Source organism: Phyllobates terribilis, unplaced genomic scaffold (assembly GCF_046119375.1).
Source record: "Phyllobates terribilis strain yellow unplaced genomic scaffold, ASM4611937v1 Scaffold_5__5_contigs__length_657084704, whole genome shotgun sequence".
Classification (NCBI taxonomy): domain Eukaryota; kingdom Metazoa; phylum Chordata; class Amphibia; order Anura; family Dendrobatidae; genus Phyllobates; species Phyllobates terribilis.
The window spans coordinates 263,020,051-263,308,408 of record NW_027362765.1 but is presented as its reverse complement, the minus strand read 5'-3'; the positions used below and the strand labels follow the sequence as shown (position 1 = coordinate 263,308,408).

The 288,358-nt window shown below is 43.4% G+C and overlaps 3 protein-coding genes across 4 annotated transcripts; 1 reads left to right on the top strand and 2 right to left on the bottom strand.

The window, feature by feature from the left end:
- The first annotated feature begins 77,339 nt into the window (after positions 1 to 77,339).
- Positions 77,340 to 104,185, top strand: DGKE (diacylglycerol kinase epsilon). Its single transcript, XM_073684131.1, has 11 exons — positions 77,340 to 77,894; positions 79,303 to 79,462; positions 83,105 to 83,224; positions 85,329 to 85,472; positions 87,350 to 87,507; positions 90,002 to 90,050; positions 90,175 to 90,288; positions 90,512 to 90,583; positions 94,191 to 94,318; positions 99,915 to 100,026; positions 100,651 to 104,185. The coding sequence occupies exons 1-11, from the start codon at positions 77,467 to 77,469 to the stop codon at positions 100,852 to 100,854; spliced, it is 1,689 nt and encodes a 562-aa protein (XP_073540232.1). The 5' UTR covers positions 77,340 to 77,466; the 3' UTR covers positions 100,855 to 104,185.
- A 13,966-nt stretch (positions 104,186 to 118,151) lies between these two features.
- On the bottom strand, positions 118,152 to 257,786 carry EBI3 (Epstein-Barr virus induced 3). 2 transcript variants are annotated; one of them, XM_073684130.1, is made up of 7 exons: positions 257,677 to 257,786; positions 226,298 to 226,396; positions 135,019 to 135,264; positions 124,561 to 124,678; positions 123,316 to 123,494; positions 120,818 to 120,981; positions 118,152 to 118,952 (listed from the first exon to the last, which is right to left on the bottom strand). In XM_073684130.1, exons 2-7 carry the CDS (start codon positions 226,335 to 226,337, stop codon positions 118,779 to 118,781), a joined length of 921 nt encoding a protein of 306 aa, XP_073540231.1. In that variant the 5' UTR covers positions 226,338 to 226,396; positions 257,677 to 257,786; the 3' UTR covers positions 118,152 to 118,778. The 2 variants fall into 2 exon arrangements, with proteins under 2 accessions (XP_073540231.1, XP_073540230.1); XM_073684129.1 differs by lacking the exons at positions 226,298 to 226,396; positions 257,677 to 257,786 and adding an exon at positions 224,439 to 224,716 and having other exon boundaries at positions 118,155 to 118,952.
- A 13,709-nt stretch (positions 257,787 to 271,495) lies between these two features.
- LOC141272927 (chromobox protein homolog 2-like) lies at positions 271,496 to 284,477 on the bottom strand. Its single transcript, XM_073684128.1, has 5 exons — positions 284,233 to 284,477; positions 284,102 to 284,145; positions 281,692 to 281,757; positions 281,538 to 281,607; positions 271,496 to 278,572 (listed from the first exon to the last, which is right to left on the bottom strand). Exons 1-5 carry the CDS (start codon positions 284,302 to 284,304, stop codon positions 277,361 to 277,363), a joined length of 1,464 nt encoding a protein of 487 aa, XP_073540229.1. The 5' UTR covers positions 284,305 to 284,477; the 3' UTR covers positions 271,496 to 277,360.
- Between the last annotated feature and the right edge of the window lie 3,881 nt (positions 284,478 to 288,358).

Here is a 288,358-nt window from a genome sequence, read left to right as displayed (position 1 = left end):
GTAATTCATCTGGACCTGGAGACTTGAACTCATTTATGTTAGCTTTGGCCTTTACTAACCAAAGCTTACCCGAATATTCAAATATTCAAAAATCCAGCGCTCATGTGCACAAGAAGACCAAGAAATATCAAAGATCAGTTGGTTAGGGCTGATCTAGGCCCTCAAAAACAAATATCTACCTGGACACTTACAGGACAACGTAGGACAGGAACCTTCCCGTGCCTGGGCTGCATGAGCTGTTCAAATGTAATTAAGGGCAATGAAATCATTCACCCACGCACCGGTAAATCATACCCCGTTCGAGACTTCTATACGTGTGAGACCAATTTTGTAGTTTATCTCACTAAATGCCCTTGTGGCCTATTATATATAGGGGAAACCAAACAATCAATAAGAGATAGGGTTTCGAGCCATAAGTCCACAATTAGGTGTGAAAAGACTTGGTTGCCACTTCCGCATCATTTTAAAGAAGCAAAACATAACGTGGCACAATTGAGATTTCAAGTAATAGAAAGGGTTCCTAGTAGTGTTGAGCGAGTATGTTCTATTAACCCTTTCGCCGAGTATGCTCGGGCCGAGCTCCGAGTATTTATAGCTCCTCGGTGATATGGTTGAATCGCTCCCGTGTGCATGATTTGCAACTGTTTGACAGTTTTATTACATGTGAAGAATGTGTAAGAAATAGACATTCCTCACATGTAATAAAGCTGTCAAACAGAACATACTCGCTCAACCCTAGTTCCTAGGCCTCGGAGGGGGGGGCAACCAGCAACATGAAACTTTCTGGATTTATACTTTGGATACTTTGTATCCTAAAGGCTTGAATAGAGAAATTGAGTGACTAACATAATTTGTTCTTTTGTCAGTTTCAATTATTCGAATATACGAGGTGTCGGGTACTATCCCTTCTAACATGGTAAAGTACAGTCGCATAAATAGGGGGAGGGGTGATTTTATATATTACTCTGATTACTTTGGTTTGGACTCCTACCTGTGTGTGAGCGCGATTTATCTTGTTTATATGAATATGATCTTATAATACATTGTTGAATTATATGGAGATGGAAATGTATACTTTTATCCATAATGGTGGATAAGAATGGATTTTGTTGCAATCTTTTTTATATATACCGGCAATGTACACTCTTAGCCATATTGTAGGTGGTGGTGCCCTTTATTCCATATATCTACTCTTATAGGGTTATACATTTTCACCGGTGACTAATTAACATACAGTACAGACCAAAAGTTTGGACACACCTTCTCATTTAAAGATTTTTCTGTATTTTCATGACTTTGAAAATTGTACATTCACACTGAAGGCATCAAAACTATGAATTAACACATGTGGAATTATATACTTAACAAAAAAATTGTGAAACAACTGAAAATATGTCTTATATTCTAGGTTCTTCAAAGTAGCCACCTTTTGCGTTGATGACTGCTTTGCACACTCTTGGCATTCTCTTGATGAGCTTCAAGAGGTAGTCACCGGAAATGGTTTTCACTTCATAGGTGTGCCCTGTCAGGTTTAATAAGTGGGATTTCTTGCCTTATAAATAAGGTTGGGATCATCAGTTGTGTTGTGCAGAAGTCAGGTGGATACACAGCTGATAGTCCTACTGAATAGACTGTTAGAATTTGTATTATGGCAAGAAAAAAGCAGCTAAGTAAAGAAAAACGAGTGGCCATCATTACTTTAAGAAATGAAGGTCAGTCAGTCCAAAAAATTGGGCAAACTTTGAATGTCTCCCCAAGTGCAGTTGCAGAAACCATCAAGCGCTACAAAGAAACTGGCTCACATGAGGACCGCCCCAGGAAAGGAAGACCAAGAGTCACCTCTGCTTCTGAGGATAAGTTTATCCGAGTCACCATCCTCAGAAATCGCAGGTTAACAGCAGCTCAGATTAGAGACCAGGTCGATGCCACACATAGTGCTAGCAGCAGACACATCTCTACAACAAATGTTAAGAGGAGACTTTGTGCAGCAGGCCTTCATGGTAAAATAGCTGCTAGGAAACCACTGCTAAGGACAGGCAACAAGCAGAAGAGACTTGTTGGGCTAAAGAACACAAGGAATGGACATGAGACCAGTGGAAATCTGTGCTTTTGTCTGATGAGTCCAAATTGGAGATCTGTGGTTCCAACCACCGTGTCTTTGTGCAACCCAGAAAAGGTGAACGGATGGACTCCACATGCCTGGTTCCCACCGTGAAGCATGGAGGAGGAGGTGTGATGGTGTGGGGGTGCTTTGCTGGTGACACTGTTGGGGATTTATTCAAAATTGAAGGCATACTGAACCAGCATGGCTACCACAGCATCTTGCAGCGGCATGCTATTCCATCCAGTTTGCGTTTAGTTGGTCCATCATTTATATTTCAACAGGACAATGACTCCAAACACACCTCCAGGCTGTGTAAGGGCTATTTGACCAAGAAGGAGAGTGATGGGGTGCTACGCCAGTTGACCTGGCCTCCACAGCCACCAGACCTGAACCCAATCGAGATGGTTTGGGGTGAGCTGGACCGCAGAGTGAAGGCAAAAGGGCCAACAAGTGCTAAGCATCTCTGGGAACTCCTTCAAGATTGTTGGAAGACCATTTCCGGTGACTACCTCTTGAAGCTCATCAAGAGAATGCCAAGAGCGTGCAAAGCAGTCATCAAAGCAAAAGGTGGCTACTTTGAAGAACCTAGAATATAAGACATATTTTCAGTTGTTTCACACTTTTTTGTTAAGTATATAATTCCACATGTGTTAATTCATAGTTTTGATGCCTTCAGTGTGAATGTACAATTTTCAAAGTCATGAAAATACAGATAAATCTTTAAATGAGAAGGTGTGTCCAAACTTTTGGTCTGTACTGTATGTATATATCATCACTTGATGTAGAACAAGATTGACACACTGTCTTATTGTTCTTGTGTCAGATGACTCTATTTCACCCAATGAGTTCTTCTTTTTTTCCCCTCTTCCCCTTTATTATACTCCAGAGCTTATCTCCTAGGGCTCAATGACCTCCATGACAACCAACTATATCCCCATAGTCTCTTGTCTAGTACATGGCATGGAGCACGCATGCGCAGTGAGAAGCGTCACAGCATCTCCATGGCCACCTCGTACATAGGAGCAATGCCGCATTAGAGACAAGGCATCGCGATATCTGCGCAAGCGCCGGCGTCTGACGCCACTTCCGGTCACATGACCAGCAGGTCCTTCATTATGGAGCGCTGCTCCACAGTACATACCGCACACCGCCAGGGCACGGACCAGTAATAAGCTGTCTACATTCATGGAGATCTAAGATAAGTTAACCTCATTACCATTCTGTATTTTTAAATTGGATTTCTTCTACTTTACAAACAGATCCATGCTCCTTTTTGAAACTTTGACAATACTCTTTATAGCAAAGTAGGGACCAGTACCTGGGAATCTTTTTCCTTTTACTAATACTACCATAAGGTAAAATGGGATGTTCATTTATGCACAGATATTGCTAGTGATGGCACATACAGTATATAGAAAATAAGACATATCTTTTCAAATTCTCTATCATATAGGTGTCCATATATCACATATTGCATACTTGTGATGAAGAACAGGCCATTCATTTGGCACAGTGGTATGACTTAACCTTTTTTACACAATTTTAGATTAGGTCAAGTGGACCTTAGCATTTATATTGTCACAATTGAACAGGAACCCACTCCGCCAGAAGGTACCATAATTTATACCTGGGATCTGATTACTCCTCTTTGTGTTCCCAAGACCTCCTTGCAACCATAGGGGGATCCTTATGATTACTGTGGTACAAGACCTAACAGGTACTATCACCTACTTTAAATTAAATTAAATCCTTTATACAACAATCTACATATAGTTTCTTTCTACCTTTGAACTGCTCTCGGATTACCGAGAGGTAGTTGACCTAATGAGCATAGAGTATTTCAGATCTCTCTCTACTGTAAATGATCATTTGACATGAGTTCATAAAATATGTACTTTTCTTGTAAATAACGTATGAATTTTTGTATTTATTTTGATTGTTCTCATTTATTCTAGTGACACTGTGATCAAGGCTACACAGTGGCTGAAACGTCAGCTTTTACTTTGTCATTTCGTGCTATTATATTGGAATAAATTTCACTTGAAGCAGAATTATTCAATACCGAGTGCAGTGATTACTACTTCTTACTGGCTATCTAAGCAGTGGAGATTTCGATATATGCGATGGAGCATTGTCCTACATAAAAGTCATGGATTTCTTGAAAGATGCAGATTTTTTTCTTGTACCACTGCTTGAAGAAAGTGTCTTCTAAAAACTGGCTGTAGGTTTGGGAGATGATTTTAAGTCTATCTTCAAAACAAAATGGTCCAACTAGCTCATCTTTAATAGTATCAGCCCAAAGCAGTACCCCTCCTCCACCTTGCTGGCATTTCAATTGAAATGGAGGTCTATGTCCATTTCTGTTCCAGCCACCAGCTCATCCATCTGGTCCATCAAGAGTCACTCATCTCATCAGTCCATAAAATCATTGTCCACAAAATCATCAGTCCATTAAAATTTGTCTTCATGTATTTTTTGGCCCAGTCTTGATGTTTTTACTTATATGTCTTGTTCAGTAGTGGTTGGTTTTCATCTTCCTTTCCCTTAGTCTTATGCCTCTTAACATTGAACACCTTGTACTTCTGGGCACTCCAGGGAGGTCTCAGTTCCGGAATATAATAGCACAGGAGGATAATGGGTCACACCTAGAGAAAGGGTGTTGATATCCCTAGACCACACCCTCCCTAATTACACAAATAAACATCACCTTATCTGCTTCATGTAATAAGCATTGTTACCTTTTTAGCCAAAAAATACCAGCAAAAGGAAAAAAAGAGTGGTGTACTTTAGGGTTGAGGCTTAACAGGGGGTGCAATTTCACAGTTAGATATAGATTCACTCATCGTTTGTGGACCATTTACACAATACCAAAGTTAAATAGCAATATTCATACCTAATATCCTATATTTTAAATGTCTGGCCCACTGATAGTCCTGGAATCCAATATAGCTTAACTATCATGGAGGACATTTGTTTTAAATTATGGTGACCAGCATTTGGCAGATATTCAAATGCAAACTAAGCAGACCTATTATAGATAAAGGGATTAGTGATGAGCCAGCATGCTCGTTACTTGAGATTTACGTGCATGCTTGGGTGTTTTCCAAGTATCTTCAGTGTGCCCGGGTGTTATGTTTGAGTTACTCTGTGTGCATGATTTGTGACTGTTTGACAGCTTAAATACAAGTGAGGAATGCCTGTTTCTTAGGCATTCCTCACATGTATTAAAGCTGTTAAACAGTCGCAAATCATACACACGGAGTGACTCAAACATAACACCCGTGCATGCAGAAGATACTCGGCGAGCACCCTAGCATGCTCTCCGAAAGGGTTAACAGAACACGCTCACTCATCACTAAAAAGGATACATCTGATGGTGTTTGATTCGTAATATGACAAATACTGCTAGCAAAAAAACTGATGGTCGTTCTGGTGCCGGATTCCAGTACTGATATGGATCTAATGATGTATTCATGTACTCCTGGTGGCTCTGGTGCCGTTTTCCTGTACTTATGATCATTCTGGTGAGGTAATTATGCAGTGATGGTTGTTTTGGTGCTGTATTAAGGTACTACTGATGGCTCTGATGACATATTCATGTACTTATGATGATTCTGGTGAAGCATACATGAAGACAAAACCAAAATCATCATCAGTTCATAAGTAGAACACCAGAACCATCAATAGTATATGAATATGGCACCAGAAGCACCATCAATAAACAAATAGGTCACCAGATCCACTATCAGTGCATGACTATGTGAAAGCAGGATTCAACTATCTTGACTCCATTTTGGATATTCTACATGCACCTACTCTTCTGTGAAATGGAGTCTGAGCCAGTATGTGTGTTTTGCGATAAGAGAGTCTAAGGAATTTTCTTTGTCTAAAGGACTAAAGGAGAGAAAACATAGGAAAGTAAAAGAAAGAAATGAGAGACACACCTAAACTCTTCAGCTGGGTGTAGACATATTAACTTTAGCCAATAAGATGTAAGTATGCTAATGCCAGCACATATTTAGAGATAAGCTGAACCAATTATATTGCTACAATGTACAGTGGTGTGAAAAAGTGCTCCCCCCCTTCCTGATTTCTTATTCTTTTGCATGTTTGTCACACTTAAATGTTTCAGGTCACAAAACAAATTTAAATATTAGACAAAGCGAACCACAGTGAGACCCATTATCCACAAATCCAAAAACATGGAACAGTGGTTAACCTTCCCAGGAGTGGCCAGTCGACCAAAATTACCCCAAGAGCGCAGCGATGACTCATCCAAGAGGTCAAAAAAGACCCCACAACAACATCCAAAGATCTGCAGGCCTCATTTGCCTCAGTCAGTGTTCATGACTCCACCATAAGAAAGAGACTGGGCAAAAATGGCATTTATGGCAGAGTTCCAAGATGAAAACCACTGTTGAACATAAAGGCTCGTCTCAGTTTTGCCAGAAAACATCTTGATGACCGCCCTGACTTTTGGGAGAATACTCTGTGGATTGACGAGACAAAAGTTGAACTTTTTGGAAGGTGTATGACCCAATACATTTGACGTAGAAGTAGCACAGCATTTCAGAAAAGGAACATCATACTAACAGTACAATATGGTAGTGGTAGTGTGATGGTCTGGGGCTGTTTTACTGCTTCAGGACCTGGAAGACTTGCTGTGGTAAATGGAACCATGAATTTTGCTGTCTACCAAAAAATCCTGAAGGAGAATGTCATCCAGGCCATCTGTTTGTGACCTCAACCTGAAGCACACTTGGGTTATGCAGAAGGACAACAAAAAAAACACACCAGCAAGTCCACCTCTGAATGGCTTAAGAAAAACAAAATTAAGACTTTGGAGTGGCCTAGTCAAAGTCCTGACCTTAATTCGATTGAGATGCTGTAGCATGACCTTAAAAAGGCTGTTTGTCCTCGGAAACCCTCCAATTTTGCAAAGATTAGTGGGCCAAAATTCCTCTAGAGTTTTATAAAAAACTCATTGCCAGTTATTGCAAAAGCTTGATTGCTGTTGTTGCTACTAAGGGTGGCCCAACCAGTTAGTAGGTTTAGGGAACAATCACTTTTTCACACAATGCCCTGTAAGATTGGATTTCTTTTTCTCTAAATAATAAAGACCTTCATGTAAAAACTGCCTATTGTGTTTAATTGTGCGATCTTTGTCTAATATTTAAATTCGTTTTGTGATCTGAAATATTTAAGTGTGACAAACATTCAAAAGAATAAAAAATCAGGAAGAGGACAAACACTTTTTCACACCACTGTATCTCCACAAAATGTCTATATACTGTATTTGAGTCACCAGTGATGTATTAAAAAGAGATCTGCTTTGATGCTCAATGTATAAGTGTGGCTCTTCCGTGCATGTATTTTCATTTTACAATTTAATTTGGAACAGGCACAAAGTCTCAGAACGTCTCACAATATGTGGCGACGACAACTACATCATCAAAACCACCATAAGTACTTGATTAAAAGAAACGAACTTAGTACAGAAATCAATTGTATTGTCAAGAAGGCCCAACATACATTAATATCACATGACCCTACAACTCCCAGTATGTCCTTAACAATGGAAAGGAGATGCTGGGAGTTGTTGTTAACTGTCATCATCAAACTGTGGACTATATAGGAACCACAGTACTGATGAGACATAGTCAGTATCACAAATAAACATTTACATCCAGGTACCTTATAGGCGACATTTTGTTTGATTGGACTCATTATCTTTCTTTTCATCTCCATCTTCTCCAGACACCATGATGACTTTTCACAGCTACAAGTCGTCTCTGAAGACTTTGCTCTTTTCTGGTCTTCTGCAGCACATCCCAACATGGTGCCCTTAAAAATAAAAATGTAATTATAATGACCACTGCATAAAAATATCTGTCCATGCTGTCCCTTAAATAAGCCTCCTATGGTATATAGCCTCTACACTGTCTGTCATTATGAGCTACACCTGCGGCATTGTCCTAATTAATGAGCTATAATCACCACACTGTCTGCCATTATTATTATTTATTATTATAGCGCCATTTATTCCATGGCGCTTTACAAGTGAGAAAGGGGTATACATAGCGAAAACAATTACAATAATCTTGAACAAAACGTGACGGCGACTGGTACAAGAGGAGCGAGGACCCTGCCCGGCAGGGTTCACAGTCTACAAGGGATGGGTGAGGATACAGTAGGTGAGGGTAGGGCTGGTCATGCAGCTGTATGGTGTAGCGGTGGTTACTGCAGGTTGTAAGATTGTCAGCAGAGGTAGGTCTTCAGGTTCCTTTTGAAGGTTTCCACTGTAGGAGAGAGTCTGATATGTTGAGGTAGAGCTTTCCAGAGTAGGGGGGATGAACGGGAGAAATCTTGTATGCGATTGTGGGAAGAGGAGATAAGAGGGGAGTAGAGAAGGAGCTCTTGTGAGGATTAGAGGTTGCGTGCGGGTATGTACCGGGAGACTAGGTCAGAAATATATGGAGAAGACAGGTTGTGAATGGCTTTGTATGGTTAGAGTTTTGAACTGGAGTCTCTAGGTAAGGGGGAGCCAGTGAAGAGATTGACAGAAAGGAGAGGCCGGGGAATAGCGAGGGGGGGACAGATCGATTAGTCGGGCAGCGGAGTTTAGGATAGATTGGAGGGGTGCGAGAGTGTTGGAAGGGAGGCCACAGAGCAGGAGGTTGCAGTAGTCGAGGCGGGAGATGATGAGGGCATGCACTAGTGTTTGTGCAGATTCATGGTTTAGGAATATGTGGATCCGGGAGATATTTTTGAGTTGGAGTCGGCAGGAAGTGGAAAGGTCTTGGCTATGTGGTTTGAAGGAGAGGTCAGAGTCCAGGGTGACCCCAATGCAGTGAGCTTGCGGGACTGGGGAGAGTGGACAGCCATTGACGTTGATAGATAGGTCAGTTGGGGGGGTTGAGTGAGATGGTGGAAAGATGATGAATTCTGTTTTAACGATGTTAAGTTTTAGAAATCTAGCAGAGAAAAAGGATGAGATAGCGGACAGACATAGTGGGATTTTGGTTAGTAGGGAGGAGATATCGGGTCCAGAGAGGTAGATACTGAAAGCCATGAGACTCTATGAGCTGTGCTAAGCCTAAGGTGTAGATGGAGAAGAGCAGGGGTCCTAGAACTGAACATTGGGGAACACCGACAGATAGGGGGTGAGATGCGGAGGTGGTGTGTGAGTGGGAGACACTGAATATCCGGTCTGTTAGGTATGAGGAGATGCAGGATAGGGCCAAGTTTGTGATGCCGAGAGAGGAGAGAGTCTGTAGTAAGAGGGAATGGTCCACTGTTTCGAAGGCAGATGACAGGTCCAGGAGGAGGAGGACAGAGTAGTGTCGTTTGGATTTGGCAGTTGGTAAGTCGTTGGTGAATTTAGTCAGTGCAGTTTCAGTAGAATGGTGCGGTCGGAAACCAGATTGTAGGCGGTCGAAGAAGGAGCAGGAGGAGAGGTGGGAGGACAGTTCAGAATGGACGTCATTATCAGCTAAACCCACCATACCGTCCGCCCTTGTGAACCACAGCCTACACCATGGCTGTCCCCCTCTTCACTACTTTCCTTTACGCTCTCTATATCTCTACACTGTCCCCCTCTCATGCAAACCTCTCTCCATACTATGTCCCCATTTCACGTTGCTCCCTCTCCATATCCATTCTGTGCCCCCCTTCACACTATGCTTTCATACTGCTCACTATATTGCCCTCTCCAAACTGGAAGCCCTCCTCACACTGTCCTTCTACACTGTTAGAACCCTCCTGTTTGTTTTTTCCATCTTGTGTTTTGCGGTCACGTGACCACATGCCTTTATATTTCAGCTCCGCCCTTCTGGCTGTGCTCGACTTCAGTATTGTTGACTGTTTTTCTAGCCAGGTGCTTTAGTGCCTATCTCTGTCAGTTCGCTTGGTCCTTCTGAGGACCTCTAGTACCTTTTTGTCAGTTTGTCTTTTTGTGTTCTGCAATAACTTCTCTGTTTAGGAGGTGTCCCATTTTTGTTCCAGTCCTTAGTTCTTTTAGGGACCCCTCCCCTTATGCTATAGGTCTTCGTTCAGACTAGCCGAGGACTAAGGCGGGTCTGTTCGCTAGGAACAGGCAGCCCGCTACATCGTAGGGATTCAGCTTAGTCTTACTGTAGGGACAGCTTTCCCCTATCTTTCCTTAGTACATGCTGCAGATCATAACATACACAGTATGACGATCAACACAGCCTCCCAAACAGTATGATATCCACCACAGCCCCCAATATACAGTATGAAGTCCACCACTGCCCTGAATATAGTAAGATAGATTCCACAGCATGATGGACCCCACAGTCCTCCATACAGTATAATGGCACTCACTGCCCCCCATACAGTATGCTGTCCCACACAGCCTCCCAAAAAATGTAATGTTCACCACAGTCCCCCAAACAGTATGATGTTCACCACAGCCCCCGATATTCAGTATTGTCACCACCATGGCCCCCCATTACCAAAGTGCCACAAAAGAAACATCTCTTGATAAGTAAAACCAGTGAGCTGTCTCATCAACTTTGCAACCTTATTGTTGCAAAACATACTGATGGTATTGACAGAAGAATTTCTAAACTACCGAAGGTTCCAGTGAGCACTACTGTTGGGGCCATAATCTGGAAGTGGAAAGAACATCATTTCACCATAAACCGGCCACGACCAGGTGTTCCTTGCAAGATTTCAGACAGAGGAGTGAAAAGGGTTATCAGTCAAATTATATGAAGTTTGCCTGTGCCGTATGCTGAAAAACAGCCCCACACCATGATGCTCCCACCTCCAAAATTCAGTATTGGCATGGAATTTTTGGGGTGATATGCAGTGCCTTTTTGTCTCCAAACATGGTGTGTATTATGGCTTCCAAAGAGTTCAATTTTGGTCTCATCTACTAGACTCTATTCTCCCAGTATTTGATAGACTTGTCTATATGTTGTTGAGCAAACTTTAACCACGCTTGAACATACTTTTTGTTCAGCAATGGAGTCTTGCGTGGTGAGCGTGCATACAGGCCATGGAGGTTGAGTGCATTACTTTGGGTTTTCTTTAAAACTATTGTACGTGCTGATTCCACGTCTTTCTGTTGCTCTCCACAGGTGGTCCTTGGCTCTTGGACAACTCTTCTAATTCTTTTCACTCCTCCGCCTGAAATCTTGCAGGAAGTATTTAGTCATGGATGGTTTATGGTGAAATGATGTTCCTTCCACTTCCAGATTATGTACCCAATAGTGCTCAATGAAGATTTCAGTAGTTTAGAAATGATTCTGTTATCAATGCCATCAGTATGTTTTGCACCAGTAAGACTTAAAAAGTCTTGAGACAGCTCACTGGTTTTACCCATCATGAGATGTTCCTTGTGTGGCACTTTCTGAATGAGACACCTTTTTATAGGCCATAAGTTGAACCAGCTGATATTATTTTCCACTAAGTGACAGGATTGCTTTCTAATTACTGATAGATTTCAGCTGGTGTCATGACTTTCCATGGCTTTTTGCACATCTCTTTCTTCATGTGTTCAATACTTTTTCCATGTGTCATTTCTGATTATTACACATAACTTATGATGTCCACTACAGTAACCATATATAGTATGGTGGCTCTACAGCCTATGGATGATGTCCCCCTCAGCCCCCTATACAGTATGATGTCCCCACAGCTCAGGTATAATGTCCCCCACAGGGGCCACTACACAGTATGGTCACTACAGCTCACAATATAATGTTCCACACAGCCTACTATACAGTATGGTCCCCATAGGCCCCAGTATAATGTCACACACAGGGCTCAGTATACAGTATGGTCAACACAGACCCCAGTATAATTCCCCCCATACCACTCCATATAATATGATGTCCCCACAGTGCCCTATTCTGTGGCCATATAACAAAAGAAAAATATACTCACCTAATTCAGGCTCCCTGTTCACCACGGCCACCGTCTCCTCTTCTATCTGATAAAAAAGTAGGAAGCACGATGCAGTAATGTTATCATACCACCCGACGTCCCCTGCGTAGCATTGTCCTCCAACAGGGCGTAGGCATGAAGTAGCCTGCGCCTTGCTGGAATTACTGGTGGAACCGTGAGCTGACTATTGCTCCTCTGCTCCACTCCCGGCGTTCACATCAATTGTATTCGCATTTTAAAGTAGTTTTTTTTTCAAACTGCACCCCTCTCAGGAAGGCAAGAGGTAGCGCCATAGGAGGATGCCTATGCCTCATCCCGGCCCTGATCGTGGGGTGTGCTCTTTTTCTGCTGTGTTGCAACCTGCTTTTGATTGGTCAGCATAATACATAGAGAAGTACACGTCCCCTTTAAAAATATCTGATAATACTTGTGAAGGAAATATATAATTGTAAGGGAAACTATAATATGAGAAAAATAACTACCATATTTTTCAGACTATAAGACGCACTTTTTTCCTCCAAAATATTGGAGGAACGTGAGGGGTGAGTCTTATAGTCCGAACATATGTTGTGTGGCTGTGGGTGGTGGAGGGGCTGGGGAGGAGCGGCAGTGGGGGGATGAGCGGGGTACAGGAGGCAGCAGCCGCCTGCTGCAGGCTACGCTATGCCCGCTGCTAAAGAAAATGAATATTCCATGCTCCCCACGCCCATGGGAATGGAGAGGAATGAATGTGCCCCCTATTAAAGCTCATGAATATTCGCTACAACCCACTCCCATGAGTTGTAGTGAATATTCATGGTCTTTAATAGCGGGTACAGTGACCGCCGCGCTGCTGCTACAGTGTGCGCGCTATTGAAGAGAGTGAATGGTCACTGCTCCCCACGTGCAGAGTCCCGACGTGGGGAACAGTGACTATTCCGGCCCAACACTTCACTGTGTGAGGGCGCATGGCAGGGACACCATGCGCGGCTCATACAGTGAGAGTGTCGGCAGCAGAGCGGGACGCAGCGCTAGAGGAGAGAGGAGGTGAGTATGATTGTTTATTTTTTTGTGGGCAGCGTGATGGGGATCAGGGGGTGCCAAGCATACCAGTATGGAGGGGTGCCATGCATACCAGGAAGAGTGGTGCCATGCATATCAGGATCAAGGGGTGCCATGCATACCAGGATGGGGGAATCAAAGGGTGCCATACATACCAGGATGGGGGAATCAAGGGGTGCCATACATATCAGGATGGGGGATCAAGGGGTGCCATGCATACCAGGATGGGGGACCAAGGGGTGCCATATATACCAGGATGGGGGATCAAGGGGTGCCATACATACCAGGATGGTGGATCAAGGGGTGCCATACATACCAGGATCAAAGGGTGACATGCATACCAGGATGGCGATCAATTGGTGCCATGCATACCAGGATCAAGGGTGCCATGCATACCAGGATCAAGGGGTGCCATGCATACCATGATCAAGGGGTGCCATGCATGCCAGGATCAAGGGGTGCCACGCATGCCAGGATCAAGGGGTGCCATGCATACCAGGATGAGGGATCAAGGACTGCCATGCATATCAGGATGGGGGATCAAGGGGTGTCATGCATACCAGGTTGGGGGATCAAGGGGTGCCATGCATACCAGGATGTGGGATCAAGGGGTGCCATGCATACTAGGGTCATAGGGTGCCATGCATACCAGGATCAAGGGGTTCCATGCATACCATGATCAAGAGGTGCCATGCACACTAGAATCAAGGGGTGCCATGCATACCAGGATGGGGGTTCAAGGCGTGTCATGCATGCCAGGATGGGGATCAAGGGGTGCCATGCATGCCAGGATGGGGGATCAAGGGGTGCCATGCATACCAGGATGGGGGATTAAGTTGCCATGCATACCAGGATGGGGATGAGGGCCACGAATACCAGGACGGGGATCAGGGCCATGTATATAAGGATGGGGATGAGGGCTACATATACCAGAATGGGGATGAGGGCCACATATACCAGGATGGGGATGAGGACTACTTATACCAGGATGGGGATGAGGAAGGAGGGGCCATACATAACAGGATGGAGGATATTAACAGAATTGAGGGACATTACCCCAATAACATTGTCAGCAGCAGACCCCCTCCCCCATAACAGTGTATCATGACCACATTTTTTTGCTTAAATTTTTTTTCTATTTTCCTCCTCTAAAACCTAGGTGCATCTTATAGTCCAAAAAATACAGTAGTTAAGGCTGCATCCAAATAATTGTCTCTACACAAAGGACCAAGGGGTACCATGCATACCAGGATGGGGGAATCAAAGGGTGCCATACATACCAGGATGGGGGAATAAAGGAGTGCCATACATACCAGGATGGGGGAATCAAGGAGTGCCATAAATACCAGGATGGAGGATCAAGGGATGACATGCATGTCAGGCTGGGGGATCAAGGGGTGCTATGCATACCAGGATGGGGGATTGGGGTGCCATGCATACCAGGATGGGGATGAGGGCCATGAATACCAGGATGGGGATGAGGGCCATGTATATAAGGATGGGGATCAAGGGGTGCCATGCATACCAGGATGGGGGATCAAGGGGTGCCACGCATGCTAGGATCAAGGGGTGCCATGCATACCAGGATGGCGATCAAAGGGTGCCATGCATACCAGGATCAAGGGGTGCCATGCATACCAGGATCAAGGGGTGCCATGCATGCCAGGATCAAGGGGTGGCATGCATACCAGGATCAAAGGTTGCCATGCATGCCAGGATCAAAGGGTGCCATGCATACCAGGATGGGGGATCAAGGGGTGCCATGCATATCAGGATGGGGGATCAAGGGGTGTCATGCATACCAGGATTGGGGATCAAGGGGTGCCATGCATACCAGGATGGGGGATCAAGGGGTGCCATGCATACCAGGATGGGGGATCAAGGGGTGCCATGCATACCAGGATCAAAGAGTGCCATGCATACCATGATCAAGAGGTGCCATGCATACTAGGATCAAGGGGTGCCAAGCATACCATGATCAAGGGGTGCCATGTATACCAGAATGAAGGGTGCCATGCATACCAGGATGGGGGTTCAAGGGGTGTCATGCATGCCAGGATGGGGGATCAAGGGGTGTCATGCATGCCAGGATGGGGGATTGGGGTACCATGCATACCAGGATGGAGATGAGAGCCACGAATACCAGGATGGGTATGAGGGCCATGTATATAAGGGTGGGGATGAGGGACACGTATACCAGAATGGAGATGAGGGCCACATATACCAGGATGGGGATGAGGGCCACGTATACCAGGAAGGAGGGGCCAGACATAACAGGATGGAGGATATTAACTGGGGGACATTACCCTAATACCAATGTCAGCAACAGACCCCCTCCCCCATAACAGTGTATCATGACCACATTTTTTTGCTTAATTTTTTTTTCTATTTTTCTCCTCTAAAATCTAGGTGCGTCTTATGGTCCGGTGTGTCTTATAGTCTGAAAAATACGGTAGTTAAGGCTGCATCCAAATAATTGTCTCTACACAGAGGACATAACATCTGTCTACTCTTATTGCAGGAACTCAGAACCACAGGGGGAGTCTCCTGAGTAGAGATGAGCGTTGTTCTACTCGAACTGTTCGCCAATCTCAAATTCGAGCTGTTTTGGGCGGTGTTCGAGCCGGTCGGCGAACACGAACAATTTGAGAAAAATTCGGCTGTTCGAGGTTATGTTCGATAACTGTTCGTGCACCAAAATCATAACTGGATTTTTTCTCAGTAATGATGAAAATTAATGTTAATACGCAGTTTGAGTGTACAGCGGGGCGGGGGGAGGGGCAGGGGATGGATCTCTGCAGGAACAATGAAGATCTCCATTTTTTTTTCTCTTTCCCGCATTTGCAGTGGGGAGGTGCAATCTGTCAGCCTATCAGCAGCGCACACACGGAGCGAAGTGCTTTTTTTCACACAAGCAAGGGCATGTGTGATTGGCAGTGTATGTCACATGTCCTTGCCCTATAAGACCAAGCCATTTTCCCCGTCGCCACCATTTTCTCACTGCTGCAGCTGCGTGTTAGACGGCACCGCTGTTGCTGTGTGCGCTATACCTTGTTAATTTCAATCCAATTTTCGCACAAATATACAGATAGCTTGGGAGTAGGGAATAGTTGTGATTGCAGTCCTTTTAAGGACTAGGTTACAGCATTTCCTACGACTTTTATCAGGCAGGTCTGTGCTCTTAAATAGATAGATTGTGGGAGTAAAGACTAATTGTAATTGGAGTCCTTTTCAGGACTAGGTTACATCAGTTCCTATCAGTTTTTGCCAGGCAGGTCTGTGCCAGTGCTGTGCAAGTTTTTTTCACAGCATTTGGCTGAATCTAGCAAAGCTAATCCTTTTTGGCCTATTGCAGAGTGTGTTAGTCAGTGGAGTAGCCTGTCTGTGTTGCAAGATATACCACCTGTGTATAGAATACCAATTTTTTTACTGCACCTAGTGAAGTAAAATCTTTTGGGCATAGCATCATTCTATTAGTCCATCTATACTGACCTCCATCAGGTTGCAAACTGAATATAATTTTTTTCTGCATCTAGCTCTGAAAAAATATTTGGGCTTCTAGCAGTGTGTGGGACTTGGTCTATTAGTCCATCTATACTGACCTCCATCAGGTTGCAAATTAAAAATAATTTTTTTCTTCATTTAGCTCTGAAAAAATATTTGGGCTTCTAGCAGTGTGTGGGACTTGTTCTATTAGTCCTTCTATACTGACCTCCAGCAGGTTGCAAATTGAATATAATTTTTTTCTGCATCTAGCTCTGAAAAAATATTTGGGCTTCTAGCGGTGTGTGGGACTTGGTCTATTAGTCCATCTATACTGACCTCCATCAGGTTGCAAATTAAAAATAATTTTTTTCTGCATCTAGCTCTGAAAAAATATTTGGGCTTCTAGCAGTGTGTGGGACTTGGTCTATTAGTCCATCTATACTGACCTCCATCAGGTTGCAAATTAAAAATAATTTTTTTCTTCATTTATCTCTGAAAAAATATTTGGGCTTCTAGCAGCGTGTGGGACTTGTTCTATTAGTCCATCTATACTGACCTCCATCAGGTTGCAAATTAAAAATAATTTTTTTCTGCATCTAGCTCTGAAAAAATATTTGGGCTTCTAGCAGTGTGTGGGACTTGGTCTATTAGTCCATCTATACTGACCTCCATCAGGTTGCAAATTAAAAATAATTTTTTTCTGCATCTAGCTCTGAAAAAATATTTGGGCTTCTAGCAGTGTGTGGGACTTGGTCTATTAGTCCATCTATACTGACCTCCATCAGGTTGCAAATTAAAAATAATTTTTTTCTGCATCTAACCCAGCCAATAGTTTTGGCCTAATACCACAGTTTGGCCACTCAGCTCTGCTCGGTTACCATCCATTGTTTTTTTGTGCAAACAACTCCAGAGTTGTGAATTAGTTAACCACCAAAATGAGTGGAAAAAGGCCTGCTGCTGGTGGAAAGGGGAATAGGCGTGTTGGGAAGGGGAAAAAAGGTTGTGTCCGTGGGGTAGGTGCAGAAGAAAGACCATCTTCCAGCCAAACTAAAATGTCTACTTCTTTTAGCGGACAATGTGATAAGATCCCTTTCTTACGGCCACGCCAATCGCTACAAATTCCAGATGAGGCACAAAAACAGCAGGTGCTTCAACGGATATCAAGTGCTCCTTTAAGTGGGCTCTCCTCCACATCAACTTCAACATCACAAATACTCCAGTCCTCAAAGGTGTCACCCAAATCGCACTTGCTTCCTCACAGCTCCCAAATCTCCAGCTGCCCGTCTGAGTATGAGGTAGAACAGATGGTTGAGTCTGCAGAGCTGTTTACTCATACTATAGCCTGGGAATCAGAGGTCGACTCCAGCGCTTCTGTGAATCCAGACGAGGAAATGATCTGCACTGATGCCCAGAATCTTTATGAGTCGGATCCAGGACCAGACGCAGAAGGTTCTGACCATAATGTAGACCCTCATTCCCAAACTGTAACTCCTGTTGGTGGAGACAATGAGGAAGACGATGATAAGACTCAAATACCTGATTGGAGCGACAACTTTAGTTTTTTGTCAGGGCAGGAACAGGTTGGCTCTGAGGACGACGGGTGTGATAACGCACAGGGTGATGATGATGAGGTCGGAGATCCCACTTACTGTCAACCCACAGTCAGCCAAGAGATGAGGTCAGCAGAGGAGGTGGAGGAAGATGCTAGTGACGACGAGGTCAGGTTGCGCCTTCCTGGACAGAGACGTAGTACTGGAAGCACGTCAACAACTGCATCCTCAAACACAACTCTGCCTCTCACCACAAGTCGTGGTGGCTCTTCAGGTCGCATGGGTGCTAAGCCTTGCATAGCCTGGGCATTTTTTCAGATCGATAAAGATGACCCAACTCGTGTTATCTGTAACATTTGTCAGCAAAAGCTAAGTAGAGGCCAAAAAATACATAGTTTGAGTACTTCATGCATGAACCGGCACATGGACATGAAGCATAAGTTGCAGTGGGAAGCTCAGTGTGCTACAATGCGGTCTAGCCGGCCGGGCCAACCACCGTCTGCCATATCTTGTGCATCCGCGGCCTCTTCATCCTCTGTGACTGGGGGGACAGCAGTCACACCTGTTTTGGGGCGCAGACCTGCCACCTCTTTACCCGCAACAGCCAGCGTGATTGGCAGGTCATCATTTTCTTTGGAGGTGGTAACACCAGCTGGTCTTGAGCGCTGTCCGACATCGATAGCACCACCTTTGGATCAAGGCAACCTAACATGTCCGCCTGCATCTTCCTCACAGACCGGCAGTTTGCCGGGGACACCCTTATCAACCCCGTCTAAGCACAATAGCCAGCCCTCGGTCCCTCAGATGTGGACAAGTAAAAGACCATTTCCTCCTAGCCATGAGAAAGCTAAGAGGTTGAATTTCACCATCTGCAAGCTCTTGGCTACAGAAATGCTGCCTTTCCGCCTGGTGGACACAGAGGATTTTCGAGACCTTATGTCCGTCGCAGTGCCCCAGTACCAGATGCCCAGTCGGCACTACTTCTCAAAGAAAGGTGTGCCTGCGCTCCACCAGCATGTCGCACACAACATCACCGCTTCTTTGAGAAACTCTGTGTGTGACAGGGTGCATTTCACCACAGACACTTGGACGAGTAGGCATGGACAGGGGCGTTACATGTCGCTGACTGGGCACTGGGTAACTATGGTGACAGCAGGACAAGGGGCTGCTGTCCAAGTCTTGCCGTCCCCACGAGTTGTGCGTCAATCCTCTTTATGTCATTTTTCCTCCACTGCTTCTGCCTCCTCAACCTCCTCTCGGTCTTCCACCTGCACCCAAAGCCTGTCTGGTCATGCCACAAGCTTTCTAACTGCGCAGAAGGGATCCTGCACACCTCCTTACTATGCTGGCAGTAGGGCTCAACGTCATCAGGCGGTTTTTACATTGAAATGTCTGGGAAATGTGAGTCACACAGCTGAGGAGTTGTGGTCAGCTCTGGAGAACCAATTTCATGAATGGTTGTCTCCACTGGACCTGAAACCAGGGAAGGCCGTGTGCGACAATGCTGCAAACCTGGGTGCGGCCCTTCGCCGGGGCAATGTCACACACGTGCCTTGTATGGCTCACGTGTTGAACCTGGTTGTCCAGCAATTTTTAGCCCACTATCCCAGACTAGATGGCCTTCTGCAGAGGGCACGGTCGCTGTGTGCTCACTTCCGCCGTTCGCATCCCGCAGCTCAGCGACTTACATCTCTACAGAAGTCGTTGGGCCTGCCACTTCACCGGCTAAAATGCGATGTGCCTACCCGGTGGAATTCAACTCTGCACATGTTGCAGCGACTGTGGCAGCACCGACAAGCCCTGGTGCAATACGTTCTGACGTATAGCCTGGGCCAACGAAATTCAGAGGTGGGGCAAATCACGCTGGAGGAGTGGTCTCAGATCAGGGACCTATGCACCCTTCTGCACAGTTTTGAAATGGCGACGAAGATGTTTAGTGCTGACGATGCCATTATCAGCATGACTATTCCGGTGATTTACATGCTGGAGCACATGTTAAACAGAATTCGGAGTCAGGTGGTGGCACAAGAGGAGGTGGAGGAAGTAGAGGAGGAGGAGTTGTATGCGGAAGGGCTAACATCTGCAAGGTCCAGACGGTCGGCAGCACCAGGGCGGCAGGCATGTGAGGGTGGGGGAGATGATTTTACCAGGGCGCATGGTAGCAGCCAAACTAGTGAGGAAGGTGCAGGAGCCCAGGAAGAAGTGGAGGACGAACTGATGGAAGACTCATCAGATGAGGGAGACCTTGATCACATTTCTGTTGTGCGAGGTTGGGGGGAGAGGACAGAGGAAGGAAGCATGATTGTTACCTCGCCACCAACACAACAGGGACTTGGTGCTCCTGGATGCGCAACACACATGAGTGCCTTCTTGCTGCACTACCTGCAACATGACCCTCGAATTGTGAGAATTAGAAATAATCCTGACTACTGGGTTGCCACACTGTTAGATCCCCGGTACAAAAGTAAATTTGCAGAAATTATTCCTGCCATAGAAAGGGATGCACGCATGCAGGAGTATCAGCAGAGACTGTTGCAGAATCTTACATGTGCTTTTCCACAAAATACCAGTGGTGCACGTAGTGAATCTCACAGTTCCAACTTGCCAACCGTGGGACCGTCAAGTGTTCAGCACTCAAACCGTAACAGAACCACAGTATCTGCTGGTAACATCAATTTTGCGGAATCATTTCACCACTTTTTTAGCCCATCCTTTGCAAGGCCACAGGAGACAAGAAGTCTGACACATAGTCAACGCCTAGAGACGATGGTACAGGAGTATCTCCAAGTAAACATTGAAGCCACGACTGTGTCACTGGACCCTTGCTCTTTTTGGGCTTCCAATCTGGATAAATGGCCGGAGCTAGCCACTTACGCCTTGGAGATCTTGTCATGCCCCGCAGCCAGCGTTCTGTCTGAACGTGTGTTCAGCGCTGCTGGTGGTGTGCTGACAGATAAGCGCACGCGGCTCTCCACTAATAATGTAGACAGACTCACGTTCATAAAGATGAACAAATCATGGATCCGAAACGACTTTTCTACCCCTGTGTCATCCTGGGGAGAGTAAAAGCTTGATGATTGGTTAAAATCACCCTACCAACCGTTTTAAGCTTTCAAATTACTAATCATGTTTATCTGTATCTTGACTGGAAAATAATTTGGGCTTTGTAGCAGTGTGCAGCACTGATCCTATTAGGCCATCTATAATAAGCTTCACCAGATTTAAAATTAAAAATAATTTTTAGCTGCATCTAGCCCGGAAAATAATTTTGGGGCTCCGAGATGCGCAAGACACATAAGTGCCTTCTTGCTGCACTACCTGCAGCATGACCCTCATATTGTCAGAATTCGAAGTAATCATGACTACTGGGTTGCCACACTCTTAGATCCCCCAAACTTTTCGATCAACCTTTTCATTTTAATAAAGACCAAAAAAATGGTCATTTTTGAAATTATAAGCATTAGCAGGTTGTTAGAAACTGAAATCAAACAGTTTTCAACTCAAAACTTTATTCTAGGTGATGTTACATTTTCACATAGGACCCCTTGTTCGAAAGAAGCTTCTGAACTCTCTCGTCCATTGAATTTGTCAGGTTTTGGATGGTTTCTGCTTCAATTGTTTTGCATGAGGACAGAATACCCTCCCAGAGCTGTTGCTTAGATGTGAACTGCCTCCCGCCATCATAGACACTCCTTTTAATGATGCTCCAAAGGTTCTGAATGGGGTAGAGGTCAGGGGAGCATGGGGGTCACACCATAAGTTTGTCCCCTTTTATGCCCATATCAGCCAGAGATGCAGATGTTTTATGTGCAGCATGAGATGGTGCATTATCATGCAGAAAAATGATCTTGCTGTGAAATACACGGTTCTTCTTCTTGAACCATGGCAGGAAGTGCTGTTTGAGAAAATCCACATACATTATGGAGTTCATCTTTAGCGCCTTCAGGGATCCTAAAGGGGCCGACAATCTCTCTCCCCATGATTCCAGCCCAAAACATTACTCCACCTCCTCCTTGTTGGCGCTGTAGCCGTGTTTGCGTGGGGTGTCCATCAACCAGCCATCCTCCACTCCATTCATCTGGACCATCGAGCGCTGCACGGCACTCATCCGTGAACAAAACAGTTTTGAAATCAGTCTTCATGTAATGTTTGGCCCACTGGAGCCGTTTCTGCTTGTGTGAAGTGGATAGAGGAGGTCGACAGGATGGCGTATGCACAGCTGCAAACCTCTGAAGGACCCTGCATCTTGTTGTTCGGGGGACGTTGGAGGCACAAGCAGCTTCAAAAACTTGTCTGCTGCTATGACAAGGCTTTTTTGCCGCTGCTCTTTCAACCTGACGTAATTGCCTGTAGGAAAGAGTCCTCAATTTGCCCTTATCAGCACGCACACGTGTGTACTGTGAATCAGCTACATACTTCTTGATTGCCAAGACACTTCATCCTTATCATCGCACAATGTTGATTGTAGTCATGCCTTGACCTAAACACTCCACAATTTGTTGCTTCTCAGCAGCCGACACATCCTTTTTCTTTCCCATTTTGGCAGAAAATGTAGGCTGCTTAATAATGTGAGAGAGCCTTCTTAAGTAGTCTTGCCTTTCATTGGACACACCTGCCAAACTAATTAGCACAGGTGTCTGCAATTGCTTACAGTGATATAAAGAGCCCTGACACACATCACCATCAATGAGTTTAACTGACAAACAAACAAATTCTTCCCTTATCACTCCTAAACACTTTTTGCATAATAATTTGGAACGCGGTGTACATGTGCTTTTCCACAAAACACCAGTGGTTCACGTAGTGAATCTTACAGTTCTAACTTGCCAACCGTGGTCTGTATGGAATTGTTCAATAAAGGGCCCAAAATTAAGATAACATAGATGGGAGAGGTCTCTATGAATAGGAATTCCTAAGTATTTGATACCCTGTGAGGGCCAGGCAAAGGGAAAGTTGGACTGGATGGAATCCTATATGGATTTAGGGAGGGAGACATCGAGGGCCTCAGACTTCGCTGCATTGATTTTAAAATTTTACCATGTAACAAAGTGATCTATTTCAGCCATAACAGCAGGGATGGATATATGTGATTGAGTGATATATACTAGGACATCATCAGCAAATAGAGAGCACTTGTACTCGGTGCCTCCCACCTCAATCCACCTAATATTGGGGTTATGGCGAATTGATGAGAGCAGGTGCTCCGTCACTAGGATGTATAAGAGAGGGGACAGAGGACATCCCTGCCTTGTCCCATTGATGATTGTGAAAGGTGATGAAAATGTTCTGACGCACCCCCTGGGCCTTGGGACACCCGGAGCCGGACCCTTTTTGGTGGATGCTGGTGGTTGTAGTCTTCGTGGCGGCGATCCGGTTCCGTGGCTCAGGGCGGTCAAACCAGTGGCGGAACTATTTATGTGGTTTTGATGTTTAAATGTCTGACTACGCCACCCGTGGATTGCGGTCAGAGTGAACCGCCGCTACAGGGCAGACCGCTAAGGCTGGTGTTGTGGGTGCAGCAGAGCATAGCATAACTCCCCACGGGAGGAGTATAGCCTCAGGGCAGTGTATGCGGAGGATGGGGGTGATGGTGCAGGGCAGCAGCAGTAACGACACGGAGTCAGTGATGCAGTTCAGGGCCTTTACTCACAGTTCTTATTATCCAGACCACGTCTGCAGGTAACGGCTGCCCACGTCGTACTGTGCTCACCAGGTGAGGGGCTCAGACAACTCCCAGATAACTTTGGAGCGCTTCACAGGACCCCCTTTGTGTGTCCTTTGTCTGGCCTTTCTTACCAACACTTCTGTCCGGCTGCCTCGGGCCTCCTCTTGGTAAACTTGGCGCCAGTTTCCCTGACCCTATGTGGTGCCTTCCTAGCGGGTGGAGCAAGGGGCTGCGCCACATAAAATGTCAGAGCCTCCGGTTTCTAGCTGAGGGTCGTTTCCTGCCTCCACTAGTTCTGGGACCGGTCTCCCCCTTTGGCCTGACCCCTCCACGCAGGTGGATTCGGGCGTGCGGTGGCGACTCGCCCGTCTGCACCCCTGGGATCCCTTCATTCCTCGTTCCTTGAGCCTTCTCCGCTCCTCTTCCTTCCTTCTCCCTCTTGCAGGCCTGGGCCTCTGTTACTAGGCCCGCCTCCGGAGCAGAGCTCATGCAGAGCCCCTGCTCCCTGCCACTTCTGCTCAGACTTCTCTGCACTGAACTAAGATGGTGCCCACCTTTTATACTCCCTTCTCAATGCACCCAGGAACTGCTTCCTCCCTGCTCCTGCACTGCAGGGTTCCCCTTCCTCAGTGTTCCCTCCCCCCACTCCAGCCAGGGACAGGGACTGTCGTGCCCATCTCAGGGGCATATTGGTCGCCCTGCCCCACGGCAATGTGGTGTAATGCATGCAGGTGTCGGGTCCTGATCCACACTCCATCCTTATCTGAGAGTGAGATATCACACCTCTGGGTGAGGTGCAATACGTCTGTAGCAACCGAGCCCTCGGTGCTACAGTTCCATTTATCTTCAGCCTAGGTGACGTATTGTGATACAGGGCCGTGATTTTGGCTATAAAAGGGTCCCCTAGACCCCTACCCCAAGCTTTTTAAGAGAATCATATATGGCGTGCCAGGAGACTCTATGGAATGCTTTTTCAGCATCCAACGAGAGTATCTACTTACAAATTTTTAACTGCATCTAGCCCAGGAAATACTTTGTGCCTAGTAGCAGTGTCTGCTAGTCAGCGGATTATCCCGGCTGTTAAGCAAGCTACACCACCTGTAGTTTGGACACTTAATTTTTTCAAAGGAAATGCTTCGGGACCACGGGATACTTAGTGAAGAGCATCAGGAGGCACCCCAAGGCATAGGGGCTGGGACTGGCACTAGGATGCCTTGCGGTGGACAGCCGAGCTCGATCCTTATAAAAGCTTTTTAACTGCAGCAGCTTTAGTGGACGCTACTGGAGCTGGAATTACGCGGCTGCTGGCATGAGACTTGCCCTCCAATAGATCCTTGTAAATGGATTTAAAGTGTATTCATTCAAATTAGAGGGACAATTTAAATTAAAAAGCTTAGAGCTGCCTCCACCACAGGGGGGCTCTCTCGACCCACCAGCGGACAGGCACCAGTATTGGGAGAGGGGGGCTGGCCGTCAGGGTTCACCGCGGCTCTGGCACAAACCTCGGCGACACGGAGGTGGCACGGGCAGGAGCGGACTGGCCGTCTCGGCTTCTCACTTTTTGGATTTTAGAAGGGCATGACATGCCTATATCTGTGTCTCCCCCTCCTTTTACTCCTCCACCTCTTTTCTTTTCGCATGACTATATGTACTTGTCACTTTTCCATGTGTTAGTTGTGTCTTCTGAGCAGTTTGTCAGCTTTTGGACACCTTTGAAGGTGTTTTCTATGTGTTTCTATGTGTTTTTGTTTGCCTGCCATTGGTTTTAACGGTGTTCGAAGGTGTTCGACGAACAGTTCGACGAACAGTTCGGCGAACACACGGGTGTTCGACGAACCGAACCGAACTCGAACACTACGGGGGTGGCTCAACACTACTCCTGAGTGAATACTGAGAGGTGTCAAACTTAGCTTCTGGATCCTGAGCTTCAAAGGAGCTAGCAGATGGTTTGTACCTGGGCAGAATATTTCCTATTGAGTGTAAACATTCAAAGTTTGAAAATTGCAAATTTTTAAAAAATTTTCTCAAAATTGGGTGTCATACAATAAGCATAAGGCATCAAAATGTGTCTACACAAACCATCCGAAGGGGTTTGAATGACATTGGGCTACGAGCTAGACGTTCAGCTACAGGTGCTCCATTGACCTCATGCCACCAATCTCAAATGTTATTAGATATGAGCGGATTGTTTTGCCGAACTCAGGTCCAGGTCAGTGGCACCTGGCAGCTACACGGGAGGACCGCAAATCTTTTACCTTCCGGCATCCTCAGGGCAGCATTTGATCTGTCAGGCTGGAACAAAGTCAACTTTGCAATGTGACACACAGATGAAATTGTGCCAGCCCTAATCAAAAACCATACATAGAAAACTGGAAGAGATTTGTGGGCTTCCCGTCTAGCTGCCAGGCACCACTTATCTCTAGTAGTGATGAGGGAGCACTAAAATGCTCGGGTGCTCATTGCTCGGGTTGAGCAAATCGTAGTGCTCGGGTGCTCGACCTGAGCAACCTGCCCAATGTAAATCAATGATGATATGGGAACAGCATGGGGAAGACTCCTTGAAGCATCTCTGACTCCCAGGTCACTGCTGTGAACAATGTTGTCAGAGTATTACGCCACTTTTTCGGACTCACAATAAAACATACATAAACGAAGTAAAAATGGATTTTCCTGGAAAAAATGTTAAGAAACATTCTTTCCAGGGTAATGACTTATATATAAGGCAAAACAAAATAAACAGAAACAAAAATGCTCCTCCACACCTTGGGCTATATTCACACGTAGTGTATTTGATGTGTTTTTGCACTTTTGCATTTCTTTCAACAGTGAAAAATACATTCACCAGTAAATGTAATTTTAACATTTTACTACCTTATCTAGCCATGTGGTGTTTGACAAATGATCAGACACATCCAGAATGAACACTCATTTCTAGCTTATAATACCATCTAGCACCTGTCCCTATTTTAAAAGCAGCTAACAGCGTTATCAATAGGGAATAGATTTTTTTCAGCATGGAGTATAATACAATAATCCCTGACTAGATGCCTGTAAAACACTATCCCAACTGCTATAGATTACCCGTACACGAATCTCAGATAAGAGAGGTACCGTAATATAGTACATTAAAAAAATCGAGTTTAATCGGCTCCGAAGAGGTCTTTTTGGTACGTTGCACCACCAAACTGTGAAGGAACGCAAGCAACCCTGCCTACTTTCATGAATTTGTGACTAAAGATCACCATTAACAAATGCATGGAAAAAAATCTATCAAGTTATGGATTGTTGTAGGGATGTATGAGACCAGAATAAATACTAATTTCCAGCTGATAATACCATCTAGCACCTGTCCCTATTTTAAAAGCAGCAAACAGCGTTATCAATAGGGAATAGATTTTTTTTTTCAACATGGAGTATAATACAATAATCCCTGACTAGATGCCTGTAAGACACTATCTCAACTGCTATAGATTACCCGTACATGAATCTCAGATAAGAGAGGTACCGTAATATAGTACAATAAAAAATCGAGTTTAACCGGCTCCGAAGAGGTCTTTTTGGTACGTTGCACCATCAAACTTTGAAGGAACGCAAGCAACCCTGCCTGCTTTCATGAATTTGTGACTAAATATCACTGTTAAAAAATATGAATCGGTCAACGAGTGCATGGAAAATATCAATCAAGTAATGCACTGTGGAAGAGATGTATTAGGCGACAATGAACAACACTCTAGCTGATGATACCTTGCACATGTTCTTATTGTAAATGCAGCTAACAGAGGTATCAATAGGGAATAGAATAGATTTTACTCTTTTTTTTTTTTTCAGCAGTACGCAGTATAAGGCAGTAATACCTGGCGGGATTGGTGTAATCCATACTGCGATAGCTCACCCGTAAATTAATTTCAGTTAAGAGAGGTAATATTGTAGAATATAGAATCGATTTGAATTGGCCTTCCCATTATTAAGGAGTGGGTCTTCTATACTGTTATTGCGTATATGTTATAATACCCCCGGTGGTACTAAAAACCAACTCTGACAAAACGCTAGCGGCCAGGACCTCCAAGGCGTAGAAAGACATTTCATGCCATGTGTCCAGCTTGTATTCCCAATAGTTGTAAGGCATAGAGGAATCATGGAGGGCACTGGTACGGTCGCCAAGGTAGTCTTTCAGCATCTTCCAAAACTTTTCCCTCCTTTTCAGAGTAACCCAGTATCAGGGCCTAGGCTTTGGGAGGGTCTGAGAAAACAGTCCCAGACCTTTGACAACATTTCCCTGCCACTGCTGCATCAGCTTTGTTTCTCCTTCACCTGTACTCGATTGTCCAAGAAACTGTAACCACTGCCACAAATGTTGTCAGATGGGATTTTGTTTAATAATTCTTCAACGATCGCCATCTGGTACTGCATCATACAACAAAGGAGTGGGTCTCCTATACTGTTATTGCATATGTAGCAAGTTCAAGGGCTGCAAAAAATTAGGATGCACTCCAATACCACTTTGAATAGACATAGTGAAGAGCCTCAGTACTTTTGTTTTCCCTTAAGTAGTGGGTCTCCTATACTGTTGCACGTTTCATGCCTCAGGGGGAGGAAGCGGTTTGGCATGAAACGCACGTTGGAGCAGTGGGACGCTATACCGCACTGTGCACAGGATGTGCATTACAGTCCAACATACTAACATGTAGGGAACCATATGAATTTGTATTTCTGATGTTCTATTCAGTACTACAGGTGCATCTCACTAAATTAGAATATCATCAAAAAATTAATTTATTTCAGTTCTTCAATACAAAAAGTGAAACTCATATATTATATAGAGTCATTACAAACAGAGTGATCTATTTCAAGTGTTTATTTCTGTTAATGTTGATGATTATGGCTTACAGCCAATGAAAACACAAAAGTCATTATCTCAGTAAATTAAAATAATTAACAAAAAACACCTGCAAAGGCTTCCTAAGCATTTAAAAATGTCCCATAGTCTGTTTCAGTAGTCTCCCCAATGGGGAAGACTGCTGACGTGACAGATGTCCAGAAGGCAGTCATTGACACACTCAACAAGGTCCCAGAGTTCCAATTTTCATTTGGAAATCAAGGTCCCAGAGTCTGGAGGAAGAGTGGAGAGGCACACAATCCAAGCTGCTTGAGGTCTAATATGAAGTTTCCACAATCAGTGATGGTTTGGGGAGCCATGTCATCTGCTGGTGTAGGTCCACTGTGTTTTATCAAGACCAAAGTCAGCGCAGCCATCTAACAGGAAATTTTAGAGCACTTCATGCTTCCCTCTGCCGACAAGCTTTTTGGAGATGGAAATTTCATTCTCCAGAAGGACTTGGCACCTGTCCACACTGCCAAAAGTACCAATACCTGGTTTAAAGACAACAGTATCACTGTGCTTGATTGGCCAGCAAACTCGCCTGACCTTAACCCCATAGAGAATCTATGGGGTATTGTCAAGGGGAAAATGAGAGACACCAGACCCAACAATGCAGACGAGCTGAAGGCAGCTATCAAGGCAACCTGGGCTTCCATAACACCTCAGACGGCCACAGGCTGATTGCTTCCATGCCATAACACATTGATGCAGTAATTGATGCAAAAGGACCAAGTATTGAGTGCATTTACTGAACATACATTTTAGTAGGCCAACATTTCGGATTTTAAAAACATTTTTCAAGCTGTTATTATAAAGTATTCTAATTTACTGAGATAATGACTTTTGTGTTTTCACTGGCTATAAGCCATAATCATCAACATTAACAGAAATAAACACTTGAAATAAATCACTCTGTTTGTAATGACTCTATATAATATATGAGTTTCACTTTTTGTATTGAAGAACTGAAATAAATTATCTTTTTGATGTTATTCTAATTTAGTGAGATGCACCGGTATGTTCCCATGTACTATGTATTAGGCAGGACTATGAATAGAAAAAGTGCACCATCAGTTTAACATAGGATGACAGTCTATTGATGCCTCTTGTCACTGTTATATACAGATTAAACACTGTATAGAACAATATATAGTAGTTGTGGAAATATGAAGACCATACTACAACCCCTGGTAAAAATTATGGAATCACCAGGCTCGGAGGATATTCATTCAGTAGTTTAATGTTGTTGAAAAAAAGCAGATCACAGACATGGCACAAAACTAAAGTAATTTCAAATGGAAACTTTAGGGCTTTAAGAAACACTAAAAGAAACCAAGATTAAAAATGTGGTACTTAGTAAGGGTAATTTTTTTCAGACCAAGCAGAGGGAAACAATTATGGAATCGCTCAATTCTGATGAAAAAAATCTGGAATCACCCTGTAAATTTTCATTTCCAAAACTAACACCTGCATCAAATTAGATCTGCTCGTTAGTCTGCATCTAAAAAGGAGTGATCACACCTTGGAGAGCAGTTGCACCAAGTGGACTGACATGAATCATGGCTCCAACATGAGAGATGTTAATTGAAACAAAGGAGAGGATTATCAAACTCTTAAAAGAAGGTAAATCATCATGCAATGTTGCAAAAGATGTTGGTTGTTCACAGTCAGCTGTGTCTAAAATCTGGACCAAATACAAACAACATGGGAAGGTTGTTAAAGGCAAACATACTGGTAGACCAAGGAAGACACCAAAGCATCAAGACCGGAAACTTAAAGCAATATGTCTCCAAAACAGGAAATGCACAGCAAAACAAATGAAGAACGAATGGGAGGAAACTGGAGTCAATGTCTGTGACCGAACTGTAAGAAACCGCCTAAAGGAAATAGGATTTACATACAGAAAAGCTAAACATAAGCCATCATTAACACCTAAACAGAAAAAAACAAGGTTACAATGGGCTAAGGAAAAGCAATCGTGGGCTGTGGATGACTGGATGAAAGTCATATTCAGTGGTGAATATCAAATCTGCATTGGGCAAAGTGATGATGCTGGAACTTTTGTTTGGTGCCGTTCCAATGAGATTTATAAAGATGACTGCATGAAGAGAACATGCAAATTTCCACAGTCATTGATGATATGGGGCTGCATGTCAAGTAAAGGCACTGGGGAGATGCCTGTCATTACATCTTCAATAAATGCCCAAGTTTATATTGATATTTTGGACAGTTTTCTTATCCCATCAATTGAAAGGATGTTTGGGGATGATGACATCATTTTTCAAGATGATAATGCATTTTGTCATAGAGCAAAAACCGTGAAAACATTCCTTGAAAGAAGACACATAAGGTCAATGTCATGGCCTGCAAATAGTCCGGATCTCAATCCAATAGAAAATCTTTGGTGGAAGTTGAAGAAAATGGGATCCAACCTGCAAAGCTGATCTAGCAACAGCAATCAGAGAAAGTTGGAGCCAGATTGATGAAGAGTACTGTTTGTCACTCATTAAGTCCATGCCTCAGAGACTGCAAGCTGTTATTAAAGTCAGAGGTGGTGCAACAAAATACTAGTGATGTATTGGAGTGTTCTTTTGTGTGTTTGTTTTTCATGATTCCATAATTTTTTCCTCAGAATTGAGTGATTCCATAATTCTTTCCCACTGCTTGGTCTGAAAAAAATTACCCTTACGGAGTACCACATTTTTAATCTTGATTTCTTTTAGTGTTTCTTAACCCCTTTCCAACCCTTGCCGTATTAGTACGCACATTTGCGTACCCCCCGTTAAGTGAGGGCTGCTGCGCTGAGCCCTCACTGAACCGAGCACATGTCAGCTGATTCTTACAGCTGACAAGTGCCCGCAACAGCCGCGGGTGGAATCGCGATCCACCCGCGGCTGTTAACATGTTAAATGCCGCTGTCAATCTCCGACAGCGGCATTTAACGCGCGCTTCCGGGTTGCACGTCATAAGCCCTGCCCATCGGCGACCCCGTCACGTGATCGCGGGTCACCGATGGGTGGGCATGACAACCCAGGGTCTGCAGCAGACGCCTGTGGTTGTCATGATCTGGTCGCTATGAGCGCCAACTAGTGGTCGGCGCTCATAGCACAGGACCATTTCTGCTGCATGCAGGGGATCTGCTCGTCCCCTGTATGTAGCAGAGACGATCAGACAACTGCTGCTTCTAGTCTCCTATGGAGACTATTGAAGCATGCAGTAAGTGAAAAAAAAAAGTTTTTAAAAATATAAAAAAAATAAAAAAATATAAAAGTTTAAATCACCCCCCTTTCGCCCCATTCAAAATAAAATATAAAAAAAAAAACCCTACATAGACATATTTGGTATCGCCGCATTCAGAATCGCCCCATCTATCAATATAAAAAAAGAATTAATCCGATCGGTAAACGGTGCAACGAGAAAAAAATTCTAAACGCCAGAATTACGATTTTTGGTCGCCGCAAAATTGCAATAAAATGCAATAACGGGCGATCAAAATATCGGATCTACCCCAAAATGTTATCAATAAAAATGTCAGCCCGGCGCGCAAAAAATAAGCCCTCACCCAGCCTCAGATCACGAAAAATGGAGACGCTACAGGTCTCGGAAAATGGCGCCATTTTTTTTAGTTTTTTTTCCCAAATTTTTGAATGATTTTTTACCACTTAAATATAAAATAACCTATACATGTTTGGTGTCTACAAACTCGTAATGACCAGGTGAATAATAATGGCAGGTCAGTTTTAGCATTCAGTGAACGTGGTAAAAAAAACAAAAAAAAAAACAACTGTGGTATTGCACTTTTTTTGCAATTTTACAGCACTTGGAATTTTTTTCCCGTTTTCCCGTATACGATATGGTAAAACTAGTAATGGCGTTGAAAAGTACAACTTGTCCCGCAAAAAATAAGCCCTCACACGGCCATATTGTCCAAAAAATAAAAACGCTATGGCTCTGGGAACAAGGGGAGCAAAAAACGAAAAAGCAAAAACGACAAAACCCAAGGTTGCGAAGGGGTTAAAGCCCTAAAGTTGTCATTTGAAATGACTTTAGTTTTGTGTCATGTCTGTGATCTGCTTTTTTTCAACAACATTAAACAACTGAATGAACATCCTCCGAGCCCGGTGATTCCATAAGTTTTGCCAGGTGTTGTACCTACAGAAATTTACACAACAGATAAAGAATAATGTTATTTTATGATCATATTAAAAGCATGGAAAAAAACAATATTAACAAAAAAGTTCTATAGAGGAAATAACATACATGGGAAACCACCCAATAATTCTAGATGTAAATAGTTCACCTCCAATATATAACTAATACCCAGATGTAACTAGAATTTATGGGAAAGGAGGGACTACATGGGGTACTTAATAGAAAGCAGCTCAGTATCTAGTAGCTATCATTACATAGAAAAATCAATCTATAAAGTGACAGTGCATATAATTAAATACAGTAATTCATATAATAACAACCATAAATACACAATTTTGTGTTTTCCATGAAAACTCATACTTTTATTTATCAAATGAGTTGCAAAATGAATAGAAAATATAGTCCAGACATTGACAAGGTTAGAAATAATGATTTTTTTTTTTAAAGAATAATTTTCTCCTTCAAACTTTGCTTTCGTCACAGAATGCTCCCTTTGCAGCAATTCCAGCATTGCAGACCTTTGGCATTCTAGCTGTTAAGTTGCTGAGGTAATCTTGAGACATTTCCCCCCATGCTTCCTGAAGCCCCTCCCACAAGTTGGATTGGCTTGATGGGCACTTTTTGCGTACCATACGGTCAAGCTGCTCCCACAACAGCTCAATGGGATTGAGATCTGGTGACTGCACTGGCCACTCCATTACAGATAGAATACCAGCTGCCTGCTTCTTCCCTAAATAGTTCATGCATAATTTGGAGGTGTGCTTTGGGTCATTGTCCTGTTGTAGGATGAAATTGACTCCAATCAAGCGCTGTCCACAGGGTTTGGCATGGCGTTGCAAAATGGAGTGATAGCCTTCCTTATTCAAAATCCCATTTACCTTGTACAAATCTCCCACTTTACCAGCACCAAAGCAACCCCAGACCATCACATTACCTCCACCATGCTTGACAGATGGCATCAGGCACTTTTCCAGCATCTTTTCAGTTGTTCTGCGTCTCACAAATGTTCTTCTGTGTGATTAAAACACCTCAAACTTTGATTCGTCTGTCCATAAAACTTTTTTCCAATCTTCCTCTGTCCAATGTCTGTGTTCTTTTGCCCATATTAAACTTTTCCTTTTATTAGCCAGTCTCAGATATGGATTTTTCTTTGCCACTTTGCCCTGAAGGCCAGCATCCTGGAGTCGCCTCTTCACTGTAGACGTTGACACTGGCGTTTTGCGTGTACTATTTAATGAAGCTGCCAGTTGAGGAGCTGTGAGGCGTCGATTTCTCAAACTAGAGACTCTAATGTACTTGTCTTGTTGCTCAGTTGTGCAGCGGGGCCTCCCACTTCTCTTTCTACTCTGGTTAGAGCCTGTTTGTGCTCTCCTCTTGTCACGGGTGTGTCGCCACGAAGATCGTCACGATTACACAGCCTGACTTCTCGCAGCTGACTTTTTGGTGCTTTGTGTTTTTCGGCAGTGAGGGAGTTAATTCTCTCTCTCTCTGTGCTAGACGAGGTCCAGCCTCGCCCAGCTGCAATCAATGCTGCTGTAGTGAGACTCCTTCAAATGCCTGCTGGTCTGTTAGGGAAGTGTCGGTGAATGCATTTCATGCAGACTAACAGAGCGGATCGTGGTTTTTGGAGTTTCAGAGATAAGTGTATTTGGAGTGTTTTTTCCCTTCCTCGCTTTATCATTTATCTCCTTTCCCGTTGGTGTTCCCTCTGTTGTAGTTGTGTAGTTTTTGTATGCAAGGTGGTTTTGGTTTTTCCCTTGTACTGTCTCGTTCGTCTAAGTACTGTGTGTGGGCATATTATTACTTGTCCCCTTTTGTTGTGATCGGGGTCCTTCTCAGGACTAGATTACTTAGGTGCAGGGATCCTCAGGAGGTAGGGGTTACATTGGCGGCCTGGACCTCTGTACCTTTAACAGTACCTCCAGGTTGAGGGATTAGTCAGGGCCCCAGCTTAGGGTCAGCTTAGGCCCCCTACCTCCAGTATACAGAGACAGCGTGACATTTTCACCGACCACTTAGTTTTTCTCCAGCTACCATGGATCCAGTAGCCGGTCTAGCTCGGCAGTTGCAGAGTTTGTCCATGGAGCTGGCGGACGTTAGGTCCAAGGTTTTGTATCCTCAGGAGCAAGCCGGACCAGAACCTAAAGTAGCTCTCCCTGACAGGTTCACTGGGGGGCGGGACAAGTTTTTTGTTTTCCGGGAGGCATGCAAGTTGTACTTTCGGCTGCGGCCTCGGTCATCGGGGAGTGAAGAACAAAGGGTGGGAATTGTCATCTCGCTCCTACAAGGGGACCCACAATCTTGGGCGTTCTCTCTTCCCCCGGGCTCCCCGGCTCTCCAGTCAGTGGATAGGTTTTTCGCTGCTCTGGGACTCGTATATGATGACCTAGATCGGATCTCCCTTGCTGAGTCTAAGTTATGTAGGATCCAGCAGGGAGATCGTCCGGCGGAGGAATTCTGTTCGGAGTTCCGTAGGTGGGCCACAGACACCCAGTGGAATGACCCGGCTCTTAGGAGCAAGTTTTGTCAAGGTTTATCCGACAAATTACAGGATGTGTTGGCACAGTATGACTCTCCCGCGTCACTGGAAGCCGCTATGGCCCTTGCTATTCGCGTTGACAGACGGCTTCGGGAGAGGTGCGGGATAACTCTACCCCCTGTGATGACTCCACCTCCTACAAGGTCCCTTCATATGGTGGTTCCCCTGGTCAGTCCAGAGGAGCCTATGCAATTAGGAGGGAAATCATTTCGGGGGAGGGGACCGGTGGTGCGCCATAAGACAGGAAGGTGTTTCTTCTGCGGGAGAAAGGGACATTTTATTGGGGGGTGTCCATCCCGTCCCTTGCAGAGTGAAGAGTCGTCGGAAAACTGTTGATCCCAGGTTGTGTGGTGGACGGCAATCTGGGAGTAGGTATTTCATCCCTAGGTTCGTCTCAGTTTCTCGTACCGGCGGAGGTGGTGGTGGGTACGAGAACTGAGAGGATATCTGTTCTTCTGGATAGTGGGGCCGGGGCTAATCTGGTTGATGCTCGGTTTGCCCGGGTTCAAGGTATGCGATTGAGTGAGTTGGCTAAACCCATCCCCATATTCTCGATCGATGCCAGGCCTCTCGGTCAGGGAAGTTTTTTGCAAGCTGTGCATGACGTAAAACTTCAAGTGGGGGCGATACATAAAGAACTGTTGTCTTGCTACGTGTTGGAGGGTCTTCCCACTCCTATAGTGTTGGGCCTTCCTTGGTTAACTAAGCATAACCCGGTTATTAATTGGCAAACCAGAGAGATAAGCCAATGGAGTAAATTCTGTAATAAAAACTGCATGAACACGGTCATCGGTGCGGTTACTCCTTGGGTCTTACCTCCATTTCTGGCGGACTTTGAGGATGTATTCTCGGAGAAAGGGTGTCAGGAACTACCTCCTCATCGCGAGTATGACTGTTCTGTAAAACTGCTCCCTGAGGCCAAGTTACCTAAAGCTAGGTTGTATAACCTTTCTGGTCCTGAGAGGCAGGCCATGAAGGATTATATTTCAGAAAGTCTGGCTAAGGGGCATATTAGACCTTCATCTTCACTGGTGGCTGCGGGGTTCTTCTTTGTTAAGAAGAAAGATGGAGGCCTACGCCCTTGCCTGGATTTCCGTGAACTTAATCGGATTACGGTCCGAGATCCGTATCCGCTCCCACTTATTCCCGATCTCTTTAATCAGATCGTGGGCGCCAAATGGTTCTCTAAGTTGGATCTCAGGGGGGCGTACAATCTGATTAGGATGAAGGAGGGGGATGAGTGGAAGACGGCGTTTAACACTCCGGAGGGGCATTATGAGAACCTTGTCATGCCATTCGGTCTGACTAATGCCCGGGCGGTGTTCCAACACTTTGTTAATGACATTTTTCGCCGCCTGGTGGGACAGTTTGTTGTCATATATCTGGATGATATCTTAATTTACTCTCCGGATCTGGTGTCTCATCAGGAGCACGTTAGGCAGGTGTTACAGATCTTGCGGGATAATAAACTGTATGCTAAATGGGAAAAGTGTGTGTTCGCCGTACAGGAACTCCAGTTTTTAGGCTTCCTGGTTTCAGCGTCCGGTTTTCGTATGGACCCTGGGAAAGTGCGGGCAGTTCTTGAGTGGGATCGGCCAGAGAATCTTAAGGCACTACAACGTTTCCTGGGGTTTGCTAATTATTACCGGAAGTTCATTCGTAATTTCTCGTCCATGGTTAAGCCTCTCACAGACATGACTAAAAAGGGGACGGATTTTTCTAGGTGGTCTGACAAGGCTTGTCAAGCATTCTACTCCTTGAAAAAATGTTTTGCCTCGGCACCCATACTCATTCAACCTGATGCGTCACAGCCATTCATTGTAGAGGTAGACGCTTCCGAGGTAGGGGTGGGAGCAGTATTGTCACAAGGTTCGTCCCCTGGTAAGTGGCATCCGTGCGCCTTTTTCTCTAAAAGATTGTCGTCCGCTGAGAGGAATTACGATGTCGGCAATAGGGAACTCTTGGCCATTAAGTTAGCTTTTGAGGAGTGGCGCCATTTTTTGGAGGGGGCAGTCCATCCGGTCACCGTCATCACCGATTACAAGAACCTGCTATATCTGGAGTCCGCGAAACGTCTGAATCCCAGACAAGCTAGGTGGTCATTGTTTTTTACCAGGTTTAATTTTGTCGTTACATATCGTCCTGGGTCAAAAAATGTAAAGGCGGATGCCTTATCTCGTAGTTTCCCTGGGGCCGGGAATACGGACGACCCGGTTCCTATCCTTCAGGAGGGGGTGGTGGTTTCGGCAGTATGCTCTGAGCTGGAGGAGGAGGTATTGGAGGCTCAGGGGGACGCCCCTGTTGGACCTCCGGGGAGACTGTTTGTTCCAGATCAGTTGCGACAAAAGGTGATCGAGGCACACCATAACTCAGTTTTTGCAGGACACCCGGGGAGTAGAGCAACTGTGGATCTCCTCTCGCGTCGGTTTTGGTGGCCTAACTTACATAAGGAGGTGGTAACTTTTGTCGCGTCCTGTGGGGTTTGTGCGCGCTCTAAGACCTCACATACCCGTCCGTCTGGGGCCCTCTTACCTTTGAAGATCCCGGAGCGTCCTTGGACTCATCTGTCTATGGACTTTATTACGGACCTCCCTCCGTCTTCGGGTAAAACGGTCATACTCGTTGTAGTGGACAGGTTCAGCAAGATGGCACATTTTATCGCTCTTCCGGCTCTCCCTAATGCTAAAACTCTTGCGCAGGTGTTCATTGGGGAGATTGTGAGGCTTCACGGGGTACCCTCCAAGGTGGTGTCTGATCGGGGGTCTCAGTTTGTGTCCAAGTTCTGGAAGGCGTTTTGTGCACGGCGAGGGATGCATTTGTCGTTCTCATCGGCTTTTCATCCTCAGACCAATGGTCAGACGGAATGTATGAACCAGAGCTTGGAGACATATCTCCGGTGTTTTGTGTCAGAGAACCAGGAGGACTGGGCTTCTTTCTTACCTCTGGCAGAGTTTGCTCTTAATAATAGGCGGAGCGAGTCCACTGGTAAGTCCCCGTTTTTTGGGGCATATGGTTTTCACCCCCAGTTTTGTTCTTTCAGTAGGGGGGGCTCTTCGGGGGTTCCTGAGGAGGAACGATTTTCCTCATCACTCGCTTCAGTATGGAGAGGGGTGCTGAAGAATCTGAATACTATGGGGAACCGATACAAACGTATGGCTGATAGGAGGAGAGTGTCTGGTCCGGACCTAAGTGTGAACGATCGGGTATGGTTGTCTACCAGGAATATAAAACTTAAGGTTCCCTCCTGGAAACTGGGTCCCAAGTTCATCGGGCCGTACAGAATCAGTTCTATTATTAATCCGGTGGCATTCCGTCTTGACCTCCCCCCTACGTTTAAAATTCACAACGTGTTCCACAGATCGTTGCTTAAGAGGTATGTGGCGCCGGTGGTACCGTCACCTTTACCTCCCCCTCCAGTGGTGGTCAAGGGTAACTTGGAGTTCCAGGTATCGAGGGTCATCGATTCACGCTTTAATCGCCGGTCCCTTCAGTACCTGGTTCATTGGAAAGGGTATGGTCCTGAGGAGAGGATGTGGGTTCCTGCGTCGGATATTAACGCAGACCGATTAGTTCGGGCCTTCCACACTACTCACCCGGATAAACCTGGCCCTGAGGGTCCGGAGGCCCCTCGTAGAAGGGGGGGTACTGTCACGGGTGTGTCGCCACGAAGATCGTCACGATTACACAGCCTGACTTCTCGCAGCTGACTTTTTGGTGCTTTGTGTTTTTCGGCAGTGAGGGAGTTAATTCTCTCTCTCTCTGTGCTAGACGAGGTCCAGCCTCGCCCAGCTGCAATCAATGCTGCTGTAGTGAGACTCCTTCAAATGCCTGCTGGTCTGTTAGGGAAGTGTCGGTGAAAGCATTTCATGCAGACTAACAGAGCGGATCGTGGTTTTTGGAGTTTCAGAGATAAGTGTATTTGGAGTGTTTTTTCCCTTCCTCGCTTTATCATTTATCTCCTTTCCCGTTGGTGTTCCCTCTGTTGTAGTTGTGTAGTTTTTGTATGCAAGGTGGTTTTGGTTTTTCCCTTGTACTGTCTCGTTCGTCTAAGTACTGTGTGTGGGCATATTATTACTTGTCCCCTTTTGTTGTGATCGGGGTCCTTCTCAGGACTAGATTACTTAGGTGCAGGGATCCTCAGGAGGTAGGGGTTACGTTGGCGGCCTGGACCTCTGTGCCTTTAACAGTACCTCCAGGTTGAGGGATTAGTCAGGGCCCCAGCTTAGGGTCAGCTTAGGCCCCCTACCTCCAGTATACAGAGACAGCGTGACACCTCTGAAGGGAGTAGTATACACCGTTGTAGGAAACCTTCAGTTTCTTGGCAATCTCTCGCATGAAATAGCCTTCATTTCTAAGAACAAGAATAGACTGTTGAGTTTCACATGAAAGTTCTCTTTTTCTGGCTATTTTGAGAGTTCCATAGAACAAACAAATGTAATGCTCCAGATTCTCAACTAGCTCAAAGGAAGGTCAATTTTATAGCTTCTCAAATCAGCCAAACTGTTTTCAGCTGGGCTAACATACTTGTGCAAGGGTTTTCTAAACATCCATTAGCCTTCTTACACAGTTAGCAAACACAATGTACCATTAAAACACTGGAGTGGTGGTTGTTGGAAATGGGCCTCTATAGACCTATGTAGATATTGCAATAAAAACGAGACGTTTACAGTTAGAATAGTCATTTACCACATTAACAATGTATAGAGTGTATTTCTGATTCATTTAATGTTAGCTTCATTAAAAAAAAAAAAGTGCTTTTATTTCAAAAATAATGAAATTTCTAAATGACCCCAAAATTTTGAATGGTAGTGTATATTAGGCAGGTTAGATACAGTATAAACAATAAAATTTAACTTAAGCATACATATAAAGTGACAGTGCACCTAAGGACCAAACTCTAGGTGAACCTGGACACAATGACCAGGTTCATGAGCATATTAGCTGTAACGGGTCTGGGAGGCGGAACCTCTGAGCAACTATACAAGGGGGCGGTCCTTGTAAGGAAGCGGGTGGCTCCCAGGGAAGACAGGCAGGTAGTCACGCCAAGTGACAGGGACAGTCTCTGGGTAGAAGGGCAGGTAGTCACGGCAAGTGACAGGGACAGTCTCTGAGTAGAAGGACGGGTACTCACGGCAAGTGACAGGGACAGTCTCTGGGTAGAAGGACAGCAGGCAGGTGACTGCTGAGCGCTCCCAGTGAGCGGGCGAGAGTCTTTGGACAGGCAGCTGGTCACGGCAAGTGACGGCAGAGCCTCCAGGTAGGCTAGCAGACAGGTAGCAGGTGAGCGCTCCCAGGTGAGCAGGCAAGAGTCTCTGGACAGGCAGGTGATCACGGCAAGTGACGGCAGAGCCTCCAGGTAGGCTAGCAGCAGGTGGCAGGTGATCGCTCCCAGGTGAGCGGGCAAGAGTCTCTGGACGGGCAGGTGGTCACGGCAAGTGACGGCAGAGCCTCCAGGTAGGCTAGCAGACAGGTAGCAGGTGAGCGCTCCCAGGTGAGCAGGCAAGAGTCTCTGGACAGGCAGGTGGTCACGGCAAGTGACGGCGGAGCCTCCAGGTAGGCAAGCAGGCAGGTAGCAGATGAGCGCTCCCAGGTGAGCGGGCAGGCTGGTCCATAGACAGACTGACAGGTGTCGGAAGGCAGACCGTCGGACCGCAGGCTTGCAAGCAGGTAAGCGGATATCAGGCAGGTATCAAGCAGGAATCTGGCAGGTGACTGGCAGGTAACAGGCAGGAATCTGGCAGGTGACTGGCAGGTAACAAGCAGGAATCTGGCAGGTGACTGGCAGGTAACTGGTAAGGGACCTGAGGGCTGAAGCAGAGTGAAGGCTTTGCAACAACATTGCTCGGGCACCTCCATTTTGGAGGAGGTGCCTTATATATGGTGAGGTCCTCCGGCCATTGGCCAGGGACACCTTAGGACGGCGCGCGCGGCCCCTTTAAGAGAGGGGGAGCGCGCGCGCCCTAAGCACAGTGGCCGGGAAGCAGCGCGCGCTGCCAGCAGAGCGGGAGGAGGACGCCGGGCACGGAGTGGAGAGGTGAGGGGAACAGCGTCCCTGCCTAGCAGGAGGCAGGGACGCCGACGCTACATTAGCCATATACTGCAGAGCTAAACTTGAGTACCCATGGTTGACTTAGTTCATAATCGCATGCCAATTAACATACAGGTTGTAGTTAATAGAATAACATACCACTGAGCAGAGGGTCTCCACAGTACACACTTCCTGATAATCGTTTCGCCTACTGCGGGCTTTATTGAGGGATGGTAGATAGTGCTGCATATCAGCTTTAAATATATGCCTCGGCCAATGGATAGAGGTTCAGGGGATAATAGAGATTATCTGGGGGTGGCCGGATAGGGTCATGCATGACCACCGGCGCCACCCCGAGCCGCATGATGCGCTCCAATGCGGAGCGCGGCTGGGGGTGGCACCGGTGGTCATGCATGACCCTATTCAGCCACCCCCAGATGATCTCTATTATCCCTTGAACCTCTATCCATGTGGCAATTGGCCGAGGCATATATTTAAGGCCAGGGCCGGACTGGCTATCTGGCAGTTCTGGCAAATGCCAGATGGAACGGTCCGGCCGTGGGCCCCATTACCTGCTATTAGCAATTGTGACGGAACACAGAGCCGAAGGCTCCATCACTTACTCAGGCAGGCCACGTGCATCCCTTCACACGCAGCGCAGGTCACTTGCGCAGGCGGGCCGCGGGCATCCCTTCAGCTGGGGTCTTGCTGGAGGCTGTCGCATGCAGGTGACGTAGGCGGTCGATGACGTCACTACATCGCACCGCCAGCGTCCACTGAGAGACGGGACAGAAGAGGTGATGGACGCTGAGGAGGATGAGGAGACAGGATTAGGTGCGTATAATATCTTGCTATTGATACTTTGAGAAGTCCTCGATAGAGAAAAAATACAGAAAGAAGTATTTTTTTTACACCATCATACTATATGGAGGCTGTTTGTGGGGGACCATCATACTATATGGGGGCTGTTTGTGGGGGACCATCATACTATATGGGGGCTGTTTGTGGGGGACCATCATGCTACATGGGGGCTGTTTGTGGGGGATCATCCTGCTATATGGGGGCTGTTTGTGGGCAACCATAATACTATATTGGGGCTGTTTGTGGGGGACCATCATACTACATGGGGGCTGTTTGTAGGGGATCATCCTGATATATGGGGGGCTATTTGTGAGGGACCATCATAGTACATGGGGGCTGTTTGTGGGGAACCATCATACTATATGGGGGCTGTTTGTGGGGGAACAACATACTACATGGGGACTGTTTGTGGGGAACCATCATACTATATGGGGGCTGTTTGTGGAGGATTATCCTGCTATAGGGGGCTGTTTGTGGGGGACCATCTTACTACATGTGAACTGTTTGTGGGTGATCACCCTGCTATATGGGGGCTCTTTGTGGGGAATCATCCTGCTATATGGGGGCTGTTTGTGGGTGACCATAATACTACATGGGGGCCAGTTGTGAGGAACAATAATACTATATGGGGGATGTTTGTGGGGGACCATCATACTATATGGGGGTTGTTTGTGGGGGATCATCATATTATATGGAAGCTTTTTGTGGAGGACCACCATTCTATATAGAGGGGGGACCATCATACTATATGGAGGCTGTTTGTGGGGGACCATCATACTATATGTAGGCTGTTTGTGGGGGACCATCATACTACATGGGAGCTGTTTTTGGGGGACCATCATACTATATGGAGGCTGTTTGTGGGGGACCATCATACTACATGGGAGCTGTTTGTGGGGGACCATCATACTATATGGAGGCTGTTTGTGGGGGACCATCATACTATATGGAGGCTGTTTGTGAGGGACCATCTGTTAAATATTAATTACGGATATTCATTTTATTCTGAATTTTGAATTATGTACCATACAGATTGCATCAGCCATCGTGTTAGGGTTTTTAGCTGACATGCGCTATTTGTGTATTTTTGGTTCAGCACCATAATTAGAAGAACAGGTGCCATATGACGGACCTATAAAAGCCCATGTTAGAGACAGGGGGGGGGCTTGCCATTCCACAGGACACAGGACGAGGGTTTGTGTGTAAACCAGCTGCTGATGTACGCCCAAGGAAACATGTTCTTTACCCGGACACATGGTGTTATCCGGACACACGTGCTGGACACAAATGCAATCTACCATCCAGGATCCCAGGGAAAGATGGGTGAATCTCAACAATTAAGCTAATTATGGATAAATGGACAATCACTTTGTAACTAATTATTGTATGTACCTTCTGCAATAATTCTTTTTAATGGACAACCCGAGAATAAATAGATACATTTTTTTATAAGAATATCTTGATATTGATACTTTGAGAAGTCCTCGATAGAGAAAAAATACAGAAAGAAGTATTTTTTTACACCATCATACTATATGGGGGCTGTTTGTGGGGGACCATCATACTATATGGGGGCTGTTTGTGGGGGACCATCATACTATATGGGGGCTGTTTGTGGGGGACCATCATACTATATGGGGGGCTGTTTGGGGCAACCATCATACTATATAGGGGTCTGTGGGGGATCTTCATCTTGTGTGGGGGCTGTGGTAGACATTATACTGTGTTGAGGGCTAAGGGGCACATTATACTATGTGGTGGGCTGTGGTGACCTTCATACTGTATGGGGTGATTAAGGGCGACATCAAATTTAATGGGGTGGTTATGAGGGGCATCAAGCTTTATATAGGGGTCTGTTGTGCACCTCATACTGTATAATAGGGGCTGTGCTGAATACCATAAAGTATGGGGGGCTGTGGTGACCATCTTAATATGTGGGTGCTGTGCTGCATCATACTTTGTATAGGGTTTGTGGGGTCATCATACCATGTGGGGCATAATACTCTATGAGGGTCACGAAAGGAGTATCATAGTTGGTGAGACCACTTAGGGGCTTTAGTAGAGGGAAAATAAATGTAAGTGCTACAATACATATCTTAGAAAGTTGGGAGATATGCCATTCTTTGACAAGATAGGACTTTTTCTATGCGACCTGTTATTTCTATGTACTCCCCTTGGGAGGCCCAATGGGGGGTCATTGTCATTATGGGGAAGCAAGGAGGCATTATTATTATTATTATAAGAAAGCACAGGGGCTGTTTGTATTATTATAACTAGGTGCATGGTCACTATTATAAGGAGTCACAGGGGAATTATTATAAGACAGCACAAGTTGTGGTTTGTGTAGAGGTGGTAGAATGAGAGGAGGGTCTTGGAAAAGCAGTAAAGTAAAGATATCTCTGTTATATTTTACAAGGACGAATTATGGTCGGAAGAAGAGGTCATGGCGGTCTGGGCCGAATTAAAAAGAAGAGGGAAAATGAATGACGACAACCAGCGAGAACGGCACTGGTGAGAATCTGCACAGTACACACATATATGGTCTGTAGACCTCATATTACCATTATATGGTCACTGTAAGGTCGTGATATCAGTAATAGTGCAGTGGTTTTAATTAAAGGGGTTGTCCAGGTTTAATGTTAAAGTCTGCAGTGACTATGTATGACTGCAGATTTCTGAATCCTCATAGTGTGTGCATCATGTGCTGTGAGGATTCTCCGGTGTCGGGAGCGGCTGGTCATGTGACCACAAGTATGATTTGAATTCATGCGATCACGTGCTGACTAGACGTGCACGGCCTCTCTCAATACAAGTGAATTTAGCAAAGGAGAGTACGTTTAGTTGGAATGTGACCGGAGGTGTGGAAATCCCATACTTGTGGTCACATGACGGCCTCTCCCAACGCTGGCACCGGAGAATCCTGACAGTGCGTGCTGTGAGGATTCAGAAGTCTGAAGTCACATAGACTTTAACACCAAGCCTGGACAACCCCTTTAACAATCAGTATGGTGGTATTATCAGTACTGTATATATGGGTAATATTTGGTTATGGTTTGTTGGTATTTGTCTGTTATATTGCAATATTGTTATTATTATTCAATTTTATATAGCGGCATTACTAGACATATTGAAAATCTTGATTTCCTTCAGGGAGGGTAATATAAGTAATAGATATCTCCATCTGGGGCTCGGGGGCTGGGACAGAATGGTCCTGTGTGCTTTTATATGCCAGGACTGAATTTCAGTCCCAGTCCATCCCTGTTTAAGCCTGATATCCAGCACTATCCACCATCCCTCGTTAAAGCCCGCAGTAGGCGAAACGCACGTCGGGAAGTGTGTCCTGTGGAGAACCTCTGCTCAGTGGTATGTTATTCTATTAACTACAACCTGTATGTTAATTGGCATGTGATTATGAACTAAGTCAACCATGGGTACTCAAGTTTAGCTCTGCAGTATATGGCTAATTAGCTCATGGACCTGGTCATTGTGTCCAGGTTCACCTAGAGTTTGGTCCTTAGGTGCACTGTCACTTTATATGTATACTTAATTTAAATTTTATTGTTTATACTGTATCTAACCTACCTAATATATTTATGGTTGTTATTATATGAATTACTGTATTTAATTATATGCACTGTCACTTTATAGATTGATTTTTCTATGTAATGATAGCTACTAGATACTGAGCTGCTTTCTATTAAGTACCCCATGTAGTCCCTCCTTTCCCATAAATTCTAGTTACATCTGGGTATTAGTTATATATTGGAGGTGAACTATTTACATCTAGAATTATTGGGTGGTTTCCCATGTATGTTATTTCCCCTATAGGACTTTTTTGCTTTTTTGTTAATATTGTTTTGTTCCATGCTTTTAATAAGATAATAAAATAACATTATTCTTTACCTGTTGTTGTGTAAATTTCTGTAGGTAGTACATACTGTTATATACAGTTAGCAATAGGCAGGCTATGTACCAGAGATTATGTTATGTCAGACACTACTGAGTGAATTCATTTTGGTTATTTATATTGTAATGAATTTTGGTGTTGTATCATTTTTTTAGGTATTTTTTAATGTGTTTTTTAAAAGAATTCCAATAAAGTGATTTTGATTTTATCTATATGGGCAGTCATTTGGTATATCTCATCAATTAGACTATGAAGATATACATTGATATTTATTATCTATAGAGTGATGCCATTATTTGGATCAGAGTATTTGGGAAACCCTATTTGATTTATGGGCATCATAAACACCCTTAAAAAATAATTGGGTGTTGCTTGATGGTCACCCTGTTGATATAATGGTGGAGGATGAGAAGAAGGAGGAGGGTGACATAAAATAGACAAAATCATGAAGCGTATACCCATGTCTGGATGTGAAGGGGTGCATGGGAATAGACCCCCCAAAAAACCCACTGGATTTGGCTTTATGTTCTGCTGCCATCATCCGGTGGTGTTGAGAAGTCTGGCCCAATCAAACCCTTGTTCATTTTGATTAGAGTCAGCCTGTCAGCATTTTCAGTTGACAAGCGGATGCGCCTATCAGTTATAATACCTCCGGCGGCACTAAAAACCTCCTCTGACAAAACGCTAGCAGCAGGGCAGGCCAGGACCTCCAAGGCGTAGAGAGCCAGTTCATGCCACGTGTCCAGCTTGGATACCCAATATTTGTAAGGCACAGAGGAATCACGGAGGACGCTGGTACGGTTAGCAAGGTATTCCTTCAACACCAAAACTTTTCCCTCCTTGTCAGATTACCCGGCGCATGAGGGCCTAGGCGCTGGGAGGGTCTGAGAAAACTGTCCAAGACCTTTGACAGTGTTCCCCTGCCTGTACTCCTTGGTTGTCCAAGGAACTGTGACCTCTGCAGTCAGCGTTGTCAACTGGGAATTTTTTTTAATAATTCTTCAACAAGGGACTTCTGGTACTGCAACATTTTATTAGACCGCTATGGGAAGGAGAGATAAAAATTTCTCCTTGTAGCGTGGGTCTAGTAGTGTGACCAACCAGTAATTACTGTCGCCCAAAATGTGTACAACACGAGGGTCATGGGAAAAGCAGCGGAACATAAAGTCAGCCATGTGCCAGAATGCCAACAGCCAAGACTTCCATGTCCTGACCAAGAGGATGACTGTCCATGCTCTCCTCCTCATCCTCCTGGTCCTCCACATCATTCTCCCTCTCCTCAGACCATCCACGCTGAACAGACGGTATGAATGTTGTGTGGGTAGTACCGTCTGTAGCACAGGAAACCAGCTCGTGTTCCTCTTTCTCCTCATTATCACCCCATCCGCGTTGAGATGAGATGAGGCTGGGCTATGTAGAATCACCCTGTATAGTTCCTTGCTCCATCTCATCGTGCTCCGCCTACAATGCCTCCTCTTTAATTGTGCGCATCGAGCATTTCAGTAGACAGAGAAGCGGGATGGTGACGCTAATTATGGCGTCATCACCGCTCACCATCTTGGTGGAGTCCTCAAAGTTTTGGAGGTTGGCACAGATGTCAGTCATTCATGCCCACTCAGTGTGCCGTCAGTGAGTTGTACAGTCCCTGGCCACAAGCACTTGTCCTCGTGGACCTTCCCAGTAACTGCTTTGGTGAGGGCACGGGTAATGTTCTGGGACACATGCTTGTGTAAGGCGGGCGCGGCACACCGGGAGAAATAGAGGCTGCTGGGGACCGAGTACCGAGCGATGGCTGCTGCCCTGAGGTTGCAGAAAGCTTCCGTCTCCACAAGCCTTAAAGGCAACATTTCCAGTACAAGCAGTTGAGAAATGTGTCAGTTTAGTATTCTGGCATGTGGGTGGTTGGCTGCGTATTTGCACTTGCGTTCAAAGGACCCGGGTAGGGACAACTGAATGCTGTGCTGGGATAAGGACGTGGTTGCTGATGGTGGTGATTTAAAGTGGGCAACGAAAGGTGCACGGTGGGAGGCATCTTCGTCTGCGCCATGGACAGGGGATTGGTGTGCATGCACAACAGCGGAACAGGCAGTGGTGTCACCCGCAGACAAGGTTTCTGGACCTTGGCATTCGGCCTCCCCTGCTGATGCTGGCATCGCAGATGTTGCAAATGGCCTTTTTGGGGTTAACTGAACAGTCTTTAAAAAAGAGCCGGACTCGGGAAGACTTAACAGTTGTACTGGCAACTACCCTCGTGTTGGTGTTCTGGGGAACAGTTGCCCGCCTTGTGTCTGTGGCCACCCCACTGATTCTTCCTGCCTGTTGTGGTGCAACGGCTCACCCCCCCTCTGTGCTGCTGTCCTCACTATGCATGTCACTTTGCCAGGTTGGGTCAGTGACTTCATAGTCTACCACCTTGTCTTCCAGGTACGCACCCTGGGCCCCTCCTGACTTGCTGGCAATTGTGTCTCATCATCATCCACCTCTTGCGACAGTAATTGCACTTTCCCACCATCGCCTTCATGTGACCGTGGCTGCTCAAATATTTGGGCATCGCTACATGCGATTTCCTCATGCCCTGCTTCAAGTGGGCTGGGCGAGAGGCCCGTATCTATAAATGGAAAAGTGAACAGCACTTCGGAGTGTCCAAGTGTGGGATCACTTGTTTCCGGGCACTTGGCAAGGAGAAAGGAGGATCAGGGTGAGGAATATGTGGTCCAGACTCACGGCTACTGAGGCTGGACCGTGTGGAAGACAAGACCAGTGGTGGTGGTGGCCGACTGACTGGATGCATTATCTGCTATCCAACCAACAACCTTTTCACACTGGTCTGGCTTCAAGAGTGGTGTTCCGTGGCCCCCTACAAAGTGGGACAGGAAGGTAGGGTGACATGATGTGGGTGCTTGTGCCCTCAGCAGGCACAATTTTGGCTTGCTCGGCCTCTCCATGCACCACCACAATCATGTCCACTTCCCGGTCCCTTGCCACACGCCTTTCCCATTTTAAATGGAGTATAAAATTTGTCACGCTCCCAAAAATTTCTGTATTATTACCTCAGTAATATAGGATCACATCTGATGACCACGTTTTTAGGCAGTGGCCTAATAGATATGGTTTTGGTTAGCGACCAAGTTTGAATAGGTTTGAACACACAACTGGCAGACTTTAAATGGAGTATAATATTAGTCACGTTCCCAAAAATGTCAGGATTATTACTGCAGTAATATAGGATCATGTCTGATGATGGATAAGTTTCTCTGATTCCACAATACAGCAATGCTATTAAAATCAAACAAATCTGGCTGAATTCTGCTAACAAGCAAATGGAGAAGTATAAATGGTGTATTATATTGATTTTCACTAAAATAATCAGGATTAAGAGCAAAAAGATTATTAGCCCTGATATCTAGGGCTATGGATATGAGTAACAGCAGCAGAGAGAACGTGCAATGGACCCTACTCTGTTGTATACGCTCTCCACAAACTCTGCCTGCCTAACTACTGCTATAACCAGGATTAATATTCAGTAGAATTAGTCCTTAGAAGGACTGTTAGTGTAGATTTGTAATGCTGTGGAATACCTCACTAAAATAAACGCCAATTCTCTCTCTCTCTCACTCAACAGCACCTCTCGCTACTCTGCCTGTCTGACGGGTAGACTGTGACAAGCTTAGGGTTTTGGGTCTTATATAGACCTGATCGATGACGCTATGCGGCCAGCCAATCACTGTAATGCCACAACCAACATGGCTACGGCATTACAATGACTGACAGGCAATTCCAGCATGTTAACTGGCTGCCTAAAAAGCGCAAAACATGCGGGGCGGGGACTAGAGCTCCCGTCCGAGCATTTCAAAAATACACACTGAGCACCGAGCCACTCGAGCACTGTGAAGCTCAGGCGAGTACTGAATAGTGACGAGCAAGCTTGCTTATCATTAATCTCTAGTTATCACGATGTACAGCAAGACAGCAATGGAGACTGGAATGGAGGTCTATATACAGTGATGAGTCACACTTTTGTCTTGGATACAATGATACAAATATCAAAGACTGACTGTCATTTCCAAACAGAGAACAGGTATGAACAGGTACATACTAAGAGTAGCCACCTCCATATATAACTAACAAATAAAGTTGCACTCTGTAACGCTATAGCATGCAAACATGAAATATATGAAATTGGAACCGCATTACTGCTCTAGAAAATAGGAAAAAACTAAGATATTTAGCGTATAAATTCGCCAATTTATGTGTGCCCATTAGCCATGGAAAGGCGACCTTCATAGCTGGGAACCTATCCTAATGTGAATCCTCTCCTAGGCTGCTGGCCTGCAATTATGGGTAGGTAGGATCCTGCTGTGATTAAAAAACCCTTAGGGCTCTTTAACACATCCGGATATTTCCTTTATTGGAAAAACCAGTACCGGACATATCCATGTCTACCTATGTGGCATACGTGTGGCAAACGTTTGCCGCATTAGGATCACACGTACCGGCGTCTGGGAATCAGCAGTACAGTTAGTGCTGTTGCACTGTGATCAGAGCCAGCAGGGGGAAATGTTGACAATTGTATTGTGCCCCCACTGTGTCGAGCAAGTGTAAAAATAAGAATAAAATAAAAAACATTATACTCACCTGTCCGAAGTTGAAAAAAATCCAGTATCCCACGCTGTAATCCATCTGACCGACAGGCAGCCGCACACACCGAGTAGCAGAGCAGAATGAATGGCTGCGTGCCCCTGAACTGAGCTCAGTGGGCGTTGTCCTGTCGCTCAGTGAGCTAAGCGTAGTTCAGGGGCCCGCTCACTGCAGCACCCGGCACTTTGGGAACAGCACAAACTGTACCACAGATTCCCAGGCGCCTGTACGTGTCACACTGTTTTGTAGCCCATGCAGTGTGAAAAAAAACGGACATCACAGCGGGTTTTGCCCACGGACACACAGTCCATGGAAACACACTGACGTGCGCAGACCCATTCTGAATGGGTCTACGTGTGTAAGTGTCTACAGTACGTGTGAAAACGGTCACCACACATACTGGAAAAACTGACCTGTAAAAGAGCCCTTAGGCTGATGGGTGGAGTGCTCAGACAGAAAACCTATGTATACAAATATCAAAGACTAACTGTCACTTTCAAATAGAGAACAGGTGTGTACAGGTATTTACTAAGAGTAGCCATCTCTATATATAACTAATAAATAAAGTAGCACTCTGTAACGCTATAGCATACAAACATGAAATATATGAAAGTGGAATTACATTACTGCTCTAGAATATAGGAAAAAATTAAGATACTTAGAGCATAAATTGGCCAATTCATATGTGCCAATGTGCATTTGTTAGTTACAGGTGCTTCTCACAAAATTAGAATATCCTAAAAAATGTAACTTATTTTAGTTCTTCAATATAAAAAGTAAAACTCATATATTATATAGAGTAATTACAAACAGTGATCTATTTCAAGTGTTTATTTCTGTTAATGTTGATGATTATGGATTACAGCCAATGAAAACACAAGTCATTATCTCAGTAAATCAGAATAATTAACAAAAAACACCTGCAAAGGCTTCCTAAGCGTTTAAAAATGTCCCTTAGTCTGTTTCAGTAGGCTTCACAATCATGGGGAAGACTTGACAGATGTCTAGAAGGCAGTCATTGACACACTACACAAGGAGGGTAAGCCACAAAAGGTCATTGCTAAAGAAGCTGGCTATTCACAGAGTGCTGTATCCAAGCATATTAACCCCTTTACAACCCAAGGTGGTTTGCACCAGGTTAATTTTTACAATTTTGACCAGTGTCATTTTATGAGGTAATTACTCTGGAACGCTTCAACGGATCCCCCCGATTCTGAGAGAGTTTTTTCATGACATATTGGACTTCATGACTGTGGTAAAATTTCTTCGATATCACTTGCGTTTATTTGTGAAAAAACGGAAATTTGGCGAAAATGTAGAAAATTTTGCAATTTTCTAAATTTTAATTTTTATGCCCTTAAATCAGAGAGATATGTCACACAAAAAAGTTAATAAATAACATTTCCCACATGTCTACTTTACATCAGCACAATTTTGGAACCAAAATTTTTTTTTTATTAGGGAGCTATAAGGGTTAAAAGTTGACCAATGATTTCTCATTTTTCCAACAAAATTGACAAAACCATTTTTTTAGGGACCACATCACATTTGAAGTCACTTTGAGGGGTCTTTATGACAGAAAATACCCAAAAGTGACACCATTCTAAAAACTGCACCCCTCAAGGTGCTCAAAACCACATTTAAGAACTTTATTAACCCTTCAGGTGCTTCACAGGAATTTTTGGAATGTGAAAGAAAAAAATGAACATTTAACTTTTTTCACAAAAAATGTTACTTTAGACCAAATTTTTTTATTTTTGCAGGGTTAACAGGAAAAAATGGACTGCAAAATTTGTTGTGCAATTTCCCCTGAGCACGCAGATACTCCATATGTGGGGAAAAAACACTGTTTGGGCGCACGGCAGGGTTCGGAAGGGAAGGCGCGCCATTTGACTTTTTGAATGTAAAATTTGCTTGAATAATTAGCGGACGCCATGTTGCGTTTGGGGAGCCCCTGATGTGCCTAAACAGTGGAAATCCCCCACAAGTGACACCAGATTGGAAACTAGACCCCTCAGGGAACTTATCTAGATGTGTGGTGAGCACCTTGAACCCCCAGGTGCTTCACAGAAGTTTATAACATTGAGCCATAAAAATAAAATTTTCACATTTTTCCCACAAAAATGTTTTTCAGCCCCCAATTTTGCATTTTCATAAGGGTAACATGAGAAATTGCACCATGAAATTTGTTGTACAATTTCTCCTGAGTAAGCAGATACCACATATGTGGGGGAAACCATTGTTTGGGCGCACGGCAGGGTTCGAAAGGGAAGGAGCGCCATTTGACTTTTTGATTGTAAAATTTGCTTGAATAATTAGCGGACGCCATGTTGCGTTTGCAGAGCCCCTGATGTGCCTAAACAGTGGAAACCCCCCACAAGTGACACCATTTTGGAAACTAGACCCCTCGAGTGTTTTACAGAAGTTTATAACATGGAGCCGTGAAAATAAAAAAATCAAACTTTTTCCACAAAAATTATGTTTTAGCCCCAATTTTTTTATTTTCACAAGGGTAAGAGGAGAAAATGGACCCCAAAAACTTTTGTTCAATTTCTCCTTAGTACGCCAATACTCCATATGTGGGGAAAATACAGTGTTTGGGCGCACTGCTGAGTTCAGAAGTGAAGGATAACTGTGTGACTTTTTGAACGCAAAATTGGCTGGAATCGAGAGCGGAGGCCATGTCGCGTTTGGAGAGCCCCTGATGTGCCTAAATAGTGGAAAACCCCCACAAGTGACTCCATTTTGGAAACAACACCCCTTGGGGGTTCAGGGTGCTCACCATACACCTAGATAAGTTCCCTGAGGATTTTATCAAGGCGTATTATGAACATTTTGAACCCAGACGTACGACACAGAATTTGATAACATTAGGTCATCATATTGAATAAGTTGTCATTAGTCTTGAGCGCAAGTGCTCGCTACTTGAGTTTGCATCGGGTACTCAGGTATGCACCCTGTATCGTGGGTGCTCGAGTGACATGCTCGAGTCACCGCCCGCATGTTTCTCGGTTATTAGACACCCAAAAAAAAAACATGCGGGGATCGCTCGTGCATGGCAGGCAAACCCTGAAAGGTTTTTTTGGCCGCGAAGCATAAGGGGCGGAGACTCGAGCATGTCACTCGAGCACCCGCGATGCTCAGTGCATACCCGAGCACCCAATGCAAACTCAAGTAGCGAGCACTTGCGCTCAACACTAGTCGCCATATCGTCATCTTTGTTTTTTTACTTTTGAAAAAAATCCCAACCCTAACCCTAGTCTAACCCTAACCATAGCCCAACCCTAACCTTAGCCCAACCCTAACCCCAACCCTAACCCAACCCTAGCCCAACCCTAACGCCATCCCTAACCCCAACCCTAACCCTAGCCCAACCCTAGCCCCAACCCTAACCCTAGCCCAACCCTAGCCCCAACCCTAGCACAACCCTAACCCTAACCCGAGTTTATTTTTTACGCCGTTCCTCGTGCTGTATAAATGATTAGACGACTTTATTCTTCGGGTCGGTGCGATTACAGCGATACCAGAATGATATCGGGTTTTTATGATTGACAGCTGTCACACACTAAAAGACGCATTTTTTTGTAAAATCTAGTTTTTGCATTGCCATATTTTGAGAGCTATAATTTTTCCATATTTTGGCCGACAGAGTCATGAGATGGCTTGTTTTTTGCGGGATGAGTTGATGTTTTTATTGGTGCCATTTTCAGGCACATGATATTTTTTGATCGCTTTCTATTCCGATTTTTGGGAGGCAGAATAAACAAAAACCAACAATTCAGGAATTGTTTTTCTTTTTCATTTTTTTATGCTGTTCCGCATGTGGTAAAATTTATAAGGTAGCTTTATTCTTTGGGTCAGCACGTTTACAGCGGTAACACATTTATATAGTTTTTCTATGTTTTGTCGCTTTTACACAATAAAAGCTATTTTATAGAAAAAATTATTTTTTTGCATCGTTTTATTCTGAGAGCTATAACTTTTTTATTTTTTGGCTGATAGAGCTGTATGGTGGCTTGTTTTTTGCGGGACAAGATGACGTTTTCAGCTGTACCATTTTTATTTATATTCGTCTTTTTGATTGCGTGTTATTCCATTTTTTTTGGCAGTATGATGATAAAGAATTGTATTTTGCTTCGTTTTTTATTTATTTTTTTTACCGTGTTCACTAAAGGGGTTAACTAGTGGGACACTTTTATAGGTCAGGTCGTTCTGGACGCGGCGATACCAAATATGTGTACTTTTATTGTTTTTTGTTTTTTTTTAATAATAATATTTATTGATGGGTACATTATATTTTTATTTTTGGTGGATTATTATTATTTTTTTTTTTTTTTTTTTTACAATTTTTTTTTTCCACTTTCGGACACTTTTTTTTACTTTTATTCTTTGTCCCACTATGGGACTTTCACTTTTTTTATTCTGATCACCTGTATAGCACAGGAATGCAGCACCATCCCTGTGCTATACAGGTTGTCAGTGCTGCAGATGCAGAAGATATTTTGGTCATGCACATCAGGTCGTCATGGCAGCATCCGGGAAGCCGCGGCAGACAGCGCTGGAGGCCGGCAGAGAGGTGAGTATCCCGATCACCTCCCCTTGCCACCTTGCAGGACCGCTCCCAGCACATAGCACTGGCTGTCAGCTGTGAAAGGATTGTTAAGAAAAGGCCATTCAAAAATTTGGGGATGATTCACAAGAAGTGGACTGCTGCTGGAGTCATTGCTTCAAGAGCCACCACACACAGACATATCCAGGACATGGGCTACAAGTGTCGCATTCCTTGTGTCAAGCCACTCATGACCAGTAGACAATGCCAGAAGTGTCTTACCAGGACCAAGGAGAAAAAGAGCTGGACTGTTGCTCAGTGGTCCAAGGTGTTGTTTTCAGATGAAAGTAAATTTTGATTTTAATTTGGAAATCAAGGTCCCAGAGTCTGGAGGAAGAGTGGAGAGGCACACAATCCAAGCTGCTTGAGGTCTAGTGTGAAGTTTCCACAATCAGTGATGGTTTGGGGAGCCATGTCATCTGCTGGTGTAGGTCCACTGTGTTTTATCAAGACCAAAGTCAGCGCAGCTGTCTACCAGGAAATTTTAGAGCACTTCATGCTTCCCTCAAACGACAAACTTTTTGGAAATGGAAATTTCATTCTCCAGCAGGACTTGGCACCTGACCACACTGCCAAAAGTACCAATACCTGGTTTAAAAACAACAGTATCACTGTGTTTGATTGGCAATCAAACTCACCTAACCTTAACCCCATAGAGAATCTATGGGGAATTGTCAAGAGGAAGATGAGAGACACCAGACCCAACAATGCAGACGAGCTGAAGGCTGATGTCACGCAAGGTGTGGGAACGACTTAGTGCAATACAAAGTGAAGAGGGAAAGGGAGCCCAGACTCTAGAGAAAGGGGGGGAGTGGAGACCTCCTAGGCTGATCTAATATCACCCTGTCTCCACTAACATCCCTATATTGATTCTTCAATCGCTGCACGTGAACCTCGCTCTGTCTTTCCCTGGCATTTGGTCCTGGCTAGGGAAGGGAGGGGAATGAGCGGTAGTCGATCCCCACTGACAACTAAAGACAACAAGGGGGAACAAACAAGGGAAGATAGCTTAGCTTTTAGTTGACTTCAGAGAGATGAACACCCGTCCTCATAGCTCCAGAGAGGAAGAAGTAATGCACTTTCTCCGAGCCTTCATAGGGGGTAATGTGAGTATTGCCGACCCCTCCCTCTAGCAGACAGCAGGCATTTATACATCCAGGCCAGGGTGTTAATTAGCCAGAAGAAGGCAGCTGCTGGGTCCTAGAAAGACAGCCTCAAATAAGGTGTCTGTAATGGCAAACGAAGAGATCTCCTGCAACCAACTGCAGGTCGACTGTCTGTCACTTCTGACACCCGTGACAGCTGCTATCAAAGCAACCTGGGCTTCCATAACAACTCAGCAGTGCCACAGGCTGATCGCCTCCATGCCATGCCACATTGATGCAGTAATTGATGCAAAAGGAGCCCCGACCAAGTACTAAGTGCATTTACTGAACATACATTTCAGTAGGCCAAATCACAAATTCTTTGGTCTTATTATCTTCATTTAATTTGCTTGCAAGGAAAAAACACAAAAGAGAATGAAGCAAAAATCAAATCATGGATCATTTCACACAAAACTCAAAAAATGGGCCAGACAAAAGTATTGGCACCCTCAGCCTAATACTTGGTTGCACAACCTTTAGCCAAAATAACTGCGAACAACCGCTTCCGGTAACCATCAGTGAGTTTCTTACAATGCTCTGCTGGAATTGTAGACCATTCTTCTTTGGCAAACTGCTCCAGGTCCCTGATATTTGAAGGGTGCCTTCTCCAAACTGCCATTTTGAGATCTCTCCACAGGTGTTCTATGGGATTCAGGTCTGGACTCATTGCTGGCCACCTTAGAAGTCTCCAGTGCTTTCTATAAAACCATTTTATAGTGCTTTTGGAAGTGTGTTTTGGGTCATTGTCCTGCTGGAAGACCCATGACCTCTGAGGGAGACCCAGCTTTCTCACACTGGGCCCTATATTATGCTGCAAAATTTGTTGGTAGTCTTCAGACTTCATAATGCCATGCACACGGTCAAGCAGTCCAGTGCCAGAGGCAGCAAAGCAACCCCAAAACATCAGGGAACCTCTGCCATGTTTGACTGTAGGGACCGTGTTCTTTTATTTGAATGCCTCTTTTTTTTTCCTGTACACTCTATGTTGATGCTTTTTCCCAAAAAGCTCTACTTTTGTCTCATCTGACCAGAGAACATTCTTCCAAAACGTTTTAGGCTTTCTCAGGTAAGTTTTGGCAAACTCCAGCCTGGCTTTTTTATGTCTCGGGGTAAGAAGTGGGGTCTTCCTGGGTATCCTACCATACAGTCCCTTTTCATTCAGACGCCGACGGATAGTACGGGTTGACACTGTTGTACGCTCGGACTGCAGGGCAGCTTGAACTTGTTTGGATGTTAGTCGAGGTTCTTTATCCACCATCCGCACAATCTTGCGTTGAAATCTGTCGTCAATTTTTCTTTTCCGTCCACATCAAGGGAGGTTAGCCACAGTGCCTTGGGCTTTAAACTTCTTGATGACACTGCGCACGGAAGACACAGGAACATTCAGGTCTTTGGAGATGGACTTGTAGCCTTGAGATTGCTCATGCTTCCTCACAATTTGGTTTCTCAAGTCCTCAGACAGTTCTTTGGTCTTCTTTCTTTTCTCCATGCTCAATGTGGTACACACAAGGACACAGGACAGAGGTTGAGTCAACTTTAATCCATGTTAAATGGCTGCAAGTGTGATTTAGTTATTGCCAACACCTGTTAGGTGCCACAGGTAAGTTACAGGTGCTGTTAATTACACGAATTAGAGAAGCATCACATGATTTTTCAAACTGTGGCAATACTTTTGTCCACCCCCTTTTTTAGGCTTGGTGTGGAATTATATCCAATTTGGCTTTAGGACAATTCTTTTTGTGTTTTTTCATTGAAGACATATTAAATGAAGATAATAATACCAAAGAATTTGTGATTGCAATCATTTTCAGGAAGAACCTGAGTATTATCTGACAGAATTGCAGGGGTGCCAATACTTTTGGCCACCACTGTACATAATGATGGCCCGCATAGCATGCAGATCACTCCAGCCAGGCCCAAATGGGTTCTGGGCATCAGAACAGGCATCAAAGCGGGCAAATAGCCTGTAACGGGGCCGGGTGGTGGAACCTCTGTGCCTTGGAACAAAGAGGGACCCCGAGGGGCAGGTGTTATACTGGGGACGACCTTGTAATAGAGCAGGTGGCTCCCACGGGTCAGGTAGCTGGGACTGACCGGAGTAGCGGGTGGGCACAACAGGTAGGTAGCAGTCTCTGGGTGAGTAGGCGGGTGGTCACGGGAAGTGACGGAAGAGCAGGTAAGAGTCTCTTGGCTGGCAGGCAGGTGGTCACGGCAAGTGACGGCTGAGCGGGTAAGAGTCTCTTGGCTGGCAGGCAGGCGGTCACGGCAAGTGACGGCTGAGCGGGTAAGAGTCTCTTGGCTGGCAGGCAGGCGGTCACGGCAAGTGACGGCTGAGCGGGTAAGAGTCTCTTACCTGGCAGGCAGGTGGTCACGACAAGTGACGGCGGAGCCTCCAGGTAGGCTAGCAGGCGGGTAGCAGGTGAGTGCTCCCAGGTGAGCGGGCTAGCAGGTACGGCAGGTAGCAGGCAGGTAACTGGCAGGTGCTTCCTGGTCCGCAGGTGGACTTGCCCATAGACAGACTGGCGGATGCAGGAGACAGACTGTCGGGCTGAAGAGAAGACAAGCAGGCAGACAGGACAGGTAGTCAGGCTGGCAACGGGACCTGAGGGCTGAAGCAGAGGTGAGTATGCTTTGCAACAACTTTGCTCGGGCACCTCCATTTTGGAGGAGGTGCCTTATATATGGGAAGTCCTCCGGCTATTGGCCGGAGACTCCTTAGGACGGCGCGCGCGGTCCCTTTAAGAGAGGGGGAGCGCGTGCGCCCTAAGCACAGTGCCCAGGAAGGAGCGCGCGCCGGCAGCAGCGAGGGAAGGAGCGCTGGAGGATGCCGTGCGCTGAACAGGAAGGTGAGAGGGACAGCGTCTCTGCCTAGCAGGAGGCAGAGACGCCGATTCTACAGTACCCCCCTTTAGGCCCCCTCTTTTTTAGGCCAGAGAGAAATTTCTCAAGGAGAAGCGGAGCGTTGATGTTCTCCCTGGGTTCCCAAGTTCTTTCCTCAGGACCAAACCCCTTCCAATCCACCAGAAAAAAGGTTCTCCCTCTTACCCTCTTGGTGGCCAGGATACTCTCCACTTCAAAGACGTCCTCAGCAGAAACCGGAGTAGGAGGAGTACCTGGATTGTCGGAAAAAGTGTTAAGGACAACGGGTTTGAGGAGGGATACGTGGAAGGAGTTGGGAATGCGTAGGGTGGCCGGGAGTTTTAATTTGTAGGCCACTGTGTTAATTTGTCTGAGGACTTCGAAGGGTCCGATGAATCGAGGGCCCAACTTGTAGGAGGATACTTTGAGCCGCACATGTTTGGAAGAGAGCCAAACCTTGTCTCCCGGACGGAATTGAGGCGGATCCAGACATCTCTTATCAGCATATCTCTTCATCCGCTCGGAGGACAGAAGAAGAGCGGACCTGGTACTCTCCCAAATAGTAGAAAATGCACTGACAAGAGACTCCGAGGCATGGTTGTCCACAGAAGCGGAGACAGGAACTGAATCCGGGGATGTTGGCCACCGACTATAAAGAACGGGGATTTGGAAGAGGATTCGCTCTCATGGTTATTATAAGAGAATTCGGCCCATGGTAGGAGATCCACCAATCCGAATGGTGGGCATTAACGAAGAGCCGGAGGTAGCTGGTCAGGATCTGATTGATCCGCTCCACTTGACCATTGGACTGTGGGTGGTAAGCGGAGGAGAAATCCAGGGTGACGTCTAGCAGCTTACATGTGGCTCTCCAGAAGCGTGAGGTGAACTGAACCCCACGATCCGACACGATGTGGAGGGGTAGGCCATGGAGACAGAAGATGTGGCGGATAAAGTCTTTAGCCAGCTCGGGTGCAGATGGGAGACCAGGCAGGGGAATGAAGTAGGCCATTTTAGAAAAGCGGTCAGCGACCACCCAAATGACTGTACAACCGGCAGAAACAGGAAGATCGGTGATAAAGTCCATAGCAATGTGCTGCCATGGAGCAGCAGGTACGGGAAGGGGCAAGAGATGGCCAGCTGGTAGATGTCTGGGAACTTTGTTACGGGCACAGGATGAACAGGCCGCGACGAAGTCTACAACGTCCTTACGCAGGGTAGGCCACCAGTAATGCCGGTTAATGAGCTGGAAGATCTTCTTTTGGCCAGCATGGCAAGCTAGTTTAGAAGAATGTCCCCAGCGAAGAACCCTCTCCCGATCTGGTACTGCTACAAACGTCTTACCGGGTGGAAGACGAGTCAGATCCAAGGGGGCCACATTCATCACCTTGGAGGGGTCAATGATGTGCGTAGGCTCCTCCTCTTGATCGGAGGACAGGAAGGACTGGGACAAGGCATCAGCTTTGACGTTCTTGTCCGCCGGGCGGAAATGAAGTATGAAGTCGAAGCGGGCAAAAAACAAGGACCACCGGGCCTGGCGAGGATTAAGTCTCTGGGCATTTTGGAGATATGCCAGGTTTTTGTGATCCGTGTAGATGATCACCGGGTAAAGAGCCCCTTCAAGCAGATAGCGCCACTCCCCCAGTGCCAATTTGACGGCTAGCAATTCACGGTCTCCTATGGAGTAGTTGCGCTCAGACGAGGAGAAGATTTTGGAGAAGAAGCCGCAGGTTACCATTCTCCCGGTAGAAGATTTTTGGGTGAGTACCGCTCCTGCTCCGGAGGAAGAGGCATCATCCTCCAGGTAGAATTGTTTATTGCAGTCCGGACGGTGCAGGACGGGGACGGGGGCAGAGGCGAAGGCTCTCTTTAAGGAAAGGAAGGCCTCCTCGGCTTCAGGCGACCATACCTTGGGATTTGCCCCCTTACGGGTAAGCGCAGATATGGGAGCAGTCCGGGACGAAAAGTGTGGGATGAAAAGACGATAGTAATTGGCGAAGCCCAGGAATCGCTGTATCGCCTTCAATCCCTCTGGACGGGGCCATTTTAGGACGGTAGAGAGCTTCTCGGGATCCATTTGCAGACCTGTCTGGGAGATAACATAGCCCAAGAATGGAAGGGAGGTCTGGTCGAAGAGGCACTTCTCGTATTTGGCATAGAGGTGGTTCTGCCGAAGCCTAAGCAGGACCTGACAAACATCCCTCCGGTGTGTGGGGAGATCCGGAGAGAAGACCAAGATATTGTCCAGGTATACCACTACGCAGGAGTACAGGAGGTCACGGAAGATGTCGTTGACCAGCTCTTGAAAGACAGTGGGGGCATTACAGAGACCAAAGGGCATCACAAGGTACTCATAGTGACCGTCCCGGGTATTGAATGCTGTCTTCCACTCGTCTCCTTGACGGATACGGACCAGGTTATATGCTCCTCGTAGATCCAGCTTGGAGAAGATCCTGGCGCCCTTGAGACGGTCAAACAATTCAGAGATGAGCGGCAGGGGGTATTTGTTTTTTACAGTGATTAGATTGAGTCCTCTGTAGTCAATACAGGGACGTAGCGAGCCGTCTTTCTTTTTGACAAAGAAGAATCCGGCTGTTAGAACCTTGCTCTTAGGTTTTTTCTATTGCTGGTCACATGACCTTGTTGGCCTATTTAGTCTTGCTCCGCCCTTCTGGCTTTGCTGGACTTCATTGTATTACTACTCTTTAGCTAGCCAGTGCTCTGTATCTAACTCTGTTAGTTTGCTTGGTCTTCGGACCTCTGTGTTCTATATTGTTTGTTTGTTCGTCTGTCTGCTACTATTTCTGTTAGGAGGTGTCCATTTTGCTCCCAGTCCCTAGTACTTGTAGGGATTCCTCCCCCACATCTATAGGTCTCCGTACAGACTAGCTGAGGACTTTAGCAGGTCTGATCGCAGGATCAGGTTCCCTGTTACATCGTAGGGATCAAACTGAGTTCTATCGTAGGGACAGATCTCCTCTCTTTCCTTAGCTCTGGTAGCAGAACATAACAGTAAGTCCAGCCTGCAAATTCTCTAAGGAAAGATTTTTCTGTTCCATCATGGTGCCGGTTCAGGATTTGGCTCAACGCCTGCAGGGACTCTCTCTGGAGGTGGCCGAGCTCCGTCAGCACGTGAGTAACTGTCCTGGAGCACATTTCTTGGAGCCTAAGGTACGTTTGCCTGATTTATTTTTTGGTGAACACCAAGAATTTTTTTCATTTAAAAATGCTTGCTTATTGTATTTTCGTTTGAGACCCAGGTCCTCTGGGGATGAATCCCAGCGCGTAGGGTTCATAATGTCACTTTTGCGCAAAGAGCCTCAGGAGTGGGCCTTTTCTTTGCAACCTAGTGATACATGCTTTAGATCAGTGGATAGTTTTTTTTCTGCTTTGGGGCTATTATATGATGATCCTGACCATGTCTCATCTGCTGAGACTGAGTTGAGACGTTTGAGACAGGGATCAGGTAATGTGGAAAAATATTGTACTCATTTCCGTCGGTGGTCTACTCAAATAGGGTGGAACGATTCTGCTCTGAAGAGTCTGTTTCTTGCTGGGCTTAGTGAAAGGGTTAAAGACCTGCTAATTGCTTATCCCACACCTGAAGATTTGCAACAGGCTATGCAATTAGCTATACGGGTGGATAGGAGACTGCGTGCAAGGGTTAATGAGAGCAAATCCTCTGCTATGTCAGTTTCTGGTCATGAGAATGTGTGTACTGACAGTGGAGAGCCGATGGAGATTGGAGCGATGGCACCTCGCTCTCAAGAAAAGGACCGCAGATTTTCTGAAGGTTGGTGTTTCTATTGCGGAAATTCTGGTCATTTCATTAAAAGCTGTGTGCTTCGTATGAAGAAAGAAAAAAAAAATGGTCAGTCATGCCCGTATTGCCTGTTTAAATTCCAAGGGTGTATTTTTAGCTGCTTCCACTATTGCTCAGGAAAAATTAATGGAATTTCGGGTGTTTGTCGATTGTGGGTCTACTCTGAATGTAATTGATGGGGGATTCTTGGAAAAACTCAATTTAAAACCCGAACCTTTGTCATCCCCCATTGCTGTGGTTTCTGTGGATGGCTCCCCTTTGAAGAATGTTACTCTCAGGGTCTGTGAGTTTCCCCTCACTATTAATGGTGTTCACCATGAGAAATTGGATTTGGTAGTTTTGAATAACTTGCCTTCTCCGGTGGTGTTGGGATTGCCCTGGTTAAAATTGCACAATCCTGTACTGGATTGGTCTACCAATGAAATTAAATCCTGGAGCCATAAATGTTATGACAAGTGTTGTAACGGGCGTATTGCAGCTGTGGATAGGGGGGAATTGCCTGTTCCTATTCAGGATTTTTGGAGAGTTTTTTCTGAGAAGGAATCGCAGGTTTTGCCTCCCCATAGAGACTATGATTGTACTATTGAATTTGTCCCTGGAGCGACTCTTCCTAAAAGTCGTTTATTTAACCTTACTATTCCTGAGAGAAAGGCTTTGGAGGAATACATACAGACAAGTTTGGCCGCCGGTCACATTAGGCCCTCTAAGTCTCCTGTGGCGGTTGGATTTTTTTTTGTAAAAAAAAAGGACGGCGGTTTACGTCCTTGTCTGGATTTTCGTGAGATTAACAAAATTACTGTACGCAATCCTTACCCACTGCCATTGATTCCTGATCTGTTTAACCAGTTAGTGGGGGCCAAGTGGTTCTCTAAAATTGACCTTCAGGGGGCATACAATCTGTTGCGCATGAAGGAGGGTGACGAATGGAAGACTGCTTTTAACACTCCTGTGGGTCATTTTGAGAATTTGGTTATGCCTTTTGGTCTTACTAATGCTCCTGCATTTTTTCAGAATCTTATTAATGACATCCTTAGACCTTTGATCGGCAAAAATGTGGTTGTGTATTTGGATGACATTTTGATTTATTCGCCGGATCTGGAGTCTCATTGGCGGAGCGTACGTGAAGTATTACAGTTATTAATTGACAATTCGCTTTTTGCTAAGCTGGAGAAATGTGAGTTCGCTGTACAGAGAATTAGTTTTTTGAGCTACATTATCTCCAGTGAAGGTTTTGAGATGGACCCGGTTAAAGTTCAAGCTGTGCAGGAATGGCCTAGGCCTATTGGTTTGAAATCGATACAGAGGTTTTTGGGTTTCGCCAATTATTATAGAAAATTCATTAAAAAATTTTCTATTATTGTCAAACCTCTGACCGATCTCACCAGGAAAGGTGCTGATGCGGTTCAGTGGACTTCTGAGGCCATTGAAACTTTTGTGTATCTCAAGGAGAGGTTCACCTCTGCTCCCATCCTTATGCAGCCTGATGTGACTAAGCCGTTTTTGGTTGAGGTTGATGCTTCCTCTGTGGGGGTTGGCGCAGTATTGTCTCAGGATAACGGGGATGGAGTACATCCCTGTGCCTTTTTTTCAAAAAAAATTTCGGAGACTGAACTGAATTACGATATTGGTAATCGGGAATTATTGGCTATTAAACTCGCATTTGAACACTGGCGCCACCTCTTGGAAGGTGCTGAATTTCCCGTTCAGGTTTTTACGGATCATAAAAATCTGATATATCTTGATGCTGCCAAGCGCCTGAATGCCCGTCAGGCTAGGTGGGCACTGTTTTTCTCGCGGTTTAATTTTTCCGTTACTTACATCCCAGGTACTAAGAATGTTAAGGCGGATGCCTTGTCTCGCAGTTTTTCTCCCATAGTCGGTGCTGAGAAAGAGGAGAACATTTTACAAGAAGGTGTTGTGTGTTAGAACCTTGCTGTTAGGTTTTTTTTCCTTTGCTGGTCACATGACTTTGTTGGCCTATTTAATCCTGCTCCGCCCTTCTGGCTTTGCTGGACTTCATTGTATATCTACTTTCTAGCTAGCCTGTGCTCTGTATCTAACTCTGTTAGTTTGCTTGGTCTATGGACCTCTATGTTCTATCTATTTTGTTTGTTCGTCTGTCTGCTACTATTTCTGTTAGGAGGTGTCCCATATTCCTCCCAGTCCTTAGTACTTGTAGGGATTCCCTCCCCACATCTATAGGTCTTCGTACAGACTAGATTAGGACTTTAGCAGGTCTGATCGCAGGATCAGGTTCCCTGTTACATCGTAGGGATTCAGCTGAGTCTTATAGTAGGGACAGATCTCCTCTCTTTCCTTAGCTTTAGTAGCAGAACTTAACAGTAAGTCCAGCCTGCAAATTCTCTAAGGAAAGATTTTTCTGTTCCATCATGGTGTCGGTTCAGGATTTGGCTCATCGCCTGCAGGGACTCTCTCTGGAGGTGGCCGAACTCCGTCAGCACGTGAGTAACTGTCCTGGAGCACATTTCTTGGAGCCTAAGGTATGTTTGCCGGATTTATTTTTTGGTGAACACCGAGAATTTTTTTCATTTAAAAATGCTTGCTTATTGTATTTTCGTTTGAGACCTAAGTCCTCTGGGGATGAATCCCAGCGCGTAGGGTTCATAATGTCACTTTTGCGCAAAGAGCCTCAGGAGTGGGCCTTTTCTTTGCAACCTAGTGATTCATGCTTCAGATCAGTGGATAGTTTTTTTTCTGCTTTGGGACTATTATATGATGATCCTGACCGTGTCGCATCAGCTGAGACTGAGTTGAGACGTCTAAAACAAGGATCGGGTAATGTGGAAAAATATTGTACACATTTTCGTCGTTGGTCCACTCAAACAGGGTGGAACGATTCTGCTCTGAAAAGTCTATTTCTTGCTGGGCTCAGTGAAAGGGTTAAAGACCTGCTAATTGCTTATCCTACACCTGAGGATTTGCAACAGGCTATGCAATTAGCTATATGGGTGGATAGAAGACTGCGTGCTAGGGTTAATGAGAGCAAATCCTCTGCTATGTCAGTTTCTGGTTATGATAATGTGTGTACTAACAGTGGTGAACCGATGGAGATTGGATCGGTGGCACCTCGCTCTCAAGAAAAAGACCGTCGTTTTTCGGAAGGCTTGTGCTTCTATTGTGGAAAATCTGGTCATTTGATTAAAGGCTGTGAGCTTCGGATGAAGAAAGAAAAAAAAATGGTCAGTCACGCCCGTATTGCCTGTTTAAATTCCAAGGGTATATTTTTAGCTGCTTCCACGATTGCTCAGAAAAAATTAATGGAATTTCGGGTGTTTGTTGATTGCGGGTCTACACTGAATGTAATTGATGGGGGATTCGTGGAAAAACTCAATTTAAAACCTGAACCTTTATCATCCCCCATTGCTGTGGTTTCTGTGGATGGCTCCCCTTTGAAGAATATTACTCTCAAGGTCAGTGAATTTCCTCTCACTATTAATGGTGTTCACCATGAGAAATTGGATTTGGTAGTGTTGAATAACTTGCCTTCTCCAGTAATATTGGGTTTGCCCTGGTTAAAATTTCACAATCCTGTACTGGATTGGTCTACCAGTGAAATTAAATCCTGGAGCCATAAATGTTATGACAAGTGTTGTAATGGGCGTATTGCAGCTTTGGATAGGGGAGAATTGCCTGTTCCTATTCAGGATTTTTGGAGAGTTTTTTCTGAGAAGGAATCGCAGGTTTTGCCTCCCCATAGAGACTATGATTGTTCTATTGAATTTGTCCCTGGAGCGACTCTTCCTAAAAGTCGTTTATTTAACCTTACTATTCCTGAGAGGAAGGCTTTGGAGGAATACATACAGACAAGTTTGGCCGCCGGTCACATTAGGCCCTCTAAGTCTCCTGTGGCGGTTGGATTTTTTTTTGTAAAAAAAAAGGACGGCGGTTTACGTCCTTGTCTGGATTTTCGTGAGATTAACAAAATTACGGTACGCAATCCTTACCCACTGCCATTGATTCCTGATCTGTTTAACCAGTTATTGGGGGCCAAGTGGTTCTCTAAAATTGACCTTAAGGGGGCATACAATCTGTTGCGCATGAAGGAGGGTGATGAATGGAAGACTGCTTTTAACACTCCTGTGGGTCATTTTGAAAATCTGGTTATGCCTTTTGGTCTTACTAATGCTCCTGCATTTTTTCAGAATCTGATTAATGACATCCTTAGACCTTTGATCGGTAAAAATGTGGTTGTGTATTTGGATGACATTTTGATTTATTCGCCAGATCTGGAGTCTCATTGGCGGAGCGTGCGTGAGGTATTACAGTTATTAATGGACAATTCGCTTTTTGCTAAGCTGGAGAAATGTGAGTTCGCTGTACAGAGAATTAGTTTTTTGGGCTACATTATCTCCAGCAAAGGTTTTGAGATGGATCCGGTTAAGGTTCAGGCTGTGCAGGAATGGCCTAGGCCTATTGGTTTGAAATCGATACAGAGGTTTTTGGGTTTCGCCAATTACTACAGAAAATTCATAAAAAATTTTTCTAGTATTGTCAAACCTCTGACTGATCTCACCAGGAAAGGTGCTGATGCGGTTCAGTGGTCTTCTGAGGCCATTGAAGCTTTTGTGTATCTCAAGGAGAGGTTCACCTCTGCTCCCATCCTTATGCAGCCTGATGTTACTAGGCCGTTTTTGGTTGAGGTTGATGCTTCCTCTGTGGGGGTTGGCGCAGTATTGTCTCAGGATAACGGGGATGGATTACATCCCTGTGCCTTTTTTTCAAAAAAATTTTCGGAGACTGAACTGAATTACGATATTGGTAATCGGGAATTATTGGCTATTAAACTCGCATTTGAACACTGGCGCCACTTCTTGGAAGGTGCGGAATTTCCCGTTCAGGTTCTTACGGATCATAAAAATCTGATATATCTTGATGCTGCCAAGCGCCTGAATGCCCGTCAGGCTAGGTGGGCACTGTTTTTCTCGCGGTTTAATTTCTCCGTTACTTACATCCCTGGTACTAAGAATGTTAAGGCGGATGCCTTATCTCGCAGTTTTTCTCCCATAGTCGGTGCTGAGAAAGAGGAAAACATTTTACAAGAAGGTGTTGTGATAGCTGCTTTAGACTCCGTTTTGGAAGATGAGATTCTTAAAGCTCAGGAGAATTCCCCATCTAACACTCCTCATGGGAGGTTGTTTGTGCCTGGGACCTTTAGGAGAGATTTGTTTGTTGAGTGTCACGAATCTCGGTTGGCAGGTCATCCCGGAATCTCTGAGACCAAGAGACTGGTGGGTCGCAGTTTTTGGTGGCCTGGATGGCAGAAGGAAGTCATTAAATGGGTGCGCCAATGTACTATATGTGCTAGATCTAAGTCCTCACATACTCCTGCTGCGGGGTTGCTTTGTCCTTTGGAGGTCCCCAGTGCTCCTTGGACACATTTGGCTATGGACTTTATAACTGACCTTCCCCCCTCTGAGGGTTTTACTGTCATCTGGGTGGTCGTGGACCGTTTTAGCAAGATGTGTCACTTGGTTCCCTTCGTCAAACTGCCCTGCGCTAAAACTCTCGCTAAGGCCTTTGTCAAGGAAATTGTCAGACTTCATGGCGTTCCTACTGACATTGTTTCTGATAGGGGTCCTCAGTTCGTGGCTCGTTTTTGGCGTGCCTTTTGTGACAGGTTGGGAATTCATTTGTCGTTTTCGTCCGGATATCATCCTGAATCTAATGGCCAGACAGAAAGGAAAAACCAGGATGTTGAGCAGTTCTTGCGTTGTTTTGTGGCAGACAATCAAGAGGGGTGGTCTGAGTTTCTGCCACTTGCCGAATTTGCTCTGAACAATCATACATCTTCTTCTGCTGGTTGTTCGCCTTTTTTTTGTTGTTCTGGGAGACATCCGTCGTTTGGGTCGTTCTCCAAGTTGGGATCTGCCGTGCCTGAGGAGGAGAATTTTTCCGGTGATTTGGAAAGAGTTTGGACGGATGTGCGTGGTAATCTTCAGGAGGCCAACAGAAAATCTAAAGACTACTTTGATAGGAAACGACAGGAGGTTTTGTTCGCTGTTGGTGACATGGTTTGGTTGTCCTCTAGGAATCTGCGGTTGAGGATTCCTTCTAAGAAATTGGGTCCCAAGTTTGTAGGGCCCTTTAAGGTGCTTCAGGTTGTCAACCAATCTGCTGTTAGGTTGGAGGTTCCTACCTCCTGGAGAATTAATCCGGTCTTTCATGTCTCTCTGTTAAAAAAAGCTGTTGTGTCGGATGGTGACGCCTCTGCCTCTGTTCCTCCGGTGGTGGAGGACGGGGAATATGAAATTTCTCGCATCCTTGACTCTAGACGGTATAGAGGTAGTTTGCAGTATCTTGTGGCCTGGAAAGGTTTCGGACCCGAGGATAACTCTTGGGTGAGGTCAGATGATGTTTCCGCGTCCAGACTTATCAGAGCGTTTCACAGGAGATTTCCTGATAAGCCTGGTCCTAGGGGATCCGGAGGATCCTCTTAGAAGGGGGGGTACTGTTAGAACCTTGCTGTTAGGTTTTTTTTCCTTTGCTGGTCACATGACTTTGTTGGCCTATTTAATCCTGCTCCGCCCTTCTGGCTTTGCTGGACTTCATTGTATATCTACTTTCTAGCTAGCCTGTGCTCTGTATCTAACTCTGTTAGTTTGCTTGGTCTACGGACCTCTATGTTCTATCTATTTTGTTTGTTCGTCTGTCTGCTACTATTTCTGTTAGGAGGTGTCCCATATTCCTCCCAGTCCTTAGTACTTGTAGGGATTCCCTCCCCACATCTATAGGTCTTCGTACAGACTAGATTAGGACTTTAGCAGGTCTGATCGCAGGATCAGGTTCCCTGTTACATCGTAGGGATTCAGCTGAGTCTTATAGTAGGGACAGATCTCCTCTCTTTCCTTAGCTTTAGTAGCAGAACTTAACATTGTGATAGCTGCTTTGGACTCCGTTTTGGAAGATGAGATTCTTAAAGCACAGGAGAATGCCCCATCTAACACTCCCCATGGGAGGTTGTTTGTGCCTGGGACCTTTAGGAGAGATTTGTTTGTTGAGTGTCACGAATCTCGGTTGGCAGGTCATCCCGGAATCTCTGAGACCAAGAGACTGGTGGGTCGCAGTTTTTGGTGGCCTGGATGGCAGAAGGAAGTCATTAAGTGGGTGCGTCAATGTACTATATGTGCTAGATCTAAGTCCTCACATACTCCTGCTGCGGGGTTACTTTGCCCTCTGGAGGTTCCCAGTGCTCCTTGGACACATTTGGCTATGGACTTTATAACTGACCTTCCCCCCTCTGAGGGTTTTACTGTCATCTGGGTGGTCGTGGACCGTTTTAGCAAGATGTGTCACTTGGTTCCCTTCGTCAAACTGCCCTGCGCTAAGACTCTCGCTAAGGCCTTTGTTAAGGAAATTGTCAGACTTCATGGCGTTCCTACTGACATTGTTTCTGATAGGGGACCTCAGTTCGTGGCTCATTTTTGGCGCGCCTTTTGTGACAGCTTGGGAGTTCATTTGTCGTTCTCATCCGGATATCATCCTGAATCTAATGGCCAGACAGAAAGGAAAAACCAGGATGTTGAGCAGTTCTTGCGTTGTTTTGTGGCAGACAATCAAGAGGGGTGGTCTGAGTTTCTGCCACTTGCTGAATTTGCTCTGAACAATCATACATCTTCTTGTGCTGGTTGTTCGCCTTTTTTTTGTTGTTCTGGGAGACATCCGTCATTTGGGTCGTTCTCCAAGTTGGTATCTGCCGTGCCTGAGGAGGAGAATTTTTCCGGCGATTTGGAGAGAGTTTGGACGGATGTACGTGGTAATCTTCAGGAGGCTAACAGAAAATCTAAAGACTACTTTGATAGGAAACGACAGGAGGTTTTGTTCGCTGTTGGTGACATGGTTTGGTTGTCCTCTAGGAATCTGCGGTTGAGGATTCCTTCTAAGAAATTGGGTCCCAAGTTTGTAGGCCCCTTTAAGGTGCTTCAGGTTGTCAACCAATCTGCTGTTAAGTTGGAGGTTCCTACCTCCTGGAGAATTAATCCGGTGTTTCATGTCTCTCTGTTGAAAAAAGCTGTTGTGTCGGATTGTGACGCCTCTGCCTCTGTTCCTCCGGTGGTGGAGGACGGGGAATATGAAATTTCTTGCATCCTTAATTCTAGACGGTATAGAGGTAGTTTGCAGTATCACGTGGCCTGGAAAGGTTTCGGACCCGAGGATAACTCATGGGTGAGGTCGGAGTATGTTTCCGCGTCCAGACTTATCAGAGCGTTTCACAGGAGATTTCCTGATAAGCCTGGACCTAGGGGATCCGGAGGATCCTCTTAGAAGGGGGGGTACTGTTAGAACCTTGCTCTTAGGTTTTTTCTATTGCTGGTCACATGACCTTGTTGGCCTATTTAGTCTTGCTCCGCCCTTCTGGCTTTGCTGGACTTCATTGTATTACTACTCTTTAGCTAGCCAGTGCTCTGTATCTAACTCTGTTAGTTTGCTTGGTCTTCGGACCTCTGTGTTCTATATTGTTTGTTTGTTCGTCTGTCTGCTACTATTTCTGTTAGGAGGTGTCCATTTTGCTCCCAGTCCCTAGTACTTGTAGGGATTCCTCCCCCACATCTATAGGTCTCCGTACAGACTAGCTGAGGACTTTAGCAGGTCTGATCGCAGGATCAGGTTCCCTGTTACATCGTAGGGATCAAGCTGAGTTCTATCGTAGGGACAGATCTCCTCTCTTTCCTTAGCTCTGGTAGCAGAACATAACACCGGCTCCAGCCGGGGAGGTAGATTTTCGGATAAATCCCCTAGCCAGATTTTCTTCAATGTATTCAGACATGGCCCGGGTTTCGGCCGCAGACAACGGGTAGATACGCCCACGGGGAGGAGTGGCGCCATGTACCAGGTCGATCGGGCAGTCATATGGCTTATGGGGAGGCAACGTCTCGGCTTCCTTTTTACCGAAGAAGTCCGCATAGGGCCAGTATGGAGCCGGGAGACCGGGTAGATTAGCTGGAGTAGGCGGAGGGCGAGCGGGACGGACCGGAACCAGGCAGGTCTTATGGCAGTCTAGACCCCACCGGAGTACTTCACCGGATCGCCTGTTCAATACGGGTTCATGTGTCTGGAGCCAAGGTAGACCTAGCAACAGGGAGTGAGAGAGTCCGGATAGCACATGGAAGGAGATCTTCTCTGAGTGCAGCATTCCCACCTGCAGAGTTAAGGGTTCAGTGACGAGCAGGATGGGCACTGGAAGGAGTCTACCATCCACGGAGGCAACTGATAAAGGTTCAGTGAGAGGCTTGGTGGGAATACGGTATCGCTCTACCAAGGACTGGGAGATGAGGTTCCCAGCAGCTCCAGAGTCCAGGTGGGCGATTTCAAAGTGCCGATCCTCTCCCCAGGAGAAAGAGACAGACAAAGTCAGGGAGGGAGAGGACTTACTTTTGTCTAGGACGACCTCTCCGAGCGATCACAGACACCGGCGTTTCCTGGCTTCTCCGGGCAGGAACGGATCAGGTGCTCCTTGCTGCCACAATAGAAACAGCTCCCCTCGGCCCGGCGTGACTCCTGGTGGGATTTGACCAACTTGGTCTGGTCGACCCGCATGGGCTCGGGTGAGTGCGCCCGGGGAGTGACTGAAGAAGAGACAGGTCTCTGGAAGTTAGGAGCAAGGCGGGGAAACCTTCTCTCATGGGTGGTTTCCTTGGTACGTTCCTGGAACCGGATGTCAATCCAGGTAGCAAGTGACACCAGGTCGTCCAGGGTGGTAGGGATGTCCCGACCGGCAAGTTCATCTTTAATCCGACCGGAAAGACCCTCCCAGAAGACGGACAGCAGGGCCTCGTTATCCCAGGCAAGCTCAGAAGCGAGGGTACAGAACCGTATGGCATATTGGCCTACGGTGAGACTCCCTTGGCGGAGACGTAGCAGAGAGGAGGCTGACGAGGTCTTTCGTCCCGGTTCATCGAAGACTTTCCGGAAAGCAGTGAGGAAAGCTGACAAGTTGGATACCAGGGGATCCCCTCTCTCCCACAGGGAATTTAGCCAAGCCAGTGCTTCCCCAGTGAGATGGGACATGATGAAGGCCACTTTGGCCCGGTCGGTGATAAAGTGATGTGCCAAGAGTTCAAAGTGCAGGGTGCGCTGGTTAATGAAGCCCCGAGCCAAGGCGGGATCTCCACCAAAACGAGGCGGTGCAGAGAGCCGGGGACCCGGACCGGGTACCATGGCATTGATGGGCAGCGGCGCTGCCAGGGCGTGAGTCGTACGACTGGAGGCAGGTCCAGGTGGAGAAGTCAGTGTGTCCAGGCGGGAGTTGACATTACGCAGGTGGTTCAGGATGGATTCCTGTTGGGATCTCTGACGGGAGACTTCGTGGAACAGGTCAGAGAGCGAGGGAGCTTGGGTGCCACCGGGTTCCATGGCCCGAGCAAACTGTAACGGGGCCGGGTGGTGGAACCTCTGTGCCTTGGAACAAGGAGGGACCCCGAGGGGCAGGTGTTATACTGGGGACGACCTTGTAATAGAGCAGGTGGCTCCCACGGGTCAGGTAGCTGGGACTGACCGGAGTAGCAGTGGACACAACAGGTAGGTAGCAGTCTCTGGGTGAGTAGGCGGGTGGTCACGGGAAGTGACGGAAGAGCAGGTAAGAGTCTCTTGGCTGGCAGGCAGGTTGTCACGGCAAGTGACGGCTGAGCGGGTAAGAGTGCTCCTTGCTGCCACAATAGAAACAGCTCCCCTCGGCCCGGTGTGACTCCTGGCGGGATTTGACCAACTTGGTCTGGTCGACCCGCATGGGCTCGGGTGAGTGCGCCCGGGGAGTGACTGAAGAAGAGACAGGTCTCTGGAAGTTAGGAGCAAGGCGGGGAAACCTTCTCTCACGGGTGGTTTCCTTGGTACGTTCCTAGAACCGGATGTCAATCCGGGTAGCAAGTGACACCAGGTCGTCCAGGGTGGTAGGGATGTCCCGACCGGTAAGTTCATCTTTAATCCGACCAGAAAGACCCTCCCAGAAGACGGACAGCAGGGCCTCGTTATCCCAGGCAAGCTCAGAAGCGAGGGTACAGAACCGTATGGCATATTGGCCTACGGTGAGACTCCCTTGGCGGAGACGTAGCAGAGAGGAGGCTGACGAGGTCTTTCGTCCCGGTTCATCGAAGACTTTCCGGAAAGCAGTGAGGAAAGCTGACAAGTTGGATACCAGGGGATCCCCTCTCTCCCACAGGGGATTTAGCCAAGCTAGTGCTTCCTCAGTGAGATGGGACATGATGAAGGTCACTTTGGCCCGGTCGGTGGTAAAGTGATGTGCCAAGAGTTCAAAGTGCAGGGTGCACTGGTTAATGAAGCCTCGAGCCAAGGCGGGATCTCCACCAAAACGAGGCGGTGCAGAGAGCCGGGGACCCGGACCGGGTACCATGGCATTGATGGGCAGCGGCGCTGCCGGGGCGTGAGTCGTACGACTGGAGGCAGGTCCAGGTGGAGAAGTCAGTGTGTCCAGGCGGGAGTTGACATTACGCAGGTGGTTCAGGATGGATTCCTGTTGGGATCTCTGACGGGAGACTTCGTGGAACAGGTCAGAGAGCGAGGGAGCTTGGGTGCCACCGGGTTCCATGGCCCGAGCAAACTGTAAAGGGGCCGGGTGGTGGAACCTCTGTGCCTTGGAACAAGGAGGGACCACGAGGGGCAGGTGTTATACTGGGGACGACCTTGTAATAGAGCAGGTGGCTCCCACGGGTCAGGTAGCTGGGACTGACCGGAGTAGCAGTGGACACAACAGGTAGGTAGCAGTCTCTGGGTGAGTAGGCGGGTGGTCACGGGAAGTGACAGAAGAGCAGGTAAGAGTCTCTTGGCTGGCAGGCAGGTGGTCACGGCAAGTGACGGCTGAGCGGGTAAGAGTCTCTTGGCTGGCAGGCAGGCGGTCACGGCAAGTGACGGCTGAGCGGGTAAGAGTCTCTTGGCTGGCAGGCAGGCGGTCACGGCAAGTGACGGCTGAGCGGGTAAGAGTCTCTTGGCTGGCAGGCAGGCGGTCACGGCAAGTGACGGCTGAGCGGGTAAGAGTCTCTTGGCTGGCAGGCAGGTGGTCACGGCAAGTGACGGCGGAGCCTCCAGGTAGGCTAGCAGGCGGGTAGCAGGTGAGCGGGCTAGCAGGTACGGCAGGTAGCAGGCAGGTAACTGGCAGGTGCTTCCTGGTCCGCAGGTGGACTTGCCCATAGACAGACTGGCGGATGCAGGAGACAGACTGTCGGGCTGAAGAGAAGACAAGCAGGCAGACAGGACTGGTAGTCAGGCTGGCAACGGGACCTGAGGGCTGAAGCAGAGGTGAGTATGCTTTGCAACAACTTTGCTCGGGCACCTCCATTTTGGAGGAGGTGCCTTATATATGGGAAGTCCTCCGGCTATTGGCCGAGGACTCCTTAGGACGACGCGCGCGGTCCCCTTAAGAGAGGTGGAGCGCGCATGCGCCCTAAGCACAGTGCCCGGGAAGGAGCGCGCGCCGGCAGCAGCGCTGGAAGACGCCGTGCGCTGGACAGGAAGGTGAGAGGGATGGCGTCTCTGCCTAGCAGGAGGCAGAGACGCCGATGCTACATAGACAATTTTCATAGATTTGAATAAGTAACTGGTGTTTTTCAGGGGTTAAATGACTTTGGGCCTCTGATCTCACACTGCGACTACATACTTAGTGATGGCCCGCATCAAATTCAAGTTACTCCAGCCTGGCCCAAATGGACTCTGGGCATCAGAACGGGCATCAAAGCGGGCAAATAGCCAATTTTCACAAATTTGAATATGTAACTGGTGTTTTTCAGAGGTTAAATGACTTTGGGTCACTGATAAAACGCAACCAATACATACATAGTGATGGTCCACATCAAATTCAGGTCACTACACCCTGGCCCAAATGGGTTCTGGGTATCAAAACAAGCATCAAAGCAGGCAAATAGCCAATTTTCACAGATTTGAATAAGTAACTGGTGTTTTAGAGGGGTTAAATGACTTTGGGCCACTAATCTCACACCAGTATGTCATATCTAGTGATGCCCCACATCAAATTTTATGCGGATAATCACTATGTATGTAATGCTGGTGTGAGATCAGTAGCCCAAAGTCATTTAACCCCTGAAAAACACTAGTTACTTATTCAAATCTGTGAAAATTGGCTATTTGTCCACTTTGATGCCCAGAACCCATTTGGGCCAGGCTGGAATGACCTGAATTTGATGCCACCATCACTGTGTATGTAATGCTGGTGTGAGGTCATTGGCCCAAAGTCATTTAACCTCTGAAAAACACGTTTCTTAGCTCATCCAAATTGATTGTCTGTCCACTTTGACGCCTGTTGTGATGCGCATAACCCGTTTTGGCCAGTTGGCGTGACCTGAATTTGATGTGGACCATCACTATGTATGTAATGGTGGCATTATATCAGTGGCCCATAGTCATTTAACCCCTGAAAAACACCAGTTACTTATTCAAATCTGTGAAAAGTGGCTATTTGCCCACTTTGATGCCCGTTCTGATGCCCAGAATCCATTTGGGCCAGGCTGGAGTGATCTGCATGTTATGCGGGCCATCACTATGTATGTAGTGGCAGTGTGAGATCAGTGGCCCAAAGTCATGTACTCCCTGAAAAACATCAGATACTTATTCAGCTCATTAAAATCGTCTGTCTGCCCAGTTTTATGCCAGTTGTGATGCCCAGGAGCCATTTGGGCCAGGCTGGAGTGACTTGAGTTAGATGTGGGGCATCCTGGTCCGTGTATTTGCAGTGTGAGATCAGTGGCCCAAAGTCATTTAACCCTTTCAATAACGCCCTTCAGTGTCCACTTTGGTGCCCATTTTTGTGCTAGTTTTATGACTTTTGTAGCTGCTTTTAAGGGTATTTCCATCAGGGCACATCGCTGCATTGTATTTTATTATTGTCATTTTTTATTTTTGTAATTAAACCTGTAAAAAACAGAAAAAAATAAATTGTCGAATAAGAAACAAACTTCAGCCCCGAATAAGAAACTGGATGAATAAGAAACCAGCTTCAGCATCGTTTTTTCTTTGGGGTGGGATGCAGTTAAGACTTGTGTTGGGGATCCCCATGATTCCTGTGCAGCCCCTGCTCCTCTCCTGTCCGCAGATACTTGCATCTTCCTCCTCTCCTCCTGTCATCAGGCTCCCCAGTCTCCGGCCGCTACCAGATCGGTCATGTGACCGGCACATCATGTGACGCTGACGTCATCGCCCTCACAGTCTGTGTGTGCAGCATCTGCCCGGCAGTGACTGTCGGAAGCTGAGTTTCTGTTACTGACAGATGTCGTGATCGCGGTGTCAGCGATGGACGAGGCGGCGGGCGGGGAGCGCGGCCTGAGCCTGGCGGTGTGGACGGTGTGCGCCATCACCATCCCCGTGCTCATCACCCTGTGGTGCAGTGTGCGCCGCTCCCGGCGGAGGAGGCTGGCGGAGGACTGGAGGCACAGCTGGCAGGACACGGACCTGTTCGGCAGACCCACGTACTGCTCCGTGTGCGAGCTGCACATCCTGCGGGGGGCCTGCTGCCTGTGCTGCGGCGTGTGCGCGGACGAGCCGTGCGTGCAGGGAGCCAGCCAGCGCTTCCCGTGCAAGGAGGTGATGGGGCGCAGCAGCGAGGAGCGCGGAGGCATCGGCCAGAGCCACCACTGGGTCCGCGGCAACGTGCCCCTGTGCAGCCAGTGCGTGGTGTGCGGGCAGCAGTGCGGGAGCCAGCCCAAGCTGTGCGACTACAGGTGGGTGCCCGACTACAGCGCCCGGCGTGCCGCACCACAGCCCCCCCCCCGGCGTGCCGCCCCACAGCCCCCCCCCGGCGTGCCGCCCCACAGCCCCCCCCCGGCGTGCCGCCCCACAGCCCCCCCCCCCCCGCGTGCCGCACCACAGCCCCCCCCCCCCCCGGGGTGCCGCACCACAGCCCCCCCCGGCGTGCCGCCCCACAGCCCCCCCCCCCCGGCGTGCCGTCCCACAGCCCCCCCCCCCCCCCCGGCGTGCCGTCCCACAGCCCCCCCCGGCGTGCCGTCCCACAGCCCCCCCCCCCCCGGCGTGCCGTCCCACAGCCCCCCCCCCCCCCCCCGGCGTGCCGTCCCACAGCCCCCCCCCCCCCCCCCCCGGCGTGCCGTCCCACAGCCCCCCCCCCCGCGTGCCGTCCCACAGCCCCCCCCCGGCGTGCCGTCCCACAGCCCCCCCCCGGCGTGCCGCACCACAGCCCCCCCCGGCGTGCCGCACCACAGCCCCCCCCCCCCGGCGTGCCGCACCACAGCATGTGCATGGGAGGACTCCTGTTTCCTTTCTCATACCTTTATACAGAGGGCGTCAGCTAAAATATGATCCTATTAGTAAGTTCTATTACAGCCCCTTTTCCACCCCAAAAGGGTAAGACGCCATTATTACTAGAGATGGTGCAAATTGGTTCACAGGACCCGTTGGCCACGTTGGTAATCGGTGGCTGATGGATGGCAGCCCCGTCCGGCATCTGTGGCTCTTTTTAATTACCAGACTTAGCGTGACGTGACAATCAGAAGAGTCATTGGGGACATCGGGGGTGTAAGATAGGGAAAGTAGGAAAAGTGTGGATATAAAGAAATATAAAATGCATAAACTTTATTGATTAATTAAAATCCTATAGATGTAAAATTGCTCATTCATATAAGGTAACCACCTACTGATAGAGAAAGTGGTACCTACTAATAGATCTGGCTGGATGTAGTGTAGGGCAAATTATCCAGCCAGATATATTAGTAGGTACCACTTTTTCTATCAGTAGGTGGTTACCTTATATGCATCTATAGATGCATGAGCAATTTTACATCTATAGGATTTTAATTAATCAATAAAGTTTATGCATTTTATATTTCTTTATATCCACACTTTTCCTACTTTCCCCTTTCCCTATCTTACATGACTATTTTGGTGGTGCACACCTGTGGATATAGATCTGATGAGAATAGACCATTCTTTTGGGACATCGGGGGTCCAAGGTGGATCTCCGGGCGCCCAACCAGCGGCCACAGATTACTGATATATCTCGGACCTACAAGGCAAATCACATCAGCTCTGCTTGTAATGATATTGGAGAAAAACAAAGACCACAGTCCTACATTATCTTCATATTGTGTAATAACTGTGTATTTTCTTCTGCGCTAGATGTATCTGGTGTCAGCGGACCGTTCATGATGACTGCATGGAAGGTCGCCTGAAGACGGAGAACTGTGATCTCGGAGAATTTAGAAATCTCATCATTCCTTCAAACTATCTGTGGGCTGTGAAACAGCTGAAACGGAGCAAAAGTGTCGACTATATGAAGGTGAAATTGACTTTATCCATTTTTTTTTCCCATCATTATATTCAACAACAGGAAGAAAAAAAACACTAGAATCATTCATCTTTTTAAATATGTATTCACACTATAATGTGCTCTTAATGGATCCCGGCACAAGAAGCCTAAACCAGACCCAAACAGATCAAGATGACTGGTTACTATAAGTTTCTTGAATCAGGGTGTAGTAGGCAGATGTAGCAGTGCCGAGTTGTATGGGAGGGAGGAGCAGCTATCGTAGCGCTCTCACATATCACTGATGAAGTAGTAGGGGGTCAGCGAGTTGCCTCCATGCTATTAGATACAGACACTTTTTAGCAAGTTTTTTTCTTGCTAAATTGTGTGTCTTAGAGTCCAAAAATATGGTTGATATGTCATATCCTAACTATAAGGAAATCAAAAATATAAGTCTTTTCTTATTATACCCTAAGGGTGGCACTTCCTGACCTGAAGAGGTAACAATGTAGTGCCCTCACTCAACACCATCCCTGATCAGTCTGACCTTTGTATGGTTCCACTCACAAAGCACGCACAAGTCTACATATCCCAATGTAACATGGCAGTTGTAAAAATGTGACTCTTATCTGAATAGTAAAGTGTCCCATCCTGAAGGGGTTCACCTCAGAAGTTTCGAGAGACCTTAGGTGACCATGGTCATCATCAGGTGACTGTCGGGGACCATAGGTATGCCCTTAAGCTTCTGGAGGCATGTGGTTTCCTCTTAGCTTTACATGTCTAGTAAGTAGAGATGAGCGAACCTGAACTGTGCCAAACTCCGAACACGGACTTCTCTCGAGGAGAGATTAAAGTTCGGTCTAACTGGACTTCCATAAGTCTGCTGATCCCTACTAGTAAGGAAAGTGGGGACAACCGGCCTCTCTATACTGAAGACTCCAGACCCTGTCACTGCAGGGACGGGCTGCCAAAGGCAGAATAACATATGTTAGTACCAGGGTAACAGAGAACACAAAGGCAGTGAAGGATGGAAAGTCCTAATGGGAGGGGTAGTATTTGCATAAAACGCATAGAACAAGTATAGATTCTTTTTCCCGCTTTTGCATAACCTGTGGTGTTGTAGATATTACTGCAGATCTATCTCAGACTGTCAATCTCTTGGGAACAATAACATTATTTTATATGGTTCTCAAGGGATTGAACCTCCCACCAGGATTTTAGATTACTTGCATTCTTTGAACACTGAGTTAAAGGCAATGTCCGTTTTTACTCTTTTATTAATAATTATTGTTTATCTAATTATTTTTAATACAAAATGAAATGTCTTGTTTTAACAGTTTATTGTTCTTCAACTGCTGGGGCTGCTATTTTTAATTTCTGGTTTTTAAGTGTTTGAGTAGAACACTTACACATTGCAAATATTTCAGCCCTAGGGCATAGGAGACTGCGATCAGTGTGTGACTGCATCTCCTACACTGTGGCTGCCTCCAACTGTGACCAGGGCACGCCACCTGGGCTGCCCAGGTCCCATCTGTGGTAGGAGCCAGGTGCCATTTTGGTGTAGTCCAAAGTAATCTAAAATTTGTCCCTATCACTGCTCAGTGTTCAGAATGAGCAGTGACAGGAGGTGCGGTGACACAGCGGGTAAATGACAGGTTGTGGTGGTGTCAGGAGGTCCGTGGCCACTGCCATCTCATCCCAATGTGTTTCTGACCCAGTCCGCTATTCCGTGCATCTCATCCAAATGTGTGTGACCCAGTCTGCTAGGCTGTGTATCTCATCCTGACGTGTGTGACCCAGTCTGCTAGGCTGTGTATCTCATCCCGACGTGTGTGACCCAGTCTGCTAGGCTGTGCATCTCATCCCGACGTTTGTGTGACCCAGTCCGCCAGGCCGTACATACCTGCTGACACATTGTATGGTAGAGTGAATGATGTCATTAAAAAAAAAGGCCTCATACGGATTTGTCAACAAAAAATAAAGTTATGGCTCTTGGAAGAAATCTGAAGCATTAGGGAGACTAATTTTTATAATTGGCATGTTACTATGATATAATATGGCTGGCACATTTTGGGATGTAAATAAGGGTACTGCTGTATATGCTTGTTTTCTGAGTGGAAACACATCCGGCCAGCAGGTCGAGACAGTCGAAGGGCTGAAACAGTGGTCCACGAGCCGCACCATGCGCTAGTCGTCCGTCCGCCGCCATCCACTGTCACCGCTACCTGCATCCTTGGGATGAATACATTGGGTAGAGTACAGGGCCGCCAGCTCCTTCTTCCATCAATCAGCATATGCGACTGAGATGACGGACTCAATCATGTCACTTCATTGCACCTGCTTTGCAAAGAGTCAGTGCACTGGAGGACCAGTGCAGAGTTTTGTGGGAACGAGAGAGAGGCGAGTACTGTATATGGGAGGGCTCTGTGGGGGCTCACACTGTATATGGGAGGTTGTGTGGGGGCTATTACTGTATATGGGAGGTTGTGTGGGGGCTTGTACTGTACATGGGAGGCTGTGTAGAGATTGTTCTGTATATGGGGGGCTGTGTGGGGACTCGTACTTTATATGGGGGACACTGGGGGGGGTTCGTACTGTATATAGGAGGCTGTATGGGCTCGTATTGTAAATGGGGGGATGTGAGCGTGGGTGCTCGTGCAGCATATATTGGGGGGATCTCAGCATGGGGGCTTGTGTGGTATATATGGGGGTATGTCAGATGTCTGCTCGATATTAACTGATATAATTATGTTAATATTGAGCAGAATTAATTTCAGCCTGTCGGTTCGGCACTCTGAACAGTCCTGGTCTCTCGTATGTTCCCTTGGGAAAACAATTGCCCACCTGTGATATAGAGGGTAGATGAGCATTAGTGTGACTTAGTAGAGAGACTACATAGAGCAGTAGCACCATATTGTTGCCTTTTTAGATTTCCAACCTCCAGTCAGGAAAGCCACAGTTTTAGGGTATAATAAGGAAAAGACTTTTATATCTTTTGATTTCATTATAGTTATGTTATATCTATATCTGTTTGGGAAATAGGTAATTTTTACTGGAAACATATAGGCTCTATACATTTAACTAGTTTCTCCACAGGGCCCCATGTAAATCCTTTTATTTAGTAGGGCTGTATCGGGGGGTTGTTGTGAATTTGATCTGTTTTGATCTGGTTTTGACTTGTTATGCCAGGATTCATTGTGAATATAATATAGTTTGAATGCATATCTAAGAAAGGTGAATGTCTTTAGCGTTTCTTTTTTCCTGTTTTATCGTCATCACATTAAGTATATTATTGCTTCTATACATACATGCATGCACGTTTTAAGAGACATATTGTAGAAAATGACAGTTCCACACCTTCGGTACCTCTCTCAGCCGAGGAGCAACACTGACATGAGATGGGATAAATCTTTTCCCTGGTTGAGTACATACACCTATTCTGCAGAGCACTCTAGCTGGAGAGCCCTCCCCCTTGTCATTCTCAGAGAACCCTTTTAAACTGCTCTGCTGATTTACTAATCTTACTTTTACTAACTGCCTGACCTGAAACATCATTGTTACATCCTGGTCCTTATTAAATGCTGTACAGATGTTTGTTACCTCTTTCTCATATTGTATATAGCAGTACAGTTTATTGCATTTTTACGGTTGATACCTAATCTTATCATTTTCTAGTTAATATTCTCCATGGGAAGCAACTGGACCCCTTTAATTGTTCTGGCCAACACACGCAGTGGAAATAATATGGGTGAGGTTCTAGTGAGTGAATTTAAAGGGCTTCTTAATCCTTTACAGGTGGGTATATTAGGGTTGGGGTACTTGGGTAGAAAGTTGTGTCAAGTATATAAAGCAGAATTCACCAAAATGGTATCTGCATTAAAATTTGTTGCCATTTGTTATACCTGGCGGATTTTATATATTGCTAAAGTAGATCTGTAACCAAATTACATAATACAAACTGCACTCATTACTAATTAGATCTTAGACCTGATGAGGCTGGTGTACTTACTTTGAGAATGTGTGCCCGTATGGCTATATGAAAGCTTTTACTCCATCTCCGCCGACCTAGTATGATTGACACATCCTTCCTTGGTGCCTCTCCTCTCTCCTGCTGCTGAGATCTCACACTGCTCAGTACAAGCTGCAGCTGTCAGGCTGTCTGGGCAGAGACTGAATACACATGAGCTATTTCACTCTATAGCTGGACTCCTAAAATGTTCATCTTAATATTGGCATTATCCAGCAATTCTGACATGGATTTTAAAAGTAAAAACACCAGTCTCATCGGGTATGGGAGATCTGTTTAATATAATATGCTGTCTGTATTGAGAAATCTAGTGACATCCACTTTTAATTAATTTGACACATTTTTTACAGTTCTTAAATATTCTTAAAAAAAAAAGAACTGTATGGCTCCCATTCATCATTTGCTTTTTTTGGTCACTTTCCTTTTATGTCTTGTTTTATTAATTGCCGTGTTTGATGACAAATTTCACAAAACTGCGCACACGATTCGTGAATTTGGTGCAAAGTCAAAAATGGGTTTTCTTCTGTCTCGAACAGTTTTTACAACTTTTGGTGCCAAAAGTCACAAAAATTGCCCCCAAATTTGGGCATACTCAAAAATACACCGGCGGCAGGAGGGGACTGGAGTAAAGTTGCGTGAAATTTTGCAACTTTTTAAAAAGTTACAATTGATGAATCAACTAAAACATCTGGAATTGCTAGAATGCGCCCACAAAGCGGAAAACAGACAAAAACCCCCCCACATAAAATAGACTAACTGGGGCAAACAAAACTAGACAAAAAATAGGTGCAAAGGGAATGACGAATCAGGGCCTATAGCCGTAAAATGGATATTAAAATTTGCACACGCCATGTAATTAACTTTTTTAGGGTATTTGCTTGCTATCTACTGTAGATGGAAATTTAGAGTGTGGAATTTTTGCAGATGAGCAGTTGCTGGAGCCTTGAAAAACTGTAATTTCAGATATTTAGAGGTATTTTTGTAATAATGGAGGTCTATAGGTAATGGGAAAAAAATCTAATTTATGATTTAAAGGGAAGGTGACAGCTGATGCATGCTCACCGATCCTTGAATCAGACGCTGGTTGTAGGATTCCAGCCAGGTATGTTTAACTCTAAAACACTGCAGCATTTCAGAGAAAACATACTTTAAAAGGCGCCGGGGACCGAGTCGCACGGGAGACTAGTTGGCAAGGGAGGTCCCCGGAATCTTCTCCCAACCCACTGCCAGTGACTGACAGGTCCTTCCCTGCTTGCCTGTATAAGAGGAGCCCTATCACTCAAAGTGAGTGGGCGATGAGAAGCCATCGGGGACTCGTCTGTCCGACTAGTCTCTCATGCTTCTTGGTCCCCGTCAACTTTTAAACTATATGTTTTTCTCTAAAATGAGTCAAACATACATGACGGAAATCATACAACCACTGTCTGATACGTGCTGCCGTGGATCGGACAGCATATATCCGATGTCAGGTTTCCTTTAAATAGGAAAGTAAAGGCCCTGTTCATAATTGTCTTTGCACCTTCTTTCTGGATTGATTTTTTTTTTTTCTCCTTCCATGTTTTGTTCTTTGTTTTATTTGCATCTTTTTATTTTTAAGATGACTTTACTTGGTTGTGTTTTCTTTCTGACTGTGGGTGCGGTTTTCCTTATCCAGATATTTTAGCCTAATTCATCATTTGCGACTTTTCGACCTCTCACAACATTTTGCACAAAATTCCTCAGTCCAGGTGGATGATTTTTAAAGGATTTTGGTACAAAGAAAAAAACAACAAATACCAGATGACACTAATAAAAAGTCACTAAAAGTGCAAACGATGACTTAGGGCCAAAATGTATAACAACATACATATTCATTGGTAACATTTTTTGCAGGTGTTTGATTTGAGCAAAACCTCTCCATTCAAAGCACTTCAGCTGTGCACTCTCCTACCTGCTAATTGTGCCAAAGTGCTTGTGTGTGGAGGGGATGGCACTGTCGGATGGGTCCTTGATGCGGTAGATGAAATGAAACTAAAGGTAAAAATATTTCCATTTGAAAAGTACTTTATTGCGTTACGTTTTCATGATAGGTGGCTAAGGAACGTATGAAGCCAGCTCAGCAGCTGAGCCTGCTTCATGCCAGTCAGTTGTCGGCTATGTAACATAGCTGGCAACTGCCTGTAACAGTAGCGACCGGAACTTGCTCCGATCGCTGCAGATTAACCATTTCAATGCCACTGTCAATTTGTGTCAGCAGCACTTAAATGGCATTGTTGCCTGAGCGTTGCTCCCCAGCTCCTATTGCCCACTTCCCCCACAATTCAATTGTGGGGTACTAATAGGAAATTTCTGTGCAGGAGGAGAAAGAAGCCGATTTCTCTAATTAGATATATTACAAGGTTTGTTAATTTCATGTGTACTATTCATTTATGAAATAAATATTAAAACGCCGGTTACTCTTTAAGGGGATAGAGTGAAGCATTTACTGCGTTCTGTGGACAGTGATGAAAAATATTTCATCCCATGTTATGATCAGATCTTTGAGAAGCAAGAATTTAGAGGTTGTCCAGGATAAGCTAAAACGTTCAGCTCAATTTCTAGAAAGCGCACCACATTTGCCCATGGACTGTTTGGTTTTGCAGCTCGCCCCATTTAATAATATATATAAAATGTGTAGGGCATAATGAGTTATGGAAAGATGTTCACACAGATTAAAGCTGTGGTCCGACGTCCATGAAAACCTTTCTTTTTTTGCGGCATGGGTGGTGTAAAAGTAATAGAATGAGGCATACGCACCTGTGGAGGCAGTATACGCCACGCTGGCCTCTGGGACCTGGACCGGTGGGTCTACAGATTCCAAGATTCCATGGAGGTTTCAGTTATTTTGATGGAATGCTGCGCTATATTGACATCAAAAGTGACTAAACCCTTGACAGAAGCTCTTCATAGAAAGAATTGTATTGTAATATTTATGGTGTAATACGCCTTTTTTAAATCAGAAAAACAATATCCACTCATCAACCAGAACCTTAAAATCACGGACAGGTGGAGGGAGTAACATAGAATATCTTCTCACAATGACGCCTGTTAAGGTGTGGGGCATATTCGGAAACAAGACAACATTCAGTTCTTGATGCCGATGTACAGGAAGCAAGAAAAATGGACAAGTGCGAGGATCTGCCCAAGTGCTAGATGAAAAATGCATTCTAATGTGGAAGCAAAGACTAGCCTGTATGGAGAAGGTGGCCTGGTCTGATGAATTACAAGTTCATTCACTGCATGAACATCAAGCAATTGAAAGAAGCCATGGAAAATGGTGAAACATGGCTTACAGATATCTAGGGGTCGGACACAACTGAAGGATAGACTTGGGGGTGACCGAGGGGAAAAGAAAATACCAGTATACACTATAGAAGGGAGACTGGTGAAGGCATTGTGATATCTAGGCAATGTTCGGCTGGGAATCCTTGGTTCCTGGCATTCATCGATGTATTTTTTACAGTGTCATTTCTCTGCACTCTCGTGCTGCTCACAGTCTTCCCCCTCCGTGCTTATCTGTAACTAATTCCTATGTATCAGGTGATTCTGGATTAAATATTTATTTCAAGCTATTTTCAGGCAGCTTGATGCAGTGTTTAATCCGATAAAACTATAGGATAAAAAGCCGGGCACCACCAGAAAGAAGGTCAGAGTCCAAAGTTTAGAACCGTGGGAAGCCCCAATCCCCGTCATGAATGGGGACAGATGTGTTCCCATCCTGGTCTTAGGTTTCGGGCTGTTGAGATTTGTATCATGATGCTCATTTCTATTTACAAACGATGCAGGTTAACTATATGGTGGTATGGATGCCGGTAATTATGCAGTATTCTAACTGGTAATATGAGGCTTTTAATTTCCCATCCATGTGTTTCCAGGGCCAAGAAAATGTTATCCCCCAAGTATCAGTGCTACCCCTAGGCACAGGCAACGACCTAGCTAACACATTAGGATGGGGTGCAGGCTATGCAGGGGAGGTTCCTGTGGAGCAAATACTTCGCAATGTGATGGAAGCTGATAGCGTCAAGCTTGACAGGTGAGAAGCAAAACCTTCCATTGAATAGTTTGTTCTTATACAGAAAACTTTCAGCTCATTGTGCTGGTATAATTGCATCAGAAATCCCAGAACTTTGCAAGTGTTTAAATCAGATATGTCTGTTTATGACGACATCCATTGTGAGGCAGATTAGGATAGATTATAATCTTTGGTTACACAGCACCCGCATTTTCCATAGCTCCTTCCATGCTTCTGGATACATCTATTCCCAAAACCAAACATTACAGAGTAAAGCTGAACTCAGACATCCATGTAACCTGTTCCTAGTGTGGACCATGATGCACAGACTGGCCGCAGGTCTCCTGACCCAAGCTCAACAGCCGCATAGATACATGTGTATGCACAGATATGGGGTGTATTGTGATGCTGGAAGAAGATATTGTTAAATGAAGGAAAGAGTTTCCTTAAAATAATGGGGCAGGAGTCCAATTTATAAAATGTTTTAGTGAATACTTAAAACTGTGGATGTGAGAGATTAATGGTGTTGTCGACTAGTGAACATTCCCTGGTTACTAACTAGAGGTCCAAATAAAAACCATGGATATCCACCTCCCGCAGCGGTGCCGTTCAAGCAATATTCTCACCAGGTCATTTGACATTGTTGTGTCAAAGGAATCAGAGGCGTATCTAGAGTCCAATTATCCCTGGTGCAAAATTTGGACCTTAGGCCCCCACTTGCATGTTGGTTGGATGTATGGGCTCTTGTAGCATTCTAGGTCCTATAAAGACATAGGCGTTCACCCACCAATGTAATAATGTCCTTCATCCCGGCCCCTTCCACATATAGAAACCCCAAGCTAGACCCCTTCCTGTCATAATGTTCCCATCATGGGCTATTCCTAGTATAATGTCCTCCATCCTGTAATAATGTCATCTATCCTGGGCCACTTCCTTAGTATATTGTCCCCCGTCTTGGGCCCCTTCCTGGTATAATGTCGCCTGTTCTGCCGAAGTAATAAACGATTCTTCTTACTGTACCTTCCTACAGTCCCACGGTGTGTGGCATCCTCTTCTATAGCCGGCACAGATGCCAGCTGCTGACTTCAGCGCACCCATTACAGGCAGCGCATGATGTCACTGCCATGCTCCCCGTTCGTGACAGGCATGCTAACGTCAGCTGCTGGTCTCTGATTGGTTGTCGGTGTGTATTGCAGTGCAGGGAGCTGGCGAGTCTCTGCGCCGCAATACATTTCAGCTGAATGTGTGTCATTGGATGTACATCCATCTGAGTTAGGTGCTGGCATCAGTGTGCTCCCCTCCCGCACTGGGCCGGTTACGGTCGTACACTCTGTGACTGCAATCATTATGCCCCTGACAGGACTGTTAAAAGCAATCAGTGGCTGTTGGTTGCCTGCAGCCTTTGCTATTTTGTCAAAGCAGATGTCCACTCTAACTGAATATTGATTCAGCGGCTGCTGATTGGCTGCAGCAGTTCGTGGCACATTGCGAACAGCAGCGTTAGAACGGCACTTCTGCGTAAGGGGGATATCCACTGTTTTTATTTTAAATGGGACCCTGAAGTGATTAAGTAGGTGTAGTCCCTTTAATCTGATTGTCCTAGTTACACTTTCCAGAGAACTGGCGTAGCATGAGAAAAGTAATCAGTATGGGAGTGGATATTAATCTTAGAACATTGACAAAACATGAAGAAATAGGCAGTGCTGCACTTTGGTGAGCTTTTGTTGAAAATCATAATTTTAAATGTGATTATACATTGAATGGGCAACCAGTGCAGTGACTGGAACAGAGGAGAGGCATCAGTGTTGTGGTTGGAAGCAAGAAAATAGCAGAGTAGGCCAGGAGTAGACTTTATCAGGAGAGATGAAGGGTGATTAATAATGAAATGTGTTCTGGGTTGAGATTTGTTTCTTGTTGTTCTCAGTAATCTGATTATAACACATTTTTTTAAAGGACAGTGTTTCTTTTGAGTAGTGCCAACTGGAGAGAACCCCTAATAACAGTGTGAAGGGATAGGATCACTAATAAATTAAGGATATATATTCAATATTTCTCCCCAGTTGTTACAATCCAACAGAACCAATGTCCTTTTAAAGAATGGGTCATAACCATAATACTGGAATTAAAAAAAAAAAAAAACACATTTCTTGATTAGTCCTATTTTTTTTATTTTTGTTCAGTATTTTCATGTTTCTCATACGGAAAAGCTGTGTATCCAGTTTCCAGGTTGTCCTCACTTTCCTGCATAAATTATACATTCAGGTAAAGCTGTCCATTAGCAGTTTGTTGGTCGGGGACTCACAGGATCGCAACATATAAAAGTGTTATGGTCTTCCCACTAATCCTAGTCTCATGGCATGCCCCCTATTATCATCTGATAGGAATACCCCTTTAACACCACTGTGCAGAGGTTGGATCTTTTTGCCTATTTTGCCCAGTGCAGATATTCTTGTGTACAGGTCAGTAAATGAATAGACCTCTCTAGCGATACAAAGACATAATTTCTGTTTTTCAGGTGGAAAGTGCAGGTTACTAACAAGGGCTACAGTCTGAGGAAGCCAAAGGTAAAATACTTCTTCACCGAGTGTTAGTGCTCGTTTTGTGTGTTTAGGTCTGGCTTCATCAGGGGGTTTCACTTTATGTACATGTTTGCAGAAGTTTATAATAATATTGTTCTCCTTTTTTTAGGTTTTGTCAATGAATAATTACTTTTCAATAGGCCCTGATGCCTTGATGGCATTAAACTTCCACACACATCGTGAGAAGACCCCTTCGCTTTTTTCAAGCAGGCTTGTTAATAAAGTAAGCTTTCAGACATATAAACTATCTGATTATATGAACTGGCTGCTCTCCACTCTACCGAGGTTACTCATCATCCTTATTTTGTATAGAGCAGTGGGGTTTTCTGTTGTAGAAGTCTTCTATGCCGTAGTAATGAATGGCAGTAATAGTAAATGTTCTTGGAGATTGTGTAGCTTGCTTTGCCATGTTAGAGTAAAACATCCATGTTTTTATTGCGTTTTAGGCAGTATATTTATTTTACGGAACTAAGGATTGCTTGATCCAGGAATGTAAAGATCTTGACAAGAAAGTTGAGGTAAGAATTAAAGGAGTTGTTGGTATAGAAAACCTCTTCTTTAATTTCAGTGTTAAGAGGAAAAGTACAAATTCAGAAATGCGGGTGCGACCTCTTAATTTTAAGGCGGTTTTAAAGGGTTATTGAGGTCGATTGATTTTAATCGATAGATCTCAGACTGTTAAGAAATTCCACAATTCATTGTGTTTAAAAACAAAAAAAATGTTGCTTTGCTGAGATGCTTATAAATGCTCTTTTGTTGTACCTGTGTAACTAGCTGTGCTGTACCATGTAGAGATGCTGCGGCTGATGGTTGCACATACACAACTTCTGGCAAAGTGAGGAAGCAGAATGAAATATATCGTATTTTTTGGACTATAAGATACACTTTTTTCCTCCAAAATTTTGCTGGAAAGTTGGGGGTGCGTCTTATAGTGTGATATACATAAATACTGTGTCTGTGGGTGGTGGGGTATGTGGGGTAAGCGACAACGGCGGAGTAGCAGGGCACAGGAACCAGCCGCCACCTGCTGCAGCCTACACTGTGGCACGCCCATGGGGAGCAGTGAATATTCATTTTCCTTAATAGCCGGCCCACTGTGCCTGCAGCGTGGGTGTGGTGAATATTCATGAACTTTAATAGCGCGCACGCTGACAGCCGAGCGCAGCAGGACACAGCGCTGGAGGAGAGAGGAGGTGAGTATAATTGTTTTTTTTTTCTTCTGTGCAGCGCGACGGGGATCAGGGGGTGCCAAGCATACCAGAATGAAGGGTGCCATACATACCAGGAACAGGGATGAGGGGGGCCATACATACCGGGATGAGGTGGGCCATACATACCAGGATGGGTGTGAGGGGGTGGGGGCATACATACCAGGATGAAGGGTGTAATGTCCTTCACTTTGGAGCTGCACTGAGTGAGGTCAAAGGTTTCACTGGATTGACAAGCTGTTTTCTCAGTTTAGGTGTTCAGTTGGTCACTGAGCTTGTACTTCACTGCCTTGATTTATCTACTTGTGCTCAAAGGACCAGTGAGACAGCAGGTACTCTCACTCCTTTGATAAAACAAGTAGGTACGGAAATGAGTAAACTCACACAACGAAGCAGCTGGACTAGTTTCTGCCCCTGGCATCAGTATATTCACTTATGCTTCCTACCTATCAGCTGCAGTATCTCTACATCAGGGATGTCTTATTTAAACACACAGAGAGCCAAAATGAAAAACTTTGACAAAGTCGCGGCCAACCAGTATATAGAAAAATCGGCCCCCCATAGTCCTCCATACAGAATAATGTACCCTACACAGTCCTCCATACAGTATTGTGGGCCTCACATAGCCCTCCACACAAAATAATGAACCCCACATAGTCCTCCATACAGAATAATGACCCCACATAGGGTTGGCGGTTCTGGTGTCATGGGCCATATATAATCACCCTGCGGGCTAGATTTGGCCCACGGGCCAGAGTTTGACACCTATGCTCTGCATGGCCGGGCACAACTAGTTACACTGGATACAGCAGGGGTGCATTTATAAGATTATCTGACACAGCAACATTTTATTTAACCGCATCAAATTGTGAAACATCTCAAAATTCCATGATCTGTTGATTTAAAATGTACTTTTGTTCCTGAGACCCCCCCCTATCCCTTTAAGTCTATAAAAATTGATTTGGACTGACAGAAAATTTAAAGTGTACTTACCACACAAGTTTGGTGCCATTACTTTGCTGACTATCACTGAATCTGTTGTAATTGCAGATGAATGATGTGGGGTCTTTTTTGATCAGCTGAATTATGCAAAGATTTCTTAAAATAATTATTTTAACTTCTTAGTGTGCTATGGTGCACATGTAAGTAATGGGACGCCTTAAGGAATACTCCCGTCTCAGTAAATAATGGCATATCGTTAGGATATGGCATCCTTTAGTAGTCCATGGGACCACCACCACCTTTCCTAAGACTAAAGGGCACAACATCGTTGCTTTAGTTTTGCCTCCCCTTCAGTTTTTTTTGCATCGGGGCATTCCAAGTGTTACACAATTTAAATGACCACTTTTTCAGTGTTTTGTTTTTTTGCATTTTGAATTAGCGATTGGTGATGTAGTACTTACCCATCGTTGCCTTCTGCTAATTTCATTCTTCCCTACTTCCTTTCTTAATGTTAGTCTATGAGAGCCCTGTTCTGAGTCTCATAGCCATACACTGAGAAAGTGACTTCTGGTTCACACAGAAACGCTGTGTGAGCTGCCTGGTCACAATTGTCAGTGATCCAGGAGAGGACCGGAGCTGCACTGGGAACGGTGGAAGACAGTGACTGGTAAGTATTTTAATGCACGCTGTAGGCAATTACTGAATGCTAATATGGGGGGGCAATGGAAAAACAAAACACTGGAGTGGTGCTTTAAGTTAATATGGCCAGCTGCAGACCCCTGCACAGCCAAGTGGCCAGAAAAGTCACTGTACAGGGAACAGCATTTTTGGGGCTGTCCAGAAGCTGTGTGCATACATTTAGGAGCAGAAACCTGTCAGTGATTGACAGCTGAGTTCTTGCTGTAATGGAAAGGTCTAATATGGATCGGCCTTTTAGGCCCTGGTCTAAAAGTTTGCAAGTCATTGTATCTCTCGTAACGCAATAATGCTTTGGAATCTTATATAATACATTATTTAAGAATTCAAGAGATTGCTGCTGCTTCAAGTTTACAAACTAGAGTTTGCACCGTAAAGTTATATTAAACAAGTGGTGGGGGTTTCTGGGCGCTATAAATGATTTTAAATTCCTTTGACTGCTTAAAATAATAAAACAAATGGTGGTCATCCTCACCTGTCATCCCTAGCTCATAGAAATGCTGGAGATGCCCCCTGGCTGAAGCGGATCAGAACTCCTTCCAGTGATTTGCGGAGTGTCCATTTTTGCCTGGAGTGTTGAGAACAGGACAAGAAAGCACACGCTAAAGGCTCATGCTGACGTTCCGGTCCAATCTCTGTCCGCAATGCACGGACTGGCCGTGGCTATCCCGACCCGAGCGTCATAGCTTCATATATTTCTGTGAGGCTGTCACGCTCTGGTCCGGGAGTCCCTTGGCCTTTAGGTGGCTTAGGGTATGTGCACACCATGTTTGCTGTGTCTTGTATAGCATGTATTGGGAAAGCTCCCAGTGCATATATTAAATGTATCCATAGAGCCCTGATAACTCAATAGATTCTAAAAGTCGTGTTGGCAACAACCCCCAGACTTGAGTGTCGGTATACCTTTATTTCACTTAGTTGCATACATGGGGATCCATTAAAAATAGGAATAAGCTGCTCTGCACAACTTGTAAGATGGAGGTCTATGGGGGGATCTCGGACATCGAGATCTGATTGCTGAGGCAGCTAACAGTGTTCAAAGCTGTGCTTGCGAGTTTTACTGGGATATCCAGCCTGTACTCTGCTTGTGCCAAAAAGCGGGTGTGCATTGAGTATACCACCCATGACTTTGGAGGTCAGAGCATTTTCCATAATTCGTTCACATCATGTTCCACCTCGTTTTGTTTGTGTTTGTGCTAGCACATTTATACATCTATACGTAGTTAATATGGATACAAGAAATTGCTGATTTTTTTACTTGTGAACTTTGTAACTTCAGCTGGAATTAGATGGGGAGAAGATTTCTTTACCGAATCTTGAAGGAATTGTCGTCTTGAACATTGGCTACTGGGGTGGTGGCTGCCGTCTGTGGGAAGGAATGGGGGATGAGCCATATCCATTATCTAGGTATGTGTCATTTCTGTATGATTGACCCTGAGATGCTGCAATGTATTAAAAGGAATCAGTCACCATGTTTTAGCTATTGAATCTTGAGAGCTTCACAATGTAGTGACAGAGACCCTGATTCCAGCGATGTTTCACTTACTGGACTGCTTAGTGCAGTTTTGATAAAATCTCTATTTTCTCTGCTGTAGATGTAACAGTGCTGTGAATGCTGCGCTGTGTATAATCCCACCCACACTACTGATTGGCAGTTTCCTGTATACACTGTATATTGTCAGCAAGCTGCCAATCAGTGGTGTGGGGCGGGGCTACACAGATTAGCTGATCTGCCTGGCATATAACACCTGGTCCTACAGTGATAATGTCCTGCTGATAAAACACTGATTATAATACAACTACAGCAACCTAGTAAGTGACACATCACTGTAACCAGGGTCTCTGCCCCTACATTATGCTGCTCTCAGATTAAATAGTCCTGGTTTTTGCTTTCTGAACAGTGTTATTTAATGTGACCTATACCCATTTTTAGTCTGCCACGTGGTTTTGATCTACTAATTGCTTTATTAGATTTTGATTGTTTCTGTGGATGAATTGTTTGTTTTCTCCTGAAACCTTGTTTCAAGATTACAAATTTATAATTTAATACTTTACAATTTACAGGAATCAGTGCAGTAATGAGAAATTCTCTATAATATCACAGGGCATGTTCTTACATAGGCACATAGAAGCGAGCGGCACATTGCAGCGCTATTCTATGTGCACTGGACTGGACCTAATGAAAGTCACTCGTAGAAGTCTATGGGTCTGTGAAAATCATGGAGGGTACACAGATGACATCAGTGTTCTGTCTGTGAGCTATCCACGATTAACACTGGAATGGATAGGAGAAGCTTTGTAATTCATTTTTTTCATATGTGAAAATCACTGATGAAACACTGACACTCAGATCCAAAACACTGATGGTAAAAACTCACTGATGAAACTCTGTTGAAAAACACTGATAACACTCGGGTCGTTTCTTTTGCCTACATGAAAAATCGCTGACATCTGAAAGAGGCCTAAGCTACAACTCTGTTTTCTGAGTGTGCCAGTGACTTTTTCTGTCTGATGCTGATTCATATGTCTCTGCCCCAGTTCCTAAATCCGTTGTAGACTTCCATGTGAACCTATGGAATACAGGGTTCAGACGCCCTCTCCAGGGCCATTGACTCCAATTAAGACAACAGTCCAAAACCTAACTTTAGTCTCTGACCATCTCTCTGGCAGTATGTAGCTAGAAAAGAGGAACATTGCCAGAAAATGGTCCAACAGAGTCCAGAGTTTCATGTTTTCAAACAATTAATCCCATTTTAACATACTTTGAACCTGGCCTAAATGTACTACATGAAGCAAAAAGGCTTTGAACTGTATGTATGTATATATATATATATATATATATATATATATATATATATATATATATATATATATATATATATATATATATATATATATATATATATATATATATATATATATATAATATATACATATATATATATAATATATACATATATATATATAATATATACATATATATATATAATATATACATACATACATACATACATACATACATACATACATACATACAGTCATGGCCAAAAGTATTGAGAATGAGACAAATAGTAATTTTTCCAAAGTTTACTGCTTCATTTTTTGTAATGGCAATTTGCATATACTCCTGAATGTCAAAGAGTGATCAGCTTAACAGCAATTACTGTACTTGCAAAGTCAATATTTGCCCAGAAAATGAACTTTAACCCCCAAAACACATTTCAACATCATTGCAGTCCTGCCTTAAAAGGAGCAGCTAACATCGCTGTAGTGATTGATCCATTAACACAGGTGTGGGTGTTGATGAGGACAGGGCTGGCGATCAATCAGTCATGATTAAGTAAGAATGACATCATTGGACACTTTAAAAGGAGGCTGGTTCTTGGTATCATTGTTTCTCTTCAGTTAACCATGGTTATCTCTAAAGAAACACGTGCAGCCATCATTGCACTGCACAAAAATGGCCTAACAGGGAAGAGTATCGCAGCTACAAAGATTGCACCTCAGTCAACAATCTATCGCATCATCAAGAACTTCAAGGAGAGAGCTTCCATTGTTGTCAAAAAGGCTCCAGGGCGCCCAAGAAAGACCAGCAAGCGCCAGGACCGTATCTTAAAACTGTTTCAGCTGCGGGATCGGACTACCAGCAGTACCGAGCTTGCTCAGGAATGGCACCAGGCTGGTGTGAGTGCTTCTGCACGCACTGTGAGGCGGAGACTCTTTGAGCAAGGGCTGGTTTCAAGGAGGGCAGCAAAGAAGCCACTTCTCTCCAGAAAAAACATCAGGGACCGACTGATATTCTGCAAAAGGTACAGGGAGTGGACTGCTGAGGACTGGGGCAAAGTCATTTTCTCTGATGAATCCCCTTTTCGATTGTTTGGGACATCTGGAAAACAGTTTATTCGGAGAAGAAGAGGGGAGCGCTACCACCAGTCTTGTCTCATGCCAACTGTAAAGCATCCTGAAACCATTCATGTGTGGGGATGCTTCTCAGCCAAGGGAATCGGCTCACTCACAGTCTTGCCTAAAAACACAGCCATGAATAAAGAATGGTACCAGAATGTCCTCCAAGAGCAACTTCTCCCAACCGTCCAAGAGCAGTTTGGCGCCCAAAAATGCCTTTTCCAGCATGATGGAGCACCTTGCCATAAAGCAAAGGTGATAACAAAATGGCTCATGGAACAAAACATAGAGATTTTGGGTCCATGGCCTGGAAACTCCCCAGATCTTAATCCCATTGAGAACTTGTGGTCAATCATCAAGAGACGGGTGGACAAAAAACCCCAACAAATTCTGGCAAAATGCAAGCATTGATTATGCAAGAATGGACTGCTATCAGTCAGGATTTGGTCCAAAAGTTGATTGAGAGCATGCCAGGGAGAATTACAGAGGTCTTGAAGAAGAAGGGGCAACACTGCAAATATTGACTTGCTGCATTAACTCATTCTAACTGTCAATATAACCTATTGGTACTCATAATATGATTGCAATTATATTTCTGTATGTGATTATAAACATCAGACAAACACTAATAAAAACCAAAGGCCAACAGATCAGGTGAAAATATAATTTTGGTGTCTTTCTCAAAACTTTTGGCCATGACTGTATATACACACACACATATACAGTGGTGGCCAAAAGTATTGGCACCCCTGCAATTCTGTCAGATAATACTCAGTTCTTCCTGAAAATGATTGCAATCACAAACTCTTTGGTATTATTCTCTTCATTTAATTTGCTTGCAAGGAAAAAACACAAAAGAGAATGAAGCAAAAATCAAAGCATTTATCATTTCACACAAAACTCCAAAAAAGGGCCGGACAAAAGTATTGGCACCCTCAGCCTAATACTTGGTTGCACAACCTTTAGCCAAAATAACCGCGAACAACCGCTTCCGGTAACCATCAATGAGTTTCTTACAATGCTCTGCTGGAATTGTAGACCATTCTTCTTTGGCAAACTGCTCCAGGTCCCTGATATTCGAAGGGTGCCTTCTCCAAACTGCCATTTTGAGATCTCTCCACAGGTGTTCTATGGGATTTAGGTCTGGATTCATTGCTGGCCACCTTAGAAGTCTCCAGTGCTTTCTCTAAAACCATTTTATAGTGCTTTTGGAAGTATGTTTTGGGTCATTGTCCTGCTGGAAGACCCATGACCTCTGAGGGAGACCCAGCTTTCTCACACTGGGCCCTTCATTATGCTGCAAAATTTGTTGGTAGTCTTCAGACTTCATAATGCCATGCACACGGTCAAGCAGTCCAGTGCCAGAGGCAGCAAAGCAACCCCAAAACATCAGGGAACCTCCACCATGTTTGACTGTAGGGACCGTGTTCTTTTCTTTGAATGCCTCTTTTTTTTTTCCTGTACACTCTATGTTGATGTTTTTTCCCAAAAAGCTCTACTTTTGTCTCATCTGACCAGAGAGCATTCTTCCAAAACATTTTAGGCTTTCTCAGGTAAGTTTTGGCAAACTCCAGCCTGGCTTTTTTATGTCTCGGGGTAAGAAGTGGGGTCTTCCTGGGTATCCTACCATACAGTCCCTTTTCATTCAGACGCCGACGGATAGTACGGGTTGACACTGTTGTACCCTCGGACTGCAGGGCAGCTTGAACTTGTTTGGCTGTTAGTCCAGGTTCTTTATCCACCATCCACACAATCTTGTGTTGAAATCTCTCGTCAATTTTTCTTTTCCGTCCACATCTAGGGAGGTTAGCCACAGTGCCATGGGCTTTAAACTTCTTGATGACACTGCGCACGGAAGACACAGGAACATTCAGGTCTTTGGAGATGGACTTGTAGCCTTGAGATTGCTCATGCTTCCTCACAATTTGGTTTCTCAAGTCCTCAGACAGTTCTTTGGTCTTCTTTCTTTTCTCCATGCTCAATGTGGTACACACAAGGACACAGGACTGAGGTTGAGTCAACTTTAATCCATGTTAACTGGCTGCAAGTGTGATTTAGTTATTGCCAACACCTGTTAGGTGCCACAGGTAAGTTACAGGTGCTGTTAATTACACGAATTAGAGAAGCATCACATGATTTTTCAAACAGTGCCAATACTTTTGTCCACCCCCTTTTTTAGGTTTGGTGTGGAATTATATCCAATTTGGCTTTAGGACAATTCTTTGTGTTTTTTCATTGAAGACAAATTAAATGAAGATAATAATACCAAAGAATTTGTGATTGCAATCATTTTCAGGAAGAAACTGAGTATTATCTGACAGAATTGCAGGGGTGCCAATACTTTTGGCCACCACTGTATATATGTGTGTGTATATATATATATATATATATATATATATATATATATATATATATATATATATATATATATATATATATATATATATATATATATATATATATATATATATATATATATATATATATATAAATAATTTATTTATTTTCCACCATCTCTTTGGTTTTGGTTCCTATACTACATACTGTATATAGACCTGTGAATGTTATTGGCACTGTGTCCTCTGTGTTGAATAGACATATAGAATATTGCCCTTTTATAACCAGGGCTGTGGAGTTGGTAAGCCAAACCTCTAACTCCAGCTCCTCAATTTCCATGACACTGACTTCACGACTCCGACTCCCTCATACATGGCTCATGTTTCTGTGCTACAGTAAATTTATCACTTATTCATCTCAGCTAAAAGTCTAGACCCATAGATCAGGAATAGGACAGACATTTATAGGACATTTCAAAACTTTCCCAAATTCTTATGAAAAAATATCCCCCACAAACTGCATTGTACTACTGTACCCAATTTATTATATATTTTAGGAGTCGGAGTTGGTTCATTTTATTCCGACTCCACCAAAATGGACTCCGAATCCAACACCACAGCCCTGATTATAACCATCTATATTTTCTTATATCATTTTGTTTACTCTTTCTCCCTTGTTCTGTTCTTCCTCAAACTCTTCATCTCTTCTTTAATGTTCTCTTTCTCAATGCCCCTTTCTTTCATTCTCCCTATTTTCCCTGAAGGCATGATGATGGCCTATTGGAAGTAGTGGGAGTTTATGGATCTTTTCACTGCGCACAGATTCAGGTTAAGTTGGCAAATCCTGTACGTCTTGGCCAAGCTCACACTGTAAGGGTAAGAACTTGTGTGCTTTTGTCATTCTATATTTTTTATCCATTTTGAAGACTTTTTGTCATTTCCAGTATTTGAAGGCAAGATTGTTAATAATAAAGCATACAATATATCTGATACAGTATTTGGCAGCCACGTGGCTATATTTCGTACCTGCTCTGTGGAGGATCAATCCTTGGTGAAATGTACAGAGACTCCAAAAAGGTGCTGCAAATAAGAAGGCTTCATAAAGCTGTATCATTTGTTGGCCAGGTCCTTAATTGGCCTAAAGAAAATTATACAATAGTGTAAATTGGTCAATTCTACATGGTCAATGATGTACAATACAAAGTTATATTGTGGTACCGTGTTAGCCATAAAAATCTATGTAAATACTTTTATGCCCAAAAATAACAAAAGTATTCTCTGAGTGATACCTTTTTTGGCTAACCAGATATTTATTCTCAGAGTGATACCTTTATTGGCTAACCAGAAAAACATATATATATATATATATATTTTTTTCTGGTTAGCCAATAAAGATATCACTCCGAGAATAGTTTTGTCATTTTTGGGCATAAAAGTATTTACATCGACATGGTCAATGAGTAATTCTGAAGTACTTTGCTATTTTGTTTACTTTGACAGCTGATTTTAAAGAGTTCAAGGATGCCAATGCAAGTGGATGGAGAGCCATGGGCCCAAGGGCCGTGTACAGTCACTATAACCCACAAGACACATGCACTAATGTTGTACCACGTAGGAGAACAAACTGATGATGATGACGAAGATCCCTCCAGCGACTCAGATGAAGACCCTCAAGATACTGTGAATCGTGATGTGGAAATGTAGTCCTTAACACGTGGCTGAGTTTAACATAAAAACATCCTTCCGAGGAGCACCATATCCTTTATTTATTCACTTTTATTTATTTCTCTTTTTTTTTTTTTTTTTTTTTTTTTTTTTATCTTTTATAATTTTATGAGCATCTGACCTTTTTTAATAGTTTACCTTTGTCACGACTGAATGTCATTCTAAACGTTTGCACCTGTTTAATCGTTACATGGTCATAGTCTTAGCAGATATTGTCTATGTGTAGGCCGGTGTTCAACGCCATTCCAGTGACATTTCTGTAGTGATTACCGATTTGAGACAACACTGAAGTGGAAAGGTTAGACGCCATGTTATTATATTCTGTGTAGCGGATCACTGTTTTTTATTCTTTGAGGATGAAGGGCTTCTCTGGGAATAGAAAAAAAAGAAATGTCATAAAGTCCTAAGATTCTTTCACCCCTTCGTGGCCCTTTTTGTGATTTTACGCTTTCATTTTTTACTCCTCTTCTTCCCAGAGCCGTAACTTTTTTATGTTTTTGGTCGATATGTCCGTGTAAGGGCTTGTTTTTTGCAGGACGAGTTAACTAAATCCTAAAACTGACCTGCCATTATGATTCTCCAGGTCATTACGAATTCGTACACACAAAACATGTATAGGTTCTTTTTTATTTAAGTGGCGAAAAAAAAATCCAAAGTTTGCTAAAAAAAGAAAAAAAAGTCACCATTGTCTGAGACCCAGAGCTTCTTCATTTTTCGGGATCTATGGCCGGGTGATGGCTTGTTTTTTGCGTGCCGAGTTGACGTTTTTATTGATACCATATTGGGGTTGATATGATCTTTTGATCGCCTGTTATTGCATTTTATAGCAATGTTGCTTCGACCAAAAAAACTTAAAGAAGTTGTGCACTACTTTAGACTACCCGCCAATGTATCCCCCTGGGGCCCCTAAGACTTTTTGTATATACCTTCCGTTGCAGATAACGCCTGTGAGCGGCGCTATCGGTGGCCGCTCACAGGCATCATGTGACCCCGCGCTGACGTCACGACAAGTGAGGCATGACTCAGCGCTGGGGTCCCCGCGGTGGCTGCTGGGTTGTGGGCGGGGTTACCCCCACGTCACACCCAGCATCCACCGCGCGCTTTCCTAATGAATTGGGAGAGGCAGAGCGCGCGGGGGATGCCGGGTGGGACGCGGGGGGGTAACACCGCCCACAGTCTGGCATCCACCTGGAACACGGAAGAAAAAGATCCTCAGCTGCTGCCAGCACTTGTCGTGACATCGGCGGATGTCAGAGCCGGCTGCAGCCGGGGTCAAGTGTTGCCTGTGAGCGGCCAGTGATAGCACTGCTCACAGGCATTATAAAAGTCTTAGGGGCCCCGGAGGGATACATTGGGGGGGTAATCTAAAGTAGTGGACAACCCCTTTAATTCTGGCATTTTGATTTTTTTTCTAGTTACGCTGTTTACCAATCGGATTAATTCTTTTTTTATATTGCTAGATCGGGCGATTCTGAACGCAGCGATACCAAATATGTGTATATTTGGTTTTGTTTTTTTATTTTGAATGGGGCAAAAGGGGGATGATTTAAGCTTTAATATATTTTTTATTTTTAAAACCATTTTTTTTTACTTTTCAGTAGCTTCAATAGTCTCCATTGGAGGCTAGAAACTGCAATCATCCTGTCGCCTGTGCTATACACAGCAGGGCGTCAGCCTCTCATAGCATCTCGGCATTGACAACTGCATGGGTCTTCTGTCATGCCAACCCATCAGCGCGGCCATGTTAAGTGCCGCTGTCGGAGATTGACAGCAACATTTAACATGTTAACAGCCACGGTGGATCGCGATTCCACCCACGACTGTTAGGGGCACATGACAGCTGATCAGATCAGCTGTCACCAGAAAGGAGCGGACTAGTGTTGAGCGAGTATGTTCTATTAACCCTTTTGCCAAGTATGCTCGGGCCGAGCTCCGAGTATTTACAGCTGCTCGGTGATTAGGTTAAATCACTCCTCACATGTAATAAAGCTGTCAAACAGTTGCAAATCATGCACACGGGAGCGATTTAACCTAATCACTGAGCAGCTGTAAATACTCGGAGCTCGGCCCGAGCATACTCGGTCAGAACATACTCGCTCAACCCTAGTGCGGACTCCTCAAAGGGGGAGACACACCATTCACTGTAGATGTACGGCGCATATTGTGAAAGGATTAACTGCTTTAGGACAACCCATAGACTTTAAGCATCAGAGCAGTCCAATGTTTACTGTGAACTAGCATTCTAAAATGTCACTGCAGAGTAAATTGCTTGCACAAGATTGTGCAGGAGTGGGAAGCCAGCTATCAAACACAATTATCCTCCCCATAGAGAGGGTTTATTACCATCTCTGACTTTCTGATCGCTGTATATACAGTGTAGGAAGCACTTACAGCGCTTCTTTCTCCTAACTCAGCAGTCATATGATCGCAGGGTGTAGGGAGAGCAGTAGCTGCTGGGTCCTTGGAAACCCAGATCAGCTCTGCAGTTCAAGTAGGAGGCTGAATTTGCCCTGCAAAAGGAGCTAACTTTCCACCCTCAGTTACAAGAGAAATCAATACATTTAAATCTTGGAATGTCCCCCACCCCCTCCAAAGTGTTTATACACCTTATGGGGGAGCACATATTGTGTAAAATAAATGATAAAATCTACAAATTATTTTTAAAGAAAGTGTAGCACAATTTTTACTTTTTTTTTAAAAAAAAAAATTAAACTGTAAAAATAAAAAATGTAAAAAATAGAAACATATTTTTTCTTCCCCCGATATCGGCAAAAAAAAAAATATAAAAATGAAATGAATATTCAGCCCCATGTATCACAATAAAAAAGAGGCAAAAATTATTTGAATATCTGATGGAGAGAAAATTTTAGAGCCGTTAAAGCACATGTATGAAAAAATATCAAAATGTGCCTGTCACGAAGAGGGCAATATGGCCTGGTCCGGAGCTGGTTAGTTAGCAAATCATACTAGTTTTTTCTAGGGAGGTACTAGTACAACAAAATAGCTGCTGTCATTTTTATCTGACATAATATTAATAGGACAAGAGCCTGTGAGCATTGAAGGTTTTACCTCCAGTCAATGCCCCTGTCGATCTCTGACAGCAGCATTAACAGTGCGGCGGCATGGGTGAGCGTTATACCATGCGCCCAGCGGTGCCTCGTGACACAATCGCAGGTCACCGATGGGTTGTATTGGCAGCCGGGGGTCTGCTAAAGAGCTCTGTGCCTGCCATCACAACGCTCCTTTGAAACCCAACCTGTGGCTGGGCTTCAAAAGAGAAACTGATTAATAAATAAAGTAAAAAATAAAATTATATCACCACATTCAGATAAGTCCGATCTATCAAAATGTAAAACTAATTAAAGGGAACCTGTCACCAGATTTAACACTATTAACCTGCAGATATGCGGCTAATCTGCAGGTTAATAGCGTTATGCTGCTCGGCGTCTGCACGCAGCCAAATGCAGTGGGAAGAAAATGAGCTTTATTCTGCCTGCCAGCATTCAGTTTCAGTCATGTGGGCGGCGCGAGTTCAGTCATCGTTATGAGAATACTCAGCCGCAATGCAGAGCCAGTGTCAGTAAGGGCCAGGGGCGCGGTTATAGCGGCCGCTCTGTATTCTCAGAACGATGACTGAACCAGTGGCGCCCAAATGACTGAAACTGAATGCTGGCTTGCAGAATAAAGTTCATTTCCTCCCCACTGCATTTGGCTGCGTGCAGTCGCCGGGCAGCATAATAACGCTGTTAACCTGCAGATTATCCGCATATCTGCAGGTTAATATTGTTACTTCTGGTGGCAGGTTCCCTTTAACCTGATCAATGTAAAAGAAAAATATTCATATTCAATTTTTGCCCCCTTTTTTAAGAAAAAAAAACAAAACACAAAAACATGCAGCAAAAAGCTAAAAAAAGCATCATCTGTCTCAAAATGGTATCAATAACAATGTCTTGCCCTGCAAAAAAACAAGCCGTCACACAGCCACATCGACCAAAAAATGAAAACAATGGAAAATGGCGAAACAATCCAAATTTTTTTTTTTACAAATTTTGTTGTTTTTTACCACTTAAATAATACCAAAAATATTGACCAGTTTGGTGTCGCCATAATCGTACAGACCTGGACAGTTGTGGTGCCATGTCATTTTTACCACATGATGTACGCCGTAAAAACAATTTCCTAAAAACAATGTCAATGTGTTTTTCACAATTTCACTGCAGTTGGATTTTTTTCCCATGGTCCTGTACAATACGTGCTAAAATGGATTGTGTCATTCAGAAGTTTAACTCATCCTGCAAAAACAAGCCCTCTATGTGCACCAAAAAATAAAGTTATGACCCTTGGAAGAAGGGGTGTAAAAAAAACAAAAGTGCAAAAATGACATTTGCCTGTTATCACTTTTTTGCTTTTTCTTCTCCCAGGAGCCTTTTTTAAATTTCATTTTAAGTTCATCAGGCAGTTACTTCTTAAGATCTTCTTAATGTTTTTCCTTTGCATCTACTGTAGAATAAATAAGTGTTTAATATTTTGCTATGTCTTAGGTGTACAAACATGACTGTAAATTCTATGCGCAAAGCCATTTTTGCTATATACTTCCAAATTATTTCTTCAAGTAGGTTCTATATACAGTGTATATATTTTTTTATCAAGATGTCCAAAAAAGAGAAATAAGTATTAACCCAAATATGTCAAGGGTAAGGCCAGACAGAATGCATATTTTCCACTGTAAGTTAGGCAGCAAATGTTTTGTGTTTTTTTTTGTTTTTTTTTTACAATTTTCAGCATGAAATTCAGCATAAAAAACAAAGTATGTCTCATTGAAAGTAGAGTTTTTCAAACAGAATGGATTGGGTTTTTAAAGATAACCTTTCACCAACTTTTTTTTTTATGTTGAACTGGACACTAGTGATGAGCGAGCGTGTTCTTCTAATAACCCCTTTCGGCGAGCACACTCGGGTGCTCGCCGAGTACTTTGGTGTGCTCGGCATTTCTTTTAATGTCGCCACGCCTGCAAATATTTATTTATTTTTTTCATTTTGCTTCTCCGTTGTGGACATACTAGCGATTAAAGTACTCGGAACCTAAACAGTTAGAGCAAAATTCAGTTGAGCTTTACCAGCGGGAAAGGGATTTTATTGTGGGTGCGGCATTCTGTGTGAGACATGTAATGACAATCTGTTTGCTCTCCTCACTGCTGAATGACGACATGTGCTGGAGCACGGCAGATCTGAGTGTGATTAACTGACAGCTTTTGGCACCCATCTCTGGCAGTCAGTGTTGGGGGAGGGACAGGACTGAAGAAGTTGAGTCTTATTACAAACACTTGTCAATAGTTGTCTCACTCAGAGTCTGTTCTAAGCTATTGTGGGGGCATGTTCTTCTTTTCCCAGTTTGTTTCTTCCTGCTTATGATTGGTCAGACAACGGGGCTGCAGCACACACACGACAGGAGACACCGGGGGTGCGGCACACACACGACAGGAGACGCCGGGGCTGTGGAACACACACGACAGGAAACACCGGGGCTGTGGCACACACATGACAGGAAACACCGGGGCTGCGGCACACACACACGCGACAGGAGACGCCGGGGCTGCGGCACACACACACGCGACAGGAGACGCCGGGGCTGCGGCACACACACACGCGACAGGAGACGCCGGGGCTGCGGCACACACACGCGACAGGAGACGCCGGGGCTGCGGCACACACACACACGCGACAGGAGACGCCGGGGCTGCGGGACGCACACACACGACAGGAGACGCTGGGGCAGCAGCACACACACACACACGACAGGAGACGCCGGGGCAGCAGCACACACACACACACACGACAGGAGACGCCGGGGCAGCGGCACACACACACACGACAGGAGACGCCGGGGCAGCGGCACACACACACACACGACAGGAAACGCCGGGGCAGCGGCACACACACACACACGACAGGAGACGCCGGGGCAGCGGCACACACACACACACACGACAGGAGACGCCGGGGCAGCGGCACACACACACACACGACAGGAGACGCCGGGGCAGCGGCACACACACACACACACGACAGGAGACGCCGGGGCAGCGGCACACACACACACACGACAGGAGACGCCGGGGCAGCGGCACACACACACACACACGACAGGAGACGCCGGGGCAGCGGCACACACACACACACGACAGGAGACGCCGTTGCAGCGGCACACACACACACACGACAGGAGACGCCGTTGCTGCGGCACACACACACACGACAGGAGACGCCGTTGCTGCGGCACACACACACACGACAGGAGACGCCGTTGCTGCGGCACACACACACACGACAGGAGACGCCGTTGCTGCGGCACACACACACACGACAGGAGACGCCGGGGCTGCGGCACACACACACACACGACAGGAGGCGCCGGGGCTGCGGCACACACACACACACGACAGGAGGCGCCGGGGCTGCGGCACACACAATGCAGGAGACACCGTGGGAAGGGAGCGAATTGCGCGTTACCTCCTCCCACAGAGTACATCCAGACCGACGTAATCTTCCATTGTATGTGCCGCAGCGTCCTGTAGTGAACGCTCTGTGCGCGTGCTCGCAGAGTAATAAGAAATGAAAGTGCTGTCAAATTGCAGCTGCTGGCCAGAGCATTTCAATCCCCAGGAATCTGCCGGGGTCTGGAGAAAAGGATAGCAGCCTACAGAGGCATATAGGGATGGTATTGGTAGACACATCTGTACTACACTTCCCTGGCTAAAACCATTCTATAGAGCTAGACTATTGGCTATCTGGCTTTGACCCTTATGTTTAAGTGTGAACTTTGGGAAATGAGTGGCTTGGGCTAAACTCTCTAGTCCAATAAAGATTAATTTAGACAACAGATCACACAAATGAACCTAGAACGATACAAAGATACCTAGAGAATGATTACTTTTGCAAACTTGGCCTTACTTGACCAAAATCTGATCTTACATAACGCGTGATAATAAATTAACATGATTCTCCACGACCTTGTTCCAAAATGTAGTGAAAAGCAGAACGTAAGAGCAGATATTGCTATAAATGGAAGAAACTAAATTTACCACAGATATTCCATATGAAATTTTATTTTTTGTAAACAAATAGAAAGGAAAACTTTAAAGGGAATGTGTCACCCCCCTGGGCGCTATCAGACCTCTACTATCACCATACAGGTGATATAGATAGATAGAGAGATAGAGATATATATAGATGGTGCACTCTTTGTAAAAACGGACCATGGTTCAACAACGGATGCAGCACAATGAGCTTTAAAAAAATAAAAGTCAATTTTTCATGTATGAGTAAAAAAACTGATGTATGCAGCTGGCCTAACAAATCCATAGTATAATTTCTGGATAATCGTTATAAATGTATTCTATTGCTGTCCCTCAGGGTCCACTATATAAATGCTCTATTTTATATATTAACATTATATGTCTGACTATATTTTATATTCATTTGTTCTCAGGCTGTGCCTGCCAAAGATCCCGAAAAAAAATTAAAAACCCTAAAAGTTGGGTTTGCTGTCTAGTTCCTACAGTGCACGTGGCTTATGATCATTGTAGCTCGCGGTAGAAGCGACTGCCCCTTGAATTATATCATGAAATTAGGAATAGAAAGCACTGAAATGTTATGGGAGTATGTACTAGAGTAAAAGACTTGGAAAGGGGGGAAAGTGTCTGCAGCTCTTGTGACTGGGTAACTAATGTACAGGAGTTTTCCACCTTTGGGGACTTTTATTTTTTTAACTTTAATTCAAAATAATTTTTGCAATTGCGTTACATTAAAATTATTGCGCCATTTACCTTCTATAGCATTTATTTTGCAGTGTTTATTGCTGGCTGCAGAATGAGTCTACTGAGAAGTGCGTCATTCAAGTTGAGGATTGAGTGATGGCAAAGTTTGTAACTCTTTAATCTGTTTTTTTTCCTGAGCTCCTCTCGGCTGATTTATGGCCACAGACCACAATAAGATTAAATGGTCAGCAAAACAAAGAGCCTATAAAAAGCAAAACGGCACAAAAAGTTTAACGGCACACGATTGCAAAAAAATAATTTTTAGGCCCATTTAAGATTATAAAAAAAGTCCTTTAAGGTGGACAACCCCTTTTAAAATTAGTCTCCATTGCTTACAAAATTGGGACAATTTCCTCTCCCCAGTTTCAGAGAAGCTCAGGATTAGGCTGCTGATCTGACTAGTGACATAGTTTACAGGGTATGACAAAAGGAACATTGGCAAGTTAATGCAAGTTTATGTATTTTTGCATTTAAAGGGATTTTCCAGGTTTGAGGATTTGGAATGATAACTGTGTGTAATATATTTACTGTCAGGATTGGGCTCTCAGGTTATCATGTGGCTGCAAGTATGTGATTTGCCTATGTACATTGACCTGCTGCTTAGCTTCTTTTCCTGCTTATTTCAGTGTTCATTGAGATAAGTAGATGAGAAGCTAGTCGGCACTAGACTGCAAGTATACAGATCGCACACTTGTCACGTGCTGACTGGCCGAACTGGTAAGCAGCGCTGAATTGTGACAGTATGTAAAGAACTACAAATCTGCATGCTACAATGCCACATGCCTGGCCTAGAAAACCCCTTTAAAGGAAACCAAGAAACTGGGACAGGCTCCCTCTTTAGAAACAGTTATGTTTTGCTCTAAAAACATGGCAATGTTTCAGAAAAACAAAGTTTAAAATGGACCAGATACAGGGAGAAACTTTGGGGGTCATCCCTATTGCATCTCCCTGGTCTGTTCTATTTAATAGGTATCTCTCTTTGTGTATAAGGAGAGACCTGTCACTCTCTTCTCAGTTTTCCCTTTGCACAAAGGGGTTCTTGGCCATCCGCTGCAGTGGGATCAGTTAAAGGGAATCTGTGACCAGGTTTTTGCTGTGTAATCTGAGAGCACCATAATGTAAGTGCAGAGACCCTGATTCCAGTGATGTATCACTTACTGAGTTGTGTTGTATTGAAATAGCAAATCAGCAGGAGATTATCATTACAGGACAACATGGCACGTGCACAGTAGTCCAACCCTGATGCCAGCATTGATTTAGCAGCTCTCTAACTATACAGTAAGCTGTGGTGTGGGCCGTGTTATGCACAACTTTATCATAACTGCTGCACCCAGTATACTAAGGGACACATCGCTGGAATTAGGATCTCTTTCCCTACCTCATGCTGATTGCAGATTGAATACCAAAAACCTGCAGACCGGTTCCCTTTAAGCGCATGGGGACAGCTGCAGTTCCATGCACATGTGAGAGAACTGTAATGCCACCGTGTAAGAAAAAACTAAGAAGGGTATGCAGCGCTGGATTTTTCTGAGGACCCTTCATGCTCAGGGTTAATGCGGTTTCTCATAGGTTGGAACCCCAGTGATTAATAAGTTATTGTATAATGGTTGGATATACGATCACTTACTTAGATAGGGATCTCCTTTAATTAGAAGTTATCAGAAAATGGTATATTGCTTAAATCAGATTTTTGTGTTACATATTTGTATATTTTTGTCATTTTTGCCAATGTTTTTTTATTCTTATTACTATTGTTATTTTAAAAAAGTGTATATAAATTAATCTTGCAATTTTCACCCTGGCCACTGGGGATTTTTTAGACTCGTACTTCCTGTTAATATGGAGAGTTCTTTCAAGAAGAATTTTTATCCGAGGCAGGATTACAATGACAGATAGCGCCTCTATACACAGCTAAGAAAGGATCCAGCATTCACAGTTGACCCTGCTCTCCTCCCTTCAGTGATGTTTGCACACGCTCATTAGAGGTATTAGTACAAAATATGGGGTCAGAGGCTGTTCATTGTGGCTAATGTTCATGTATTGTTTTCTGAAACAAAAAGAAGTTAGTCAAAAAAAGCCCTAGTGGCCAGTGTGAAAATTGCAACATTTTTAGTTTTAATACAGTTTCCGATTAAAAAAAAAAATTGCCAAAAGTTTAAAAAAATATATTAAGTAGAAAAACCTGATTTAAACAATAGGTAATTTTCTAATAGCTTCCCAATAGACTGTGGTAGTTATTTTATAGATCATAATGTTCTTGACTGTGATTAAAATAAAAGACCTCAGATTGAAAGGATGGTTTCTATTTTTAATTATGACTTAAAAAAAATAAGAAAATATCATTGCAACTTTTTACTTTTTATTTAATAGTATTGAAATGTGCTGAAAATAAAAATAGAAAAATTCAATTGTCTTATTATTTATCAGTTGTGTGAAAGCCTATCTGCAATGCTCAGCAGTGGCCAGTTAATGGTCTAATATGTTGCTCCACTTCTTGTACTGTACATTTCCAGACGTTTCTGGAGCTGATCGTGTTGGACGGTTGCTCTGACTTAATCTTGATGTTTGATTTTTCCAAAGGCGGGGACAGTAAAGCCGGCGCTAATTGGGCGCAGGGCTCACGTGACATAAAAACCTCACGTGAGCCCCAGGACCCCGAGTGCCGACACCCCTGCAACGACATCAGAGTTAAGTATTTTAGGCCAAAGCACCAACATTATATATACCATATACACTAAATGTTCACTTTGAGCCCTGTGCACCACAAATGTTCACTGATGGATACACATCACAGTGCAGCTTTCATTTTATTACACATATACAGTGGTGTGAAAGTGTTTACCCCCTTCCTGATGTCTAATTCTTTTGCATGTTTGTCACACTTAAATGTTACAAATCACAAAACAAATTTAAATATTAGACAAAGATAACACAAGTAAACACAAAATGCAGTTTTTCAATGAAGGTCTTTATTATTAAGGGAAAAAGAAATCCAAACCTACAGGGCCCTGTGTGAAAAAGTGATTGCCCCCCACCTTAAAATATAAATTGACTGGTTTATCTCATCTTTGGGAAACTAAGTTCAATTCCCCTAGCCACTCACAGGCCTGATTACTGCCACACCTGTTCACAATCAGGCAATCACTTAAATAGGACCTGCCTGACAAAGTGAAGAACACCAAAAGATCCTCAAAAGCTAGACATCATGCTGCGATCCAAAGAAATTCAGGAACAAATGAGAAACAAAGTAATTGAGATCTATCAGTCTGGAAAAGGTTATAAAGCCATTTCTAAAGCTTTTGGATTCCAACGAACATTGGTGAGAGCCATTATCCACAAATGGTGAAAACATGGAACAGTCATAAACCTTCCCAGTAGTGGCCGGCTGACTAAAATTACCTCAAGAACACAGCGAAGACTCATCCAATGGATCACAAAAGACCCCACAACAACATCCAAAGAACTGCAGACCTCACTTGCCTCAAGTAAGGTCAGTGTTCATGAGTCCACCATAAGAAAGCGACTGGGCAAAAATTTCATGCATTACGGAGTTCCAAGACGAAACCACTGCAGAGCAAAAAGAACATAAAGGCTCATCTCAGTTTTGCCAGAAAACGATGATCGCTAAGACTTTTGGGAGAATACCCTGTGGACTGACGAGCCGAAAGTTTAACTTTTTGGAAACTACCGTATTTTTCGGACTATAAGACGCACTTTTTTCCTCATTTTAGAGGAAAATGGGGGGTGCGTCTTATAGTCCGAATGTTGAGGGGGTGTATATACAGTATATGTGGGGTGTAGGGGGAGCGGTAGCGGTGGAGGAGCGGGGCACAGGAGGCAGCCGCCGCCCACTGCAGCCTACACTGTCCCCGCTGCTAAAGAAAATTAATATTCACTGCTCCCCATGCCCATAGGGCATGGGGAGCACTGAATATTCATGCTCCTTAATAGCACACAGTGTAGCCGCAGCGGGGCTCTGGCTGCTGCCGGAATCGCCTGTGCCTGCTGTTAAAGGGCATGAATATTCAACCTCTCTGCACGCCCATGGGCGTGGGGAGGGGGTGAATATTCATGCCCTTTAATAAGCGGGCACACGCCATAGTCTGGCAGGAGCCGCAGTGCGGCTACGCTGTGTGCCGGCTATGAAGGAGCATGAAGTCACTGCTCCCTGCGCACACAGACCCGGCGTGGGGAGCAGTGACTTCTGGCAGCTGAGCTCTCCTTGTCAGCCGTGCATGGCAGTGACGTCATGCGCGGCTCACATGGAGAGATCAGTGCGGGCAGACAGGACGCAGCGCTGGAGGAGAGAAGAAAGGTGAGTAGGAGTGGTTTTTTGTTTTTTTTATGTGCAGCATGATGGGGATTAGGGGGACCATGCATACCAGGGGGGGGCATATATACCAGGATGGGGAATATTGTCAGAATTGGGGGACATTACCCCTATACCAGTGTCAGCAGAAGACCCCCTCCCCCTTTAAAGTACATCATGAACACATTTTTTGCTTCAATTTTTTTTTTTTTCCTCCTCTAAAACCTAGGTGCGTCTTGTGGTCCGAAAAATACGGTATGTGTCCCATTATATCTGGCATAGAAGTAACAGTATTTCAGAAAAAGGAACATCATACCAACAGTAAAATGTGATTGTAGTGTGATGGTCTGGTCTACCAAAAAATCCTGATGGAGCATGTCCGGCCATCTGTTCGTGACCTTAAGCTGAAGCACACTTGAGTTATGCAGCAGGACAATGATCCAAAACATTCCAGCAAGTCCACCTCTGAAAGGTTTAAGAAAAACAAAATTCAGACTTTTGGAGTGGCCTAGTCAAAGTCGTGACGTTAATCTGATTGAGGTGCTGTGGCATGACCTTAAAAAGGCAGCTCATGCACTGAAACCGTCCAATGTGGCTGAATTACAACAACTATGCAAAGATGAGTGGGCCAAAATTCCTTCAGAGCGATGTAAAAGACTCATTGCCAGTTATCGCAAACGCTTGCTTGCAGTTGTTGCTGCTAAGCGTGGCCGAACCAGTTATTAGGTTTAGGGAGCAATCACTTTTTCATACAGGGCCCTGTAGGGTTGGATTTCTTTTTCCCTTAATAATAAAGACCTTAATTTAAAAATTGCATTTTTGGTTTACGTGTGTTCTCTTTTGTCTAATATTCAAATACACTGCTCAAAAAAAATAAAGGGAACACTCAAATAACACATCTTAGATCTGAATGAATGAAATATTCTCATTGAATACTTTGTTCTGTACAAAGTTGAATGTGCTGACAACAAAATCACACAAAAACCATCAATGGAAATCAAAGTCATTAACCAATGGAGGTCTGGATTTGGAGTCACCCCCAAAATTAAAGTGGAAAAACACACTACAGGCTGATCCAACTTTGATGTAATGTCCTTAAAACAAGTCAAAATGAGGCTCAGTATTGTGTGTGGCCTCCACGTGCTTGTATGACCGCCCTACGACGCCTGGGCATGCTCCTGATGAGGTTGTGGATGGTCTCCTGTGGGATATTCTCCCAGACCTGGACTAAAGCATCCGCCAACTCCTGGACAGTCTGTTGTGCAACGTGACGTTGGTGGATGGAGCGAGACATGATGTCCCAGATGTGCTCAATTGGATTCAGGTCTGGGGAACGGGCGGGCCAGTCCATAGTTTCAATGCCTTCATCTTGCAGGAACTGCTGACACACTCCAGCCACATGAGGTCTGGCATTGTCCTGCATTTGGAGGAACCCAGGGCCAGCCGCACCAGCATATGGTCTCACAAGGGGTCTGAGGATCTCATCTCGGTAGCTAATGGCAGTCAGGCTACCTCTGGCGAGCACATGGAGGGCTGTGCGGCCCTCCAAAGAAATGCCACCCCACACCATTACTGACCCACTGCCAAACCGGTCATGCTGAAGGATGTTGCAGGCAGCAGATCGCTCTCCACGGCGTTTCCAGACTCTGTCACGCCTGTCACATGTGCTCAGTGTGAACCTGCTTTCATCTGTGAGGAGCACAGGGCGCCAGTGGCGACTTTGCCAATCCTGGTGTTCTGTGGTAAATGCCAAGCATCCTGCACGGTGTTGGGCTGTGAGCACAACCCCCATCTGTGGACGTCGAGCCCTCATACCACCCTCATGGAGTCTGTTTCTGACCATTTGTGCAGACACATGCACATTTTTTGCCTCCTGGAGATCATTTTGCAGGTCTCTGGCAATGCTCCTCCTGTTCCTCCTTGCACAAAGGCGGAGGTAGCTGTCCTGCTGCTGGGTTGTTGCCCTCCTATGGCCCCCTCCACGTCTCCTGGTGTACTGGCCTGACTCCTGGTAGCACCTCCAGCCTCTGGACACTACGCTGACAGACACCGCAAACCTTCTTGCCACAGCTCGCATTGATGTGCCATCCTGGAGGAGATCCCACAGGAGACCACCCGCAACCTCATCAGGAGCATGCCCAGGCGTTGTAGGGAGGTCATAGAGGCACATGGAGGCCACACACAATACTGAGCCTCATTTTTACTTGTTTTAAGGACATTATATCAAAGTTGGATCAGCCTGTAGTGTGTTTTTCCACTTTAATTTTGGGGATGACTCCAAATCCTGGCCTCCATTGGTTAAGGAGGAGATCCCACAGGAGACCATCCGCAACCTCATCAGGAGCATGCCCAGGCATTGTAGGGAGGTTATACAGCCACGTGGAGGCCACACACAATACTGAGCCTCATTTTTACTTGTTTTAAGGACATTACATCAAAGTTGGATCAGCCTGTAGTGTGTTTTTCCACTTTAATTTTGGGGGTGACTCCAAATCCAGGCCTCCATTGGTTAATAAATGTGATTTCCATTGATGACTTTTGTGTGATTTTGTTGTCAGCACATTCAACTTTGTACAGAACAAAATATTCAATGAGAATATTTCATTCATTCAGATCTAGGATGTGTTATTTCAGTGTTCCCTTTATTTTTTTGAGCAGTGTATATGGAAAAACTTGTACGAAGGCCTGGAGGGTAGGGGACCAAGACCCCGATGTGCATTTTCATCAAGCTTTTGATTAAGATCAGTGTATAAAATGCTTGTCATAATATGTACTCCTTGTTCAGAAATTAATATTGTGATAATTCTACAAACTGAAATTGTGAAGTCGATTTTAGTTTCAAGAAATATTTTTTGTATAAATGTTAAGAATGCCCTGTAACATGGCGCGGGGTGGTAGCCATCGGTGAGGTACTCGTGCTTCACACCATGGCACGCTACTTGAAAATGGGGATCCCGGCTGGGTATGTGGACTTTAGTTATGGGGGCCCTCCGCCCTTGCAGACCGCATGAAGTCGGTGGCTTTGGCTAGCCAGGACCAGATGTTGCAGAGTTCAATGAGGTAAACGACAACTCAAAAATAAACTGCTTTTTTACTGAACAATAACATAAGAAGAAGTATATACAGTGGTCAGCGGGTGCAAAACTTCGTGGACTTTTCTCTTAGAACATATGACATTTTCATACACATTTCGTTCCTTCCTGAGCTCGCTCCGCTCTCTCCGTTCGCCTCTCTCTCTAGCTACACTACCACACAGCACTTCATGAGCTTCCCTACTCCCCAACAACAGCCCAACTAACCAGTAAGCGCTATTCCTCAATCCGCTGTTCTGTGCCCTTTTCCCCTTAGGGATCTACTTGTGACACTATGGCCGTTACTTACCTTCTCTGCTTGCCCGTGTCTTGGAACTACCACACCGGGCACTCTCTCTTCATCCCGCTGGCCTTCTCAGCGTTGCTCCGTCATTTGAATGTCAGAAAACTCAGTACCGTTACGTTAGGCTTCCTGCCCCAGACCTCATCTCCAGATAATCACCCACTGTTTCTAACACTTTTCCTTATCCCCACTCTGGATCACACTATCCGTTGACTCGGTCTCCGCTCACTTTAGGAACATCCAATTCATGCGGCTCTGCTGACTTATCAGACCAAAGGTCTGCTCTAGCTGCAAGCTAGGCCCTATCTGCCTTCCTGACGGGAAACTCTCTGTCCCTTCACTTCAACCCCTCCCATTCTGGAATGTAACACCGTAAAAAGGTTTGAGAAAATTTGGTAACTCCTGCTTAATTTTGTATTAATCTTGAGATGCAGTATTATGAGAAGCCCATGTTAAAGAGCACCCCTACATATAGGCAACTTCTACTCAAAAGTGAAACATGAATAAAAAAAACCTGAAAATTCAAATCCCTGAAACCTAGAATTTTATTTGACGTTAGAAACAGTAGTAATACAATTTAGTAATTGTATTTAGTAATTAACCCGATGATTACCACAAATCGTAAATTTACTTGCATGTGATATTGGTGGGTGCATGGAGCAAGCTAAATAACTGAGGCCAAACCACACCAGGTTAACAGGTAGTTGGTGGCTGTTTAACACAGCGGGTATCTGCCTGTAACAGCAGCTGCAGGTGTGAATTCTGCCCACTGCTGTTTATTTAAATGGCGCTGCCAATCTGATAGTGGCTATTTAAATAGTGCAAATGCACCAGCTCCCGTGAACCTCTCGCGATGCAGTCACGGGGAACAGGTGGGTTGGCATGGCAGTCAGTGGCCTGCTGATGGCTCATGCAATTGCGATCTTGATCCTTCTGTGAAACCTAACCTATGTGTGTACTTCATAGGAGAATGTCATTTTCACTATATACTCGAATAGTGTAGTACTACAGTATAGAGTTTACACCAGACCAGGGCAAAGTGCAGCCCACGGACAGTCAAACTGCTGGAAATATCATCCCACACCACATGGCCTCCACCTGCCCAGTGTCTCAATTTCATTGGTATCTGCATCCTCGGGATGCAGATAATGGTGAATACAACGATTGAAGCTGTCAGCTTCCACCATTAAAGGGGTATTCCCATCTTCGAAATCGTATTCCAATATGTAGTAGGTATAATAATAATAATAATAATAATAGCAAATACCTCCAATTAGAAATGTAGTATAGTTTTTCTGATTCGCTATGTCTCTTTCCTCATATGCAGGCATTGCAGGACCTTGACTATCCATCGTTACAACCACTGATATAGTGACAGTTAGCTAGTTGCTAGTGGTTGTAACCATGGATACCTAAGATCCTGCAATGCAGTGCAAATGAGGAATGAGACTTAGTGAATCAGAAAAACTATACTAAATTTCTAATTGGAGGTATTTGCTAATATTATTATTAATACACCTACTACATATTGGGATAGGATCTTGGAGACGGGAATACCCCTTTAAACCTGTGCATCCAAAAGTGCAGACGTGATGACATGACTACATCGCTATCATACTTCGTGGAGGGCTGTGTGGGGACATCATACTGCGTGAGGAATTGTGTAGGCGAATCATTCTGTTGTGAGCTGTTGATCAACGTACAAGGGCTAAAAAACAGGAGCAGTATGATTTATTGATTTATATAAACTTTACAAAAAGCAGTAAATGATATGATGTTGATTAGATGCTCCTGGTAAGAATACAGGTTACGATAAGCCCTAGCGTAACATGTATTAGTAGTAGTAGCTAGTCAGCATACTTAATTCATATGTTGTAGGTACGCCAAAATGGTATTAACAAATGTATGCTCAGCGCACAAAAAACAAGCCCTCATGCTGCTCCATTGATGGCGAAATAAAAGAAAATTGCTTTGTGTTGCCAGTAACTTTTTTATTTTTATAAACTTCTGACATTTATTTTTACTACTAAAATCTAAAAAAAAAACTATTTTTACTAAATCATGAATGCCATAAAAACCAAAAACCAATGGCAGAATCGCATTTTCTTCAGCATTTTACCACTATTTCAATTTGTTTTCCTGTTTTTCAGTATATTACATGGTAAAGTGAATGGCGTCATTCAAAACTTCAAATCGTGCCAAAAAAAAAAAAAGCAAGCCCTCAAACGGCTATGTGGGCGGCAAAATAAAAAAGTTATAAAAAAAAAAGTTACTTTAATAAAAAAAATGGAATTTTGTCAATAGGTTAATAGAACTGTGTTTAACCCCTTCCCCAGCCTATTAAGGTATGCACAGCCTGTACTGGTTATTTGCAGTAAGTGATGCATTGTAATCACTGTTTAACTACATAGAAAAACACATAAAATCATATGGCTTCCATGGACGACCAGCTATCACTTCACTCCAATTACTGTTGTGTCCCAAGTCAGTAATATCTTTAGCAGCCACCTGAACATGTACAGTGGTCCCTGGTCGAATTCCAGTGAGCACTAAAGAGGTGTGCTCATAAGGTCCAACCTGTGGGATGTAGAAAAAATAAGTTAAAATGCAAGATGAATAGTCACATTTCTGTGCTAAACAATATGAATATTAAAGGGGTCGTCCGCTACTAGGACAACCCCTTCTTGATCTAAATGTTTGGCGCCAGTAAAATAAAAGCGCTTATTCATATATCCCGTTCCGGCGCTGTTCCAGCGGTGTCGGCAGTCACATTCCCGGGGCTCTCGTGCGGTTGTTATGACACAATCACCGCTGGCGTCACTGTCTCCACTTTTGGACAAATCAAACAACATGATTGGGCGACAGGCTCACATAACCGCATGAGCGCCTCGGTAACACGAGTGCCGACACCGCTGGAACAGCACCGTCACCGGAGGTGAATATAGGCTTTTTTTATATCGGGGCCAAGCGTGGGGTATGAGAAGGAGGTGTCCAAGTAGTGGACAACTTCTTTAAGGGGAATCTGTCACCAAGTTCAAGCTAGCTCATCTGAGAACAGCATGATGTAGGGGCAGAGACCCAGATTCTAGTGATGTATCACTTAGTTTACTGGTTGCAGTAATTATAACTCACTGTTTTCTCTGCTGCAGATCTAGCAGTTCTCTGAATGCTGAGCTCTATATAACCCCTCCCACGCCAATGATTGGCAGCTTTCTGTGTACACTGTATATTGACAGAAAGCTACTAATCAGTGGTGGGGGCAGGGTTACACAGATCAGGAGGACTACTTGATGCAAGACAACTAGATCTGTATTGATGATCTCTCTCTGATCAAAACACTGAGTTTATTGAAACAACAGCACACAGCCTAGTAAGTGACACATCACTGGAAACAGGGTCTCCGCCCCTACATCCTGCTGCTCTCAGATTACATAGCAAAAACCTGCTGACAGTCTCCCGGTAAAGAAGTTATCTGGGGAAAATGTGATCATCTATTCACAGGATAGGTGATAACTTGTTGATCACTAGGGGTCTGACTTCTGGAACTTCGAAGGATCGGCAGAATGGGGCACTTTTATCCCCGTTAGAATTGAGCCTCTATGCACATGCTTAAACTGCACTCCATTCATTCCCTATGGGGCTGCAGAGCAACTTTTTGACCTGCAGCTCCATTTTGAATCCAGGATAAAAATCTCGCTATGCTAGGGGATAACTTGATTAACCAAACAACCCTTTAAAATATTTGTTCCATTTTGCCTGTAGCTGTAAAACCAACCACAGGTTAGGAAGTGCAGCACTGAAGCACAAACTGCTCCTCTGAAAAAAACACTACACAATTCTCTTTCTGATATCTTGGCTGATTTCTTTAAACTTTCCCATGATGCTACACGAAGAAACAGTGTGTTTCAGGTGTGCATTAAAATACATCCACAAGTGTGTCTCTAATTAACTCAGATGTTACCCAAAAAAAACTATCAGAAGCTTCCAAACACATGACATCATCATATGGGCAATCCAGAATTGTTTAAAGGCATAGTAATTTTAGTGTATGTAAACTTTTGACTTTGCAGTAAGTAATAAAAATGCTTTAAAACATTCTCTCGCTCTCATTATTCTGTCATTTGGCAAATATTAAAAATTATGGTAATGCTAATTGACATAAAACGGGAAAGGTTTATTCTGATTTCATGTCAGATATTGAGAAAAACCATGAATATGTGTCTTTTTATATAATGTGTGTAAACTTCTGGTTTCAACTGTATGTGGGGAAGGGGTTGCATAGGTGCAAAGTGCTGACGGGATGGCTGCGTACTATTTTACTTCCACATGAATAAGGCTTCTATACAGTGCCAGTTACATATAGGGCACCATGCTGGTTCATGACCTTTCACTTTGGTACTTTGTATAAAAAGAGTAAAGTAGAATACATTTGTGTTTCTTACCATTGTGTAGAATTTGGAACCCTCCTTTCTGTAGCGGACATAGTACTTTAGTGGGAAAAGGTCTGGGTATGGCCAAGAATATGGAGGCTGCCACTGTATATATAATTTCTTGCTTTCATGACATATGGAAGATATACTGACATTCACAGGAGTATCAGGGCGTACTAGAAAATAAAACATATTAAGTATAATGAACTATATGCCCTCCATAAGTGCGACGTTGACAATCGTGCAAACCTTTAGCTACATCAATGTGGCTGTTTCTCTTATGGAAATACATAGTCTGTCACTGCTAAGGGAACAATGGTGCTCTTATTGACTGCTATGGCCATTCATAGTACTACTTGGACAACCCCTTCAGAAATGTTATATTCCCCTTTGTAAAATAAAAATACCCAAAACTCCGTTTTCGGCACCCGGTCTTCCGAGGCTTGCATGACACTTATGCCACGAGAGCCCCTCAGCCAATCAGTGGCTGCTATTGAGTTACTGCACTTCCACTTCCTTCAAAAGAACCTCGGAAGTAGGCGGAAGGGTGTGAGCCATACAGCCTATTAGCGGCCACTGATTGACTGCAGAGTTTAAGTTGCAATCAATGTCATGCAAGACTCGAGAGATCTGGCATCTAAATTGCTGGTGCTAGAGGTGAGTATAGGGTATTTTTATTTTACCAGGGGGAATATAGTATTTAAAGAAGTACTCCCGTGTATTTTTTTCATGAAATGTATGTATTAGTGCATGTAATGTAGTGTGAGTGTGTTAATATACTCACCTACTGCTGCTCTCTCCGGTGTCCAGCTCCGATCTTCTGCTCTTCTCTGTGACGACACCGCTCTTCAGACTGTCCGGGTTAAGCTGCGTTACCCAGAAGTGACTTCTCCAATGTAAGCCTATGGAGCGTCAGAACAAGGCTCCATAGGATTTCAAAAGAGACTTTTGGCTCATGCATAGAGTATAGAGTGAGCCAGCTAGCCTCAATTGCCGTGACATCACTGAAGACCAGAAGATCAGCGCTGGACAATGGAGAGAGCGACAGTAGGTAAGTATATTAATACACTTACACTATATTACATGCACATATACACATCTAATAAAAATATATATACACGGTAGTGCTTCTTTGAGAGGAGGTTATCCGAGTAGTGGACAACCCTTCTAAGGAGGAAATTGGTACTACTGAATCTGATTTAGCATGACTAGCGCAACTACTACAAAGTAACGCTAATTGCAATATGAACTACTACCTCTGTTATAAGCTGTATAGTTGATGCTCACATACTGTTCTTCGCAGCAGAGATATAATAATAATAATGTCACTATAACATTATTACTGCTAAGATTGGAAAATTTTACAACTACCGGCTCAGTGGTTAGCACTGCAGCCTTGCAGCACTGGGGTCCTGGGTTCAAATCCCACCAAGGACAACATCTGCAAGGAGTTTGTATGTTCTCCTTGTGTTTGTGTGGATTTCCTCCGGGTTCTCGGGTTTCCTCCCACACTCCAAAGACATACTGATAGGGAATCTAGATTGTGAGCCCCAATGGGGACAGTGATAATAATGTCTGTAAAGCGCTGTGGAATTAATGGCGCTATATAAGTGAGGAAAATAAACTACCACTGCCGTAACCACAAATACCATGCCTTAGGCCACGTTCACACATTCAGTATTTGGTCAGTGTTTTACATCAGTATGTGTAAGACAAAACCAGGAAGGGAACAATCAGAGGAAAAGTATAATAGAAACACGTCACCACTTCTGTATTTATCACCCACTCCTGGTTTTGGCTTACAGATACTGAGGTAAAAAAAACTCACCAAATACTCAATGTGTGAACATGGCCTAATATACATATGCGGTGTGCTCGCTAATATAGTTGAGAAGAAGCAAACATTAGGAAGATTAGGAATCTGGAGACTAAACAAACAACGATCAATTTTTTGTTTCATGTGTTTATTTAAAAAAAAAATCTTACAGAGGTATTCTCAAAATTGCTAGTTATCCCCATGTGCTGTATTTCTCTGTAAGTCCCATAGGCAATGAATAGAGCAGAGGTTGAGCGTGTGCACCTCCACTCTTTTTAAGATTAGAACCCCCTGGATCACTGGGGGGGGTCTCAGCAGTTAGACCCCACTGATCCGCACAATACCCCTAATCCTATGGTTAGTGGATAACTTGTGGTGTTGAGAAAACCCCTTTAAATGAATAAGAATGTAATTATCTTTATTTTATGGATCGTGTCATGTCCGCCTTGTTATAGTGGAGCTGGGGATATATTTCAGTGTTATTTTTTATTGTAATTTATTAATATGAATAAAAGATTCAAATGTAAAATATAAAGAAATGATCGGGGTTTGCTGTTTTTTTTTACCCACAAAGCATTAAAGCTTCCAATCTCAGCCACATCACTGCCCTGTGTGAATAAGCCAATATAACTGCACAATTCTACACAATCACACTTGCATTATTAGAAATCCACAGTTATGGTGCGAAACTCACTGATGTTCTCCGCAAAGAAATGGTACAGTTGTGTTATCGATCCCAGCCGGTTGAGAGCTGTTACATTAAGCAGATAAGGAAATGCTTCAAACATCTGAAAGTTTCTTATCTCGCAGCTCATTGGATTCATTTCATGCTGCATACACTTTTTAGGTGACCCCGGTCCTATCAAGCCCAACCTAGAAAAAAATACATGTTTTAGTGCTAAGATCAGACATAATAAGAAACTTTGCAATGCATCTTATCAGAGAAATCCGCTTCTTTCGTCTCCATCTTTCATTCTCAATTCACAAGTAAATTCTGTCCTTAGTGAATACAGATTTTTCCATTACTGAGATAGGTGATGACAATTGGTGCTCATTAAGTTCTATGGAGAACTGTAAGAGAAAGTGCAGCAAAATGCCATTGTCTGACTCTAGTTTTTCCCTCCAAGCACCTCCTCATCTCATCTCCTATCTCAGTAAGGGCTCGTTCAGACGAACATTTTAAACGTCTGTGTGTTGTCCGTAGGCAAAAATGATACCATATGGACAGCACACTGACCAATGCAAGTCACTGCGATAGTTCACATCGCGGCATGCACTACTGTCTTCTAGGTCAGACTCGCCCATTATAAAGCGGGGTTCACAAAATCGTATGCAAAATTGTCCGTTTCACGTACAGAAGAAAATGACAATTTTTCATCCGAATTGTCATCTGTATGCTATCTGTTCATCCATTTTTTACGTCCGTATGCATTCTGTATGTCCATTTTGTACATCCATATGGCATCTGTTATCTATATGAACAATTTAATAAATAATAGAGGCCATATCCAGTTTCCGATGTTAATAGTAATAGATCCGTGGAAAACGCATAAAATATGGACGGTAACCCATATGTGATCCGTTTTGTATGCTCCCATTGACTTCCTATGCGGGAGTTTGATCCAGAATACAGATCACATTAGTGCATTCTATGGGTTTTTACTCGCAGATCCATCGTTATGAGTGTAAAAACCTTTATGTGAACTATCACAGTAACTTGCATTGGTCAGAGTGCCGTTCATATGTAAGACTGATAGCATTCAAATGTTTATTACATCAGTCTGAACGAGCCCTATTGGGTAAATATATATCTTCACTGAAATCAGATTTAACACATGAATTAACAGTGAAAGATCAGTCCAGAAGAAAGATGTAGATTTTTCTGGTTAATATTTTATATTTCAAAATGCTTCCAATTCACTAATTGTAGAAACATTACCTGTATGTTGTAAGGAAGGTGGTGTGTAAGTTGGTATCAGGATGGAGGTGCCAGGTACATTTTATTTTCTCTGGGTAACTTGCAGACCAACATTGGATATGGAGCTCTTCTGGAGGAACTAAGTAGACCATAAAATTAGCCATCAAGTCATTGTATTAAAGGGGTGTCTGTGCCCTCATACACCATAAAGATGAGATACCCAGTGCACTTTAATTATCTTTAGAACACTTGTAATTCAGTGTGACAGCAGCTGCTCCTCACTGTTCCCCTTGCCTGTCTGGGAGCAGGCCACGCCCCTTCTCAGAGTGGATGTTACTCACAGGGAGGAGGTGCATACTCGTGTGTGATGTAATATCCCAGATGGGAGGGGGAATTGTGAAGGAGCAGATCCTGTCACATGGAATTACAAGGGTTATAAAGATAATTGAAGTGCATTGGGCATCTCATCTTTATAGTTTTATGAGGGCAGGGACAGTCCAATTTTTTTATCTTCTGGGAGTACCCTTTTAAAGTAACTATATTCTGTCCTACATTATGCTGCTCTCAGATGAGATGGCAAAAACCTGATCACAGATTCCCTTTAAAATGTTCCTGTATAACAAAACTATTAGTGTACTGTGTGTGGTGGATATAAAGTCATGGCCAAAAGTGTTGCCACCCTTGAAATTAGAATATCATCAAAAAGTTAATTTATTTCAGTTCTTAAATACAAAAAGTGAAACGACCAAGTATTGAGTGCATTTACTGAACATACATTTCAGTAGGCCAACATTTCGGATTTTAAAAACATTTTTCAAGCTGTTGTTATGAAGTATTCTAATTTACTGAGATAATGACTTTTGTGTTTTCATTGGCTGTAAGCCATAATCATCAACATTAACAGAAATAAACACTTGAAATAGATCACTCTGTAATGACTCTATATAATATGAGTTTCACTTTTTGTATTGAAGAACTGAAATAAATTAACTTTTTGATGATATTATAATTTTGTGAGATGCACCTGTATGTATTGGAACAACACAAAAAAAAAACAGGAAAAAAAAGGCAAGTTGGACATGATTTCACACAAAACCCCCAAAATAGACTGGACAAAATTGTTGGAACCTTTCCAAAATTGTGGGTAAACAACTTTGTTTCAAACCTGTGATGCTCAATCAAACTCACCTGTAGCAAGTAACAGGTGTGGGCAATATGAAAATTACACCTGAAATCAGATAAAAAGGGGAGGAGTTCACTCAATCTTTGCACTGTGTGTCTGTGTGTGCCACACTAAACATGGAGAACAGAAAGAGGAGAAGACAACTGTGTGAGGACTTGAAAACCAAAACTGTTTAGCAATATCAGCAATATCAAGGTTACAAGTCATTCTCCAGAGATCTTAATGTTCCTTTGTTCACAGTGCGCAACATAATCAAGATGTTTACAACCCCTGGCACTGTAGCTAATCTCCCTGGATTTGTATGGCAGAGAAAAATTGCTGAAAGGTTGAAATGCAGGATAGTCTGGATGGTGGATAAGCAGCCCCAATCAAGTTCCAAAGAAATTCAAACTGTACTGCAGCCTCAGAGTGCATCAGTGTCAGCGCAAACTATCCATTAACATGTGAATGAAATGAAAAGCTATGGCAGGAGACCTAGGAGGACCCCACGGCTGACACAGAGACATCAAAAAGTTAGACTGCAGTTTGCCAGAATGTATGTGAGTAAACCAAAATCCTTCTGGCAAAGCGTCTTGTGGACAGATCAGACCAAGATAGAGGTTTTTGGTAAAGCACATCTTTGTACTGTTTACCAAAAATGGAATGAGGCCTACAAAGAAAAGAACACAGTACCTACAGTCAAATATGGTGGAGGTTCAAAGATGTTTTGGGGTTGTTTTGCTATCTTTGGCACTGGGTGCCTTTACTGTGTACAATGCATCATGAAATCTGAAGATTACCAACAGATTTTGGGTTGCAGTGTAGTGCCCAATGTCAGAAAGTTGGGTTTGCATCCTAGATCATGGGTCTTCCATCAGGACAATGACCCCAAACATTCTTCAAGAAGCACCCAGAAATGGAAGGAAACAAAGCGCTGGAGAGTTCTGAAGTGGCCAGCAATGAGTCCGGATCTAAATCCCATTGAACACCTGTGGATAGATCTTAAAATTGCTTGTTAGGAGAAGACACCCTTCAAATATGAGAGAACTGGAGCAGTTTGCTGATGGTTATAGGAAACGATTGAGAAATTATTGCAGTTATTCATTCAAAGGGTGTGCAACCAAATATTAAGTTGAGGGTGCCAACAATTTTCTCCGGCTCATTTTTGGGGTTTTGTGTAAAATTATGTCCAACTTGCCTTTTTTTCTGGTTTTTTTTTGTGTTGTTCCATTGCACAAAATGGAAATAAATGTTTCTAATTGCAATAATTTTCTGGGAGAAATACTTCATTTTCACAATTTCAAAGGTGCCAACACTTTCGGCTATGACGGTATGTGGCCCACTGTGAACATTTCAAAGAAAAAGAAATACATAAGTTAGGATAGGTTAGGGCGTTGTGAGGTGATGTCAGTATCACGTAGTCAGAGGGAAGCGTATCAATATCAGAATCCTTAAAGGGAATCTGTGAACAGTTTTTTCTGTGTAATCTGAATACAGTATGAGGTAGATGCTGAGACACAGATTTTAGGGATGTATCACTTATTAGGCTGTGTGCTGTTGTTTCAATACAATGAATGTTTTATCACCAGGAGATGATCACTACCTGGACTACAACTCACATGAGCCCTGGTCCGACCACACCCCCTCCTCTAATAAGCAGCTCACTGTCATTAGACAATGTACACACGAAGCTGTGGTGTGGATGGGGTTAGCTTCCTGAGCTACATGCTACATCTAATTTAACATGCTCTGATTATAACCCAATTGCAACACCTATTAATCTAAGTTATACATTGCTGGAATCAGTGTCTCTTGTCCTACATTATGCTGCTCTCAGATGAGGTGGCAAAAACCTGGTGATAGATTCCCTTTAAAATGATCCTTCATAAACGCATACCCTTATTGGCCACATGTTTCCACAATGAATGAAAAATATGTGGTTCCCCTGCTTCTCAATGACTGACCCTGGGTATCTCTGGTAAATCTCTAGAAACTAATTTTACCAAAGGGCCACATCCACATCAGAGGTAAATAAATGTGGGAATTAATGTGAACCTAATACCTCATCCACATGACAACCAAACACTCAAATAGGAAAAAAATGTAAGGTCACCGCAGTCACACTCAGTCTTCAGTTATAAACCACATATGTATATACCGATGACTCTATACGTGGTCTCTGTTGCGTATGTATTAACACCTTATTGCTACATACAGTCAGGGACAAAAGTTTTGACAAAAATTTAGTTTTTCAAACACTTTACTGCTTCGATGTTTTTAGATCTTCTAGCCATATGTTTTTTTGTAATACTGAAGTACAATTAGGGTTTGTTCACACGTTGAGAATTTGCAGTGTTTTTTCCATGCACAAAAAAAATGTGTTTTAAAGTCTCAGCATAATGAATGTAATTTTCAAAATGTCATCCACATGCTTCATTTTTTTCCCTTACGCTTTCAAACCATCAATGAATTTTTCAAATATGCAGCATGTCAATTCTTTCTGCGTTTTTGCTGTTTTTCACCCATTCTATTAAATGTTTAAAAAATGCAAATAAAATGCATAAAAAATCAAGAAAAACTTGTGAAATTTATGAAGCATTTTTCCTGCCAACACCTACGTTTTTCATGCAGAAAAATATTGCTGCAAAAGTGCCCTGTTTGTTGATTCCCTTATAAGCATTTCATAAGTTTCTAAACTTTTATTGACAAATCATCAAGTTGATGCAAAGACTCAATATTTACAGTGTTGATAAGCTCTGGAGAAGTGCACACAAAATAGAGCAATACCGTCTGGTAAAGGATTGGTATAAGCGATGGTAGCACTCACCTAAAGGTGTTGTGTGCAGGAACAACACCTATAAAGGTGTGGAAAGAAGCTGCTGCTGCCCCTTGGCTGGGTGAAATGGTTCTTCCAGATGTATAATGCCAAAAATGGAAGCTGGCATTTTTACTAATAAAAAAAAAACATTTTGGAATCCCAAGGCTCTTCATTGCCCCAGCACAGCCCGCCTGAATGTGCAAGCTTCCATTTTTGACAATATTTACAGTGTTGTCTCTTATTATTCAAGACTTAGCAAGAAGTATAGGGATGGGACTACAGGGTTATTTCTCTAATGAAGCCCCCTTTGGACTGTTTAGAACAACTGGAAGAACAGTTGTCCAGAGAAGAAAAAGCGAGAAGTACCATGAGTCCTGCATCATGCAAACATTAAAGCATCCTGAGACCATTCATGTGTGGGGTTGTTTTTCTTCAATGAAGTGGGCTCACTCACAATTTAGCCTAAGAATACAGCCATGACTAAAGAATGGCATCTAAACATCTTCCAAGAGAAACTTCTCCCAATCATCCAGGAGCAATTTGCTTTTTCCAGCATGATGGAGCACCATCTCACAAGGCAAAAGTGATAACTAAGTGGCTCAGAGAACAAAACATTGCAATTTTGGTTCCATGGACTAGTAACGTCCCAAAGTTCAATCTAATTGAGAACCTGCGGTCAATCCTAAAAAAGCGAATGGACAAACAAAATCACAGAAATTATGATAAATTCCAAGCAATGATTAGGTAAGAATGTGTTGTCCACAGTCAGGATTAGGTCCAGATGCTGATATCGAGCATGTCAGAACAGATTCCAGAAATCTTGAAAAATAGGGGTCAACGCTGTAAATTTTGATTTTTTACATAAACCTGATATACTTGTCAATAAAAGTGGAAAAACTTATAAAATACTTATAATTGTACTTCAGTAACCAGAGAAGCATCTGACTAGAAGATCTAAAAACACTGAAGCAACAAACTATGTGAAAACCAATATTTGTATGGGCATCAAAACTTTTCACAATGGCTGTACATTTTGTCTTGTGGAGTCGGTAGTTGAATTTTGCCTTAATTTTTTTTTTGTGTGTGTGTTTTTAGGTTAAAACATGGCAAAGACAAAGCCAAATGTATCACCAGATGTCAGGAAGTTTACCAAAGAACACTATCAATGGAAAGAGACAGCATGGTCTAAGGTGTTGTGGTCGGATGAATCCAAGTTCAGTCTTTTTGGTATTGATGGCAAGCACCTATATATAATGCCCAATTGGAAAATGTATTGATGTAAGGTTCCAAACACCTACAGTGAAACATGGTGGTGGCAATGTCATGGTTTGGGGGCGGCTTTTCTGTGTCTGCCATTGGCCCTCTGCATAGAATTGATGGAAATATGAATGCTACCATATACACGGATATATTGGAGAATGTAATGCTGCCACATGGTAAAACCAAAGTAGGCAGGGGATGGAAACTCCAGCAAGACAATGATCCTAAGCACACATCCAATTTAGTCAAAAATTGGTTAGCAAAGAAAAATGTTTGCCTGTTGCAATGGCCAAGCCAATCACCTGATTCAAACCCTACAGAGCCCCTTTGGGATGAGTTAGGGCCACGAGTTGCGGCCCCTACCCATAGCAATAAAAATGAAATGTTTGCAGATTTGAAAAATGGAATGGAGCAAGATCCCTCTAGATGTCTTGAATACCTTAGTGGCCTAAATGCCCATTCGGTGTGGTGCAGTAATTAAAGCAAGAGGTTATGCTACAAAATACTAAGTTATGGTATCGTAAACAATGAATTACTCTCTATGTTGTGATCTATAAATAGTATATGCAAAATTTTTGGCAGTCAGTTTTCTTTAATTAAATGACCATACCTGTATTCAAAAGCATTTTGGTTAAAATGAAGGTCTTGCATAATGACAATTTCATGCACTTTTAATTCATCACCAGGGAAATGGCATCACAACAACCAGACAGAAGTAATCACATTTTTTTTTTAAAAAAAAGCAAAAAAATTGGTCACCACTGTACATACCCTCTGGTCCCGGCTCAGAAACCGGCGAATCCCCACAGCGCACAGTGCCTGCGCTGGGGGGATTCATAAGTCTGCAGTCAAACAGTGTGACTGCAGACTTATGGATTTGGACTTGACAACACCTTTAGTAATGCCACATATCTGACATGGCACAGGAGCTGAGAGAGGGGTGGCAGAGTTTTGTTCTCCCAGTTTGTCCCACTGCAACTATATCCAATGGGTTTCAGGGCAAGATCATTGGACATGACCTCACCTCATGCACGTCACTGACAGCGTGGGAAAATTCTCCTGCACTCAGCGCTTCAGCGTGAGAATTTCCCCACGCTGTCAGTGACGTGCATGAGGTGAGCTCATGTCCAATGAACTCAGCTCACTTCATGTACGTCACTGACAGCGTGGGAGAATTCTCACGCTGAAGCGCTGAGTGCAAGAGAATTTTCCCACGCTGTCAGTGACGTGCATGAGGTGAGCTGAGTTCATTGGACATGAACTCGGCTCATCTGGATGACGTCACAGAGAGACACTGAGGAGCGCAAGTATGCCTGCGCTTCTCAGTGTCTGCGGGATGACAGGCTGGATGCCAGCGTTCTGCTGCGGTCCAGCCTGTCATCTCGATGTAGCAGAGCTGAAGCTGTCGTGGGATCCATGGGAAGGTAAGGATGAGGTTGGTTTATTATTTTTCTTTTATTGCAGGAGATCGTTGGCTTCAGCTGGAATGGGCGTGATGGTAAGTATAGTTTAATTTAGAACAATAAAGAATTGTGTGTTTATTTCAATTAAAGGACTTTATTCTGGGTGTTGTGTTTTTTTTAAATACTTTACTAGAAATTCATGGTGGTCATGTCTAATATTGGCGTGACCCCATGAATTTCGGGCTTAGGGCCAGCTGATAATGCCAAGCTGGCCTTAACCCCTTTATTACCCAGTGAGCCACCGCACCAGGGCCCTGGATGAGTTGGGTACAGCGCCAGAAGATGGCGCTTCTATGAACGCGCCATTTTCCGGGGCGGCTGCGGACTGCAATTTGCAGCGGGTGGGGCCCAGAAAGCTTGGGCCTCCCTGCGCTGCAGATTCCAGCCCCCAGCTGCCTAGTTGTACCTTGCTGGACACAAAAATAGGGCGAAGCCCCACGTATTTTTTTTTTTAATTATTTCATGAAATTCATGAAATAATTAAGAAAAAAAGGGCTTCCCTATATTGTTGTGTCCGGCCAGGTACAAATAGGCAGCTGGTGGTTGGGGGCAGCCCGTTCCTGCCTGCTGTACCTGGCTGGACACAAAAATAGGGCGAAGCCCCACATATTTTTTTTTTTTAATTATTTCATGAAATTCATGAAATAATTAAGAAAAAAAGGGCTTCCCTATATTGTTGTGTCCGGCCAGGTACAAATAGGCAGCTCGTGGTTGGGGGCAGCCCGTTCCTGCCTGCTGTACCTGGCTGGACCCAAATATAGTGCGAAGCGCCACGTCAATTTTTTTTTTAATTATTTCATGAAATAATTTTTTAAAAAAAGGGCTTCCCTATATTGTTGTGTCCGGCCAGGTACAAATAGGCAGCTGGTGGTTGGGGGCAGCCCGTTCCTGCCTGCTGTACCTGGCTGGACACAAATATAGGACGCAGCCCCACATCAATTTTTTTTTAATTATTTCATGAATTTCCTGAAATAATTAAAAAAAAATTGACGTGGGGCTTTGCACTATATTTGTGTCCAGCCAGGTACAGCAGGCAGGAACGGGCTGCCCCCAACCACAAGCTGCCTATTTGTACCTGGCCGGACACAACAATATAGGGAAGCCCTTTTTTTCTTTATTATTTCATGAATTTCATGAAATAATTAAAAAAAAAAATACGTGGAGCTTCGCCCTATTTTTGTGTCCAGCCAGGTACAACTAGGCAGCTGGGGGCTGGAATCTGCAGCGCAGGGAGACCCAAGCTTTCTGCCCCCCCCCCCCACCTCCCCCCGCTGCAAATTGCAGTCCGCAGCCACCCCGGAAAATGGCGCGTTCATAGAAGCTGGATGCTGTACCTGGCTGGCATACAAAAATATAGCAAAGCCCACGTCAAAATTTTTGGGAAAAATTAATTAAAAAATAAATAATAATTTAGGGACTGCATCTTTATTAACTCCTCAAATGTCATTTAGTGTTAAAATAAAGGATTTATTTAAAAAAAAAATTGGCGTGGGATCCCCCATAATTTTAGTCTCTAGCGGAGGTTAAGCAGACGGCTGGGGAAGATGTTTGAAGCCTGGGAAGGGGGTAATACCCACGGAGCTTCCCAGACTACTAATATCAGCCCCCAGCTGAATACCTAGCCTTTACTAGCAATTAAAATGGGGAACCCCCCCAAAAAAATGACGTGGGGTCCCCCCTATTTTAATAGCTAGCAAAGGCTAGGCAGACAGCTGGGGGCTGATATTAATAGCCCAGGAAGGGTGCCATGAATATTGGCCCCCTCCCAGGCTAGAAACACCAGCCGTCAGCCGCCCCAGAAATGGCGCATCCATAGGATGCGCCAATTCTGGCACTTAGCCTCGCTCTTCCACGCTGCCCTGGTGCGGTGGCAGGGGGTAATAGGGCTGGGGTTCATGTCAGCGCCAGCTGCCATGAAGCCCAGGTTAGTAATGATGGGCGTCTATAAGACACCCCCATTACTAACCTACAAAGTGTTAAAAAGAAAAAACACACTACACCCAGAAAAAAATAATTTATTTGAAATAAAACACACAATTTTATTAAATTCTTAGTTTACTAAAAAAAAATAGTTACCTGTCCACGTTCCTGCGCTGATCTCCCATGCACAGCTGTCACATCTGGAGATGTGACAGCTGTGCATGGCTGCTGTAAGTTCGCACTGCCGGGAACACGTCCGCTCCCGGCAGCGGGAGCCACTGACTGAGGTCACCGGAGTGCATTCAGGCAGCGCAGCTCCGGAGACCTCCTTTACGGCACTGCTGTACCGTGGGAATTTCTCACGATACAGCAGGGCCGTAAAGGAGTTGACCGGAGCAGCGCTGCCTGAACTCCGGCGAACCCGCTTATGCAATGACGGGGCTGCTTTACGGCCCCATCATTCTAGCGGCGGCAGCGGTTCAGAGCGGTCACATTCTATGTGGCTGCTCTGAACTGGAGATCTTCGTGGGACACTCGTGGACTACTACAGAGGGGTAAGGATAAGGTTGTGGTTTATTATTTTATATTTTATTACAGGAGATCGATGGCTTCGGGGAATTAGGTGTCTAGGTGAGTATAGGTGTAGTTTTTTATTTTTTACTTTATTTTAGGTGGCGATCGGCGGGGACAGGTAATGTATGAACTAATTTATTGTAGGTAACCACAGGCCACCAATGACATGTATTTAAAATTTATTGGGGACACAGTAGGGCAATTTAAATAGCAGGATCAGGCTGATGGGAACTACTGCTCCCATCGAGCTGATCCTGCTGGCACGAGTGGACGGGGGACAGACATAGGCCGATAGGAGTAGTAGTGTCACATCGGCCTATGTCTGCCTGCACGCGCACACCCGCACACATCGCACAGACACCGCGCACACCCGCACACATCGCACAGACACCGCACACACCCGCACACATCGCACAGACACCGCACACATCGCACAGACACCCACACACACCAATCATGACGGGTCTGGGAGGTGAGGCTGACCTGTGCGACCGTGGGAAAGTTCATGTGAGTTCATGCAATGCAGTCAAGCATGAACTCACATGAACCCTCTGAGGGCACCGCGGCTACTTCAAATGAACAGCTCATCGGCATCACCTGATACCTCAGCTGTTCATTTGAAATAACCGGCGGGAAAGCGCAGCACAGAACGGGAAAGCCGGCGGTGAAGTCTTTTCAGTGCCGGTTTCCCCGCCCGGGTCCTTCGCTCCCCGCTCCTTGGTGCTGCGCTCCCCGCCCAGTCCTAACTTACGATCGGGATGGGAGGTGGCGAGGGGAGCGGAGGATCGGGGTGGGAGGCTGCGGGGAAGTAGTATGGGGTTGTGTGCTTGTTTAAAAGCCGGCGGCTTTTTACCGCCCGCCGGCTTTTAAACAATCAGGAGAATTCTCCCACGCTGGGATGGCATTCTGATGACAGGCTGGATCTCAGCTGAGCGCTGCCATCCAGCTTATCATCCTTCAGAGACACTGCAGAGCGCAGGCATTATGGGAACTTCCGATTCCGGTATTCGATATTGTAAAAGTATCGGAATTAAGTATCGGAATTCCGATACCGCGAATATCGGCCGATACCCGATATTTCAGTATCGGAATGCTCAACACTAATCAGGACTGAAAGACTAGGGGACACTGTTATTTGGACATTGCATTCTACTGTTATTGGGAATATTTTGCAGCAGTTGCAGTTAATTTTGTACTTGTTCGTTTGTTTTATCGTTTTTTTTTTTTCTACATATCCACAACCTCTACTATAATTAATAAGATATGAAATAGATGAAACTTACATCCAAGTTGTAGTTCTGTTAGGGACAGAGTCTTGTTGCTGTGAGGGCGATGACAGCTGTAATTACCGCTCTGGTGTTTCTTTCCTTCCACTAGTGTGAGATTGCGACTTCCATTTGAATACACTTCATCGCTGTTCACAATTTCCCTACCATTAAACCTCCATTCAACAGATGGAAAAGAAGTAAGACAGTGCACTACTATCTCTTTTCCTATTTCCCCAAACTGACGAGTAATTGGAATTGCTTCTGTGGAAAAAAAGGAGGTAAAATTTAATTAATCCTCTTGATCGGCAATCAATGCATAGATTTCTAAAAGAAACTGCTGAATGAAATATTATTTGTCACAAAAATAAATTACTAACTTTATTTATTTTACTCACTTACATAATGCCATTAATTCCACAGCACTTTACAGACATCATCATCACTGTCCCAATTGGGGCTCACAATCTAGATTCCCTATCAGAATGTCTTTGGAATGTGGGAGGAAACCCACGCAAACACAGGGAAAACATACAAACTCCTTGCAGATGTTGTCCTTGGTGGGATTACAACCCAGGACCCCCAGCCCCAAAAAGCAACAGTGCTACCAGTTTTCAGTCTTACTCTATTTACACCACAAATGGTCTTATGTTTGGCAATATATACATGTAATTTATTAAAAAAACATTTATAAAATCCTTTGGATGACAAACTTGGTGAGTCCATATCAAAATATTTTTTAGAAGATCCAGCCAAGAAGCCAAAGTAGAATCCATGTCAGTTTGGGGAGCAGGGGTACTGATTACACATTATAGGGATTGACAGGAGGCTTCTAGAGAAGACCCCCCACCAATCTAACATTTATTATCACCTCTCCAGTGGTACATTAGTATATACTGATGTCTTTCAAACCGTAGGAAGTGAAAGTCGCAGGTCACACAAGTTCTACTGACTTCCCATTTTGCATTAGTAGAAATGACAAACAGACCTCAAAGACTAAACTATATGGAATTTCACAATTACATAGCAAAGACTCGATTATGCTGAGCAAATAATGTTATGATTCACTGTTTGTGAAGCGATTGTACTATACTTGGACACTGAATGAAGGAGTGTAAGATCTACAATAAATAATAAGACTATTGTTCGGGGTAAATATTCCAGAACCATTATTAATGGAAACACAATGGGTAAATATAAATGCTGCTTATAGCAAGACTTTAGAAATTCTCTACTTTTCATTTTGGTTCATGGTATTCTGAGATGTGTGGCTCAAGCTTATCAGCTTTTTAAAAAAGCTACAATACCTATGATATATTCCAATTAGAATTGCAGACTGTCAAAGATTTTGCTATTATGTCACAATAATGTATTAAATGTGTTTTGTGGGAAACTGGAGACTTTAAAAAGGATCTTAAAAAAAAGTCAAACATCTTGTAAAAATCCCTGAGCATCCCTGATTCCGCCATTCTTTTCTGTTTTACACTACGTTACTCCATTGCAAAGATATTCACATATGTTGATTTTGGAGTCTGACATGTGAAATCTCTGCTTCCAGACCAACTAGGCATTTCTTCAGAGTCTTCTCTAGAGGTGTCCGTTTTCACCCTTCCCTCCCTTGCTCCCAGACACTGCCAATTAGAGCTTGGCAGCGTATAGTACTGTCATATCAATAATAATAATATTTTTCTATTTTTCTACAAATGTGAATATCTCCGAAATGGAGCGACACAGTGCAAAACAAAAGAAAACAGCAGAATCAGAAGAGCTCAGGGATTTTTACAAGGTATTTAACTCAATTTTTTTTTAGAAAGTGAGCGGTCCTGTTTAACCAATTTTAAGAAAAGGTATGGGAAGACACAACTTTAGCTTCTTTACAATTACCTAAACTAGAAACCAAGCTACTAAGAAACTAGCAAACCCTGCACTATTAATTCACCTTTATTGCTTACAGCCATCACTAAACTGCATTCAAAGCTAAACACTGTATACTCTATTTTTATTTAATTATATAGTCTTAAGCAGTTTTAATTTTATTGTTAAAAGAACCCATGTCCAAAATTTAGAAATAATGGTTACAGCAGTGATAAAGATGTCCACTAGGTGGCTCTGATAGCATTTTCTTTTGTTCATAATCCTTATTAAAGCAACAGGAGGGAAGGTCTGTAAAACCAAGCAGATTAAAAATAGAGTGAAAACATCACGTGGGAGGGTATTGCTTGAGGAGCAAAGAGGCTAGACTGGCTCATCTTGCTACTTCTGGGAGTCTTGCCAAACGGCAATAATGATAAGACACAATTTCAGTTCTCATAATAATAGAGTACATGTAGCAAAATAAACTAATATGGAAACAGCTCTATTACATTTCATTGGATAAAAGTAACACAATTGTGTTCAATTTGCAAACTAAAGTACGTTTCAGAAATTCTGAATATATACTACTTTTAATATTTATTTAGATGCCTAATGTCTTTATGAAATTATCATAAGACTTTAGAGTAAGCAAAATAGATAGACCAGATTGGGCTGCCCGTCCAGACTAAGGTGAATTCACACACTGAGGATTTTGTTGCAGAAATGTCTTCAACTGAATATCAGTTTCATACATCTAAATGAGGTTGTTTCAGATGGAGACAGTTGGAGAACTTTCTGCAACAAAATCCTCAGCTTGTGAATTCACCCTAAAAGAGGCACACCAAGATGCTTTTCAGGTGAACATCTATTCTGCGTATGCTTTTCAATTAACCCAAAAATATTGTACCAGTACGTCTACACAGACAGTTAATTAATGGACGTCATGAAAAATTCTATAGTGTGAAAGGGATTAGCTAGCTGAAAAAAAGTTATCCGTAAATACGTTTATGAAAGCAAGATGTAAAACAAAGGTAAAAGGAGTCTCTGATCTCCTGATTCCCGCACCAGTTGCAAGTCCTGGCTTGACACAGGACAGAGTTCCCGGTGTTGGCACATCATTCACACAGCAACTCATCCTTGTCTCAAGCACAAGCCATAAATTTAACGTTTTGGAACCAGCACAGATATCTTCATATCAGGACACCTTTGAAGTATTTTACTCAGTTTTTTATCTATTGTAAACACATTCACGTGATATCTTTTCAGTTTGACAATGAATAAGAACCCTTGACACAAGATGTGAGATTGTATATGTTGGCCAAAATAGTAATTAACGCCTTGTGATTTTGGGGCGAATAGAGTGTTGGCACTTTTTACTTTTAATTAAAAAATACTGGGTAGCTTGTGATCATGTGTGATCAGTAGGCTGACAGTATGGTGCAATACACTGGAACCTCATAAAGGCATCCCTACCCTAAATAGTAGGTGTGTTGCATTTTTATTGATATTTTATATTATGCGTGGCCTCATAAAACTGTGACTAGTTTGCATTCTGATAGGAATAATTATTTCACTTGCCATGAGAAAGGAACTCTTACTCACTGTGTCAACAGATGTGTCCAATTGGGGCTCTGCACCACCAGTAAACATATAGTTCAAACAGTTTCCAAGGAGAAGTTCCTTGGGCATTGTATTGCTTGCGACTAGCTCAGTGTTCAGTCAGTAGTGTGCAGTACTGCAGAAAGTTAGCAGGCTCTGTAGAGGCTGCTAGCGGAGATGTGGGCCTAGTATCCCGGACAGTGGATCGCCAGAGAATCCCTCCACAAGAGTCCCCTTAGCCAGCCTGGGAACATTGAGAAAGTAGTCGGGGCCCTGGGGGTACATTCCGTCTGTCATACATCTGTGACACATGCAGGGATTGCCTGACAAACAGGCAATCTCTGCATGTGTCACAGGTGTATGACAGATGTGACACAAGCAGGCACGGCGACACTTTCATCGATGCCGAGCACGCTGCAAATACTCGGCGAGCACCCGAGCGTGCTTGCCGAAAGGGTTAACAATTCATACTCGCTCAACACTATTCTTGACAAAACCTGGGTGAGTCGGTGGATATAGTATCTATTGTTTTATATTTTTAACACCTTTTTATCGAAATATTGTAAATGTAAAGAAATTAAAGCACACCTGTCAGCAGGATTGTGCTCAGCAAACTACCTACACTGTCAGGTGGGCGACATTACACTGATTAAATTGATACCTTGGTTGATGAAATCCCTCCTGTGGTTGTTGTGTAATCTTTACTTTCAGTTTGGAGATAATGATATGCTCATGCTCCGGGTGGCCTGTGGGGTGGGTTCTAGCTGGTGCTCTGCTTACTTATTCATCTGTATGCTCTTATGACCGCTCACTGATCCTTCACTGACCTGCCACCTATTTTACATAATGCATCTAGTAGTGGGGGGCTAGGTAAAACAGGAGGCTTGTCACTGAAGGCACAGTGAGCTGTCATAAGAACATACATATGAATATGTAAGCAGAGCACCAAATAGAGTCCACCCAACAGGCCGCCTTGAAGCACGGGCATATCATTAGCTCCAAACTGAAAGTAAAGATTACACAAGAACCACAGGACGGATTTCATCAACCAAGGTATCATTTTAATCAGTGTAATGTTGCCCACCTGACAGTGTATGTAGTTTACTGAGCACAATCCTGCTGACAGGTGTGCTTTAAGTCTATAAAATATGGTCTCTTAGTCAAGCTGGTTTCTGCAGCACCAGGACATTGAGTGTGGCTTCTGTAATGTCCTGACCAAAGTCAGATCTTTGTTTTCAGAGCCTAGTCTGACATGAGAGCCAGTATTATGCCTCAGCCTAGTGGCAGTGGCAACATAGCCAGAAAAAAAGGAGAACAGCACACACACCTGTAGAGCCAAGAGCCATCTTTAGTCAAGCACACAACACAGACACACTGACACTAAAAAATTAATGTGCTTTAGAGTTAGGTGGGAAAGTTTGTTTTCTCATTGATAACAGTTGGAGATTAATATGTTGCTAAAGCCCTAGAAAAAAACAGATGTGCAAAGTCCATAATCTGGATAAGGTGTAAACAATTATGGTGTTCATAGCATCCAGTTACCTGCCATACAGACAACACTCCATATATTTTCTACTTTATTGACTTCTTTCACAAGTTGCAATTATTGTCGCCTTTTTTCCCACAGTTTTGTCATGCAAAAAATGCAATGTTTTACAGTACCAGCAAAGTGAATGCTGCTTATATTTTGCTTGCAGATTTGAATCTCCAAAGTGCTTTTTCACAGCATGTCAATTCTTTCAGCGTTTTTGCAGCATTTTTCACCCATGCAAAAATACTACAAAGTAAGAATGCTTTCAAAAATAGAAGTGTTACTAATGAATAGAAGTGTTAATAGTTTATTTATACTGTAAGGCAGCACTAGACATCATAATGGGGATACTCGCTGCACCGGGTAAATCAAAGCACACCAGCAATATCCTTCCGGTATTTCACAATGCTGCAGTTTATTGCACTTCATAAACCACAGTTCACCGGGTCCAACTCAGTGGCACGCCAACACACATATATATATAATGTTCATGAGCCAAGTGACACACAGGCCCACTTGCTCCAGGTACAGCCTTCAGCAAGGTAATAACATAGCAATGTCCATATTAATGTCCATATAACACAGGGTATTACCTTTGCCGGGTTTAGCTGCTGCAGTCCATTAGACTTGCCACCACTGTGGCTTTGCGGCTTCCCAGGTGGGGGTCTCTAGCCGTCGTTCCCTCAAAGGCCACTGACATCCACACAGGATCCAGGTTCTGCCTTTCAGGACTCTTCCTCAAACCTCTGCCTTCCAAGGCCACTAGCATCCACACAGGATCCAGTCTTGACCTTTCAGGCACCAGGCTTCACTAGGCCTCACACGGTCGGTGTCCCACACACACGGGAACAGGCCTTACGCCTCTCTCACAGAACACACCTGTCTCCCATCAAGCAGGGTTTATATATGCATCCCGTGCACACACACATACTGACAGGACCTTGCTGATGTCACAGTCATGTGATCAGACAGACATTCTGTGCGCGCAGGACCTGTGCTATGTCACAATCATGTGACCAGTCACCTGAAGGGGAAGGTACATGGTCAGGTAAACCACATCCTGGACCATTACCGTAATGCCAGCAAGTCGCTGCATTACATATCCCCCCCTCTGTTCAAACTTGTGGGGCTGAACACATAATATACACAATGACATTATAACCCCCAGTTCACATAGAGACCATGTACTTTACAATTGTGCTACTCAGCCCCTGGAACATTAGTCAACGACATTAGCCCATTCCTTAGGGACCTACCATTTGTCACTGTCACTGACTTCGTCAGGTCACCTTTCCGGGTCGTAACCTTGTCAGAGCTCCCCCGCTCCCAGCGGTCAGTTGTAACCTTGTCAGGTCTCCCCCGCTCCCAGCGGTCAGTCGTAACCTTGTCAGGTCTCCCCTGCTCCCAGCGGTCAGTCATACAGCAGTGAGACTCACATGCCCTGGTATCTAAGGTCCGCTTCGACTCCGTACTGTCCCGTCATTTATTGGGTCGTTTGTATGGGCTGCTCAAACCTGAGTTACTGGAGGTCTCACTACCTCTAAACCCACGCTCACTACTCTCAGGACATCTTGAAAGGTCCCTAACTCCAGCTATAGCTGTTCTGTTATTTAGGGGGCCCTTTCTCGGTCTGGTCTCATAATTTCTAGACAGCTGCCATCTTCTGCTACTCAGATGATGCTGTCTATCCACTCGCAGTCTAGCGAGATTCAACTGTTCTACCTCTCGCAGGTAGGTCACTCGGTACTCCAACAGCATGCGCATATATCCCAGGCTTTCTTCTGTTCCTACAATGGAGAATGATACCATGCCGTCTTCATCTGGTATCCAGTCCTGACGATCATGTGGACTGCTTACTTTCACCACACCAGACTTCTTGACCATCATCTGCATGGCTCGACCATTTCTCCCAACGAGCTTCCTCACCAGAACATGAGGCACCCGGATGACCTCTTCACGCATACTGTGAGCTTTCCTCATCAACTCCAGTTGTCTAACGGCTTGTTCCGTCTTCAACCGGAGAAACCGCTTCGTGCAAATACATCGCCAGTGCATGTCACTTAGGATAGCCACCCTCGTCACTGTGACTTCGGTCGTGGACAGGACCACCAGCTGTTTAGCTTCTGAGGTCAAGTACACCTTACAGGCTCCCACGGCCTTCTTAAACTCCTCATGCACGAACTCACTGGTGCATTCTTCCCTCAAATCCTCGGGCACATCTACAAGGCACTTGTACCGAGACGTTTCGGTCTCACCAGTGGTTCCCAGACGATCAACCAGCTCAGGTTTCAGGGACCACTGCTTTCCAGCATCTTCATCCTGTATGCTTCCCCTGAGCTGACTCACAGCTACAACTTCACAACTTTTCGTCTTGACCACCTCCATTTCACCTTTATCTTCCAACACCATACTCTTAGCTCTCCTCAGGACCACCTTCTCATGGTCTAAGGAAGTAAGTGCAACTTGTTTGCCTTTTCCCTTCTCCAAGGAGACCTCGTTCACCGCGTGACACTTTGCTAGGCGACCTTTGAGCTCTAAAACTTCTCCTTCCAGCTCAGTTACTCGCCTCTCAGCAGTCCATCTCTGAAGCTCTTCCTGCTTCAACTGCACTTCCAGCAGCAGAGCTCTCTCAGACCTCTCCGTCTCCAATGCGCCCACTCGGCTCTCAATAGCCAGTCTCTCACGCTTCTCTTGCGTCCACTGGGCTTGTAGCAACTCCTTGAGCTGCTTGATCTCGGCTCCGACATCCACCGAATCCTCCGAGCCCACATCACTCGAGGAGGTATCTGCTTCATACCTCCCATCACCAGCGGTCAACTCCTGGCCCTGGTCTGTGGCTTTTCCGATGGACTCCTCCATCTTCTCTCGCTCGGCTTCCATCTTGCTGACTGTTTCCTTAAGGTACGTCTCCGCCTTCTGGAGAGTATCACAGGACATCTGTAGCTCCTTCACCTGAGCTTCCAGATCTAGGGTCTTTCCCCGGAGATCATCATTCTCCTCACGGGTGTCTTGCAGAGTGGCCTTAACCACTTGGCGCACTTGCTCTGCACCCGCCTTATCCTCCTCTAGTTTTTCCTTCACCTTGAGGAGATCCTCATAATCTCTCTTACTCTGTTGCAGTTCCCTACTGCGTTCACCACACTCCTTCTTGGAGTCACACAGCTCCTGGTTCAGCTGTTTGCGCAGTCGTTCTAGGATTTGTTCGCGTCCAGAAACACCATCCTGCCGCGCCTCCTTCTCAAGCTTCAACTGCAAAACCTCTTCCTTGATTTTGCGGCGGTCCTCCTTAATTGCGTAGAACATTTCCTTCCACTGGTTAATTTCCTCGCTGCTTCCCTTTAGATCTCGCTGTAAGTTCTTCTCAAGCTAGTGTATTTTCTGCTGTTCAGACTCCAGGATCAACTGGTCTGAGGACACGTTCCCCAGGTTTTCACATAATTGCTGCACGTCACTCTGACCCTGCGGGCCGATAGGCTCCAGCTCTTGGTCACGACTGGCCGCCTCCTCTTCTACCTCTAATGGAGGATCCACACTTGAAGCAAAGGCACACAGTACTACATTCTCTTTATTTTCATTTTCAGCCAAGTCTACAGGAGCAACCTTTTTGTGGCCCTTGCGCCGTCGACGAGATGGGGACTTTCTCACCTCGTCTAGCCCCTCCTGACTGAACTCACTTTTTACTTTCATAGTGTCACAGTCAGCTACGGGGTCTGTGTCACTCTCCATGGTGTTGTGGACTTTCAGGTCACCTCCCACTTTGACGTCACCCCCTTCTACTTGAGCTACCCCGTTATCAACGGTCACATTGTCATTTTTAGGAGGTACCAACCCACCACCAGTAATTTTTTTTTATTTTCTATCCTCCACGCTGTTTTGAACAACCGCCCCTTTTTTAGACTCCGCCCCCTTTTTAACAACCACACCGGCAGGGGAATTTTTACAAGAAAAATCAGCAATAGTCTTAGGACTTAGCTCACAACAGCTCTTACCACCTCCCCGGGCACTCTGGGACAACACTGGCGCCCCCGGGGAGTTCATAGAATGGTCCACTGCCGCCAGTCCATATGGTGCCCATAGCTCCTGTGGTTCCTGCACCATGTCCAGTTTCATGTCCAGTAGACGTTTCTCAAATACCTGCTCCGGTTTTAACAGGCACTCTAATCGCTCAATAGCTTCAGACTCAGTTGCTGCTCCTTTCACAGCCATTTTTATCTGCTCCTGCATTTCCTCAGGACACTATTCCCACACCGCTCTCCCCGGAAAAATTTTCGTGGCCCCGCCGAGCCACAGGAAAACCGGATTTTAGTGCGACGACAACCTTCGCAACCCCGCCGAGTTGCAGCCAGATGCTTTAATCCACACTCATCCTGTGCCGTTGCCCCTAGTAACCGGGCTGCAGTTGCCTCAAGCAACCAAACTGCAGTTGCCCCTAGCAACCGGGCTGTCGTTGCCGCTAGCAACCGGGCTCCAGTTGCCCGCATTCTCCACCATATGTAAGGCAGCACTAGACATCATAATGGGGGATACTCGCTGCACCGGGTAAATCAAAGCACACCAGCAATGTCCTTCCGGTATTTCACAATGCTGTAGTTTATTGCACTTCATAAACCACAGTTCACCGGGTCCAACTCAGTGGCACGCCGACACACATATATATATATAATGTTCATGAGCCAAGTGACACACAGGCCCACTTGCTCCAGGTACAGCCTTCGGCAAGGTAATAACATAGCAATGTCCATATTAATGTCCATATAACACTGGGTATTACCTTTGCCGGGTTTAGCTGCTGCAGTCCATTAGCCTTGCCACCACTGTGGCTTTGTGGCTTCCCAGGTAGGGGTCCTCAGCCGTCGTTCCCTCAAAGGCCACTGACATCCACACAGGATCCAGGCTCTGCCTTTCAGGACTCTTCCTCAAACCTCTGCCTTCCAAGGCCACTAGCATCCACACAGGATCCAGTCTTGACCTTTCAGGCACCAGGCTTCACTCGGCCTCACTAGGCCTCACACAGTCGGTGTCCCACACACACGGGAACAGGCCTTACGCCTCTCTCACAGAACACACCTGTCTCCCATCAAGCAGGGTTTATATATGCATCCCGTGCACACACACACATACTGACAGGACCTTGCTGATGTCACAGTCATGTGATCAGACAGACATTCTGTGCGCGCAGGACCTGTGCTATGTCACAATCATGTGACCAGTCACCTGAAGGGAAAGGTACATGGTCAGGTAAAACACATCCTGGACCATTACCGTAATGCCAGCAAGTCGCTGCATTACAATACATATGTGTGAATATATATATGTATTCTTAAAAACTTCTTTTTTGCTTTTTTTTTAAATGAATGGGAAGAAAATGCAAGTAAAAATGCACCAAAAACGAGGCAAAAATGCACGTATTTTACACAGTGTTTCTCCTGGCAACACACTGGTTTTTGCAGCAGAAAAATATACATACTACACGTTTGCACATACCCTAACTCCTAATTCGGACATCCATGTTGCACATACATGTCATATCTGCTTTTTTCACGGATACCACACGTACACATTATGACCTAAGGTGATGGTGCTATTCACATGTCCATTTTTCATCGGCACCACGGCTGAGAAGATCCAATATAAGTCTATGGGTTGGTGAAAAACATGTACAGCACACAGATGGCATCAGTAATTTCTATAAATCTCATCCACTGAGTTTGCAATGTAGAACGCTATTGTCACGCTGTCTCTGTATACTGGAGGTAGGGGGCCTAAGCTGACCCTAAGCTGGGGCCCTGACTAGTCCCTCAACCTGGAGGTACTGTTAAAGGTACAGAGGTCCAGGCCGCCAGCGTAACCCCTACCTCCTGAGGATCCCTGCACCTAAGTAATCTAGTCCTGAGAAGGACCCCGATCACAACAAAAGGGGACAAGTAATAATATGCCCACACACAGTACTTAGACGAACGAGACAGTACAAGGGAAAAACCAAAACCACCTTGCATACAACAACTACACAACTACAACAGAGGGAACACCAACGGGAAAGGAGATAAATGATAAAGCGAGGAAGGGAAAAAACACTCCAAATACACTTATCTCAGAAACTCCAAACACCACGATCCGCTCTGTTAGTCTGAATGAAATGCTTTCACCGACACTTCCCAAACAGACCAGCAGGCATTTGAAGGAGTCTCACTACAGCAGTATTGATTGCAGCTGGGCGAGGCTGGACCTCGTCTAGCACAGAGAGAGAGAATTAACTCCCTCACTGCCGAAAAACACAAAGCACCAACAAGTCAGCTGCGAGAAGTCAGGCTGTGTACTCGTGACGATCTTCGTGGCGACACACCCGTGACAGTACCCCCCCTTCTACGAGGGGCCTCCGGACCCTCAGGGCCAGGTTTATCCGGGTGAGTCGTGTGGAAGGCCCGAACTAATCGGTCTGCGTTAATATCCGACGCAGGAACCCATATCCTCTCCTCAGGACCATACCCTTTCCAATGAACCAGGTACTGAAGGGACCGGCGATTAAAGCGTGAATCAATGACCCTCGATATCTGGAACTCCAAGTTACCATTGACCACCACTGGAGGGGGAAGTAAAGGTGACGGTACCACCGGCGCCACATACCTCTTAAGCAACGATCTGTGGAACACGTTGTGAATTTTAAACGTAGGGGGGAGGTCAAGACGGAATGCCACCGGATTAATAATAGAACTGATTCTGTACGGCCCGATGAACCTGGGACCCAGTTTCCAGGAGGGAACCTTAAGTTTAATATTCCTGGTAGACAACCATACCCGATCGTTCACACTTAGGTCCGGACCAGACACTCTCCTCCTATCAGCCATACGTTTGTATCGGTTCCCCATAGTATTCAGATTCTTCAGCACCCCTCTCCATACTGAAGCGAGTGATGAGGAAAATCGTTCCTCCTCAGGAACCCCCGAAGAGCCCCCCCTACTGAAAGTACAAAACTGGGGGTGAAAACCATATGCCCCAAAAAACGGGGACTTACCAGTGGACTCGCTCCGCCTATTATTAAGAGCAAACTCTGCCAGAGGTAAGAAAGAAGCCCAGTCCTCCTGGTTCTCTGACACAAAACACCGGAGATATGTCTCCAAGCTCTGGTTCATACGTTCCGTCTGACCATTGGTCTGAGGATGAAAAGCCGATGAGAATGACAAATGCATCCCCCGCCGTGCACAAAACGCCTTCCAGAACTTGGACACAAACTGAGACCCCCGATCAGACACCACCTCGGAGGGTACCCCGTGAAGCCTCACAATCTCCCCAATGAACACCTGCGCAAGAGTTTTAGCATTAGGGAGAGCCGGAAGAGCGATAAAATGTGCCATCTTGCTGAACCTGTCCACTACAACAAGTATGACCGTTTTACCCGAAGACGGAGGGAGGTCCGTAATAAAGTCCATAGACAGATGAGTCCAAGGACGCTCCGGGATCTTCAAAGGTAAGAGGGCCCCAGACGGACGGGTATGTGAGGTCTTAGAGCGCGCACAAACCCCACAGGACGCGACAAAAGTTACCACCTCCTTATGTAAGTTAGGCCACCAAAACCGACGCGAGAGGAGATCCACAGTTGCTTTACTCCCCGGGTGTCCTGCAAAAACTGAGTTATGGTGTGCCTCGATCACCTTTTGTCGCAACTGATCTGGAACAAACAGTCTCCCCGGAGGTCCAACAGGGGCGTCCCCCTGAGCCTCCAATACCTCCTCCTCCAGCTCAGAGCATACTGCCGAAACCACCACCCCCTCCTGAAGGATAGGAATCGGGTCGTCCGTATTCCCGGCCCCAGGGAAACTACGAGATAAGGCATCCGCCTTTACATTTTTTGACCCAGGACGATATGTAACGACAAAATTAAACCTGGTAAAAAACAATGACCACCTAGCTTGTCTGGGATTCAGACGTTTCGCGGACTCCAGATATAGCAGGTTCTTGTGATCGGTGATGACGGTGACCGGATGGACTGCCCCCTCCAAAAAATGGCGCCACTCCTCAAAAGCTAACTTAATGGCCAAGAGTTCCCTATTGCCGACATCGTAATTCCTCTCAGCGGACGACAATTTTTTAGAGAAAAAGGCGCACGGATGCCACTTACCAGGGGACGAACCCTGTGACAATAGTGCTCCCACCCCTACCTCGGAAGCGTCTACCTCTACAATGAATGGCTGTGACGCATCAGGTTGAATGAGTATGGGTGCCGAGGCAAAACATTTTTTCAAGGAGGAGAATGCTTGACAAGCCTTGTCAGACCACCTAGAAAAATCCGTCCCCTTTTTAGTCATGTCTGTGAGAGGCTTAACCATGGACGAGAAATTACGAATGAACTTCCGGTAATAATTAGCAAACCCCAGGAAACGTTGTAGTGCCTTAAGATTCTCTGGCCGATCCCACTCAAGAACTGCCCGCACTTTCCCAGGGTCCATACGAAAACCGGACGCTGAAACCAGGAAGCCTAAAAACTGGAGTTCCTGTACGGCGAACACACACTTTTCCCATTTGGCATACAGTTTATTATCCCGCAAGATCTGTAACACCTGCCTAACGCGCTCCTGATGAGACACCAGATCCGGCGAGTAAATTAAGATATCATCCAGATATATGACAACAAACTGTCCCACCAGGCGGCGAAAAATGTCATTAACAAAGTGTTGGAACACCGCCGGGGCATTAGTCAGACCGAATGGCATGACAAGGTTCTCATAATGCCCCTCCGGAGTGTTAAACGCCGTCTTCCACTCATCCCCCTCCTTCATCCTAATCAGATTGTACGCCCCCCTGAGATCCAATTTAGAGAACCATTTGGCGCCCACGATCTGATTAAAGAGATCGGGAATAAGTGGGAGCGGATACGGATCTCGGACCGTAATCCGATTAAGTTCACGGAAATCCAGGCAAGGGCGTAGGCCTCCATCTTTCTTCTTAACAAAGAAGAACCCCGCAGCCACCGGTGAAGATGAAGGTCTAATATGCCCCTTAGCCAGACTTTCTGAAATATAATCCTTCATGGCCTGCCTCTCAGGACCAGAAAGGTTATACAACCTAGCTTTAGGTAACTTGGCCTCAGGGAGCAGTTTTACAGAACAGTCATACTCGTGATGAGGAGGTAGTTCCTGACACCCTTTCTCCGAGAATACATCCTCAAAGTCCGCCAGAAATGGAGGTAAGACCCAAGTAGTAACCGCACCGATGACCGTGTTCATGCAGTTTTTATTACAGAATTTACTCCATTGGCTTATCTCTCTGGTTTGCCAATTAATAACCGGGTTATGCTTAGCTAACCAAGGAAGGCCCAACACTATAGGAGTGGGAAGACCCTCCAACACGTAGCAAGACAACAGTTCTTTATGTATCGCCCCCACTTGAAGTTTTACGTCATGCACAGCTTGCAAAAAACTTCCCTGACCGAGAGGCCTGGCATCGATCGAGAATATGGGGATGGGTTTAGCCAACTCACTCAATCGCATACCTTGAACCCGGGCAAACCGAGCATCAACCAGATTAGCCCCGGCCCCACTATCCAGAAGAACAGATATCCTCTCAGTTCTCGTACCCACCACCACCTCCGCCGGTACGAGAAACTGAGACGAACCTAGGGACGAAATACCTACTCCCAGATTGCCGTCCACCACACAACCTGGGATCAACAGTTTTCCGACGACTCTTCACTCTGCAACGGACGGGATGGACACCCCCCAATAAAATGTCCCTTTCTCCCGCAGAAGAAACACCTTCCTGTCTTATGGCGCACCACCGGTCCCCTCCCCCAAAATGATGTCCCTCCTAATTGCATAGGCTCCTCTGGACTGACCAGGGGAACCACCATATGAGGGGACCTTGTAGGAGGTGGAGTCATCACAGGGGGTAGAGTTATCCCGCACCTCTCCCGAAGCCGTCTGTCAACGCGAATAGCAAGGGCCATAGCGGCTTCCAGTGACGCGGGAGAGTCATACTGTGCCAACACATCCTGTAATTTGTCGGATAAACCATGACAAAACTGGCTCCTAAGAGCCGGGTCATTCCACTGGGTGTCCGTGGCCCACCTACGGAACTCCGAACAGAATTCCTCCGCCGGACGATCTCCCTGCTGGATCCTACGTAACTTAGACTCAGCAAGGGAGATCCGATCTGGGTCATCATATACGAGTCCCAGAGCAGCGAAAAACCTATCCACTGACTGGAGAGCCGGGGAGCCCGGGGGAAGAGAGAACGCCCAAGATTGTGGGTCCCCTTGTAGGAGCGAGATGACAATTCCCACCCTTTGTTCTTCACTCCCCGATGACCGAGGCCGCAGCCGAAAGTACAACTTGCATGCCTCCCAGAAAACAAAAAACTTGTCCCGCCCCCCAGTGAACCTGTCAGGGAGAGCTACTTTAGGTTCTGGTCCGGCTTGCTCCTGAGGATGCAAAACCTTGGACCTAACGTCCGCCAGCTCCATGGACAAACTCTGCAACTGCCGAGCTAGACCGGCTACTGGATCCATGGTAGCTGGAGAAAAACTAAGTGGGTCGGTGAAAATGTCACGCTGTCTCTGTATACTGGAGGTAGGAGGCCTAAGCTGACCCTAAGCTGGGGCCCTGACTAGTCCCTCAACCTGGAGGTACTGTTAAAGGTACAGAGGTCCAGGCCGCCAGCGTAACCTCTACCTCCTGAGGATCCCTGCACCTAAGTAATCTAGTCCTGAGAAGGACCCCGATCACAACAAAAGGGGACAAGTAATAATATGCCCACACACAGTACTTAGACGAACGAGACAGTACAAGGGAAAAACCAAAACCACCTTGCATACAACAACTACACAACTACAACAGAGGGAACACCAACGGGAAAGGAGATAAATGATAAAGCGAGGAAGGGAAAAAACACTCCAAATACACTTATCTCAGAAACTCCAAACACCACGATCCGCTCTGTTAGTCTGAATGAAATGCTTTCACCGACACTTCCCAAACAGATCAGCAGGCATTTGAAGGAGTCTCACTACAGCAGTATTGATTGCAGCTGGGCGAGGCTGGACCTCGTCTAGCACAGAGAGAGAGAGAATTAACTCCCTCACTGCCGAAAAACACAAAGCACCAACAAGTCAGCTGCGAGAAGTCAGGCTGTGTACTCGTGACGATCTTCGTGGCGACACACCCGTGACAGCTATTCCTAAGGCTTTAAATATCTATATGTATCACAGAAGACTGCTAAGAATATTATATGATACAACAATGTTCCTCCTCGTCTGCAGATAAATACAAGGTGATTCAAAAAAAAGGATCGAGCAAAAGCTAGCCTCAGTATTCCTAACAGAGAGAACATAACACAAATTTATTAACATGAAAAGACTATCCAGGTCTTATCTACTGTATACACCGCGTGCAGAATTATTAGGCAAATGCATATTTTGATCACTTCGATACTTTTTATACATGTTGTCCTACTCCAAGCTGCATAGGCTTGAGAGCCAACTACCAATTAAGAAAATCTGGTGATGTGCATCTCTGTAATGAGGAGGGATGTTGTCTAATGACATCAACACCCTATATAAGGTGTGCTTAATTATTAGGCAACTTGCTTTCCTTAGGCAAAATGGGTCAGAAGAGAGATTTGACGGGCTCTGAAAAGTCCAAAATTGTGAGATGTCTTGCAGAGGGATGCAGCAGCCTTGAAATTTCCAAACTTTTGAAGCGTGATCACTGAACAATCAAGCGTTTCATGGCAAATAGCCAACAGGGTCGCAAGAAGCGTGTTGGCCAAAAAAGGCGCAAAATAACTGCCCATGAATTGAGGAAAATCAAGCGTGAAGCAGCCAAGATGCCATTCACCACCAGTTTTGCCATATATCAGAGCTGCAACGTTACTGGAGTATCAAAAAACACAAGGTGTGCGATACTCAGGAACATGGCCAAGGTAAGGAAGGCTGAAAAACGACCACCTTTGAGCAAGAAACATAAGATAAAACGTCAAGAATGGGCCAAGAAATATCTTAAGACTGATTTTTCAAAGGTTTTATGGACTGATGAAATGAGAGTGACTCTTGATGGGCCAGATGGATGGGCCAGAGGCTGGATCAGTAAAGGGCAGAGAGCTCCACTCCGACTCAGACGCCAGCAAGGTGGAGGTGGGGTATAAGTATGGGCTGGTATCATCAAAGATGAACTTGTGGGACCTTTTTGGGTTGAGGATGGAGTGAAGTTCAACTCCCAGACCTACTGCCAGTTTCTGGAAGACAACTTCTTCAAGCAGTGGTACAGGAAGAAGTCGGTATCGTTCAAGAAAAACATGATTTTCATGCAGGACAATGCTCCATCACATGCATCCAACTACTCCACAGCGTGGCTGGCCAGTAAAGGTCTAAAAGAAGAAGAAATAATGACATGGCCCCCTTGTTCACCTGATCTGAACCCCATAGAGAACCTGTGGTCCATCATAAAATGTGAGATCTACAGGGAGGGAAAATAGTTCACCTCTCGGAACAGTGTCTGGGAGGCTGTGGTTGCTACTGCACGCAATGATGATCGAAAACAGATCAAGCAACTGCAGAATCTATGGATGGAAGGCTGTTGAGTGTCATCATAAAGAAAGGTGGCTATACTGATCACTAATTTTTTTGGTTTTTGTTTTTGCATGTCAGAAATGTTTATTTCTAAATTTTGTGCACTGATATTGGTTTACCTGGTGAAAATAAACAAGTGAGATGGGATTATATTTGGTTTTTATTAAGTTGCCTAATAATTCTGCACAGTAATAGTTACTTGCACAAACAGATATTCTCCTAAAATAGCCAAATCTAAAAAAAAACCACTCCAACTTCTAAAAATATTAAGCTTGGATATTTATGAGTCTTTTGGGTTGATTGAGAACATAGTTGTTGATCAATAATAAAAATAATCCTCTAAAATACAACTTGCCTAATAATTCTGCACACAGTGTATACTACAAATGTTCAGTGATTTCCACTGGTGACACGGCAGAAGTGTAGGTGGGAATCCAGTTCTATCCAGACGCATGCCAGCATATCCTCGGACATGGACTCCACTGCTTTGGTGATGCATTGTCTCGGGTTGTTCAGATCCTGTGGCTGGGGGGCAGATACCCTAACACCTAGCCCAACAGAAAGAAGTTGCAGGGTTTTAGATTGTGAAGGCCAGCGCAAGAATGGTGAATCAATTTTGACGCGGTTGATGCCACATTCTGGCAGAGTTTCATTTATGTATCAGCAAACATTCGAAAGGAAATGCGGAGGTGCATCCTCCTGCTGATAGACTACTTTTGGCAGATCTTCCTCTATCTGTGGCATAAGCCAGGAGTGTCCAATGACAGTATCTTCAGAAAAAAACAATGGACCATAAACTTTATGCCTGCTCAATTCACAGAACACATTTACTTTGGGTGATTCTCTCACGTGCGCAATAAGTACACATGGTATTTCTGAGCCCCAAATTTTAACATTGTGATGAGTGACCTTCTCACTGAGGTGAAAGGTAGCCTCATCGCTGAACACCAGCCTGTCAGTGAATTTGTCATCTTCCAATCATCCCTGTAAGTCAATGCAAAAGTCACAATGTTTCGGTTTGTTGCCTGGTCAGCTCCTGAAGATGTAATCTGTCTGGCTTACAATGCAGATGTTTTCGTAAGATACACCATACCGTGGTTTGTGGCACCTGTAGTTCCATGCTAGTCAGCCTGTTCGACTTTCTAGGACTACTCTTCACGACTCAAATTGTTCACTGTCTCATCTGAGGGCGGCCTAGATTTCTTTTGCCATGACATGAACACCCAGTGGTTTCGAATTGCTTCACACAATGTCAAATGCAGTTTCTATGTGGAGAACGTCGACCAAATTTATTCTGAATGCTTTGCTGTAACGTCACAACAGACCAGTTCTTGCAAATATCAACACACAAAAAGCTTTTTCTTGCTTCGATGCCGCCATCTTTTATGTCACATTATTTTGGCACATTTTAAATTTAGCTCTTGAAAAGTGAAAGCCGTACTGTGTTTGGTTGCTATGGTCAGCTAAGCTAGTTTTGCTTCGATTTTCAGTCTCTGGCCATTTACCACTGATGTTATTTTGACTAAAGGCATTTTTTATGCCACGGTCACACGTTCAGTATTTGGTGAGTTTTTTACCTCAGTATTTGTAAGCCAAAACCAGGAGTGGGTGATGAATACAGAAGTGGTGACGTGTTTCTATGAGACCACGGTCACACGTTCAGTATTTGGTCAGTATTTTACCTCAGTATTTGGAAGCCAAAACCAGGAGTAGATGATAAATACAGAAGTGGTGACGTGTTTCTATGAGACCACGGTCACACGTTCAGTATTTGGTCAGTATTTTACCTCAGTATTTGTAAGCCAAAACCAGGAGTAGGTGATAAATACAGAAGTGGTGATGTGTTTCTATGAGACCACGGTCACACATTCAGTATTTGGTCAGTATTTTTACCTCAGTATTTGTAAGCCAAAACCAGGAGTGGGTGATGAATACAGAAATGGTGACGTGTTTCTATGAGACCACGTTCACACGTTCAGTATTTGGTCAGTATTTTACCTCAGTATTTGTAAGACAAAACCAGGAGTGGGTGATGAATACAGAAGTGGTGACGTGTTTCTATAAGACCACGTTCACATGGTCAGTATTTGGTCAGTATTTTACCTCAGTATTTGTAAGCCAAAACCAGGAGTGGGTGATGAATACAGAAGTGGTGACGTGTTTCTATGAGACCACGGTCACACGTTCAGTATTTGGTCAGTATTTTACCTCAGTATTTGGAAGCCAAAACCAGGAGTAGATGATAAATACAGAAGTGGTGATGTGTTTCTATGAGACCACGGTCACACGTTCAGTATTTGGTCAGTATTTTACCTCAGTATTTGTAAGCCAAAACCAGGAGTGGGTGATAAATACAGAAGTGGTGACGTGTTTCTATGAGACCACGTTCACATGTTCAGTATTTGGTCAGTATTTTACCTCAGTATTTGTAAGCCAATACCAGGAGTGGTTGATGAATACAGAAGTGGTGACGTGTTTCTATGAGACCACGGTCACACGTTCAGCATTTGGTCAGTTTTTTACCTCAGTATTTGTAAGACAAAACCAGGAGTGGGTGATGAATACAGAAGTGGTGACGTGTTTCTATAAGACCACGTTCACATGGTCAGTATTTGGTCAGTATTTTAGCTCAGTATTTGTAAGCCAAATCCAGGAGTGGGTGATGAATACAGAAGTGGTGACGTGTTTCTATGAGACCACGGTCACACGTTCAGTATTTGGTCAGTATTTTACCTCAGTATTTGGAAGCCAAAACCAGGAGTAGATGATAAATACAGAAGTGGTGATGTGTTTCTATGAGACCACGGTCACACGTTCAGTATTTGGTCAGTATTTTACCTCAGTATTTGTAAGTCAAAACCAGGAGTGGGTGATGAATACAGAAGTGGTGACGTGTTTCTATGAGACCACGTTCACACGTTCAGTATTTGGTCAGTATTTTACCTCAGTATTTGTAAGACAAAACCAGGAGTGGGTGATGAATACAGAAGTGGTGACGTGTTTCTATAAGACCACGTTCACATGGTCAGTATTTGGTCAGTATTTTACCTCAGTATTTGTAAGCCAAAACCAGGAGTGGGTGATGAATACAGAAGTGGTGACATGTTTCTATGAGACCACGGTCACACGTTCAGTATTTGGTCAGTATTTTACCTCAGTATTTGAAAGCCAAAACCATGAGTAGATGATAAATACAGAAGTGGTGATGTGTTTCTATGAGACCACGGTCATACGTTCAGTATTTGGTCAGTATTTTACTTCAGTATTTGTAAGCCAAAACCAGGAGTAGGTGATAAATACAGAAGTGGTGATGTGTTTCTATGAGACCACGGTCAAACGTTCAGTATTTGGTCAGTATTTTACCTCAGTATTTGTAAGCCAAAACCAGGAGTAGGTGATAAATACAGAAGTGGTGACGTGTTTCTATGAGACCATGGTCACATGTTCAGTATTTGGTCAGTATTTTACCTCAGTATTTGTAAGACAAAACCAGGAGTGGGTGATGAATACAGAAGTGGTGACGTGTTTCTATAAGACCACGTTCACATGGTCAGTATTTGGTCAGTATTTTACCTCAGTATTTGTAAGCCAAAACCAGGAGTGGGTGATGAATACAGAAGTGGTGACGTGTTTCTATGAGACCACGGTCACACGTTCAGTATTTGGTCAGTATTTTACCTCAGTATTTGGAAGCCAAAACCAGGAGTAGATGATAAATACAGAAGTGGTGATGTGTTTCTATGAGACCACGGTCACACGTTCAGTATTTGGTCAGTATTTTACCTCAGTATTTGTAAGCCAAAACCAGGAGTAGGTGATAAATACAGAAGTGGTGACGTGTTTCTATGAGACCACGGTCACACGTTCAGTATTTGGTCAGTATTTTACCTCAGTATTTGTAAGCCAAAACCAGGAGTGGGTGATGAATACAGAAGTGGTGACGTGTTTCTATGAGACCACGGTCACATGTTCAGTATTTGGTCAGTATTTTACCTCAGTATTTGTAAGACAAAACCAGGAGTGGGTGATGAATACAGAAGTGGTGACGTGTTTCTATAAGACCACGTTCACATGGTCAGTATTTTACCTCAGTATTTGTAAGCCAAAACCAGGAGTGGGTGATGAATACAGAAGTGGTGACGTGTTTCTATGAGACCACGTTCACATGTTCAGTATTTGGTCAGTATTTTACCTCAGTATTTGTAAGCCAAAACCAGGAGTGGTTGATGAATACAGAAGTGGTGACGTGTTTTTATGAGATCACGTTCACACGTTCAGTATTTGGTCAGTATTTTACCTCAGTATTTGTAAGCCAAAACCAGGAGTAGGTGATAAATACAGAAGTGGTGACGTGTTTCTATGAGACCACGGTCACACGTTCAGTATTTGGTCAGTATTTTACCTCAGTATTTGTAAGCCAAAACCAGGAGTGGGTGATGAATACAGAAGTGGTGACGTGTTTCTATGAGACCACGGTCACACGTTCCGTATTTGGTCAGTATTTTACCTCAGTATTTGTAAGACAAAACCAGGAGTGGGTGATGAATACAGAAGTGGTGACGTGTTTCTATAAGACCACGTTCACATGGTCAGTATTTGGTCAGTATTTTACCTCAGTATTTGTAAGCCAAAACCAGGAGCGGGTGATGAATACAGAAGTGGTGACGTGTTTCTATGAGACCACGGTCACACGTTCAGTATTTGGTCAGTATTTTACCTCAGTATTTGGAAGCCAAAACCAGGAGTAGACGATAAATACAGAAGTGGTGATGTGTTTCTATGAGACCACGGTCACACGTTCAGTATTTGGTCAGTATTTTACCTCAGTATTTGTAAGACAAAACCAGGAGTAGGTGATAAATACAGAAGTGGTGACGTGTTTCTATGAGACCACGGTCACACGTTCAGTATTTGGTCAGTATTTTACCTCAGTATTTGTAAGCCAAAACCAGGAGTGGGTGATGAATACAGAAGTGGTGACGTGTTTCTATGAGACCACGGTCACATGGTCAGTATTTGGTCAGTATTTTACCTCAGTATTTGTAAGCCAAAACCAGGAGTGGGTGATGAATACAGAAGTGGTGACGTGTTTCTATGAGACCACGGTCACACGTTCAGTATTTGGTCAGTATTTTACCTCAGTATTTGGAAGCCAAAACCAGGAGTAGATGATAAATACAGAAGTGGTGATGTGTTTCTATGAGACCACGGTCACACGTTCAGTATTTGGTAAGTATTTTACCTCAGTATTTGTAAGCGAAAACCAGGAGTAGGTGATAAATACAGAAGTGGTGACGTGTTTCTATGAGACCACGGTCACACGTTCAGTATTTGGTCAGTATTTTACCTCAGTATTTGGAAGCCAAAACCAGGAGTGGGTGATGAATACAGAAGTGGTGACGTGTTTCTATGAGACCACGGTCACACGTTCAGTATTTGGTCAGTATTTTACCTCAGTATTTGTAAGACAAAACCAGGAGTGGGTGATGAATACAGAAGTGGTGACGTGTTTCTATAAGACCACGTTCACATGGTCAGTATTTGGTCAGTATTTTACCTCAGTATTTGTAAGCCAAAACCAGAAGTGGGTGATGAATACAGAAGTGGTGACGTGTTTCTATGAGACCACGGTCACACGTTCAGTATTTGGTCAGTATTTTACCTCAGTATTTGGAAGCCAAAACCAGGAGTAGATGATAAATACAGAAGTGGTGATGTGTTTCTATGAGACCACGGTCACACGTTCAGTATTTGGTCAGTATTTTACCTCAGTATTTGTAAGCCAAAACCAGGAGTAGGTGATAAATACAGAAGTGGTGACGTGTTTCTATGAGACCACGGTCACACGTTCAGTATTTGGTCAGTATTTTACCTCAGTATTTGTAAGCCAAAACCAGGAGTGGGTGATGAATACAGAAGTGGTGACGTGTTTCTATGAGACCACGGTCACACGTTCAGTATTTGGTCAGTATTTTACCTCAGTATTTGTAAGACAAAACCAGGAGTGGGTGATGAATACAGAAGTGGTGACGTGTTTCTATAAGACCACGTTCACATGGTCAGTATTTTACCTCAGTATTTGTAAGCCAAAACCAGGAGTGGGTGATGAATACAGAAGTGGTGACGTGTTTCTATGAGACCACGGTCACACGTTCAGTATTTGGTCAGTATTTTACCTCAGTATTTGGAAGCCAAAACCAGGAGTAGATGATAAATACAGAAGTGGTGACGTGTTTCTATGAGACCACGGTCACACGTTCAGTATTTGGTCAGTATTTTACCTCAGTATTTGTAAGCCAAAACCAGGAGTAGGTGATAAATACAGAAGTGGTGATGTGTTTCTATGAGACCACGGTCACACATTCAGTATTTGGTCAGTATTTTTACCTCAGTATTTGTAAGCCAAAACCAGGAGTGGGTGATGAATACAGAAATGGTGACGTGTTTCTATGAGACCACGTTCACACGTTCAGTATTTGGTCAGTATTTTACCTCAGTATTTGTAAGACAAAACCAGGAGTGGGTGATGAATACAGAAGTGGTGACGTGTTTCTATAAGACCACGTTCACATGGTCAGTATTTGGTCAGTATTTTACCTCAGTATTTGTAAGCCAAAACCAGGAGTGGGTGATGAATACAGAAGTGGTGACGTGTTTCTATGAGACCACGGTCACACGTTCAGTATTTGGTCAGTATTTTACCTCAGTATTTGGAAGCCAAAACCAGGAGTAGATGATAAATACAGAAGTGGTGATGTGTTTCTATGAGACCACGGTCACACGTTCAGTATTTGGTCAGTATTTTACCTCAGTATTTGTAAGCCAAAACCAGGAGTAGGTGATAAATACAGAAGTGGTGACGTGTTTCTATGAGACCACGGTCACACGTTCAGTATTTGGTCAGTATTTTACCTCAGTACTTGTAAGCCAAAACCAGGAGTGGGTGATGAATACAGAAGTGGTGACGTGTTTCTATGAGACCACGTTCACATGTTCAGTATTTGGTCAGTATTTTACCTCAGTATTTGTAAGCCAATACCAGGAGTGGTTGATGAATACAGAAGTGGTGACGTGTTTCTATGAGACCACGGTCACACGTTCAGTATTTGGTCAGTTTTTTACCTCAGTATTTGTAAGACAAAACCAGGAGTGGGTGACGAATACAGAAGTGGTGACGTGTTTCTATAAGACCACGTTCACATGGTCAGTATTTGGTCAGTATTTTAGCTCAGTATTTGTAAGCCAAATCCAGGAGTGGGTGATGAATACAGAAGTGGTGACGTGTTTCTATGAGACCACGGTCACACGTTCAGTATTTGGTCAGTATTTTACCTCAGTATTTGGAAGCCAAAACCAGGAGTAGATGATAAATACAGAAGTGGTGATGTGTTTCTATGAGACCACGGTTACACGTTCAGTATTTGGTCAGTATTTTACCTCAGTATTTGTAAGTCAAAACCAGGAGTGGGTGATGAATACAGAAGTGGTGACGTGTTTCTATGAGACCACGTTCACACGTTCAGTATTTGGTCAGTATTTTACCTCAGTATTTGTAAGACAAAACCAGGAGTGGGTGATGAATACAGAAGTGGTGACGTGTTTCTATAAGACCACGTTCACATGGTCAGTATTTGGTCAGTATTTTACCTCAGTATTTGTAAGCCAAAACCAGGAGTGGGTGATGAATACAGAAGTGGTGACATGTTTCTATGAGACCACGGTCACACGTTCAGTATTTGGTCAGTATTTTACCTCAGTATTTGAAAGCCAAAACCATGAGTAGATGATAAATACAGAAGTGGTGATGTGTTTCTATGAGACCACGGTCATACGTTCAGTATTTGGTCAGTATTTTACTTCAGTATTTGTAAGCCAAAACCAGGAGTAGGTGATAAATACAGAAGTGGTGATGTGTTTCTATGAGACCACGGTCAAACGTTCAGTATTTGGTCAGTATTTTACCTCAGTATTTGTAAGCCAAAACCAGGAGTAGGTGATAAATACAGAAGTGGTGACGTGTTTCTATGAGACCATGGTCACATGTTCAGTATTTGGTCAGTATTTTACCTCAGTATTTGTAAGACAAAACCAGGAGTGGGTGATGAATACAGAAGTGGTGACGTGTTTCTATAAGACCACGTTCACATGGTCAGTATTTGGTCAGTATTTTACCTCAGTATTTGTAAGCCAAAACCAGGAGTGGGTGATGAATACAGAAGTGGTGACGTGTTTCTATGAGACCACGGTCACACGTTCAGTATTTGGTCAGTATTTTACCTCAGTATTTGGAAGCCAAAACCAGGAGTAGATGATAAATACAGAAGTGGTGATGTGTTTCTATGAGACCACGGTCACACGTTCAGTATTTGGTCAGTATTTTACCTCAGTATTTGTAAGCCAAAACCAGGAGTAGGTGATAAATACAGAAGTGGTGACGTGTTTCTATGAGACCACGGTCACACGTTCAGTATTTGGTCAGTATTTTACCTCAGTATTTGTAAGCCAAAACCAGGAGTGGGTGATGAATACAGAAGTGGTGACGTGTTTCTATGAGACCACGGTCACACGTTCAGTATTTGGTCAGTATTTTACCTCAGTATTTGTAAGACAAAACCAGGAGTGGGTGATGAATACAGAAGTGGTGACGTGTTTCTATAAGACCACGTTCACATGGTCAGTATTTTACCTCAGTATTTGTAAGCCAAAACCAGGAGTGGGTGATGAATACAGAAGTGGTGACGTGTTTCTATGAGACCACGTTCACATGTTCAGTATTTGGTCAGTATTTTACCTCAGTATTTGTAAGCCAAAACCAGGAGTGGTTGATGAATACAGAAGTGGTGACGTGTTTTTATGAGATCACGTTCACACGTTCAGTATTTGGTCAGTATTTTACCTCAGTATTTGTAAGCCAAAACCAGGAGTAGGTGATAAATACAGAAGTGGTGACGTGTTTCTATGAGACCACGGTCACACGTTCAGTATTTGGTCAGTATTTTACCTCAGTATTTGTAAGCCAAAACCAGGAGTGGGTGATGAATACAGAAGTGGTGACGTGTTTCTATGAGACCACGTTCACATGTTCAGTATTTGGTCAGTATTTTACCTCAGTATTTGTAAGCCAATACCAGGAGTGGTTGATGAATACAGAAGTGGTGACGTGTTTCTATGAGACCACGGTCACACGTTCAGTATTTGGTCAGTTTTTTACCTCAGTATTTGTAAGACAAAACCAGGAGTGGGTGACGAATACAGAAGTGGTGACGTGTTTCTATAAGACCACGTTCACATGGTCAGTATTTGGTCAGTATTTTAGCTCAGTATTTGTAAGCCAAATCCAGGAGTGGGTGATGAATACAGAAGTGGTGACGTGTTTCTATGAGACCACGGTCACACGTTCAGTATTTGGTCAGTATTTTACCTCAGTATTTGGAAGCCAAAACCAGGAGTAGATGATAAATACAGAAGTGGTGATGTGTTTCTATGAGACCACGGTTACACGTTCAGTATTTGGTCAGTATTTTACCTCAGTATTTGTAAGTCAAAACCAGGAGTGGGTGATGAATACAGAAGTGGTGACGTGTTTCTATGAGACCACGTTCACACGTTCAGTATTTGGTCAGTATTTTACCTCAGTATTTGTAAGACAAAACCAGGAGTGGGTGATGAATACAGAAGTGGTGACGTGTTTCTATAAGACCACGTTCACATGGTCAGTATTTGGTCAGTATTTTACCTCAGTATTTGTAAGCCAAAACCAGGAGTGGGTGATGAATACAGAAGTGGTGACATGTTTCTATGAGACCACGGTCACACGTTCAGTATTTGGTCAGTATTTTACCTCAGTATTTGAAAGCCAAAACCATGAGTAGATGATAAATACAGAAGTGGTGATGTGTTTCTATGAGACCACGGTCATACGTTCAGTATTTGGTCAGTATTTTACTTCAGTATTTGTAAGCCAAAACCAGGAGTAGGTGATAAATACAGAAGTGGTGATGTGTTTCTATGAGACCACGGTCAAACGTTCAGTATTTGGTCAGTATTTTACCTCAGTATTTGTAAGCCAAAACCAGGAGTAGGTGATAAATACAGAAGTGGTGACGTGTTTCTATGAGACCATGGTCACATGTTCAGTATTTGGTCAGTATTTTACCTCAGTATTTGTAAGACAAAACCAGGAGTGGGTGATGAATACAGAAGTGGTGACGTGTTTCTATAAGACCACGTTCACATGGTCAGTATTTGGTCAGTATTTTACCTCAGTATTTGTAAGCCAAAACCAGGAGTGGGTGATGAATACAGAAGTGGTGACGTGTTTCTATGAGACCACGGTCACACGTTCAGTATTTGGTCAGTATTTTACCTCAGTATTTGGAAGCCAAAACCAGGAGTAGATGATAAATACAGAAGTGGTGATGTGTTTCTATGAGACCACGGTCACACGTTCAGTATTTGGTCAGTATTTTACCTCAGTATTTGTAAGCCAAAACCAGGAGTAGGTGATAAATACAGAAGTGGTGACGTGTTTCTATGAGACCACGGTCACACGTTCAGTATTTGGTCAGTATTTTACCTCAGTATTTGTAAGCCAAAACCAGGAGTGGGTGATGAATACAGAAGTGGTGACGTGTTTCTATGAGACCACGGTCACACGTTCAGTATTTGGTCAGTATTTTACCTCAGTATTTGTAAGACAAAACCAGGAGTGGGTGATGAATACAGAAGTGGTGACGTGTTTCTATAAGACCACGTTCACATGGTCAGTATTTTACCTCAGTATTTGTAAGCCAAAACCAGGAGTGGGTGATGAATACAGAAGTGGTGACGTGTTTCTATGAGACCACGTTCACATGTTCAGTATTTGGTCAGTATTTTACCTCAGTATTTGTAAGCCAAAACCAGGAGTGGTTGATGAATACAGAAGTGGTGACGTGTTTTTATGAGATCACGTTCACACGTTCAGTATTTGGTCAGTATTTTACCTCAGTATTTGTAAGCCAAAACCAGGAGTAGGTGATAAATACAGAAGTGGTGACGTGTTTCTATGAGACCACGGTCACACGTTCAGTATTTGGTCAGTATTTTACCTCAGTATTTGTAAGCCAAAACCAGGAGTGGGTGATGAATACAGAAGTGGTGACGTGTTTCTATGAGACCACGGTCACACGTTCCGTATTTGGTCAGTATTTTACCTCAGTATTTGTAAGACAAAACCAGGAGTGGGTGATGAATACAGAAGTGGTGACGTGTTTCTATAAGACCACGTTCACATGGTCAGTATTTGGTCAGTATTTTACCTCAGTATTTGTAAGCCAAAACCAGGAGCGGGTGATGAATACAGAAGTGGTGACGTGTTTCTATGAGACCACGGTCACACGTTCAGTATTTGGTCAGTATTTTACCTCAGTATTTGGAAGCCAAAACCAGGAGTAGACGATAAATACAGAAGTGGTGATGTGTTTCTATGAGACCACGGTCACACGTTCAGTATTTGGTCAGTATTTTACCTCAGTATTTGTAAGACAAAACCAGGAGTAGGTGATAAATACAGAAGTGGTGACGTGTTTCTATGAGACCACGGTCACACGTTCAGTATTTGGTCAGTATTTTACCTCAGTATTTGTAAGCCAAAACCAGGAGTGGGTGATGAATACAGAAGTGGTGACGTGTTTCTATGAGACCACGGTCACATGGTCAGTATTTGGTCAGTATTTTACCTCAGTATTTGTAAGCCAAAACCAGGAGTGGGTGATGAATACAGAAGTGGTGACGTGTTTCTATGAGACCACGGTCACACGTTCAGTATTTGGTCAGTATTTTACCTCAGTATTTGGAAGCCAAAACCAGGAGTAGATGATAAATACAGAAGTGGTGATGTGTTTCTATGAGACCACGGTCACACGTTCAGTATTTGGTAAGTATTTTACCTCAGTATTTGTAAGCCAAAACCAGGAGTAGGTGATAAATACAGAAGTGGTGACGTGTTTCTATGAGACCACGGTCACACGTTCAGTATTTGGTCAGTATTTTACCTCAGTATTTGGAAGCCAAAACCAGGAGTGGGTGATGAATACAGAAGTGGTGACGTGTTTCTATGAGACCACGGTCACACGTTCAGTATTTGGTCAGTATTTTACCTCAGTATTTGTAAGACAAAACCAGGAGTGGGTGATGAATACAGAAGTGGTGACGTGTTTCTATAAGACCACGTTCACATGGTCAGTATTTGGTCAGTATTTTACCTCAGTATTTGTAAGCCAAAACCAGAAGTGGGTGATGAATACAGAAGTGGTGACGTGTTTCTATGAGACCACGGTCACACGTTCAGTATTTGGTCAGTATTTTACCTCAGTATTTGGAAGCCAAAACCAGGAGTAGATGATAAATACAGAAGTGGTGATGTGTTTCTATGAGACCACGGTCACACGTTCAGTATTTGGTCAGTATTTTACCTCAGTATTTGTAAGCCAAAACCAGGAGTAGGTGATAAATACAGAAGTGGTGACGTGTTTCTATGAGACCACGGTCACACGTTCAGTATTTGGTCAGTATTTTACCTCAGTATTTGTAAGACAAAACCAGTAGTGGGTGATGAATACAGAAGTGGTGACGTGTTTCTATAAGACCACGTTCACATGGTCAGTATTTGGTCAGTATTTTACCTCAGTATTTGTAAGCCAAAACCAGGAGTGGGTGATGAATACAGAAGTGGTGACGTGTTTCTATGAGACCACGGTCACACGTTCAGTATTTGGTCAGTATTTTACCTCAGTATTTGGAAGCCAAAACCAGGAGTAGATGATAAATACAGAAGTGGTGACGTGTTTCTATGAGACCACGGTCACACGTTCAGTATTTGGTCAGTATTTTACCTCAGTATTTGTAAGCCAAAACCAGGAGTAGGTGATAAATACAGAAGTGGTGATGTGTTTCTATGAGACCACGGTCACACATTCAGTGTTTGGTCAGTATTTTTACCTCAGTATTTGTAAGCCAAAACCAGGAGTGGGTGATGAATACAGAAATGGTGACGTGTTTCTATGAGACCACGTTCACACGTTCAGTATTTGGTCAGTATTTTACCTCAGTATTTGTAAGACAAAACCAGGAGTGGGTGATGAATACAGAAGTGGTGACGTGTTTCTATAAGACCACGTTCACATGGTCAGTATTTGGTCAGTATTTTACCTCAGTATTTGTAAGCCAAAACCAGGAGTGGGTGATGAATACAGAAGTGGTGACGTGTTTCTATGAGACCACGGTCACACGTTCAGTATTTGGTCAGTATTTTACCTCAGTATTTGGAAGCCAAAACCAGGAGTAGATGATAAATACAGAAGTGGTGATGTGTTTCTATGAGACCACGGTCACACGTTCAGTATTTGGTCAGTATTTTACCTCAGTATTTGTAAGCCAAAACCAGGAGTAGGTGATAAATACAGAAGTGGTGACGTGTTTCTATGAGACCACGGTCACACGTTCAGTATTTGGTCAGTATTTTACCTCAGTATTTGTAAGCCAAAACCAGGAGTGGGTGATGAATACAGAAGAGGTGATGTGTTTCTATGAGACCACGGTCACACATTCAGTATTTGGTCAGTATTTTACCTCAGTATTTGTAAGCCAAAACCAGGAGTGGGTGATAAATACAGAAGTGGTGACGTGTTTCTATGAGACCACGGTCACACGTTCAGTATTTGGTCAGTATTTTACCTCAGTATTTGTAATCCAAAACCAGGAGTGGGTGATAAATACAGAAGTGGTGACGTGTTTCTATGAGACCACGTTCACATGTTCAGTATTTGGTCAGTATTTTACCTCAGTATTTGTAAGCCAAAACCAGGAGTGGTTGATGAATACAGAAGTGGTGACGTGTTTCTATGAGACCACGGTCACACGTTCAGTATTTGGTCAGTTTTTTACCTCAGTATTTGTAAGACAAAACCAGGAGTGGGTGATGAATACAGAAGTGGTGACGTGTTTCTATAAGACCACGTTCACATGGTCAGTATTTGGTCAGTATTTTAGCTCAGTATTTGTAAGCCAAATCCAGGAGTGGGTGATGAATACAGAAGTGGTGACGTGTTTCTATGAGACCACGGTCACACGTTCAGTATTTGGTCAGTATTTTACCTCAGTATTTGGAAGCCAAAACCAGGAGTAGATGATAAATACAGAAGTGGTGATGTGTTTCTATGAGACCACGGTCACACGTTCAGTATTTGGTCAGTATTTTACCTCAGTATTTGTAAGTCAAAACCAGGAGTGGGTGATGAATACAGAAGTGGTGACGTGTTTCTATGAGACCACGTTCACACGTTCAGTATTTGGTCAGTATTTTACCTCAGTATTTGTAAGACAAAACCAGGAGTGGGTGATGAATACAGAAGTGGTGACGTGTTTCTATAAGACCACGTTCACATGGTCAGTATTTGGTCAGTATTTTACCTCAGTATTTGTAAGCCAAAACCAGGAGTGGGTGATGAATACAGAAGTGGTGACATGTTTCTATGAGACCACGGTCACACGTTCAGTATTTGGTCAGTATTTTACCTCAGTATTTGAAAGCCAAAACCATGAGTAGATGATAAATACAGAAGTGGTGATGTGTTTCTATGAGACCACGGTCATACGTTCAGTATTTGGTCAGTATTTTACTTCAGTATTTGTAAGCCAAAACCAGGAGTAGGTGATAAATACAGAAGTGGTGACGTGTTTCTATGAGACCACGGTCACATGTTCAGTATTTGGTCAGTATTTTACCTCAGTATTTTTAAGCCAAAACCAGGAGTGGGTGATGAATACAGAAGTGGTGACGTGTTTCTATGAGACCACGGTCACACGTTCAGTATTTGGTCAGTATTTTACCTCAGTATTTGTAAGACAAAACCAGGAGTGGGTGATGAATACAGAAGTGGTGACGTGTTTCTATAAGACCACGTTCACATGGTCAGTATTTGGTCAGTATTTTACCTCAGTATTTGTAAGCCAAAACCAGGAGTGGGTGATGAATACAGAAGTGGTGACGTGTTTCTATGAGACCACGGTCACACGTTCAGTATTTGGTCAGTATTTTACCTCAGTATTTGGAAGCCAAAACCAGGAGTAGATGATAAATACAGAAGTGGTGATGTGTTTCTATGAGACCACGGTCAAACGTTCAGTATTTGGTCAGTATTTTACCTCAGTATTTGTAAGCCAAAACCAGGAGTAGGTGATAAATACAGAAGTGGTGACGTGTTTCTATGAGACCATGGTCACATGTTCAGTATTTGGTCCGTATTTTACCTCAGTATTTGTAAGACAAAACCAGGAGTGGGTGATGAATACAGAAGTGGTGACGTGTTTCTATAAGACCACGTTCACATGGTCAGTATTTGGTCAGTATTTTACCTCAGTATTTGTAAGCCAAAACCAGGAGTGGGTGATGAATACAGAAGTGGTGACGTGTTTCTATGAGACCACGGTCACACGTTCAGTATTTGGTCAGTATTTTACCTCAGTATTTGGAAGCCAAAACCAGGAGTAGATGATAAATACAGAAGTGGTGATGTGTTTCTATGAGACCACGGTCACACGTTCAGTATTTGGTCAGTATTTTACCTCAGTATTTGTAAGCCAAAACCAGGAGTAGGTGATAAATACAGAAGTGGTGACGTGTTTCTATGAGACCACGGTCACACGTTCAGTATTTGGTCAGTATTTTACCTCAGTATTTGTAAGCCAAAACCAGGAGTGGGTGATGAATACAGAAGTGGTGACGTGTTTCTATGAGACCACGGTCACACGTTCAGTATTTGGTCAGTATTTTACCTCAGTATTTGTAAGACAAAACCAGGAGTGGGTGATGAATACAGAAGTGGTGACGTGTTTCTATAAGACCACGTTCACATGGTCAGTATTTTACCTCAGTATTTGTAAGCCAAAAGCAGGAGTGGGTGATGAATACAGAAGTGGTGACGTGTTTCTATGAGACCACGTTCACATGTTCAGTATTTGGTCAGTATTTTACCTCAGTATTTGTAAGCCAAAACCAGGAGTGGTTGATGAATACAGAAGTGGTGACGTGTTTTTATGAGATCACGTTCACACGTTCAGTATTTGGTCAGTATTTTACCTCAGTATTTGTAAGCCAAAACCAGGAGTAGGTGATAAATACAGAAGTGGTGACGTGTTTCTATGAGACCACGGTCACACGTTCAGTATTTGGTCAGTATTTTACCTCAGTATTTGTAAGCCAAAACCAGGAGTGGGTGATGAATACAGAAGTGGTGACGTGTTTCTATGAGACCACGGTCACACGTTCCGTATTTGGTCAGTATTTTACCTCAGTATTTGTAAGACAAAACCAGGAGTGGGTGATGAATACAGAAGTGGTGACGTGTTTCTATAAGACCACGTTCACATGGTCAGTATTTGGTCAGTATTTTACCTCAGTATTTGTAAGCCAAAACCAGGAGCGGGTGATGAATACAGAAGTGGTGACGTGTTTCTATGAGACCACGGTCACACGTTCAGTATTTGGTCAGTATTTTACCTCAGTATTTGGAAGCCAAAACCAGGAGTAGACGATAAATACAGAAGTGGTGATGTGTTTCTATGAGACCACGGTCACACGTTCAGTATTTGGTCAGTATTTTACCTCAGTATTTGTAAGACAAAACCAGGAGTAGGTGATAAATACAGAAGTGGTGACGTGTTTCTATGAGACCACGGTCACACGTTCAGTATTTGGTCAGTATTTTACCTCAGTATTTGTAAGCCAAAACCAGGAGTGGGTGATGAATACAGAAGTGGTGACGTGTTTCTATGAGACCACGGTCACATGGTCAGTATTTGGTCAGTATTTTACCTCAGTATTTGTAAGCCAAAACCAGGAGTGGGTGATGAATACAGAAGTGGTGACGTGTTTCTATGAGACCACGGTCACACGTTCAGTATTTGGTCAGTATTTTACCTCAGTATTTGGAAGCCAAAACCAGGAGTAGATGATAAATACAGAAGTGGTGACGTGTTTCTATGAGACCACGGTCACACGTTCAGTATTTGGTAAGTATTTTACCTCAGTATTTGTAAGCCAAAACCAGGAGTAGGTGATAAATACAGAAGTGGTGACGTGTTTCTATGAGACCACGGTCACACGTTCAGTATTTGGTAAGTATTTTACCTCAGTATTTGTAAGCCAAAACCAGGAGTAGGTGATAAATACAGAAGTGGTGACGTGTTTCTATGAGACCACGGTCACACGTTCAGTATTTGGTCAGTATTTTACCTCAGTATTTGGAAGCCAAAACCAGGAGTGGGTGATGAATACAGAAGTGGTGACGTGTTTCTATGAGACCACGGTCACACGTTCAGTATTTGGTCAGTATTTTACCTCAGTATTTGTAAGACAAAACCAGGAGTGGGTGATGAATACAGAAGTGGTGACGTGTTTCTATAAGACCACGTTCACATGGTCAGTATTTGGTCAGTATTTTACCTCAGTATTTGTAAGCCAAAACCAGAAGTGGGTGATGAATACAGAAGTGGTGACGTGTTTCTATGAGACCACGGTCACACGTTCAGTATTTGGTCAGTATTTTACCTCTGTATTTGGAAGCCAAAACCAAGAGTAGATGATAAATACAGAAGTGGTGATGTGTTTCTATGAGACCACGGTCACACGTTCAGTATTTGGTCAGTATTTTACCTCAGTATTTGTAAGCCAAAACCAGGAGTAGGTGATAAATACAGAAGTGGTGACGTGTTTCTATGAGACCACGGTCACACGTTCAGTATTTGGTCAGTATTTTACCTCAGTATTTGTAAGACAAAACCAGGAGTGGGTGATGAATACAGAAGTGGTGACGTGTTTCTATAAGACCACGTTCACATGGTCAGTATTTGGTCAGTATTTTACCTCAGTATTTGTAAGCCAAAACCAGGAGTGGGTGATGAATACAGAAGTGGTGACGTGTTTCTATGAGACCACGGTCACACGTTCAGTATTTGGTCAGTATTTTACCTCAGTATTTGGAAGCCAAAACCAGGAGTAGATGATAAATACAGAAGTGGTGATGTGTTTCTATGAGACCACGGTCAAACGTTCAGTATTTGGTCAGTATTTTACCTCAGTATTTGTAAGCCAAAACCAGGAGTAGGTGATAAATACAGAAGTGGTGACGTGTTTCTATGAGACCATGGTCACATGTTCAGTATTTGGTCCGTATTTTACCTCAGTATTTGTAAGACAAAACCAGGAGTGGGTGATGAATACAGAAGTGGTGACGTGTTTCTATAAGACCACGTTCACATGGTCAGTATTTGGTCAGTATTTTACCTCAGTATTTGTAAGCCAAAACCAGGAGTGGGTGATGAATACAGAAGTGGTGACGTGTTTCTATGAGACCACGGTCACACGTTCAGTATTTGGTCAGTATTTTACCTCAGTATTTGGAAGCCAAAACCAGGAGTAGATGATAAATACAGAAGTGGTGATGTGTTTCTATGAGACCACGGTCACACGTTCAGTATTTGGTCAGTATTTTACCTCAGTATTTGTAAGCCAAAACCAGGAGTAGGTGATAAATACAGAAGTGGTGACGTGTTTCTATGAGACCACGGTCACACGTTCAGTATTTGGTCAGTATTTTACCTCAGTATTTGTAAGCCAAAACCAGGAGTGGGTGATGAATACAGAAGTGGTGACGTGTTTCTATGAGACCACGGTCACACGTTCAGTATTTGGTCAGTATTTTACCTCAGTATTTGTAAGACAAAACCAGGAGTGGGTGATGAATACAGAAGTGGTGACGTGTTTCTATAAGACCACGTTCACATGGTCAGTATTTTACCTCAGTATTTGTAAGCCAAAACCAGGAGTGGGTGATGAATACAGAAGTGGTGACGTGTTTCTATGAGACCACGTTCACATGTTCAGTATTTGGTCAGTATTTTACCTCAGTATTTGTAAGCCAAAACCAGGAGTGGTTGATGAATACAGAAGTGGTGACGTGTTTTTATGAGATCACGTTCACACGTTCAGTATTTGGTCAGTATTTTACCTCAGTATTTGTAAGCCAAAACCAGGAGTAGGTGATAAATACAGAAGTGGTGACGTGTTTCTATGAGACCACGGTCACACGTTCAGTATTTGGTCAGTATTTTACCTCAGTATTTGTAAGCCAAAACCAGGAGTGGGTGATGAATACAGAAGTGGTGACGTGTTTCTATGAGACCACGGTCACACGTTCCGTATTTGGTCAGTATTTTACCTCAGTATTTGTAAGACAAAACCAGGAGTGGGTGATGAATACAGAAGTGGTGACGTGTTTCTATAAGACCACGTTCACATGGTCAGTATTTGGTCAGTATTTTACCTCAGTATTTGTAAGCCAAAACCAGGAGCGGGTGATGAATACAGAAGTGGTGACGTGTTTCTATGAGACCACGGTCACACGTTCAGTATTTGGTCAGTATTTTACCTCAGTATTTGGAAGCCAAAACCAGGAGTAGACGATAAATACAGAAGTGGTGATGTGTTTCTATGAGACCACGGTCACACGTTCAGTATTTGGTCAGTATTTTACCTCAGTATTTGTAAGACAAAACCAGGAGTAGGTGATAAATACAGAAGTGGTGACGTGTTTCTATGAGACCACGGTCACACGTTCAGTATTTGGTCAGTATTTTACCTCAGTATTTGTAAGCCAAAACCAGGAGTGGGTGATGAATACAGAAGTGGTGACGTGTTTCTATGAGACCACGGTCACATGGTCAGTATTTGGTCAGTATTTTACCTCAGTATTTGTAAGCCAAAACCAGGAGTGGGTGATGAATACAGAAGTGGTGACGTGTTTCTATGAGACCACGGTCACACGTTCAGTATTTGGTCAGTATTTTACCTCAGTATTTGGAAGCCAAAACCAGGAGTAGATGATAAATACAGAAGTGGTGACGTGTTTCTATGAGACCACGGTCACACGTTCAGTATTTGGTAAGTATTTTACCTCAGTATTTGTAAGCCAAAACCAGGAGTAGGTGATAAATACAGAAGTGGTGACGTGTTTCTATGAGACCACGGTCACACGTTCAGTATTTGGTAAGTATTTTACCTCAGTATTTGTAAGCCAAAACCAGGAGTAGGTGATAAATACAGAAGTGGTGACGTGTTTCTATGAGACCACGGTCACACGTTCAGTATTTGGTCAGTATTTTACCTCAGTATTTGGAAGCCAAAACCAGGAGTGGGTGATGAATACAGAAGTGGTGACGTGTTTCTATGAGACCACGGTCACACGTTCAGTATTTGGTCAGTATTTTACCTCAGTATTTGTAAGACAAAACCAGGAGTGGGTGATGAATACAGAAGTGGTGACGTGTTTCTATAAGACCACGTTCACATGGTCAGTATTTGGTCAGTATTTTACCTCAGTATTTGTAAGCCAAAACCAGAAGTGGGTGATGAATACAGAAGTGGTGACGTGTTTCTATGAGACCACGGTCACACGTTCAGTATTTGGTCAGTATTTTACCTCTGTATTTGGAAGCCAAAACCAAGAGTAGATGATAAATACAGAAGTGGTGATGTGTTTCTATGAGACCACGGTCACACGTTCAGTATTTGGTCAGTATTTTACCTCAGTATTTGTAAGCCAAAACCAGGAGTAGGTGATAAATACAGAAGTGGTGACGTGTTTCTATGAGACCACGGTCACACGTTCAGTATTTGGTCAGTATTTTACCTCAGTATTTGTAAGACAAAACCAGGAGTGGGTGATGAATACAGAAGTGGTGACGTGTTTCTATAAGACCACGTTCACATGGTCAGTATTTGGTCAGTATTTTACCTCAGTATTTGTAAGCCAAAACCAGGAGTGGGTGATGAATACAGAAGTGGTGACGTGTTTCTATGAGACCACGGTCACACGTTCAGTGTTTGGTCAGTATTTTACCTCAGTATTTGGAAGCCAAAACCAGGAGTAGATGATAAATACAGAAGTGGTGATGTGTTTCTATGAGACCACGGTCACACGTTCAGTATTTGGTCAGTATTTTACCTCAGTATTTGTAAGCCAAAACCAGGAGTAGGTGATAAATACAGAAGTGGTGACGTGTTTCTATGAGACCACGGTCACACGTTCAGTATTTGGTCAGTATTTTACCTCAGTATTTGTAAGCCAAAACCAGGAGTGGGTGATGAATACAGAAGTGGTGACGTGTTTCTATGAGACCACGGTCACACGTTCAGTATTTGGTCAGTATTTTACCTCAGTATTTGTAAGACAAAACCAGGAGTGGGTGATGAATACAGAAGTGGTGACGTGTTTCTATAAGACCACGTTCACATGGTCAGTATTTGGTCAGTATTTTACCTCAGTATTTGTAAGCCAAAACCAGGAGTGGGTGATGAATACAGAAGTGGTGACGTGTTTCTATGAGACCACGGTCACACGTTCAGTATTTGGTCAGTATTTTACCTCAGTATTTGGAAGCCAAAACCAGGAGTAGATGATAAATACAGAAGTGGTGATGTGTTTCTATGAGACCACGGTCACACGTTCAGTATTTGGTCAGTATTTTACCTCAGTATTTGTAAGCCAAAACCAGGAGTAGGTGATAAATACAGAAGTGGTGACGTGTTTCTATGAGACCACGGTCACACGTTCAGTATTTGGTCAGTATTTTACCTCAGTATTTGTAAGCCAAAACCAGGAGTGGGTGATGAATACAGAAGTGGTGATGTGTTTCTATGAGACCACGGTCACACATTCAGTATTTGGTCAGTATTTTACCTCAGTATTTGTAAGCCAAAACCAGGAGTGGGTGATAAATACAGAAGTGGTGACGTGTTTCTATGAGACCACGGTCACACGTTCAGTATTTGGTCAGTATTTTACCTCAGTATTTGTAATCCAAAACCAGGAGTGGGTGATAAATACAGAAGTGGTGACGTGTTTCTATGAGACCACGTTCACATGTTCAGTATTTGGTCAGTATTTTACCTCAGTATTTGTAAGCCAAAACCAGGAGTGGTTGATGAATACAGAAGTGGTGACGTGTTTATATGAGACCACGGTCACACGTTCAGTATTTGGTCAGTTTTTTACCTCAGTATTTGTAAGACAAAACCAGGAGTGGGTGATGAATACAGAAGTGGTGACGTGTTTCTATAAGACCACGTTCACATGGTCAGTATTTGGTCAGTATTTTAGCTCAGTATTTGTAAGCCAAAACCAGGAGTGGGTGATGAATACAGAAGTGGTGACGTGTTTCTATGAGACCACGGTCACACGTTCAGTATTTGGTCAGTATTTTACCTCAGTATTTGGAAGCCAAAACCAGGAGTAGATGATAAATACAGAAGTGGTGATGTGTTTCTATGAGACCACGGTCACACGTTCAGTATTTGGTCAGTATTTTACCTCAGTATTTGTAAGCCAAAACCAGGAGTGGGTGATGAATACAGAAGTGGTGACGTGTTTCTATGAGACCACGTTCACACGTTCAGTATTTGGTCAGTATTTTACCTCAGTATTTGTAAGACAAAACCAAGAGTGGGTGATGAATACAGAAGTGGTGACGTGTTTCTATAAGACCACGTTCACATGGTCAGTATTTGGTCAGTATTTTACCTCAGTATTTGTAAGCCAAAACCAGGAGTGGGTGATGAATACAGAAGTGGTGACGTGTTTCTATGAGACCACGGTCACACGTTCAGTATTTGGTCAGTATTTTACCTCAGTATTTGAAAGCCAAAACCATGAGTAGATGATAAATACAGAAGTGGTGATGTGTTTCTATGAGACCACGGTCATACGTTCAGTATTTGGTCAGTATTTTACTTCAGTATTTGTAAGCCAAAACCAGGAGTAGGTGATAAATACAGAAGTGGTGACGTGTTTCTATGAGACCACGGTCACACGTTCAGTATTTGGTCAGTATTTTACCTCAGTATTTTTAAGCCAAAACCAGGAGTGGGTGATGAATACAGAAGTGGTGACGTGTTTCTATGAGACCACGGTCACACGTTCAGTATTTGGACAGTATTTTACCTCAGTATTTGTAAGACAAAACCAGGAGTGGGTGATGAATACAGAAGTGGTGACGTGTTTCTATAAGACCACGTTCACATGGTCAGTATTTGGTCAGTATTTTACCTCAGTATTTGTAAGCCAAAACCAGGAGTGGGTGATGAATACAGAAGTGGTGACGTGTTTCTATGAGACCACGGTCACACGTTCAGTATTTGGTCAGTATTTTACCTCAGTATTTGGAAGCCAAAACCAGGAGTAGATGATAAATACAGAAGTGGTGATGTGTTTCTATGAGACCACGGTCACACGTTCAGTATTTGGTCAGTATTTTACCTCAGTATTTGTAAGCCAAAACCAGGAGTAGGTGATAAATACAGAAGTGGTGACGTGTTTCTATGAGACCACGGTCACATGTTCAGTATTTGGTCAGTATTTTACCTCAGTATTTGTAAGACAAAACCAGGAGTGGGTGATGAATACAGAAGTGGTGACGTGTTTCTATAAGACCACGTTCACATGGTCAGTATTTGGTCAGTATTTTACCTCAGTATTTGTAAGCCAAAACCAGGAGTGGGTGATGAATACAGAAGTGGTGACGTGTTTCTATGAGACCACGGTCACACGTTCAGTATTTGGTCAGTATTTTACCTCAGTATTTGGAAGCCAAAACCAGGAGTAGATGATAAATACAGAAGTGGTGATGTGTTTCTATGAGACCACGGTCACACGTTCAGTATTTGGTCAGTATTTTACCTCAGTATTTGTAAGCCAAAACCAGGAGTAGGTGATAAATACAGAAGTGGTGACGTGTTTCTATGAGACCACGGTCACACGTTCAGTATTTGGTCAGTATTTTACCTCAGTATTTGTAAGCCAAAACCAGGAGTGGGTAATGAATACAGAAGTGGTGACGTGTTTCTATGAGACCACGGTCACACGTTCAGTATTTGGTCAGTATTTTACCTCAGTATTTGTAAGACAAAACCAGGAGTGGGTGATGAATACAGAAGTGGTGACGTGTTTCTATAAGACCACGTTCACATGGTCAGTATTTTACCTCAGTATTTGTAAGCCAAAACCAGGAGTGGGTGATGAATACAGAAGTGGTGACGTGTTTCTATGAGACCACGGTCACACGTTCAGTATTTGGTCAGTATTTTACCTCAGTATTTGTAAGCCAAAACCAGGAGTAGGTGATAAATACAGAAGTGGTGACGTGTTTCTATGAGACCACGGTCACACGTTCAGTATTTGGTCAGTATTTTACCTCAGTATTTGTAAGCCAAAACCAGGAGTGGGTGATGAATACAGAAGTGGTGATGTGTTTCTATGAGACCACGGTCACACATTCAGTATTTGGTCAGTATTTTACCTCAGTATTTGTAAGCCAAAACCAGGAGTGGGTGATAAATACAGAAGTGGTGACGTGTTTCTATGAGACCACGGTCACACGTTCAGTATTTGGTCAGTATTTTACCTCAGTATTTGTAATCCAAAACCAGGAGTGGGTGATAAATACAGAAGTGGTGACGTGTTTCTATGAGACCACGTTCACATGTTCAGTATTTGGTCAGTATTTTACCTCAGTATTTGTAAGCCAAAACCAGGAGTGGTTGATGAATACAGAAGTGGTGACGTGTTTTTATGAGACCACGTTCACACGTTCAGTATTTGGTCAGTATTTTACCTCAGTATTTGTAAGCCAAAACCAGGAGTAGGTGATAAATACAGAAGTGGTGACGTGTTTCTATGAGACCACGGTCACACGTTCAGTATTTGGTCAGTATTTTACCTCAGTATTTGTAAGCCAAAACCAGGAGTGGGTGATGAATACAGAAGTGGTGACGTGTTTCTATGAGACCACGGTCACACGTTCCGTATTTGGTCAGTATTTTACCTCAGTATTTGTAAGACAAAACCAGGAGTGGGTGATGAATACAGAAGTGGTGACGTGTTTCTATAAGACCACGTTCACATGGTCAGTATTTGGTCAGTATTTTACCTCAGTATTTGTAAGCCAAAACCAGGAGTGGGTGATGAATACAGAAGTGGTGACGTGTTTCTATGAGACCACGGTCACACGTTCAGTATTTGGTCAGTATTTTACCTCAGTATTTGGAAGCCAAAACCAGGAGTAGATGATAAATACAGAAGTGGTGATGTGTTTCTATGAGACCACGGTCACACGTTCAGTATTTGGTCAGTATTTTACCTCAGTATTTGTAAGCCAAAACCAGGAGTAGGTGATAAATACAGAAGTGGTGACGTGTTTCTATGAGACCACGGTCACACGTTCAGTATTTGGTCAGTATTTTACCTCAGTATTTGTAAGCCAAAACCAGGAGTGGGTGATAAATACAGAAGTGGTGATGTGTTTCTATAAGACCACGTTCACATGGTCAGTATTTGGTCAGTATTTTACCTCAGTATTTGTAAGCCAAAACCAGGAGTGGGTGATGAATACAGAAGTGGTGACGTGTTTCTATGAGACCACGGTAACACGTTCAGTATTTGGTCAGTATTTTACCTCAGTATTTGGAAGCCAAAACCAGGAGTAGATGATAAATACAGAAGTGGTGATGTGTTTCTATGAGACCACGGTCACACGTTCAGTATTTGGTCAGTATTTTACCTCAGTATTTGTAAGACAAAACCAGGAGTAGGTGATAAATACAGAAGTGGTGACGTGTTTCTATGAGACCACGGTCACACGTTCAGTATTTGGTCAGTATTTTACCTCAGTATTTGTAAGCCAAAACCAGGAGTGGGTGATGAATACAGAAGTGGTGACGTGTTTCTATGAGACCACGGTCACACGTTCAGTATTTGGTCAGTATTTTACCTCAGTATTTGTAAGACAAAACCAGGAGTGGGTGATGAATACAGAAGTGGTGACGTGTTTCTATAAGACCACGTTCACATGGTCAGTATTTGGTCAGTATTTTACCTCAGTATTTGTAAGCCAAAACCAGGAGTGGGTGATGAATACAGAAGTGGTGACGTGTTTCTATGAGACCACGGTCACACGTTCAGTATTTGGTCAGTATTTTACCTCAGTATTTGGAAGCCAAAACCAGAAGTAGATGATAAATACAGAAGTGGTGATGTGTTTCTATGAGACCACGGTCACACGTTCAGTATTTGGTCAGTATTTTACCTCAGTATTTGTAAGCCAAAACCAGGAGTGGGTGATGAATACAGAAGTGGTGACGTGTTTCTATAAGACCACGTTCACATGGTCAGTATTTGGTCAGTATTTTACCTCAGTATTTGTAAGCCAAAACCAGGAGTGGGTGATGAATACAGAAGTGGTGACGTGTTTCTATGAGACCGCGGTCACACGTTCAGTATTTGGTCAGTATTTTACCTCAGTATTTGGAAGCCAAAACCAGGAGTAGATGATAAATACAGAAGTGGTGATGTGTTTCTATGAGACCACGGTCACACGTTCAGTATTTGGTCAGTATTTTACCTCAGTATTTGTAAGCCAAAACCAGGAGTAGGTGATAAATACAGAAGTGGTGATGTGTTTCTATGAGACCACGGTCACACATTCAGTATTTGGTCAGTATTTTTACCTCAGTATTTGTAAGCCAAAACCAGGAGTGGGTGATGAATACAGAAGTGGTGACGTGTTTCTATGAGACCACGTTCACACGTTCAGTATTTGGTCAGTATTTTACCTCAGTATTTGTAAGACAAAACCAGGAGTGGGTGATGAATACAGAAGTGGTGACGTGTTTCTATAAGACCACGTTCACATGGTCAGTATTTGGTCAGTATTTTACCTCAGTATTTGTAAGCCAAAACCAGGAGTGGGTGATGAATACAGAAGTGGTGACGTGTTTCTATGAGACCACGGTCACACGTTCAGTATTTGGTCAGTATTTTACCTCAGTATTTGGAAGCCAAAACCAGGAGTAGATGATAAATACAGAAGTGGTGATGTGTTTCTATGAGACCACGGTCACACGTTCAGTATTTGGTCAGTATTTTACCTCAGTATTTGTAAGCCAAAACCAGGAGTAGGTGATAAATACAGAAGTGGTGACGTTTTTCTATGAGACCACGGTCACACGTTCAGTATTTGGTAAGTATTTTACCTCAGTATTTGTAAGACAAAACCAGGAGTGGATGATGAATACAGAAGTGGTGACGTGTTTCTATAAGACCACGTTCACATGGTGAGTATTTGGTCAGTATTTTACCTCAGTATTTGTAAGCCAAAACCAGGAGTGGGTGATGAATACAGAAGTGGTGACGTGTTTCTATGAGACCACGGTCACACGTTCAGTATTTGGTCAGTATTTTACCTCAGTATTTGGAAGCCAAAACCAGGAGTAGATGATAAATACAGAAGTGGTGATGTGTTTCTATGAGACCACGGTCACACGTTCAGTATTTGGTCAGTATTTTACCTCAGTATTTGTAAGCCAAAACCAGGAGTAGGTGATAAATACAGAAGTGGTGACGTGTTTCTATGAGACCACGGTCACACGTTCAGTATTTGGTCAGTATTTTACCTCAGTATTTGTAAGCCAAAACCAGGAGTGGGTGATGAATACAGAAGTGGTGACGAGTTTCTATAAGACCACGTTCACATGGTCAGTATTTGGTCAGTATTTTACCTCAGTATTTGTAAGCCAAAACCAGGAGTGGGTAATGAATACAGAAGAGGTGACGTGTTTCTATGAGACCACGGTCACACGTTCAGTATTTGGTCAGTATTTTACCTCAGTATTTGGAAGCCAAAACCAGGAGTAGATGATAAATACAGAAGTGGTGATGTGTTTCTATGAGACCACGGTCACACGTTCAGTATTTGGTCAGTATTTTACCTCAGTATTTGTATGCCAAAACCAGGAGTGGGTGATGAATACAGAAGTGGTGACGTGTTTCTATAAGACCACGTTCACATGGTCAGTATTTGGTCAGTATTTTACCTCAGTATTTGTAAGCCAAAACCAGGAGTGGGTGATGAATACAGAAGTGGTGACGTGTTTCTATGAGACCACGGTCACACGTTCAGTATTTGGTCAGTATTTTACCTCAGTATTTGTAAGCCAAAACCAGGAGTAGGTGATAAATACAGAAGTGGTGACGTGTTTCTATGAGACCACGGTCACACGTTCAGTATTTGGTCAGAATTTTACCTCAGTATTTGTAAGCCAAAACCAGGAGTGGGTGATGAATACAGAAGTGGTGATGTGTTTCTATGAGACCACGGTCACACATTCAGTATTTGGTCAGTATTTTACCTCAGTATTTGTAATCCAAAACCAGGAGTGGGTGATAAATACAGAAGTGGTGACGTCTTTCTATGAGACCACGTTCACATGTTCAGTATTTGGTCAGTATTTTACCTCAGTATTTGTAAGCCAAAACCAGGAGTGGTTGATGAATACAGAAGTGGTGACGTGTTTCTATGAGACCACGGTCACACGTTCAGTATTTGGTCAGTTTTTTACCTCAGTATTTGTAAGACAAAACCAGGAGTGGGTGATGAATACAGAAGTGGTGACGTGTTTCTATAAGACCACGTTCACATGGTCAGTATTTGGTCAGTATTTTAGCTCAGTATTTGTAAGCCAAAACCAGGAGTGGGTGATGAATACAGAAGTGGTGACGTGTTTCTATGAGACCACGGTCACACGTTCAGTATTTGGTCAGTATTTTACCTCAGTATTTGTAAGACAAAACCAGGAGTGGGTGATGAATACAGAAGTGGTGACGTGTTTCTATAAGACCACGTTCACATGGTCAGTATTTGGTCAGTATTTTACCTCAGTATTTGTAAGCCAAAACCAGGAGTGGGTGATGAATACAGAAGTGGTGACGTGTTTCTATGAGACCACGGTCACACGTTCAGTATTTGGTCAGTATTTTACCTCAGTATTTGGAAGCCAAAACCAGAAGTAGATGATAAATACAGAAGTGGTGATGTGTTTCTATGAGACCACGGTCACACGTTCAGTATTTGGTCAGTATTTTACCTCAGTATTTGTAAGCCAAAACCAGGAGTGGGTGATGAATACAGAAGTGGTGACGTGTTTCTATGAGACCACGTTCACACGTTCAGTATTTGGTCAGTATTTTACCTCAGTATTTGTAAGACAAAACCAGGAGTGGGTGATGAATACAGAAGTGGTGACGTGTTTCTATAAGACCACGTTCACATGGTCAGTATTTGGTCAGTATTTTACCTCAGTATTTGTAAGCCAAAACCAGGAGTGGGTGATGAATACAGAAGTGGTGACGTGTTTCTATGAGACCACGGTCACACGTTCAGTATTTGGTCAGTATTTTACCTCAGTATTTGGAAGCCAAAACCAGGAGTAGATGATAAATACAGAAGTGGTGATGTGTTTCTATGAGACCACGGTCACACGTTCAGTATTTGGTCAGTATTTTACCTCAGTATTTGTAAGCCAAAACCAGGAGTAGGTGATAAATACAGAAGTGGTGACGTTTTTCTATGAGACCACGGTCACACGTTCAGTATTTGGTAAGTATTTTACCTCAGTATTTGTAAGACAAAACCAGGAGTGGATGATGAATACAGAAGTGGTGACGTGTTTCTATAAGACCACGTTCACATGGTGAGTATTTGGTCAGTATTTTACCTCAGTATTTGTAAGCCAAAACCAGGAGTGGGTGATGAATACAGAAGTGGTGACGTGTTTCTATGAGACCACGGTCACACGTTCAGTATTTGGTCAGTATTTTACCTCAGTATTTGGAAGCCAAAACCAGGAGTAGATGATAAATACAGAAGTGGTGATGTGTTTCTATGAGACCACGGTCACACGTTCAGTATTTGGTCAGTATTTTACCTCAGTATTTGTAAGCCAAAACCAGGAGTAGGTGATAAATACAGAAGTGGTGACGTGTTTCTATGAGACCACGGTCACACGTTCAGTATTTGGTCAGTATTTTACCTCAGTATTTGTAAGCCAAAACCAGGAGTGGGTGATGAATACAGAAGTGGTGACGAGTTTCTATAACACCACGTTCACATGGTCAGTATTTGGTCAGTATTTTACCTCAGTATTTGTAAGCCAAAACCAGGAGTGGGTGATGAATACAGAAGAGGTGACGTGTTTCTATGAGACCACGGTCACACGTTCAGTATTTGGTCAGTATTTTACCTCAGTATTTGGAAGCCAAAACCAGGAGTAGATGATAAATACAGAAGTGGTGATGTGTTTCTATGAGACCACGGTCACACGTTCAGTATTTGGTCAGTATTTTACCTCAGTATTTGTATGCCAAAACCAGGAGTGGGTGATGAATACAGAAGTGGTGACGTGTTTCTATAAGACCACGTTCACATGGTCAGTATTTGGTCAGTATTTTACCTCAGTATTTGTAAGCCAAAACCAGGAGTGGGTGATGAATACAGAAGTGGTGACGTGTTTCTATGAGACCACGGTCACACGTTCAGTATTTGGTCAGTATTTTACCTCAGTATTTGTAAGCCAAAACCAGGAGTAGGTGATAAATACAGAAGTGGTGACGTGTTTCTATGAGACCACGGTCACACGTTCAGTATTTGGTCAGAATTTTACCTCAGTATTTGTAAGCCAAAACCAGGAGTGGGTGATGAATACAGAAGTGGTGATGTGTTTCTATGAGACCACGGTCACACATTCAGTATTTGGTCAGTATTTTACCTCAGTATTTGTAAGCCAAAACCAGGAGTGGGTGATAAATACAGAAGTGGTGACGTGTTTCTATGAGACCACGGTCACACGTTCAGTATTTGGTCAGTATTTTACCTCAGTATTTGTAAGCCAAAACCAGGAGTGGGTGATGAATACAGAAGTGGTGATGTGTTTCTATGAGACCACGGTCACACATTCAGTATTTGGTCAGTATTTTACCTCAGTATTTGTAATCCAAAACCAGGAGTGGGTGATAAATACAGAAGTGGTGACGTCTTTCTATGAGACCACGTTCACATGTTCAGTATTTGGTCAGTATTTTACCTCAGTATTTGTAAGCCAAAACCAGGAGTGGTTGATGAATACAGAAGTGGTGACGTGTTTCTATGAGACCACGGTCACACGTTCAGTATTTGGTCAGTTTTTTACCTCAGTATTTGTAAGACAAAACCAGGAGTGGGTGATGAATACAGAAGTGGTGACGTGTTTCTATAAGACCACGTTCACATGGTCAGTATTTGGTCAGTATTTTAGCTCAGTATTTGTAAGCCAAAACCAGGAGTGGGTGATGAATACAGAAGTGGTGACGTGTTTCTATGAGACCACGGTCACACGTTCAGTATTTGGTCAGTATTTTACCTCAGTATTTGTAAGCCAAAACCAGGAGTGGGTGATGAATACAGAAGTGGTGATGTGTTTCTATGAGACCACGTTCACACGTTCAGTATTTGGTCAGTATTTTACCTCAGTATTTGGAAGCCAAAACCAGGAGTAGATGATAAATACAGAAGTGGTGATGTGTTTCTATGAGACCACGGTCACACGTTCAGTATTTGGTCAGTATTTTACCTCAGTATTTGTAAGCCAAAACCAGGAGTGGGTGATGAATACAGAAGTGGTGACGTGTTTCTAGGAGACCACGTTCACACGTTCAGTATTTGGTCAGTATTTTACCTCAGTATTTGTAAGACAAAACTAGGAGTGGGTGATGAATACAGAAGTGGTGACGTGTTTCTATAAGACCACATTCACATGGTCAGTATTTGGTCAGTATTTTACCTCAGTATTTGTAAGCCAAAACCAGGAGTGGGTGATGAATACAGAAGTGGTGACGTGTTTCTATGAGACCACGGTCACACGTTCAGTATTTGGTCAGTATTTTACCTCAGTATTTGAAAGCCAAAACCATGAGTAGATGATAAATACAGAAATGGTGATGTGTTTCTATGAGACCACGGTCATACGTTCAGTATTTGGTCAGTATTTTACTTCAGTATTTGTAAGCCAAAACCAGGAGTAGGTGATAAATACAGAAGTGGTGACGTGTTTCTATGAGACCACGGTCACACGTTCAGTATTTGGTCAGTATTTTACCTCAGTATTTTTAAGCCAAAACCAGGAGTGGGTGATGAATACAGAAGTGGTGACGTGTTTCTATGAGACCACGGTCACACGTTCAGTATTTGGTCAGTATTTTACCTCAGTATTTGTAAGACAAAACCAGGAGTGGGTGATGAATACAGAAGTGGTGACGTGTTTCTATAAGACCACGTTCACATGGTCAGTATTTGGTCAGTATTTTACCTCAGTATTTGTAAGCCAAAACCAGGAGTGGGTGATGAATACAGAAGTGGTGACGTGTTTCTATGAGACCACGGTCACACGTTCAGTATTTGGTCAGTATTTTACCTCAGTATTTGGAAGCCAAAACCAGGAGTAGATGATAAATACAGAAGTGGTGATGTGTTTCTATGAGACCACGGTCACACGTTCAGTATTTGGTCAGTATTTTACCTCAGTATTTGTAAGCCAAAACCAGGAGTAGGTGATAAATACAGAAGTGGTGACGTGTTTCTATGAGACCACGGTCACATGTTCAGTATTTGGTCAGTATTTTACCTCAGTATTTGTAAGACAAAACCAGGAGTGGGTGATGAATACAGAAGTGGTGACGTGTTTCTATAAGACCACGTTCACATGGTCAGTATTTGGTCAGTATTTTACCTCAGTATTTGTAAGCCAAAACCAGGAGTGGGTGATGAATACAGAAGTGGTGACGTGTTTCTATGAGACCACGGTCACACGTTCAGTATTTGGTCAGTATTTTACCTCAGTATTTGGAAGCCAAAACCAGGAGTAGATGATAAATACAGAAGTGGTGATGTGTTTCTATGAGACCACGGTCACACGTTCAGTATTTGGTCAGTATTTTACCTCAGTATTTGTAAGCCAAAACCAGGAGTAGGTGATAAATACAGAAGTGGTGACGTGTTTCTATGAGACCACGGTCACACGTTCAGTATTTGGTCAGTATTTTACCTCAGTATTTGTAAGCTAAAACCAGGAGTGGGTGATGAATACAGAAGTGGTAACGTGTTTCTATGAGACCACGGTCACACGTTCAGTATTTGGTCAGTATTTTACCTCAGTATTTGTAAGACAAAACCAGGAGTGGGTGATGAATACAGAAGTGGTGACGTGTTTCTATAAGACCACGTTCACATGGTCAGTATTTTACCTCAGTATTTGTAAGCCAAAACCAGGAGTGGGTGATGAATACAGAAGTGGTGACGTGTTTCTATGAGACCACGGTCACACGTTCAGTATTTGGTCAGTATTTTACCTCAGTATTTGTAAGCCAAAACCAGGAGTAGGTGATAAATACAGAAGTGGTGACGTGTTTCTATGAGACCACAGTCACACGTTCAGTATTTGGTCAGTATTTTACCTCAGTATTTGTAAGCCAAAACCAGGAGTGGGTGATGAATACAGAAGTGGTGATGTGTTTCTATGAGACCACGGTCACACATTCAGTATTTGGTCAGTATTTTACCTCAGTATTTGTAAGCCAAAACCAGGAGTGGGTGATAAATACAGAAGTGGTGACGTGTTTCTATGAGACCACGGTCACACGTTCAGTATTTGGTCAGTATTTTACCTCAGTATTTGTAAGACAAAACCAGGAGTGGGTGATGAATACAGAAGTGGTGACGTGTTTCTATAAGACCACGTTCACATGGTCAGTATTTTACCTCAGTATTTGTAAGCCAAAACCAGGAGTGGGTGATGAATACAGAAGTGGTGACGTGTTTCTATGAGACCACGGTCACACGTTCAGTATTTGGTCAGTATTTTACCTCAGTATTTGGAAGCCAAAACCAGGAGTAGATGATAAATACAGAAGTGGTGACGTGTTTCTATGAGACCACGGTCACACGTTCAGTATTTGGTCAGTATTTTACCTCAGTATTTGTAAGCCAAAACCAGGAGTAGGTGATAAATACAGAAGTGGTGATGTGTTTCTATGAGACCACGGTCACACATTCAGTATTTGGTCAGTATTTTTACCTCAGTATTTGTAAGCCAAAACCAGGAGTGGGTGATGAATACAGAAATGGTGACGTGTTTCTATGAGACCACGTTCACACGTTCAGTATTTGGTCAGTATTTTACCTCAGTATTTGTAAGACAAAACCAGGAGTGGGTGATGAATACAGAAGTGGTGACGTGTTTCTATAAGACCACGTTCACATGGTCAGTATTTGGTCAGTATTTTACCTCAGTATTTGTAAGCCAAAACCAGGAGTGGGTGATGAATACAGAAGTGGTGACGTGTTTCTATGAGACCACGGTCACACGTTCAGTATTTGGTCAGTATTTTACCTCAGTATTTGGAAGCCAAAACCAGGAGTAGATGATAAATACAGAAGTGGTGATGTGTTTCTATGAGACCACGGTCACACGTTCAGTATTTGGTCAGTATTTTACCTCAGTATTTGTAAGCCAAAACCAGGAGTAGGTGATAAATACAGAAGTGGTGACGTGTTTCTATGAGACCACGGTCACACGTTCAGTATTTGGTCAGTATTTTACCTCAGTATTTGTAAGCCAAAACCAGGAGTGGGTGATAAATACAGAAGTGGTGACGTGTTTCTATGAGACCACGGTCACACGTTCAGTATTTGGTCAGTATTTTACCTCAGTATTTGTAATCCAAAACCAGGAGTGGGTGATAAATACAGAAGTGGTGACGTGTTTCTATGAGACCACGTTCACATGTTCAGTATTTGGTCAGTATTTTACCTCAGTATTTGTAAGCCAATACCAGGAGTGGTTGATGAATACAGAAGTGGTGACGTGTTTCTATGAGACCACGGTCACATGTTCAGTATTTGGTCAGTTTTTTACCTCAGTATTTGTAAGACAAAACCAGGAGTGGGTGATGAATACAGAAGTGGTGACGTGTTTCTATAAGACCACGTTCACATGGTCAGTATTTGGTCAGTATTTTAGCTCAGTATTTGTAAGCCAAATCCAGGAGTGGGTGATGAATACAGAAGTGGTGACGTGTTTCTATGAGACCACGGTCACACGTTCAGTATTTGGTCAGTATTTTACCTCAGTATTTGGAAGCCAAAACCAGGAGTAGATGATAAATACAGAAGTGGTGATGTGTTTCTATGAGACCACGGTCACACGTTCAGTATTTGGTCAGTATTTTACCTCAGTATTTGTAAGTCAAAACCAGGAGTGGGTGATGAATACAGAAGTGGTGACGTGTTTCTATGAGACCACGTTCACACGTTCAGTATTTGGTCAGTATTTTACCTCAGTATTTGTAAGACAAAACCAGGAGTGGGTGATGAATACAGAAGTGGTGACGTGTTTCTATAAGACCACGTTCACATGGTCAGTATTTGGTCAGTATTTTACCTCAGTATTTGTAAGCCAAAACCAGGAGTGGGTGATGAATACAGAAGTGGTGACATGTTTCTATGAGACCACGGTCACACGTTCAGTATTTGGTCAGTATTTTACCTCAGTATTTGAAAGCCAAAACCATGAGTAGATGATAAATACAGAAGTGGTGATGTGTTTCTATGAGACCACGGTCATACGTTCAGTATTTGGTCAGTATTTTACTTCAGTATTTGTAAGCCAAAACCAGGAGTAGGTGATAAATACAGAAGTGGTGATGTGTTTCTATGAGACCACGGTCAAACGTTCAGTATTTGGTCAGTATTTTACCTCAGTATTTGTAAGCCAAAACCAGGAGTAGGTGATAAATACAGAAGTGGTGACGTGTTTCTATGAGACCATGGTCACATGTTCAGTATTTGGTCAGTATTTTACCTCAGTATTTGTAAGACGAAACCAGGAGTGGGTGATGAATACAGAAGTGGTGACGTGTTTCTATAAGACCACGTTCACATGGTCAGTATTTGGTCAGTATTTTACCTCAGTATTTGTAAGCCAAAACCAGGAGTGGGTGATGAATACAGAAGTGGTGACGTGTTTCTATGAGACCACGGTCACACGTTCAGTATTTGGTCAGTATTTTACCTCAGTATTTGGAAGCCAAAACCAGGAGTAGATGATAAATACAGAAGTGGTGATGTGTTTCTATGAGACCACGGTCACACGTTCAGTATTTGGTCAGTATTTTACCTCAGTATTTGTAAGCCAAAACCAGGAGTAGGTGATAAATACAGAAGTGGTGACGTGTTTCTATGAGACCACGGTCACACGTTCAGTATTTGGTCAGTATTTTACCTCAGTATTTGTAAGCCAAAACCAGGAGTGGGTGATGAATACAGAAGTGGTGACGTGTTTCTATGAGACCACGGTCACACGTTCAGTATTTGGTCAGTATTTTACCTCAGTATTTGTAAGACAAAACCAGGAGTGGGTGATGAATACAGAAGTGGTGACGTGTTTCTATAAGACCACGTTCACATGGTCAGTATTTTACCTCAGTATTTGTAAGCCAAAACCAGGAGTGGGTGATGAATACAGAAGTGGTGACGTGTTTCTATGAGACCACGTTCACATGTTCAGTATTTGGTCAGTATTTTACCTCAGTATTTGTAAGCCAAAACCAGGAGTGGTTGATGAATACAGAAGTGGTGACGTGTTTTTATGAGATCACGTTCACACGTTCAGTATTTGGTCAGTATTTTACCTCAGTATTTTTAAGCCAAAACCAGGAGTGGGTGATGAATACAGAAGTGGTGACGTGTTTCTATGAGACCACGGTCACACGTTCAGTATTTGGTCAGTATTTTACCTCAGTATTTGTAAGACAAAACCAGGAGTGGGTGATGAATACAGAAGTGGTGACGTGTTTCTATAAGACCACGTTCACATGGTCAGTATTTGGTCAGTATTTTACCTCAGTATTTGTAAGCCAAAACCAGGAGTGGGTGATGAATACAGAAGTGGTGACGTGTTTCTATGAGACCACGGTCACACGTTCAGTATTTGGTCAGTATTTTACCTCAGTATTTGGAAGCCAAAACCAGGAGTAGATGATAAATACAGAAGTGGTGATGTGTTTCTATGAGACCACGGTCACACGTTCAGTATTTGGTCAGTATTTTACCTCAGTATTTGTAAGCCAAAACCAGGAGTAGGTGATAAATACAGAAGTGGTGACGTGTTTCTATGAGACCACGGTCACATGTTCAGTATTTGGTCAGTATTTTACCTCAGTATTTGTAAGACAAAACCAGGAGTGGGTGATGAATACAGAAGTGGTGACGTGTTTCTATAAGACCACGTTCACATGGTCAGTATTTGGTCAGTATTTTACCTCAGTATTTGTAAGCCAAAACCAGGAGTGGGTGATGAATACAGAAGTGGTGACGTGTTTCTATGAGACCACGGTCACACGTTCAGTATTTGGTCAGTATTTTACCTCAGTATTTGGAAGCCAAAACCAGGAGTAGATGATAAATACAGAAGTGGTGATGTGTTTCTATGAGACCACGGTCACACGTTCAGTATTTGGTCAGTATTTTACCTCAGTATTTGTAAGCCAAAACCAGGAGTAGGTGATAAATACAGAAGTGGTGACGTGTTTCTATGAGACCACGGTCACACGTTCAGTATTTGGTCAGTATTTTACCTCAGTATTTGTAAGCTAAAACCAGGAGTGGGTGATGAATACAGAAGTGGTAACGTGTTTCTATGAGACCACGGTCACACGTTCAGTATTTGGTCAGTATTTTACCTCAGTATTTGTAAGACAAAACCAGGAGTGGGTGATGAATACAGAAGTGGTGACGTGTTTCTATAAGACCACGTTCACATGGTCAGTATTTTACCTCAGTATTTGTAAGCCAAAACCAGGAGTGGGTGATGAATACAGAAGTGGTGACGTGTTTCTATGAGACCACGGTCACACGTTCAGTATTTGGTCAGTATTTTACCTCAGTATTTGTAAGCCAAAACCAGGAGTAGGTGATAAATACAGAAGTGGTGACGTGTTTCTATGAGACCACAGTCACACGTTCAGTATTTGGTCAGTATTTTACCTCAGTATTTGTAAGCCAAAACCAGGAGTGGGTGATGAATACAGAAGTGGTGATGTGTTTCTATGAGACCACGGTCACACATTCAGTATTTGGTCAGTATTTTACCTCAGTATTTGTAAGCCAAAACCAGGAGTGGGTGATAAATACAGAAGTGGTGACGTGTTTCTATGAGACCACGGTCACACGTTCAGTATTTGGTCAGTATTTTACCTCAGTATTTGTAAGACAAAACCAGGAGTGGGTGATGAATACAGAAGTGGTGACGTGTTTCTATAAGACCACGTTCACATGGTCAGTATTTTACCTCAGTATTTGTAAGCCAAAACCAGGAGTGGGTGATGAATACAGAAGTGGTGACGTGTTTCTATGAGACCACGGTCACACGTTCAGTATTTGGTCAGTATTTTACCTCAGTATTTGGAAGCCAAAACCAGGAGTAGATGATAAATACAGAAGTGGTGACATGTTTCTATGAGACCACGGTCACACGTTCAGTATTTGGTCAGTATTTTACCTCAGTATTTGTAAGCCAAAACCAGGAGTAGGTGATAAATACAGAAGTGGTGATGTGTTTCTATGAGACCACGGTCACACATTCAGTATTTGGTCAGTATTTTTACCTCAGTATTTGTAAGCCAAAACCAGGAGTGGGTGATGAATACAGAAATGGTGACGTGTTTCTATGAGACCACGTTCACACGTTCAGTATTTGGTCAGTATTTTACCTCAGTATTTGTAAGACAAAACCAGGAGTGGGTGATGAATACAGAAGTGGTGACGTGTTTCTATAAGACCACGTTCACATGGTCAGTATTTGGTCAGTATTTTACCTCAGTATTTGTAAGCCAAAACCAGGAGTGGGTGATGAATACAGAAGTGGTGACGTGTTTCTATGAGACCACGGTCACACGTTCAGTATTTGGTCAGTATTTTACCTCAGTATTTGGAAGCCAAAACCAGGAGTAGATGATAAATACAGAAGTGGTGATGTGTTTCTATGAGACCACGGTCACACGTTCAGTATTTGGTCAGTATTTTACCTCAGTATTTGTAAGCCAAAACCAGGAGTAGGTGATAAATACAGAAGTGGTGACGTGTTTCTATGAGACCACGGTCACACGTTCAGTATTTGGTCAGTATTTTACCTCAGTATTTGTAAGCCAAAACCAGGAGTGGGTGATAAATACAGAAGTGGTGACGTGTTTCTATGAGACCACGGTCACACGTTCAGTATTTGGTCAGTATTTTACCTCAGTATTTGTAATCCAAAACCAGGAGTGGGTGATAAATACAGAAGTGGTGACGTGTTTCTATGAGACCACGTTCACATGTTCAGTATTTGGTCAGTATTTTACCTCAGTATTTGTAAGCCAATACCAGGAGTGGTTGATGAATACAGAAGTGGTGACGTGTTTCTATGAGACCACGGTCACATGTTCAGTATTTGGTCAGTTTTTTACCTCAGTATTTGTAAGACAAAACCAGGAGTGGGTGATGAATACAGAAGTGGTGACGTGTTTCTATAAGACCACGTTCACATGGTCAGTATTTGGTCAGTATTTTAGCTCAGTATTTGTAAGCCAAATCCAGGAGTGGGTGATGAATACAGAAGTGGTGACGTGTTTCTATGAGACCACGGTCACACGTTCAGTATTTGGTCAGTATTTTACCTCAGTATTTGGAAGCCAAAACCAGGAGTAGATGATAAATACAGAAGTGGTGATGTGTTTCTATGAGACCACGGTCACACGTTCAGTATTTGGTCAGTATTTTACCTCAGTATTTGTAAGTCAAAACCAGGAGTGGGTGATGAATACAGAAGTGGTGACGTGTTTCTATGAGACCACGTTCACACGTTCAGTATTTGGTCAGTATTTTACCTCAGTATTTGTAAGACAAAACCAGGAGTGGGTGATGAATACAGAAGTGGTGACGTGTTTCTATAAGACCACGTTCACATGGTCAGTATTTGGTCAGTATTTTACCTCAGTATTTGTAAGCCAAAACCAGGAGTGGGTGATGAATACAGAAGTGGTGACATGTTTCTATGAGACCACGGTCACACGTTCAGTATTTGGTCAGTATTTTACCTCAGTATTTGAAAGCCAAAACCATGAGTAGATGATAAATACAGAAGTGGTGATGTGTTTCTATGAGACCACGGTCATACGTTCAGTATTTGGTCAGTATTTTACTTCAGTATTTGTAAGCCAAAACCAGGAGTAGGTGATAAATACAGAAGTGGTGATGTGTTTCTATGAGACCACGGTCAAACGTTCAGTATTTGGTCAGTATTTTACCTCAGTATTTGTAAGCCAAAACCAGGAGTAGGTGATAAATACAGAAGTGGTGACGTGTTTCTATGAGACCATGGTCACATGTTCAGTATTTGGTCAGTATTTTACCTCAGTATTTGTAAGACGAAACCAGGAGTGGGTGATGAATACAGAAGTGGTGACGTGTTTCTATAAGACCACGTTCACATGGTCAGTATTTGGTCAGTATTTTACCTCAGTATTTGTAAGCCAAAACCAGGAGTGGGTGATGAATACAGAAGTGGTGACGTGTTTCTATGAGACCACGGTCACACGTTCAGTATTTGGTCAGTATTTTACCTCAGTATTTGGAAGCCAAAACCAGGAGTAGATGATAAATACAGAAGTGGTGATGTGTTTCTATGAGACCACGGTCACACGTTCAGTATTTGGTCAGTATTTTACCTCAGTATTTGTAAGCCAAAACCAGGAGTAGGTGATAAATACAGAAGTGGTGACGTGTTTCTATGAGACCACGGTCACACGTTCAGTATTTGGTCAGTATTTTACCTCAGTATTTGTAAGCCAAAACCAGGAGTGGGTGATGAATACAGAAGTGGTGACGTGTTTCTATGAGACCACGGTCACACGTTCAGTATTTGGTCAGTATTTTACCTCAGTATTTGTAAGACAAAACCAGGAGTGGGTGATGAATACAGAAGTGGTGACGTGTTTCTATAAGACCACGTTCACATGGTCAGTATTTTACCTCAGTATTTGTAAGCCAAAACCAGGAGTGGGTGATGAATACAGAAGTGGTGACGTGTTTCTATGAGACCACGTTCACATGTTCAGTATTTGGTCAGTATTTTACCTCAGTATTTGTAAGCCAAAACCAGGAGTGGTTGATGAATACAGAAGTGGTGACGTGTTTTTATGAGATCACGTTCACACGTTCAGTATTTGGTCAGTATTTTACCTCAGTATTTGTAAGCCAAAACCAGGAGTAGGTGATAAATACAGAAGTGGTGACGTGTTTCTATGAGACCACGGTCACACGTTCAGTATTTGGTCAGTATTTTACCTCAGTATTTGTAAGCCAAAACCAGGAGTGGGTGATGAATACAGAAGTGGTGACGTGTTTCTATGAGACCACGGTCACACGTTCCGTATTTGGTCAGTATTTTACCTCAGTATTTGTAAGACAAAACCAGGAGTGGGTGATGAATACAGAAGTGGTGACGTGTTTCTATAAGACCACGTTCACATGGTCAGTATTTGGTCAGTATTTTACCTCAGTATTTGTAAGCCAAAACCAGGAGCGGGTGATGAATACAGAAGTGGTGACGTGTTTCTATGAGACCACGGTCACACGTTCAGTATTTGGTCAGTATTTTACCTCAGTATTTGGAAGCCAAAACCAGGAGTAGACGATAAATACAGAAGTGGTGATGTGTTTCTATGAGACCACGGTCACACGTTCAGTATTTGGTCAGTATTTTACCTCAGTATTTGTAAGACAAAACCAGGAGTAGGTGATAAATACAGAAGTGGTGACGTGTTTCTATGAGACCACGGTCACACGTTCAGTATTTGGTCAGTATTTTACCTCAGTATTTGTAAGCCAAAACCAGGAGTGGGTGATGAATACAGAAGTGGTGACGTGTTTCTATGAGACCACGGTCACATGGTCAGTATTTGGTCAGTATTTTACCTCAGTATTTGTAAGCCAAAACCAGGAGTGGGTGATGAATACAGAAGTGGTGACGTGTTTCTATGAGACCACGGTCACACGTTCAGTATTTGGTCAGTATTTTACCTCAGTATTTGGAAGCCAAAACCAGGAGTAGATGATAAATACAGAAGTGGTGATGTGTTTCTATGAGACCACGGTCACACCTTCAGTATTTGGTAAGTATTTTACCTCAGTATTTGTAAGCCAAAACCAGGAGTAGGTGATAAATACAGAAGTGGTGACGTGTTTCTATGAGACCACGGTCACACGTTCAGTATTTGGTCAGTATTTTACCTCAGTATTTGGAAGCCAAAACCAGGAGTGGGTGATGAATACAGAAGTGGTGACGTGTTTCTATGAGACCACGGTCACACGTTCAGTATTTGGTCAGTATTTTACCTCAGTATTTGTAAGACAAAACCAGGAGTGGGTGATGAATACAGAAGTGGTGACGTGTTTCTATAAGACCACGTTCACATGGTCAGTATTTGGTCAGTATTTTACCTCAGTATTTGTAAGCCAAAACCAGAAGTGGGTGATGAATACAGAAGTGGTGACGTGTTTCTATGAGACCACGGTCACACGTTCAGTATTTGGTCAGTATTTTACCTCAGTATTTGGAAGCCAAAACCAGGAGTAGATGATAAATACAGAAGTGGTGATGTGTTTCTATGAGACCACGGTCACACGTTCAGTATTTGGTCAGTATTTTACCTCAGTATTTGTAAGCCAAAACCAGGAGTAGGTGATAAATACAGAAGTGGTGACGTGTTTCTATGAGACCACGGTCACACGTTCAGTATTTGGTCAGTATTTTACCTCAGTATTTGTAAGACAAAACCAGGAGTGGGTGATGAATACAGAAGTGGTGACGTGTTTCTATAAGACCACGTTCACATGGTCAGTATTTGGTCAGTATTTTACCTCAGTATTTGTAAGCCAAAACCAGGAGTGGGTGATGAATACAGAAGTGGTGACGTGTTTCTATGAGACCACGGTCACACGTTCAGTATTTGGTCAGTATTTTACCTCAGTATTTGGAAGCCAAAACCAGGAGTAGATGATAAATACAGAAGTGGTGACGTGTTTCTATGAGACCACGGTCACACGTTCAGTATTTGGTCAGTATTTTACCTCAGTATTTGTAAGCCAAAACCAGGAGTAGGTGATAAATACAGAAGTGGTGATGTGTTTCTATGAGACCACGGTCACACATTCAGTGTTTGGTCAGTATTTTTACCTCAGTATTTGTAAGCCAAAACCAGGAGTGGGTGATGAATACAGAAATGGTGACGTGTTTCTATGAGACCACGTTCACACGTTCAGTATTTGGTCAGTATTTTACCTTAGTATTTGTAAGACAAAACCAGGAGTGGGTGATGAATACAGAAGTGGTGACGTGTTTCTATAAGACCACGTTCACATGGTCAGTATTTGGTCAGCATTTTACCTCAGTATTTGTAAGCCAAAACCAGGAGTGGGTGATGAATACAGAAGTGGTGACGTGTTTCTATGAGACCACGGTCACACGTTCAGTATTTGGTCAGTATTTTACCTCAGTATTTGGAAGCCAAAACCAGGAGTAGATGATAAATACAGAAGTGGTGATGTGTTTCTATGAGACCACGGTCAAACGTTCAGTATTTGGTCAGTATTTTACCTCAGTATTTGTAAGCCAAAACCAGGAGTAGGTGATAAATACAGAAGTGGTGACGTGTTTCTATGAGACCATGGTCACATGTTCAGTATTTGGTCCGTATTTTACCTCAGTATTTGTAAGACAAAACCAGGAGTGGGTGATGAATACAGAAGTGGTGACATGTTTCTATAAGACCACGTTCACATGGTCAGTATTTGGTCAGTATTTTACCTCAGTATTTGTAAGCCAAAACCAGGAGTGGGTGATGAATACAGAAGTGGTGACGTGTTTCTATGAGACCACGGTCACACGTTCAGTATTTGGTCAGTATTTTACCTCAGTATTTGGAAGCCAAAACCAGGAGTAGATGATAAATACAGAAGTGGTGATGTGTTTCTATGAGACCACGGTCACACGTTCAGTATTTGGTCAGTATTTTACCTCAGTATTTGTAAGCCAAAACCAGGAGTAGGTGATAAATACAGAAGTGGTGACGTGTTTCTATGAGACCACGGTCACACGTTCAGTATTTGGTCAGTATTTTACCTCAGTATTTGTAAGCCAAAACCAGGAGTGGGTGATGAATACAGAAGTGGTGACGTGTTTCTATGAGACCACGGTCACACGTTCAGTATTTGGTCAGTATTTTACCTCAGTATTTGTAAGACAAAACCAGGAGTGGGTGATGAATACAGAAGTGGTGACGTGTTTCTATAAGACCACGTTCACATGGTCAGTATTTTACCTCAGTATTTGTAAGCCAAAACCAGGAGTGGGTGATGAATACAGAAGTGGTGACGTGTTTCTATGAGACCACGTTCACATGTTCAGTATTTGGTCAGTATTTTACCTCAGTATTTGTAAGCCAAAACCAGGAGTGGTTGATGAATACAGAAGTGGTGACGTGTTTTTATGAGATCACGTTCACACGTTCAGTATTTGGTCAGTATTTTACCTCAGTATTTGTAAGCCAAAACCAGGAGTAGGTGATAAATACAGAAGTGGTGACGTGTTTCTATGAGACCACGGTCACACGTTCAGTATTTGGTCAGTATTTTACCTCAGTATTTGTAAGCCAAAACCAGGAGTGGGTGATGAATACAGAAGTGGTGACGTGTTTCTATGAGACCACGGTCACACGTTCCGTATTTGGTCAGTATTTTACCTCAGTATTTGTAAGACAAAACCAGGAGTGGGTGATGAATACAGAAGTGGTGACGTGTTTCTATAAGACCACGTTCACATGGTCAGTATTTGGTCAGTATTTTACCTCAGTATTTGTAAGCCAAAACCAGGAGCGGGTGATGAATACAGAAGTGGTGACGTGTTTCTATGAGACCACGGTCACACGTTCAGTATTTGGTCAGTATTTTACCTCAGTATTTGGAAGCCAAAACCAGGAGTAGACGATAAATACAGAAGTGGTGATGTGTTTCTATGAGACCACGGTCACACGTTCAGTATTTGGTCAGTATTTTACCTCAGTATTTGTAAGACAAAACCAGGAGTAGGTGATAAATACAGAAGTGGTGACGTGTTTCTATGAGACCACGGTCACACGTTCAGTATTTGGTCAGTATTTTACCTCAGTATTTGTAAGCCAAAACCAGGAGTGGGTGATGAATACAGAAGTGGTGACGTGTTTCTATGAGACCACGGTCACATGGTCAGTATTTGGTCAGTATTTTACCTCAGTATTTGTAAGCCAAAACCAGGAGTGGGTGATGAATACAGAAGTGGTGACGTGTTTCTATGAGACCACGGTCACACGTTCAGTATTTGGTCAGTATTTTACCTCAGTATTTGGAAGCCAAAACCAGGAGTAGATGATAAATACAGAAGTGGTGACGTGTTTCTATGAGACCACGGTCACACGTTCAGTATTTGGTCAGTATTTTACCTCAGTATTTGTAAGCCAAAACCAGGAGTAGGTGATAAATACAGAAGTGGTGACGTGTTTCAATGAGACCACGGTCACACGTTCAGTATTTGGTCAGTATTTTACCTCAGTATTTGTAAGACAAAACCAGGAGTGGGTGATGAATACAGAAGTGGTGACGTGTTTCTATAAGACCACGTTCACATGGTCAGTATTTGGTCAGTATTTTACCTCAGTATTTGTAAGCCAAAACCAGGAGTGGGTGATGAATACAGAAGTGGTGACGTGTTTCTATGAGACCACGGTCACACGTTCAGTGTTTGGTCAGTATTTTACCTCAGTATTTGGAAGCCAAAACCAGGAGTAGATGATAAATACAGAAGTGGTGATGTGTTTCTATGAGACCACGGTCACACGTTCAGTATTTGGTCAGTATTTTACCTCAGTATTTGTAAGCCAAAACCAGGAGTAGGTGATAAATACAGAAGTGGTGACGTGTTTCTATGAGACCACGGTCACACGTTCAGTATTTGGTCAGTATTTTACCTCAGTATTTGTAAGCCAAAACCAGGAGTGGGTGATGAATACAGAAGTGGTGACGTGTTTCTATGAGACCACGGTCACACGTTCAGTATTTGGTCAGTATTTTACCTCAGTATTTGTAAGACAAAACCAGGAGTGGGTGATGAATACAGAAGTGGTGACGTGTTTCTATAAGACCACGTTCACATGGTCAGTATTTGGTCAGTATTTTACCTCAGTATTTGTAAGCCAAAACCAGGAGTGGGTGATGAATACAGAAGTGGTGACGTGTTTCTATGAGACCACGGTCACACGTTCAGTATTTGGTCAGTATTTTACCTCAGTATTTGGAAGCCAAAACCAGGAGTAGATGATAAATACAGAAGTGGTGATGTGTTTCTATGAGACCACGGTCACACGTTCAGTATTTGGTCAGTATTTTACCTCAGTATTTGTAAGCCAAAACCAGGAGTAGGTGATAAATACAGAAGTGGTGACGTGTTTCTATGAGACCACGGTCACACGTTCAGTATTTGGTCAGTATTTTACCTCAGTATTTGTAAGCCAAAACCAGGAGTGGGTGATGAATACAGAAGTGGAGATGTGTTTCTATGAGACCACGGTCACACATTCAGTATTTGGTCAGTATTTTACCTCAGTATTTGTAAGCCAAAACCAGGAGTGGGTGATAAATACAGAAGTGGTGACGTGTTTCTATGAGACCACGGTCACACGTTCAGTATTTGGTCAGTATTTTACCTCAGTATTTGTAATCCAAAACCAGGAGTGGGTGATAAATACAGAAGTGGTGACGTGTTTCTATGAGACCACGTTCACATGTTCAGTATTTGGTCAGTATTTTACCTCAGTATTTGTAAGCCAAAACCAGGAGTGGTTGATGAATACAGAAGTGGTGACGTGTTTATATGAGACCACGGTCACACGTTCAGTATTTGGTCAGTTTTTTACCTCAGTATTTGTAAGACAAAACCAGGAGTGGGTGATGAATACAGAAGTGGTGACGTGTTTCTATAAGACCACGTTCACATGGTCAGTATTTGGTCAGTATTTTAGCTCAGTATTTGTAAGCCAAAACCAGGAGTGGGTGATGAATACAGAAGTGGTGACGTGTTTCTATGAGACCACGGTCACACGTTCAGTATTTGGTCAGTATTTTACCTCAGTATTTGGAAGCCAAAACCAGGAGTAGATGATAAATACAGAAGTGGTGATGTGTTTCTATGAGACCACGGTCACACGTTCAGTATTTGGTCAGTATTTTACCTCAGTATTTGTAAGCCAAAACCAGGAGTGGGTGATGAATACAGAAGTGGTGACGTGTTTCTATGAGACCACGTTCACACGTTCAGTATTTGGTCAGTATTTTACCTCAGTATTTGTAAGACAAAACCAGGAGTGGGTGATGAATACAGAAGTGGTGACGTGTTTCTATAAGACCACGTTCACATGGTCAGTATTTGGTCAGTATTTTACCTCAGTATTTGTAAGCCAAAACCAGGAGTGGGTGATGAATACAGAAGTGGTGACGTGTTTCTATGAGACCACGGTCACACGTTCAGTATTTGGTCAGTATTTTACCTCAGTATTTGAAAGCCAAAACCATGAGTAGATGATAAATACAGAAGTGGTGATGTGTTTCTATGAGACCACGGTCATACGTTCAGTATTTGGTCAGTATTTTACTTCAGTATTTGTAAGCCAAAACCAGGAGTAGGTGATAAATACAGAAGTGGTGACGTGTTTCTATGAGACCACGGTCACACGTTCAGTATTTGGTCAGTATTTTACCTCAGTATTTTTAAGCCAAAACCAGGAGTGGGTGATGAATACAGAAGTGGTGACGTGTTTCTATGAGACCACGGTCACACGTTCAGTATTTGGACAGTATTTTACCTCAGTATTTGTAAGACAAAACCAGGAGTGGGTGATGAATACAGAAGTGGTGACGTGTTTCTATAAGACCACGTTCACATGGTCAGTATTTGGTCAGTATTTTACCTCAGTATTTGTAAGCCAAAACCAGGAGTGGGTGATGAATACAGAAGTGGTGACGTGTTTCTATGAGACCACGGTCACACGTTCAGTATTTGGTCAGTATTTTACCTCAGTATTTGGAAGCCAAAACCAGGAGTAGATGATAAATACAGAAGTGGTGATGTGTTTCTATGAGACCACGGTCACACGTTCAGTATTTGGTCAGTATTTTACCTCAGTATTTGTAAGCCAAAACCAGGAGTAGGTGATAAATACAGAAGTGGTGACGTGTTTCTATGAGACCACGGTCACATGTTCAGTATTTGGTCAGTATTTTACCTCAGTATTTGTAAGACAAAACCAGGAGTGGGTGATGAATACAGAAGTGGTGACGTGTTTCTATAAGACCACGTTCACATGGTCAGTATTTGGTCAGTATTTTACCTCAGTATTTGTAAGCCAAAACCAGGAGTGGGTGATGAATACAGAAGTGGTGACGTGTTTCTATGAGACCACGGTCACACGTTCAGTATTTGGTCAGTATTTTACCTCAGTATTTGGAAGCCAAAACCAGGAGTAGATGATAAATACAGAAGTGGTGATGTGTTTCTATGAGACCACGGTCACACGTTCAGTATTTGGTCAGTATTTTACCTCAGTATTTGTAAGCCAAAACCAGGAGTAGGTGATAAATACAGAAGTGGTGACGTGTTTCTATGAGACCACGGTCACACGTTCAGTATTTGGTCAGTATTTTACCTCAGTATTTGTAAGCCAAAACCAGGAGTGGGTAATGAATACAGAAGTGGTGACGTGTTTCTATGAGACCACGGTCACACGTTCAGTATTTGGTCAGTATTTTACCTCAGTATTTGTAAGACAAAACCAGGAGTGGGTGATGAATACAGAAGTGGTGACGTGTTTCTATAAGACCACGTTCACATGGTCAGTATTTTACCTCAGTATTTGTAAGCCAAAACCAGGAGTGGGTGATGAATACAGAAGTGGTGACGTGTTTCTATGAGACCACGGTCACACGTTCAGTATTTGGTCAGTATTTTACCTCAGTATTTGTAAGCCAAAACCAGGAGTAGGTGATAAATACAGAAGTGGTGACGTGTTTCTATGAGACCACGGTCACACGTTCAGTATTTGGTCAGTATTTTACCTCAGTATTTGTAAGCCAAAACCAGGAGTGGGTGATGAATACAGAAGTGGTGATGTGTTTCTATGAGACCACGGTCACACATTCAGTATTTGGTCAGTATTTTACCTCAGTATTTGTAAGCCAAAACCAGGAGTGGGTGATAAATACAGAAGTGGTGACGTGTTTCTATGAGACCACGGTCACACGTTCAGTATTTGGTCAGTATTTTACCTCAGTATTTGTAATCCAAAACCAGGAGTGGGTGATAAATACAGAAGTGGTGACGTGTTTCTATGAGACCACGTTCACATGTTCAGTATTTGGTCAGTATTTTACCTCAGTATTTGTAAGCCAAAACCAGGAGTGGTTGATGAATACAGAAGTGGTGACGTGTTTTTATGAGACCACGTTCACACGTTCAGTATTTGGTCAGTATTTTACCTCAGTATTTGTAAGCCAAAACCAGGAGTAGGTGATAAATACAGAAGTGGTGACGTGTTTCTATGAGACCACGGTCACACGTTCAGTATTTGGTCAGTATTTTACCTCAGTATTTGTAAGCCAAAACCAGGAGTGGGTGATGAATACAGAAGTGGTGACGTGTTTCTATGAGACCACGGTCACACGTTCCGTATTTGGTCAGTATTTTACCTCAGTATTTGTAAGACAAAACCAGGAGTGGGTGATGAATACAGAAGTGGTGACGTGTTTCTATAAGACCACGTTCACATGGTCAGTATTTGGTCAGTATTTTACCTCAGTATTTGTAAGCCAAAACCAGGAGTGGGTGATGAATACAGAAGTGGTGACGTGTTTCTATGAGACCACGGTCACACGTTCAGTATTTGGTCAGTATTTTACCTCAGTATTTGGAAGCCAAAACCAGGAGTAGATGATAAATACAGAAGTGGTGATGTGTTTCTATGAGACCACGGTCACACGTTCAGTATTTGGTCAGTATTTTACCTCAGTATTTGTAAGCCAAAACCAGGAGTAGGTGATAAATACAGAAGTGGTGACGTGTTTCTATGAGACCACGGTCACACGTTCAGTATTTGGTCAGTATTTTACCTCAGTATTTGTAAGCCAAAACCAGGAGTGGGTGATAAATACAGAAGTGGTGATGTGTTTCTATAAGACCACGTTCACATGGTCAGTATTTGGTCAGTATTTTACCTCAGTATTTGTAAGCCAAAACCAGGAGTGGGTGATGAATACAGAAGTGGTGACGTGTTTCTATGAGACCACGGTAACACGTTCAGTATTTGGTCAGTATTTTACCTCAGTATTTGGAAGCCAAAACCAGGAGTAGATGATAAATACAGAAGTGGTGATGTGTTTCTATGAGACCACGGTCACACGTTCAGTATTTGGTCAGTATTTTACCTCAGTATTTGTAAGACAAAACCAGGAGTAGGTGATAAATACAGAAGTGGTGACGTGTTTCTATGAGACCACGGTCACACGTTCAGTATTTGGTCAGTATTTTACCTCAGTATTTGTAAGCCAAAACCAGGAGTGGGTGATGAATACAGAAGTGGTGACGTGTTTCTATGAGACCACGGTCACACGTTCAGTATTTGGTCAGTATTTTACCTCAGTATTTGTAAGACAAAACCAGGAGTGGGTGATGAATACAGAAGTGGTGACGTGTTTCTATAAGACCACGTTCACATGGTCAGTATTTGGTCAGTATTTTACCTCAGTATTTGTAAGCCAAAACCAGGAGTGGGTGATGAATACAGAAGTGGTGACGTGTTTCTATGAGACCACGGTCACACGTTCAGTATTTGGTCAGTATTTTACCTCAGTATTTGGAAGCCAAAACCAGAAGTAGATGATAAATACAGAAGTGGTGATGTGTTTCTATGAGACCACGGTCACACGTTCAGTATTTGGTCAGTATTTTACCTCAGTATTTGTAAGCCAAAACCAGGAGTGGGTGATGAATACAGAAGTGGTGACGTGTTTCTATAAGACCACGTTCACATGGTCAGTATTTGGTCAGTATTTTACCTCAGTATTTGTAAGCCAAAACCAGGAGTGGGTGATGAATACAGAAGTGGTGACGTGTTTCTATGAGACCGCGGTCACACGTTCAGTATTTGGTCAGTATTTTACCTCAGTATTTGGAAGCCAAAACCAGGTGTAGATGATAAATACAGAAGTGGTGATGTGTTTCTATGAGACCACGGTCACACGTTCAGTATTTGGTCAGTATTTTACCTCAGTATTTGTAAGCCAAAACCAGGAGTAGGTGATAAATACAGAAGTGGTGATGTGTTTCTATGAGACCACGGTCACACATTCAGTATTTGGTCAGTATTTTTACCTCAGTATTTGTAAGCCAAAACCAGGAGTGGGTGATGAATACAGAAGTGGTGACGTGTTTCTATGAGACCACGTTCACACGTTCAGTATTTGGTCAGTATTTTACCTCAGTATTTGTAAGACAAAACCAGGAGTGGGTGATGAATACAGAAGTGGTGACGTGTTTCTATAAGACCACGTTCACATGGTCAGTATTTGGTCAGTATTTTACCTCAGTATTTGTAAGCCAAAACCAGGAGTGGGTGATGAATACAGAAGTGGTGACGTGTTTCTATGAGACCACGGTCACACGTTCAGTATTTGGTCAGTATTTTACCTCAGTATTTGGAAGCCAAAACCAGGAGTAGATGATAAATACAGAAGTGGTGATGTGTTTCTATGAGACCACGGTCACACGTTCAGTATTTGGTCAGTATTTTACCTCAGTATTTGTAAGCCAAAACCAGGAGTAGGTGATAAATACAGAAGTGGTGACGTTTTTCTATGAGACCACGGTCACACGTTCAGTATTTGGTAAGTATTTTACCTCAGTATTTGTAAGACAAAACCAGGAGTGGATGATGAATACAGCAGTGGTGACGTGTTTCTATAAGACCACGTTCACATGGTGAGTATTTGGTCAGTATTTTACCTCAGTATTTGTAAGCCAAAACCAGGAGTGGGTGATGAATACAGAAGTGGTGACGTGTTTCTATGAGACCACGGTCACACGTTCAGTATTTGGTCAGTATTTTACCTCAGTATTTGGAAGCCAAAACCAGGAGTAGATGATAAATACAGAAGTGGTGATGTGTTTCTATGAGACCACGGTCACACGTTCAGTATTTGGTCAGTATTTTACCTCAGTATTTGTAAGCCAAAACCAGGAGTAGGTGATAAATACAGAAGTGGTGACGTGTTTCTATGAGACCACGGTCACACGTTCAGTATTTGGTCAGTATTTTACCTCAGTATTTGTAAGCCAAAACCAGGAGTGGGTGATGAATACAGAAGTGGTGACGAGTTTCTATAAGACCACGTTCACATGGTCAGTATTTGGTCAGTATTTTACCTCAGTATTTGTAAGCCAAAACCAGGAGTGGGTGATGAATACAGAAGAGGTGACGTGTTTCTATGAGACCACGGTCACACGTTCAGTATTTGGTCAGTATTTTACCTCAGTATTTGGAAGCCAAAACCAGGAGTAGATGATAAATACAGAAGTGGTGATGTGTTTCTATGAGACCACGGTCACACGTTCAGTATTTGGTCAGTATTTTACCTCAGTATTTGTATGCCAAAACCAGGAGTGGGTGATGAATACAGAAGTGGTGACGTGTTTCTATAAGACCACGTTCACATGGTCAGTATTTGGTCAGTATTTTACCTCAGTATTTGTAAGCCAAAACCAGGAGTGGGTGATGAATACAGAAGTGGTGACGTGTTTCTATGAGACCACGGTCACACGTTCAGTATTTGGTCAGTATTTTACCTCAGTATTTGTAAGCCAAAACCAGGAGTAGGTGATAAATACAGAAGTGGTGACGTGTTTCTATGAGACCACGGTCACACGTTCAGTATTTGGTCAGAATTTTACCTCAGTATTTGTAAGCCAAAACCAGGAGTGGGTGATGAATACAGAAGTGGTGATGTGTTTCTATGAGACCACGGTCACACATTCAGTATTTGGTCAGTATTTTACCTCAGTATTTGTAAGCCAAAACCAGGAGTGGGTGATAAATACAGAAGTGGTGACGTGTTTCTATGAGACCACGGTCACACGTTCAGTATTTGGTCAGTATTTTACCTCAGTATTTGTAAGCCAAAACCAGGAGTGGGTGATGAATACAGAAGTGGTGATGTGTTTCTATGAGACCACGGTCACACATTCAGTATTTGGTCAGTATTTTACCTCAGTATTTGTAATCCAAAACCAGGAGTGGGTGATAAATACAGAAGTGGTGACGTCTTTCTATGAGACCACGTTCACATGTTCAGTATTTGGTCAGTATTTTACCTCAGTATTTGTAAGCCAAAACCAGGAGTGGTTGATGAATACAGAAGTGGTGACGTGTTTCTATGAGACCACGGTCACACGTTCAGTATTTGGTCAGTTTTTTACCTCAGTATTTGTAAGACAAAACCAGGAGTGGGTGATGAATACAGAAGTGGTGACGTGTTTCTATAAGACCACGTTCACATGGTCAGTATTTGGTCAGTATTTTAGCTCAGTATTTGTAAGCCAAAACCAGGAGTGGGTGATGAATACAGAAGTGGTGACGTGTTTCTATGAGACCACGGTCACACGTTCAGTATTTGGTCAGTATTTTACCTCAGTATTTGTAAGACAAAACCAGGAGTGGGTGATGAATACAGAAGTGGTGACGTGTTTCTATAAGACCACGTTCACATGGTCAGTATTTGGTCAGTATTTTACCTCAGTATTTGTAAGCCAAAACCAGGAGTGGGTGATGAATACAGAAGTGGTGACGTGTTTCTATGAGACCACGGTCACACGTTCAGTATTTGGTCAGTATTTTACCTCAGTATTTGGAAGCCAAAACCAGAAGTAGATGATAAATACAGAAGTGGTGATGTGTTTCTATGAGACCACAGTCACACGTTCAGTATTTGGTCAGTATTTTACCTCAGTATTTGTAAGCCAAAACCAGGAGTGGGTGATGAATACAGAAGTGGTGACGTGTTTCTATAAGACCACGTTCACATGGTCAGTATTTGGTCAGTATTTTACCTCAGTATTTGTAAGCCAAAACCAGGAGTGGGTGATGAATACAGAAGTGGTGACGTGTTTCTATGAGACCGCGGTCACACGTTCAGTATTTGGTCAGTATTTTACCTCAGTATTTGGAAGCCAAAACCAGGAGTAGATGATAAATACAGAAGTGGTGATGTGTTTCTATGAGACCACGGTCACACGTTCAGTATTTGGTCAGTATTTTACCTCAGTATTTGTAAGCCAAAACCAGGAGTAGGTGATAAATACAGAAGTGGTGATGTGTTTCTATGAGACCACGGTCACACATTCAGTATTTGGTCAGTATTTTTACCTCAGTATTTGTAAGCCAAAACCAGGAGTGGGTGATGAATACAGAAGTGGTGACGTGTTTCTATGAGACCACGTTCACACGTTCAGTATTTGGTCAGTATTTTACCTCAGTATTTGTAAGACAAAACCAGGAGTGGGTGATGAATACAGAAGTGGTGACGTGTTTCTATAAGACCACGTTCACATGGTCAGTATTTGGTCAGTATTTTACCTCAGTATTTGTAAGCCAAAACCAGGAGTGGGTGATGAATACAGAAGTGGTGACGTGTTTCTATGAGACCACGGTCACACGTTCAGTATTTGGTCAGTATTTTACCTCAGTATTTGGAAGCCAAAACCAGGAGTAGATGATAAATACAGAAGTGGTGATGTGTTTCTATGAGACCACGGTCACACGTTCAGTATTTGGTCAGTATTTTACCTCAGTATTTGTAAGCCAAAACCAGGAGTAGGTGATAAATACAGAAGTGGTGACGTTTTTCTATGAGACCACGGTCACACGTTCAGTATTTGGTAAGTATTTTACCTCAGTATTTGTAAGACAAAACCAGGAGTGGATGATGAATACAGAAGTGGTGACGTGTTTCTATAAGACCACGTTCACATGGTGAGTATTTGGTCAGTATTTTACCTCAGTATTTGTAAGCCAAAACCAGGAGTGGGTGATGAATACAGAAGTGGTGACGTGTTTCTATGAGACCACGGTCACACGTTCAGTATTTGGTCAGTATTTTACCTCAGTATTTGGAAGCCAAATCCAGGAGTAGATGATAAATACAGAAGTGGTGATGTGTTTCTATGAGACCACGGTCACACGTTCAGTATTTGGTCAGTATTTTACCTCAGTATTTGTAAGCCAAAACCAGGAGTAGGTGATAAATACAGAAGTGGTGACGTGTTTCTATGAGACCACGGTCACACGTTCAGTATTTGGTCAGTATTTTACCTCAGTATTTGTAAGCCAAAACCAGGAGTGGGTGATGAATACAGAAGTGGTGACGAGTTTCTATAAGACCACGTTCACATGGTCAGTATTTGGTCAGTATTTTACCTCAGTATTTGTAAGCCAAAACCAGGAGTGGGTGATGAATACAGAAGAGGTGACGTGTTTCTATGAGACCACGGTCACACGTTCAGTATTTGGTCAGTATTTTACCTCAGTATTTGGAAGCCAAAACCAGGAGTAGATGATAAATACAGAAGTGGTGATGTGTTTCTATGAGACCACGGTCACACGTTCAGTATTTGGTCAGTATTTTACCTCAGTATTTGTATGCCAAAACCAGGAGTGGGTGATGAATACAGAAGTGGTGACGTGTTTCTATAAGACCACGTTCACATGGTCAGTATTTGGTCAGTATTTTACCTCAGTATTTGTAAGCCAAAACCAGGAGTGGGTGATGAATACAGAAGTGGTGACGTGTTTCTATGAGACCACGGTCACACGTTCAGTATTTGGTCAGTATTTTACCTCAGTATTTGTAAGCCAAAACCAGGAGTAGGTGATAAATACAGAAGTGGTGACGTGTTTCTATGAGACCACGGTCACACGTTCAGTATTTGGTCAGAATTTTACCTCAGTATTTGTAAGCCAAAACCAGGAGTGGGTGATGAATACAGAAGTGGTGATGTGTTTCTATGAGACCACGGTCACACATTCAGTATTTGGTCAGTATTTTACCTCAGTATTTGTAAGCCAAAACCAGGAGTGGGTGATAAATACAGAAGTGGTGACGTGTTTCTATGAGACCACGGTCACACGTTCAGTATTTGGTCAGTATTTTACCTCAGTATTTGTAAGCCAAAACCAGAAGTGTGTGATGAATACAGAAGTGGTGATGTGTTTCTATGAGACCACGGTCACACATTCAGTATTTGGTCAGTATTTTACCTCAGTATTTGTAATCCAAAACCAGGAGTGGGTGATAAATACAGAAGTGGTGACGTCTTTCTATGAGACCACGTTCACATGTTCAGTATTTGGTCAGTATTTTACCTCAGTATTTGTAAGCCAAAACCAGGAGTGGTTGATGAATACAGAAGTGGTGACGTGTTTCTATGAGACCACGGTCACACGTTCAGTATTTGGTCAGTTTTTTACCTCAGTATTTGTAAGACAAAACCAGGAGTGGGTGATGAATACAGAAGTGGTGACGTGTTTCTATAAGACCACGTTCACATGGTCAGTATTTGGTCAGTATTTTAGCTCAGTATTTGTAAGCCAAAACCAGGAGTGGGTGATGAATACAGAAGTGGTGACGTGTTTCTATGAGACCACGGTCACACGTTCAGTATTTGGTCAGTATTTTACCTCAGTATTTGTAAGCCAAAACCAGGAGTGGGTGATGAATACAGAAGTGGTGATGTGTTTCTATGAGACCACGGTCACACGTTCAGTATTTGGTCAGTATTTTACCTCAGTATTTGAAAGCCAAAACCATGAGTAGATGATAAATACAGAAATGGTGATGTGTTTCTATGAGACCACGGTCATACGTTCAGTATTTGGTCAGTATTTTACTTCAGTATTTGTAAGCCAAAACCAGGAGTAGGTGATAAATACAGAAGTGGTGACGTGTTTCTATGAGACCACGGTCACACGTTCAGTATTTGGTCAGTATTTTACCTCAGTATTTTTAAGCCAAAACCAGGAGTGGGTGATGAATACAGAAGTGGTGACGTGTTTCTATGAGACCACGGTCACACGTTCAGTATTTGGTCAGTATTTTACCTCAGTATTTGTAAGACAAAACCAGGAGTGGGTGATGAATACAGAAGTGGTGACGTGTTTCTATAAGACCACGTTCACATGGTCAGTATTTGGTCAGTATTTTACCTCAGTATTTGTAAGCCAAAACCAGGAGTGGGTGATGAATACAGAAGTGGTGACGTGTTTCTATGAGACCACGGTCACACGTTCAGTATTTGGTCAGTATTTTACCTCAGTATTTGGAAGCCAAAACCAGGAGTAGATGATAAATACAGAAGTGGTGATGTGTTTCTATGAGACCACGGTCACACGTTCAGTATTTGGTCAGTATTTTACCTCAGTATTTGTAAGCCAAAACCAGGAGTAGGTGATAAATACAGAAGTGGTGACGTGTTTCTATGAGACCACGGTCACATGTTCAGTATTTGGTCAGTATTTTACCTCAGTATTTGTAAGACAAAACCAGGAGTGGGTGATGAATACAGAAGTGGTGACGTGTTTCTATAAGACCACGTTCACATGGTCAGTATTTGGTCAGTATTTTACCTCAGTATTTGTAAGCCAAAACCAGGAGTGGGTGATGAATACAGAAGTGGTGACGTGTTTCTATGAGACCACGGTCACACGTTCAGTATTTGGTCAGTATTTTACCTCAGTATTTGGAAGCCAAAACCAGGAGTAGGTGATAAATACAGAAGTGGTGACGTGTTTCTATGAGACCACGGTCACACGTTCAGTATTTGGTCAGTATTTTACCTCAGTATTTGTAAGCCAAAACCAGGAGTGGGTGATGAATACAGAAGTGGTGATGTGTTTCTATGAGACCACGGTCACACATTCAGTATTTGGTCAGTATTTTACCTCAGTATTTGTAAGCCAAAACCAGGAGTGGGTGATAAATACAGAAGTGGTGACGTGTTTCTATGAGACCACGGTCACACGTTCAGTATTTGGTCAGTATTTTACCTCAGTATTTGTAATCCAAAACCAGGAGTGGGTGATAAATACAGAAGTGGTGACGTGTTTCTATGAGACCACGTTCACATGTTCAGTATTTGGTTAGTATTTTACCTCAGTATTTGGAAGCCAAAACCAGGAGTGGTTGATGAATACAGAAGTGGTGACGTGTTTTTATGAGACCACGTTCACATGGTCAGTATTTGGTCAGTATTTTACCTCAGTATTTGTAAGCCAAAACCAGGAGTAGGTGATAAATACAGAAGTGGTGACGTGTTTCTATAAGACCACGTTCACATGGTCAGTATTTTACCTCAGTATTTGTAAGCCAAAACCAGGAGTGGGTGATGAATACAGAAGTGGTGACGTGTTTCTATGAGACCACGGTCACACGTTCAGTATTTGGTCAGTATTTTACCTCAGTATTTGTAAGCCAAAACCAGGAGTAGGTGATAAATACAGAAGTGGTGACGTGTTTCTATGAGACCACGGTCACACGTTCAGTATTTGGTCAGTATTTTACCTCAGTATTTGTAAGCCAAAACCAGGAGTGGGTGATGAATACAGAAGTGGTGATGTGTTTCTATGAGACCACGGTCACACATTCAGTATTTGGTCAGTATTTTACCTCAGTATTTGTAAGCCAAAACCAGGAGTGGGTGATAAATACAGAAGTGGTGACGTGTTTCTATGAGACCACGGTCACACGTTCAGTATTTGGTCAGTATTTTACCTCAGTATTTGTAATCCAAAACCAGGAGTGGGTGATAAATACAGAAGTGGTGACGTGTTTCTATGAGACCACGTTCACATGTTCAGTATTTGGTTAGTATTTTACCTCAGTATTTGGAAGCCAAAACCAGGAGTGGTTGATGAATACAGAAGTGGTGACGTGTTTTTATGAGACCACGTTCACATGGTCAGTATTTGGTCAGTATTTTACCTCAGTATTTGTAAGCCAAAACCAGGAGTAGGTGATAAATACAGAAGTGGTGACGTGTTTCTATGAGACCACGGTCACACGTTCAGTATTTGGTCAGTATTTTACCTCAGTATTTGGAAGCCAAAACCAGGAGTAGATGATAAATACAGAAGTGGTGATGTGTTTCTATGAGACCACGGTCACACGTTCAGTATTTGGTCAGTATTTTACCTCAGTATTTGTAAGCCAAAACCAGGAGTAGGTGATAAATACAGAAGTGGTGACGTGTTTCTATGAGACCACGGTCACACGTTCAGTATTTGGTCAGTATTTTACCTCAGTATTTGTAAGCCAAAACCAGGAGTGGGTGATAAATACAGAAGTGGTGACGTGTTTCTATAAGACCACGTTCACATGGTCAGTATTTGGTCAGTATTTTACCTCAGTATTTATAAGCCAAAACCAGGAGTGGGTGATGAATACAGAAGTGGTGACGTGTTTCTATGAGACCACGGTAACACGTTCAGTATTTGGTCAGTATTTTACCTCAGTATTTGGAAGCCAAAACCAGGAGTAGATGATAAATACAGAAGTGGTGATGTGTTTCTATGAGACCACGGTCACACGTTCAGTATTTGGTCAGTATTTTACCTCAGTATTTGTAAGACAAAACCAGGAGTAGGTGATAAATACAGAAGTGGTGACGTGTTTCTATGAGACCACGGTCACACGTTCAGTATTTGGTCAGTATTTTACCTCAGTATTTGTAAGCCAAAACCAGGAGTGGGTGATGAATACAGAAGTGGTGACGTGTTTCTATGAGACCACGGTCACACGTTCAGTATTTGGTCAGTATTTTACCTCAGTATTTGTAAAACAAAACCAGGAGTGGGTGATGAATACAGAAGTGGTGACGTGTTTCTATAAGACCACGTTCACATGGTCAGTATTTGGTCAGTATTTTACCTCAGTATTTGTAAGCCAAAACCAGGAGTGGGTGATGAATACAGAAGTGGTGACGTGTTTCTATGAGACCACGGTCACACGTTCAGTATTTGGTCAGTATTTTACCTCAGTATTTGGAAGCCAAAACCAGGAGTAGATGATAAATACAGAAGTGGTGATGTGTTTCTATGAGACCACGGTCACACGTTCAGTATTTGGTCAGTATTTTACCTCAGTATTTGTAAGCCAAAACCAGGAGTGGGTGATGAATACAGAAGTGGTGACGTGTTTCTATAAGACCACGTTCACATGGTCAGTATTTGGTCAGTATTTTACCTCAGTATTTGTAAGCCAAAACCAGGAGTGGGTGATGAATACAGAAGTGGTGACGTGTTTCTATGAGACCACGGTCACACGTTCAGTATTTGGTCAGTATTTTACCTCAGTATTTGGAAGCCAAAACCAGGAGTAGATGATAAATACAGAAGTGGTGATGTGTTTCTATGAGACCACGGTCAGACGTTCAGTATTTGGTCAGTATTTTACCTCAGTATTTGTAAGCCAAAACCAGGAGTAGGTGATAAATACAGAAGTGGTGATGTGTTTCTATGAGACCACGGTCACACATTCAGTATTTGGTCAGTATTTTTACCTCAGTATTTGTAAGCCAAAACCAGGAGTGGGTGATGAATACAGAAGTGGTGACGTGTTTCTATGAGACCACGTTCACACGTTCAGTATTTGGTCAGTATTTTACCTCAGTATTTGTAAGACAAAACCAGGAGTGGGTGATGAATACAGAAGTGGTGACGTGTTTCTATGAGACCACGGTCACACGTTCAGTATTTGGTCAGTATTTTACCTCAGTATTTGGAAGCCAAAACCAGGAGTAGATGATAAATACAGAAGTGGTGATGTGTTTCTATGAGACCACGGTCACACGTTCAGTATTTGGTCAGTATTTTACCTCAGTATTTGTAAGCCAAAACCAGGAGTAGGTGATAAATACAGAAGTGGTGACGTGTTTCTATGAGACCACGGTCACACGTTCAGTATTTGGTCAGTATTTTACCTCAGTATTTGTAAGCCAAAACCAGGAGTGGGTGATGAATACAGAAGTGGTGATGTGTTTCTATGAGACCACGTTCACACGTTCAGTATTTGGTCAGTATTTTACCTCAGTATTTGTAAGACAAAACCAGGAGTGGGTGATGAATACAGAAGTGGTGACGAGTTTCTATAAGACCACGTTCACATGGTCAGTATTTGGTCAGTATTTTACCTCAGTATTTGTAAGCCAAAACCAGGAGTGGGTGATGAATACAGAAGAGGTGACGTGTTTCTATGAGACCACGGTCACACGTTCAGTATTTGGTCAGTATTTTACCTCAGTATTTGGAAGCCAAAACCAGGAGTAGATGATAAATACAGAAGTGGTGATGTGTTTCTATGAGACCACGGTCACACGTTCAGTATTTGGTCAGTATTTTACCTCAGTATTTGTAAGCCAAAACCAGGAGTGGTTGATGAATACAGAAGTGGTGACGTGTTTCTATAAGACCACGTTCACATGGTCAGTATTTGGTCAGTATTTTACCTCAGTATTTGTAAGCCAAAACCAGGAGTGGGTGATGAATACAGAAGTGGTGACGTGTTTCTATGAGACCACGGTCACACGTTCAGTATTTGGTCAGTATTTTACCTCAGTATTTGTAAGCCAAAACCAGGAGTAGATGATAAATACAGAAGTGGTGATGTGTTTCTATGAGACCACGGTCACACGTTCAGTATTTAGTCAGTATTTTACCTCAGTATTTCTAAGCCAAAACCAGGAGTAGGTGATAAATACAGAAGTGGTGATGTGTTTCTATGAGAACACGGTCACACATTCAGTATTTGGTCAGTATTTTTACCTCAGTATTTGTAAGCCAAAACCAGGAGTGGGTGATGAATACAGAAGTGGTGACGTGTTTCTATGAGACCACGTTCACACGTTCAGTATTTGGTCAGTATTTTACCTCAGTATTTGTAAGACAAAACCAGGAGTGGGTGATGAATACAGAAGTGGTGACGTGTTTCTATAAGACCACGTTCACATGGTCAGTATTTGGTCAGTATTTTACCTCAGTATTTGTAAGCCAAAACCAGGAGTGGGTGATGAATACAGAAGTGGTGACGTGTTTCTATGAGACCACGGTCACACGTTCAGTATTTGGTCAGTATTTTACCTCAGTATTTGGAAGCCAAAACCAGGAGTAGATGATAAATACAGAAGTGGTGATGTGTTTCTATGAGACCACGGTCACACGTTCAGTATTTGGTCAGTATTTTACCTCAGTATTTGTAAGCCAAAACCAGGAGTAGGTGATAAATACAGAAGTGGTGACGTGTTTCTATGAGACCACGGTCACACGTTCAGTATTTGGTCAGTATTTTACCTCAGTATTTGTAAGCCAAAACCAGGAGTGGGTGATGAATACAGAAGTGGTGATGTGTTTCTATGAGACCACGTTCACACGTTCAGTATTTGGTCAGTATTTTACCTCAGTATTTGTAAGACAAAACCAGGAGTGGGTGATGAATACAGAAGTGGTGACGTGTTTCTATAAGACCACGTTCACATGGTCAGTATTTGGTCAGTATTTTACCTCAGTATTTGTAAGCCAAAACCAGGAGTGGGTGATGAATACAGAAGTAGTGACGTGTTTCTATGAGACCACGGTCACACGTTCAGTATTTGGTCAGTATTTTACCTCAGTATTTGGAAGCCAAAACCAGGAGTAGATGATAAATACAGAAGTGGTGATGTGTTTCTATGAGACCACGGTCACACGTTCAGTATTTGGTCAGTATTTTACCTCAGTATTTGTAAGCCAAAACCAGGAGTAGGTGATAAATACAGAAGTGGTGACGTGTTTCTATGAGACCACGGTCACACGTTCAGTATTTGGTCAGTATTTTACCTCAGTATTTGTAAGCCAAAACCAGGAGTGGGTGATGAATACAGAAGTGGTGATGTGTTTCTATGAGACCACGTTCACACGTTCAGTATTTGGTCAGTATTTTACCTCAGTATTTGTAAGCCAAAACCAGGAGTAGGTGATAAATACAGAAGTGGTGATGTGTTTCTATGAGAACACGGTCACACATTCAGTATTTGGTCAGTATTTTTACCTCAGTATTTGTAAGCCAAAACCAGGAGTGGGTGATGAATACAGAAGTGGTGACGTGTTTCTATGAGACCACGTTCACACGTTCAGTATTTGGTCAGTATTTTACCTCAGTATTTGTAAGACAAAACCAGGAGTGGGTGATGAATACAGAAGTGGTGACGTGTTTCTATAAGACCACGTTCACATGGTCAGTATTTGGTCAGTATTTTACCTCAGTATTTGTAAGCCAAAACCAGGAGTGGGTGATGAATACAGAAGTGGTGACGTGTTTCTATGAGACCACGGTCACACGTTCAGTATTTGGTCAGTATTTTACCTCAGTATTTGGAAGCCAAAACCAGGAGTAGATGATAAATACAGAAGTGGTGATGTGTTTCTATGAGACCACGGTCACACGTTCAGTATTTGGTCAGTATTTTACCTCAGTATTTGTAAGCCAAAACCAGGAGTAGGTGATAAATACAGAAGTGGTGACTTGTTTCTATGAGACCACGGTCACACGTTCAGTATTTGGTCAGTATTTTACCTCAGTATTTGTAAGCCAAAACCAGGAGTGGGTGATGAATACAGAAGTGGTGATGTGTTTCTATGAGACCACGTTCACACGTTCAGTATTTGGTCAGTATTTTACCTCAGTATTTGTAAGACAAAACCAGGAGTGGGTGATGAATACAGAAGTGGTGACGTGTTTCTATAAGACCACGTTCACATGGTCAGTATTTGGTCAGTATTTTACCTCAGTATTTGTAAGCCAAAACCAGGAGTGGGTGATGAATACAGAAGTAGTGACGTGTTTCTATGAGACCACGGTCACACGTTCAGTATTTGGTCAGTATTTTACCTCAGTATTTGGAAGCCAAAACCAGGAGTAGATGATAAATACAGAAGTGGTGATGTGTTTCTATGAGACCACGGTCACACGTTCAGTATTTGGTCAGTATTTTACCTCAGTATTTGTAAGCCAAAACCAGGAGTAGGTGATAAATACAGAAGTGGTGACGTGTTTCTATGAGACCACGGTCACACGTTCAGTATTTGGTCAGTATTTTACCTCAGTATTTGTAAGCCAAAACCAGGAGTGGGTGATGAATACAGAAGTGGTGATGTGTTTCTATGAGACCACGTTCACACGTTCAGTATTTGGTCAGTATTTTACCTCAGTATTTGTAAGCCAAAACCAGGAGTAGGTGATAAATACAGAAGTGGTGACGTGTTTCTATGAGACCACGGTCACACGTTCAGTATTTGGTCAGTATTTTACCTCAGTATTTGTAAGCCAAAACCAGGAGTGGGTGATGAATACAGAAGTGGTGATGTGTTTCTATGAGACCACGGTCACACATTCAGTATTTGGTCAGTATTTTACCTCAGTATTTGTAAGCCAAAACCAGGAGTGGGTGATAAATACATTAGTGGTGACGTGTTTCTATGAGACCACGGTCACACGTTCAGTATTTGGTCAGTATTTTACCTCAGTATTTGTAATCCAAAACCAGGAGTGGGTGATGAATACAGAAGTGGTGATGTGTTTCTATGAGACCACGGTCACACATTCAGTATTTGGTCAGTATTTTACCTCAGTATTTGTAAGCCAAAACCAGGAGTGGGTGATAAATACAGAAGTGGTGACGTGTTTCTATGAGACCACGGTCACACGTTCAGTATTTGGTCAGTATTTTACCTCAGTATTTGTAATCCAAAACCAGGAGTGGGTGATGAATACAGAAGTGGTGACATGTTTCTATGAGACCACGGTCACACGTTCAGTATTTGGTCAGTATTTTACCTCAGTATTTGTAAGCCAAAACCAGGAGTGGGTGATGAATACAGAAGTGGTGATGTGTTTCTATGAGACCACGGTCACACATTCAGTATTTGGTCAGTATTTTACCTCAGTATTTGTAATCCAAAACCAGGAGTGGGTGATGAATACAGAAGTGGTGACATGTTTCTATGAGACCACGGTCACACGTTCAGTATTTGGTCAGTATTTTACCTCAGTATTTGTAATCCAAAACCAGGAGTGGGTGATAAATACAGAAGTGGTGACGTGTTTCTATTATACTTTTCCTCTGACTGTTCCACTCCTGGTTTTAGCTTACAAATACTGAGGTACAAAACTCACCAAATACTCAACGTGTGAATATGGACTTAACTCTTCCATCACCCTTTTTTAATCACTGTTTATCCTAGACGCTGAAAACCAGCACAGCCAGGTCATGGATCCACAGTCCTTACTTTAATGGCAGATCGTGCTGCACATCGCTAGACATTAAAAAGATCAGGCTGATGTGTGTCAGCTCGAGGCCCCTGAGATGACAGAGAGCTGAAATGATCTGCTACGTGTCCCACAAAACACTTAAAACAATGTTCAAAGTGAACACTGTGTCCTGGAACACAAATGCGGGAAGCTTCTTTCCTGCATTTGGACTGTTGTTATGGAAACATCATAATGACAGAGCTGGCTTTGAACTGTGACACATAGTGGCGAAGCATGCTGGGAGGACATGATCTTTGTCCTCTCAACAACCCTTTGAATACTGATCACTGCTGATAGAGATCCAATGCCCTGAATGCATTATATGACTTATGTGAGGTCATCATAAAAAGAAACGCTATCCTAGCTTTCTCCTGCTCTAAGTGTATTTATTTATATATGTTAGTAAAAATAAAAAAATACCCTGAACATAAAAAAAGCAAAACAAAAAAATAAAGTCCTGACCTGCCAGTACTACCAGGAGCATCGTCTATAACCAGGGTTGCCAATCGTCCAGAAATTCCAGGACTGTCCGTAAAAATAGGGCACTTTTTTGCCCTGTCCGTAAAAATGTTTTAGGCTGCGTTCTCACGTTCAGGATTTGCTGCGGTTTTGATGCTGCATATTTATGCAGCGTCAAACCCGCAGCGGCCAGATGTTACAGCATAGTGGATGGGATTTCTAGAAATCCCATATCCACAATGCGTCTCTATGCACCTGCTGATCACCCGCAGAAACTGTCATGCTGCACGTCTTTCAGATCCGCAGCATGTCAATTTCTCTTGCGGGTACGCATGTGGACTTTCCCCATAGACTTGCATAAATGAGGAAAATCCGCATGTGAAAAAAAATGTGCTGCAGCTCATTTGCATAATGAGGGCGGAAGTGGTGCTGCTGTTCTGCTCGTCGGGGCCGCAGCGGGTCCTCATCGTGGGCACATACCCTCAAGGTCGCCGTGATTTTTTGAAGCTAAAGAAACTTATACAAATTATTTTAACCGTAATTATCATTATTATATCAGAATTATGGGTTGTAGATATGGATCACTTATCATTAGAATGATTTACTGTGGTTTTGAAATGTGTCTATAAAAAATATTGTCTGTCCGTGATTTTTTAATAAGTTGTCTAGAAAAAGTAAAAAGTCGATTCAGTAACCCTTACTATGACTTGGAAGCATATTATGTCTTGCCTTGTGCTAATGCATTCATACCATGGAATCATCATGCAAAATATGTTACCCCCAAAACCCACACAAATAATTAAAGAGAACCTTTCAGCTGATACATGCTGTCCATACTGTGGGCAGCATGTATCAGCCACTGGCTGTATGATCACAGCCATGTATGTTTGTCTCTGAAACGTTTCGGCATTTCAGAGAAAAACATAGTTTTAATGGCCTCTGGGGACCAAGCCGCACTGTGCACTAATCGTACATGCGGGTCCCCAGCTACTACTCCCCACCAGCTGACAGTGACTGACAAAACTTTGTATGAGTGCGCGTATAGGCAGACACTTGTCAGTCACTGTCAGTGGGCGGAGAGAAGCCGCCGGCTACCCACGTGTATATCTAGTCAATAGCGCGGCTCAGCCCCTGGCAGCTAGTAAAAGTATGTTTTTCTCTGAAATTCTGCAGTGATTCTGTCACACACACACGTGAAGCACGTGGATTATGGACCCACTGAGCCAAAGTTCGGGCTTACCTAAGAGGGGCTTGACTAAGCGTCTACCTTGTCTTCGCTAGAGCTCCTGATGGTGGAGTTAGACTTGAGCTGCAGGTAGCCGCCAGGTACCACTCCTAGGCAATGCCCGGTACTGTAGCGTCAGGATCGCAGTCACGGACTGGACTCAGAATAACTGGCTGGATAGGATTCAGACTCTGTTTAGACTACAAAGGTTCTGAACGGATACTGAAATGGAGGCAGGGCTGGATTCGGATACTGGAACAGGCTCCTACAGTATGGAACCTGGAACGCTAACCAGGACAGACACTGGTGCAGGTTCAAGAACTGACAGAACGGTTTCAGAATCGGGTGCCATGGATGCAACTTCAGGGTTCAGGTACCGCTGGTGTGGTTCCAGGGCTCAGGTACCGCCGGTGCAGGGTTCAGGTGTCACAGGTGGGGTTTCAGGGCTCAGATACTGCCGGAGCAGTGTTAGGGTTCACGTACCACAAGTGTAGCTTCAGGCACAGGCACTGCAGGTGAAGCTTCAGGCACAGGTACCGCAGATGCGACTTTGGGTTCAGGGACCGCCAGGTGCGGCTTCAGGTTCAGGGACCGCCAGGTGTGGTTTCAGGCTCAGTGACCGCCAGGTGCGGCTTCAGGTTCAGTGACCGCGGATGCAGTTTCAAATTCAGACCCTGGCCACACAAGGACCAGTGGGTTTAAGTTCAGGCCCTGGCCACACAAAGACCAGGGGGTTCTGGTTTAAACAGGATAACTACAGGATCAATGAACCTGACAACTAGCAGGCAACGGCTACTCAACTAACACTAAGGGGGACATTGTACAAGCACCTCCCTACAGGGGAGTGTGCCTTAAATACTAGATGCCTCCTAGCTATTGGCTGGGGGCATATTCAAAGTGTATGCGCTGCACCTTTAAGAGACTGGCAGGGTGCGCGCCCACGCACTATTCACACCACAGTTTGGGCAACATGTATCAGCTAACCGGTTCCCATTAACTGCTGCTGTAATTGCCCTTACCACTTAAAATAAAAAATGTTTGCAGGTAGTTTTCACCCATTTATGTATCCAATATAATAGTTTATTAGGGTCAAACTAAATAACATATGGGAACCTTTGCTCTGGAGCATTATATAGTATATATGTATGTTGGAGAAAGTAAACATATTTAGTATTGCTATACACATTAGAGTGTGAGGATTACATCTTTATTCTATTTTTCCTCTATTTAAAACAAACCATAAAGAGCTACTGCTTTTGTTTTGATATTACATTAAAGAGCGCCTATCATCAGGCTGTGGCTGCCCTTTTTATTTAAGAAAACAATGGGCAACCACAGACTGATGATTTTACAAAACATAGTTTATTATCAAAATTGTTGCCAAATGTTCCTAATGCCACTCTAATGCATCCAATTTTCTAGCAAAATTCAGGTCCAATCTTCCAGGTTCTCAAAGAAGCTATGCAGCCCCCTCACTGTGAAAGCTTTGAACTAAAGAAGCACCGCCTCATTTTTTACTAAGCAGTTATGAATCAGTATCCACTTAGTCCAAAGAGCGAGATGGGGGCTGCCAAGGGTTGTGGAATTCCACTTTGCTTGTCGGAAAGTATAATCCCTTACAAAAAAATTTAATTCTAGAATATGTCTTTCCAGAAGGTGAACATTTTCTGTGAGCGTTCAGGCATTTGAAGACCTTGGTCCTAAAAAGATTAATAACTTCCATATAATAATCCAGATTTAAATACAGAATGGAAATTCCCCATTTTATAAGTTTTGCTTATTCAACATGTGATGTGTACCTTCTGCGGTTCCAGCATAGTGTCAAAGATTAGCTATTCAAGTTGTGCCATTTGGCACGTGTGATAGGATTTGTTGGGATTTCTATTTCGAATCATTGGTCCTTCTACACAGTCACTAATAGCGTATACTTGGATGTATCATTTCACTGCTAAGTACCTTCTTAGAAAGGTTTAATCCACAGCAGGTTTGAACAGTTATAATACAATCTTGCCTCATAATTTTAGATAGTAGTGCATACTTATCAATCATGCCTAATCCTTAGACAGTACAAACTTGGACTAAACAGTCTTAAAATACACCAAATCTATCATTGTGGTTCATGCACGAACAATGTGGCCTATTGTTAGACTATTTAGTCTAAATTTTCACTACCTATTGGTTGTCTTACTTTGTGCCAGAAATTTACTCCAAAATTTTGGCTCTTTTTAGTGCATGATGTTGCATGTTAGACAAGGCACCTTTTCTGAAAAGCCAAGCAAAAAAAGTGACAAACACATAGTATGATGCAAGTCGTAAAAGACAGGTTTCTTTAGAAAATTGTGCCAGAATTCTGGTGCTTTTAGGTTCAGTACAGACTGAATCTTTCTCCACTGTTGGGAGCACATTCTCAGGAGTTATGCACCCGACAGTGTGCACAGACAGGATAGATGCTGAGGAATCAATCCACCATAAGGACCACCTGTAAAGAAACGTTCACCAAATTGCATTGTCCCGAAATATAAAAGAGCATAGTCTATTGCACTTTCCTATACAATTAAACAAACAGTAAGCAAGTACATACCAGCCAGACAGAGGTGGAAAGAACACACTTTCAGCCTGCATCTGGTGAATGATCACCTATGGCAATATTTAAGTATATGTCGAAGAAAAGCTTCCCAAGTATACTGCTGACTAGGCGCAATGACGAAGTGCACCTTGCCTTAACTTAATAAATAGGGCCCAGTATGTTTGGCGGTAATTATAATATTGGAGTTTCAGAGTGCTATTTGGCTCCTTCCTCAGTAGCTTTCCTAAATGGACAGAGGAATGTGAGGTGGTATTATAGATACTGAATCCAATTCAATTTATATCTAGGGAATTTGGAGGCCAATTCAACATTTTGACGTTGTACCATTCTTGAGCAGTTTTTGCAGTGTGGCAAGGTTATTATCCTGCTAAAAGAAGACACTGTAATTAGAAAATTAAGGGGTGTACTTGGTCCTTAATAATGCTTTTAGGTAGCTGGTATACGTAAAATAAAAATCCCCATGAATGCCTGGAACCAAGGTTTTCCAGTAGAACATTGCCCAGAGCATCACAATGTCAGGGGTCATCAAAGGCAATCAGACTGGTCTGCAGCTACAAAGTCCTATAAATAGCAAGCTCTGATACCTTCTTATTATAGCCAGCAATTTATGCTTACAGTAACTGTTTTATGAGATTGGATCCAATAAGCCAGTCTTCACTCCTCACAATCAGTGAGCCTTTGGTGCCCATGACATTGTCAACAGTTCACCAGTTGTCTTTTGGTCAATAATAACTACTGTGTAATGAGAAAACTCCATAAAACCTGCCATTTTGGAAATACTATCACCTAGTCATCATGTTATCACAATTTGTTTAAAGTTCTACTTTAGTCTCATCTGACTTGAGCACCTTCTTCCATATGCCAAGTAGGTGGCACAGGTAGCAAGTGGAAGAAGGTGCTCTGTTCAGATAAGACCAAAGTAGAACTGTTTGAGCTAAATGCAATTCACTATGTGTGGCAGAAAACTAACACTGCACATCTCTCTGAAAACACTATCCCCACCATCAAACATAGTGGTGCCAGCATCATGCTGTGGAGATGGTGGAGATGCTTTTTGAAGGCAAGGACAGGGAATCTGGTCAGAGTTGATGGGAAAATAGATGGAGCCAAATACAATCCTGGAGGAAAATCTGTTATAGGCTGCAAAAAACTTGAGACTAGAGCATAGGTTCACCTTCCAGCAGGACATACTGACAGAGCTACAATGGAATGGTTTAGATGAAAGCATATTCAAGTGTGTGTGTGTGTGTGAATGGCCCAGTCAAAGTCCAGACCTAAATCCTATTGAGAATCTGTGGCAAGACTTGAAAATTGCTGCTCACAGACTCTCTCCATCCAATCTAGTTTGCAAAGATGAATTGGCAAATTTTTTTAGCCTCTAGATGGGCAAAGCTGGTAGACACATAACCCAAAAGACTTGCAGCAGTAATTGAAGTGAAACGTGGTCCTACAAATTAATGACTCGGGAAGGGGGGGGTGGGCTGAATACAAATGCACATCACAATTTTCAGATTTATATTTTTAAAATATTTAGAAAACTATGCATTATTTCCTTTATACTTCACAACTATTTGCTACTTTGTGTCAGTCTATACATTTAAGTTTGTGGGTGTAACGTAAAAAAAATGTGGATAAGTTCACAGGGTATGAATACGTTTTCAAGGCACTGTAAGAAGAACAGATGAAACAAGGTTTGTAATAACTGACACATGGACCAAAAATGGGTCCAGCACTCTGAAAACAACAAGGCAAATTTTTCACATATGAGAAAAAAAAACAGATATGTGAAAAAGCAACCTAACAGTTCACATTCCTTTTACGAGAGCAATTATAATCAATCTTGCCTTATCGATGTACCTTTGTTTTTCATGTGATTTTAGGATTGATATTGAAGGCCCATAACACATCTGCCACACCCGTCTATATCACCTGGTTCGGCCTCATGTGTACGAGGGAGATGTGGATCTGGCATGTCCGATTTCAGACTGCCAATTGCTATGTTCCCCGGGAGATAAGCCGCCAACAGGAGCGCCAACAGCTGTCTAATGTGTATGGGGGATTTTCGTATACCTAGCAGTATGAAAATATAAATGTTTCTTTGTCCTACCTTTGTTCTCCAGAACTTCACAAGATGGAAGCACAAGCACAGCTGCTAGAGTTACTGTCCAGATCATTATTGAAACTTGGAGTACACAGCTCCAACAGTGTAAGCTCAATGAGAATACATGAAATAAGTCATATAAGTAATGGCAGTGTTCAGGGAGTGAAGTGTGGTCTCTCCTCATTTACAGTACTCCTATTGACAAGCTATGTGGTATATGCAAATCCTGATATCTGCTTCATTAGATCCTCCCATCCATTTGTCAAGAAAACAAATTGGAGGCTAAATGAATGATCAAAAGAGGAACAAAGTTTAGCAAAATCAAAAGTGAAACAACCGCAAACTAACTCCAAACTACAGTCATGTGCTTTAGGAATTTCCAATTCACTCACAAAACTTGAATTATTGGAAAACCCATGGCTTTTTTTTTGTTTCCATGCTATGAAGTATTAAAGGAGTTTTACACTTTCAGGAAAATGGAACCCAAATGCTCTGAAATAACAAACAAAGCAGGTGCTCGCCCTTGCAAGGTCCTGTTCTGTCTCTGCAACGCTGCTTGGTTCTTTATGTTTTAGCTGCGGGTGTAACGTCATTTCAACAGCTCGCATTGAACTGTTGGCAATCACTGAGCTCAGCTGCTGGGCTAAGGAAGACGGCAAAAACTGCTGAGCTCAGTGATTGCCAACAGTTCGATGCGAGCTGTTGAAATGACGTTACAGCCGCAGCTAAAACATAAAGAACCAAGCAGCGTTGCAGAGACAGAACAGGACCTTGCAAGGGCGAGCACCTGCTTTGTTTGTTATTTCAGAGCATCTGTCAGCAGGTTTTTGCTAACTCATCTGAGAACAGCATAATGTAGTAAAAGAGACCCTGATTCCAAGGATGTATCACTTGGTTTACTGGGTGAAGCCATTGTGACACAGTCAGAGTTTTTAGATGTTGCATTTAGCAGAGCTCAGAAAGCTAACCCCTCCCACACCACATGACAGTGAGCGGCTTATCAGAGGAGGGGGCGTGGTAAGTCTAGCAGTCCCATGAGACCTAGTCCAGCAGTGATAATATCCTGGTGATAAAACCTTCATTGTAAGTAAAGAACATCACATAGTCAAAAAAGTGACACATCGATGAAATCTGTGTTTTAACCCCTGCATAATGCTGTCCTCAGATTAAATAGCAAACACCCGATGTCAGATTCCCTTTAATAAATTAGGCGCATTGCTTGTGTGCGTGTGCCAATCAAATACACATCTGCCATGGGCTGGCCTATAGCATAAATTACAGTAACTTTGCCGGGCTGTATGTGCTGCCATCTCCTTCCACTAAGCGCCTCCCATATCTTGGAAAAGTTACATTAGAGGCGAAATGACAAAAGATACATATTTGCAGCATAATTCGCAAGGTATTTAAGCCAGAAAACTGGTGTAGCCACATTGATAAATCTCCTTCAATGAGTGTAGCTATCACATAATATCAGGGCAGCATAGTTTGTGGTAACCATTGCAGCTCCTCAGTATTGTTACCCCACATTTCCAGGATGGCGAGCATTTGTGCACTTAGCTGAAAACAGTATGTGCTCCCACGGTATAGATGAAAAATTCCAATCACTCATATTCACAGACGCCCAAAGGTTTGCGTTCTTTCCGTATTTTCTGTCGGGTATGCATATACATACTGTTTATGTGCCTGTATAGGTAAGTGCTACAGACTGTGCTTTCCCACACAGGAGACTGTCACAGTAAACTTTTTTAGCATTGGGTCCGCATGGTGCCACGCCATCCATACGGACTTTTACGACGGCAAAACATGTACCCCATAAGCAGATATGCCCAAAAGTGGCCACAAACACAGTGTGTAGGTAGTCTTACCTTGTAACTTCAGAGATTCCTTCCAACATACTGCTTGCATTCACTATGTATACAAGACACAGTCACCTTTTTTAAAACGTATTGTCTATGTGCACTAACCTAGAGGAGCAAATGAGAAAGGAAGAGGGAAAAATGGCTTACTTCTTTAAAAAGTATACACTGCTTTTCTATTTTATTTTTCATACACAGCAGTTGTGATAGGGTACAGGAGAAGATCACAAAAATGCCAAAATCATGTAAGGTTTAGTTTGTTCATTTTTTATTCTCTGTTTTGTAATGTTTAACTTTGTATAAAGATATAGTTTGGGTTAATTAAATGATATTTGAGATGGCCATAAACTATTTTTCATTCCATACTTTTGAAACCCGGGTTAGAAAATCCCCAAAACTGTTATTTACTGAAAACCTCAGATGCGCAATAAGCTGACAACAGGTTATTTTCTGTAAGTTTCCAGTCTGGTGTTTAGTGGTTATGTAATGCACAGAGGAAACCACATTTATTCCTAAGAAAGCAAAGCAATAACGTACGGCTCACTTAGAATTGTGACTTCAGTTATTTATTCTTATGAATTCAATACATTACTGCTTGACAACACTCAGCTACACAATAAAAGTGTCAACTTAACTTTCTTTTAGAAGCCATAAAGAAACATTTCCCAAATCAGTATCCTTGTCGTTACTAAAAAATAAATGTTGCAGAACATCAAAAATACTACATGTATAAACAACAAAACGGGAACCTAGACAGCTCAGGCTGTAAACTGGAGGAACTACAGTATATAATCATCAAAGAAACAAGACAACTACATTTACCAACACCCAGTCACAATACTAATGCACTACAAGATAAAGCAGCCTAAGGCCCCGGCTCCACTATCAGTATTCGGTCAGTATTTTTTCTCAGGAATGGGAGACAAAACCAGGAGTGGATGATAAATGCAGAATTTGTGACTTGTTTCTATTATACCTTTTTTCTGATTGTTCCTCACCTAGTTTTGGCTCCCACTCCTGAGAAAAAATTCTGAACAAATACTGATAGTGGGATCGTTGTCTAATTCTGATGAGCCAAGTGTATCCATGTATTAAATGGATACCCATCCACTTCACGATTTACCATGTAAGGCCACGACTAGTGATGAGCGAGCACTAAAATGCTAGGGTGCTCGAAGCTCGGGTCGAGCACATTGGAATACTCGGGTGCTCGACCCGAGCAACGAGCCCAATGTAAGTCTATGGGAAACTCGAGCATTTTTCTGGCGGTCCCCCGGGCGGTCTGCAGAGGGCCTAAAAATTGCCCAAATCAATGGGAACCGTGCTCAATTAAACGTCAGGCAGGCAGAATATATAGGCAGACAGGCAGGCAGGGTATACAAGAGGGTGCATGAAAAACATAGCAGGGCACTTGGAACACACTAGTGCCCTCCGATTTTCATGCACCCGTCTCTTTAAAAAAGCCGGCCAGCAATTCATCAGCGGCATACACTGGTACCTGACAATTTAGAACAGAAAGAATAGAGCATCACACATAGATTAGATAGATAGAAACATGTTAGTCACATATATAATAAGTATAGTGACATTGTTGGTTACTGTACTTGTCATTTAGTGTTAAAATAAAGGATTTATTAAAAAAAAAATTGGCGTGGGGTTCCCCGTAATTTTAGTCTCTAGCGGAGGTTAAGCAGACGGCTGGGGCAGATGTTTGAAGCCTGGGAAAGGGGTAATACCCATGGAGCTTCCCAAGCTACTAATATCAGCCCCCAGCTGAATACCTAGCCTTTACTAGCTATTAAAATGGGGGACCCAAAAAAAAATGACGTGGGGTCCCCCCTATTTTAATAGGTAGCAAAGGCTAGGCAGACAGCTGGGGGCTGATATTAATAGCCCAGGAAGGGTGCCATGAATATTGGACCCCTCCCAGGCTAGAAAACCAGCCGTCAGCCGCCCCAGAAATGACGCATCCATAGGATGCACCAATTCTGGCACTTAGCCTCGCTCTTCCCACTGCCCTGTAGCGGTGGTAGTGCGGTAATAGGGTTGGGGTTAATGTCAGCTTATAATGCCAGCTGACATCAAGCCCAGGTTAGTAATGGAGAGGCGTCTATAAGACACCCCCATTAGTAACCCCATAGTGAAAGTTAAAAAAAACACAAACACCCAGAATAAAGTCCTTTAATTGAAATAAACACACAATTCTTTAATGTTCTAAATTAAACTCTACTTACCATCACGCCCATTCCAGCTGAAGCCAACAATCTCCTGCAATAAAAGTAAAATAATAAACCAACCTCATCCTTACCTTTCCATGGTTCCCAAGACGGCTTCAGCTCTGCTACATTGACATGACAGGCTGGATCACAGCAGAACGCTGCCATCCAGCTTGCCATGCTGCAGAGACACTGAGAAGCTCCTCAGTGAAGCTCCTCAGTGTCTGGCTGTGACAGCATCCAGATGAGCCGAGTTCATGTCCAATGAACTCAGCTCACCTCATGCACGTCACTGACAGCGTGGGAGAATTCTCCTGCTCAAGCAGTGCCGGCAAATGACATCACCGCTTGAGCAGGAGAATTCTCCCATGCTGGAATCACATTGAGATGGCAGGTTGGATGGTAGCAGAACGCTGCCATCCAGCTTGTCATCCTTCAGAGACAGTGAGTGATAAATGCAGAATTGGTGACTTGTTTCTATTATACCTTTTCTCTGATTGTTCCTCACCTGGTTTTGTCTCCCACTCCTGAGAAAAAATACTGACTGAATACTGACCAAATACTGATAGTGGGGCCGTGGCCTAAGTGTAAAATACTGATGAAACAACCACTCACACACCTACCAGTCATGACTGGAGAGGCTGCCTAGTATTATAAAAGCACATGGATAAGGCTTGCATAGGACGCCAGTCACAGAGATGTAGTTCACAGTATCTGGCTTACAGCCTATTAGTGACACCCATACTATTAGATCAGGCGGGCTGCCGGTACTATATAAGTGCACTCACAGGGACAAGCAGCCCAGGGTCACCCAAACCAACACTAAAGGGCCTAGCTGTACAAAAGTATTTATGCATCTTATTACTGCTATTTTGCAACATTTTTTTAGGTAACAACAAGGTTATTTTGTACCTGTTCTGACTCATGGGTGCCTGCCATATCCCGTAGTGCATTAATATTGTGACCTCAAGTTGGTAAATACGGCTGCCTTTTTTTGTGATGTTTTTGAATTGTATGTTCTTTTCGGTGAGTTGCTAAACTATATATACATCAAAATGTTGCAAAAATGAGTACACTCCAATGAAAGTCTAGGAGCAAAGCTAAAGTTTAGACTACACAATTTAATTAATCAACAATAATTTAACCACAAGTAAGTTATTAATCATTAAATAGGTGCAGACAGTTCTCTATATAAGGGTGTTACTTGGGAGATAAATGGAAAACAAACAGGTAGGAAGTTGTAGATAAGTGTTTGGCCACGCCATGATGGACTGACCGCTCACATGCTTGATTTGAACAGTCATTCTGTGCTGACAGATTCCTTTTAACAGAAGAAGACAATGATTTCAAGCACCAGTCCTCTTTTAAAGCAACCAGTCTGTTCTAATTATTTCATCAGCATGAGAGAATGCGATCAGCTGCCTTGTCCTCATTAATACTTTCTCCTGAGCTAAGAAGGTCACTAAGATTATGTAAGCAGATTATTTTGTGCCATGGCTGAAATTCAGTGGAATTTTTTTTTTTGTGATTAATAAAGCACTTCTCCCATCAAAATTGTTATCCTCTTAATCTATTGCAATCATCATATTATATAGCATTGTGTACTTACAATTGCTCATTTTGCCTTTCTGCCCTGCTAATTCTTCTCTTTTCTCCGCTCTATGTAGAAACAGGAAGTCTCTTGTCCCTGCATTTATCATTCCCTTCTTCAACTCCTGACTCAGCTGCTATGCTCCTCCCTCCTGTCAAGGATTTTTGCAGTGACTTATGACTCATACTGTGAAAACTTACCTCTTGTTTCTACATAAAGCTTAGAGGGATTCAGCTAGTCAGTTTATAATCATGTCACGTCATAGACCTAATGGTAAAGAGAAGAATTAGCTGTGTAGAAGAGCAAAATGAGCAATTGTAAGTACACTTCATCTGATCACCCTTCATAACAATCTAGCATTAATCTAAATTTCCACTATAAAAAACGAAGCAGCAAACTTTGTGAAAACCAAAATCTATGTCAGTTTCCGAACTTTTGGTCATGTCTATACACTGCATTGCACTGTCAATCATGGAGCTCATTTTACTAATGGGGATAACAGATTACAAACACATGTGTAGATATAGAAACAAATACAATCAGAGATTAACCCCTTCAGTAGGGACCTATTTTGGGCCCTCTGGACAAAATTATTTTTTTCCTTTTTTTTGTAGTTTCATTGTCACATTTAAAGAGCTATAATATTTTTATTAATCCTTTGGCATAACCATATGAGGCTTTTTTTGAAGGATGAATTGTATGTATTTATCAATGGCATCATTTTTTTTATATATATAACTTATTATTATTAACCAACTTTTATTAACTGTTTATGGGAAGAAATTATTATTATTATTATTATTATAAAGAAATAAAAAAAATCAACTGCCATTGTTTTTTTTACATTTTTAATTTCACCCCATTCACCATAGTGCACAAATAAAGTGTTATCAGAATGATTATGGCAAGTTTTTATCGCTTTATTTATGTTTTATTTCTTGCATACAATAAACACACTGTTTGAAAAACATTTTTTGTGTCTCTTTATTCTGATATAAGTTTAACTTTTTTCCATCAACAGAGCTGTGTAAGGGCTTATTTTTCACGGTGAGATGTTATTTTCATAGGTAACTTTGTGTGACATGTACAACTTTTTGATTATTTTGTATTCCATTTTTTGGTACATGGAGTGAATAAAAAAAAACATAAATTCTGGAAATACATACGTAAAACCCACCCAAAACACCAGCCCATAACAGGGATCCCATGGCAATCAAAATGTGATATTTCCTTGTTGTATTGATAGTAATCTGATATCAACACCATCCACAGATATACCTGTGATCAGGGATATACTAGCTCCTGTGGGTTCACGCGCCAGGATTTTCAGCTTTGCGAAACCACAGAAATGTAATAAGAACCCAACTTACAGATATATTATAGCTGTGTTTGGCATGTCTAGGATGGGGACAGTATGCTCAGAAACATGGTGGTCATATTATTCTACTAGGAGGTTCCTGTGGGTTCTTGTGTCCTTGCATTCATCTTGCCTTGCATAAAATTAGCCATCCTCCTCTCACCTAACCAGGGGAAGAGGTGTGAATGAGCCCCTTTTTTCATCCAGAAAAACTGATTGTTAAATCCAGGAGGTACAACGTGCATAGTACATACAGTGGGTACGGAAAGTATTCAGACCCCTTTAAATTTTTCACTCTTTGTTTCATTGCAGCCATTTGGTAAATTCTAAAAAGTTCATTTTTTTTCTCATTAATGTACACTCTGCACCCCATCTTGACTGAAAATAAACAGAAATGCAGAAATTTTTGCAAATTTATTAAAAAAGAAAAACTGAAATATCACATGGTCATAAGTATTCAGACCCTTTGCTCAGTATTGAGTAGAAGCACCCTTTTGAGCTAGTACAGCCATGAGTCTTCTTGGGAATGATGCAACACGTTTTTATCACCTGGATTTGGGGATCCTCTGCCATTCTTCCTTGCAGAACCTCTCCAGTTCCATCAGGTTGGATGGTGAACGTTGGTGGACAGCCATTTTCAGGTCTCTCCAGAGATGCTCAATTGGGTTTAGGTCAGGGCTCTGGCTGGGCCAGTCAAGAATCATCACAGACTTGTTCTGAAGCCACTCCTTTGTTATTTTTTCTGTGTGCTTAGGGTCATTGTCTTGTTGGAAGGTGAACCTACGGCCAAGTCTGAGGTCCAGAGCACTCTGGAAGAGGTTTTCATCCAGGATATCTCTGTACATGGCCGCATTCATGTTTCCTGCAATTGCAACCAGTCGTCCTGTCCCTGCAGCTGAAAAACACCCCCATAGCATGATGCTGCCACCACTATGTTTCACTGTTGGGATTGTATTGGGCAGGTGATGAGCAGTGCCTAGTTTTCTCTACACATACCGCTTAGAACTTTTTGGTGATAATTCTATCTTCGTCTCATCAGACAAGAGAATCTTATTTCTCATAGTCTGGGAGTCCTTCATGTGTTTTTGAGCAAACTCTATGCAGGCTTTCACATGTCTTGCACTGAGGAGAGGCTTCCGTCTGGCCACTCTGCCATAAAGGCCCGACTGGTGGAGGGCTTCAGTGATAGTTGACTTTGTGGAACTTTCTCCCATCTCCCTACTGCATCTCTGGAGCTCAGCCACAGTCATCTTGGGGTTATTCTTTACCTCTCTCACCAAGGCTCTTCTCCCACGATTGTTCAGTTTCGCTGGACGGCCAGGTCTAGGAAGACTTTTGGTGGTCCCAAACTTCTTCCATTTAAGGATTATGGAGTCCACTGTGCTCTTAGGAACCTTGAGTACTATGAAAATCTTTTGTAACCTTGGCCAGATCTGTGTCTTGCCACAATTCTGTCTCTGAGATCCTTGGGCAGTTCCTTTGAGCTCATGATTCTCATTTGGTCTGACATGCACTGTGAGATGTGAGGTTTTATGTATACAGGTGCATGCCTTTCCAAATCAAGTCCTATCAGTTTAATTAAAGACAGCTGGACTCCAATAAAGGAGTACAACCATCTCAAGGAGGATCACAAGGAAATGGAGAGCATGTGACTTAAATATGAGTGTCTGAGCAAAGGGTCTGAATACTTATAACCATGTGATTTTTCAGTTTTTCTTTTTTAATAAATTTGCAAAGTGTGCAAAGCAGTCATCAAAGCAAAAGGTGGCTACTTTGAAGAACCTAGAATATAAGACATATTTTCAGTTGTTTCACACTTTTTTGTTAAGTATATAATTCCACATGTGTTAATTCATAGTTTTGATGCCTTCAGTGTGAATGTACAATTTTCATAGTCATGAAAATACAGAAAAATCTTTAAATGAGAAGGTGTGTCCAAACTTTTGGTCTGTACTGTATACTGTAACAGTCAGCTCCTGCTATGGATGGCACAGCCCCTGAGCCTGCTCTATCTCCGCTCTGTACATGTACAGTGCTGGCCAAAAGTATTGGCACCCCTGCAATTCTGTCAGATAATACTCAGTTTCTTCCTGAAAATGATTGCAATCACAAATTCTTTGGTATTATTCTCTTCATTTAATTTGTCTTCAATGAAAAAAACACAAAAAGAATTGTCCTAAAGCCAAATTGGATATAATTCCACACCAAACCTAAAAAAGGGGGTGGACAAAAGTATTGGCACCCTTTGAAAAATCATGTGATGCTTCTCTAATTCGTGTAATTAACAGCACATGTAACTTACCTGTGGCACCTAACAGGTGTTGGCAATAACTAAATCACACATGCAGCCAGTTAACATGGATTAAAGTTGACTCAACCTCTGTCCTGTGTCCTTGTGTGTACCACATTGAGCATGGAGAAAAGAAAGAAGACCAAAGAACTGTCTGAGGACTTGAGAAACCAAATTGTGAGGAAGCATGAGCAATCTCAAGGCTACAAGTCCATCTCCAAAGACCTGAATGTTCCTGTGTCTTCCGTGCGCAGTGTCATCAAGAAGTTTAAAGCCCATGGCACTGTGGCTAACCTCCCTAGATGTGGACGGAAAAGAAAAATTGACGAGAGATTTCAACGCAAGATTGTGCGGATGGTGGATAAAGAACCTCGACTAACATCCAAACAAGTTCAAGCTGCCCTGCAGTCCGAGGGTACAACAGTGTCAACCCGTACTATCCATCGGCGTCTGAATGAAAAGGGACTGTATGGTAGGATACCCAGGAAGATCCCACTTCTTACCCCGAGACATAAAAAATCCAGGCTGGAGTTTGCCAAAACTTACCTGAGAAAGCCTAAAACGTTTTGGAAGAATGTTCTCTGGACAGATGAGACAAAAGTAGAGCTTTTTGGGAAAAAGCATCAACATAGAGTGTACAGGAAAAAAAAAGAGGCATTCAAAGAAAAGAACACGGTCCCTACAGTCAAACATGGTGGAGGTTCCCTGATGTTTTGGGGTTGCTTTGCTGCCTCTGGCACTGGACTGCTTGACCGTGTGCATGGCATTATGAAGTCTGAAGACTACCAACAAATTTTGCAGCATAATGTAGGGCCCAGTGTGAGAAAGCTGGGTCTCCCTCAGAGGTCATGGGTCTTCCAGCAGGACAATGACCCAAAACACACTTCCAAAAGCACTATAAAATGGTTTTAGAGAAAGCACTGGAGACTTCTAAGGTGGCCAGCAATGAGTCCAGACCTGAATCCCATAGAACACCTGTGGAGAGATCTCAAAATGGCAGTTTGGAGAAGGCACCCTTCAAATATCAGGGACCTGGAGCAGTTTGCCAAAGAAGAATGGTCTACAATTCCAGCAGAGCATTGTAAGAAACTCATTGATGGTTACAGGAAGCGGTTGTTCGCAGTTATTTTGGCTAAAGGTAGTGCAACCAAGTATTAGGCTGAGGGTGCCGATACTTTTGTCCGGCCCTTTTTTGGAGTTTTGTGTGAAATGATCAATGATTTGATTTTTGCTTCATTCTCTTTTGTGTTTTTTCCTTGCAAGCAAATTAAATGAAGATAATAATACCAAAGAATTTGTGATTGCAATCATTTTCAGGAAGAAACTGAGTATTATCTGACAGAATTGCAGGGGTGCCAATACTTTTGGCCAGCACTCTATGACATGGAGTGGTAACACTTCATCATGACGTAAATGTATGGTGAGGTGCGCCAAGGGATTAAATACGAGTTACTACCTTCTTAACTCTTTGAATCCGAAGTCACTGACTGTAAAGTCACAGACTTAGGGCTCGCAATAGCGTATAACTATTGGTCCGAATGCTATCCGGTGTTTCGTCGGATACTACTCGGACTAATGTTATACTATGGAGCAGAGCAGATCAGCGAACAATCGCAGCATGCTGTGAGTGCAATTGAATCAGATCACGTGCACCCATACAGGTCTGACAGAGTTTGATCCAAGTGACATTAGTGTAATCGTCCTGATTCTCTCACATTAAAGAATCGACGGCAATGTGAGCGAGCCATTATTGGGAGTCTGTCACCCTCAAAACTCAAATTAAACCACTAATACAATCATATAGGGGACTTAGCCCCTATAAAAAGCATACATGTAGTGTTGATTTCACTAGTTTTGTTGGTTTCACAAAAAAAAACAAAAAACGTTTTATGACATTTGTAAATGGGAATGAGTGCCCCTTAGTGCATCCTTAACGTGGCTAAGGGCTCAGTGTACTGTTGTGCACACTCAATCAGCATCTTCAGCATTTCCTCTTAGAGTGAGTGACAGCATTCACTTTGGAGCACTGCCTGAATTGAATACTTATCCCTGCACACCCACACTAGTGATGGGCAATTCAGCTCTTTTTGATGATCGGGATCAGGGGTGGGCACTTAATTTTCCCAAGGGGCTACATGAGAGACCATAACTGTTGTGGAGGACCGAACCCAGGGCCGGTGTCAGCACACGGCGCACCAGGGCAAGCTTCCCGGGCCCTGAGCAGGCGAGGGGTCCACTCACCGTCGGGCACCCCGGCGTGCTATGGGACCCGTGATCGGTGCAGTGCGGTGCCGGTGCCAGCGCTTGCGCCCCCTCCGCTTGCCCCAGCAGCCGGCGGCACAATACTTACCTCTCCCCGTGCCTCCACAGCAGGTCCTGTCTCTTTCGCGGCTGCTGCACTGTGTCGTCTCAGGTTAGAGGGTGCGGTGACGTCTTTACACCGCGCTCTCTCCTAAGCCGTCACAACGCAGAGCGGGAAGATGCCGGTGACGCTGGAGCCCAGAGCAGTGGCAGCAGGTGAGAAGTGAGGTGAGTATTTGATTTTTTTTTTATATGTATGGAGGCATGGGGCATTATATAGGGAAAGGGGGGGTGATGACATCCTGCATGGGGCATTATATGGGGGGGGGTGACATCCTGCATGGGGCATTATATGGGGGGGAGAGGTGACATCTTGCATGGGGCATTATATGGGAGGGTGACATCCTGCATGGGGCATTATATGGGGGGAGAAGGGATGATATCCTGCATGGGGCATTATATGAGGGGGAGAGGTGACATCCTGCATGGGGCATTATATGGGGGTGGGGGGTGACATCCTGCATGGGGCATTATATGGGGGAGAGACGCGACATCCTGCATGGGGCATTATATGGGGGGGAGAGGTGACATCCTGCATGGGGCATCATATGGGGGGGTAACATCCTGCATGGGGCATTATATGGGGGGGAGAGGTGACATCCTGCATGGGGCATTAAATGGGGCCTGGGGGGGAGTGACATCCTGCATGGGGCATTATATGGGGGGGAAAGGTGACATCCTGCATGGAGCATTATATGGGGGAAAGTGACATCCTGCATGGTGCATTATGTGGGGGCCAGTATTCTGTATGGAGCGTTATATGGGGGCCAGTATTCTGTATGGAGCGTTATATGGGAGCCAGTATCATGTATGGAGCGTTATAAGGGGGCCAGTATCCTCTATGGAGCGTTATATGGGGGCCAGTATCCTCTATGGAGTGTTATATGGGGGCCAGTATCCTGTATGGAGCATTATATGGGGTCCATTATTCTGTATGGAGCAATATATGGGTCCCATAATACTGTATTAAGGACTATGTGGGGTCATTATTCTGTATGGAGCATTATATGGGGCCAATAATACTGTATGGAGGACTATGTGGTGCCCATAATACTGTATGGAGGACTATATTGTCCAGGCTGCACTGTGCACTGCGAGGATTCACCGGTTTCTGAACTTTTGTAGAATTTACAATAGATATTGCTCATGTAATGTAAGAAGTGAAATCTTTGGCATTGTACTATATACACTACCGTTCAAAAGTTTGGGGGTCACCCAGACAATTTTGTGTTTTCCATGAAAACTCATACTTTTATTTATCAAATGAGTTGCAAAATGAATAGAAAATATAGTCCAGACATTGACAAGGTTAGAAATAATGATTTTTTTTTTAAAGAATAATTTTCTCCTTCAAACTTTGCTTTCGACAAAGAATGCTCCCTTTGCAGCAATTACAGCATTGCAGACCTTTGGCATTCTAGCTGTTAATTTGCTGAGGTAATCTTGAGAAATTTCACCCCATGCTTCCTGAAGCCCCTCCCACAAGTTGGATTGGCTTGATGGGCACTTTTTGCGTACCATACAGTCAAGCTGCTCCCACAACAGCTCAATGGGATTGAGATCTGGTGACTACGCTGGCCACTCCATTACAGATAGAATACCAGCAGCCTTCTTCCCTAAATAGTTCATGCATAAGTTGGAGGTGTGCTTTGGGTCATTGTCCTGTTGTAGGATGAAATTGACTCTAATCAAGCGCTGTCCACTGGGTATGGCATGGCATTGCAAAATGGAGTGATAGCCTTCCTTATTCAAAATCCCATTTACCTTGTACAAATCTCCCACTTTACCAGCACCAAAGCAACCCCAGGCCATCACATTACCTCCACCATGCTTGACAGATGGCATCAGGCACTCTTCCAACATCTTTTCAGTTGTTCTGAGTCTCACAAATATTCTTCTGTGTGATCCAAACACCTCAAACTTTGATTCGTCTGTCCATAATTCTTTTTTCCAATCTTCCTCTGTCCAATGTCTGTGTTCTTTTGCCCATATTAAACTTTTCCTTTTATTAGCCAGTCTCAGATGTGGATTTTTCTTTGCCACTTTGCCCTGAAGGCCAGCATCCCGGAGTCGCCTCTTCACTGTAGATGTTGACACTGGCATTTTGCGTGTACTATTTAATGAAGCTGCCAGTTGAGGAGCTGTGAGGAGTCAATTTCTCAAACTAGAGACAATAATGTACTTGTCTTGTTGCTCAGTTGTGCAGCGGGGCCTCCCACTTCTCTTTCTACTCTGGTTAGAGCCTGTTTGTGCTCTCCTCTGAAGGGAGTATTTTACACCGTTGTAGGAAATCTTCAGTTTCTTGGCAATTTCTCGCATGGAATAGCCTTCATTTCTAAGAACAAGAATAGACTGTCGAGTTTCACATGAAAGTTCTCTTTTTCTGGAAATTTTGAGACTTTCATAGAACAAACAAATGTAATGCTCCAGATTCTCAACTAGCTCAAAGGAAGGTCAATTTTATAGCTTCTCATATCAGCCAAACTGTTTTCAGCTGGGCTAACATACTTGTGCAAGGGTTTTCTAGGGTTTTCTAAACATTCATTAGCCTTCTTACACAGTTAGCAAACACAATGTACCATTAAAACACTGGAGTGGTGGTTGTTGGAAATGGGCCTCTATAGACCTATGTAGATATTGCAATAAAAACAAGACGTTTGCAGCTAGAATAGTCATTTACCACATTAACAATGTATACAGTGTATTTCTGATTCATTTAATATTAGCTTAATTAAAAAAAGTGCTTTTCTTTCAAAAATAATGAAATTTCTAAATGACCCCAAACTTTTGAACGGTAGTGTACATATATATTTATATATATATACATATATACTGTATATTTCTCTGCGGTATCTGTGCATCATGAATCGTGGTATGTGTTAAAGGGGCCCACTGAGACTCTTTCGCCCAGGGCCCACAAAAACCTGGAGCCGGCCCTGGCCGAACCAATAGCCAGAAATAAATTCTGCTCAATATTAATATTAACATATTAATTATATTTATTTTATATTAATATTAATTGTATCACTTAATATTGAGCTGAATTAGGTATGATGACATCTCCCTATATACCATATGAGTCCATACACAGCCTTCCAATGTACCGTATGAGCCCACACACAGCCCCCTACATACTGTAACAGTCCCCACATAGCCTACCTATATACAGCATGAGCCCCCACATAGCCTCCAATATACAGCATGAGCCCTACATAGACTTGTATATATAGCATGAGCCCCACGCAGCCTCCTATATACAGCATGAACCCCACATAGCCTGTCATATACAGCATGAGCCCCACATAGCTTTCCTACGCAGAGCGTGAGCTCCATAAAGCCTCCCATATACAGAATGAGCTCCACATAGCCTCACTATAAAAAGCATGAACCCCACATAGTTTCCCATATATAGCATGATCCCCACATAGCCTCTCATATACAGAATGAGCCCCATATAGCCTCCCATATACAGTATTTTCCTCACATAGCCTCCATATATACAGCATCAGCACCACATAGCCTTCTATATACAGTATGAGCCCCACATAGCCTTCTATGTACATACAAACATCCCATACACATGAAAAAAATGCCCTTTCACCCGGCGCTCTGCTCCTGTCTCTGGTGCACTGACTCTCCCCAGTGCACAACTGACGCGATGAAATGACTTCATCTCATCAGCTGTCTTACACACTGATTGGTGGAAGCAGCAGTCCCTCCTCCTCCAATGTATTCACCGCTGTCTGAATCCCGAAGATGCTGATAACGGTGACAGAGGGCAGTGGCAGATGGACAGTCGGGGAAGGTATGTTAGGGCCCGTACAGCCTCTTCGGCTGTTTCAGTCCGCGGCCCGGACTAGAACAGCTAGAGGGCCAGATGTGCAATTTGCCCTGGTCTGATTTGGATCATTTGGCACAGAAACGGCTCTTTTGGATCCCTAATGAATGCCTCCTAAATATGTGTTCACCAGCAACTGAACACTAGTGTTGAGCCACCCCCATAGTGTTCGGGTTCGGTTCGGTTCGTCGAACACCGGGATGTTCGAGGAACTGTTCGTCGAACTGTTCGTCGAACACCTTAGAACACCGTCGAACACCGTTAAAACCAATGGCAGGCAAACAAAAACACATAGAAACACATAGAAAACACCTGCAAAGGTGTCCAAAAGCTGACAAACTGCTCAGAAGACACTCTCTTTAAAAAAGCCGGCCGGCAAATTCAGCAGCGGCATACACCGGTACCCGACAATTTAGACAAGAAGGAATAGAGCATCACACATAGATTAGATAGATAGAAACATGTCAGTCACACATATAAGAAGCACAGTGACAGTGTTGGTTACTGCACTTGTCATTTAGTGTAAAGGATTTATTTAAAAAAATAATAGTGTTTTCATGCACCGTCTCTTTAAAAAAGCCGGCCGGCAATTCAGCATCTGTACCCGACAATTTAGAACAGAAAGAATAGAGCTTCACACATAGATTAGATAGATAGAAACATGTCAGTCACATATATAATAAGTACAGTGATAGTGTTGCTTTCTGTACTTGTCATTTAGTGTAAAGGATTTATTTAAAAAAATAATAGTGTTTTCATGCACTGTCTCTTTAAAAAAGCCGGCCGGCAATTCAGCAGCGGTACCCGACAATTTAGAACAGAAAGATAGAGCATCACACATAGATTAGATAGATAGAAACATGTCAGTCACATATATATGAAGTACAGTGATAGTGTTGGTTACTGTACTTGTCATTTAGTATTAAAATAAAGGATTTATTATTAAAAAAATTGGCGTGGGGTTCCCCTTAATTTTAGGCTCTAGCGGAGGTTAAGCAGACGGCTGGGGCAGATGTTTGAAGCCTGGGAAGGGGGTAATACCCACGGAGCTTCCCAGGCTACTAATATCAGCCCCCAGCTGAATACATAGCCTTTACTAGCTATTAAAATGGGGGACCCCCCAAAAAAAATGACGTGGGGTCCCCCCTAATTTAATAGCTAGCAAAGGCTAGGCAGACAGCTGGGGGCTGATATTAATAGCCCAGGAAGGGAGCCATGAATATTGGCCCCCTCCCAGGCTAGAAACACCAGCCGTCAGCCGCCCCAGAAATGGCGCATTCATAGGATGCGCCAATTCTGGCACTTAGCCTCGCTCTTCCACGCTGCCCTGGTGCGGTGGCAGGGGGTAATAGGGTTGGGGTTGATGTCAGCTTATAATGCCAGCTGACATCAAGCCCAGGTTAGTAATGGAGAGGCGTCTATAAGACACCCCCATTACTAACCCCATAGTCAAAGTTAAAAAAAACACAAACACCCAGAATAAAGTCCTTTAATTGAAATAAAGACACAATCCTTTATTGTTCTAAATTAAACTCTACTTACCATCACACCCATTCCAGCTGAAGCCAACGATCTCCTGCAATAAAAGAAAAATAATAAAGCAACCTCATCCTTACCTTTCCAAGGTTCCCACGACAGCTTCAGCTCTGCTACATCGAGATGACAGGCTGGACCGCAGCAGAACGCTGCCATCCAGCCTGTCATCCCGCAGACACTGAGAAGCGCAGGCTTGCTTGCGCTGCTCAGCGTCTCTCTGTGACGACATCCAGATGAGCCGAGTTCATGTCCAATGAACTCGGCTCACCTCATGCACGTCACTGACAGCGTGGGAAAATTCTCACGCTGAAGCGCTGATTGCAGGAGAATTTTCCCACGCTGTCAGTGACGTGCAGGAGGTGAGCTGAGTTCATTGGACATGAGCTCACCTCATGCACATCACTGACAGCGTGGGAGAATTCTCCTGCACTCAGCACTTCAGCGTGAGAATTTTCCCACGCTGTCAGTGACGTGCATGAGGTGAGCCGAGTTCATTGGACATGACCTCGGCTCATCTGGATGCCGTCACAGCGAGACGGTGAGGAGCGCAAGCATGCCTGCGCTTCTCAGTGTCTGCGGGATGACAGACTGGATGGCAGCGTTCTGCTGCGGTCCAGCCAGTCATCTCGATGTAGCAGAGCTGAAGCTGTCGTGGGAACCATGGAAAGGTAAGGATGAGGTTGGTTTATTATTTTTCTTTTATTGCAGGAGATCGTTGGCTTCAGCTGGAATGGGTGTGATGGTAAGTATGGTTTAATTTAGAACAATAAAGAATTGTGTCTTTATTTCAATTAAAGGACTTTATTCTGGGTGTTGTGTATTTTTTAAATACTTTACTAGAAATTCATGGCGGTCATGTCTAATACTGGCGTGACCCCATGAATTTTGGGCTTGGGGCCAGCTGATAATACCAAGCTGGCCCTAACCCCTTTATTACCCAGTGAGCCACCGCACCAGGGCCCTGGATGAGTTGGGTACAGCGCCAGAAGATGGCGCTTCTATGAACGCGCCATTTTCCGGGGTGGCTGCGGACTGCAATTTGTAGCGGGGGGGGGGCCCAGAAAGCTTGGGCCTCCCTGCGCTGCAGATTCCAGCCCCCAGCTGCCTAGTTGTACCTGGCTGGACACAAAAATAGGGCGAAGCCCCACGTACTTTTTTTTTAATTATTTCATGAAATTCATGAAATAATTAAGAAAAAAAGGGCTTCCCTATATTGTTGTGTCCGGCCAGGTACAAATAGGCAGCTGGTGGATGGGGGCAGCCCGTTCCTGCCTGCTGTACCTGGCTGGACACAAATATAGTGCGAAGCCCCACTTCAATTTTTTTTAATTATTTCATGAAATTCATGAAATAATTAAGAAAAAAAGGGCTTCCCTATATTGTTGTGTCCGGCCAGGTACAAATAGGCAGCTGGTGGATGGGGGCAGCCCGTTCCTGCCTGCTGTACCTGGCTGGACACAAATATAGTGCGAAGCCCCACTTCAATTTTTTTAAATTATTTCAGGAAATTCATGAAATAATTTAAAAAAAATTGACGTGGGGCTTCGCACTATATTTGTGTCCAGCCAGGTACAGCAGGCAGGAACGGGCTGCCCCCAACCACCAGCTGCCTATTTGTACCTGGCCGGACACAACAATATAGGGAAGCCCTTTTTTTCTTATTTCATGAAATAATTTAAAGAAAATTGACGTGGGGCTTCGCCCTGTTTTTGTGTCCAGCCAGGTACAACTAGGCAGCTGGGGGCTGGAATCCGCAGCGCAGGGAGGCCCAAGCTTTCTGGGCCACCCCCGCTGCAAATTGCAGTCCGCAGCCACCCCGGAAAATGGCGCGTTCATAGAAGCGCCATCTTCTGGCGCTGTACCCAACTCATCCAGGGCCCTGATGCGGTGGCTCACTGGGTAATAAAGGGGTTAGGGCAGCTTGGCATTATCAGCTGGCCCTAAGCCCGAAATTCATGGGGTCACGCCAATATTAGACATGACCACCATGAATTTCTAGTAAAGTATTTAAAAAAAACACAACACCCAGAAAAAAGTCCTTTAATTGAAATAAACACACAATTCTTTATTGTTCTAAATTAAACCATACTTACCATCACACCCATTCCAGCTGAAGCCAATGATCTCCTGAAATAAAAGAAAAATAATAAAGCACCATCATCCTTACCTTTCCATGGTTCCCATGACAGCTTCAGCTCTGCTACATCGAGATGACAGACTGGAGCGCAGGAGAACGCTGCCATCCAGCCTGTCATCCCGCAGACACTGAGAAGCGCAGGCTTGCTTGCGCTCCACAGTGTCTCTCTGTGAGGGCATCCAGATGAGCAGAGTTAATGTCCAATGAACTCGGCTCACCTCATGCACGTCACTGACAGCGTGGGAAAATTCTCCTGCACTCAGCGCTTCAGCGTGGGAGAATTCTCACACTGAAGCGCTGAGTGCAAGAGAATTCTCCCACGCTGTCAGTGACGTGCAGGAGGTGAGCTGAGTTCATTGGACATGAGCTCACCTTATGCACGTCACTGACAGCGTGGGAAAATTCTCCTGCACTCAGCGCTTCAGCGTGGGAGAATTCTCACGCTGAAGCGCTGAGTGCAGGAGAATTCTCCCACGCTGTCAGTGACGTGCAGGAGGTGAGCTGAGTTTATTGGACATGAGCTCACCTTATGCACGTCACTGACAGCGTGGGAGAATTCTCCTGCACTCACCGCTTCAGCGTGAGAATTTTCCCACGCTGTCAGTGACGTGCATGAGGTGAGCCGAGTTCATTGGACATGAACTCGGCTCATCTGGATGTCGTCACAGAGAGACGCTGAGCAGCGCAAGCAAGCCTGCGCTTCTCAGTGTCTGCGGGATGAGAGGCTGGATGGCAGCGTTCTGCTGCGGTCCAGCCTGTCATCTCGATGTAGCAGAGCTGAAGCTGTCGTGGGAACCATGGAAAGGTAAGGATGAGGTTGCTTTATTATTTTTCTTTTATTGCAGGAGATCGTTGGCTTCAGCTGGAATGGGCGTGACGGTAAGTATGGTTTAATTTAGAACAATAAAGGATTGTGTCTTTATTTCAATTAAAGGACTTTATTCTGGGTGTTTGTGTTTTTTTTAACTTTGACTATGGGGTTAGTAATGGGGGTGTCTTATAGACGCCTCTCCATTACTAACCTGGGCTTGATGTCAGCTGGCATTATAAGCTGACATCAACCCCAACCCTATTACCCCCTGCCACCGCACCAGGGCAGCGTGGAAGAGCGAGGCTAAGTGCCAGAATTGGCGCATCCTATGAATGCGCCATTTCTGGGGCGGCTGACGGCTGGTGTTTCTAGCCTGGGAGGGGGCCAATATTCATGGCTCCCTTCCTGGGCTATTAATATCAGCCCCCAGCTGTCTGCCTAGCCTTTGCTAGCTATTAAATTAGGGGGGACCCCACGTCATTTTTTTTGGGGGGTCCCCCATTTTAATAGCTAGTAAAGGCTATGTATTCAGCTGGGGGCTGATATTAGTAGCCTGGGAAGCTCCGTGGGTATTACCCCCTTCCCAGGCTTCAAACATCTGCCCCAGCCGTCTGCTTAACCTCCGCTAGAGCCTAAAATTAAGGGGAATCCCACGCCAATTTTTTTAATAATAAATCCTTTATTTTAATACTAAATGACAAGTTCAGTAACCAACACTATCACTGTACTTCATATATATGTGACTGACATGTTTCTATCTATCTAATCTATGTGTGAAGCTCTATTCTGTCTGTTATAAATTGTCGGGTACCGCTGCTGAATTGCCGGCCGGCTTTTTTAAAGAGACGGTGCATGAAAACACTATTATTTTTTTTGATAAATCCTTTACGCTAAATGACAAGTACAGTAAGCAACACTGTCACTGTACTTCGTATATATGTGGCTGACATGTTTCTATCTATCTAATCTATGTGTGAAGCTCTATTCTGTCTGTTATAAATTGTCGGGTACCGCTGCTGAATTGCCGGCCGGCTTTTTTAAAGAGACGGTGCATGAAAACACTATTATTTTTTTTGATAAATCCTTTACGCTAAATGACAAGTACAGTAAGCAGCACTTTCACTGTACTTCGTATATATGTGGCTGACATGTTTATATCTATCTAATCTATGTGTGAAGCTCTATTCTTTCGGTTCTAAATTGTCGGGTACCGGTGTATGCCGCTGATGAATTGCCGGCTTTTCATGTTTCACTGTTGGCACTGTTCCCATCGATTTGGGCAATCACTGTAATGCCACAACCACCATGGCTGTGGCATTACAGTGAGTGGCAGACAATCCCTGCATGATTGGTGCTCTAAATAGCGCCAGACATGCAGGACACGCTTTTGGTGCACGAACAGTTATCGAACATAACCTCGAACAGCCGAATTTTTTGCAAATCGTTCGGGTTCGTCGAACAACTCGAACACCGCCCAAAACAGCTCGAATTTGAGATTGGCGAACAGTTCTAGTCGAACACCGCTCATCTCTACTGAACACATCATTAAGATAGAATCACTGCATTCTAATGCAGTTGAAACCTGGCCAGTGACAGAGCATTTTTCATGTTGGGTGAATGGGGTTTCAGTCGCTACAGCGGCTGAACATTGTAATTTTACCCCTTCGGAGAGCTATTCAGAAATTGCAAGTGGCTTTTACTGGGGTATCGGTTCCCATCATTCACAGAAGGAGCCAGCTTTTTGTGCTGGATAGGTCGCAAATGACCTATAACTAGTCTGCACTGACACTGCAGGAGCAGAAACCACACATGATGTTAGTGTGAGCATGCTGTCATCTCTGTTTCCCATCTACAGCAGCTGCTCACAGCACACAGGATCACTGAGGTGAGGGTAGCTGATGCTGACATGAAAGTGGGATGAAAGCACACACCCACACTGACAATGCAGAAGCCAAGTGCACACAATCTCAGTGCAGAGATGCTTTCCTCCCCCACCCCTGTCAGCATTGGTGGGTGTGATTACAGTTTGTGAAGTTTAAACTGTTCCTGGTTCTATCAAGCTCCTACTTTATTGGAACCAGGCAGGGCCGGCGTCAACACCTGGCGCACCCGGGCAAGTGCCGGGCCCTGAGCAGGCGGAGGGCCCACTCGCCGTCGGGCACCCCAGTGCGCAATGTGAGCTGAGAAGTCTGGTGCCAGCGCTTGCTCAGGCAGGGCCCCAGCACAATACTTACCTCTCCCGTTCCTCCGCAGCTCCAGTGTCTTCCGCATCTTCTGACTGCGATGTCTCAAGTCAGAGGGCGCGATGACATCTTTCCACCGCACCCTCTGATGAGCAGTTAGAGTGCAGCAGAGAGCGGGAAGACGGCGACGCTGAGGAGTCTGGAGCAGAGCAGCAGGAGAGGAGAGGTGAGGTGAGGTGAGTATTTGATTTTTTAATTTTTTTTATGTATGGAGACATGGGGCATTATATAGGCCCATTATGTAGGGAGCATTTATATGGAGCCCATCCTTCATGGAACATCTATATGGGGCCATCCTTCATGGAATATCTACAGTTGTGCTCAAAAGTTTACAAACCCCGGCAGAATTTTTCCTTTCTTGGCCTTGTTTCAGAGAATATGAATGATAACAAAAAAACTTTTTCTACACTCATTTTTATTGGTTGGGTGAAGCCATTTATTATCAAATTACTGTGTTTTCTCTTTTTAAATCTGAATGACAACCAAAAACATCCAAATGACCCTGCTCAAAAGTTTGCATTCCCTAGTTCTTAATACCGTGTATTGCCCCCTCTAACATCAATGACAGCTTGAAGTCTTTTGTGGTAGTTGTGGATGTGGTTCTTTAGTTTCTCAAATGGTAAAGCTGCCCATTCTTCTTGGCAAAAAGCCTCCAGTTCCTGTAATTTCCTGGGCTGTCTAGCATGAACTGCGTGCTTGAGAACTCCCCGGAACGGCTCAATGATATTGAGGTCAGGAGACTGTGATGGCCACTCCAGAACCTTCACTTTGTTCTGCTGTAGCCAATGACTAGGCCTTGTGTTTTGGATCGATGTCATGTTGGAATGTCCAAGTACGTCCCATGCGCAGCTTCCGGGCTGATGAATGCAAATTTGTCTCCAGTATTTGCTGATACCGTGCTGCATTCATCTTTCCTTCAACTTTTACCAAGTTTCCTGTGCCTTTGTAGCTCACACATCCCCAAAACATCAGCGATCCACCTCCATGCTTTACAGTAGGAATGGTGTTCCTTTCATCGTAGGCCTTGTTGACCTCTCTCCAAATGTAACATATATGGTTGTGGCCAAAAAGTAAAATTTTGGTCTCATCACTCCAAATTACCTTGTTCCAGAAGTTTTGAGGCTTGTCTCTGTGCTGTTTGGCGTATTGTAGGTAAGATACTTTGTGGCATTTGTGCACTAATGGCTTTCTTCTGGCGACTCGACAATGCAACCCATTTTTCTTCAAGTGCCTCCTTATTGTGCATCTTAAACAGCCACACTGCTAGTTTTCAGAGAGTCCTGAATTTCAGTTGATGGGTTTTTCTTTGCATCCCGAACAATTTTCCTGGCAGTTGTGGTCGAAATTTTTGTTGGTCTACCTGACCTTGGTTTGGTTTTTACAGAGCCCCTGATTTTCCATTTGTTAATCACAGTTTGAACGCTGCTGACTGATATTATCAATTCCTTGGATATTTTTTTAATCCATTTCCTGTGTTATACAGTTCAACTACCTTTTCCCGTAGATCTGTTGACAATTCTTTTGCTTTCTCCATGACTCACAATCCAGAAACATCAGTGACTGGATGAAAGATGCAAGAGGCAGTCTGGATCCCAGAAACTCACTCAGCTTATATTCACACACACTGATTACAAGCAAACAGGTCACAGGTGAGGATGTTACCTTTAGTAGCCATTCAAACCCATTTATGTCAAATTCTGTGCATGTTATCAGGCCAAAATCACCAGGGTATGTGAACTTATGATCAGGGTCATTTGGATGTTTTTGGTTGTCATTAAGATTTAAAAAGCGAAAACACAGTAGTTTGACAATAAATGGCTTCACCCAACCAATAACCATGAGTGGAGAAAAAGTTTTTTTGTTATCATTCATATTCTTTGAAACAAGGCCAAGAAAGGAAAAATTCTGCCGGGGTACGTAAACTTTTGAGCACAACTTTATATGGGGCCAGTATTCTGTATGGAGCAATATATGGGGCCCATTATTCTGTATGGAGTAATATATGGGGCCGATTATTCTGTATGGAGCATGATATGGGGCCCATTATTCTGTATGGAGCATTAAACTGGGCCCATTATTCTGTTTGGAACAATATATGGGGCCCATTATTTTGTATGGAGCAATATATGGGGCCCATTACTCTGTAAGGAGCATTACATGGGGTCCATTATTCTGAATGGAGCAATATATGGGGCCCATTACTCTGTACGGAGCATTACATGGGGTCCATTATTGTGTATGGAGCATTACATGGGGTCCATTATTCTGTATGGAGCATTATATGAGGTCCATTATTTTGTATGGAGCATTATATGGGGCCCATTATTCTGTATGGAGCATTATACGGGGTCCATTATTCGGTATGGAGCAATATATGGGGTCCATTATTCTGAATGGAGCAATATATGGGGTCCATTATTCTGTATGGAGCAATATATGGGGCCCATAATACTGTATGGAGGTGCTCATAATACTGTATGGAGGACTATACTGTCCGGTCTGCACTGTGCGCTGCGAGGATTCACCATTTTCTGAGATATTGTAGAATTTACAATAGATATCACTCATATAATGTAAGAAGTGAGTGAAATCTTTGGCATTGTACTATATATATATTTCTCTGCCGCATCTGTGCATCATGAATCATGAATCGTGGTATGTGTTAAAGGGGCCCACTGAGACTCTTTCGCCCGGGGCCCATGAAAACCTGGAGCCGGCCCAGGTAATTTCCACAGGCAGCAACAAAGCTTATAAAATTTTCTGCAATCTGTTGGGGCATATAGTGTTACAATAACATGTTCGAAATGCCTGTCTCATGATTTGCAACCTGCTGCAGGGATTCTGAAGTCATAATCCATGTAATAGGTTCCCATTAACATGTATGTCTTCATCAAATGTTAAATAGTGGTAGCAATCCCAATTAACCCCTTCATGACCGGCCATTCTTTATTTTTTTTGCTTTCATTATTTCCCTACTTCCAAGAGTCATAACTTTTTTATTTTTCTGTCCATATAGCCACATAAAAGCTATTTTTTTGCGGGACGAGTTGTACTTTTGAATGATACCATTTATTTTATTATATGATGCACTGAGAAGCGGGAAGATTATTCCAAGTGCGTTGAAATTGAAAAAAAAGTGCAATTCCTCAACTGTTTTTTGGGGTTTTTATTTACCATGTTCAATATACAGTAAAACTGACCTGGCAATATGATTCCCCAGGTCAGTATGATTATGCAATTTTTTTTTATTTAAGTAGTGAAAAAAATTCAGAAATTTGTAAAAAAAAAAACCCAAAAACCGCAATATTCCGAGACCTGTAACATTTTCAGTTTTGGAGATATGGGACTGTATTAAGGACTTATATTTTGCGCGCTGAGCTGACATCTTTATTGATTCCATTTTGGGGTAGATGCAATGTTTTGATCACCTCTTATGATATTTTATTGCAGCGGCAACCAAAAAAACGTAACTTTGGAGCTTCGATTTTTTTCTTGCTACGTCGTTTACCAATCAGGTTAATTTATTTCAGATTTTGATAAATCAAACTGTTACCAGTACAGTAATACCAAATCTGTGCATTTTCTGTTTTCTTTTTTTAATGAACAAAAGGGGGGTGATTTGAACTGTTGCATTGTTTTAATAATTAAATAATACGTACCTGCGCCCTGGGCCTTATTGACCAGGTATGTATTATTACGCCCCGGTGATCGTGCCCGCAAAGAGGCTGTGCGGGCGCAATCGCCGCCAGGTGTCAGCTGATTCTAACAACTGACACCTGGTATTATGCGCCAGGGGCGGTCCTGCACCGCTCCTGGCACATTAACCCCCGAAATGCTGCAATCGAAGTTGGTAGCAGCATTGCGGGAGTAGGCAGAGGTAAGAGCGCCCCTCTTACCTTGGATCGGAGAACCCGCGCTTTGTGCGCAGGGTCCCGATCGTTGCCATGGTGACAACATCCGGGTCACCAGGCATCAGGAAGTTAGATAGAGCATGCACTGTGCACAATCTATCTAACTTGTGCCAGTGCAGAGCTGACAGCCTACATAGCATAAGGATGCTGCTGCATCCATATGCTATACAAGTGATCAGGGACAAAGTATAAAAGTGAAAGAAAGTGTCATAAAGTGAAAAAAATTTTTAAAAAAATATTTAAAAAAAAAGAAAAAATAATCCCCAAAAAATAAAAATATACTGTACATATATATAAATATTAGTAAAAAAAAACAAACAAAACAATAAAAGTACACATATTTGGTATCGCCGCGTCCAGAAAGACCTGACCTATAAAAATGTCCCACTAGTTAACCCCTTTATTGAACACGGTAAATTATAAATAAAAAACTAAGCAAAAAGCAATGCTTTATCATCATACAGCCAAATAAAAAATGGAATAAAACACGATCAAATGACTAATGTAAATAAAAATACTACTCCTGAAAATGTCATCTTTTCTCGCAAAAAAAAAGCTGCCATACAGCTCCATCAGCTGAAAAATAAAAAAGTTATAGCTCTCAGAATAAAGCGTAGCAAAAAAAAATATTTTTTCTATAAAATAGTTTTTATTGTGTAAAAGCGCCAAAACATAAAAAAAACTATATAAATGTAGCATCATTGTAAAAGTACAGACCCGAAGAATAAAACTGCCTTATAAATTTTACCACACGGCACATAAAAAAAGCAATTCCTGAATTGTTGGTTTTTGTTTATTCTGCCTCCCAAAAATCGGAATAGAAAGCGACCAAAAAATGTAATTTGCCCAAAAATGGTACCAATAAAAATGTCAACTTGTTCCGCAAAAAACAAGCCCTTAGATGACTCTGTCGGCCGAAATATGGAAAATTATTGCAAAAACTAGTCTTTGCAAAAAAAAAAAGCATCTTTTAGTGTGTTACAGCTGCCATACATAAAAACCCGAGATGAATTTGGCATCGTTGTAATTGCACCGAACCGAAGAATAAAGTCGTCTAATCACTTATACCGCACGAGGAACGGCATAAAAAATAAACTCTAGGGTTAAGGTTGTGTTACGATTGTGCTTGGGCTAGGGTTGTGCTAGGGTTAGGGTTGTGCTAGGTTTAGGGTTGTGTTAGGGTAAGGGTTGTGCTAAGGTTAGGATTGTGTTAGGGTTGTGCTAGGGTTAGGGTTGTGTTAGGGTCGTGCTAGTGTTAGGGTTGTGTTGGGGTTGTATTAGGGTTGGGGTTGTAATAGTGTTGGGTTTAGTGTTGTGTTGCGGTTGGGATTTTTTCAAAAGTAAAGAAAAAAAATGATGATGATATGGCGACTAGTGTTGAGCACAAGTGGTATCGCGGGTGCTTGAGTGACATGCTGGAGTCTCCGCCCCATATGTTTCGCTGTTGTTATACAGCCAAAATAACCATGCGGGGATTGCCTTCCATGCAAAAGCGATCCCCGCATGTTTTTTTTGAGTGTCTAACAACCGTGAAACATGCGGGACGGGGACTCGAGTATGTCACTCGCGCACCCGCAATACATGGTGCATACCCGAGTACCCGATGCAAACTCAAGTAGCGAGCACTTGCGCTCAAGACTAATGAGAACTTATTCAATATGTTGACCTAATGTTATCAAATTCTGTGTCGTACCTCTGGGTTCAAAATGTTCACTATACCCCTTGATAAAATCCTTGAGGGGTCTAGTTTCCAAAATGGAGTCACTTGTGGAGGGGCTTCCACTGTTGAGGCGCATTAGAGGCTCTCCAAATGCGACATGGCGTCCGCTTTCGATTCCAGCCAATTTTGTATTCAAAAAGTCACATAGTGTTCCTTCCCTTCTGAACCCTGCCGTGCACCCAAACAGTGTATTTTCTCCACATATGGGGTATTGGCGTACTCAGGAGAAATAGCACAACAAATGGTATGGTGCAATTTCTCCTGTTACCCTTAAGAAAATGCAAAATTGGGGGCTGAAAAACATTTTTGTTGGAAAAATGTGAAAATTGTATTTTTACGGCTCAATGTCCGCTAATTATATTCAAGCAAATTTTACAATCAAAAAGTCAAATGGCGCTCCTTCCCTTCCAAGCCCTGCCGCGTGCCCAAACAGTGGTTTTCCCCAACATATGGGGTATCGGCGTGCTCAGGAGAAATTGCACAACAAATTTTGGGGTCCATTTTTTCCTGTTACCGTGCGAAAATAAAAAAATTTGGGTCTAAAGTAACATTTTTGTGAAAAAAAGTTAAATGTTCATTGTTTTCTTCCACATTCCAAAAATTCCTGTGAAGCACTTGAAGGGTTAATAAACTTCTTGAATGTGGTTTTGAGCAAAGCACCTTGAGGGGTACAGTTTTTAGAATGGTGTCACCTTTGGGTATTTTCTGTCATAAAGGCCCCTCAAAGTCACTCCAGATGTGAAGTGGTCCCTAAAAAAATGGTTTTGTAAAATTTGTTGGAAAAATTAGAAATCGCTGTTCAACTGTTAACCCTTATAACTTCCTAACCGAAAAAAATTTTGGTTCCAAAATTGTGCTGATGTAAAGTAGACATGTGGGAAATGTTATTTATTAACTATTTTATGTGAAATATCTCTCTGGTTTAAGGGCATGAAAATTCAAAGTTTGAAAATTGCAAAATGTTAAAATTTTTGCCAAATTTCAGATTTTTTCACAAAGTAACGCATATCGAAGAAATTTTAGCACTGTCATGAAATACAATATGTCACGAAAAAAGAATCTTATAATCAGGGGGGTCTGTTGAAGCGTTCCAAAGTTATTACCTCATAAAGTGACAGTGTTCATAATTGTAAAAATTGGCCTGGTCATTAACGTGCAAACCACCTTCGGGGGTAAAGGGGTTAAACATGCTGCTCTCTTGTCAGAACCTTTCCTAGATTCTGGTTCTTTCCTCTTTTTTCTACGTTTGAAACCGGTGATTATGGGATTGTCTTCCAGAGACTCCATCTGATGGAACTTGATATCAAATTTACAAGGTTGATTTACTAAACCAGAATCTGAATCCTCTCTAGATAGACCACTTTTTTATCAGAGCAAAATTTTACTGGAGGTTCCTGTTCCTATACGTCGAGTTGATTTATCTTTGTGTTTTTGCGATGCCAAATTAAAAGCAGAGTAACTAGATTGTATATTTGTAGCATAAAGAATCTATAATATAACCAGGGATGCATGTCTCTGTATGAAGCCTTTATAGACGCGCAGTCTGGCTCCAGACAGAAGCACACATCCAGCCGTTACAGTTAAGAGGAGTGTATGGCGCCGGAGATCGCAGTATGCGTAGACACTGAATGCATACGGCGATCTCCGGCGCCATACTTAGATACTTACGTGAGCTGGAGGAGCGTTGCCGCGGTGCCTCTCTTCGCCGGAGACCGGGGCAGGAGTGAGGCGTCGGATCGGCGCATGCACACAGCGCTATCTGGCGCCATTTTACTGAAGACACATTTGTAGCGTGTCTTCAGCAAAATGGCGCCGGACAGCGCAGTGCTCCGGCGCCGCACTCCTCCCCCGGCCTCCGGCAGAACAGGACACTGCAGCACTGGAACACAGGGAAGAAAGGTGAGTATAAGTGTTTATTTTTTTGTATGTGTATACAGCATGAAAGGGATGAGGGGGCCACACATACCAGGATTGTGGGATGAGGAGTACCACACATGCCAGGATTGGGGGGTGAGGGGACCATGCATACCAGGATAGGGATCTGGGGGGACCATGCATACCAGGATGAGGGGTACAATGCATACCAGGATTGGGGGGTGAGGGGACCATGCATACCAGGATGAGGGAGCCATGCATACCAGGATTGGGGGGTGAGGGGACAATGCATACCAGGATGAGGGGTACCATGCATACTAGGATTGGGGGGTGAGGGGACCATGCATACCAGGATTGGGGGGGTGAGGGGGCCATGCATACCAGGATTGGGGGATGACGGGGTGCCATGCATACCAGGATTGGGGGGTGAGGGGACCATGCATACCAGAATTGGGGGGTGAGGGGTACCATGCATACCAGAATAGGGATGAGGGGTACCATACATACCAGGATAGGAATGCAGGGCACCATGCATACCAGGATGAGGGATGGGGTGCCATGTATACTAGGATGAGGGATGGGGTGACATGCATACAAGGATGAGGGGTGCCATGCATACCAGGATGAGGGGTACCATACATACCAGGATAGGGATGAGGGGTACCATGTATACCAGGATAGGGATGAGGAGTGCCATGCATACCAGGAGGGGATGAGGGGTACAATGTGTACCAGGATTGGGGATGAGGGGTACCATGTATACCAGGATTGGGGATGAGGGGTACCATGTATACCAGGATTGGGGATGAGAGAGCTATGCATACCAGGATTGGGGATGAGGGAACCATGCATACCAGGATTGGGGATGAGGGGTGCCATGCATACCAGGATTGGGGATGAGGGGTGCCATGCATAGCAGGATTGGGGATGAGGGAGCCATGCATACCAGGATTGGGGATGAGGGAGCCATGCATAGCAGGATTGGGGATGAGGGAGCCATGCATACCGGGATTGGGGATGAGGGGTGCCATGCATACCGGGATTGGGGATGAGGGGTGCCATGCATACCGGTAATGGGGATGTGGGGTGCCATGCATACCGGGATTGGGGATGAGGGGTGCCATGCATACCGGGATTGGGGGTGAGGGGTGCCATGCATACCGGGATTTGGGGTGAGGGTTGCCATGCATACCGGGATTGGGGGTGAGGGGTGCAATGCATACTGAGATTGGGGGTGCGGGGTGCCATGCATACCGGGATTGAGGGTGCGGGGTGCCATGCATACCAGGATAGGGATGAGGGATGGGCTACCATGCATACCAGGATAGGGATGAGGAGGACCACACATATCTGGATAGGGATGAGGAGTACCACACATACCAGGATTGGGATGAGGGGGCCATGCTTACCAGGATTGGGGGTGAGGGGTGCCATGCATACCAGGATTGGGGGATGAGGGGTGCCATGCATACCAGGATTGGGGGGTGAGGGGTGCCATGCATACTAGGATTGGGGGTGAGGGGTGCCATGCATACCAGGATAGGGGTGAGGGGTGCCATGCATACCAGGATGGGGATGAGGGGTGTCATGCATACCAGGATAGGATGGTGGGGACAGGATGGGGGCAGCACAAATACCAGGAGGGGGGCAGCACATACCAGCATAGGAGACCATATACCAATAAAAATGCCACCCGGGCTTAGAACGGGTTTAATAGGTAGTTCTAATATAAGACTAGAAGCGTGTGTGCAGAATCAAACAGAAACAGTCCAGTATTTATATTAAAAAAAAGAGATTCAAAGCAATATACCAGAGTTAAGTGCGTTAACAAAAGTAATTGATGTAAATACTTGTATGCCAAAAATGACAAAAGTATTCTTGGGGTGATACCTTTATTGGCTAACCAGAAAATATATATATATATGCAAGCTTTCAGAGCACAGAGGCTCCTTCTTCAGGCAGGATTACAAATGAATTCATAAGACAAAAGGTACAGCATTTGAGAGATGTTACAACAAGACATTTGTTCATGAGGTGTAAGTTGTGATGCCTCCTACAGATAAGTTAGGGAGAGAAAATTAGTTTTTTTTTGTTGCAAAATGAGAGGCCTTGGGAATGTTTCATTATCTGGAGGTGTGAATTGTGTCCATGTAGTGAGTCATAAACCCAGGTGTTATATTTAGTCCTGTTGTCAGTGAATTGAACATCCTTATCAATTTGAATTCCCAAATTTTTCTTCCTCTGTTGCCCTTGAAGTGACCTTTTAGTATTAAAACTTTTAGATCTTTCATACAGTGTCCCCGGCCAGAGAAATGTTTTCCCACAGGTGTATCCAGTTCATTCTTAATTGTGTGTCTGTGTAAATTCATTCTGGTTTGCAGCCTTTGCATAGTTTCTCCAATATAAACTCCTTCTGGGCACTTTGTACATTGTATCATGTACACCACATTGGAGGATGTACATGAAAAGACATCCATGATTTTGTAGTCCTGATTTGTGTTAGGTATGCAGACTGTATTTGATGGTAATATGTGGGTACAAGTTTTTCATTTTTTGTTTTTACATGGGAATGTACCCATCACTGATGGTGATGAGAGGACACTTCTGACAAGGAGATTCCTTAAGTTAGGGGGCTGTTTGTAGGAGAGAAGTGGTAGTTCTGGGAATAATTCTTTCAGTTTGTGGTCTCTGTGGAATATGGGTTGGAGATCAGCACCAATTTTCCTTAGGATGTTCATGTGGGGGTTGTATGTGACCACAAGAGGTACCCTGTTGGCATCACAACTTACATCTCATGAACAAATGTCTTGTTGTAACATCTCTCAAATGCTGTGCCTTTTGTCTTATGAATTCATTTGTAATCTTGCCTGAAGAAGGAGCCTCTGTGCTCTGAAAGCTTGCATATATATATATTTTTTTTCTGGTTAGCCAATAAAGGTATCACCCCAAGAATACTTTTGTCATTTTTGGCATACAAGTATTTACATCGATTTTTCTGGCTAACACGGTACCACAATATAACTTTGTATTGTACATCTTAACAAAAGTAAAAAATAATGTAAATCCACAAAGTCTTTATAATATTCTATAAATTCAAATAGTCTACAAAGCAGCCTCTATACTTAAATTAATCAGATTATGCTAATAGCGCTGGAGTTAAATCTTTTAATTCTTTGAACACATTTTGAATATTTATGTAATTAAAACTCAGAGTTCGTGTTAGCAGCTTTCTATATACTGTGTTAATTAACCTTCCAGGACAACAGTCTAGTGATATATACAAGGATAACGAGCGATAGAGAAATCCCCAATGTTCTTATAATAACCTTTCTCAGCGTTCCGTTGAGCCCAACTGAGCTCAAACCACTTAGAAAGAACGGAACGCAAGTTATATGAGGATAAATCAATATCAGCCTCTATGTAGGGTAAATGACTGTGCTGTATCTCCCATTTTAATTATTAAATCAAAGTCTAGCAGAAAACATTGATGTTGTTTACTTACTTTCTGCAGCAAAGATTTTATTCAGTATTTAGCGAGGTTAATATAGAAGTTCCTGCACCATAAATTAGAAGTCCAACTGCTATGATATACTGGGAGCCGTTGAAGTACAGGAGGTATTACCTCCGTTATTTGGAATTCACAAGGTAGCATAGACCGTTGATATGATGAATCAAGTCAGTAAAACTGTTCCAGTATTAATAATCCACTGAATATAGCTTAACCCTTTCACCCCGAAGCCACCTTCCTGACCAGGCCAATTTTTTTAATTCTGACCAGTGTCACCTTATTTGGTAATAACTCTGGAACGCTTCAACGGATCCCACTGATTTTGAGAATGTTTTTTCGTGACATATTGTACTTCATGATAGTGTAAAATTTCTTTGATATGACTTACATTTATTTGTGAAAAAATCGGAATTTTGGCGAAAATGTAAAAACTTTCGCAATTTTCAAACTTTTAATTTTTATGCCCCTAAATCAGAGAGTTATGTCATACAAAATAGTTAATAAATAACATTTCCCACATGTCTACTTTACATCAAGACAATTTTTGAAATATATATTTTTTTTGTTAGGAAGTTAGAAGTTGACCATCAATTTTTCATTTTTACAACAAAATTTACAAAACCATTTTTTTTAGGGACCACATCATATTTCAAGTGATTTTGAGGGGTCTATATGACCGAAAATACCCCAAAAGACACCATTATAAAAACTGAACCCTTCAAGGTGCTCAAAACCACATTCAAGTTTATTAACCCTTCAGGTGCTTCACAGGAATTAATGGAATGTGGAAGGAAAAAATAAACATTTTTTTTTACATAAAAAGTTTGTTTTAGCCCCAAATCCTTTAATTTTCACAAGGATAACAGGAGAAAATGGACCCCAAAATTAGTTGTGCAATTTCTCCTGAGCACATCGATACCCCATATATGGAGGAAAACTACTGTTTGGGTGCAGGACAGGGCTTGGAAGGGAAGGAGCGCAATTTGACTTTTGAATAATTAGCGGACGCCATGTCGTGTTTGGAGAGCCCCTGATGTGTCTAAACAGTGGAAACCCCCCACAAGTGACACCATTTTGGAAACCAAACCCCTCAGGGAACTTATCTAGATGTGTGGTGAGTACCTTAAACCCCCTGGTGCTTCACAGAAGTTTATAACATTGAGCCGTGAAAATAAAGAAATCTAATTTTTCCACAAAATTGTTTTTTAGCCACAAATTTTGCATTTTCACAAGGGTAACAGGAGAAAGTGGACCCCAAAATTTGTTGTGCAATTTCTCCTGAGTACACAGATACCCCATATGTGGGTGAAAACTACTGTTTGGGTGCATGGCAGGGCTCTGAAAGGAAGGAGTGACATTTTGGAATGCAGATTTTGATGGAATGGTCTCTGGGTGTCATGTCACATTTGGAAAACCGCTGAGGTGCCTAAAGAGTGGAAACCCCCCACAAGTGACCCCATTTTGGAAACTAGACCACTCAAGGATTTTATCTAGATGTGGTGAGCACCTGGAACCCACAGGCGCTTCACAGAATTTTACAACGTTAATCTGTGAAAATGAAAAACATTTTTTTTTTTTACACAAAAAGTTTGTTTTAGTCCCAAATCCTTTCATTTTCACAAGGATAGCAGGAGAAAATGGACACCAAAATTTGTTGTGCAATTTCTCCTGAGTACGCAGATACCCCATATGTGGTCGAAAACTACTTTTGCGGCACAGTGCAAAGCTCAGAAGGGAAGAAGCGCCATATTGGAGTTTAGATTTTGCTAGACTGGTTTGAGGGTGCCATGTCACATTGGTAGAGTCCCTGAGGCACCAGAACAGCTGAATCCCCCATTTTACAAGCTACACCTCTCAATGAATTCATCTAGGGATGTAGTGATCATGTTGACACCACAGGTGTGTCACAGCATTTTATACCATTGGGCAGTGAAAAGAAATAATTATATTTTTACCACCAAAATTTTGTTTTAGTCTTAGATTTTACATTTTCACACTGGGAAATGAGTAAAGATGGAACCAAAATTTGTCCCCCAATTTCTTCTGAATATAGAAATACTCCATATGTGGCTGTACAGTACTGCTTAGCCACACAGCGAGACTCGGAGGGAATGAGCGCCATTTGTCTCCTGGAGCGCAGATTTTCCAAGAATAGTTTGCGGACTCCATATACAGAGTCACTAAGTCAGTAGTTCTCAACTCCAGTCTTCAAGACTCACCAACAGATCATGGTTTCAGGATTTCCTTAGTATTGCACAGGTAATAATTCCATCACCTGTACAATACTAAGGAAATCCTGAAAACATGATCTGTTGGTGGGTCTTGAGGACTGCAATGCTAGAAGAGCAGAATCCTCCATCAAGTGACCCCATTTTGGAAATTATAGCCCTTTGGGAATTTATCTACAGGTGTCAAGATGAATTTGACTCCATGGGTGTTTTCCAGAAACAAGCAGTAGTGGATGTTGCTGCGTGAAAACTGCAAACTGCCATTGTGGTGACCAGTATGTTGTAGTGCCTGTACATAGTGCCCAGCTCATGCTTCTGGAGACATACACCCGTATATTAGGCAGGCTCTCATCGCTACAGAAATGCCAAACATGTGGACTATAAATGTGGTTTAGGCTGTGTACCCACGATGCGTTTTTTAAGCGTTTCCGCAGCGGCAAAAGCGCTGCAGGAACGCTTAAAAAACGCATGGTAGAAGGCCTGCCATGTTCCCCAATGATAATCCGCATGTGCTGTGCACATGCTGCGGAAATTTCCGCTGCGGATTATCATTGCGGAAAAAAATGCAGCACTACCAATTATTTTGCGGAAGTGCTGCGTTTTCGCCGCCATTGACTTGCATTGGAACGCATGGATTCCGCATCACTGTATATGTAGATGCGCATTCCATGCGTTCCAATGTGCGGATGGTACCCGGGTGTGGAGGACAGGAGACTCTCCTCCGGACCCGGGTACCATAGAAACTGTGAAAAAAAGAATAAAATAAAAAATACATATTATATTTACCTTCTGACAGCCCCCGGTCTCCTTGTCTTCGCTTGCCGGCAGCTCGTGATGGACTGGAGGACCTGCGCTGATGTCATAGTCATGTGATGGGTCACACGACGCTGACGTCGGCAGGTCCTTCAGTGTACCGCGATCTGCCGGCAAGGGAGAACGGAGGGAAGCAAGACACCAGGGGCCATCGGAAGGTAAGTATAGATTTATTTTTTTATTTTTAAACATTCTTTACGGTCACACTGTATAAATCCATGCCGGTTGCATGGATTTATATAGTGTGACCAAGTTGACAAGCACTTTCCAAGTGATGCTAAAATCGCTTGGAAAGCGCTTGTCAACCCACATGCGGAAATGCATGTGAAGAACGCTTCACATCCGCATGTCCCTGGCAGGAAAAACGCATGTACAATCCGCATGCGTTTTTTCTGCCAGGGGAGATGCAGAAACGCTCAGGAAAAATCCAGAGCATTTCTGCATCGTGGGCACATAGCCTTAGACACACTGGGGCTCAGAAGGGAGGGGGGAATTTGGATTTGAGAGGGCAGAATTTGCTGAATTTCTTTTGGGGAACGAGGAGCCATGGTGCTTTTCCAGAGCCTTTGTACTACCAGTAACGTGGAATGCCCCTCTATTTCCGATAACGGGTGACGGACCTGAGTAGGTTTTTTTTTTGAGGATTGAGTTGAAGCTTTTCTTAGCAACATTTTACACAACATTTTGGATCAGATGTATCCGGCGCTCTTATGCTCAGCATTTTCTTTGTGGTTTCCTTCTAAATCTCCAAGTAACGAGACAGATGAAACCCCCAATGGATCCATTCACTATAATGAGGCAGCAGAGTTACTCTGGATTCCGTCTGGCCTCTGTTCAGCATTGTCCTTCTTTTCAGAGGTGCAGAAAACTGTGACCGACGGCACTTTTATGCATGCCTAAAAAAATGGACACCGCAGGATCACAGGTCAGATGGCATCCACAGTGTCTCCATCTGCCTCATTACAGGGAATCTTCAGCCGGGGGTTCTGTCTGAATAACGTATTTCAGAAATTTACACGCAAACCCTTATGTAAACCTCAGCGCAGAGCGCCGGATAAATGTGAGCCGAGCCTTACTGCGATCTTTGGGAGGCAGAATGAACAAATCAACAACAGATGAAGAATAAAGTTTAATTTATTTTTTATGCCATTCTTAGTGTGGTATAAGTGATTAGACGACTTTATTCTTCGGGTGTGATTACAGCGAATTCATATAGCGTTTTTATCTTTGGCTGCTGTTACACACTAAAAGACGTTTTTTATTGCAAAAATCAAGTTTTTCCATCGTCATATTTTGATAGCTAGAATTTTTCCATATTTTGGCCAACAGTCATGTGAGGGCTTGTTTTTTGCGGGACAAGTGGACGTTTTTATTGGTGCTATTTTTGGGCACATGACATTTTTGATCACTTTCTATTCCGATTTTTGCAAGGCAGAATGAACAAACACCAGCAACTCAGGAATTGTTTTTTTATGCCGTTCTGCGTGTGGTAAAATTGATAAGGCAGCTTTATTCTTTGGTTCAGTACAATTACAGCAATACCACATTTATATTTTTTATGTTTTGAGGCTTTTAACACAATAAAAATTATAAAAAAAAAAAGAATTATAACTTTTTTATTTTTCGGCTGAGGAAGCTGTATGGCGGCTTGTTTTTGTGGGACAAGATGATGTTTTCAGCGGTACCATTTTTATTTAAATTTGTATTTTTTAACGCGTTTTATTCCACTTCTTGATTGGAGGTATGATGATAAAGCATAGTTTTTTGCCTCATTTTTCATTTATATTTTTTCACGGTGTTCCCTGAAGGGGTTAACCAGTGGGACAGTTTTATAGGTCAGGTCGTTCCGGACATGGCAATACCAAATATGTGTATTTTTTTACATAAATAAGTGTATTTATTGGATTTATATATATATATATATATATATATATATATATATATATATATATATATATATATATTTTTTACATTTTTTAGATTTTTACAATTATTAAACTTTTTTACCCAGTCCCAGGATGGGACATCAACTTTACATTTTCAGATCTCTGATCTGATACTCTGCAATGCTTCTGCACTGCAGATCATCAGAATAGCGTCTGAAATGCAGGGAGGAAGCATGTCAGGGCCTACTCTGAGCAGGCGCTGACAGGCCACCTACCCTGAGGGACCCTGCGGCCATCTTGGGACCCAGGGTCACCATGGAGACCATCAGCACAAAGCGATCACATCGATCATGGGCGTTGATGCATGGTGTCACCTCTCACAGAGCTGCCATCCTGTATCGATCGCGCCGGCGCTCAGTGTGAGCCTGCGCGATCATTCCTCCGTATATACACTGATGTTTGCGGGAACGCAACTCCTGCAGTGCAGAATATATACGGCTCATGTCGGGAAGGGGTTAAAGGAAATTGTCACCACATTTGACCTATATAAACTATTAGGCTGAGTGCACACGATGCAGTTTTTATGTGTTTCCGCTGCGGTTTTTCCGCTGAGGAAACACATTAAAACCGCTTGTTAATAGGTCTGCCATGTATAGCAATGGTAATCTGCATGTGCTATGCACATGATGCGGAAATTTCCGCTCCGGATTATCTATACATGCGGATTTGCTGCGATTCAATGAAAATCAATAGGCGCAAAATCGCACCGGAATCGCGCTGCAGGTGGTATCGCGGTCGGGAGAGGAGGCTGCTACTCCTCTCATCTGACCTCTGCTCTGGCTGATAACATCGAGAGCAGCGTGGATGGGAGGAGCAGCAGTCTGCTCTTCCCAGCCCACGTGCCCGCAGTAGTAAAAGAAAAAGAATAAAAAAAGTAAAAATAAAAGAAAAAACCTTTATTACTCACCTGTCCGACGGCCCCCGGTGTCCTCCTGGTCCTCTGCGGCTAGTGGTACACTACAGGGCACGGGCTCGCGCCCTGCAGTGTACTGCTGGGACTTGCGGTGATGTCACTGATCAGCTGATGGTCACGCGACCATCAGCTGATCGGTGACATCAACGATCACCTGATGGTCACGCGATGCTCACCTGATGGTCAGCTGATTGCTGACGCAGGTAATCAGCTGATCGGTCTCATGACCGATCAGCTGATGCTCACCGTGGGAACATTCGCAAGAATGTTCCCACAGTGGTAAACTCACCGGGGCTCATCAGCTGATCTTCAGCAGATGAACCCCAGTGACCTCCTGCAGCCTGTATACTGACAGAGGGTGTTTAACACCCCTGTCAGTATATAATGCTGTATTCTACAGCTGTGACATCAGTGATTTCTGATGTCACAGCTGTAGAAGTGACACAGATCGTCGTGGGACACTCGGCGGTGATCGTGGACTGCGTCATTGACGGCGGACAGGTGAGGGATACAGTTGTTTGTTATTTTACGCTTTTTGCAGGAGATCGAGGGCTTTGTGGAGGGCTTTGTGGAGGCGTGCAATAAAAAAAAAACCCAAAAAACTGTGTGTTTTTTATTTCATGAAAATACTTTATTCTGGCTGTGTTTTTATTGAAAAAGTGCCGTTCACTTTACTACGCGGTTAGTAATGGGGGCGTCTTATAGACGCCCTCCATTACTAACCTGGGCTTCACATCAGCCACCAATACAAGGCTGGCGTGAAACCCAACCCCATTACCCCACTGCCACCGCTACAGGGCAGTGGGAAGAGTGAGGCTAAGCTGGGACTGCTGAGGAGTGATATTAATAGCCGTGGAGGGGGCTGGTATCCATTGCCCCTTCCATGGCTATTAAGATCAGCCCGCAGCTGTCTAGTTTAGCCTTTGCTGATTAGATTTTTTTTCTGGGATCCCCCTGTAATCTAGCCAGTAAAGGCTAAACAAACAGCCAAGGAACATTGCTGGCTAATGGTCCATTCCGCGGCTACTAATATCAGCCCCCAGGCAGTCGGCTTTCCCTCTGCTGGTTATAAAAATGACACGGGAGCCCACGCCATATTTTTTTTAATTTTAGGCTTTGTACCCATAATTGAGACATAGCACCGCTTTGGACGCAAATGTTTGCTACATCCAAAATGTTGCAATCTATTGAACGCAGGTAAATCCACATGTGTTCACTGAACCATGCGGATTTACCGAATTCAATACATTCTGGTGGTCAAATTTCTGTTGTGGAGACTAGCGACTCGAGAAAAGAATTTGACATGCTGCGGTCCAGAAAGACGCGCCGCATGTCAGTGTCCATGGGTGATTCACAGCCTCTGATGCACGCATAGTGGATGTGAGATTTCTAGAGATCCCATCCACTATGCTGTAACATCTGGACGCTGCGGGTTTGACGCTGAATAAACACGCAGCGTCAAACCTGCAGCGGCTTCTGACCGTGTCGACGTACCCAAACTCACCCACAGCATGTCAATTTCTGTAGCAGACACGCTAGTCTCTGCTGTAGATTTTGACCAATTGAAGTCTCATTATATGCGGTGGATTCACATGTACCGACAACACAAGTGCGGCATTAGAACACCGCATTTTGGACGCAACATAAATAAATTGTGTCCAAAGCGCTGCTGAGTTCTGATCAGGGGACATAGCGGCTAACGAACCAGCTGTGAGATGTTATTTAATAGCCAGGGACCATGTTTGCCTAATGGCACCTTCCCAGGCTAAAATTAGCATCTAACAACAGTCGCATAAATTACATGAATAGAAATGCTAATGATGATTGGGTGAATGGGACTAGCTGACACCCAGCTCTTTTGTTTGGTGATGTCAAGGTGTCAATCAGACCTTTTCATGACCAAACTTTAATTAAAGAAATACACAGACACAATGTAAACACTTTGTTTGAAATACAACAGACCCATTATTTAATTATTTAAATGAACCAATATACTCACCCCAGTTTCTATGGTAATCCAAGGGCTTAAGCAATGTCCCACCAACTTTATTTAGCTCCAAAAAGCATTCATTGATGAACAAAAACAATTAAAAAAACGCATGCAAATCCGCATGCGTTTTTTTCTGCCAGGGAGAGGCAAAAACGCTCAGGAAATTTCTGCTTCAAATCCTGCACGTGTGCACATACCCTTAATTTGGGCATACAGGTTATAGACAACTGGAAAAAAAGTCCTACCTGTATGTCTCATATCAGATGTGTTGTTGAGAAATCATCTTTTATCACTTTATAGAAATGCCCTCTTCCAGGCTCTGGGGAGGATGTTACCTGGAAAATAACTCTGCCTCCAGAGCTTGTTTTACATGAAGGAGGAGCAAACATTTTTTGGAATGTCGCATTTTCAGTTTCCCTAATGTGCCGAAACAGTTGAAACCCCTCACAAGTGACCCTATTTTGTAAACTACAACCCTCAGGGAATTTATCTAGGGGTGAGGTGAGCACCTTAAACCCACAGGTGCTTCACAGAAGTTTGAGAACGTTGAGCCATGAAAATGAAAAAAAATACATTTTTCCCACAAAAATTTCATTTTCACAAGTGTATATCTTGAGAAACTGCACAACAAATTTTGGGGTCCAGTTTTTCCTTAGTACACAGATACCTCATATGTGATGGAAAACTCTAGTGATGAGCGAGTATGTTCTGTTAACCCTTTCGCCGAGTATGCTCGGGCGAGCACCGAGTAGTTACAGGCTGCTCGGTGTTATGTTTAAATCACTCACGTGTGCATGATTTGCGACTGTTTGACAGTTTTAGTACATGTGAGGAATGCAAAAGAAACAATCATTCCTCACATGTATTAAAGCTGTCAAACAGTCGCAAATAATGTACACGGGAGTGATTTAAACATAACACCGAGCAGCTGTAACTACTCGGTGCTCGCCCGAGCATACTCGGTGAAAGGGTTAACAGAACATACTAGCTCATCACTAAAAACTACTGTTTGGGAATGGTTCAGAAGGGAAGGAGGCAGAAACCCCACGCAAGTGACCCAATTTTGGAAAGTACACTACTCAAGGAATTCATGTATAGATATTGTGCTTCTATGTCCCACAGGTGCTTCACAGAACTTTATAACATTGGGACGTGAAAATGAAAAAAAAAACAATTTTCCACAAATGTTGCCTTAGCACCAAATGTTTTCATTTTCATAAGAGAAGCAGAGGTAATTGGACCACACAATTTATTGTGTAATTTCTCCAGAGCATGATGATGCCGCATAAGTGGGGGAAAGCTACTGTTTGGGCACATGGTAGGGCTAGGGAAGGAGCGCTATTTGAATTTTGCTGTTTGCAAATTTAGCTGTAATAGATTGTACACAAGTAACCCCATTTTGGAAACTACACCTCTTGAGGATTTAATTTCTGGGTGTAGTATGAAAAATTAACATTGTTTAGACTAAAATGTTGATTTGGCCCCAAGTTTTTAATTTTGAAAAGGGGGGATAGGAGAAAATGAACAGCACAGTTTGTTATGCAATATATCTTAAGTATGCCAATATCCCATATTTGGTCGAAAAGTACTTTTGAGACACAGCGCAAAGTTCAGGGAAGGAGCGCCATATTATAGTGTAGATTTTGCTGTTCTGGTATACTGGTGCCATGTCACATTGTCTGAAGTGCCAGAACAGCAGAACCCCCCCATAAGTGACCCCATTTTACAAACTACACCTCTCAATGAATTCATCTAGGGGTGCAGTGATCATATTGACACCATGGGTGTGTAACAGAATTTTATACCCGGGGCAGTGAAGAAAAATTAATTACATTTTTACCACAAAAATGTTGTTTTATTCCCAGATTTTACATTTTCCCATGGGGAAAAATTACGATTTCTACTGAATGTGGCAATACCCCATATGTGGCTGTGTAGTACTGCTTAGCCACACGGTGAGACTCAGAAGGGTAGGAGAGCTTTTTGACCCTTGTAGAACAAATTTTCATAGAATAGTTTGCGGTCTCCATATACAGAGCCCCTAAGTGACCCCATTTTGCAAATTACACCCCTCTGGAATTTATCTACAGGTGTAGTAACAATTAACTCCATAGATGTTTTCCAGAAACAAGCAGCAGTGGATGTTGCAGAGTGAAACTTGCAAATCTATTGTAGTGCTCAGTATGTTGTGCCCAGCTCATGCTTCTGAAGACATGCACCCCATAAATTAAGCAGGCTCTCATCAGCTACAGAAATGTCAAACATTTGGACACTAAAATGTAGTTTAGGCACGCTGTGGAGCTCAGAAAGGAGGGGGAATTTGAGTTTGGGAGCACAGATTTTGCAGGATTTCTTTTCCGGGGGAGGAAAGGGAAGGGTGTGGAGCCATGGCTCTTTTCCAGAGCCTTTGTTCTATCCGTACTGTGTAAGCCCCCTAATATTTCCATTAATAGATGATGGACGTGCGTGGGAACATGTTTTTTCATGGGTTGAGTTGAACGCCATTGGTACCATTTTTGGGTACAGAACATTTTGGATCAGTTATCCTGAGCTCTACGCTGAGCACTTACATCAGAGCTTAAATTTACATCTCCAAAATACATTATTCAGATGAAACCCAGGACGGATCTTTTCAATAATGAGGCAGCAGTTACTCTGGACTCTGTCTGGCCTCTGTTCATCTGTGTCCGTGGTCGACCGCGGTGTTACGCACACCTAAAAAAAACACCTAGAAGACTGACCCTGATGGATCATTGGCCAGGCGGGAGTTCAAAATGACTTCATATCTGCCTCAGAGTTAATTTTCTGTTGAGAATTTTGTCTGAATCACGTTTTTCACATAAACCCCAGTGTAAGCGCTCAATGTAGAGTGCAGGATAAATGTTCACCAAGCCTTATTGCGAGCTTTGAAAGGCAGAAAGGAAATTAAAAAAAATCCAACAGCAGGTCAAGAATTTGTTTTATTTGTTATGCTGTTCACTGTGCAGTATAAGTGATAAGGCAGCTTTATTCTTTGGATCACTAAGATTAGAGATGCCACATTTATATTTTTTTTTTATGTTTGGCGACTATCACACTAAACGCTTTTTTTTTTACAAAATAAAGTTTTCTTTGCATCACCATATTTTGAAGGCTATAGTTTTTTTTAACTTTTCTGTTGTCAGTCATTTGAGGGAGGAGTTGGAAATTTTATTGGTACCATTTTTGGCACATTATATTTTTTGATCACTATCTACTGCGCTTTTTGGGAGGTAGAATGACCAAAAAACTAGCAACTCCGTTATATATTTTTTTTTTACGACGTTCTCCGATAAGACAACTGTACGAATAAAGTATAGCTACCACATTTATAGTTTTTTTTTTGCTTGTTTTTTTTGTGTAAAAGCAGCAAAACATATTTAAAAAATTGTTTTTGCATGGTGATATTTTAACAACTATAATTTTTTTTCCCGTTGGCAACTGTATGAGGGCTTATTTTTTGGTGGGACAAGATGACGTTTTCGGGGATACAATTTCAACTTACATGACTTTTTGATTGCGTGTTATTCCACTTTGTCCGCTTTTTGATGAAAAAAGTTTTTGCTACTTTTTTTTTACGGTATTCAGTGTAGGGGTTTAATGGTTTGAATATTTTTAGATCAAATTGCTCCAGATGAGGCGGTATCTACTTTATTTTTGTTTTTACATAAATATATGTATTTAGTGGCATGATATTTTATTTAGATTTTTTTTTTTTACTTCCCTTAACCCCTTCGCGACCTTGGGATTTCCCGTTTTTTTGCATTTTCGTTTTTTGCTCCCCTTGTTCCCAGAGCCATATCGTTTTTATTTTTTGGGCAATATGGCCATGTGAGGTCTTATTTTTTGCAGGACGAGATGTACTTTTAAACGCCTCTACCAGTTTTACCATATCGTGTACTGGAAAACGGGAAAAAAATTCCAAGTGCGGTGAAATTGCAATTCCACAGTTGTTTTTTTTTTTGCTTTCCTCGTTCACTGGATGCTAAAATGACCTGCCATTATTATTCTCCAGGTCATAACGAGGTCATTACAAGTTCGTAGATACCAAACATGTATGGGTTCTTTTTTAAGTGGTGAAAAGAAATCCAAAGTTTGCTTTGAAAAAAAAAAAAAAAGGGCCATTTTCCGAGAACCGTAGCGCCTCTATTTTTCGGGATCTAGGGCCGGGTGAGGGCTTATTTTTTGCGTGCCGGGCTGACGTTTTTATTGATACCATTTTGGGGTAGATACGATGTTTTGATCGCCCGTTATTGCATTTTATTGCAAAGTTGCGGCGACCGAAAAAACGTAGTTCTGGCGGTTGGAATTTTCTTCCCGTTATGCCGTTTACCGATCTGATTAATTCTTCTTTTATATTGATGGATCGGGCGATTCTGAACGCGGCAGTACCAAATATGTGTATGTGGGCTTTATTTATTATTTTATTTTGAATGGGGGTGATTTAAACTTTTATCTTGTTTTAATATTTTTAAACAATTTTTTTTTTTTTAAACACTTTTTGCTTGCTTCTATAGTCTCCATAGGAGAATAGAAGCCGCAACTGTCTGGTCGCCTCTGCTACATAGAGGTGATGAACAGATCACCTCTATGTAGCAGAAATGCTCCTGTGCTATGAGCGACGACCACTAGGTGGTGCTTATAGCAATCTGTACATGACAACCACTGGGGTATGCTGCAGACCCAGGGTTGTCATGCCCACCCATAGGTGACCCGCGATCACGTGACGGGTCACCGATGGGTGGGGTAAGTGATCCGCTTCCGGCGCGGCGATGTTAAATGCCGCTGTCAGAGATTGACAGCGGCATTTAACATGTTAACAGCCGCGGGTGGATCGCGATTCCACCCGCGGCTGTTGCGGGCACATGTCAGCTGATTCTTACAGCTGACATGTGCCCGGTTCAGTGCGGGCTCAGAGCCGGAGCCCTCACTGAATCGGGGGTGATGGCCTGGGGCGTACTAATACGCCCCAGGCCAGTAAGGGGTTAATGGGACTTTCATTTTTATTACTCTGATCACTTGTGTAATGCATTGCAACATATGTACAGCAATGATTCACACTTACAACTGTCAGTGTTTCACTGACAAAATGCCTTTAAGACCATGATCCTGGCATGATCTAACAGAGGCACCATAGCTGGCATACCCAGATGTCATTATTTGACCTTGGGGTACCATGGCAAACAAACATCGGCAGCCAGTGATTGTGTCATGGGGGGTGCCGTTTGGGTGGAAGAAAGACTGTTGGGAGATGGAGCCCCCTCCCTCTCTTAGCCTTCTAAAATGCTGCATTCGCTATTGATTGCAGCATTAGAGGGTTAAACAACCAGAGGAAGTGCAGGCACGGTCACTGGCTGTAACAACCGGAGCTCGGCTATAACTTAAGCACAGTTCCTGGCAGCAATAGTGCGCGATCGCCATGACGTACTGGTACGTTTATTTGCAGGAGGTACCGGTAGGTCATATGTCGGCAAAGGGATAAAGCATTCCTACTTGGTGGCATTTTTTATCCACACCTGCCTAAGGCTGTGTGCACATGTTGCAGATGTGGTGCGTTTTTGCCATGCAGATTTGCTAGCAAAACCTGATGCCAGCAAAGTGAATGAGAAACCTGAAGTGTCATGCACAGTCACACGTTGAGTATTTTTGACTTGCAGATTTGGTGCAGAAAATGATCTGCAGCATGTCAATTCTCTGCACGTTTTTGCCTGTGGTTTTTCACCCATTGAATGCACTGAAAAAACACAGGCAAAAACGCAATATTTTTGAGGCTGCCTTTTCCTACCAAGAGATGCAGAAATGGTGAAGAAATTTCTGCACACGAAATAGTCAACGTGTGCACATACCCTAAAACTTTTGCACAGTACTTTGTTTGAAAATATATAACCCAAATAGTTGGAACATGTTAAAAGATTACAAAAATATTTTATTGATATGCAACGCAATACAGAATGCAAACGAGTACAAAAGGTTTGTTGACGCACACTGTTCTAGTGTTTTAGGAAATAAATTAAACAGATGCCTAAAAAACTAAAAAGCAAAATGGGGTAAAAAGTTAGAACACAAAGTATTAAACAAGGAACAAAAAACAATCAATGAAAAAAAAAAATTAAACAATACCAAAAGATACAGTAGGTCTATCTGTATAATGTCAGCACAGAAGCAATATTTTACAAAAGTACATTTAAAAAAATAGATTTCTATAAAACTGAGATAAGTCTAACACTTACAAATTAGGAAAGGTAGAGGTTATCAACTTGCATGAGTTAATTAGAAGGCAAAGGTGAGGTCAAAACAATTCTAGTAAAACATTTTGCCCAGTAATGTGTCAAGCCTGTTTTCTTGACAGTGGACAAAAGAAATGAGAGCTTTCGTTAAAAGAAAAAAAAGGCACATTTTCCTAAAATGTTTAAAGGAAAATGCATCGCTGGTGGATGTTAAAGTAGGAAAGAGGTTAAAAAACCCCTCTCAATATGTACTGTTCACCAATTGCCGTGAATTAGGTTTACAACTTTACATGTTTCTTCAAACTAGTAAGATGCAAGTTTATATTGCGATTAAAGCCTTTGTCTTAAGGGTGCTTTCACATTGTGCTTCTCTCCACGTTCGTGTGTCCCGTCTGGGCTTGAGTCCCAACCACCCCATCCCCCCCCACAAAACGGGAGTCGGACATATGTGCCGATGGGACCACAGACTATAATTGTGCCAGCAGAGTGAAAGTGCACTCTGACGTGCATCATTTCTGGGTGTGTACACCTACTGGAGTCGGGCGCTCAGACATAGTAAACTGCATACATGCCTGGAAATGCACGTCAGAGAGCACATTCGCTCTGCCAGCATCATAATGGTCTATGGCTCCCATCGGTGCATAAGTCCGAATCCCGCCTTGCGGGGGAAGGGGGGGTTCGGACACGAGCCCCGATGGAGAAAAGCACAATGTGAAAGCACCCTAACCCTGTTTCCAAAAAAAAGAAGACAAATCTGCATTAAACACACAGTTCAGACTTGCATTTCAGATTACCTTAACATACAGGTGAGCAATCGTTGCTATATTAAGACTTGGCCTACACAACGACATTTCACAAGCGAAACCAAAATCACAGTCGTATTGTGATATCACATTTACTATTTTCCTATGATGTCGCATAGCTACATGCTGTGATAGTCAGAAAGGAGTTGGATTTTCTGTCTTATCCAGCTGGCATTGAAGTCTCTGACAAGCAGGTCACAAGACACATGTCACAACTTGGCAGTTTTTTTCTTTCAGTAAATAAGAGTTCTGACTTTGTGCAAAAACAAGTTGCACAGTTTTTTTTTTTTTTTTTGCAACTTCACTAAGAAATGCTGTTGCACGACAAATGTAACTGTGTAGGCCCAGCCTAAAGGAATAAAATAATTAGCAACTCCTAGTATAAGGAATCAGCCTGAAAATACAAGCAAGAAAGTTGCAGTGAGCTTTCTTAAAAAAGGGAACCTGTCACCAGAAAACATGCTACTAACCTGCAGATATGGGGTTAATCTGCCCGTCAGGGGGAATAAAGTTCATTTTCTCCCCACAGCATTCATTTAAGTGAGGTCACCGGGCAGGTTAATAACGCTATTAACCTGCAGATTAACCCCATATCTGCAGGTGAATAGCGTTTTTTTCTGGTGACAGGTTCCCTGTATTGCTTCCCTGTTTACCATTAGCAGACTATGCTTGCTGCTAAAAGTACAGAATACAGGTCATCATAGGTGGCAGTCTGCATTCTGCCAAGACATTTAAATAGCAACGCTGAACTATTTCTCTAGTGCGCCTTCTCTTAAAAAATGGCGAAGGCAACTTTTTCATTGAAAGGAAGTAGTTATGATTGTGAGCACTTCAAGTTTTTGGTTAATGCTTTCTCCACTGAATGAAACGTCTATTTTGCAGTTACCTCCACCTCTAAGTCACAAGGGAATTCAGTCCATCTACAAGTTTTTCAAATATCTGAATTTTAATGATACTAACAAAAACTTCAAATGTGACCTACAAGGGCCCTGGAGGATTAAACCCCAAATGCATTAGCCAAGATTATCTGGTGTAGTACTGCAAATTCTTCTGAGACTGAAAGGCACTTTATAAAAAATGCACTAACAGTTTATACGCAAATATAAAATCAAACCCAGCCCCCCCCCCCCCAAAAAAAAAATTGTAGAAAAATTAAATAAAAAGTACTTTTCAAACTGAATCATCCTTGTTTTTGTCATGGTGACTGATAATGTGACAGACTGCTGCTTCCCTTCATTGCCAATAGTATCTGATTAGCCACTACAAAAGAACAGAGGCTAATACTTTTGATACTTTCTGACCCCTTCTCCTTAGGTGTACCCCACAATGGGGCTTAGTGGGCATAATGGATGTCTAATCCAGAGACTGGACAGTAGTTTTGCTTCCAGTATTGAATGTCCTTCAAATTAATTTTGTTCCCTTTATTGTCAGTTAGTCATCAGAATATCCAAAATAAAAAATGGTGACCAGTTAGCAAGTTGCAGCTGATATCTACGGAGAGATCCCTAGGGACAGCACAACAGGGCAAGATTGGATTACTTTACAAATCTAAACATGCAAGTTTAGTAGTGTATGTAGGGTAGTCAGGAGAGGTGACAGTATTATTCATTGTCGGCTTTAGTTGGGAGAGCTCCTTTTTCGGCTGAGCAGGATCACACTCTTAGAGTGGTTAGCTATGCACTTGAATTAAAGCTTTCTGGTGATTAATATCATTACAGGTAACTTGTCACTCAGAATTGTACCATAAAATCATGGACATGCAGCAAAACCAATACAAGCAAATTAGGTTTAGGTTCATGCAAGCAACTAAAGCCTTGCTTTCTCAGGTTCCAGAAGTAAACTAGTGAGATTCTGGCACCCAAGTATAAACGCCTTGACCGATGCATGAAGACATATGCGTATTTAAGGTTTGACCTTCTTGTTAACATCTGACAGGGTGTGACGCAATGATCTGCTTTGCTCCTGCATACGTTTTTATGAATAGTGTGGCTATTAGAATGCTTTTTCCATTATGACAACACACTTCAAATAGGCCACACAGGTGTAAACTTAAAACGCATTAGAATAAATGATCTAAAGTTGTACTGCAAACTCCATGTGATTTGAGTGACTTTAGTCAATTCCTGTTTCAGTCTTTTGTGGTGTCATTTTATTTACTACCGAGTCTTCTGTAAGGCTACTTTGGGATATTGCCTAGGTATCCTTTGGCTTGATAACTGGCCAGGATATTAAAGCTCACTAGTTAGGACACACTGTCTTGGAACAAATACACATTGCGTTACTCAAACAAATGAAGCTACAAAAAAAATTGGCTTTAAAACACGTTGGTGATCTTGTCAGGTCTTTTTTTATGCAATCTAAATTATCAGTTCCTGATAGTTATGTTCTGCAGTCTCTAAAGGAGTCCTTTTATGATGGACACACTGTGCAGTTCATGATGGACAACTGCGTGATTGGGCAGTGAGGTAGTGGTGATCGGGGAGGAATACCCCTCACCGCCATAATACCACTAACCGCTAGACAATTGTCAGTTAAGGGACATATGTTATTCAGGTGGTGACCAGTTGTGCCGAATAGGCAAATTTATATATGACATGTGGGGTAATAAAATCACAATTTGCTATGGTAGCATCTAGCAATCCAATATTCCCAATCTCATGAGAAAACTGCTTCACCTGATATAAACATCAAGACTATTCCAATATATGGGGATATCATGTACAATACATAACCACGGTCCCATATTAGAGGGATTGGACTGAGGCGTCCCAAATTTGTCCTACACCTCATTTAGCCAGATTCATTAGTGGGTACCATCATTATATTATAATAGATGGTAGCCTTAAATGCATTTATAGATGCATGAGTAATTTTGTACTTATAGGATTTTTAACAAATTAATAAAGTGTATGAATTTTAAATGTACCTATATATCCACACTTTTCCTACTTTCCCCTTCCTAATAGTCCTTTTATTATGATAGTGTGGCGTTACACAGATAAGGTTTACTGCTCACTCCCACCATAAGCTTATTAGCTGTATCCAACCAAGGAGGTAGAGATGCTGTAGCATTATATCAAGCTGCCCACGCCTTATTCCCATCCAATAAGTCTTGATTAATGTTTATGGGACAGCACTTGTGATGATTTTCCAATCAGATAATCACAATCACTAGTAAAACATCTAGCAAATCTGTATTCTGCCATCCACCAACCATAAAACATGTTCTAATTAGCAACATGACACCCAGGTTCAAACCACAAAAGAAAGGCACAATCAAGATTTGGATAATGGCCATGTGCTATAACATCTTCTAAACTAAACCATACTTATGGTTATCTGCCTCTACAATTGAGATGCCCCAGAAATGCAAAACTGTTAAGGCCAGTGATACTTCATGTAAACATAAAGTTTAGGTCACTAATGCTACATGTACAGAAAAAAGTGACCTTTTACACACTAAGTAAATTAGCACAGGTGATCATACAGTGAGACATAATGCCAAAGATGAGAATTTACACGCAACAAGCTTTTGAAACTTCCATAAAATTAGATGTCACTTGAACTAACCAGCATAAAAGAAGAGGATGCATCAAAAAGAAATCAAAATTTTAAGGCCACAGCAAACTTTGATCAACAATGTACAAGTACATTCTCAGTAATTGTGCCTGTGACACCATCAAATGCAAGCTTTTACTTCACAAATGCCACACGCAGATTTCCCGTATATGCTGCAATTAGGTGGATAAAGTTCCAAATGAAATGCATCTTATTGGCAAGTTCAGTAACACTGGGTGCACTCTCTCTTGGATACTCACAAATTAGTTTAGAACAAAGCCTGCATCACTGTTGGAAAAATGTGAACCAAGTACTTCTTTAAAAACCAGGGCTCTTTCGTCAATATGATGATCATAGCACGATCTCTGCCTTTTCAGAAATCCAACCACTTTACGACTATTACTGAAAGTTAGTGAACACATCTCAATCTTTCCTCATGCATCTTTAACACTAAGACAATGAAACAAACATTAATCTATATTAGCTAGATTGTTATCACATGTGATGATCACCTACATTTTTGGCAAATTCTTTCGGCTTTAGAATGTTCATATGCAATTAATTTTTTTCTAATTATATATCATTTTAAGGCTTGACCTGTATGAATATGCATTACTTTTGTCTATTGCTCTGGTTTGCATGAGTCACAAAAGTGCTAAATGAATAAGGCAGGGCCGGAAAGAACAGCTGGAGTAAGGTAAACAAAGCACCTACAGAGCTCTCGCTCATTACACGAGCTTGGTCTTTAGGGTTCTTTATACAACAAATAAAGTTTGCACACCTCTTCTAGCAGTCTAAAATATCCGTAATATATCTCCTAAATAATAAAAATAGTACTTCTGGCAACTAACAGCCAAATATACAACCTCTCAAAGTCAAACCTGCTACACTTCTCAAAATTTAATTTGATCAATTATATCCTTAACACGTCATCCATTTTTGACAACCTGACTCCAAAAACATGCACCATACAGAGCCGGGGGTTGTCTAAATATTAGCACATAGATATTCCTTTTAGAAGCTACACTGAGTACAGCTTAGGTTAAGGAAACACTAAAATTGACACAAATTATTAAACACCACCATGGGATAGTATCAACCTTTAAACTAACACCTAGATAAAACCTCTCAAATATGAGGCAGACTTCACACATTTTGGTTGTATACTGCCATTTTCTGCTCTCAGTAAGGCCGCATGTTAAAGAAGCCAACACTGGTGGGAGACTCCTTTACAGTAACTGTGATGAGATTGGCAGTGACATCAGTCACAAAAACATGCTCAAGCAGACTGCGAGCTGGTTTCCAGTCTTGGCTAGCCTGGACAGACATGTCCTGGCTGGAAAGTGATGAATCATGGTCAGAGTCCAAACTGCTATCATCACCTGTGCTCAACTCTGCTAGATCTTTGCGAGGCTCTGCCTGCTGTCCACGCTCAGAAGTAGGGACATCTCTTGTGGATCCGGGAAGCCCAGTCCTTACTTGGCTTATCCCTCCACTTTTTCTACCCATTTTTTCAGCCTTAAAATCAGTCGCTATCCCATGTGAAGGAGGATTGCTATTTTTCGGAGGAGCATTATTTTTCTGAGCAACATGAACAGAAGATGTACCACTTAGTGTTCCCGCACCCTGCCCACCTTGAGTTTTGTTATGAAGATTTAATGTTTGGGTTGTTTCTCTGTTAGCTATTCCAGGCCTTGGAGTAGACTGATTTGTCTGCGGATTTATGTGCTCTTCAGTATCAAGTTTTACTGTTTTCGGGGCAGATGGGCCAAGATCAATCTGCATCTTGGAGGCACCTTTAGATTCTGCAGTCTGACAGATTCGTTTGGAATGTAATGCTGAAGTCACCGGCTTCCTGCCTACCTGAGGGTTGTTTTGGGCTATCCGGTTCATATAATGCACAATTGAGCTCTGCCAGCTTAAGTTTCGGGTGGAATTCCCGTTGGGGTGGCTAAGAGTGCTTTTTGCAATGTTGGAAAGCAATTCTGCAGACAACTGTCGGTTACTGCTGGGTACAGATAAGTCTTTGGAATTGGCTTTAAGAGTGGAGAATCCTTGTACATTATGAGCAGACTGTAATTTTTCTGCTGCACTTTTAGGTCCTGGCTTTGCTCCCTTGGTCCTCCTAGGGATTTTTTGATCAGGAAGCAATGGTTTTCTTCCCCTCTTCTTGCGAAGTTGCTCTTTTAACTCTGGCCTTACTACCACAGCTTGTGCTTTCTTCTGTGGAACTGGGTGGGAATCCCGTGGCTTTGGACAGTGCTGAGTTTCTGCCTCACTGTCATCTGATGAGGACGAAGATGAAGATGATGAAGAGGAGGATGAGGACGAGTTTGAAGTAGAGGATGAGGAAGAAGAGCTGCTTGATTTGGGTTTTGGTGGCACTTCAGACTCCTATTGTAAAAAAACAAAAAAAGTCAATAAAATCCGTAAATGACAATGAGGTTTATCTAAGGAAAAAATAAAAATAAAATAAAAAATAAGACCAAGACAGACTAAGACACGCTTTGAATGACAAGTACCAAATTGTGGACAGCATTTGTTAAATACACTTCATTAAAGGGAATCTGTCACCCCCTGGGACTTAGCTGATCTACTAATATGGGCATACAGGTGATGTAAATCTATACCTACCAGTATGCCTCATATTAGAGGTTTAGTTGCTGTGAAATTTCTTTTTATTCCCACAGGTTTCTGATGCCTTGGAGGCCCACAAGAAATCCCCCGCCTCCTGTATTAATTATAATGTTTCTCCCCTCCCCTGCACATCACAATGCCCTGTGACGTGCAGTTGCCGCGACCAACTCCCGCACACTTCTTCCTCCCTTCTATGCTCATTGTACAGGAGGGATCTTGTGCGCAGGCGAGTTACTGTGACTTGCCTGCGCACAAGACCTCCGGCGTGCACAACACTAAGGTGCTCTCCCCACTTCCTCCTTGCATGGTCATCGTTAGGAACCATATGTACAGTACAGACCAAAAGTTTGGACACACCTTCTCATATAAAGATTTTTCTGTATTTTCATGACTATGAAAATTGTACATTCACACTGAATGCATCAAAACTATGAATTAACACATGTGGAATTAGTATGAATTAACACATGTGGAATTATATACTTAACAAAAAAGTATGAAACAACTGAAAATATGTCTTATATTCTAGGTTCTTCAAAGTAGCCACCTTTTGCTTTGATGACTGCTTTGCACACTCTTGCCATTCTCTTGATGAGCTTCAAGAGGTAGTCACCGGAAATGGTTTTCACTTCACAGGTGTGCCCTGTCAGGTTTAATAAGTGGGATTTCTTGCCTTATAAATGGGGTTGGGACCATCAGTTGTGTTGTGCAGAAGTCAGGTGGATACACAGCTGATAGTCCTACTGAATAGACTGTTAGAATTTGTATTATGGCAAGAAAAAAGCAGCTAAGTAAAGAAAAACGAGTGGCCATCATTACTTTAAGAAATGAAGGTCAGTCAGTCCAAAAAATTGGGAAAACTTTGAAAGTGTCCCCAAGTGCAGTTGCAAAAACCATCAAGCGCTACAAAGAAACTGGCTCACATGAGGACCACCCCAGGAAAGGAAGACCAAGAGTCACCTCTACTTCTGAGGATAAGTTTATCCAAGTCACCAGTTTCAGAAATCGCAGGTTAACAGCAGCTCAGATTAGTGACCAAGTCAATGCCACACAGAGCTCTAGCAGCAGACACATCTGTTCAACAACTGTTAAGAGGAGACTTTGTGCAGCAGGCCTTCATGGCAAAATAGCTGCTAGGAAACCACTGCTAAGGACAGGCAACAAGCAGAAGAGACTTGTTTGGGCTAAAGAACACAAGGAATGGACATTAGACCAGTGGAAATCTGTGCTTTGGTCTGATGAGTCCAAATTTGAGATCTTTGGTTCCAACCACCGTGTCTTTGTGTGATGCAGAAAAGGGGAACGGATGGACTCTACATGCCTGGCTCCCACCGTGAAGCATGGAGGAGGTGTGATGGTGTGGGGGTGCTTTGCTAGTGACACTGTTGGGGATTTATTCAAAATTGAAGGCATACTGAACCAGCATGGCTACCACAGCATCTTGCAGTGGCATGCTATTCCATCCGGTTAGCGTTTAGTTGGACCATCATTTATTTTTCAACAGGACAATGACCCCAAACACACCTCCAGGCTATGTAAGGGCTATTTGACCAAGCAGGAGAGTGATGGGGTGCTACGCCAGCTGACCTGGCCTCCACAGCCACCAGACCTGAACCCAATCGAGATGGTTTGGGGTGAGCTGGACCGCAGAGTGAAGGCAAAAGGGCCAACAAGTGCTAAGCATCTCTGGGAACTCCTTCAAGATTGTTGGAAGACCATTTCCGGTGACTACCTCTTGAAGCGCATCAAGAGAATGCCAAGAGTGTGCAAAGCAGTCATCAAAGCAAAAGGTGGCTACTTTGAAGAACCTAGAATGTAAGACATAGTTTCAGTTGTTTCACTCTTTTTTGTTAAGTATATAATTCCACATGTGTTAATTCATAGTTTTGATGCCTTCAGTGTGAATGTACAATTTTCATAGTCATGAAAATACAGAAAAATCTTTAAACGAGAAGGTGTGTCCAAACTTTTGGTCTGTATTGTATATGCACCCACCTTTACAATGAGAATAGAAGAGAGGAAGAAGTGCGCAGGTGCGGGATTTGGCCGCGGCAACTGCACGTCACAGGGCACTGTGACGTTTAGGGGAGAAGGGGGGGGGGGCAATTAATACAGGAGGAGGGACGTCTTGTTGGCCTCGGCATAGTAATAAAAAGAAATTTCACAGCAACTAGACCTCTAATATGAGGCATACAGGTAGGTATAGATTTACATTTCTATCACCTGTATGCCCATATTAGATGTCCGATAAGTGCCGGGGGGGGGTGACAGATTCCCTTTAAACAATTTAACTTTTGGCTTCTTATAACTATTTGATTAGTCCTTACAGGACAGTATTATAACCATGTAGACTGCGGGTATATGGTACTTATATATAATAATTTATAGCAGACGATGAAACAAACCATTTTAAGTTCACTGATGCCATATAATTTAATTTGAAAAATCTCTGTATGAAATCAGAGCTATATGGTTTACAGAGTAACAAAAGATTGGGCATACTAGAGTCCTAACATGCATGATCTTTCTCAACCACATTGAAGGAGGGAGTCCGGAGACATACGCCTCCACATACACATTAATTGACCTGTCCTAAGGTATAAAGCTGGACTTGAACATTAACAGATGTTATTTACAGCTCACGGACCCATCATGCACAATCTATGCCTTACATAACAATAGCTTAGATTTTGAGTCCTTCTGAAGAACACTGCATACTCACCACATTTTTACGTGGTCTTCCCCGTGGTCTTTTTCCTCTTCGTCTGTTCCGTAGCTCTTTTTCCTGTTCCCTAAAAATAGTAAGATTTCCAGTAGTTTCTAACAAAATAAACAAAAATGTCCCAACAAATAATGGCCAAAAGGCATATTCTTACCTCTTCTGGAATGCCAGAAGGAGTCGTGGGTCTAGAATATTTGCCTCTGGCTCCCAGCTATTGTGCCTGTGCAAAAAAAAAAAAAAAAGACAAAAAGGAGATTAGGCTATGTTCACTTGTATCTTTTTTATACAGATTAGAAACTGCATTTTACAGTACCAGAAAAAGCTACTAGACTTCAGAAATCTCATGCACACGCTTTTTTTTTTTTTTTTACTGAATGAGAACGGCAGCGTGTCAATTCTTTCAGCATTTTTTTACCACCAAGAAAGCAGGTTTTGGCTGCAGTATAAAAATACTACAAAAACGCTGCGTGGACTGCGAACATAGCCTTACTGTGAACAAAGTAACAATTATTCTAAAACCCTCACAAATGTCACCCAACGGAGAAAAGGTTTTTGAAACCAAGACATTTTTAGACTTCTTAGTTTTCTAGCTCAAAAGAGGTAGAAAGTTTGGAGCTGGCTCAAACCAGTAAGACATGAGGGAAACATGTGAAAACTATAAGTTGTGGGAAAAAACAAAAAAAAAACCCCAAACACACTTATTGCTGCTGCTCCTTAAAAAAAAAAGGTTTCCCTTTAGAAAAAATAAGTGATTTTGCTCTCAGTATAAACACTGTAATACCACTCTTAAAACCTTACCCACGCCATCATGCAACCATGTCAATAGACTGTGCATTTCAGGGCTAGCAGGGGCACAGGGAGAGGGCACATGCCATTTGCAGCAGTGACTGTTACTACATACAGTTGCATGTACAGCTGGTATTGGAACTAATCCCAACAAACTGGGGGTGGCAACCACCGTAAATTTGGCTGAACTCTTATCCCAATAGTCTAAGGCTAGTTACAGATGTCCACAATGCACAGTTCATGTATAGAAAATATAAAAAGACCCAAGAAAATATAAAAAGGCCAACAAAAAAAGACAAAACAAAAACGTTATGGCTATTTTAAAGTGAAACTGAAAAAAGAAATGAAGCATATCGAAGTCCAAAATAGGTAAATAGGCCTCAAACCAGAAATGGTGTTATTGTGGCTTCTTCCTCTGCAGATTTTATTGTGCAGAAAACAAGAAGTGATCATTCGCACGTGCAGGCGCCACCTGCCAGCGACTATACTTTCTGTCTTTGCCTCGTGCATGTGAGCTTCGACATTCCCCATTGACTGTACAGACAGTGCCCGATCCTTGGCACCTCATTCTGCATTCCCCATTGACCGTACGGAGAGTGCCCGATCCTTGGCACCTCATTCTGCATTCCCCATTGACCGTACGGAGAGTGCCCGATCCTTGGCACCTCATTCTGCATTCCCCATTGACCGTACGGAGAATGCCCGATCCTTGGCACCTCATTCTGCATTCCCCATTGACCGTACGGAGAATGCTCGATCTTTGGCACCTCATTCTGTATCCCTCATTGACTGTACGGAGAGTGCCCGATCCTTGGTACCTCATACTGTATCCCTCGTTGACTGTACGGAGAGTGCCCGATCCTTGGTACCGCATTCTGTATCCCTCATTGACTGTAAGGAGAGAGTGTCCGATCCTTGGTACCGCATTCTGTATCCCTCATTGACTGTACGGAGAGTGCCCGATCCTTGGTACCGCATACTGTATCCCTCATTGACTGTACAGAGAGTGCCCGATCCTTGGTACCACATACTGTATCCCTCATTGACTGTACAGAGAGTGCCCGATCCTTGGTACCGCATTCTGTATCCCTCATTGACTGTACAGAGAGTGTCCGATCCTTGGTACCACATACTGTATCCCTCATTGACTGTACGGAGAGTGCCCGATCCTTGGTACCGCATTCTGTATCCCTCATTGACTGTACAGAGAGTGCCCGATCCTTGGTACCGCATACTGTATCCCTCATTGACTGTACAGAGAGTGCCCGATCCTTGGTACCGCATACTGTATCCCTCATTGACTGTACAGAGAGTGCCCGATCCTTGGTACCGCATTCTGTATCCCTCATTGACTGTACGGAGAGTGCCCGATCCTTGGTACCGCATTCTGTATCCCTCATTGACTGTACAGAGAGTGCCCAATCCTTGGTACCCACAGCAGATCCCAATAGGGCTTGTCCATCATCTGTAGCCATAACCACTGCTCGTAGTATATCATGTATGTATAGTGTGTATAGACCCCTAGCTGCACGCTGTCCAGTACCCCATGCCATATACAGGTAATGGCAGGCAGACCACCAATGATCAGACAGTGCACTCATAACATAAGGGGCTGGAGAGAACAAAAACAAGGGCTGATCTGATCGAACAAGCAGAACAGGGGGTCGCAGCAGCGATCAGATCGGGTATCAGGACAAGGGCGTGGACACAACTCCCCCACCCTCCCCATGGCAGCTGGGGAATAACATGGCAGTCAAACAAAAGAGCAGAGTACTCACTTGGAGGACCATCCCCTCCACTTCACCAGGTATTCCGCGGTGCCCTGCGTGAGAAAGAGACGAGGGTCACCAGTTGATATTGGGTGAGGGGCGGGGCAACAATAACGGGCTGCAGATGGGGGGACAGTTACCTTCCGCAGCCTCTTGCTCAGGATGCACTCCGCCGCGAACACCTGCTCCCCGACCGCGCTCAGCTCCTCCATGGCTCCCGCGGGCGGCGGCCACAGGAATAACTCGTTTTGTCTTTATCCACGCGAGTCGCCACGAACAAGGCACAAAGCAGCGCGGGAGCGAGCGGAGGTGCGCGCCTCTTCTTCCCCGCCGTCCAATAGGAGCGTGCTACAGAGCGGCGCATCCGGGGCGGCAGAGTGTGCTGTGAGAAGGTAGCATCATTTACATAAACACGCCCACATTCCTGTATGTGGGCGTGGTCCCCGAGCTTCTGCACTGAGGGAGAAACAACAAGTGAGGGCGGGATGAGACTGGGCGGTGATTGGCTAAGAATTGGGCGGGTAATAAAGCTCGGCTGTTTATGGCCGGGTGTAGGCTGTCTACACTAAGGAGGTTTCGTGAGGGGATTATTGGTAACCCCACAGTGTCCCCTCATTTTGGCCATAAGAATAAAACCACAGCAGGCTGGGTTTCCTTTTCTGGCTTACGTACTGTCGACGTTGATGCAGTTGTGGGGATGTCAGCTATGTGAGGGTTTTCTATGTACTATGGTGCTATTAAATAAAATATTGAAAAATTATGTCATTTTATATTTTTTCTAAAAGCATTTTTTTGTCAGTATTTCTCTATTTCTTTCATAAAGGCACTTTGTGCTCGCCAGGAGTCTATGGAGCAGATATTCCTGTTTGTTTCTCCTCATGCATCGGCTTCTCTGTCACATTGTAACTGTAATACGCAGATGTTCAACACAGCAGAAAAGCTGGAAATCCACAGTATGTTTGCAGTGGGAACAATAAAGCCACGTTCACACGTCCAGTATTTGGTGAATTTTTATCTCCGTATTCGTAAGATAAAATCCGGAGTGGGTGATAAATCCAGAAGTGGTGACGTGGAGGCTTGGAGAATCCTCCGGTGGGCCACCACCCTCTTATATGAGCAGTACTTGGCACTATATACTTGAATCACTATGTACAGACAAAGGCAGCATCTTATTCGTGTAACAATCTACCCAGCTCATTGGTATATAAATTTGTGATTGAGGATAATGTCACATTTGCTTTAAATTGAAAAGTGGGGCCCTGGAGTTGGTTACTGGTGGGCCCTTGGCCCCCCGGTCCGACACTGGTGACGTGTTTCTATTATACTTTTCCTCTGACTGTTCCACTACTGGTTTTGTCTTACAAATACTGAGGTAAAATACTGACCAAATACTGAATGTGTGAATGTGGCCTAAGAAGATGAGATATGCTGACAAGATTGTGTCTGAGGAACGGGTTGTGCCAAGTACACTAGCCAATAGTCCCAATGTGCTGGGATTCGTCCAGAGATTGTCATACAGCAAACAATGCAAAAACCAAACCCCAATGTAGTCAATTGATTGCTCCTTATTCTCTTTGCTGGTTTGTAACTAATCCGTGTTCCAGAATTCATGCAAAACCGAGAAATGGAGGTCTTGCCAACCCAAGCTCGCAACATTTACTAAAAATGATCCCCATCTCCTTCCCTCAACTTTTCACTGGTGATGTGGAAACCTACATAGAAAGTTTTAGAAGAAACTCAAAGGGTTTCACACGTTTGCCAGTTTTGATCAAATCATAGAGTCGATCGATCGATCGGAGCCAAGAGAAACACATCCAAATCTGTCTGTGTCCCAGGCTCGTCTATTCTCAGAACTGGTCACACGTTTTTTATTACTAAGCACAAGAGATAAGGAAAGTGGGAATGGCTTACATTTCATTACCTAAAAAGGAATATTTAAGATGGGAAAAATAAAGTCGTAAATGATGTCAAAATTGCTTAGAAACTGGCTAGATCTAGTTTTAGGCTGAGTTCACACGATGCGTTTTTAATGCTTTTCCGCGGCATTTTTGCAGCTGCGTAAACGCCGCAGAAACGCATTAATAACGCATGGTAGAAGGGCAGCAATGTTCCCCAATTGAAATCCGCATGTGCTGTGCCCATGATGCGGATTTTTCCGCAACGTAAACGCTGCGCTCAAAAATCCGCAGCATGTTAATTAATTTTGCGGAAACGCTGCGTTTTCGCCGCCATTGACTTGCATTAGAACGCGCCAATTCCGCAAGACTGCATTTGTACTTGCGTAATTGGCGCGTTCTAATGTGCGGATGGTACCCGAGTGTGGAGAAGAGGAGAGTCTCCTCCACACCCAGGTACCATTAAAAAAGCTGTAAAAAAAGAATAAAATAAAAAATAAATGTATACTTACCTTCTGTCGGCCCGCGCACCGCTCCTGCTTGGTTCCCGGCACTTTGCAGTGAGTTGAAGGACCTGTGCTGACGTCAGAGTCATGTGACGGGTCACGTGACGCTGACGTCGGCAGGTCTTTCAATTCAAAGTTGCCGGCGAGGGAGACGGAGTGAGCAGGACAGCGTGGGCCATCAGAGGGTAAAGTATACATTTATTTTTTATTTTTACCGCTCTCTCGGGTCACACTATATAAATCCATGCTGTTTGCATGGATTTATATAGTGTGACCTAGTTGTCAGGCTGGGTGCCCACGTAGCGTTTTTCAAGCGTTTATGCTGCGGAATTTCCGCAGCGGAAACGCTTGTGAAATGCTAGGTAATCCGCACCCCATGGTCCCCAAGGGGATTCCGCATGTTCTATGCACATGCTGCAGATTTTTCCGCAGCGTTTATGCTGCGTACAAAAATCCGCAGCATGTCATTTAATTTTGCGGAAGCGCAGCTTAACTCCCGCCATTGACTTGCATTGAAACGCATAGAAACCGCGACTGTACATTTCTACAAGCGGCTTCTATGCGTCTCTATGTGCGGATGGTACCCAGTTCTGGAGGAGAGGAGAGTCTCATCCAGACCTGGGTACCATTGTACCTGTAAAAAAAAGAATAAAATAACAAAGTTTATATTCACCTGTCCGGCGTCTTCTCTCTGAATGCCGGCATCGCTTGAGGACCTGCGGTGACGTCACAGTCATGTGACCGCAGGCCCTTCACCGCTCTGTCTCGCGATATGCCGGCAGCCGGGAACCAGACAAGAACGAGCGCTGCAGCACACACCGGGGCCTCGGGGGTGAGTATAGATTTATTTGTTTTAATTTTTACGGTCACACTGTATAAATCCATGCTGTTTGCATGGATTTATACAGTGTGACCTAGTTGTCAAGCACTTTCCAAGTGATGCTATCGCCTGGAAAGTGCTTGTCAATCTGCATGCGGAAACGCATGTGAATCCGCATGTGGATCCGCATGTATTCTGCAGGAAAAACGCATGCACAATCTGCATGCGTTTTTTCTGCCAGGGAGATGCAGAAATGCTGCAGAAATTTTCTGCTTCATTTCTGCATCGTGTGCACATACCCTTACTATACTTACAGAACAAAGGAAAGCTTTAATGCAAAGACAGCTCTATTAGATATGCCTTACGTTATTTGCTTTTATGAATAACACATATAAAGCTAATATTAAAATACAAAATTATAAAAGATATGTGTATATTTAATTGTCTAAATAATAATCAAGGCAAAGTATAAGTATTTACTATAACACTGGTTACCACATAGGTTTTACACTTCTCAATCGAAGTCCTTGATCTTACCTTTCCTGGACCTTTCCCTAAGCCCACCCAATTTGTCCATTGCCAAACACAGAAAGATCCATTAGCATTCATAGCTAATAGAAGTGATGTCTACAATGTTACACAGAAATTGGCAAAAAACATCCATCTTGCTTGTTCATTTTTTCAAAGAGTTTTCCAACAATGTAATAAAATGGTCTCCGGCAGTCTGAAGAAACACAAATCCCAAACCCTCCTTCTCAACTGACAGAGCTGTTTCATAATCACACATATCTCTGAGCAGATAGAAAAGTGTGTGACGGAAAGAAAATAAATCTTTTTCTCCTCTGGCTTCACACAGAGGACTGAGGCTTATCGAGGAGCTTTATTTCTACTCTTTTCTCACACTTCTACATGGCTCATAGAGGTACCTTTGCTTATGGCAAAAGGATTTTTCTTGCTGGGCTGCTATATTTCTAACAATGGGTAAGAGTGACTCAATGCATTATTCTATAGTTTGATGTGCTGACACGATTCTTATATTACTTTG

Bases quoted from the DNA above. Each gene is read 5' to 3' on its own strand.
- DGKE (XM_073684131.1), top strand. From the start codon at position 77,467: ATGGACGAGGCGGCGGGCGGGGAGCGCGGCCTGAGCCTGGCGGTGTGG. The intron at 77,895-79,302 runs GTGGGTGCCCGA...CTTCTGCGCTAG, and splicing joins CCCAAGCTGTGCGACTACAG to ATGTATCTGGTGTCAGCGGA. The intron at 85,473-87,349 runs GTAAAAATATTT...ATGTGTTTCCAG, and splicing joins TAGATGAAATGAAACTAAAG to GGCCAAGAAAATGTTATCCC.
- EBI3 (XM_073684129.1), bottom strand. From the start codon at position 224,616: ATGAGGAGAGACCACACTTCACTCCCTGAACACTGCCATTACTTATAT. The intron at 124,679-135,018 runs GTAAGTTTCATC...TGGTCTACTTAG, and splicing joins AACAGAACTACAACTTGGAT to TTCCTCCAGAAGAGCTCCAT. The intron at 118,953-120,817 runs GTAAGAAACACA...TACATCCCACAG, and splicing joins GTTCCAAATTCTACACAATG to GTTGGACCTTATGAGCACAC.
- LOC141272927 (XM_073684128.1), bottom strand. From the start codon at position 284,304: ATGGAGGAGCTGAGCGCGGTCGGGGAGCAGGTGTTCGCGGCGGAGTGC. The intron at 284,146-284,232 runs GTAACTGTCCCC...TTTCTCACGCAG, and splicing joins TGAGCAAGAGGCTGCGGAAG to GGCACCGCGGAATACCTGGT. The intron at 281,608-281,691 runs GTAAGAATATGC...TACTATTTTTAG, and splicing joins CTTCTGGCATTCCAGAAGAG to GGAACAGGAAAAAGAGCTAC.